The sequence below is a fragment of the Balaenoptera ricei genome, chromosome 11 (genome assembly GCF_028023285.1).
Source record: "Balaenoptera ricei isolate mBalRic1 chromosome 11, mBalRic1.hap2, whole genome shotgun sequence".
In the NCBI taxonomy this organism is placed as follows: Eukaryota; Metazoa; Chordata; class Mammalia; order Artiodactyla; family Balaenopteridae; genus Balaenoptera; species Balaenoptera ricei.
Genome location: NC_082649.1, coordinates 66,171,839 through 66,460,196, shown reverse-complemented (window position 1 = coordinate 66,460,196; position 288,358 = coordinate 66,171,839). Strand labels below are relative to the sequence as shown.

Here is a 288,358-nt window from a genome sequence, read left to right as displayed (position 1 = left end):
CTTTACATGTTTTCGGTATTCATCCATGTTGTAGAATTTCATTCTTTTTCAGGCCAAATAATATTCTGTTGTACGTACATCCACATTTTGTTTATCTCTTCATCTGTCAATGAATATTTGAGCAATTTCTGCCTTTTGCCTGTTGTGAATAATGCTGTTTATAAATATCTGTAAAGATATCTGTACAGATATCTGTTTGAGTCCCTACTTTGAGTTCTTTGGATATATACCCGGGAGAGGAATTGCTGGATCATATGGTAATTTTATGTTTAACTTTTTGAAGAACTGCCAAGCTGTCTTCCTTAGGGGCTGTACCATTTTTCATTCCTACCAGCAGTGCACAAAAGTTCCAATTTCTTCACATCCTTACCAACACTGTTTTTTTTTTTTTTGGCCGCACCATGCAGCCGCCCCAGCATTGGAAGTGCAGAGTCTTTGCCACTGGACTGCCAAGGAAGTCCCTTTTTTCTCTTTTCCAACACTTGTTATTTTTTTGTTTGTTTTTGTTTTTTAAATAAGAGCCATCCTAGTGGGTGTGAAGTGGTATCTCATTATGGTTTTGATTTGTATTTCCATAATGATTAGTGATGTCTAGCATCTTTTTATGTGCTTTTTGGCCATTTGTATATCTTCTTTAGAGAAATGCCTATTCAAGTCCTTTGCCCATTTTTTTTTTAACATCTTTATTGGAGTATAATTGCTTTACATTGTTGTGTTAGTTTCTGCTTTATAACAAAGTGAATCAGCTATACGTATACATATATCCCCATATCCCTTCCCTCTTGCGTCTCCCTCCCATCCTCCCTATCCCACCCCTCTCGGTGGTCACAAAGCACCGAGCTGATATCCCTGTGCTATGTGGCTGCTTCCCACTAGCTGTTTTACATTTGGTAGTGTATATCTGTCCATGCCACTCTCTCACTTCTTCCCAGCTTACCCTTCCCTTGCCCCGTGTCCTCAAGTCCCCTTTGCCCATTTTTGAATCAGTTTTGTTTGTTTGTTTGTTTGTTTGCCAAGTTGTAGGAGTTCTTCCTATATTCTGGATATTAATTCCTTCTTAGATACATGATTTGCAAATATTTTCTCCCATTATGTGGGTTGTCTTTTCACTCTGTTGATAGTTTCCTTTGATGTACAAAAATGATTAGTTTTTATGAACTCTAATTTGTCTGTTTTTTCTTTTGTTGCCTGTGCTTTTAGTGTCATACCTAAGAAATCCTTTCAAAATCGAATATCATGAAGCTTTTAACCCTATGTTTTCTTTTCTTTTTAATTTTTTTTTAAATAAATTTATTTTATTTATTTTTGGCTGCTTTGGTTCTTCGTTGCTGTGCGCGGCTTTCTCTAGTTGTGACGAGCGGGGGCTACTCTTCATTGAGGTGCACGTGCTTCTCACTGTGGTGGCTTCTCTTGTTGCGGAGCACAGGCTCTAGACACGTGGGCTTCAGTAGTTGTTGCATGCAGGCTCAGTAGTTGTGGCTCGTGGGCTCTAGAGTGCAGGCTCAGTAGTTAATGACGCATGGGCTTATTTGCTCCATGGCATGTGGTATCTTCCTGGACCAGGGCTCGAACCTGTGTCCCCTGCATTGGCAGGTGGATTCTTAAACACTGCGCCACCAGGGAAGCCCTATGTTTTCTTTTAAGAGTTTTATAGTTTTAGCTCTTTGTTTAGGTCTTCGATCCATTTTGAGTTAATTTTTGTATATGATGTAAGGTAAGGGTCCAGGTTAACATTTTTTGCATGTGACTATCCAGTTTTCCCAGCACTGTTTTTTGAAAAACTGTTACAAGGAGAAGGGCCCCAGGTGACCCTCATCTCTTGGCTCTCTTTGGCACTCTCCCCCTCACAGACAGGTCTTTTGCATATTTTGTGTTTGGGATGGAACCATCTTCCGTGTGACATTTATATTAAAGGCTCTGGAGATAGTAATAAAATAGAGACTCGTAACAACTTCACTTTTGGGTAAACTATCAAGAACCATGCTGCTTTCCAGCAGACCACGCTTCTGTCAGGAAACCAGGCAAGAGACCACCATTCTGTGCGGCCTGGATGTGCCCATGTGTGGCTGAGAGCAGGAGGCTGGTCCTGGCCATGCTCCTGTCAGCTGGGACCAAGGCTGAGGGCACCCTATCTCTGAGCCAAAGGTCCTATCTTGAGGAATGACAAGGCTGCCCCATTGAGCTCCTGGGTTGTTTCTAGCTTTAAAACAGATTCTTTGCCCATGTTCTTAACAGTGGTCAGTTCAGTCCCTTTGTTAGTCATTGCTAACCAGGTCAATAGGGAATGAAAATGTAGGTAGCTGGCGTTGTGGATGAAAATCTTTAATATGTTTGTTGATGCTGAATTGTGAAGAGGGTTGGCATCTTGTACATGGTTATTTGTGACGACCATCACAAACAATGTAATTTAGTCTTCCTTCAATATGGGTATTGTTGTGCCATCACAATTATTCTAAATGTGACAGTAGTCATCCTCTTGAATATATGTGTTTTCAGGCTTCAAATTCTCTGAAATCGGCTTTCATTCATTAACTGAAACTCCTTTCTTTTTTCAGTACTGTTAATTTAGTCTGCTGAAAATTCTTCCGGCTTATTTGGGTAATTTTGATGCTTAGAGAAGCAGAATTTCCTGTCCTGATCATTGGTCCACTTTGCAAAGCAACTTTCCCCCAAAGATGAATTGTTTGCACCAGTGGACTAGTTTAGCACAGTGAACAGACCTACAGTGACTTTCTTTTTGGCACCAAATGAGGTGCTGGCTGCTCTAAGGAAACAAAGGTGATTCAGCTGTGACCTCCCAAGAGGGACCACACTCAATCAAGGGAGGCTGAGAAAGTCAGAATGGACACAGGGCAGTGTGGAAATACAGAAGCTCAGAGTAGAAGGCTGCTGCTCCTACAGGGAGGCTTTCATTATTTTTTAATTTTAGCTTTTCAGTGCAGTACTACATTCACATAGCACAAAATTTAAAGAGTACAACAGGGTATACACAGGAACGTTTCCCTTCCACCTTGCCCCTGGCCACCAGATCCTTTCCCCAGAGGCAGCCAGTGTTACAAGTTCTCGAGTGTCAGTTCAGGGCTGTTCTGTGCATAATACAGACGAATACACAGAGAGCTCATTTCTTTCTTTCTTTTTAAAAATTTATTTTTGGCTGCGTTGGGTCTTCGTTGCTGTGCACGGGCTTTCTCTAGTTGAGGCAAGTGGGGACTACTCTTCGTTGCAGTGCATGGGCTCTAGGCGCGCAAGCTTCAGTAGTTGTGGCTCGCGGGCTTAGTTGCTCTGCAGTATGTGGGATTTTCCCGGACCAGGGATCGAACCCGTGTCCCCTGCGTTGGCAGGCGGATTCTTAACCACTGCGCCACCAGGGAAGTCCTGAGAGCTCTTTTCTTTTACATGAAAGTAGCACACTATATCCCTTGCTTTTTCCTCTGTTTGTGATAGTTCATTATCAATACATAAGAGCTTTTTCATTGTCTTTTACAACTGGATAATATTCCATTGTCAGGATGTACCTTAATTTATTTAGCCTGAGCTTTATTGATGGACATGTAAGGTGTTTTAAACTTTGCTAACACAGACACCACTGACTAATGTTCTATATGCATCAGTCCATGCATGGCCAAGTGCACCTATCCATTCACTTACCTGAGGCAGGAAGGCTGGGTTGGTGAGTATGTACTTTTGTGATTTTGATCGCTCTTACCAGATAAACCTCCATAGAGGTTTTGTCTACGTATGCTCCCAGCCGTGTGTGGCAGTGCCTGTTTATCCATACCCTCACCAACACTGTGGTACCTCACAGTTCGGTTTTTGCCTATTTGATAGGCGAAAAAATGGTTTCTCTCTGTAGATTTTTTTCCCCCCTAAACTTCTTAGTTCAGCCTGTAGAAAAGTTAAGAGTAATAGAATGAACACTCAGGGGTAGTCTTAGTTTAAGGTTGAAGGACCGTTTCTGTTTTCTGTGAAAAAGCTGTTTATATCCTTGGCCTATTTTTCTACTGGGCTTTAGTTTTTTTAAAATTAATTTTGTAAAAATTATTTATATATGAAGGAACTTTGCACTTTGTCAGTGGTATGAATTGCAGTTATATTTTTATAGATGGTCATTTATTTTTTTACTTAGGATGGTTTTGTCATGGAAAAAAATTAGTTTTTAATTGGGTTGTATTTATTGACTTTTTAAGGCTTCTGGGTTCTCTGTCATACCTAGAAAGATTTTCCCTAGTTGAAGAGTATGAAAAATTATCCTGTGGTTCCTTTTTTTTTAAAAATAAATTTATCTATTTATTTTTGGCTGTGTTGGGTCTTTGTTGCTGAACGCGGGCTTTCTCTAGTTGCGAGAGCAGGGGCTACTCTTTGTTGCGGTGCGCGGGCTTCTCACTGTGATGGCTTCTCTTGTTGCAGAGCATGGGCTCTAGGCGCGCGGGCTTCAGTAGTTGTGGCTCGCGCTCTCAGTAGTTGTGGCTCATGGGCTCTAGAGAGCAGCCTCAGTAGTTGTGGCACACAGGCTTAGTTGCTCTGCGGCATGTGAGATCTTCCCAGACCAAGGCTTGAACCTGTGTCCCCTGCATTGACAGGCAGATTCTGAACCACTGTGCCACCAGGGAACTCCCTATCCTGTGGTTTCCTAAAGTACTTTTTCTATTTCATTTTTTACCTTTTAGTCTTTTATCCATTTGGAATTTATTTTGGTGTGAAGTGTGGGTCCAACTTAATTTTTTCCCAATTGGCCACCCATTTGTTGCAGTACCTTTTATTGAACAATTCATCTTTTTCCTACTTGTTTAAATATCCCCTTTCATTTACTACATGTGATATACTTTGCCACATATCATGTACGTTTGGGTCTATTTCTGGACTTTCTGTTGTATACATTAATCCATGTTTTAGTGTGTTGTTATCACATTGTTTTAATTACCCAAGTTGTATAGCGTGTTTTGATATTTGGTAAAGTTAATTCTCGTTCATTATCTTTATTTTTCAGAACTTTCCTGGCTATTTTTGTTTTTCTATATGAACTGTAAAATAACTTTGCTAGTTAAAAGTCCTGTTTGTTTTTATTGGGACTAAGTTACATTTTTAGGTTAATGTAGGAAGAGTGACATTTTGATGATGAGTCTTCCCCACTAAGAAGATTGCATGCCTTTCTCTTTGAGTCTTCTTTTATTTTTGAGAGATTTCTTGACATTTCTTGTCAAGTTTATTCTCAGGTCTTTTTTTGTTTTTAGTGCTGAAGCATTTTATCTTCTACCTACTTGTTGATGATGTATGTGAAGACACTGATTTCTATATATTAATTTTCATCACCTTACCTGATTCTTTTATCCACTATAAAAGGTTTTCAGTTGATTCTCTTGGATTTTTCAGGTATATAATAATATTATCTGCAAATAATGATACTTTAATCTTTTTTCCCCTAGTTGTATACCTACATTTTCTTTCTGTTGCCTAATTGTGATAGGTAGTACCTCCACAACAGTAGTAAATAGTGGTGGTGAAGTGCATAGATAGCTGTGTTTGGCCTCTGACTTTAGTGGGAGTTCTTCTAATGTGTTCCCATTGGGCTTGGTTTTAGCTTTGAGGTGGAGAAGGTTGTAAATATATAGTTGACGTCTGTATCTTACTTAATATTTTTTAATGTAAGTATGTATATAAATATTTGCCAAGCATTTGTCTATTCTTATTTAATTTTTTCAGCTTTACTGCAGTATAATTGACAAAATTGTGTATATTTAAAGTATACAACATAGTGATTTGACATATGTATATTTTGTGAAATAATTACCACAATCAGGTTAATTAATACATCCATCACCTCAGTTACCTTTTTTTTTTTTTTGGTAGTGAGAATACTTGTAGTCTGTTCTCTCAGCAAATTTCAAGTACAAACAATATTGTTAACTATAGTCACTCTGCACTGTGTTAGGTTCCTCAGAGCTTATTCATCTTATAAATGAAGGCTTCTACCCTTTGACCAGCATATCTCCATCTCTCCGAGGCCCTGGTAACCACCATTCTACTCTCTGTTTCTATGAGTTTGACACTTTTTTTTTTCTTTTTAAGATTCCACATAGAAGGGAGATCATGCAGTATTTGTCTTTCTGGCTAATTTCACTTACTGTCATGTTCTCTAGGTTCTTCCATGTTGTTGCAAATGGCAGGATTTCCTTCTTTCTCACGGCTGAATAATATTCCAATACATACCCCCCTGCCCCACATCTTCCTTATCCATTTATCTGTTAATGGACAGGTTGTTTCCATATCTTGGCTGTTGTTGCAATAATGCTGCAGTGAACATAGACATGCAGATATCTCTTCAAGAAATGATTTCATTTTCTTTGGATGTATACCCAGAAGTGGAATTGCTGGATTATATGGTAGTTTGTTTTTTTTTTATTTTTTATTTTTAAAATTTTTATTGGAGTATAGTTGATTTACAATGTTGTGTTAGTTTCAGGTGTACTGCACAGCTATACACATACATATATCCACTCTTTTTTAGGTTCTTTTCCCATATAGGCCATTACAGAGTATTGAGTAGAGGTCCCTGTGCTATACATATTAATTATCTATTTTATGTATAGAAGTGTGTATACGTCAGTCCCAATCTCCCAATTTATCCCCCCACCCTTACCCCCAGTAACCATAAATTTGTTTTCTACATCTGTAACTCTATTTCTGTTTTGTTGATAAGTTCATTTGTACCCTTTTTTTAGGTTCTACATATAAGCGATATCATATGATATTTGTCTTTCTCTGTCTGACTTACTTCATTCAGTATGACAGTTTCTAGGTGCATCCATGTTGCTGCAGATGGCATTATTTCATTCTTTTTTATGGCTGAGTAATATTCCAATGTATATATGCACCACATCTTCTTTATCCATTCCTCTGTTGCTTCCATGTCTTGGCTGTTGTAAATAGTGCTGCAGTGAACTTTGGGGTACATGTATCTTTTCAAATGATGGGTTTCTCTAGATATATGCCCAGGAGTGGGATTGCTGGATCATATGGTAGCTCTACTTGTAGTTCTTCAAGGAACCTCCATACTCTTCTCCATAGTGACTGTACCAATTTACATTCCCACCCACAGTGTAGGAGGGTTCCCTTTTCTTCACACCCTCTCCAGCATTTATTGTTTGTAGACTTCTTGAAGATGGCCATTCTGACCGGTGTGAGGTGATACCTCACTGTAGTTCTTATTTGCATTTCTCTGATAATTGGTGATGTTGAGCATCTTTTCATGTGCTTTTTGGCCATCTGTATGTCTTCTTTGGAGAAATGTCTATTTAGATCTTCTGCCCATTTTTTGATTAGATTGTTTGTTGTTGTTGTTTTAAAATTTTATTTATTTATTTATTTATTTTTGGCTGTGTTGGGTCTTCGTTTCTGTGCGAGGGCTTTCTCTAGTTGCGGCAAGTGGGGGCCGCTCTTCATCGCGGTACGCGGGCCTCTCACTATCGCGGCCTCTCTTATTGTGGAGCACAGGCTCCAGACGCGCAGGCTCAGTAATTGTGGCTCACGGGCCTAGTCGCTCCGTGGCATGTGGGATCTTCCCAGACCAGGGCTCGAACCCGTGTCCCCTGCATTGGCAGGCAGATTCTCAACCACTGCGCCACCAGGGAAGCCCTACATATATTTTTTTTTTTATAAAGAAATCTCCATTTTTAAATTTTTATTTATTAATTTATTTATTTTTGGCTGTGTTGGGTCCTCGTTTCTGTGCGAGGGCTCTCCCCAGCTGCGGCAAGTGGGGGGTCACTCTTCATCGCGGTGCGCGGGCCTCTCACCATCGCGGCCCCTCCCGTTGCGGAGCACAGGCTCCAGATGCACAGGCTCAGCAGCTGTGGCCCACAGGCCCAGCCGCTTCGCGGCATGTGGGATCCTCCCAGACCAGGGCTCGAACCCGCGTCCCCCGCATTGGCAGGCGGACTCTCAACCACTGCGCCACCAGGGAAGCCCCCTACATATTTTTATTTTGTGTATTCATAAGGAAATTATTGTCACTGTAGTGATTTTTAATACTTATGTGATTTTTTTAGTGATTTTTAATACTTAGTCTTTATACTAGAGTTAAGAGATTAACATACCAGCATATTACAGTATTAAAGTCATTCTCAGTATCTGTGGGAGATTGGTTCCATGACACCCCTGCCCCCCATGTATACCAGAATCCGTGGATGCTCAAGGCCCTTGGATAAAATGGAGTAGTATTTACATATAGCCTTTAAATCCTCTCTAGATCACTTATAATACCTAATATCATGTAAATATCATGTAGATAGTTGTAAATGCTATATGTAAATTGTTACCAGAGTGGGGCAAATTCAAGGTTTGCTTTTTGGAACTTCCTGAGTTTTTTTTTTTTTTTTCTCAAATATTTTCAATCAGTTGGTTCAATCTGTGGATGTGGAATTCTCGAATAGGGAGGGCCAACTGTATTTTGAATTTGACTATACATATACTTACCTTTAGCAGTGTGTTTTATATTTCTATGTTTCTATGTTATTAGTGTCTTTTCATTTCAGCTTGAAGAAGTTTTAGCATTTCTTGTAAGGCAGGTCTAGTGATGATGAATGGTCTACACATGTGTTTGTCTGGTAAAGTCTTTATCTCTCCTTTATTTCTGAAGGACAGCTTTGCCGGGTAAAGTAGGCAGGTTTTTTTTTTTAATTGAAGTATAGTCGACTTAGAATGTGGTGTTAGTTTCAGGTGTACAACAAAGTGATTTGTATACACACACAAACACACACACACACACACTGTGCCTATACAGTAGGTCTTTGTTATTTATCTATTTTATATATAGTAATGTGTATCTGTTAATCCCAAGCTCCTAATTTATCCCTCCCTCCATCTCCCATTTCCCCTTTGGTAAACTGTAAGTTTGTTTTCTATGTCTGAGTTTTGTTTTGTTTTTTAACTTTTCATTTCATATTGGAGTATAGTTGATTAACAATGTTGTGTTAGTTTCAGGTGTACAGGAGCATGATTCAGTTATACATATACACGTATCTATTCTTTCTGAAATTCTTTTCCCATTTAGATTGTTACATAATATTGATCAGAGTTCCCTGTGCTGTACAGTAGGTCCTTGTTCATTATCCATTTTAAATATAGCAGTGTATATGTCAGTTCCAAACTCCTTAACTATCCCTCCCCCCCACCCATCCCCTCTGGTAACCATAAGTTCCTTCTCTAAGTCCGAGTTTGTTTCCGTTTTGTTTTTTTAAAATAAATTTTATTTATTTATTTATTTATTTATTTATTTATTTATTTATTTGTGGCTGCATTGGGTTTTTGGGCTGTGCGCAGACTTTCTTTTAGTTACGGCAAGCGGTGGCTACTCTTCGTTGCGGTGCGCAGGCTTCTCATTGTGGTGGCTTCGCTTGTTGCAGAGCACAGGCTCTAGGCGTGCGGGCTTCAGTAGTTGTGGCACATGGGCTCAGTAGTTGTGGCTCATGGGCTCTAGAGCACAGGCTCAGTAGTTGTGGTGCATGGGCTTAGTTGCTCCGCGGCATGTGGGATATTCCTGGACCAGGGCTCGAACCTGTGTCCCCTGCATTGGCAGGTGGATTCATAACCACTGTGCCACCAGGGAAGCCCTAGTTTCTGTTTTGTAAATAAGTTCATTTGTATCATTATTTTAAGATTCTACATGTAAGTGATGTCATATGATATTTCTGTTTCTCTGTCTGACTTCAATCAGTATGACAAGTTCTAGGTCCATTCATGTTGCTGTAAATGGCATTATTTTATTCTTTTTACTGGCTGAGTAATTTTCCATTGTATATATGTACCCCATTTTCTTTATCCATTCTTCTGTTGATGGACATTTAGGTTGATTCCACATCTTGGCTATTGTAAATGGCGCTGCAGTGAACATTGGGGTGCATGTATCCTTTTGGACCATATTTTTCTCTGGATACATGCCCAGGAGTGGGGTTGCAGGATCATATGGAAGCTTTGTTTTTAGTTTCTTTATTTTAATATTTATTTATTTATTTGGCTGTGCCGGGTCTTCGTTCTGCCTTGAGGAATCTTTTAGTTGCAGCATGTGGGCTCTTAGTTGTGGCATGTGGGATCTAGTTCCCTGACCAGGGATCATACCCAGGCCCCCTGCATTGGGAGCACGGAGTCTTAAACAGCTGGACCACCAGGAAGTCCCTGTTTTTAGTTTCTTAAGGAACCTCCATACTGTTTTCCATAGTGGCTGCACCAATTTACATTCCCACCGACAATGTAGGAGGGTTCCTTTTTCTCCACACCCTCTCCAGCATTTATTGTTTGTGGATTTTTGGATGATAGCCATCTGACTGGTGTGACGTGATAGCTCATTGTAGTTTTGATTTGCATTTCTCTAATAATTAGTGATACTGAACATCTTTTCATGTGACTCTTGGCCATCTGCTGTCTTCTTTGGAGAAATGTCTCTTTAGGTCTTCTGCCCATTTTTTGATTCGGTTGTTTGTTTTGATGATATTAAGCTGCATGAGCTGTTTGTAAATTTTGGAGGTTAATCCCTTGTTGGTCACATATTTGCAAGTATTTTCTCCTATTCTGTGGGCTGTCTTTTCATTTTGTTTATGGTTTCCTTTGCTGCACAAAAGCTTTGAGTTTAATTAGGTCCCATTTGTTTATTTTTGTTTTTATTTCCATTACTCTGGGAAATGGATCGAAAAAGATATTGCTTTAATTTATGTCAGGGAGTGTTTTGCCTATGTTTTCCTTTAGGAGTTTTATAGTGTCCTGTCTCACATTCAGGTTTTTAATCCATTTTGAGTTTATTTTTGTGCATGGTGTTAGGGAGTGTTCTAATTCCATTCTTTTACTTGTAGCTGTCCAGTGTTCCCAGCACCACTTATCGAAGAGACTGCTTTTCTTTCATTGTATAGTCTTGCCTCCTTTGTCATAGATCAATTAACCATAGGTTCGTGGGTTTATTTCTGGGCTTTCTGTACTGTTCCATTGATCTATATTTCTGTTTTTGTGCCAGTACCATACTGTTTTTTTTTTTTTTTTGATGTGAACCATTTTTAAAGTCTTTATTGAATTTGTTACAATATTGCTTCTGTTTTACGCTTTTGGTTTTGTTTTTTTTTTTGATATCTTTATTGGAGTGTAATTGCTTTACAATGGTGTGTTAGTTTCTACTTTATAACAAAGTGAATCAGTTATACATATACATATGTTCCCATATCTCTTCCCTCTTGCATCTCCCTCCCTCCCACCCTCCCTATCCCACCCCTCTAGGTGGTCACAAAGCACCAAGCTAATCTCCCTGTGCTATGTGGTTGCTTCCCACTAGCTATCTATTTTACGTTTGGTAGTGTATATATGTCCATGCCACTCTCTCATTTTGTCACAGCTTACCCTTCCCCCTCCCAGTATCCTCAAGTCTATTCTCTAGTAGGTCTGTGTCTTTATTCCCTTCTTGCCACTAGGTTCTTCATGACCTTTTTTTTTTTTCCTTAGATTCCATATATATGTGTTAGCATACTATATTTGTTTTTCTCTTTCTGATTTACTTCACTCTGTATGACAGACTCTAACTCCATCCACCTCACTACAGTACCATACTGTTTTGATGACTGTAGCTTTGTAGTATAGTTTGAAGTCCGGGAGCCTGATTCCTCCACCTCTGTTTTTCTTTCTCAAGATTGCTTTGGCTATTTGGAGTCTTTTGTGTCTCTACACGAATTTTAAGATTTTTTGTTCTAGTTCTGTGAAAATTGCTATTGGTAATTTGATAGGGATTGCATTGAATCTGTAGATTGCCTTGGGTAGTATAGTCATTTTCACAATATTGGTTCTTCGAATCCAAGAACATGGTATATCTTTCCATCTGTTTCATTTTCGATTTCTTTCATCGGTGTCTTACAGTTTTCAGAGTACAGGTCTTTTGTCTCCTTAGGTAGCTTTATTCCTAGGTACAGTATTTTATTCTTTTTGATGCAGTGGTAAATGGGATTGTTTCTTGAATTTCTCTTTCTGATCTTTCGTTGTTAGTGTACAGAAATTCAGCAGATTTCTGTGTATGTATTTTGTAACCTGCAAATTTACCAAATTCATTGATGAGTTCTAGTAGTTTTCTGGTATCCTCTTTAGGATTTTCTATGTATAGTATCATGTCATCTGCAAACAGTGACAGTTTAACTTTTCCAATTTGGATTCCTTTTATTTCTTTTTCTTTTCTGCTGTAGGTAGGACTTCCAAAACTATGTTGAATAAAAGCGGTGAGAGTGGGCATCCTTGTCTTGTTCCTAATCTTAGCGGAGATGCTTTCAGCATTTCCCCATTGAGTATGATGTTAGCTGTAGGTTTGTCATATATGGCCTTTATTATGTAGAGGTATGTTCCCTCTATGCCCATTTTCTGGAGAGTTTTTATCATAAATGGGTGTTGAATTTTGTCAAAAGCTTTTTCTGTATGTATTGAGATGATCGTATGGTTTTTATTCTTCAATTTGTTGATGTGGTATATCACACTGATTGATTTGTGGATATTGAAAAATCCTTGCATCCCTGGGATAAATCCCACTTGATCATGGTGTGTGATCCTTTTAATGTATTGCTGGATTTGGATTCCTAGTATTTTGTTGAGGATTTTTGCATCTGTGTTCATCAGTGATACTGGCCTGTAATTTTCTTTTTTGTGTGTGGTATCTTTGTCTGGTTTTGGTATCAGGGTGATGGTGACATCATAGAATGAGTTTGGGAGATTTCCTTCCTCTGAAGTTTTTTGGAACAGTATCAGAAGGGTAGGTGTTAGCTCTTCTCTAAATGTTTGATAGAATTCGCCTGTGAAGCCATCTGGTCCTGTACTTTTGTTTGTTGGAAGTTTTTTAATCATAGTTTCAATTTTAGTACTTGTGATTGGTCTGTTCATATTTTCTGTTTATTCCTGGTTCAGTCTTGGGAGAGTGTACGTTTCTAAGAATTTGTTCATTTCTTCCAGGTTGTTCATTTTATTAGCATACAGTTGCTTGTAGTAGTCTCTTATGAGCCTTTGTATTTCTGTGGTGTTAGTTGTAACTTCTCATTTTTCATTTCTAATTTTATTGAATTGAGTCCTTTTCCTTTTTTTCTTGATGAGTCTGGCTAAGGTTTATCAATTTTGTTTATCTTTTCAAAGAACCAGCTTTTAGTTTCATTGATCTTTGCTATTGTTTTCTTCATCTTTATATATATTTTTTTATTTTATTAATTTTTATTGGAGTATAGTTGCGTTAGTCTATATCATTTATTTCTGCTCTGTTCTTTATGATTTGTTTCCTTCTACTAACTTTAGGTTTTGTTTGTTCTTTCTGTAGTTGCTTTAGGTATAAGGTTAGGCTGTTTATTTGAGATTTTTCTGGTTTCCTGAGGTAAGATTGTATTGCTATAAACTTCCGTCTTAGAACTGCTTTTGCTGCATCCCATAGGTTTTGGATTGTTGTGCTTTCGTTTTCATTTGTCTCTAGGTATTTTTTGATTTCCTCTTTGATTTCTTCAGTGATCCATTGGTTGTTTAGTAGCATATTGTTTAGCCTCCATGTGTTTGCACATGTATGTGTTTTTTACAGTTTTTTTCTTGTAGTTTATTGCTAATCTCATAGCATTTTGGTCAGAAAAGATGCTTGATATGATTTCAGTTTTCTTAAATTTACTGAGATTTGCTTTGTGGTCCTGTTTTTGTTTTGTAAATAAGTTCATTTGTATTATTTTTTAGATTTCACATTTAAGTGATATCGTGTAATACCTGTCATTCTGTCTGACTTACTTCACTTAGTGTGATAATCTCTAGGTCCATCCACGTTGCTGCAAACATGGCCATATTTCATTCTTTTTTTAATGGCTGAGAAATATTCCATTGTGTATATATATATATATACACCACATCTTCTTATCCATTCATCTTTTGATGGACATTTAAGTTGCTTCCATGTCTTCTGTATTGTACATAGTGCTACTAAGAACATTGGGGTGCATGTATCTTTTCAAATTAGAGTTTTCTTCTTTTCTGGATATAGGTTGGCAGTTTTTTCTTGCAGCACTTTGATTAAATCATTCCACCCTTTCCTGGCCTATAAGGTGTTTGCTGAGAAATCCACTGATAGCCTTACAGGAATTCCCTTGTATGTGAGGAATTTTTTTGTCTTGTTGCTTTTAAAATTCTTTGTCTTTGATTTTAGATGATTTCTTTATAGTGTGTCTTGGAGGAGAACTAGATCTTTTGGGGGACCTGTAAGTTTTATTTTTTATTTTTTATAAATTTTTGAAATAAACTTGGACGTCCAAATCTCTTCCCAGATTGCGAAGATCTCAGCTGTTATTTCTTTAAATAAGCTTTCTGCCCCTTTCTCCGTCTCTTCTCCTTTGGGGACTCCAGCAGTGCTTATGTTGTTTCTTTTGATGATACCCCTTGATTCATGAAGGCTTTCTTCACTCTTTTTCATCATTTTCTCTTTGTTCACCTTGAACTGGATAATTTCAAATGACCTGTCAAATTGACATCATGGATTTTTTTCTTTTGCTTGATCAAGTCTGCTGTTAATACTTTCTAGTGCATTTTCATTTCATCCATTTTATTTTTTTCAGTTCTAGGATTTCTCTTTGGTTCTTTTTAATGATTTCTGTCTCTTTGTTAAATTTTTTGTTTTGTTCATGTATTGGTTTACTGACTTCACTGAATTGCCTTTGTGTGTTTTCTTGCAGCTCACTGAGGCCTTCTTTAAAACAACTATTTAAAATTTTTTACTGGGCAGATTGCAGATCCCCATTTTTGGGGGGTCAGTAACTGGAAAATTACTGTGTTCCTTTGGTGGTGTTATGTTTCATTGAGTTTTCACGTTCCTTGAAGTCTTGTGTTGTTGTCTTTGCATCTGAAGCAATCATCTTTTCCAGTCTTTACTGACTGGCTTCAGGAGAGATACACCTTTTGTCAGCCCTGCTAGGGATTCCGAGGCTTTCTCAGTAAATGAAAATTGCATTAGCAGATATTCCAATTGCTTTTTAAATGGATATCAAGTTTTAGAATTAACCTGTAGAAAACACACGGAAGATTTTATTTTATTTTATTTTTTGGGTTGACTTAAACAACGTTTATTTTCTCACAGTTGTGGAGGCCAGAAGTCTGAGAGCAAGGTGTCCACTGGGTTCATTTCTTCTAAGACCTCTGTCCTTTGTGGAAATTTTTCTAAGAGTTGAAAAAGTGAATATGAAAAACCTTGACAATGTATGAAGACATAAGCATTAAAATACTAAAATCAGAAATACATTCCAGTACTCTTTGATAGAAATGCATGTATACTACTTTTATAAATGAAAAGTAATGACTGTTGCAGCTCATAAAGAGGAACTTTGGGATGATACTCTTATTTCTTGATTGAGTGGTATTTAGATTAAATGGCTATGTTTACTTTCATGGAGCTGCTTGCTGTTAATTTGTATACTTTTCTGTAATATTTAATGCTGAGCTTTAAAAGTTTATTTAAAGTTAAAAACTTAGTACTTTTCACTTAAACTGTCTCTGCATGTTAGCATATCACATGAAGACCAACAACCACTATTAACATTTTCTTCCATTCTTTTGTGCATTTTTTGCCTGTAATCTTTATTTAATTTTTTTTCATTTTGTGAAAGTACATGCTTTGTACTTTCACAGAGTATAGTGGATTGATGATATGATTGACAGAAAGATGCCAAGAACCATAGTATGGGAAGTTTCTTTAGTGGCAAAGAATCCAGAAATTTATTAAGGTTTTTACATTAAAAATAAAAGGGTTCTGATTCTGGTCAACATGTAGTAAGCACACTCTACCCTTTTCCTCTGAGTAAATACAATTAAAATCCTAGGGAAGACTCCATGGACCAGCTGTCTGAGTACCCTGAAAGATAAATGGTAGCAGACGGAATGGGAAAGGAAGTTGTTTTTGTTTTTTCTCTCCGTAGAATACTTTCCAGCCTGAACTCAAAGGTAACCCAAAATCTGGAACTGGACACTAGGTGCAGACAGAAAGAAGTCTGAGAGAAGCCCTGTCTTTATAGTCTGAGGAGTGAGAAAGGGGATTCTTAAAGAGGTTGGAAGGAAGGGATGGAGGAAGAGAATCTTTTGTGTTTTGGTTGCTTTTTTTTTTTTTTTCCATTTTGTCCTGCTCTTGTCCCCCATGAAATTCTGTGGTGGTGAAGGCAGCAATGACATTGGCAGCCAGGTGGGAGCGGAATCCTTTTATTTATAGGGATTATGGTCCTAAGAGCATGGAGATATTTGCTGATTTTGTCCTCTCAATTCTCACCACTTTACCCGGGAAGCAGTCACAGTTGTGGAGGCGCTCAGCAGAGCAGGAAAACGAAAGCCCTTCCCTTCTAGCCAGAAGACCCAGAAAAGGTCCTCTAGGGGCTGGAATGTCTTGGGAGGATTGTAGAGAGGAAGGAACTCAACAAAGTGAACCCATAATATTGTGTATGAACTCCTGGATTCTTTTCCAAAATAGCATATGTGCATCTGACTCTAAACAGCATGCCAAATGCTAGACTACTGCCCAAGTCCTATGCTGGCCGTTGCACAATATGCATGAGACAAATCAAAATGGTACTGCAAGGGCTTTGAAAACCAAACTGACATTGGAACCCCAGCCCAGGGAAATTTGATAGGAATTTGTGGATTGGTCTTAATCAGGTAGATTGCTGCTAAAACAAAAATCCAACGTTTTCCGTTGGATTTAAACAAGGTTCGAGTAACATAGCGTAGTATCTAAACATTCAAAATTACTCCACATGTAAAGAATCAGGAAAATCTCACCATCTCTTAAGAAGAAAAGACAGTCAACAGATGGCAACCATGACATGACATAGATGTTGGAATCATCAAAGAGTTTAAAGTGTAATTATTAATTAAAACCTTGCTCTAATAATTGAGGGTGAACCTCCTTGAAGCAAATGGAAAGTTATACATTTGAATTTAAAATTGGAAGTTTTGGGACTTCCCTGGTGGTGCAGTGGATAAGACTTTGTGCTCCCAAAGCAGGGGGCCTGAGTTTGATCCCTGGTCAGGGAACTAGATCTCATATGCATGCTGCAACTAAGAGTTCGCCTGCCACAACTAAGGAGCTCGCCTGCCGCAGCTAAGGAGCCCACCTGCTGCAACTAAGGAGCCTATGTACCACAACTAAGGAGCCCACGTGCCACAACTAAGGAGCTGGAGAGCTGCAACTAAGGAGCCTATTTACCACAACTAAGGAGTCCACGTGCCACAACTAAGGAGCTGGAGAGCTTCAACTAAGGAGACTTGGAGCTGCAACTGAGCCTGCGAGCCACAACTAAGGAGCCTGCCTGCTGCAACTAAGACCTGGTGCAACCAAATAAATAAATGTATATTTTTATAAAACATAAAAAAATAAAATTGGAAGTTTTATAACTAAAACTAAATTTAAAATTCATTGAGTGGTGTCAGTGACAGAATAGGGATATATTAAGTCAGTTAACTTGAAGGCAGAAGAATAAAAACTATCTAGTCTGACCAACAGAGATTTAAAATAAACTGAAGAAAGATGAGAGCTTCAGGGACCCATGGGACAATAACAGAAAGTTTATCTTTCATGTTATCGAAGTCCCAAAAGGAGTGGAGATGGAGTGGTGCAGAAAAAGTGTTTGTGGAAATTATAGAAAGAAAGAAAGAAATATGTTTCTATTTGCAGTTGACATGATAGTCTGCTTAGAAAATCCCAAGGAATGTACAAAAAAGACTGTGGAACTAATTAGTGAGTTCAGCACAATTGTAGGATACAAGATCAACATATTAAAATCAGTTATATTTCTTTGTACTAGCAATTAACATGGGGAAACTGAAATTGAAAACACAACCACTAAAAAAGCTATTAGGTGTAAATCTAACAAAACATGTACAGCGCTTGTATGCTGAAAACTATACAATAATGATTAAAGAGGGAATTCCCTGGCAGTCCAGTGGTTAGGACTCCATGCTTCCATTGCAGGGGGCGTGGGTTCTATCCCTGGTCAGGAAACTAAGATTCCCACAAGCCATGGCTTGGCCAAAAAAAAAAAGAAAAATGGTTAGAGAAATCAAAGATCTAAATAAATGGAGAGAGATATCATGTTCATAGATTGGAAGAGTAAACATAGTAGTGATGTCAGTTCTTCTCAAATTGATACGTATGTTTAATGTAGTTCCTATCAAAATTCTAGCAAGATTTTTGTAGGCATAGACTAGATTACTCTAAAATGTATATGGAAAGCAAGTAAACTAGAATGGGTAGAACAATTTTGAAGAAGAATAAAATGGAAGGAATCACTTTACTCATTTCAAGACTTTATAGCTATTGTAATCAAGACTGTGTAGTATTGGTGGAGGGCTAGACACTTAGGTCCCTGGAACATTATAGAAAACCCAGAAATAGACTCATAAAGTACAGCCAACTGGTTTTTTTATTTGGTTACACCAGGTCTTAGTTGCAGCACGTGGGCTCCTTAGTTGCAGCTCGCCAGCTCCTTAGTTGCAGCATGTGAGTTCCTTACTTGTGACGTGCAAACTCGTAGTTGCGGCATGCATGTGGGATCTAGTTCCCTGACCAGGGATAAAACCCAGGCCCTGTACATTGGGAGCATGGAGTCTTATCCACTGTGCCACCAGGGAAGTCCCCGGCCAACTGCTCTTTGACTGAATGTTTGTGTTCCTCCTGCCCCAAATTCGTATGTTGAAATCTTAACCCTTGGTGTGATTGTATTAGGGAGTTGGGGCCTTTGGGAGGTAATTAAATCGTGAGGGTGGAGTCCTCATGAATGGGATTACTACCCTTATAAAAGAAACCCCAGAGAACTCTCACTCCCTTTTCTGCCATGTGAGGGCACAGTGAGAAGATGGCCAATTATGAACCAGGAAGTGGGCCCTCACCAGAAACTGAATCTGCCAGTGCCTTGATCTTGGACTTCCTAGCCTTTAGAACAGTGAGAAGTAAATATTTGTTGTTTAAGCCACCCAGTGTATGCTATTTTTATTATAGCAGCACAAAGGTCTAAGACAGGTGCCAAAGCAATTCATTGGATGAAAGGTAGTCTTCTCAACAATTGGTGCTAGAACAATTGGTTATCCATACGGAAAAACAAAACGCAAAAATCCTAGATCTAATCTCACATCTTACAGAAAAAAATACTCAAATGTATCATAGGTTTAAATGTAAAACTATAAAAAATTTTAAGAGAAAACCTCAGAGAAAAATTTCAGAATTCTTTTACATGACACCTAAAGCATGATCCATTCCACCTAAAGGAAAAAAAAAAAAAGGGTAAATTAGACTTCATCAAAATTAAAAGCTTCGGCTCTATCACAGAGTCTGTGAAAAGAATTTAAAAAAGAGGTTATAGACGTGAAGAAAATATTTGTGAACAACATATCTGGTAGGGACTTACATCCAGAATATATAAGGAAATCTCAACAACTCCTAAATACCAAGGGGGTCAAAGAAGAAAATACAAGAGAAGATAGAAAATACTTTGAGATGGATGAAAAGAGAAATCACAAATACAGAAACTATGGGATGCAGCTAAAGTAGTGTTTGGAGGGAAATTTACAGCTGTAAATGCCTGTATTAAGAAAGAAGAAAGAGAGCATGGAGACAGCAGAAGCAAGAAGAACTACAGTCCTGCAGCCTGTTGAACGAAAACTACATTTACAGAATGATAGACAAAATGAAAAGGCAGAGGACTATGTACAGATGAAGGAACAAGATAAAACCCCAGAAAAAGAACTAAATGAAGTGGAGATAGGCAATCTTCCAGAAAAAGAATTCAGAATAATGATAGTGAAAATGATCCAGGACCTCGAAAAAAGAATGGAGGCAGAGATGGAGAAGATGCAAGAAATGTTTAACAAAGATCTAGAAGAATTAAAAAACAAACAAACAGAGATGAACAATACAATAACAGAAATGAAAAATGCACTAGAAGGAATAAATAACAGAATAACTGAGGCAGAAGAACAGATAAGTGACCTGGAAGACAGAATGGTGGAATTCACTGCTGTGAAACAGAATAAAGAAAAAAGAATGAAAAGAAACGAAGATAGCCTAAGAGACCTCTGGGACAACATTAAACGCACCAACATTCATGTTATAGAGGTCACAGAAGGAGAAGAGAGAGAGAAAGGACCCAAGAAAACATTTGAAGAGATTATAGTTGAAAACTTCCCTAACATGGGAAAGGAAATAGCCACCCAAGTCCAGGAAGCGCAGAGAGTCCCAGGCAGGACAAACCCAAGAAGAAACACGCCGAGACATATAGTAATCAAAATGACAAAAATTAAAGACAAAGAAAAATTATTAAAAGCAACAAGGGGAAAATGACAAATAACATACAAGGGAACTCCCATAAGGTTCACAGCTGATTTCTCAGCAGAAACACTATAAACCAGAAGGGAGTGGAATTATACTTTTAAAGTGATGAAAGGAAAGAACCTACAACCAAGATTACTCTACCTGGCAAGGATCTCATTCAGATTTGACGGAGAAATCAAAAGCTTTACAGACAAGCAAAAGCTAAGAGAATTCACCATCACCAAACCAGCTCTACAACAAATGCTAAAGGAACTTCTGTAAGTGGGAAACACAAGAGAAGAAAAGAACCTACAAAAACAAACCCAAAACAATTAAGAAAACTCATAAGAACTTCACATATCGATAATTACCTTAAATGTGAATGGATTAAATGCTCCAACCAAAAGACACAGGCTCGCTGAATGGATACAAAAACAAGACCCATATATATGCTGTCTACAAGAGACCCATGTCAGACCTAGGGACACATACAGACTGAAACTGAGGGGATGGTAAAAGATATTCTATGCAAATGGAAATCAAAAGAAAGCTGGAGTAGTGATACTCATATCAGATAAAATAGACTTTATTTTATTTTATTTTTTAATAAATTTATTTATTTATTATTTTAGTTTTGCCTGCTTTGGCTCTTCATTGCTGCACGGGGGCTTTCTCTACTTGCGGTGAACGGGTGCTACTCTTCGTTGCGGTGCATGGACTTCTCATTGCGGTGGCTTCCCTTGTTTCAGAGCACTGGCTCTAGGCATGTGGGCTTCAGTAGTTGTGGCTCACAACTCTAGAGCACAGTCTCAGTAGTTGTGGTGCACAGGCTTAGTTGCTCCATGGCATGTGGGATCTTCCCGGACCAGGGCTCGAACCCGTGCCCCCTGCATTGGCCAGCAGATTATTAACCACTGCGCCACCAGGGAAGCCCAAAATAGACTTTAAAATAAAGACTGTTACAAGAGAGAAGGAAGGACACTATATAATGATCAAGGCGTCAATCCAAGAAGAAGATACAACAATTATAAATATATATGCACCCAACATAGGAGCACCTCAATACATAAGGCAAATGCTAAGAGCTATAAAAGAGGAAATCGACAGTAACACAATAATAGTGGGGACTTCAACACCTCACTTACACCGATGGACAGATCATCCAGACAGAAAATTAATAAGGAAACACCAGCTTTAAATGACACAGTAGACCAGACAGATTTAATTGATATTTATAGGACATTCTATCCAAAAACAATTGATTACACTTTCTTCTCAAATGCACATGGAACATTCTCCAGGATAGATCACATCTTGGGTCACAAATCAAGCCTTGGTAAATTTTAAAAAATTGAAATCATATTAAGCATCTTTTCCAACCACAATGCTACGAGATTAGAAATCAGTTACAGGGAAAAAAATGTAAAAAACACAAACACATAGGGGCTAAACAATACATTACTAAATAACCAAGAGATCACTGAAGAAATCAAAGAGGAAATCAAAAAATACCTAGAGACAAATGACAATGAAAACACGACGATCCAAAACCTATGGGATGCAGCAAAAGCAGTTCTAAGAGAAAGTTTATAGCAATACAATCCTACCTCAAGAAACAAGAAAAATCTCAAATAAACAATCTAACCTTACGCCTAAAGGAACTTGAGGAAGAAGAGCAAACAAAACCCAAAGTTAGTAGAAGGAAAGAAATCATAAAGAACAGAGCAGAAATAAATGAAGTAGAAACAAAGAAAACAATAGCAAAGATCAATAAAACTAAAAGCTGGTTGTTTTGAGAAGATAAACAAAATTGATAAACCTTAAGCCAGACTCATCAAGAAAAAGAGGGAGAGGACTCAAATCAATAAAATTAGAAGTGAAAAAGGAGAAGTTACAACAGACACCACAGAAATAAATGAAGTAGAAACAAAGAAAACAATAGCAAAGATCAATAAAACTAAAAGCTGGTTGTTTTGAGAAGATAAACAAAATTGATAAACCTTAAGCCAGACTCATCAAGAAAAAGAGGGAGAGGACTCAAATCAATAAAATTAGAAGTGAAAAAGGAGAAGTTACAACAGACACCACAGAAATTCAAAGCATCCTAAGAGACTACTACAAGCAACTCTATGCCAATAAAATGGACAACCTGGAAGAAATGGACAAATTCTTAGGAAGGTATAGCCTTCCAAGACTGAACCAGGAAGAAATAGAAAATATGAACAGACCAATCACAAGTAATGAAATTGAAACTGTAATTAAAAATCTTCCAACAAACAAAAGTCCAGGACCAGATGGCTTCATAGGTGAATTCTATCAGACGTTTAGAGAAGAGCTAACACCCATCCTTCTCAAACTTTTCCAGAAAATTTCAGAGGAAGGAACACTCCCAAACTCATTCTACGAGGCCACCATCACCCTGATACCAAGACCAGACAAAGATACTACAGAAAAAGAAAATTACAGACCAATATCATTGATGAATATAGATGCAAAAATCCTCAACAAAATACTAGCAAACAGAATCCAACAACACATTAAAAGGATCATACACCATGATCAAGTGGGATTTATCCCAGGGGTGCAAGGATTTTTCAGTATATGCAAATTAATCAATGTGATACAGTATATTAAAAAACTGAAGAATAAAAACCATATGATCATCTCAATAGATGCAGAGAAAGCTTTTGACAAAATTCAACACCCATTTATGATAAGGACTCTCCAGAAAGTGGGCATAGAGGGAACCTACGTCAAGATAATAAAGGCCATATACGACAAAACCACAGCAAACATCGTTGTCAGTGGTGAAAAACTGAAAGCATTTCCTCTAAGATGAGGAACAAGACAAGGATGTCCACTCTTGCCACTCTTATTCAACATAGTTTTGGAAGTCTTAGCCACAGTAATCACAGAAGAAAAAGAAATAAAAGGAATCCAAATTGGAAAAGAAGAAGTAAAACTGTCACTGTTTGCAGATGACCTGATACTATACATAGATAATCCTAAAGATACCACCAGAAAACTCTAGAGCTAATCAATGAATTTGGTAAAGGTGCAGGATACAAAATTAATGTGCAAAAATCTCTTGCATTCCTATAGCAACGAAAGATCAGAAAGAGAAATTAAGGAAACAATCTCATTCACCATTGCAACAAAAAGAATAAAATACCTAGGAATAAATCTACCTAAGGAAGTAAAAGACCTGTACTCAGGAAACTATAAGTCACTGATGAAAGAAATCAAAGATGACACGTACAGATGGAGAGATATACCATGTTCTTGGATTGGAAGAATCAATATTGTGAAAATGACTATACTGCTCAAAGCAATCTACAGATTCAGTGCAATCCCTATCAAATTACCAATGGCATTTTTTACAGAACTAGAACAAAAAATCTTAAAATTTGTATGTAGACACAAAAGATCCTGAACAGCCAAAGCAATCTAGAGGGGAAAAAAACAGAGCTGGAGAAATGAGACTCCCTGACTTCAGACTATACTACAAAACTACAGTAATTAACACAATATGGTACTGGCACAAAAAACAGAAATATAGATCAATGGAACAGGATAGAAAACCCAGAGATAAACCCATGCACCAGTGGTCAACTAATCTATGACAAAGGAGGCAAGGATATACAATGGAGAAAAGACAGTCTCTTCAATAAGTGGTGATGGGAAAACTGGACAGCTGCATGTAAAAGAATGAAATTAGAACACTCCCTAACACCATGCACAAAAATAAACTCAAAATGGATTAAAGACCTAAATGAAAGACCAGACACTATAAAACTCTTAGAGGAAAACATAGGAAGAACACTGACATAAATCACAGCAAGATCTTTTTTGATCCACGTCCTAGAGTAATGGAAATAAAAACAAAAATAAACAAATGGGAACTAATGAAACTTAAAAGCTTTTGCACAGCAAAGGAAACTACAAACAAGATGAAAAGACAGCCCTTAGAATGGGAGAAAATATTTGCAAGTGAATCAACGGACAAAGGATTAATCTCCAGAATATATAAACAGTTCATGCAGCTCAGTATTAAAACAAACAAACAAACAAAAAAAACAAACAACCCAATCCAAAAATGGGCAGAAGACCCAAATAGGCATTTCTCCAAAGAAGACATACAGATGGCCAAGAAGCACATGAAAAGCTGCTCAACATCACTAATTATTAGAGAAATGCAAATCAAAACTACGATGAGATATCACCTCACACCAGTTAGAATGGGCATCATCAGAAAATCTACAAGCAACAAATGCTGGAGAGGGTGTGGAGAAAAGGGAACCCTCTTGCACTGCTGGTGGGAATGTAAATTGATACAACCACTATGGAGAACAGTATGGAGGTTCCTTAAAAAAATAAAAATAGAATTACCATATGACCCAGCAATCCCACTACTGGGCATATACCCAGAGAAAACCATAATTCAAAAAGACACATGCACCCCAATGTTCATTGCAGCACTATTTTCAGTATCCAGGACATGGTAGGAACCTAAATGCCCATCGACAGACAAATGGATAAAGAAGATGTGGTACATATATACAATGGAATATTACCCAGCCATAAAAAGGAATGAAATTGGGTTATTTGTTGAGACGTGGAGGTAAGAAAGAGAAAAATATCGCATATTAACGCATATATGTGGAATCTAGAAAAATGGTACAGATGAACCGTTTTGCAAGGTAGAAATAGAGACACAGATGTAGAGAACAAACATACAGACACCAAGAGGGAAAGCAGGGGGTGGTGGTCGTGATGGTGGGATGAATTGGGAGATTGGGATTGACGTATATACACTAATATGTATAAAACAGATAACTAATAAGAACCTGCTGTTTAAAAAAAATAGAATTAATTTAAAAAAATGAGAAAGAAGAGCTCAAATCAGTAACTTTAAGAAACTAGAGAAAGAAGAAAAAGAAGAGCAAAATAAACCAAAAGCAAACAGAAGGAAGAAAATAATAAAGACTAGAGTGGAAACAAATGAATAGAGACTAGGAAAATAATAGAGTAAATAAAAACAAGAGTTTGCTCTTTTAAAAGATCAGCACCTGAGGAAAAAAAGGGAGACTCAAACAGCTAGAATCATTAATGAAAGTGGGGACGTTAACACCAAGCTTTCAGAAATAAAAATGATTTATAATACTTTGAACAGCAAATATTATGCCAATAAATTAGATAGCCTAGGTGAAAATGGACAAATTCCTAGAAAACACACAAACTAACAAAATTTACTCAAGAAGAAATAGAAAATCTGAAGAGATGTAACAAGTAAAGAGATTAATAGTTTATAAACTTCCCACACAGAAAAAAAAAGCCCAAGGACTTACTGGTGGCACAGTGGTTAAGAATCCACCTGCCAATGCAGGGGACATGGGTTCGAGCCCTGGTCCGGGAAGATCCCACATGCTGCGGAGCAACTAAGCCCGTGTGCCAAAACTACTGCGCCTGTGCTCTAGAGCCCGCAAGCCACAACTATGGAGCTCGCATACCACAGCTACTGAAGTCCGCATGCCTAGAGCCCATGCTCTGCAACAAGAGAAGCCACCGCAGTGAGAAGCATGCACACCACAATGAAGAGTAGCCCCCTGCTCTCTGCAACTAGAGAAAGCCAGCGTGCAGCAACGAAGACCCAATGCAGCCAGAAATAAATAAATAAAATTATTTAATTAAACAAAAAAAGCCCAAGATCAGATGGCTTCACTAGTAAATTCTACTAGATGTTTAAAGAAGATTTATCATGAACTGTTCTATAAAAGTACAAAGGAGGGGGCTTCCCTGGTGGCGTAGTGGTTGAGAATCTACCTGCCAATGCAGGGGACACGGGTTTGAGCCCTGGTCTGGGAAGATCCCACATGCCGCGGAGCAGCTGGACCCGTGAGCCACAATTACTGAGCCTGCGCGTCTGGAGCCTGTGCTCTGCAACAAGAGAGGCCGCGATAGTGAGAGGCCCGTGCACCGCGATGAAGAGTGGCCCCCGCTGGCCGCAACTAGAGAAAGCCCTCGCACAGAAACGAAGACCCAACACAGCCATAAATAAATAAATAAATATTTTTTTAAAAAAAATGTTAAAAAAAAAAAAGTACAAAGGAGCACTTGCCAAGTTATTCTACAAGGCCAGCATTACCCTAATACCAAAGCCAGACAAAGACATAAAAAAAGAAAGTTATACACCAGTATCCCTTATGAATGTAGATACAGAAGTTCTCAATATTATTAAACCGAGTCTAGCAACATTTAAAGGGATTATACCCAGGAATGCAAAGTTGGTTCAATACGAGAAAAAATCAATCAGTGTAATACACCTTATTAGTAGGATAAATTAAAAACCACATGATCATCTCAAAAGACACAAAGCATAATACCCTTTCATGTTTAAAAAAAAAACACTCAACAAACTAGGAATAGATGGGGACTCCCTCAACTTGATAAAGGGCTTATATGAAAAACTCCCATGTAATACCATACTTAAGGTGAAAGACTGAATGCTCCTTTCCTAAGATCAGGAATAAGATGCATTCTCACCACTGCAGTTCAACATTGTACCAGAAGTTCTAGCCACAACAATTTTACAAGAAAAACAAAAGGCATCCAGATTGGAAAAGAAGTTAAACTATCTCTATTTGCAAATTACATGATCTCATATATATAACAGCTTAAGGAATACACACGCAGACACATGCACACATGCACAGGTTCAGTGTCACTAGCCATTAGGGAAATGCAAATTAAGATCCAATAAGATACTAATACAGTCTTACTAGTACAGCTAAAATAAAGAATAGTGACAATACCAAATGCTGGTGAGGATGCTAAGAAACGAAGTCTCTCATGCTGCTGGTGAAAATGTAAAATGGTATGGGCACTCTGGAAAATATTTTGGCAGTTTCTTAGGATAAATTTTGCTTTGGAAAAGCTTTGCGTTAAAATGAATGCAGTGGAGTAAAGATGAATAATTCCCCTCTTGCTCGGTTCAGGTAGGTGGGCTGTGTAATGAACTAGAATTTGGATTTCTTTTTTTTTTTTTTTAATTTTCTTGGTGCTGTGAAAATTAGCAATTAGTATAACTAATAAAGATTAGTGGAAACTGAAAACGACTAAGGTCATGTCAGAAAGATTTGTATTTGCTGCAGAATTGAAGTGAGATGGTTTTTTTCTCAATTAGTAGTTCCATGTATAAGAGAACCCACCCACCCCCCTGTCCCCTGCTTCTTGTGTTACCAATTTGTGTGCGGAAGAGGCCTGAGAAGGAGATAAGGATTAGTAGGATCGCAATTTCCTGGAGGGCTTGGTTTTGGGACACTTAAGGGAAGAGATGTGGGGCTTGGCAGAGGACTGAGGTTGGAAAAGCTACAACTTGTTTATGGCCATCAGTCTTCAGGGATCCTCTTGACAGCATCTTTCCACAGGCATATATCTCATTAGTGTTTGTTTTCCCCCTTGAAGTAGAACGGAGGGTTGGGGACACAGGAGCAGAAACGCTGCTTCCCTGGAATCCTTGTTTATGCTGGGTGGTGAGCACTGTTGCTGGTGCCCTGCTGCAAGTCTACTGCTTAAGACCTTTTTGAGCTGTTATGTTCCAGGTGAGCCTTGTGAATGGTTGAGCTGTTGTCAGCACCTCTGCTCCTTGGGTCAGCAGCTGTCGCCTGCCGATTCCTCTATCTGTTGCCTTCTGAATTGACCTGCAGAGGGTTCTTTGTACTATTTCCTTAGAGGGTTCTTGGACTGGAAAATTGCATGTGCGCCTGAGACTTGTGCTTCCAGGAGGGTGGATGGAGTGGTAGCCATTCCTTCTTGTGAATTGGCTGTGGTGTGACTCCTTTTGCTTCTCCCTTCTGGTCTCACACTTCTGAGGTATCATCTCCTTGGCCTGGGTTTTCATCAGTGAGCTGAATCAAGCCAAGACACATGTCTGGGCAGGTTCCCTGTAACACAGACCAAAGAAAACAGCAACATGGAACAGGAGAAGTGGATTTAAACTTGAATTTCCTCGGCGAGCTCAGCAAGGAAAGGAATTCTAGATTCCTGGGCCCTTCTGCTAGAGTTTTCTATTCTGATTTTATTGGTTTAAGATTCTCTACTTGGAAGCAACAGAAATTAACTGGCTCACACAAGCAAAAGGAGTATTTATTGGAAGGATATGGGGTGGCTCACACCCTGGAAAGAAGAGCTGATGAGCTCGTCTTCAGAAAGGGCTGGAGCCAGAGCAGCCCGTGATCTGGGGAGCAGGAACCTCTTGGGGAAGAATAAACACCACCGTATCCAGTTTTGCTTCTTTTTGCTCAGAAGTCAAAGGCCAGGGAGAGAGGCCTAACCAGCCTGGTGGGGGTCAGGGAGGGGCACCTTAACTGGCTGTATGTCCAGGCCAAATCCTGTGGAGAAAGGTGGTTCTCAGAGCCACACTGGACTGCTGTTACTCCAAGGACGAGACAGCTGCTGGGCAGGCAGAAATAGGAGGGACCCTTTGCCCTCACCCTCCCAGGAACAACTGGGGGACCAGGAGCAGAGACTTCTACCCAATACCACTGTCACAGTGAATTTTGTTTTATGTCAGGGGCCTAGACTTTTTGGTGTTTTTGTGTTGAGGGCTGACCCCACTGGACTTTCTTTATCAATGAATCACTGTTTGTGCAATAATGTGTTTTTTGAGGGATCAGTCCTTGTATAAAGGTTTTTCCCAAGGATTTCTCTCGGTCTGGCCTGTGCACAGAGAATGTGGGGGGGGGGGGGGGGGAGGGTTTCCAGAAAGTACATTTGGCCAAGAGCAGCTGAAGGTGCTGTCTGTTACACAGGAGTGCTTGCCTGTGCCACGTGTGAGAAAAATGCCCTCTCTAGGGAGTGGCCTTTTAGAAGTACCTAATATGGAAGAGGATTGAGCGTTTATTACCAGAGCTAGAGAGGCAGTTTTTTTGTTTCTTTGGTTAGACGTACTTAGACACTACCCACAGTCACTAGGAGCCGACCAAGATTTGTGTGTGTGTGTGTGTGTGTTTTGGGATTGATGTCTCCAGATCTTGCATGTAGGCTTCCTGATTCCCTATCCATGTCCCTGCCACCTCCCCCAGCAGCCCTAGTGTTGAGAGCCAAGTACTCTTTGTTAATTGGCTTTTCTCCCTTCTTGCCAGGTGCCTGCCTGCAGATGGTGTCCATTGTCAGTGCTGTCCAACGTGTGCCAGGCTAATCCATGGTCACTTTCCGGGATGGCAGCAAGGTGACTTCAGCTGAGGATGACCCTGACTGAAAGGCTGCGTGAGAAGATATCTCAGGCCTTCTACAACCATGGGCTGTTCTGTGCGTCCTACCCCATCCCCATCATTCTCTTCACGGGGCTCTGCATCTTAGCCTGCTGGTATGTTTCCAAGTTGCCCTGGATATGGTGGGCCAGTGCCTTGGCACAATAGATTTCCTAACCCTGACTGTTCAGTAGCCCTTGGACTGTGTGCTTTTTATACAATGGAACTTGAGGCTCATTGGATCTGTTGAGTGGAAAGCTCTAGTCCTGAGGTGTTTAGCCACTACAGTAAAACAGTCCAGGCTGGCCCTGACTTGGTGAGTCACCAGATTTGTTCACATTGCTGGTAATCTGTGTGAAAATAATGTTTAGATGTTTCTAAGAAACTGCAGGATAATTGAAAGCATGATCTTTTAATTTTCCTTCTCAACAGTGGCAGCTTCCTTTTGGTACCTGGTTAAGAGCAGGAGCCTTGGAATGTTGCAAGGCAAAGTCCGTTTGAACAATTCCTTGGACACTGTCTTGTAGGCTAACCCCAGAGACTTGGTTTTCTGCTCTGTAGTCATTTTCTTGTGTTCATGTGGACCCTCCTTCTGACCTCTGGTTGATACTTGGGGCCTGCTGTGCTCACCAAAGACTGTTGTGACTGTCATTCTGTCATAGGGCCCCACAGAACCCTGAAGAGTGTCGCTGATGAGGACATTGTGAAAGGAGAGGCTTGATGTAAGATGATATCCAAAGGTCCCCTTGGCTCTCAAACACTGACAGTCATGAAAAGAGCCTATCTGATTATCCTTGTCTCTGGAAGGAATTCTGGTTTCCAGGTTCATTGTACATCTAACTTTTATAGATGTTTTCAGTGCTGTGCTCTACGAAGGATGGTTCAAGACTGAACTCGCTATTCAGTTGTTAATGATCCCAAGTTCTTCCCTAATTAGGACAAGGAAAGATGAGCATATTCATTGAGAATTTCCTGCTGGGTGCTGTGTTGGTGCTTCAGGTATATAATTAAATGTCTCATTAATCCTAATAAAAACCTTGGGAAGTGATCCAGTTATATTTCCATTTAACCAAAGGGGGATGGAGGATTAGAGGCTTGCCTGGTCTACACAACGAATAAGTAGGGAAACTGGGGTTCAAATCCAGCTTTAAAGGGATTCTGGTGCCTGCACCTGTGGCACTCTGTTCCCCCTGACTCTCCTCACTCTGGCTCAGTGTATTTGTACTGATGTTTAAACTTTGTTAATTTGTGTTGTACAAGATTAGACACTTGTGGCTATGTCCTGTAACTGATGAATTAGTAGTGTTCTGAGAACCCAGATCTTGGATTTGCTTGTTGTTTTTTCCTGTAGGTTAATTGACCCATCTGTCTCTTTCAAAATCATACTTTTCTAGGCCTGGCCTATATGCTAGGGCAGTGGTTCTTAAACCTGAGCTAGCATCAGAATTACCTGGAGGGCATGTTAAACAAGATTGCTGGGCCCTACCCCAGTTTCTCATTCATCAGATCTGGATAAACCCAAGAATCTCTAAACAAGCTCCCAGGCCTGGGGACTACATGCTGAGAACCACTAGGCTGTGTGTCTTTCTTGAAAATTTCTCTGAAGTTCTTCCATGTCTCAGCTGAAAGTATTTTCTCTTTTATTCTAACTTCTAGAGCAGCAGTTTGTGGTGACACTTACAGTTATTATTACTCGTATTGCCTTCTGTTAGAGGTGGGTGGGGTCCTGCTCCCCCTTCATAAATTCTCAGTTCTTTGATAGCGTCTTTATATGTGTATGTGTATGGTAAGTAAATACATAATGGATGAATACATTGAATTAAACTTGTGTTCTCTGTGGCAGGGGTCCCCAACCCCTGGGCCACGGACCAGTATGGCCTGTTAGTAGCCAGGCCGCACAGCAGGAGGTGAGCGGCGGGTGAGCGAGCAATGCTTCCTCTGCCACTCCCCATGGCTTGCATTACTGCATGAACCACCCCCACCCACCCCCACACTGGTCCATGGAAAAATTGTCTTCCACGAAACTGGTCCCTGGTGCCAAAACGGTTGGGGACCTCTGCTCTATGGGCAGTGTAGGTTGAGGAGGTGGTTGTGATTCCCCTCTACAAAGACGGCTCTAGCTACCGGAAAAGGCAAGGATGTTTCCTCTTTGCCATTCATCTTCTGAGGATTGGATTTGGCCAGCTGGGACCAGGCAGCTTCCTGGACAGGGAAAGTAGGCTATGTGTAGCAGCTCAGTTGTAGCTGGGTGCAGTTGGCCTTTATCTTTGAATGAATAATTTGATATCACACAAGTGTTTCAAAATAGATTGTCCTTGGATTTATGACTTGGGGGCCTCTGGTATGAAAACTTTATGAGATGGCTAAGGTCTCAAGCGTGGAAGACTCCTTCTCGACTCTGGGTGAATTAGAATGGGATGGAGGATGGGGTAAGAGGCAAATGTGATAATAACAATATTTAACAACCAGTACAGCCCAAATGCAGCCAAGCTGGGCAGACACCTGTCTTATATCCCACAGGTGTCTTGGCTGAACATCAGTCCTGAGAATGGAGTGGGTGAGCCTCAGGGAAGGATTGGGCTGATAGGAGGGAAAGAAAAACTAATCTTCACTGAGCGCTGGCTTTGTGGTCAGGTGCTTCCACACACAGTATTTCATTTGGTCGCCTAACATCCTTGGAGGATGTGGTTATTCCCTAGTTCTTTTGCTGATGATGAAACTAATGTGGAGAGATAGTAAGTGGTATGTGCTGCAACTGGCCGGTCTGTGTGGCAGATCCAAATCTGTACTTTCTCCACTTCGCTGTGGTGACATGAACTTTATGAAGAACACTGTTTGGTGCTGATACCTTTCATTGCAGGGAGTCTGCTCCTTGAACGAGAAGCCTCAGAAAGAGAATCTCAGTTGCAGTGGGCCAGGGACAGGGCCTGACAGGATCTGCCTAGACAGAGGATAGAGAGGCTTTTTGAGGCAGTGGCCCTACATAACAGAAGTTGAGGAGAGAGCATAAAATTGGGTTTTACAGCCACCTCAATAAAGATTGCTATAATATATGCCAAGAACTGTGCCAGACCAGTGACGCAGAACACAGTCCCTCCCACAGTCTCGGCCTGAGAGAGATAACTGCAGTGCCATTGGGTATTGTGCATAGCAGATTTGACCTAACCTTGGTGCAAAGGGAGACAGCGTTAGGGAGGCTTCCAGGGAGGAGGACACCTGAGCTGAGCCCTACAGGAAGAATAGGTGGCATCTTCCTTGCCTCCTTTCCTGTTTATGGTTGTGTTCATGCAGCTCGCCGCTCTCCCAACAAAAGCACAGGGAGGCTACTACCCTAGCGCACCCCTCTGAACCTGCTGCCTCTTTTGGTCCCACTCTCTAAGGGCACTCTGGTTTCCTCTTGTCTTTACAGTCACCCTGTACTGGGGTGTACCGTCACATTCTTAATGCTGTGTACTTATTTTTTCAAACCAGCATCTTTGTTAGGTGATTGTAAAGGAATTTTAAAAATTTCTTAAAATCTGATTGGCTTAGGAGAAAATTTCTAAGGCTAGATGAAGTCCCTCAGCCTCCAAAGATGATAAAGGTTGTATCAGAAAATCCAGAGATTCTGGGCCTTTATGGAAAGGAGACCAGATATTGTGGACCCAGGGCACAAGCCTCGCTATCCTCTTCTGTATGGGAAGCTTTTCTATCCAGAGCATCTCCCCTTCTGCCAGAGCTACAGGTTGCCTGCAGAAAATAAAGTGTGGTTAATAGATAGGTTTTTTTTTTTTTTCATATTCTGTAATTTTTTTTTTAATTGAAGGATAGTTGATTTACAGTGTTGTGTTAGTTTCTGGTGTACAGCAAAGTGATTCAGTTATACATATATATACACAAATTCTTTTTCATATTCTTTTCCATTATGGTTTATTATAGGATATTGAATATAGTTCCCTGTGCTATACAGTAGGACCTTGTTTTGTTTATTTTATATATAGTAGTTTGTATCTTCTAATCCCAAACTCCTAATTTATCCCTCCCTGACCCCCTTTCCCCTTTTGTAACCATAAGTTTGCCTTCTATGTCTGTGAGTCTGTCTCTGTTTCATAAATAAGGTCACATTTGTGTCATATTTTAGATTCCACATATAAGTGATATCATAAAGTATTTGTCTTTCTCTTGCTGACTTCACTTCGTATGATCATCTCTAGGTCCATCCATGTTGCTGCAAATGGCATTATTTCATTCTTTTTTTATGAGTAGTATTCCATTGTATATATTTACCACATCTTCTTTATCCATTCATCTGTCAAGACATTTAGGTTGTTTCCATGTCTTGGCTATTGTAAATAGTGCTGCTGTGAACATAGGGGTGCATGTATCTTTTTGAATTTTGGTTTTCTCCGGGTATATGCCCAGGAGTGGGATTGTTGGATCACATGGCAACTCTATTTTTGTTTTTTTAAGGAACCTCTGTATTGTTTCTGTAGCGGCTGTACCAATTTACATTCCCACCAAGAGTGCAGGAGGGTTCCCTTCTCTCCACACTCTCTCTGGCATTTATTGTTGGTGGATTTTTTGATGATAGCCATTCTGACTGGTGTGAGATGGTACCTCATTGTAGTTTTGATTTGCATTTCTCTAATAATTAGTGATGTTGAGCATCTTTTCATGTGCTTATTGGCCATCTGTATGTCTTCTTTGGAGAAATGAGTAGACAGCTTTTAGTAGTTTTATTAGATACTCAGATTCCATTTAACTGCTTACCTTTATTGTACCTGGAATGAGAGTTGTTCAGCTTGAACCGAAAGGACTGCTGCTCTTGCTACCTCTGTCTGGATCTAGCAGCTGCCTGGGCTGTGGACCTGTTCATCCCACTGGATCACCCTGGGAGCCATAAATGCTCTTTCCTCTGGGAAAATCTGATGAAACTTGTAGCAAGTAGGCACTGTGGCAAGAGGTATCTGTTTACATTTCCTAGAGGTTAGGCCACCAGGACCGGAGGTGTGGCTCAGCAGCAGTCCAGCAAGGCAGAGGGTGCTATTTCTTGGGACCTGTCCTGGGAAGTGGTAGGTATGCCGTGGAATGAAGGAAGAGTGTCTGGGTGCCAGGCCAGCTGAATTGCCCTATGTGTGGGTCAGAGGTTAATGTGAGGGGTCATCAGGTCACCTGTGATTCCATAACCTGCTGGTCATGGTTAGAGAGGGTGGATTTTAACTTGGAGAGCAAGTTGGAATCATGATGAGACCATTCCAAACCTCCTGAAGGAGGATAATCCTACAGCCTGTGTGGGTATCTGAGAGCAGACTTGGCCCCTTCCTCCTTCTTTTTCTCTGGAGGAAAGCAGCACCTTCAGGCTGAGGCTGGACATCTCAGTTGTGGTGGCCTCCGCTCTCAACCTCTCTCCCTTGTCTGCCCACAGCTCAGGTTTCCCTATGATCATCGTGACCCCTTTGTGGGTGGGCACACAGGAGACTATAGAACAGGCTCCCTCTTTTTGTACCTATGTGGCCACTCTCTGGACACATTTATGTTCCTTTCATGAACAAGAAAGAAATATGAGTAACTGAAGCCCTGTCTGCACCTGTGCTTTGGAGAGCTGGGCTGGATAGCTGAGAACAAAGTCCCAGAGCACCACTGACCTCTGCCCCAAAGCCTAGACTCAGGAGCCCAGGGGACCAGCTCCAGAAGCTGCTCCTGGGTCCTGTTCAGCATTCCAAAGCCAGAGCCTCCCTCCAAGCAGAAGTTACCCCTGACCTCACACACGAGCTCTGGAAAAGCTCTGAAAGGCTTGTAGGAGATCAAAGACTCCTTTATCACCCGAAATTTCCTCCAACCCCAGATTTCCTCCAACAGAAGAGAGATCAGGAGATCTCAGAAATTTCCCTTTATAGTCTTTCACTACCCCACCCCGAGTCCTGTATTGTTCTCCCCTGAGAAGGGAAGAGAGAAAAACATGTCCCACTCCTGATGTCTCCAGAGAGGTGTCCTGTGCCACATCTCTTGAGTGTCATTTTTCTGGTTGCTCTTCCTGTATGTCTTCCGTGTCTCCTGAGCTCCCATCACAGATGACTGGGAGTGAGAATGGGAGATGTAGAGCCAGCATCATCATTTGTGGGACCCAGTGCAACATGAAAATGCAGGGCTGCTGCTTCAGAAAGCAGGGGAAAAGTACTGTTAAAGGTACTAAAATATGCTCAGATGGAAGTGGATGAAAGGCTTCCTCCTGCCAAAATGCCCATCAGATTGCTGTGGTGCAGCCAGCATGGGCTAGGCAATGGCCAGTGCCTCACCCTGCTCCAGGACACAGCGGGGTATGCACTTCTGAGCAGCCCTCCATGTTTTGGTCAGGTGCCTCCAGGGGGCAGCAGCAAATGGATACCTGGACAGGGAGGGGAAGGCCAGATTCTGGGATGCAAGTTGGCAGGGGAGCTGGTGGTCAAGCACCTGTCCCGGGGAGGAGGGACCACCTGTGAACCTACACTCCAAATCCTCAGCACATGCTCCATTGTGATGGACTTCATTTACAAAACACAAGTTGAAACATAGATTTATTAAGAATTTCCACATATGGTGAGAATGTAAATTGATACAGCCACTATGGAAAACAGTATGGAGGTTCCTTAAAAAACTAAAAATAGAACTACCATATGACCCAGCAATCCCACTACTGGGCGTATACCCAGAGAAAACCGTAATTCAACAAGACACATGCGCCCCAATGTTCATAGCAGCACTATTTACAATAGCCAGGTCATGGAAGCAACCTAAATGCCCATCAACAGACGAATGGATAAAGAAGTTGTGGTACATATATACAATGGAATATTACTCAGCTGTAAAAAGGAACGAAATTGGGTCATTTGTAGAGACATGGATGGACCTAGAGAGTGTCATACAGAGTGAAGTAAGTCAGAAAGAGAAAAACAAATATCATATATTAACACATATACGTAGAATCTAGAAAAATGGTATAGATGATCTTACTTGCAAAGCAGAAATATATACAGACGTAGAGAACAAATGTATGGATACCAAGGGGGAAAGGGATGGGGTGGGAGGAATTGGGAGATTGGGATTGACACATATACACTATTGATACTATGTATAAAATAGATAACTAATGAGAACCTACTGTATAGCACAGGGATCTCTACTTAATGCACTGTAGTGACCTAAATGGGAAGGAAATCCAAAAAAGAGGGGATATATGTATATGTATAGCTGATTCACTTTGTAGTACAGTAGAAACTAACACAACATTGTAAAGCAACTATACTCCAATAAAAACTTAAAAAAAAGAAACCTTGCATTTTGCATTTTTGTAGAATCTTTATCTTGGTGTTTTTCTTGTGCTTCTATTAAAAGGAATTTATGATTGTTTAAAATTTTTTTTTATTCAAACAGAAAGTCACAAAAATTATAATCATCCTCATCAGTTCACTCAGTCCCATGTAATTAATTTTTTTTTTCATCTTGATCTTTTGTTAGCACTTTTATGAGTTCATCAGTTTTTCATTAGAGTTCTGAAAATGCTTATTCATTCAGTTCAGCAGTACAGTCAGTTACCAGAAACCTGTACTTGTCAGAGTCTTTCCATGAATTCCTTGAAGATGAAACCCTTTTATAGGAACATATTTGCAAAAGCATCAGAGTACACCCAGAACTGTCTGTAAATGACAAAAGACTTAAAAATGACCACGGTTAAAGATTTGATGAAAGTTCATAATAATGCAATTGACAAGGAAATTTAGTTATTTCTGAGATATACATTTTAAAGTAATAACTAGAATTATGACTTATAACATTATACCAGAACATATAAGATTTTTAGAAATTTCATGTAATGTCTGAAACATTTATATTAACATATTTCCATACAAATAACCCAATGAAAGTTTAGTATTAGTTGTTTTGTTTGTTTTTTTATACTGCAGGTTCTTATTAGTCATCAATTTTATACACATCAGTGTATACATGTCAATCGCAATCGCCCAATTTAGCACACCACCATCCCCACCTCACCGCAGTTTTCCCCCCTTGGTGTCCATATGTCTGTTCTCTACATCTGTGTCTCAACTTCTGCCCTGCAAACCAGCTCATCTGTACCATTTTTCTAGGTTCCACATACATGCGTTAATATACGATATTTGTTTTTCTCTTTCTGACTTACTTTACGCTGTATGACAGTCTCTAGATCCATCCATGTCTCAACAAATGACTCAATTTCGTTCCTTTTTATGGCTGAGTAATATTCCATTGTATATATGTACCACAACTTCTTTATCCATTCGTCTGTCGATGGGCATTTAGGTTGCTTCCATGACCTGGCTATTGTAAATAGTGCTGCAATAAACTTTGGGGTGCATGTGTCTTTTTGAATTATCGTTTTCTCTGGGTATACGCCCAGTAGTGGGATTGCTGGATCATATGGTAAATCTATTTTTAGTTTTTTAAAGAACCTCCATACTGTTCTCCATAGTGGCTGTATCAATTTACATTCCCACCAACAGTGCAAGAGGGTTCCCTTTTCTCCACACCCTCTCCAGCATTTGTTGTTTGTAGATTTTCTGATGATGCCCATTCTAACTGGTGTGAGGTGATACCTCATTGTAGTTTTGATTTGCATTTCTCTCATAATTAGTGATGTTGAGCATCTTTTCATGTGCTTCTTGGCCATCTGTATGTCTTCTTTGGAGAAATGTCTATTTAGGTCTTCTGCCCATTTTTGGATTGGGTTGTTTCTTTCTTTAATATTGAGCTGCATGAGCTGTTTATATATTTTGGAGATTAATCCTTTGTCCGTTGATTCGTTTGCAAATATTTTCTCCCATTCTGAGGGTTGTCTTTTCGTCTTGTTTATGGTTTCCTTTGCTGTGCAAAAGCTTTGAAGTTTCATTAGTTCCCATTTGTTTATTTGTGTTTTTATTTCCATTACTCTAGGACATGGATCAAAAAAGATCTTGCTGTGATTTATGTCAAAGAGTGTTCTTCCTATGTTTTCCTCTAAGAGTTTTATAGTGTCTGGTCTTACATTTAGGTCTCGATTCCATTTTGAGTTTATTTTTGTGTATGGTGTTAGGAAGTGTTCTAATTTCATTCTTTTACATGTAGCTGTCCAGTTTTCCCAGCACCACTTATTGAAGAGACTGTCTTTTCTCCATTGTATATCTTTGCCTCCTTTGTCATAGATTAGTTGACCATAGGTGCGTGGGTTTACCTCTGGGCTTTCTATCTTGTTCCATTGATCTATGTTTCTGTTTTTGTGCCAGTACCATATTGTCTTGATTACTGTAGCTTTGTAGTATAGTCTGAAGTAAGGGAGTCTGATTCCTGCAGCTCCGTTTTTCTCCCTCAAGACTGCTTTGGCTATTCGGGGTCTTTTGTGTCTCCATACAAATTTTAAGATGATTTGTTCTAGTTCCGTAAAAAATGCCATTGGTAATTTGATAGGGGTTGCATTGAATCTGTAGATTGCTTTGGGTAGTATAGTCATTTTCACAATATTGATTCTTCCAATCCAAGAACATGATATATCTCTCTATCCGTTGATATCATCTTTAATTTCTTTAATCAGTGTCTTACAGTTTTCTGCATACAGGTCTTTTGTTTCCCTAGGTAGGTTTATTCCTAGGTATTTTATTCTTTTTGTTGCAATGGTAAATGGGAGTGTTTCCATAATTTCTCTTTCAGATTTTTCATCATTAATGTATAGGAATGCAAGAGATTTATGTGCATTAATTTTGTATCCTGCAACTTTACCAAATTCATTGATTAGTAGTTTTCTGGTGGCATTTTTAGGATTCTCTATGTATAGTATCATGTCATCTGCAAACAGTGACAGTTTTACTTCTCCTTTTCCAATTTGTATTCCTTTTATTTCTTTTTCTTCTCTGATTGCTGTGGCGAGGACTTCCAAAACTATGTTGAATAATAGTGGTGAGAGTGGACATGCTTGTCTCGTTCCTGATCTTAGAGGAAATGCTTCCAGTTTTTCACCATTGAGAATGATGTTTGCTGTGGGTTTGTCGTATATGGCCTTTATTATGTTGAGGTAGGTTCCCTCTATGCCCACTTTCTGGAGAGTTTTTATCATAAATGGGTGTTGAATTTTGTCAGAAGCTTTTTCTGCATCTATTGAGATGATCATATGGTTTTTCTTCTTCAATTTGTTAATATGGTGTATCACATTGATTGATTTGCGTATATTGGAGAATCCTTGCATTCCTGGGATAAATCCCACTTGATCGTGGTGTATGATCCTTTTAATGTGTTGTTGGATTCTGTTTGCTAGTATTTTGTTGAGGATTTTTGCATCTATATTCATGAGTGATATTGGTCTGTAATTTTCTTTTTTTGTAGTATCTTTGTCTGGTTTTGGTATCAGGGTGATGGTGGCCTCATAGAATGAGTTTGGGAGTGTTCCTTCCTCTGCAGATTTTTGGAAGAGTTTGAGAAGGATGGGTGTTAGCTCTTCTCTAAATGTTTGATAGAATTCACCTGTGAAGCCATCTGGTACTGGACTTTTGTTTGTTGGAAGATTTTTAATCACAGTTTCACTTTCATTACTTGTGATTGGTCTGTTCATATTTTCTGTTTCTTCCTGCTTCAGTCTTGGAAGGTTATACCTTTCTAAGAATTTGTCCATTTCTTCCAGGTTGTCCATTTTGTTGGCACAGAGTTGCTTGTAGTAGTCTCTTAGGACGCCCTGTATTTCTATGGTGTCTGTTGTAACTTCTCCTTTTTCATTTCTAATTTTATTGATTTGAGTCCTCTCACTCTTTTTCTTGATGAGTCTGGCTAATGGCTTATTAATTTTGTTTATCTTCTCAAAGAACCAGCTTTTAGTTTTATTGATCTTTGCTATTGTTTTCTTTGTTTCTATTTCATTTATTTCCGCTCTGATCTTTATGATTTCTTTCCTTCTGCTAACTTTGGGTTTTGTTTGTTCTTCTTTCTCTAGTTTCTTTAGGTGTAAGGTTAGATTGTTTACTTGAGTTTTTCTTGTTTCTTTAGGTAGGCTTGTATAGCTATAAACATCCCTCTTAGAACTGCTTTTGCTGCATCCCATAGGTTTTGGATCGTCGTGTTTTCATTGTCATTTGTCTCTAGGTAATTTTTGATTTCCTCTTTGATTTCTTCAGTGATCTCTTGGTTATTTAGTAACGTATTGTTTAGCCTCCATGTGTTTGTGTTTTTTACGTTTTTTCCCCTGTAATTCATTTCTAATCTCACAGCGTTGTGGTCAGAAAAGATGCTTGATATGATTTCAGTTTTCTTAAATTTACTGAGGCTTGATTTGTGACCCAAGATGTGATCTATCCTGGAGAATGTTCCGTGCGCACTTGAGAAGAAAGTGTAATGTGTTGTTTTTGGATGGAATGTCCTATAAATATCAATTAAATCTATCTGGTCTATTGTGTCATTTAAAGCTTCTGTTTCCTTATTTATTTTCATTTTGGATGATCTGTCCATTGGTGTAAGTGAGATGTTAAAGTCCCCCACTATTATTGTGTTACTGTCGATTTCCTCTTTTATAGCTCTTAGCAGGTGCCTTATGTATTGAGGTGCTCCTGTGTTGGGTGCGTATATATTTATAATTGTTATATCTTCTTGGATTGATCCCTTGATCATTATGTAGTGTCCTTCCTTGTCTCTTGCAACATTCTTTATTTTAAAGTTTTTTTTATCTGATATAAGTATAGCTACTCCAGCTTTCTTTTGATTTCCATTTGCATGGAATATCTTTTTCCATCCCCTCACTTTCAGTCTGTATGTGTCCCTAGGTCTGAAGTGGGTCTCTTGTAGACAGCATATATATGGGTCTTGTTTTTGTATCCATTCAGCAAGCCTGTGTCTTTTGGTTGGAGCATTTAATCTGTTCACGTTTAAGGTAATTATCGATATGTATGTTCCTATGACCATTTTCTTAATTGTTTTGGGTTTGTTTTTGTAGGTCCTTTTCTTCTCTTGTGTTTCCCACTTAGAGAAGTTCCTTTAGTATTTGTTGTAGAGCTGGTTTGGTGGTGCTGAATTCTCTTAGCTTTTGCTTCTCTGTAAAGCTTTTGATTTCTCCGTCGAATCTGAATGAGATCCTTGCCAGGTAGAGTAATCTTGGTTGTAGGTTCTTCCCTTTCATCACTTTAAATATATGGTGCCACTCCCTTCTGGCTTGTAGAGTTTCTGCTGAGAAATCAGCTGTTAACCTTATGGGAGTTCCCTTGTATGTTATTTGTCGTTTTTCCCTTGCTGCTTTCAATAATTTTTCTTTGTCTTTAATATTTGCCAATTTGATTACTATGTGTCTCTGCGTGTTTCTCCTTGGATTTATCCTGCCTGGGACTCTCTGTGCTTCCTGGACTTGGGTGGCTATTTCCTTTCCCATGTTAGGGAAGTTTTCAACTATAATTTCTTCAAATATTTTCTCTGGTCCTTTCTCTCTCTCTTCTCCTTCTGGGACCCCTATAATGCGAATGTTGTTGCATTTAATGTTGTCCCAGAGGTCTCTTAGGCTGTCTTCATTTATTTTCATTCTTTTTTCTTTACTCTGTTCCGCAGTAGTGAATTCCACCATTCTGTCTTCCAGGTCACTGGAAGGACAGGTCCAGGTTCTTCTGCCTCAGTTATTCTGCTATTGATTCCTTCTAGTGTAGTTTTCATTTCAGTTATTGTATTGTTCATCTCTGTTTGTTTGTTCTTTAATTCTTCTAGGTCTTTGTTAAACATTTCTTGCATCTTCTCGATCTTTGACCCCATTCTTATTCCGAGGTCCTGGATCATCTTCACTATCATTATTCTGAATTCTTTTTCTGGAAGGTTGCGTATCTCCACTTCATTTAGTTGTTTTTCTGAGGTTTTTTCTTGTTCCTTCATCTGGTGTATAGCCCTCTGCCTTTTCATCTTGTCTTTCTGTGAATGTGGTTTTTGTTCCACATGCTGCAGGATTATAGTTTTTCTTGCTTCTGCTGTCTGCCCTCTGGTGGATGATGCTATCTAAGAGGCTTGATGGGAGGCTCTGGTGGTGGGTAGAGCTGACTGTTGCTGTGGTGGTCAGAGCTCAGTAAAACTTTAATCCACTTGACTGTTGATGGGTGGGGCTGGGTTCCCTCCCTGTTGGTTGTTTTGCCTGAGGCAACCCAACACTGGAGCCTACCTGGGCTCTTTGGTGGGGCTAATGACAGACTCTGGGAAGGCTCACGCCAAGGAGTACTTCCCAGAACTTCTGCTGCCAGTGTCCTTGTCCCCACAGTGAAACAGAGCCACCCCCCGCCTCTGCAGGAGACCTTCCAACACTAGCAGGTAGGTCTGGTTCAGTCTCCCCCAGGGTCACTGCTCCTTCCCCTGGGTCCCGATGCACACACTGTTTTGTGTGCACCTTCCAAGAGTGGGGTCTCTGTTTCCCCCAGTCCTGTCGAAGTCCTGCAATCAATTCCCACTAGGCTTCAAAGTCTGATTCTCTAGGAATTCCTCCTCCCGTTGCCGGACCCCCAGGTTGGGAAGCCTGACGTGGGGCTCAGAACCTTCACTCCAGTGGGTGGACTTCTGTGGTATAAGTTGTTCGCCAGTCTGTGAGTCACCCACCCAGCAGTTATGGGATTTGATTTTACTGTGGTTGCGCCCCTCCTACCGTCTCATTGTGGCTTCTCCTTTGTCTTTGGATGTGGGGTATCTTTTTTGGTGAGTTCCAGTGTCTTCCTGTCAATGATTGTCCAGGAGCTAGTTGTGATTCTGGTGTTCTCACAAGAGGGAGTGAGAGCACGTCCTTCTACTCCGCCATCTTGGTTCCTACTCCTACCTGTTTAAATTTTTAAACAAAACAGAAATGTAATACAAGAGTATAGTGTGATGTTAAGAGGGTGGACTCTGGGGCCAGACTGCCTGTGTTCATATACTGGTTCTGTCACTTTCTTGGGGGCTAGAGGGGATATAGCTTCTGTGTGCCTTGTTGGGTTGTGGTGAGGCTTTTTTTTTTTTTTAATATTTATTTATTTATTTATTTTGGCTGCGCTGGGTCTTAGTTGCAGCACACGGGATCTTCATCGTTGCATGTGGACTTCTTAGTTGCGGCACGCATGTGGGATCTAGTTCCCCAATCAAGGATCAGACCCAGGCCCCCTGCATTGGGAGCACAGAGTCTTACCCACTGGACCACCAGGGAAGTCCCTGTGGTGAGGCTTAAATGAGAAAAAAGATGGAAGGCACCTGGCACACAGTAGGTACTCAGTGAGAGTTAGAAACCATCATCATTGTTACAGAGACAGAAACGGGCAGGCTCACCATCAGTGATAAGAACCGTGTTGGGGTGAGTACGGGGCATTTTGGCAGCTCATAGGAGGAGGGGCCTTAACTCAGTTTTGGGGAAAGGGGAAAGACTTCCTAGGCAAATGATACTGTAGTTGAGGCCTTGAAGCTGAGTTATCTAGGAGAAGAATGAGCAAGAGTGTTCCAGCAAGTACAGAGCCTCAGAAGCAAGAGGGGAGCTGTGTGGCTCCAGGGCAAGGTTGGAGAATGACTGTGAGCCACTTTAAGCATTTCAAGGCCTGTGGACATTTCCAAAGAGACTTTATCCTAAGAAAGTGGATGCTCTGGAGTGTGCTGACCTTCTTTCTCTTCCTGCTGGAATGTTTAGACTCCTGGAATTCACAGATGTTTTACATATTTCAAATCTTGAGAAACAGGCTGCCTTTAGTCAGTGTTTTGAGCAGCTACTGTATGGAAAGTGAATGTAGGTAAATAAAATGTACTGCCTGCCTTCATCTTTTAGTAGAGCTAGAGCTTCAGCAGTCTTAGCTCTGGGCCCCAGGACTCCTCTCTGCACCCAGAGCTCAGGGGTCAGCCCAGGCATTGTGTGGAGCTTTCCCCAGCAAAACCTTAGCTAAGTCCAGAGACAGCCCTTGACACCTACCTCCAAACAGCTGAACCTTAGCTTTTGGAAGAAGCAGAAGAGAAGCAACTCTTCACATAAAAGGGATTCTCGATGGATTAATAGCTGATTTCTTCTCAGAAACCATGGAGGCCAGAAGGCAGTGGGATCACATATTTAAAGTCCTGAAAGGAAAAAAAACTCAATCAAGAGTTCTAAATTCTACAAAACTATACTTCAGGGACTTCCCTAGCGATCCAGTGGTTAAGACTGCACTTCCAACACAGGGGGCACAGGTTTTTTTTTTTAAATTTATTTATTTTATTTATTTATTTTTGGCTGTGTTGGGTCTTTGTTGCTGCGTGTGGGCTTTCTCTAGTTGCAGTGAGCAGGGGCTACTCTTCATTGCGGTGCACAGACTTCTCATTGCAGTGGCTTCTCTTATTGCGGAGCACGGGCTCTAGGCGTGCAGGCTTCAGTAGTTGTGGTGCATGGGCTCATTAGTTGTGGCTCGTGGGCTCTAGAGCGCAGGCTCAGTAGTTGTGGCGCATGGGCTTAGTTGCTCTGCAGCATGTGGGATCTTCCCGGACCAGGGCTCAAACCCATGTCCCCTGTGTTGGCAGGCAGGTTCTTAACCACTGCGCCACCAGGGAAGCCCGGGGGCCCAGGTTTGATCTCTGGTCAGGGAACTAAGTTACTGCATGCGGCAGGGTGTGGGCAAAAAAAAAAAAAAAATAGTGACTGCTTTCAAATTGAAAAAAAACCAAAAAATCAACAAAAACTATACTTCAGTAATGAAGGAGAAATTAAGACATTTCCAGATAAACAAAAGCTGAGGGAAATTGTTACCAGTGCACCTACCCGGCAATTTGAAGCCATAAGAAAAAAGAAACACTAGTAAAGATAATCAGTATTGTTGGTTTGTAATTTCTTTCTTTGTCTTCTGTGATTTAAAGGGCAAGTGTATTAAACAATAATTTAAAATCTACATTAAAGAGATTAAATGTAAAGTGTAATCTGTGACAACAATATAAAAGGGGAGAGACAAGGATGTCTAGACAGAATGGGTGTATCCTGTTGAAGCTAAGCTGCTCAGACTGCATGATTTCAGTTGTCTTATTTTCATAATTGCTGATCCTTTCTTCTCTGCTCAGATTTGCTGTTGAACCCCTCTATTCAACCTAGGTTGTTATAAGTTGTTAATAATAGAATTCCCAAGGTGACCACTAAGAAAATAACTTTTAAAATATGTAGAACAGGAAAGTAGAAGGGAATCAAAGTGGCACACTACAAAAAATCAATCCCCCCCTCTTAAAAAAAGGGCAGCAATGGAGGAACTGAGGAACGAAAATCATATAAGACAAACAAAACAAATAGCTAAATGGCATAAATAAATCCTTCCTTGTCAGTAATCACATTAAATGTAGGTGGATCAAACTCTCCTTTTAAAAGAGTGGCCAATTTGATTTTACAAAGACTTTATCTACATGCTGTCTACAAGACACTTTAAATATACGCTATGCTTTTTTTTTTTAACTTTTTTTTTTTTTTTTTGGCTGCACCCTGCAGCATGTGGAATCTCAGTTCCCTGACCAGGGATTAAACCCATACCCCCTACACTGGAAGCACGGAGTCTTAACCACCTGGACCACCAGGGAGATCCTTAGATATACACTACACTTTAGATATAAGAACACAAAGAGGTTGATATTCTGTGCTAAACAGTACCCAGAAGAGAACTGAAGTGGCTATATTATGATCAGACAACATTAAAAAATTTATTAGAGACAGAGAAGGACATTATATATTGATAAATGCTTCAATACAACAAGAGGATATAACCATTATAAACATATAACACCTAACAACATATCCGTAAAATATATGAGGCAAAAATTGACAGAATTGAAAGGAGAAATATACAGTTCTCCAGTAATAGTTGAAGTCTTCAATACTCCGCTTTCAATGATGGCTACAAGCAGACAAGATCAATAAGGAAATGGAGGACTTGAGCAACACTGAAACCAGCTAGACCAATACACATTCTTCTCAAGTGAACATAAACATTCTCCCGGATAGACCATATATGTTAGGCCGCAAACAAGTCTCAGTAAATTTAAAAAGATCGAAATCATACAGAGGATCTTTTCCAATAACAGCAGAATGAAACTAAAAATCAATAATAGAAGGAAGGCTTCCCGGGCAGTGCAGTGGTTAAGAATCCGCCAGCCAATGCAGGGGACACGGGTTCGAGCCCTGGTCCAGGAAGATCCCACATGCCGCGGAGGGACTAAGCCTGTGCACCACAACTACTGAGCCTGCGCTCTAGAGCCCGCGTGCCACAACTATTGAAGCCTGCGCGCCTAGAGCCCGTGCTCTGCAACCAGAGAAGCCACCGCAATGAGAAACCCGTGCACCGCAATGAAGAGTAGCCCCCACTCACTGCAACTAGAGAAAGCCTGCGCATAGCAACGAAGACCCAATGCAGCCAAAAATAAATAAGTAAAATAAATAAATTTAATTAAAAAGATAATAGAAGGAAAATTCACAAATACATGGAAATTAAACAGTATATTCTAAAACAACCAGTGAGTCGAAGAAGAAATCAGAGAGGAAAATAGAAAATACCTTGAGATGATGAAAACAAAAACACAATATACCAAAACTTATGGGCTGCAGTGAAAGTAGAACTAAGAGGGAAATTTATAGCTGTATAAAGGACTGCGGACTCATATCTAGAATATATAAAGACGACTCAATTAAAAACAGTTGAAGAGTTGAAGAGGTGCTTCACAAAAGAGGATTCATCCAAATGGCTAATAAGCATATGAAAGAGTTTTCGACACTATTTGCTGTATATTAAAACCACAGAGAGATACCACCACCTCCTCCTCTAAATGGTTAAAATTAATTGGACTGACAATATCAAGAGGTGACAAGGATTTGAAGCAGTTGAGACTCCTATCACACTGCTGGTGGGAACGTAAATTTAAATAACTACTTTAAATAAGTATTTTGGAAAACTGGTGTGATCTACAAAGCTAAATATACGTATACTCCACAACCCAGAAGTTTCATTCTATGAATATACCCAACAGAAATGAGTGCTTACATAAAAATGAGTGTATACATAAAAATTACCACAATAGCTCTATTCTTAATAGCTTCAGTTGGGAGCAGCCAAATGTTCCTCAACACTGGAATAGATAGATGCACTCTAATATGTTCATTCAGCGGAATAGTACATACGGAAAAGAATGATCTGCTACATGTGCCAGTGTGGATGACTCTAGTAGATGTAATTTAAGTGAAAACAGCCAGTCACAAAAGAATAGACAGTGGAATGGATGATTTCAGTTATATGCCATCAGAAACAGGCAAAACTAATTTATGGTGATAGAAATTCTAATAGTGGTTTATGGTAGTGGATACTCTTCACTGGGCCAGGGCACAAGGCCACCTTCTGAGGTTCTGGAGATATTTTATAGCTTGATCTAGGTAGTGGTTACACAGGTGTAGGCATATGTAAAAATTCATTGCACTATATACTTAAGATTTTTTAAAAATTAATTTATTTATATTTTATTTTTGGCTGCGTTGGGTCTTTGTTGCTGCGCGCGGGCTTTCTGTAGTTGCAGAGAGCGGGGGCTACTCTTTGTTGCGGTTAGCGGGCTTCCCATTGCGGTGACTTCTCTTGTTGCGGAGCACGGGTTCTAAGCATGCGGGCTTCAGTAGTTGTGGCATGCGGGCTCAGTAGTTGTGGCTCGCAGGCTCTAGAGCACAGGTTCAGTAGTTGTGGCGCACGGGCTTAGTTGCTACGTGGCATGTGGGATCTTCCCGGACCAGGGCTCGAACCCATGTCCCCTGCATTGGCAGGCGGATTCTTAACCACTGCGCTACCAGGGAGGTCCCTATACTTAAGATTTGTGCATTTTACTACATAAAAGTTAATTCCCAGTTTTATTTAAAACTGGGAATTAACTTTTATGTAGTACAATTTTTTTTTTTTCCCCCGCACCGTGCCGCATGTGGAACTTCCCCGACCAGGGATCAAAACTGCCCACCCTGCAGTGGAAGCGTGGAGTCTTAACCACTGGACCACCAGGGAAGTCCTGAAGAAAAAGTTTTAAAAGAAGTGAAATCTGAAACAAAAGCACATCCATTTGCCAACTTTTTGATGTTAGGCCAAGCTTTTTCCTTTGTGTGTGGTAGGTCCATTGACTTCTGTTCAGCCTGATCTAGTGTAAACCACACCCTCAATGTGTTATGCACAGTTTCTATGGTCTGTCCCTTTAACTTGGAGCAATTTGCTCAGCAGTCTGAATCAGGATCCTTCTGGATTTTTGTTTCCCCAGTTTTTGTTTTTTTGGCTGCGCCGCACGGCATGTAGAACTTCCCAACCAGGGATCGAACCCGTGCCCCCTGCAGTGGAAGCACGGAGTCTTAACCACTGGACCACCAGGGAAGTCCCTCCCCAGTTTTTTCTTGTTGTCTTACTTATGTCTAATTTGACCAGAAGTTTGTGTAGCATCTTGCCTTTATTACATCTCCAAAAATATTCAACCAGTAAACTACTTCATAGTTTATGCATTGGGTTTCCTGTGACTAAAAGGGAGTTTGAAAAATTCTGATCTAGAGGCTTCTGAGTTTTCTCCTAGCTCTGAAGTTTTATGACTAATATTTTGTACATTTGTACAGTTCTCCTAGCATGGAGAATTTAGTGCAACTGCAGTGGTTCCTGCGTCACTGTTACCTCAGCACAGCTTCTACCTGCCATCGTGTCCTAACTCTTCTCTCCTTTTTGTTCATCCCAGCTACCCACTGCTGAAACTCCCCTTGCCAGGAACAGGACCCGTGGAATTCACCACTCCTGTGAAGGATTACTCGCCCCCGCCTGTGGCCTCTGACCACAAGCCAGAAGAGCCTAATGAGCAGCCAGAGTGGGTAGGTGCTCAGTGTATCGCTGAGGAGAGCCCTGGGAGTTGGGTGCAGACTGGCCGAGGCAGGGGTTCTGTGAGTGAGTGAGGGTGGTCAGCTTCTGATGTGTGAATACATATACTTGAATAGCTTTATAAAGGCACAGAAAATATTCAGTTATACATTTAATACATCTAGTTATACATTCCTGTTTTGAAAGGAAACACCAAACTACATAGAAAGAAGTGTGTCTGTCCTAGAAAAGCTGGGGATTGTGGTTGCCGTAGCTGTGGACAGCTGGGTCTGGGTTCATATGTAGGCTGCTCACACACCATGCACAGGTGCCAGGCAGTGCCCTGGCAAACAGGCCGTCTCCTTCTTGCGCAAGGTAGTTATGGGAACCACTGAGCATCCCTAGAGAATGTTTTATCATCGGAGTCCCAACACCATTTAATATTTGCACTGTGCACCTAATTTTTTCAAATCTGCTAGGTCCTGTTTTATCCTCACAATCCAGTCAGGTAAAACGTGCAGGTTTTGTTTATCTCTTTTGCAGTTAAGGAAGCTGGGGCCCAGAGTGATGATGTGCCTCAGTTTAAATTTAGTTTTCATGGGGTCAACACTGGGTTAGAACTCCAGATCTCCTGACCTGAAGCCCACTGCTTCTTCTGAATCATACTGTTCTCAGCTGACTGTCTCTGAGCTGAGCACTAACGTAAACAAGGAAGAAACAGTCTTTCCAGTTGAGCGTCTGAGGTGCAGGACTTAACCCACCAGAACTCTGGGCTCATTATTTGGAAATCTTCTAAGAGTGATTAGTTCGTCTCTAAAACTTTTACCTGCCAGGTATGGATGAAGTGTTCTTCCCTCATGTGTTGTGCTCGGGTCCCATGGATTGGTGCTGGGCTTGCTGAGTCTGTTGTTGAGGAACAAAACCAAGCTCAGGGCACAGAGCTTTTCCTCACCTACCTTCTCTCTGACAGTGATTGCACATTCCTTCCCATTTCCTTTTCGGGTAATATAGCAGCCAGGTAACTTGTTATAAACTGTGCTCTAATGTTGCTGAAATAGAGACATATCTGGTAAGATAGGTATGTGTTTCAACTACGCATGGTGTCAAGAGGAAGTACACAATCCAGGCTCAATGGTACTCTGCCCATGAAGGTCAGATGTGGCAGAAACCAGTTCTGTTGCTTCATGTCTCAGCTTGACCCTTGGCTCACTATGGGACCTTACTGGATCAAGCCTTTTGCCTCCATTAACCTCTTCATGCAATTTTACCACATAATGGAGCTGATGGTTCCCGGTCACAACAGGGTCGTCTGTGTTTGTGAATGTTTTGTGACTAGTAGAGTTCAGTGGACCGGATGGTACAGAGTAGATGTTTCATGGTACAGCTGTTAGGGGTTTACTTGTTTGTGAGCCCTTTAAACTTCCTTAGTGTCCGTCTTTGGCCTGGGATGGTGATAGTAAGCAGGTGTACAAAATAACTTGAGGGTTCAGGAATTAGAGGATTGTCCCTTTTTTCTCTTTCTGATTGGGGTCCCCAGCCCCTGAAAGGTTGAGAAGGAGACCCAGGCCCTGGTACAGTCACCTGGTGTCATGCAGCTCAGTGGTCAGTTATCTCACCTCCATTGACTGTTCGTCATAAAAATAAAGGTCAACAATATAGGAATTCTAAGGGTTGCTTTAATTATAAGGAACAGGAAACACAACCCAAACCAGAGTAAGTGAAAAGGACGTTTTTTGGGTCATATAACTCACAGCCACAGGCAGGGCTTACTCAAGGGCAGCATGGTTTAGGCCTCAGAATGAGTCCACCTCTCAGCTCTGCCCTGTCTGGGTCAGCTCACTGTTGTCTCCCTAACAGTGGCTGTAGCAGATTCAGTCCCATGTTCTTGCAACATCCAATCCAGTGGAGGATGAGAGGGTGCCCACTTGGCTCTGAATAGGGTTACCTGCCTGTCCCCACCCCAAACCCTGTGGCCGAGGGAGGTGCTTTGTTGACTGACTTCATCACCTGATTGTCTTCATCACCAGGCTGGGGATGAGAGAGGATGGTTTCCCAAGGAAAATTAGGACGCTCAGGCACTGGGCGTCTACTGCTCACACCAAGGAACCAAAATGTCCTTCATTCCTCTGTTCATTCCTTTATTCAGCACATGTTTATTGCACGTCTGCAGTGTGCCTGGCAGAATGATCTTGAGGACACATAGAGCCTCACTGCTCTGGAGGAGATCTAGTGTGCTTGGGAAGAGAAGACAAAGATATCAGTTTAAAATAAATTCAGCATATGTCAAAGGGAAACAGGAGCCAACTGAAAGAGCTCCAAATGGCCAATGCTGGAAAATAAAATACATTTTGCAACAAAATAAGTAAAGTAGTATTGGATTATAACCCACAGTGTAAATAAATATCTGAGTCCATATGATTGAATAAATCAGTGAAGGAAAATAGACAGATCTGGGCAAAAATTCTAAATTTATGTAGCTGGACTTCCCCGGTGGCGCATTGGTTAAGAATCCGCCTGCCAATGCAGGGGACATAGGTTCTATCCCTGGTCCAGGAAGATCCCACATGCCGCAGAGCAGCTAAGCCCGTGTGCCACAACTATTGAACCTGCGCTCTAGAGCCCATGAGCCACAACTACTGAGCCCGTGCGTCTAGAGCCTGTGCTCCGCAACAAGAGAAGCCACCATAATGAGAAGCCTGTGCACCACAGCGAAGAGTAGCCCCCGCTCGCCGCAACTAGAGAAAGCCCACGCGCAGCAACGAAGACCCAATGCAGCCAAAAATAAATAAAATAGAATAAATTAATTTTTTAAAATGCAGTAAAAAGTAACCATTGTATTAAAAAAAATATATATATATATATATATGTAGCTACTCTGCCCTCAGGGAGGTGGAATATAATCCCTCTTCCTTAATTATGGACTGTGCATAGTGACTTTCTTCCAAAGAGTACCGTGTGGAGAAGGGAGAAAAGAGTCTCTTTACAGTGGAGAACCTGAGCAAGGTGATGAGGGTCAACATCAACAGTGATAAATCAGGTTGATGGTATGTACCCTTGATGTGTGACAAGAAGGGTGCTTTACCTCTGTGGTCTTCCTCCCAAAAACCCATAACCCCAGTCTAATCATGAGAAGAACTTCAGACGAGTCCCGGTTGAGGGATGGTCTACACAGTTCCCGACTAGCGCTCCTCAAGACTGTCAAAGTCATCAAAAAAAGAGTCTAAGCACTTCCCTGGTGGTGCAGTGGTTAAGAATCTGCCTGCCAATGCAGGGGACACGGGTTCGAGCCCTGATCCAGGAAGATCCCACATGCAGCGGAGCAAATAAGTCCATGCGCCACAACTTCTGAGCCTGTGCTGTAGAGCCCAAGAATCACAACTACTGAGCCCGCATACTGCAACTACTGAAACCTGTGCATCTAGAGCCCGTGCTCCACAACAAGAGAAGCCACTGCAATGAGGTGCCCGTGTACCACACTGAAGAGTAACCCCCATTCGCTGCAACTAGAGAAAGCCCATGTGCAACAATGAACACCCAATGCAGCCAAAAAAAAAAAAAAAAAAAAGAGTCTGAGAAACTGTCACAGCCAAGAGAAGCCTCAAGAGACAGGACAACTAAATATAACATGGTATCTTAGATGGGATCTTGGGAGAGAAGAAGGACATAGGTATAAGCTAAGGAAATCTGGTTTCCTTACTTTTCCTTAGTGATAGTTTCTCAGACTTTCCTTGTTCTTGATGACCTGGACAGTTTTTTTTTGTAAATAAGTATTTTATTTTATATTTATTTAATTAATTATTATTTTTTAATTTTTGGTTGCGTTAGGTCTTCATTGTGGCATGCGGATCTTTTTTGTTGTTGTTGCGTCGTGTGGGCTTCTCTCTAGTTGTGGTGTGCGGGTTTTCTCTCTCTAGTTGTGGTGCTTGGGCTCCAGAGTATGTGGACTCTGTAGTTTGTGGCATGCAGGCTCTTTATTTATTTACTTATTTTAAAATTTTATTATTTTTTGACTGTGTTGGGTCTTCGTTGCTGTGCGCGGGCTTTCTCTCATTGTGGTGAATGGGGGGCTACTCTTCATTGCGGTGCACGGGCTTCTCATTGAGGTGTCTTCTCTTGTCGTGGAGCATGGGCTGGAGGTGCACGGGCTTCAGTAGTTGCAACACGCGGGCCCTAGAGCACGTGGGCTTCAGTAGTTGTGGCATGTGGGCTCAGTAGTTGTGGCACGTGGGCTTCAGTAGTTGTGGTGCCGGCTCAGTAGTTGTGGCTCGTGGGCTCTAGAGTGCAGGCTCAGTAGTTGTGTCGCACGGGCGTAGTTGCTCCGTGGCATGTGGGATCTTCCCGGACCAGGGCTCGAACCCGTGTCCCCTGCATTGGCAGGCGGATTCTTAACCACTGTGCTACCAGGGAAGTCCCGCAGGCTCTTTAGTTGAGGCGGGCGAGCTCAGTAGCCCTGCAGCATGTGGGATCTTAATTCCCTAACCAGGGCTCGAACCCGTGTCCCCTGCATTGGAAGGTGGATTCTCAGCCACTGGACCACCAGGGAAGTCCTGACCTGTACAGTTTTGAGGAGTGTTCCTCAAGTGGGATTTGCCTATTTTTCTCTAGATTAGACTGGGGTTATGGGTTTTTGGAAGGAACACTACAGAGGTAAAGTGTCATTCTTTTCACATCTGTCAGCCTCCTAAATTATTTTTTAAATTTCCATACATTAAAGTTCAGTCTTTGTGCTGTAAAGTTCTTGGTACTGTCAGGTTTGTTTGGGTTTTTTTTAAGCCTTTCTAATAGAAATATGGAACAATCTAGATGTGTTTTTAATTTGCATTTTCCAGATGACTACTGTCAAGTGCTTATTGTATTTGCATACCTTCCTTTGTGAAGTGTTTCAGTGTTCTGCCCATTTTGTATTGAGCTGTTTGGATTTCATTTTATTGAATTGTAATTCTTTCTGTATGCTGGAGGTGTCTCTTTCTATATAGTATATAGTCCTCTTTCTCCCCTTTTGCTGAAGTGTTCCCCCCCAATGGGGTAGTGTCTGCACCCTGCAGTTAGGCCTTTCTGTGTCCTCCAGAAAGGACTCTAATCAACTCTACTGGGTCCTTGCACTCTGAGTTAGGTCTGCCCTGTGTTGGAGTCACTGATCAGTGGCCTTGTGGGGTAGGGGAGGACAGTTCCCTCTGGAAGGAGGGGTGTTTTTACCAGAGGAAGACCAGAGCAAAGCAGAAAGGTGAAGACTTTCCATTTCACAGGCATGTGACCTTGGGCAGGTTATGTAACACCTGTGTACCTTAGTTTCCACATTCATAAAGTGGGGATAATAATTATACCTGCATTATACATTGTCATAGGATTAAGTGAAAGAATGCAAAAGTTAGGTCAGTGCCTGGCCCATCATTTGCATTCGATAAATGTTTCTGGCTGTCATCGTCATTGATTAGATCTGGTCAGAGCAGAGGGCAGAAGAACAGAGGTTCACATACTTGGACTGCCCTCTGAGTGCACCAGGCATGCCCTCCTTATCTTTTACTCCTTAGTTCACATCACGCTCTCCAGGAGGCCTTCCCCAGCTGTCTTGCAGATGTGTGCTCTGTTTCTCCTTGTGAACTGTAGTGTGACCTAGTTGCAATCATGTTTCATTCAAATTTGTCCAACCTTTTGCACATAGTATATGCTTAAGAAAGGTTTTTTTTGAATGACTTGTTGAATAAGCACGGCTTATTTAGGAGACAGAGAGTCTGAAGTGAGGCATTTTTCTTGGAGCTTGGTAGGTGATAAGTTAGGTGGGACCAAGTTAAGTCTTGGGCTCTGGAGTTTAAATGAATTCTCTGGGCAGTGGAAAGTCATTCCCTTAGAGGCAATGACATGATGAAAGTGGTGGTAAGAAGGTCAATCTAATTGAACTTAGAGAAACTTGGAGACTGAGTTGACCGTGCCTAGGAGGGAGGGTAAGGGGACAAGAAAGGGGAGGAGAGATTGATTTTAAAGGGATGCCAAACCAATTTTAAGAGTTTTAAGACATAATGATACAACTAGATATAACTAACATGTATTTGGCCAGACACCTTACTAGATGGTTTCGTGTGTTCTTTTGTTTGGTCCTCACAGTGATCTGCTGACATCTGAGAGTTTATTCCCGTTTCCCTCAGTAAGTAAGGGACTGAGGGTTGGAGAGTGTAGAGACCCTTGTCCAAGGCACACAGCCAGGGGTGGAGCTAGAATTTAACCCTGGCGTGTCCCCTGAGCCTGCCCTTCCCACCACACCCCACCCCCTCGCCTGTCCAGGGCTGGAGAACAAGGAGCAGGAGCCCTGCTTTCCAGAAGAGCTGAGTATTGGGAGTCCTCCGTATGGTATTCTAAAGCGAGCCCCTGGGTGTGTCAGTGTAAAGGTGAAATACCTGGAGCTCTAGCTTACTTTCTCTAAATGTGAAGGAAGGATTGTGTTTAAAGCAGCAAACTTGAGGTGTCCTGCACTGGCCTGACTCCCCTAGACCAGGTCACCATGGAAACCTGAACCTCATACCGAGACCTACCTGCCGCGTCCACAGAGGTGGCTGGGCTTCCGGCCCAGCACTGCAGTGTTTGGTGGTAGCCTGAGCCTGAACGCAAGGTTTCCAAGGAGCCCTGGTCAGGGACCCCACAGGTCCTCAGGACCTCAGCTCCCCTCCTGCACTGCTTGTGCTGGGCGTTTCCATCTATGTCCTGTTCTCCATGGGAACTCACATAGTTCAGAACTACCCAGGCAGGTAGAATATACCAGCTTGGGAATTAGGCGGCCCTGGGCTTTAATCCTGGTCTGCTGCCTATCAGCTGTGTGTCCTTGGGCATATCCTTTTTATCTCTCTGAGACTTGGTTTTCTTATCTGGGTCCTCTAGCTCAGGGTCTCTTACAAACTGCAATCAAGGTGTCAGCCAAGGCTGCAGTTATCTCAGAGCCTGACTGGAGAGAATCTGCTTCCAAGCTCACTCAGACAGTGAGCTGGAAGCAGGTTTCTTGCAGGCTGTTGAACTGAGGGACTCTTGTCCCTCATTGGGTGTTGGCTGAAAGCCCCTCAGTTCCTTGCCACATGGACCTTTCTGGAGCAACTCATGATATGGCTGACTTCATCAGAGTGGTGGCTCTAAAGGAGGCGGGGGCAGAGGAGGACTCGTAGTCTGCTTTTTCCTTCCATTAAAAAAAAAATAGTGGCAAAATACACACAACATAAAATTTACTCTCTTAACTGTTTTTTGTTTGTTTTTGTTTTGCTTTTTTTTTGTTTGTTTGTTTGTTTTGGCTGTGCCATGTGGCTTCTGGGATCTTAGTTCCCCGACCAGAGATTGAACCTGGGCCCCAGCAGTGAAAGTGCTGAGTCCTAACCACAGGACCACCAGGGAGTTCCCTCTCTTAACCATTTTTAAGTGTGCAGTTCAGTGGTATTAAATACATTCACATTATTGTACAGCCATTACCACCATCCATCTTCATAACTCTTCATCTTGTAAAACAGAAATTCTGCACCCATTAAACAGTAACTCCGCATTCCCCCTTTCCCAGCCCCTGGTAACCACCATTCTGCTTTTTGACACTGTGAATTTGACAACTTTAGGTACCTCATATAAGTGGAATCATACGGTATTTGTCTTTCCGTGCCTGGTTTATTTCACTTAGCATAATGGCCTTAAGGGTCATAGTCTTTTGTAACCTAATCTCAGAAATAAGAGCTCATCACTTTCGCTATATTCTGTTTGTCAGAAGCAAGTCACTAGGTCCAGCCCACTCCCAAGGGGGATTACACTTGGGCATGAGCGCCAGGAGGTGGGGATTATTGGGGCCATGTTGGAAGCCTCCATCTAGTGAGCACTCCTCCCTCTGTACCCAGGGGCATCTGTACTCCACTGGCCCTTATGCTTTCTCCATCACCCACTTAGGATACCTCGTGTTGTCTCTGTTTCCATGTCTGTTTCTTACTTGAGTATCAAGTAGGGATTATGATAGGACCCAGCACAGTGAGTGGTAGGCCCTGCCCACATCTCCTGCTACCATTTTCGTGCCTGCCTGCTTTCCAGCCACCAGTATCCGCATCTCATTTGTCAAAGGATCTCTGGTACAGAAGGCCTGAGGTGCTGGAGAATTCACACCCCCTAGGAGCAGCCCTCAACCAATAACTGTAGGAGTTGGTATGTAACCTCAGCTGTCTTCCTTTATGTCGGATAACTCAGCTAAATCCAGTTATCCACAGAGGGTGCTTGCTCAGTAGCACACCCTTTGTGGGCTGCCTTCCCTTCCCTGCTCCTGTCCCTACTCCCCTCCCTGTGTTTCCTCCACCTCCCAAGGAAACTACTTGTCTAAGGGCCTGCTGCTGGGGGAACCCAAACTAAGATAGTGAATGACAAGAGTTAGGCTCATGCCTGTAAATAAACCACCATAAGAGAATTCTGCTGCCCAGAAGAGGGAGTTTGAGGGTACATATATTGGACGATGAGTTTGATACAGTCATATTAAATGACTGACCCAAGATCTTGAAAGAGCTGGACAGATGTGGAATAGCTGCTTGGAAAGTTCATTTGGAAATCGGGGAGGTGAATAAGAGCCGGCCAGCAGAGGGAGGCCCAGCCAAGGCCGGAGAGCGTGGCTGTGCCATAGGCTCTCTTCTACGTGGTTTTTGTCTGGTAAGGCTTACCAGCTGAGGAGTGAAAACAATGAGCGGTGGATTTTACCCAGGGCTGGTGGAAGGTCAAAGGAAAAAGAGGTGTCTGGGGCATAAGGGTTACATATTCTTACGAAAATCTGATGAAAACCATGGATCCTCTCCCCTAAAAATGATGACAGTGATAATAATAGATACACTTTTGAGAAGAAATATGAGTTAAGCAGGGTGCTCATAGAACTCCTGGAGCCATCCCTAGAGCCCAGAACGAGAGCTCTGGTTCTGAAGTATGTTCATTGTTACTTTGTTGAAATGGTGGCCTGGATCGTCCTGGGTGGGAAGGGGGCTGGATTTGGACTGGAGGGCCAAGGAGCTGTCCTGCCTGGAAACCAAAGGTTCAGTTTCACAGGCTCAGTGGGCCTAAGGGTGGGGGTGGAGTGTGTGAAGAGGGCCGTGGGCACAGGAGATGGTATGTGCGGAGTCACAGCCTTGTGCCCAGTGGGAGCAGACCTGGATCTGGAGGCTCCACGGTGCCAGCTCTACCTGGGTGATGTGCTGTGTCCTTCACAGAGTTTGAGGAGATCCCCCGGGTATCACTCTCCTTGTAGAGCTGTGGGTCTCTGGGCAGCTCCTGCCACACTCAGGCCTGTGTGGTGTGTTGAGTCAATGAGCTGCTGATTGGGTCAGGACCTGTGGCAGTCAGTTCTGTCTGGGTACCTCTCTACCTCCTCACAGCTTCTAGTGGGCTGAGTCTGCTGCAGAAGACTAAGTGGGTGAGGACTTCTGTCCCCAGAGCCTTTCATAATAAATACACACTTCACAAAGGCTCAGATGGATACCTGGGGTTGTTCCTTTGCGCCCAGGGGCTCAGGGGCCCAGGAGATATTAACTTGCTGTGTGTGATCAGCATCTTAACCCTTGCTTGTGCCATAGCCTGGAGTACGGCATCACTGAGTGGCTAGATGGCCTTCCTTTCATCTACACACCTGCCCTTCAGAGTTCCTGATTGCGGCACAGGCATCAGGACAGTCCCCTCATCCCTCGGCCAGGCCCGGCTCCCTCCAGCCTGCTCTGCACAGTGCCTCACGCCTGTGGGCAGACCATCCCTGTCTCTGGGTGGATGACAGCCTAACTTTAGGGGGGTCTCCAGAGCACTGCTTTGTCAGGTTGCCCCTCCCTCTCAGAGATAGCCAGGGGCTTTTGTTTGTCCACTGGTTAAAATCCAGACGGCTCAGTCAGGTGTCATCCTGGCCACCTCTCATTTTTGCTGTGATTTCCATCATTACCCGCCAGGACTCCTCTGTGCTGTCCAGGCTGCTCCTCAGAGGCCCTCGCTGCCCCTCTTCCACCAGCCCTTCCCCACCTCGTGCCTCAAGTCAGCTCCTCTCGGGCCATGACTCTGCTGCAGCTAGTCCAGTACCTTGTTTTGGGGGTGCTCCTTGACACATCCGTCACTGGAAGTCATTCCTTGCCTATTACATGTGTGTCACTTTTGTCACTTAAGTGCATATTAGCTCTTTAAGGATAGATGGCAGGTTCTAGTGAGAAAAGTGTGGTGTTCAACGAGGAGACCTGGGTTTGAATCCTCATGCCATCCTTCTTGAGTCCTGAAACCCTAGAGAGTCACTTTGCTTCTCATAGGACTGTTTTGGGGGTCAGTGAGACGATGTGCCACACCTGTTATTGCTAGTGTTTCCATCGGCACTTAAGTCTCTGCATGCGCTGTTTATGTGTGTGTGTGTGTGCGTGCATGTGCTTGTGTGCAAATCGTAGTGATGCTGCAGGGTGAATGTCATTATCTCCCTTTCACTGAGGAAATTGAAATCCAGAGAAGTCAAAAACATTTGCAAGGCCATACAGTTGGAGAGTAGAGATTTAGAACTGGGTCTATTGAGCTTCAAAAACCAGTGACCTGCAAGTGGCCAAACCAGGATCGGCAAGATAGGCTACACCCTTTGGGGAGCTTATGGCCTATTGCAGGGTCAGCAGGCATTTTGCATCAAGGGCTAGATAGTACAGGTTTTGTTTAGGTTTTGTGGGTCATGCCATCTGTCGTGAACACTCGCCTCTCATTGTTGCATGAAAGCAGAACAGTGCAGAATGGGGTGGGTATGGCTGTGTTCCAGGAAAACTTTATTTAGAAAAACAGGTGCCAGGCTCAATTTATGGCCTGTGGCCATAGTTTGGCAACCCCTATTCTATTGGAAAATGTGTAGGGAAGTGGTCCATTAAGTGGTAAGAAGTCCCTTTGGACAGATTCATTTTTGAAGGCCTGTCCTGTTGGCCCCACATTGCTTTGCCCATAGTAGGTGCTCAGTAAATCCTTCCTGAGTACGGGCCATGTTTCTCCCGTTGTGCTGAGCTGACCTTTCTAACCCTCCCCCATTTCTTCTGCAGTACGTGGGTGCCCCAGTGGCTTATATCCAGCAGATATTTGTGAAGTCTTCAGTATCTCCCTGGCACAAGAACCTCCTGGCAGTAGATGTGTTCCGCTCACCTCTGTCCCGGGCATTCCAGCTGGTGGAGGAGATACGGAACCATGTGCTGAGAGACAGGTATGCCTCCCTGGGACCGCAGCCTCCCTGATCCAGCTCTGTACTGAAGGGAAGGTACAGCCCTCAGTGTAAGTCCATTGAGCCAGCCAGCTCTGTGGAAGGTGAACAAGTGAGAAAGAGGTGGGTGGGCTCGCTTTGCTTTTCTCAGCACGCTTGTGGGTCCACTGTGGCTGTGTTCCCCTTGGACCTGTGCAGATGGCACAGGTAGAGCCCTGAGCTTCGTCGCCAGGTCTCAGACTAGGTATCCACTGGGCCAATCCTGTGACAAGCTGAGGTCTGTTTGACTCGTGAGCCAGAGGGCTCACTGCCTAGGGGTTGTGAGATGTGAATCTAATGGTGGTGGCCATGCTGACAAGAAGCAAGCTGTCCCTGAGGGTACACTTCTGAAATCCCAGCCCACCAGTGATTCTCTGGAGTGTGCTGTGTTTGTAAGCTGCCTCACTGCTGGGTTTTAGTTAGCTGAGGGCTTTGACAGGCATTTTGGTGAACGAGACAAAGCCCTTGATTTTCACCCTATCCCCTCTGCCTGCTGAACTGGCCAAGGTATTCTAGTGAGTGGGGCTGTGCACACTCCCAGATCTTGCTTCTCCTCGGAGGTGATGGGCTTTTGGGGTCCACATGCACTTTGAAGGTGAGACAGCCACATGGTTTGGTTGTTGACCACCTGGAAGAACTTCCCCTGCTGCCCTAGTCCTCAGGCTCTTTGAGATACCAGGCATCTGGGAGCCTGATGACGGAGGAGACCTCGTAAGTGCAGTGGGCCTATCCTGTGCTGGCAGACACAGCAGGTGCCTTGTCCTGTCTCCCGCACAGCTCCGGGACCAGGAGCCTGGAGGAGGTATGCCTGCAGGTGACCGACCTGCTGCCAGGCCTCAGGAAGCTCCGGAACCTCCTCCCCGAGCATGGATGCCTGCTGCTGTCCCCTGGGAACTTCTGGCAGAATGACCGGGAACACTTCCATGCTGATCCTGACATCATCGGAACCATCCATCAGCACGAACCTAAAACCCTGCAGACCTCAGCCACGCTCAAAGGTACCCCCAGGGCAGGTTCCTTGAGAACCCGCCAGAGGGCCTGTCGGTCACCATGTCCTCTTTGATGGCTGCTCTAGCAGATCAGGGGTTACCCCTGGTTTCCAAAGACAGGGGTGGAGAGGGGTCCTGGTGTCTCTACAGTAGCTGCCATTCCTTTGTCAGCACCTGCTGCATTCTGTCTGCAGACTTGCTGTTCGGTGTCCCTGGAAAGTACAGCGGAGTGAGCCTTTACACCAGGAAGAGGCTGGTCTCGTATACCATCACCCTGGTCTTCCAGCACTATGATGCCAAGTAAGGCCATCAGCGCTCAGGGCTCCTGACGGGGCTGTGGAATGACAGGAGGCTTTGACTAGTCCTTGTTCTGGTTAGAGTATCCAGAATGCCCCCTGGGAACTTGGAGTTCTCAGGCCTCCTGTAGAAATGTTTATATCCCTTAGGCTGAAGGGTGCTGTCTGCTGACACTTGACCTGACAGCTGGTTAAGAATAAGGGGCGATGGAAAAAAAAAAAAGAATAAGGGACGCTGGGAGTTCCCTGGCGGTCCAGTGGTTAAGACTCCACACTCCCAATTCCAGGGGCGGGGGTGGCGTGGGTTTGATTCCTGGTTGGGGAACTAAGGTCCTGCATTCTGCACTGCATGGCCAAAAAAAAAGAATAAGGGTTGAAGGCAGGGCTGGCAAATTCACTGTCCTGGTGCCTCCAGTGGTCTCTCTTGAGCCTAGGGCAGGGGTCCCCAGCTGGTTACTACTGAGCCCCATGTGACCTCAGAACCTTCCCAGCAGACTGCTGCAGATAGCTCCCAGCAAGGGCCCGTAGGATGCCGCTGATTGGCTGTTCTGGGCCTTTGGCAGTTGGAGTGGGGTGATAGGTTGGGAATGGGGTGCTGAGGGGGAGGTCCTGAGACACCTTTGCCAACTTTTAAATTCTTCCAACCCCCCACCACCCCACCCTGGAGACTGGAGGGAAGGTTAGACACCACAAAGAAGCTCCCTCCAACACAGGGGGAGGAGGGAAGCCCCGACGGACCTTCCTTCCAGGGATTGTCTTTGTCCCCTGGACCAAGAGGTACAGTCCATCTACCCCACCCCACTCCATGACCAGGTTTCTGGGCAGCCTGCGGGCCCGCCTGATGCTCCTGCACCCCAGCCCCAACTGCAGCCTTCGGGCAGAGAGCCTGGTCCACGTGCACTTCAAGGAGGAGATTGGCATCGCTGAGCTCATCCCCCTTGTGACCACCTACATCATCTTGTTTGCCTACATCTACTTCTCCACACGTAGGTCCACGGCAAGGAGGCTGGGGCTTTCTCTGAGCTAATATGGGCATTTCCAGATCACCCCCTTCCCTGCCTGTGCAGGTGTCCCAGGCAGAGATGTAGAACGTGCCTGGTGGTTACAAAAGCTGGGGCTTCACCACCCCCACAGAGTCTCAGGGGCTCGGGTGGGTCCAGGGCTCCTCTTACTTCTCAAGAAAAGTCCCTTCTTGGGTAAGGGTTCCCAAAGGACACACTACGCCCCTGAGACTGGGAAGTGTACACCTTCTTTGGTCAAACCGGGGCCTTCCCTTCCTCAACTGTCAGGGCACACTCCCCTCCTAGGAGCTCAGTTTAGAAGGGCCTGTGTGTGCCAGGCTCTGGGGAGATGCTATCCTGATGTGCCCTCTCTGCCCTCCAGGCAAGATCGACATGGTCAAGTCCAAGTGGGGGCTGGCTCTGGCCGCCGTGGTCACAGTGCTTAGCTCGCTGCTCATGTCGGTGGGGCTCTGCACACTCTTCGGCCTGACGCCCACCCTCAACGGCGGGTAGGTCCCGAGCAGGCTCCACTGGGTGGCAGGGTGGGACCGTAGGCCGGAGGACCTGGCACCTCTGGGCACTTGGCCTGCCCTGCGCTGGACACTTGCTATTACCCCATATTCTCACATGGTTGTTTTGACATTTAAGAGGTACATTTTTTTCCTCTTTAAGTTACCTGGTTTGTGTTCATACATATGTATATACAAAGTATATCTATATTTACATATAATACATATATAGTTACGTGTATGTATGTACGTTCATGTGTATATTTCTGTGTGTGTATATGGGGTTGGTATTTATATATGCATATATGTGTGTTTATGCATATATATATATGGGTATGGTGTGTGTGTAGGGTATATGGATGTGTATGTGTGTATTTGTATATTATGTATACACGTGCAAATTGCTTCTTGATGGCTTAAGCCATAGATGGGTGTGACAGAGAAGGTACATTTCTTCCTTTCTTACTATTAAAACATTTAAATGCCTAATAAAATAGGTGACGTTAGTGTAAGCTTTTTAAAAGACATAGGACATAAACACATTCTAAATTGTCACCTTTCTACAGTTTGCTTTCCCTGCCATTTCTCTCTGAAACGTGGTCTGAAAATCCTTCCCTGGGTGTGTCCTCGGGCTTCAGTCTCCTCAGCTCTGCTGGGCCCCACCCGCCTTTCCGTTAGCGAGTACTGCCAGTTGGCCTGTGCCCTGCCTTGGCTTGTCAGACTGGTCTCAGGAACAGCGATTTTGTGTTTTCTGTTACCTTCCTTGCTCACAGAACTGCTTCCTTTCCTAAAGGTGATGGTGCTCAACACCCCCTCCCACCAGAGCTGTCTGCTCTGCCCTCAGAGCCCCCCACTTCCACTGCTCTACAGTGGAGACCCCAGTGAGGTTTGCCTCGGCTGGTGTTCTTTGTGCCTAGACTTCCGTCATAGACCGTTACTGGTAGTGGGAGCCTCTGGTCTCAGAGAGCTAGGAGAATTTTCTTTAGAAACAATTGCTCGTCCAAACACAGCTTCTCCACAGAGACGAGTAGGGCTTTAGGCTGGTCTCATCCCCCTTGCATTTAGTCCTGATGGCTTGGCTGGGGTGGTTTCCTCTGGCCGATGTGGGAGTCTGGTGTGGGAAGGCCCCGGAGAGCTGTGCTCTGGCAGCTGGGCAGCCCAGGGGCCTCTCTCTGCCGTGCTGGATGGATGGAGATGGGGGTGGTCACTCTCCCCGCAAGGCTTCGAAGCCTGCCTGAAAGCTGAGAGCCGTGCAGACAGAGGCCCTCCTGGGACGGGGGTCAGTCTTGTGCTGTGCGAGTCGCTCAGCAGCCCCCACTATAGGGTGCCAACCGCACAGCCCCCCGGGACCCAAACCCGTTGAGCATGAGCTGTGTGTCGGGGGCCCTCAGCGCTCTGCTCACCCTCTTCCTCTCTGTCCCCAGTGAGATTTTCCCCTACCTTGTGGTGGTCATTGGGCTCGAGAACGTGTTGGTGCTCACCAAGTCAGTGGTCTCCACCCCAGTGGACCTCGAGGTGAAGCTGCGCATCGCCCAAGGTAACAGGTGGGGAGTGCGGGGTGCACTAGGGCAGGGGAGGGGGGCTGGGCTACACCTCCTCCGGCTGAGGAAGCGGGGAGCCCAGGAGCCTCCCTTGCCATGGCCTCCAGCGTCACATGGCAGCTTATTAGCATGAGCCCTGAGGAACCGTGGAGTCACCAGGCCGTGCTTCGTCCTGGTTCATGTGTCAGTCAGAAAGCAAACCAGACTCTGCTGCGGGGCTCATGTGTTTGACCCTTCGTCAGGCTGGCACCTGGTCTTTTCTCCTCCTGCCTCACTCCATCACATGAGGCCCAGGCCCCTGAAGCTGGTCACCTCAGAGACGCTGCCTCCACAGCTGTCAGGAAAGCCCCCTGTGGCCTCCGTGGCAGGAGCTGGGGATCTGGGGTTCTGGCGAAAGCGAGAAAAGAGCCTGGAGGTCTGAACTCTTGCACCTCCTCCTCACCCCCTATCTGTGGGAGCAGGGCTGGGGGCAGGCCGTTCGTTCACTCAGCAAACCTCTGTGAGCTGCTGTGAGAGGCCAGGCCCTGCACTAGATGTAGGGTTCCGAGGAGACTAGGGGAAATGGCCGCTGTCCACTAGGCGCTCAGAGCTTTAAACGTGGGATTGTGTGATAGCCTGGGGGCCAGGGAGGGGCTGAGGTAGAACACATCGACCTCCTCTGTCCCTCGAGCCATTTTCCCACGTGCACACCCGACGAGGACAGCACGTGAGGCTGGATGTGCCAGCTTTGGGGTCACTTGGCTCTCCTCTTGGGTTTGCTCAACTCACACCCTGCTTCTCCCTTCCTCTGATGGTTGTAGCTGTCCCCTGGACCCTCCAAACCCTCCTTCCCTGCAGCAGCTGTGACAGCAGCACCTTGGAGCCCGGACACTGGCAGGGTCCTGAGGGTTGGGGCGCTTTGATGGAATGGCTGCCTCAGAAGGCTCCCCACGTGGTTGTGTGCAGACACGTAGCAGACAGCGGTCACGTGCTGGCCCCATGGTCCTGTTGTCATCCTCTGCAGGCCTAAGCAATGAGAGCTGGTCCATCATGAAGAACATGGCCACAGAGCTGGGCATCATTCTCATTGGCTACTTTACCCTTGTGCCTGCCATCCAGGTAAGGCCCCTCCAGGGCTGCAGCTTAGGTGAGCATGGAGCCAGCTGCTGTTTCCCCAGCTGTGCGGGGCACACCCCCTCTACACTGCCACCTTCACCTATGAGGTGGGCCTTCTGCTGGCAAGATGGCTGTCACCGTGCACAGGGTGGTCCTGGCATAGCTGGTTCAGGAGGAGGACTCAGTGAGCCGAGGCTGGGCCACGGGATTGAGCTCCCAGCCTGGCAGCCTCTGCCTTTGACCCTGTCCTTGCCCCTCGCTGCCTGTCTCTCATTCAGCCAAGTGGCAGGAGGGGGCTTGGTGGGTGCAGCAGAGGCTGGCTGCCCGCTGTGCAGTCCAGTCAGACCTCGTTTCCCAGTTCTCAGGCAGAACATGGTGGGGCCCCTGAACTGGGCCCTTCCTGCCTTTCCTGGCCCGAGCCCTGACCCACCCCTGCAGCCTCTAAACACATGGCCCGCACCCTGGGAGGGCCACCGGCCATTGCCCAGAGCCCTGGCTCAGCCGTGGGGCTGTGAGCAGAGGTGGGGGTGGACCCACACTGAGTCAGAAGCCCAGACTCTTGCTGCTGGTTCTGGGACGAGTTGTGTGAAGGGAGTGAAGAGCCATCCCCTCCCCGTCCTTCCCCCACAGCATGCAGGCCTGCTGAGGTTTGGGGGATGAGCTGAGACCACAGGGGCCCCAGGCTCCCACCCCCGCCAGAGGGCGTCTGCAGGACGCGGGCAGTCTTGGGACATTAGAGCTGACGTGACCACGGTGCCACCGTGTGCTCCATCCTTCATCTTACCCCACATTTGAGTAGAAGCCATGGTGATGTGCCACAGGTTGCAACAAGGGCAGGGGAGAAAAACTTAAATCTGAGAAAATTCCATCTATCCACAGGGCTTGGGGAGCAGAGAGACCACCCCTGTTCAGTTTCAGGGCAGAATTAATTCCCCCCTGAGCTCTTCCCCTCCTTTCATTGGTCCAGTGTGGTCACTGGCCAGGAATATTTCTGAGAGCCCCCAAACCAGGCCAGGCCTGGGCTCTAGGTAGGTGTTGGTCCATGGCACGTGAGCAGGGCCAGGGGCTCAGTCAGGGAGGGCTTTTTGGGTAGCAGGCTGGTGGGGCTCAGAACTTTCCAAATTGGGTCAAAGCACCTCACCTCCAAGTTCGGGCATCAGCCTTCTCTGGGTAAAGGTGTGTGTATGGGGTGGTGGGGGTGGGGGTTGGGGGGGGTGTCTCTGCTGCCCCCTTGTGGGGAGGGAGGGAGCTGCTGCATTATCCTCCTTGGCCTCTCCCAGATTTCAGAACTACCAGCATCTCTTTTCTTTCTCTCTGCTGTGCCTTGGCTGAAACTGCCCTGCAGATTCCGAGGTGCCTGCAGGCACGGAACTGGTTCTCTAGGTGCTGGGCTGTGAGGTCATGGTGTCCCCTCATCTGCTTAATTCCAGGAGTTCTGTCTCTTCGCCGTCGTGGGCCTGGTGTCTGACTTCTTCCTTCAGATGCTGTTTTTCACCACTGTCCTGTCCATTGACATTCGCCGGATGGAGGTAGGACTGGGCTGAGCCCTGCCCACCCACCTCCTCTGCATCCCTGTCTGTGCTCAGGGGATTTCTGGGTGAGAGGGGCAGGCCTCGGGCAGGGCAGCAGCCCCGTGCGGGCAGCCTCTGGACAGCAGCTTTGGGCCCTGACTGCTGCACCCCCAACAGCTAGCGGACCTGAACAAGCGGCTGCCTCCTGAGGCCTGCCTGCCCCCAGCTAAGCCGGCGGGGCAGCCAGCACGCTTCGAGCGGCAGCTGGCTGTGCGGCCGTCCACACCCCACACCATCACACTGCAACCGTCCTCCTTCCGAAACCTGCGGCTCCCCAAGAGGCTGCGTGTCGTCTACTTCCTGGCCCGAACCCGCCTGGCACAGCGCCTCATCATGGTACCTGCCACCCCTGCCCGAGGGCCAGCGCTCAAGTCCCTCGTGCATTTTGCATTTGCCTCAGAGGTGGGGTGTGCCCCTCAGGCCTTCATGGCCTCTTGAAGCCTAGCTTTGGGAAGCCACCCACTCTACCCTCCTGCCCAGACCCTGGTGGTTTCTGGGGTGATAAGCCCATCTTTGGAGAGGTAGCCAAGGTTATCAGGGAGAGGAGTCGTCTCCCCGGGGTGACCCAGGACGGGGTGCTCTGGGATGGAACCACCATGGTTGCCTGAGTCAGGGTTCACTGTGCAGGCATCAGAAAATGCTGGGCTGGGCAGAGGGGAGAAGGAGCAGGGCTGGCCTCTGGTCAGTGGGCCTCTCCTAAGGAGTTGAAGTGAGACGGCAGCAAGGCTGAGGCCCTCTGAGGACTAGGACCCGTGGTGTCTCTGGAGCAGGTCATGCAACTGGTCCCTCTGGCCATGCTGACCATGGGAAAGGTAGCAGCTTTCTGGCCCAAGCTGAGATGGGGGTTGGGGATGGGAAAGTTCTATAACAAACCTAAGGGTGCGCCTCTGTATTTCCAGGCCAGGAGTCCCAAACCCAACCATGGAAAAGGAACTAGGTCCCTCTGGGGGGCAGTTGGCCCCCAGTCATAGTGGGAGGACTTGGAGAGGCAGGAGGGAAGGACAGGTTGGGGCTGCCCATTCCTCCCAGAGGTCCTGCTGAGCACCCAATGCCCCACTGCAGGCTGGCACCGTTGTCTGGATTGGCATCCTGGTGTACACAGACCCAGCAGGGCTGCGCACATACCTCACTGCCCAGGTGACAGAGCAGAGCCCTCTGGGCGAGGGCGCCCTGGCTTCCATGCCTGTGCCTAGTGGTGTGCTGCCTGCCAGCCACCCGGACCCCGCCTTCTCCATCTTCCCACCTGGCGCCTCTAAGTTACCCGAGAACCAGACATTGCCAGGGGAGCTGCCCGAGCCTGGGGCTCCGGCTGAGGGCGTCCATGACAGCCCAGCCCCAGAGGTAACCTGGGGGACTGAGGATGAGGAACTTTGGAGGAAGTTGTCCTTCCGCCACTGGCCAACGCTCTTCAGCTACTACAACATCACACTGGCCAAGAGGTGAGTTGGGCTGTGCCAGGTCCCACCTCCCCACCTGGTGATGTCAGCGCTCACTGTCCCCAGAGCATCCCTTCCCCTCAGGAGGGAGACCCTCTGGTTTGAATTCTGCATTTCCTTTCAAATAAACACCCCTAAGGCTGTGAAGTAGGAGCCAGTGCTCCAAGCATCCACAACCTAAGAGTAGCCCGGGGCCCTGCTCTGGGGAGTCATAGGTTGCTGTCAGCCACTTGGCCAGAATGAGATCCACCTCACTCACTCCCACCCACTCCGAGCCAGAATGGGTGACAGACATGGCAGTGATGGCTGCCGGTGTCTGTGACAGAGGAAGGTTGGGGTGCCAGAGCTGGGCTGGGGAGGGACGTTACCTCTGCTGCCCCAACCCATGCTGGGAAGACTGTCCTGAGAGGGTGCTCTTGGAGCCTGGCAGGTTGAGCTGAGTCCCGTGTGAAGAGCAGAGAGGGGGACTGGGGCAGCAGCAGGAGGGGGGTCCCTTCCGAGGGCATCTCTGCTGAGGCTGCCCGCTGCCCGGCCCCAGGTACATCAGCCTGCTGCCTGTCATCCCAGTCACGCTCCGCCTGAACCCGAGGGAGGCCCTGGAGGGGCGGCACCCTCAGGACGGCCGCAGTGCCTGGCCCCCGCCGCCGCCTGGGCAGGGTGGGCTCTGGGAGGCCGGCCCCAAGGGGCCAGGCACGGCGCAGGCGCACAGAGACATCACCCTGTACAAGTAAGGCCCACGAGGGAGGGGGGCGGCTGGCAGGGATGGGGGGGGATGGGGCACGCCTCACCAGGCTCCGCCCGGCGTAGGGTGGCGGCACTCGGCTTGGCCTCGGGCATCGTCCTCGTGCTGCTGCTGCTCTGCCTATACCGCGTGCTCTGCCCTCGCAACTATGGGCAACCCGGCTCGGGGCCCGGGCGGCGGCGGCGTGGGGAGCTCCCCTGCGATGACTACGGCTACGCGCCACCCGAGACGGAGATTGTGCCCCTGGTGCTGCGCGGGCACCTCATGGTGAGCGCGGGTGGGAGCTGGGGGCGCCTGAGGCCTGGGCCACGCAGACGCCAGCGCCCGTGCCCATGTCCATGTCCATGCTGTGCTTCCGCAGGACATCGAGTGTCTGGCCAGTGACGGGATGCTGCTGGTGAGCTGTTGCCTGGCAGGCCACGTGTGTGTGTGGGACGCGCAGACTGGAGACTGCCTCACTCGCATCCCACACCCGGGGTAGGTACCCCCCACCTCCCACCCATGCCCTGCCCTGCATCTGTGCCCCACTGTCCTCACCCCACCCTCCCTGCCCCCCAGCAGGCAGCGCCAGGACAGTGGTGTTGGCAGCGTGTTGGAGGCTCAGGAGAGCTGGGAACAGCTGTCGGACGGTGGGAAGGGTGGTCCAGAGGAGCCTGGGGACAGTCCTCCGCTACGGCATCGTCCCCGGGGCCCTCCACCACCTTCCCTCTTCGGGGACCAGCCGGACCTCACCTGCTTGATCGACACCAACTTCTCAGCGCAGCCACAGCTCCTAGAGCCCGCTCAGCCCGAGCCCCGGTACCGGGCGGGCTGCCGCCGTGCTCAGGCCTCCCCAGGCTATGACTTCAGCCACCTGGTGCAGCGACTGTACCAGGAGGAGGGAATGGCTCCCGTCCACACACCAGCCCTGCGCCCACCCTCGCCCGGGCCCACGCTGCCCCAGGCCCCTGAGGACGAGGGGGGCTTTCCTCCTGAGAAGGGCTCCCCTTCCCTCGCCTGGGCCCCCAGCGCAGATGGCTCCATCTGGAGCCTGGAGCTGCAGGGCAGCCTCATCGTGGTGGGGCGGAGCAGTGGCCGGCTGGAGGTGGGCAGAGGGGCTGGAGGTGGGCAGAGGGGCTGGAGGTGGGCAGAGGGGCTGTCTGTGCAGGGGGTTTGTGGGCCCTCCCAGCTCGCAGGTGCTCACAGCCTCTGGGCCTGCAGGTGTGGGACGCCATCGAGGGCACTCTGCGCTGCAGCAGCGAGGAGGTCTCCTCGGGCATCACGGCCCTCGTCTTCCTGGACAAAAGGTGCGAGTGCTAGGATGCCTGCCTCAACCCTAGACAGCCCAGCCCAGCACACTCTGAGGTTTGAGCCCTGCTTCCCCTTCACTGGTGTGTGACTTGACTTCCCTACTCGGTGCCAAGCCCCACACCTGTGAACAGCAGGTAGTCCACCTCAGTGGGAGGGGGACAGCTCAAAGAGTTAACAGGTAGGAAGCACTTAGAATAGGGCCTGGCACATGGAGAGTGAGCAGTTCTCCTCACCCTTCTGAAGTCAGAGTTGCTCTAGGTAGCCTGTCAATACTGACCTTTCTAGGTTTCCTGGGTTTTCAGTTACAGAAAAATGCATTTTCAGAAGAACCGTCTTTTCTTCCCCTTTGATGCTGGACACTGTCCATGCCTCCCTCCTCAGCACGGCTGTTGGCTGGGTGTTGCCAGGGCTCGATCACACACTCCCTGGGAGAGGAGGATCCCCAGCTTCTCAGGCTTGAGCTCCCACCTCTGGGCTGAGAAACCTGGGCCTCACCCATGACCAGGTGCCTTTGCTGAACGCTTCACCTGCCTGACCCATGCTGGCTCTTCCTCACAGGGTCCCTGACCGTTCGTGGTCCCACCATCTAAGCTAAAGCTGGAGCCTTATTTTCTTGGGGTGGGGATACCCCTTGCTCTTACCTCTCAGTTTCTGTTGGCTGCTGCTGTCATTCCTGCCATTGCCAGGCTTCTTGCTCAGGCCTTATTTAGCTAACATCCTACCCTGCAGTCTGGCCAAGTTCACTGTGCTCTCCACGCTTGGAAATTCTCCCCTGCTGCTGTTTTTTTTTTTTTTGAAGTTTAGGGACAGCCCACATGTCTCAGCTCAACCCTCAAAGTTCCATGGTCTCTCCTCCCTTTCCCTCCCACCCCTGTTCTGTGCCTTCCCCATCTCTGCCATAGATCCTTCAGATTATGGGCAGAGGTGAAGATGTGCATTGCCCTTTGCTGGAGTAAGATTGTGAACCCCACCCACTTCAAAGCTTTGGGGCCACACGGCAAATGTCTCCATCTCTGCCCGTCAACCTGTGCCTAGGAATCGGGGCAGTGGAGAATAATCCTTATTTCTTTGTGGAAAAAGGAAATGGAGCAGGTGGTGCTTGGGTTGAAGCTGCTTTTCTGTGATGTAGACAGCAGCACCTTCTGTGGCTCTAAAACATAGCCCCACCTTAGGTCCTGTTTCTCCTCCCCTGAAGCCTTTCCTTTAGCTCCAGGCCGTGGAGGGGGACTGCCCATCCCCCTTGTTTTTGTTTTTAATTTCCAATCTTACATGATGTTCCCCAGGTACCACTTTACACATACTAGCTCATTTACTCCTCATGACCACGCTGAGAGGTGGCTACAGTTGTTCCCATTTCACAGATGAAGACTCTGAGGCACAGAGGTTAATAATTGGAGTTGCAACCTGGTCCCCAGCACCTGTGCTTCCCTCTTGGCCACGGTCCCTCATGGCTCCACTGTTCCCACAGCCAGTAGGAAGGGCCTGTCAAGGGCCCGTGGTGCTCAGCCCCAAGGCTGGGGGATCTAAGGGAGAGCCGCTCTTCTCTTCCAGGATTGTGGCTGCCCGGCTCAACGGTTCCCTTGATTTCTTCTCCTTGGAGACTCACACAGCCCTCAGCCCACTGCAGTTCCGAGGTCAGGGGACCTGGACTGGGCTGGGTGCCTGCACCTGGTGGGTGTGGGTGGAGCACAGGGGCTGCCTGCAGGGTGTCTTCTCGGAGATCCCTCACTTGGCCTGTTGTCCCCAGGGGCCCCGGGGCGGGGTAGTTCCCCCACATCCCCTATGTACAGCAGCAGTGACGCAGTGGCTTGTCACCTGACCCACACAGTGCCCTGTGCACACCAGAAGCCCATCACAGCCCTGAAGGCAGCTGCCGGGCGCCTCGTGACTGGGAGCCAGGACCACACACTGAGAGTAAGTGTTGGCACCATCTCTTGGGCACTGGGGTGGCCCAGCACAGGGGGTGGGGAGCACATGGGGTCAGCCAGGGAGTGGCTGGAGGTGTCCTGGATGAACTGTGGAAGGGAATTCCTGGCTGAAGTGTGATTTGGAAAATCCCAGAGAGACCAGAATCTGATACCTGTTCCTGCCCCAGGTGTACCGCCTGGAGGACTCATGCTGCCTCTTCACCCTGCAAGGCCACTCAGGGGCCATCACGACTGTGTACATTGACCAGGTGAGGGCCATGGGCGGGGTGCAGGGGTACCAAGCCAGGCCCATGGCCCTTGTTTCTAACTCCTGGGAGCTGGTCCCCAAGGGCCTCTGTGAAGCAGAGTGAGGGTTCCCACCCACCAGGGCACTAAGCCACCCTTGTGGACAGAGGTGTTTCACCACAGTGACCAGCTCCCCTGTGCCTGTTCCCTTAGACCATGGTGCTGGCCAGTGGAGGACAAGATGGGGCCATCTGCCTGTGGGATGTGCTGACTGGCAGCCGGGTCAGCCACATGTTCGCTCACCGTGGGGATGTCACCTCCCTCACCTGTACCACCTCCTGCGTCATCAGCAGTGGCCTAGATGACCTCATCAGCATCTGGGACCGCAGCACAGGCATCAGGCTCTACTCCATTCAGCAGGTAGGCATGTTGGGGGCCACGGGATTCTCGGTGTTTTAGGGAAGGATTCAAGACACCAAGCCTGTCCTGTCCTTGCCTCCAGGACCTGGGCTGTGGTGCAAGCTTGGGTGTCATCTCAGACAACCTGCTGGTGACCGGCGGCCAGGGCTGTGTTTCCTTTTGGGACCTAAACTACGGGGACCTGTTACAGACAGTCTACCTGGGGAAGAACAGCGAGGCCCAGCCGGCCCGCCAGATCCTGGTGCTGGACAATGCTGCCATTGTCTGCAACTTTGGCAGCGAGCTCAGCCTAGTGTACGTGCCCTCTGTGCTGGAGAAGCTGGACTGAGGGTGGGCCTCCCTGCCCGTCTGGCTGGGGTGCTCTGTGGGGCAATGCGCTGGACCTGGACTGGGGGAAGAGCTGAATCTTTGGGAAGCTGCCTCTGAACTGTCCTGTCCTGCCTCGTGACTGTAATATTAAACTTTTTTTTAAAAATCACATCATCAGCCAGGGGCTTTGTGAGCCACTTGTGTCTTCCCCTGGATGAGCTCTGGCATCATTTACACCCTCCCGGTGCCTGAAGTGCAGCACTTGGTTAGACCGTTCTCAGCTCACAGCAGCTCCTGCCAGAAGCCATACAAGTCAGAGGAACAGTTTACAGGCTGGGGAAGTTTAGCAAGCCAGCTCTAGAGGCCTTCTTGCATAACCACTTCACAGGTGTGGAAACCAAGGTGACCCCCTCCACATCCACGCTTACTGAAGGTGGTGTTGCTGGGGCCCAGCCCCCCCCCACCTCCCGGGGAGCAGCGCTGAGCAAACACTGGCCACAGAACAGGTTTGTTTATTCAACAGCAAAGAGCTGAAAATGTCAGGTCCCACAAAGGAGCAGAACCTGACCCAAGACCCGTGATGCATCTCTACCCCATAGAGCTGTGGGCTGGGCCAGGCAGGGCTGAAGGCAGCAGGAATGGGAGTAAGACTAGGCCCCACCTCAAGAGGGGCAGACTGGCATGGGAGACAACATAGTGTAAGGACCAGGCAGGCAAACCCTGTTCAGGTCTTGTTGAGTGTCCAGAGTGGATCCAGAAGGCTGAGGGGGTCGTCAGTGGGCCGGGCAGCCCGCAGACCCTGCCCGTTATGGGCCTGCAGAAAGTTATGCTTGCTCATCCGCTGCTTTCCCCTCAAGGAGCTGTCCAGAGAGAAGGCCTCAGGAGTTAGGGAGGCCAGCAGCTCCAGCGAGGAGGAGGGGGGCCCCGGGCTGGGGACCTCAGGTACCGGCTGCTCCTCCTCAGGCGGGGGGGCCTCAGGCAGGGGTGAAGAGAGAGGGGGTGGGGAGGAGGATGGGAGCTGGGTGGACTCTGGGAGGCTGGGTGGCAGCAGGCCTGGGGGCTCTACAGGGCCTGGCAGGCCGGCAGCTGGGGAATCCAAGCCCCCGGGAGGCCGGATGCTGAGCTTGGCGATAGTGGCCTGGATGGAGCTGATGGGCACATCCCCACCGAGAACCAGGTCCTGGGAGTCCTGAGGAAGATGATTCTGAGGAGACAAGAGTGGGTGAAGACGGAGTCCACGAGGCAGTGTCAGTCCTAGCAGCCCCCAGGAGCTCCCTCCCTCACCTTCTGGGTGACACTGGCGCCAGCTGCGGGCTTGCACGGAAGGAGCACGCCGTGGCGCTGCAGGACCTGCTCCACGTGTTTCACCACCGCCTCATGGCAGAACCTGAGATGCAGCTGCAGGGGCGCATTGGGCCTGGTCAGCCGGGCAGGGCCCGTCACCCAGGATGGAGGGCCCATCCCAGCTCCCGCCCGGGCCCTCACCTTCTCCTGCAGCATGTGTTTCCTCTGCTGCCGCATGCGCCGCACCAGCTGAGGCAGCTCAGGGATCCCACTTCCAGCCTCCACCTCCTGCACAGCCGCGTAGAGCAGTGCGAAGGCTCCCGTGCGGCCCACCCCGGAGCTGCAGCAGGAAGGGGCTGTAAGGCCAGCCCAGGAGCCCCCAGAGGAGGGCCACTCGGGAGCTACCCACACCTACCTGCAGTGGACGACGACAGGCGTGTGCAGGGGGCGCTGATGCAGGTAATGAGCGTGCACCTCCTGGATGAAGTGCAGCAGGTTGCTGGGGCTGTCCGGCAGGCCTCTGCGGGGTGGGGCGGCATCTCTGAGCCAGACCTGATCCAAGGCTGCACCACCCTCCCAGCCCCCCAACCACCGCCCAGGGCAGCAGACGCACAACTCCGGCCATGTGGGGAAGTGGAGGTGCACGAGCGAGCGCTTGAGGCTCTGGTCCCGGAACTGCAGGCTCAGCACCCGTTCCACGTGGGTCTCGGTGGTGCGGACACTGCTCAGGGCCAAGCTCAGGGCACCGTGCACCATGGGCTGGCCCCTCTCGGTAGGGAAGTAGCGAGCCACCTTTTGCTGAAGGACAATCAGGGCAGTTAGGGCTGGTTGTCCAGTTTCCCTGCTGGGCACCCACCCAACCTCTCCCTCTCACCTTTTCCATCTCGGCCTCGGACACGAGCATCACAATGACTGACACTTTCTGCTCATGCACCATGAGCCAGAAGTCGGCAGCTGTGCCAGGCAGGGGGGCCTGGGTGGCCACCAAAGGTGGGCAGTACGGTGAGAGCCCCTCCACGCGGCTGGCGTTGATGTAGTCGTCCTTGCCCGAGCGCAGCACCACACGGTTGCTGTCGTAGGGCATGACGTCCTGGTGCCGGTTCTTCAGTGAGTAGCAGCGGGCGATGGCGATGGAACGGCCACGGGCATCGTGCTCCTGTGCGTCTTGCAGCTCCCGCCAGACAGCGTCCAGAGCCCCTGCATCGCCCAGCTGGCCCCGAAAGGCCTCCAGCTCCTGCTGCAACTGCTGCAGCCTCTCCGGGTGCTCGTAGGGGTCCTGCTCGATCAGCCGCAGGGCCTGTGGCCGCCGGCCCTCAGCCGCATCCACCTTAGTGGGCTGCAGCAGAGGCTGCCCACCCCCAGGAGGCTGAGCGCCTCCATGCTGACTCTCAGGGCTGGAGGAGAGCAGATCTGCACTCGCAGCACCTCGGCGCAGACACACGGCTGGCTCTGCTGCAGGGCGCCGAGGAAGTACGGGGCCAGGCCCCGGTGACGGGGCAGGTGAAGGCACCAGGTGGGGAGTGGGGGCGGGCTGGCTGGCAGGCGGAGGGCCTCGAATGGAAAGGGGGGGGCCCTGGGGGCCCAGGGGCCTGGGGGAAGGGGCAGGACCATATGCCAGGGTGGGATGGGGAGGCTGAGGGGGCCCAGGGCTGGGGAAAGGCAGCGCCCCTGAGTGGGGAGGCAGAGGGTCCTGAGAGGGGCCTGGGTAGAGCTGGGTGTGCAGGGTGGGTGGTGGCTGCCCCAGGACACCAGGCTGAGGGGCAAAGGGATAGGGGGTCTGTGGGGGTACCAGTCCTGGAGCCTGGGGCGGGAAGAGGTGCGGATGCTGGAGTGGAAGGGGCTGCTGGGGAGGCTGGGGCCCAAACACCGCTCGTGTGGGATGAGGCTGGGGCCCAGTCCTCGGGGCTGAAAAACCTGTGGGCATCCCAGGAGAAAAGTGGTGCTGGGCGGGGGGAACTGCGAGGGGTGGCTTGGCCCCCATCGGGTATGTGTAGGGCACGGGCAGCGGCTGGGGGGGCGGCCCCGGAAAGCGGGGCCGGGGAGGAGCAGGGGCAGGGTTTGGCCGTGGTGCTGTGTGGCTGGAGATGGGGGCCTGGACGCTATCTACTGTGGTGGTGGCTGGCCGAATCCCCACGGCCAACTCAGCACCCGAGAACTGGGGAGGTGGGGCTGAGGGCAGGCCTGCAGCCGGTGGGGTGGGCCCCACCCCCCCATAGGGACTGCTCAGCATGCCATGCTGCGGCGAAGATCGCGGCATGAGGCCCAGCTCTGGTGTGTAGGCCCCGGGTGTGTAGAGAGCAGGTCCAGGTGCCAGGGCCACCACAGGGTGCCCTAGGGCCTGGGGGGCCCTGGGCTGCAACATCTGGGCAGGGCCTGAGTAGGTACCAGGCGGCAAGGCACCTGAGAGATAGTGGGGTCCTGGGCCTGCAGAGCTGGGGAAGGGGCCAGGGGGGAAGTGGAGTGGGGCAGCCGCCCCCAGGAAGGTGTCGGGGGGCAGGCTGCGCAGCTCCTCAGGCAGGTCCCCTGCCTCCACTGCCTCGCCCTCCTCCCTGCGGGGCAGCAGCGGCTTTGGGGCTGTGGGCCGTGGCGGCGGCTTCTTCTTCAGCTCCCTGTAGGACGAGGTAGGGAAGAAGTGGAGCCACACAGCCCCTCAGCCCGACCTCGGTCTGGGGTGCAGCCGCACCCCAGCCCCAGGGCCACACTCACCTGTCCAGGAGCTGCTGGCGGGCTGCCTCGCGGGCCTGGCAGGTAGACTGTGCCCGTTCCAGGAGAGCGGCCACCTTGCTCTCCAGGTCTGCATAGAAGTCCTTGCCCTCCTGGGACTTCTTCATCAGGTCCTCGTAGGCTTCATAGGAGGCCACCAGGGTCTGCAGTGTGGAGTTCCACCTGGCGGGCAGAAGGGCCGGCAGGAGGTGAGTAACTGGAGCCCAGCTCTGGGCAGGACTGGGTAGAGGCACAGGGCCAGACACTAACTTTTGGTCCAGTTCACTGAGCACCCGCCGCACAGATGCGTACTGCACGTTGGCCTCTGTCAGTGCCCGGAGAATGTTGTCCTGGGCGGCCAGGTTCTGCTCTAGGTACACCCTCAGCTGGTCATACTTCTTCAGCTGCTCCTCAAACAGCTTCTGAGGGAGTGTGATGGGGGGTGGAGGACAGACACTCAGGGCCTCACCACCTAAGGGTGAAGCCTAGAGTCAGCCCCTGCACACTGCTCACCCAGCCCCACCTTTATCTCTGAATGGTCTGTGGTAACCAGTGACGCCGTGATGTCATCTTTCTGGATAAGCTCACGCAGCTGCTGCTCCAGGGACACACGCTGGTCCCGCATCTCCTGCACCTTGGCCAGGATGCGCTTCAGGTTCTGCAGCACTGCCTTGTCCTCTGGGAGCGGCAGTGGTCAGTGAGGCCAGAGAAAACCCCAGCACCAAGCCTCTCCCCATGGGGACAGGTAGGGGGCTCACCTGGGGTGAGGGCTGGCGTGGGCAGGGCGGCCCGGACCTGGTCCAGAGGACCACTGAGCAGGCGCAGGTTGCCAACATGCAGATTCATGGCGCGGTGCAGCTCACTGTTGGTGAAGGAGGCCTTCTCGTGGACCTCCATGTACTTGGCCCATTCTCGCCTCACCTCTACCAACTCGGCCTTGGAGACAGCCGTGCTGGCCCCTGCCTGGCTCACTGCCTCCTGCATCTTCTGTTCTAGCAGCTCATCCTCCTCCAGCAGGTCTCTGATGTCCTTCAGGGAGGCCTCCACATCCGTGAACACACCTGACAGCACTGGGGGCGTGTTTAGAGGAGGCGGGGTCAGCTCCTGTGGCAGGCAGACCAGGCACCCACTCTGGCCCATCCCCCAGGAGACAGAACTGCCCCCTCAGTCAGGCTTGCGTGCAGCCCAGTGCTGGCTGAGCAGTGCAGACAGAGGGCGCACAGGGTGCGGTGGTTCGCTGAAGTGTGCGGTGGGTGCTGTGATGGGTGCTGGGAGAGGTGAAAACCTCCATCCTCGGTCAACAAGGGACACAGAGAAGGCCGCAGCAGATGACTCCCACGTTCCCGCCCTCCACCTGCTTGCTTTTCCTCCTCACTCACCTTGCATGGACTGGACGAGGTTCCTGACAGTGTCGGGCCGGACACTGAGAGCCGCACACTTCTCCATAAGCTGGGGTGGGATGTGGCTGTAGGCATCAAGGTTGTCCACTGTCTCAGGATCCAGCTGCATTGAATCCATGAACTGGCTGTTGGGGGGCAACGGGACCAGGTGGGTGCTGGCTCAACCCCTCAGCTACACAAGGAGCCCACCAGGGCAAGCCCCCACCACGGAAGCAAGGTCTGAGGTCCTAACAGACAACAAATCAGCATCCCAACTGCCACCACAGAACATGCCCAGTGCACTGCTGGAAACAATGGGACATCCTCCTCTCAAAATGCGTGACTCTCAACTTACAAATCTAGCATACAAGACCCTGGGCAGGGAGGGCGCAGCCAGGAGGCCTGCTGGTGTCAACAGACCTTTCATTTACTCCTCTCCCTGTCGCAGGCAGCACTGGGGACCCCACAGAGGTCTGGTGTGTACCCTCCATGCCTCCCACCCCAGCCTTGCACTCACTCCAGGACCTCATTCTTGTCCTCAATCTTGGCCATCATCTCCCGAAGCAGCTTGGCCTTCTCCTCACTGCAGGAGAAGTGACAGCAATTTGCTGGAAGCCCATGTCTCTTTGAGGTATCCCAACCCAACCTGGGCTAATAGGGCCTGCCTGTCCCGCCCACCTGTACAGCGACGAGGCTTCATGGGCAGCCATGGGTACCAGTTTGGTGAAGATGTCAGGGCCCGTAACAGCTGGGTCTGTGGGGTTCACTGGTAAGGGCTTCACCAAGGGGGCACCTGGGAGGGGTGAGGAAGAATCGTAGAGACCAGGCCCACTCGAACCTCGACTGCCTCTCTTCTGTCCCATCTTCATCCCTACCCCAATCCTCGGCCTCCCCTCAGCTTCAGACCTTTTACAGGCTGAAGGGTGTCCAGTGCTGGGACAGCCTCGTGGTAGATGAAATCATTGTCCTTCTTCGCAGAATTGTATCTGGGGGTCAGGAGAAGGAGGAATGGGGAGTCTTGAGTGATCAGCAGGGATCCAGGACCTAGCCTCCCACGTGGGCCACTACTCTCTGGCCCTGGTGGCTTCCTCCCAACGATGCAGGCAAAAGGCCAAGACCCCTCCTAACAAGAAGGAACCAGAGCCACCCCGAGCCCCAGAAACTCACTTTCCCCCAATGACGTCCATAGTGAAGCGAAGTGCGTCTTGCACGGTGTCAGGCTGGCCCTGTAGGGTAGGGATGGGGGTGCTCAGTGCCAACCACAGCCAGTGCCAGGAGACCCCTCAGCCCCACCAGGCTTGCTCCTTGTTCTCTCAGGCTCCGAGGGGCAGCCAGGCTCTTCCTCATCTTTACCTTGGCCAGCTTGATGGCTTCATTGAGCTTGTCCAGGGCACTCTGGAAGTACGCGACCTGCGGGGGACAGAGACCAGTCCGTCCTTCCCTGCTTGGACCCTACTCTTTCCGCCACCCCAACCCCCACCGAGCCATCTGGCCATCAGGTGACCCATCAGAAGACAAGGAGCTGAGGAGGTAGCCACGCACCAGTCCAGCCAACAGCACCATGGTTAGCGTCTACCAGCTCCACCCCACAGCCTACATCTCCCACCAGCCATCCCCTAAGGGGAGCCTGCTGTGCCTCCTCCGTCCCCTGGGGATGAAGGCTGCACAAATGGGACAACACATGAGAAACACCAGGTCTACGGCGGGGGGCCGCCAGGGATGTGGGGGTGAGAGACAGAAGAAGGGTCCCCACAAGGATCTGACTAACAAGGCTGGGACCAGTCCAGAGTCCCCTCCTGGCCACGGCTCACTCACTCGCTCTCCGAACTTCTGCTGCTCCTCAGCCTGCTTCCCCATGTGCAACTGGGAAAGAAGAGACATCGCTACTTACTTCCTGGGCTATGGCAACTCAGCCCAGCCCAGCCCTGGTGGCCACGGTGCCCTCACATGAGCCACAGCCGCAAAGTAGTAGATCTTCATCTGTACCAGCTTCTTCCAGTCCTTCTGGATCCGGCCCAGCAGTGAGGCGGTATCAGGGTTCTCCAAGGCCCGGCACGCCTCCTTGTAGTAATCCACCACCTAGAAGCCAGGACAGGGCTATAAGTTGGGGATCGAGAGTAAACCAAAAGCCTGGCATCAGTCCCTTGAGGGCCACCGTCTATCCCTGTCCCTACCTGTGCACTGATGCGAGCCACCAGAAAGCTCTTCCTGTTGTCCAACATGGACTTCTCTAGAAGGCACTCCTGAGCCTGGCCCTGGAAGAGCAGATGGAGATGCACTCCATTCCTCAGCGGCACAGACCACACGGATGCCCTCTCCGTCCAGCCTCCCGCACTCCAAGCAGCACAGCCCTGCTCCTGATCCACCTGGGGCTCAAAAGGTCAAAGCCCAGGCCTCTGCTTGTCCCTCACTGCCATGTGCACAGGACCTCTAGGATCCAGCCCTAACCGTGCCCGCCCCTGGATTCAACTCGGCCCCAACAAGGGTGTCTCCTCACCAGCATGAGGTTGACATTGAGAGTGAGGATCTGCCGGCTCATGTCAACGCTGTAGGCATGAGGGAAGTGCTCACGCAGGTAGGCAAAGGCACCTGCTGCACACTGGAAGTGAGTGCAGGAGACCTTCATGCCCTGGGAGAGAACAGGGGAGGATGCCAGAAGCAGAGCCACAGAGCTTCCTGTGTCCGCTCCACGGGGCAGGATTCACACTCTGGAGGCTGACAACACTCAGCACCCCTCCCTGGTTCTGTCCTATGACCCACCCACTGCCCCTACCCTCCTCACCTCCTCAGACATGCGCTTGTCCATGGCCCCCAGCATGGAGTGCAGCGCTCCTGGGGAGGCACAGAACATGGGGTCAGGGCTAGCCTGGAGCTGCTGGTGTCACTCATGATCAGGACAACAGGGGTCTGAGAACTGGGGCAGTTGGTCCAAGGACACCAAAGCTGGAGTAAATGGGGTCTCAGTCTCTGGCTCTGCACCAGGCAGGGATTGGGTGGAAGGAAAGGGGCTCCTGCCTTCCACAGCCCTCAGCCTACAAGTCCAGTCTCAGAGCCTCAGGGATGCCTACACAGGACTCGGGGCTCCCCAGGCTGAGCCCTCAGGGTTGACGCAAGGCCAGTCTAGGCCAGCCTTGTTCTCCTCCTGCTGGAAGCAACCCAAGCCACAAGGGGGGCCGGGAGCTGTCCAGTCAGAAAAGAGAGGCCATCCCTCTGGGCCGGAGCACACAGTAGCAACACCATGTGGCAGCCAGCCTAGTAGAGCCTCTCCCCAGCAGGGTGGCTCCCTGTGGCCCAGAAGAGAGGCACCAGCAGAGCTGTGAGAAGGCAGTGGAGGGTCAGAATCCAGGTGTCTTCCTTCCATCAGCCCACTGCCCTTGTGGCCTCCTGCTGAGCTGAGATGGGGTGGGCAGGGCTGGGAGGTAGGGCCATGGGGAAGGGGTTAGGTAGCTCACCAAGGTTGTAGAGAATGCAGGCCTGCTCATACTTGATGTCTTCATGGGCCACAGATTTGCCTGAGAAGATCTCAGTCCTGTGGACAGGCCACCCCAGTCATCTCGAGGGAAGGAGCTGGTGAAGCGACCCGCCACCCCCAGTGCTGCGTCGGATGGGAGGGAGGCCTGGGGAGACCACACCAAGCCACTCCCCATGCTGTGTAGCAAGGAAAAGAAAGCGGGGTGGTGGGGAGAGGGGCATCCCCACCGCCCAGACACCCCTGGGCTGTCCCAGGCAACCTCCAGGCTCCCCCCAGCCCTGCCAGCTCTCACCAGGTGACAGAAACAGCAGCCTCCTGGCCTGAGCCCATGGGGACCCGACTCTGCAGGTAGTGGAGCTGGCCCAGGTACTTGCGGAGGACACTGCAGCCCTCAAAGTCCCGTGGGACACGAACAGCATTCTGGGGGACGGATGGGAGAAGCAGGCCTACTGTCATTTGGAGTAGAAGACAGGCAGGGCTGTCCACCCACAAATGCCCAGGAAATAATCAGAGCTGGGGGACTGCACAGTCTAAAGGACCCAAAGAAAGCCCACAGCTACCTGTAGTCATTCAACAACCATCCTACCAGCCGGGACTGTTGGACTGAATCAGTCCCACTTTTCCAGGAGGCAGTTTAAAACATGCATTAAAAATTTTAACGTACTTAATGTTTGACCCACAGTTCTGTATCTAAAAATATACAGTAAGAAATCCAGAAAAGCAAATGCTTGGATGAGCATGCAAGGATATTTATCACAACATTAACAGGGCCAAATACTGGATGCCACCAAAACTTCCATTAAAGAGGATTAAATAAATTACGTCAAGGCTACCCACAAAAGAGAATACTCTGCAGCCATGAAAACTGAAGACAAGGATCTCTACTGATATGTTAAGACGTCCATAACACATTTATTGTTGGGGGGAAAAAAGCATGTAACAGATAAGCAACATAATTTCATTTTTATAAAATCATATGGAAATTGATATCAACTAGATATATAAACAGAGAGAAAAAAATCTAGACAGTTAAGTGATTATCCCTGGATAGTTGGGTTTAAGTAATTTATCCTATACATGCATACAGAGACATATTTGATTCTTTATATTGCTTATGTATTCTTTTATACAAACAATTTTCAATTTTTATAGTAAGCAATAAAGCTAGTCCCATTTGGGGAAAAAACAAAACAAAGTGAACCCTCTGCTCAAACAAACGGAAGAACAGACAGTATACCCTCCAAGAAGCAGGTGCACAAAGAGTGGAGGGGCTTGAATCGCTGTGCATACCCTAACCCCACCTGCTGGAGGGACCAGAGAGCCCCACACCAGGGTTCCAGCAGCTGAAGGGCCCAGTAGAGAGCTGCTGGGCACCAGCTAGAAGAAATCCTCTAGGGGACTTCCCTGGTGGTGCAGTGGTTCAGACTCCGCACTCCCAATGCAGGGGTGGGAGGCACAGGTTCGATCCCTGGTGGGGGAACTAAGATCCTGCATGCTGCACAGCACACTGTCCCCCACCCCAAAAAAAAAAAAAAGAAAAAGAAATCCTCTAGGACAAGACACTCCAGAGCTGGGCTCTTAGCCTTCTGTCTGGGATGCTCAGAAGGGACGCAGATACCCTGTGGGACATCAGAGGAGGAAGAGTCCAGCACCAGTCCACTCAACACCACTTCCCAGCAGTGTCTTGGGGGACCATCTCCCCTCTGGGCCTCAGTCTCCTCTTTCAACAGGAATGCTAAGCTCCCTCTCTGCCCTCTAGAATGCCCAGTGCAAGGATAAGGCGTGTCACAGCCCCTCTCTGTCAGTTTTATTCCCTGTGATCACAGAACCAAAAATTTATTCCAGAGTAACTGAAAAGTCTTCTTAAAGAATTACTTCAGGGCTTCCCTGGTGGCGCACTGGTTAAGAATCTGCCTGCCAATGCAGGGGACACGGGTTCGAGCCCTGGTCTGGGAAGATCCCACATGCCGCGGAGCAACTAAGCCCGTGCACCACAACTACTGAGCCTGCACTCTAGAGCCCACGAGCCACAACTACTGAGCCACGTGCCACAACTACTGAAGCCCACGCACCTAGAGCCCAGGCTCTGCAACAAGAGAAGCCACCGCAACGAGAAGCCCGCACACCGCAACGAAGAGTAGCCCCCACTCACCGCAACTAGAGAAAGCCAGCGTGCAGCAACGAAGACGCAACTCAGCCAAAAATTAAATATAAAAATAGATAAATAAAATTTTAAAAAAAAATTACTTCAGGCCCAGTTTTACAGATGAGGAAACTGAGGCCCAGATCAGGAAAAGAGAACTGCCTACATTTCCAGATTATATCCACCTTCCATTTCCACTGCAAATCAATGAGTTATGGTAAAAGGTTAACTTGACTTATGCTGTCTCTGCTTTCTACATCTCTGTGCTTTCATAAATTTCCTGTAATTCACTAAAAACTGGACCAGTGTTCTAAAACTTCTGTAATAGTTCATTTAGTTACTCTATTTTATTTTCACTTTATACACTGCTGAATCTGGGAGTTTTCTTGATCTGATAATTTTTTTTTCACTGAAATAATTATTATCAGCCTTCTACGTAAGAAAGTTTGTTCTGTGGTTTCACTGAAGAAACACTGATCTAGTCCAACTCCCACACTCTTTCAATGAGTAACTCAAGCCCCAGGAAGGGGAAAGTGACTATCCTGATGTCCTACTGTGAGCTGTCTGTGCTGGGAATAGCCTCAGATCTGGAGCATTCTTGGGGTTGGCTCTCTCCAGCCCACTGCTCTGTGCAGGCTGCCTGCCCTACACCATAAAGGATCTGCCTCAGGAGAGGCTTTGGAGCTGGGTGACAATGCTCCCTTGAGGGTGTTTTGTGTGCATGTGCACCTGTGTGCACAAAACAGTGGTAGTCTGAGGGGTTAAGATTATCTCAGTTTTCAAACTCTTCAAACAAAATCTTTTTTAAAATTTAATTTATAAGGAGTATTCTGGGAAGGTAGCAGAGTAGGAAGCACCAGAAATCCGTCTCCCCACATAGACAACAAATGCACTAGCAGAATCTGTCTGATATAACTGTTCTGGAACTCCTGGAGTCTACTGAGGACTTGCAAACGTGCAGAGGAATGTTTAGATAAATTTTGGTGAATTTCAGCCCTTAGCACAATAGCAGCTACCCAGTGCCCATCCCTGTGCAGGCAGCCTTGCATGTGTTCCTGGAGCAGCTTGCACACACAGCCTGTGGGAGCCAGGGTGGGCAATGAGGACGCTGTCCTCCAAATATCAGGGATCTGCTCTGATCAGGGCTGATCGCCCTGCTTCTGATCTCAGAGGTGCAAAGAGGAGGCGGACACTGTTGTTGCACCGCCCCCTCTGGCTGAAGTGACTTCAAGGGGATTTAAAGCACCAGTGCTTCTCCCCACTCATCCTTTCATTTTTCTCTTTTTCTCCTTTTGGGAGCCAGATATTGAGGACTATTGGATTCAAAAGCAACCACATATTCAGAGGAAGTTAGAAAGTCATCATGCACACCCAGGGGAAGGCAAAGGCTCAGAAAAGACCTGAGAAGACTTTAAGTTCACACCTCAGACTGATTCTTGGTACAGAGACAGCCTACAACACTCCAAACAGACAAACAAACAGCAAACCCTGGGGAAAGGGGAGATTCTGATTTCCAGAGTCACCACATCATTAGATTCAAATGTCCGGTTTTCAACAACAACAAAAATACAAGACATATAAAGAAATAGGAAAATATGACTCATTCAAAGGGACAAAAACAAAAAAAAACAAGAAAAAAACAAAAAACTGTTCCTGAAAAAGATGTGATGACAGCTCTACTAGATAAAAACTTTAAAGCAACTGTCTTAGGGGCTTCCCTGGTGGCGCAGTAGTTGGGACTCTGCCTGCCAGTGAAGGGGACACGGGTTCGAACCCTGGTCTGGGAGGATCTCACATGCCGCGGAGCGGCTGGGCCCGTGAGCCACAACTGCTGAGCCTGCGCGTCTGGAGCCTGTGCTCCACAACAAGAGAGGCCGCGACAGTGAGAGGCCTGCGCGCCGCGATGAAGAGTGGCCCCCGCTTGCCGCAACTAGAGAAAGCCCTTGCACAAAAACGAAGACCCAACACAGCCAAAAAAATAAATAAGTAAATTAATTAATTAATAATTTAAAAAAAAAGAATTATACTATTAAAAAAAAACTGTCTTAAAGATACTCAAAGAATTAAAGGAAGATGTGGAAAAAGTCAAGAAAATGACATAGGGAACAAAATGGAAATATCAACGAGACAGAAAACTTAAAAAGAAACCAAAAAGAAATTCTGAAGCTGAAAAGTACAGTAACTGAGTTGAAAAATTCACTAGAGTGATTCAAAGGCAGATTTGAGTAGGTAGATGAAACCATCAGTGAAATCAAAGCTATAACAATTGAGGGGACTTCCCTAGTGGTCCAGTGGGTAAGACTCCATGCTCTCAATGCTGGGGGCCTGGGTTTGATCCCTGGTCAGGGAACTAGATTCTGCATGCAAGCCACAACTAAGAGTTCACATGTCACAACTAAGAAGTCCACATGCCGCAACTAAGAGTTCGCATGCCGCAACTAATAAGTCTGCATGCCACAATAAAGATCCCACATGCCACAACTAAGACCTGGCACAGCCTAAATAAATAAATAAATATTAAAAACAAAAGTCTAGGACAACTGAAATTGTCAAGTCTAAGGAACAGAAAGAAAAATTATTGACGTGAACAGAGCCTAAGGGACCTGTGAGACACCATCAAACAGATCAACATACACATTGTGGAAGTCGCAGAAGAAGAGAGAGAGAAAGGGGCAGAGAGAATATGTGAAGAAATAATGGCAAAAAAATTTCCAAATTTGACTAAAGACATGAATATAAACATCCAAGAAGCTTAATGAACTTCAAGTAAAATTAACTCAAGAGACCCACACCAAGAAAAATTATAATCAAACTGTTGAAAGACACAGAGAACATGGAAAGCAGCACAAGAGAAGTGACTCATCAAATACAAGGAATCCTCAATGGGATTATCAGCAGGTTTCTCATCAGAAGCTTTGGAGAACTGAAGGCAGTAGGTTGATATATTCCAAGTGCTAAAAGAAAAACACTGTCAACCAAAAATCCTATATCTGACAAAACTGAGGAGAAATCTTTCAAAACTGAGGAGAAATCAAGACATTCCCAGCTAAACAAAAACTGAGGGAATTCACCACCACCAGATCTGCCCTGCAAGAAATGCTAAAAGGAGTCCTATAGACTGAAATGAAAGGACACTTGATAGTAACTTGAAGCCATATGAAGAAATAAAGATCCCAGTAAAGGTACACTGTACATGGGCAATTATATAAGCTAATATTATTATAACACTGGTGTGTGACTCCACCTTTTATTTTCTACATAAGAGACTAATAGTTTTTAAAAATTCAATTTACACACAGTAGTCTTTAAAGAATATATCTTTAGCATATATAAACATACGAATTAATTATACCTGCTTTGGGGGGAAGATACAATCTCCTACACTTTGAAATTATAAATAAAAATTTTATTTAAATCCTCTTTTGTTATTCAAATAGAAACAGTTGTTCTTAACTACTTTCAAACAGAGTAGCAAATGAGATAATTCACCTGACAATTTTTTCTTCCTCTTAAGAACGGTGTCACCTTCTTTAAAAGGCAGGTAAGTACCTCTACTTCAACATAATAAAGGCTATATATGAAAAGCCCTTAGCTAACATCATACTAAGTTAGTAAAAGACTGAAAACTTTTCCTCTCACACAAGAAACAAGACGACAAGGATGCCCACATCAACCACTTGTATTATCACAGTACTGGAAGTTCCAGCCAGAGCAATCAGGCAAGAAAAAGAAATAAAAGGCATCCACATTAGAAAGGAAAAAGCAAAATTATCTCTTTTCACAGACATGAACTCATATGTAAAAATACCCTTAGAGACTGCACCCAAAAAATCTGTTAGAATTAATGAATTCAGTGAAGTTGCAGGATACAGAATCAATACACAAAAATCAGTTGTTTCTAAACAATCACAATTAAAGAAAAAATTTTTTTGAATTTCAATTCCAATAGCATCAAAAAGAATAAATTATTTAGAAGTAAAATTAACCAAGAAGGCCAAAGACTTGCGTAGAGAAAACTACAAAACTTTGCTGAAAGAAATTAAAGACATAAATAAATGGAAAGACACCTGATACTCATGTATTAAAAGACTTAATATTGTTAAGGTGGCAAGCCTCCCTAAAGTGATACAGTGTTTGGATTTTACTTTTTTATGGATTCAGTGTAATCCACATCAAAATCCCAATGGCATTTTTTGAGAAATAGAAAAATCCATCCTAAAAATTCATATGGAATCTCAAGGGACCCCCCCTCCAAATAGCCAAAACAATCTTGAAAAAGAAGAACAAAATTGGAGATCCCACAATTCCTCATTTCAAAACCTATTACAAACCTATAATAATCAAAACAGTTTGGTACTGGCATAAAGACATATGGACCAATGGAGTAAAAGAGAGTGCCCAGAAATAAACCCTCAAATATATGGTGTTATGGACTGAATAATGCCCCCCCTCACCAATTCATACTAAAGTCCTAACTCCCAGTATCTCCAAATGTGACTGTATTTTAGGAGATAGAGCCTTAAAGAGGTAATTACAGTGAAATGAGATCCTAGAGGTAGGCCCTAATCCAATATGACTGTTGTCCTTCTACAGACATACATAGAGGGACAACCATGTGAAGATACAGGGAGAAGATGGTCATCCACAAGTCAAAGAAAGAATCCTTTGAAGAAGTCAGCTTTGCCAACACCTTGATCTCAGACTACTAGCCTCTACAACTGTGAGAAAATAAATTTCTGTTGTTTAAGCCAGCAGTCTGGGGTACTTGGTTATGGCAGCCAGAGCAAACTAATACACACAGTGAAATGATTTTTGACAGGGGTGCCATTCAATGGGGGACAGTCTTTTCAATTTATGGTGCTGGGAAAACTAAATATCTACATGCAGAAGAGTGAAGCTGGAACCTTACTTTACACCATTTACAAAAATAAACTCAAAATGGAGCAAAGACCTAAATAGAAGAGCTGAAACTATAAAACTCTTAGAAGAAACAACAGGGAAAATCTTCGTGGCACTGAATTTGGCAATGATTTCTTGGATGTGACTTGAAGAGCATAAGCAACAAAAGAACAAATTGTAAACTAGACTACATCAAAATTTAAAACTTCTGAGCATCAAAAGGACACAACCAACAAAGTGAAAAGGCAACCCATGGAATGGAAGAAAATATCTGCAAATCATGTATCTGATAAGTGGTTAATATCCAGAATATATGAAGACCTCCTACAACTTAACAACAGAAACTCGATTCAAAAATGTATAAAGGGGACTTCCATGGTGGCACAGTGGTTAAGGTGGCACATTGTCTGCCTGCCAATGCAGGGGACACGGGTTCGATCCCTGGTCTGGGAAGATCCCACATGCCGCAGAGCAACCAAGCCCGTGCGCCACAACTACAGAGCCTTTGCTCTAGAGCCCGAGAGCTACAACTACTGAGCCCACGTGCCACAACTACTGAAGCCCACGCGTCTGGAGCCCATGTTCCGCCAACAAGAGAAGCCACTGCAATGAGAAGCCCGCGCACCACAACGAAGAGTAGCCCCCACTCACCACAACTAGAGAAAGTCCACGCACAGCAACGAAGACCCAACACAGCCAAAAAAAAAATGGATAAAGGGGATCGGAATCAAGATGGTGGAGTAGTAGGACATGGAACTTAACTCTTCACACAAATACATCAAGAATACATTTACAGGGCTTCCCTGGTGGCGCAGTGGTTGAGAATCTGCCTGCCAATGCAGGGGACACGGGTTCGAGCCCTGGTCTGGGAAGATCCCACATGCCATGGAGCAACTGGGCCCGTGAGCCACAATTACTGAGCCTGCGCGTCTGGAGCCTGTGCTCCGCAACAAGAGAGGCCGCGATGGTGAGAGGCCCGCGCACTGCGATGAAGAGTGGTCCCCACTTGCCACAACTAGAGAAAGCCCTCGCACAGAAACGAAGACCCAACACAGTCATAAATAAATAAATAAAGAAAGAAAGAAAGAACGTGAATTTCTTTAAAAAAAAAAAAAAAAGAATACATTTACAGATGGAACAATTCTCACACAACACCTACTGAACACTAGCAGAAGTCCTCAAACACCTGAAAGGACAAGAAAGATCGCCATGTAACTGAGTAAGACAAAAGGAAAAAAAAATAAAGAGGAAGCAGATGGGTCCTGTGCCCCTAGGAGGGAGGTGAAGGAGAGAGGTTCCCATACCCTGGGAAGTCCCCTCACCAGTGGAAAGATCAGCAGGGACAGAAAAGAAGTTTCCAAGGCTCACAGAGAGCAACAACCAGTTAGTGGCAGGCAGGACAGCCAGAGATTACACAGATGGGCCGTGCCACTGCCCTGTGCATCCCAGCCTTAGAAGCACCTTTGCTGGTATGGGCAGGGGCTGGATGCTGAAACGTGGGGTTTAGAGGACAGACCTGGGGAGAGGACTGCTGTTGGCTGCATGGAGACAGCCTAAAGGGGCTGGAGTGTGGGGCACAGCGACCAGGAGTGTTCATGGAAGAAGCCCAGGCTGCCACAGAAGCAAAGTGCCATTGTTAAGTGGCGCAGGAAGGGAGAGGTGGGGCCACCATTGCAGCCTCGTTCCCCACCCACCGGCTCCTACCTCCATGGGCTCCGGCCGCTGCCCCAGCTCCCTTCTGCCTGGGCAGGCCCGTGCACTCCAGCTGCCACCTCGGTTCCCTCCCACCCTGGGCAGGCTCACACGTTCTAGCCACTGCTTCAGCAGCCCTGGGTGCAGACACCAGTGGGTTGCCCACACACAGAGGTGGGGCTGAAATCACAGCTGAGCCCCAGGGGCCGTGTGACTTAGGAAGCAAAGCTGAAATCTCTCCCTGTGGCTGAACGAACCGCAGAATTACACCTCCGCTGCCAGCTTTGTAAATTCAGTGCCTGCAGAACATCCGAACAGAAAACTGGTGCTCCCATAGCTGGGACAGGTCTGGCCTTAGCAGCTGTGGGCATTGTGGGCGTGTACACCAGGAGGCTGGGCCGAGCCAGGGTCTGAGCTGCCTCCACAGCACCCACAGCAGGTCCAGGTGCACGACTACTGCAGTCTTGGGACCTGACTTCTGTGGATCTGCACTGGTGGCATTGTGAAAACAAAGCCTGAGAGGTACCAGGGTGCACTGCCAGCATACCTATGGTTGAGGTGGGGCTGAGGGCAGTGCCAATAACAGTGTACTCTGAGAGTCTGCACAATAGGTGAAAGGTGACACAACGGAGCACACTCACAGGTGAACAGCTCAGGAGGAGGAGGAGTACTCAATGGCTCCTCTCCCAGTGGGAGCACCCCAATCCAACCTACCTCGCACCACATACCAGAAATGCAACTCAGAAACGGATCTGGGGGCTTCTACTCCAACAACTGGGGAGCACACCCTGCCCTGGACAAGGCAGTGAAAACCACAGAGCAAAGAGGAGGCCCTGCTCAATATCCAGTGCTGGCTCTGGTCAGCATATCAGTCACACCTCCTATTAAGGGGATGGTAGCCAGCATACAGTGAGGAAAGAGGTGGCAGGCATCCATACTAAAAACAGCCCTCACACCCAAAAATATTAAACCCACAGACTACACAGGGATGTTTCCACATAAAAATAGCCCTCCAAGACCACAGTAGATAATTGTTTCTCCTCAACTCATACAGCAAGAGAAATATAAGTAAAATGAAGCAAAGGAACCATTCCCAATTAAAAGATCAAGAGAATACCCCTGAAAGAACAAACAATGAAACAGACCTCTTCAGTCTAATAGACACCAAGTTCAAAAAGGAGATAATGAGGGACTTCTCTGGTGGCGCAGTACTTAAGAATCCGCCTGCCAATGCAGGGGACACAGGGAAAATTCCACATGCCGCAGAGCAGCTAAGCCCGTGCACCACAACTACCGAGCCCGCGTGCCACAGCTGCTGAAGCTCATGCAACTAAAGCCCATGCTCTGCAACAAGAGAAGCCACTGCAATGAGAAGCCCGCACACCGCAACGAAGAGTAGCCCCCACTCGCCATAACTAGAGAAAGCCCGCACAGCAACGAAGACCCAATGCAGCCAAAACTAAATAAACAAAAATAAAAAAGGAGATAATGAAAATACTGAAGGAACTGAGAAAGGATTGACAGAAATGCAGACTACTGTAAAAAGGAACTAGAAATTATGAGGAGCCTTCAGAAAAATTAGTGAATTCATTTGAAGAGACAAAAGCTGGACTAAAGGCTATGAACAGAGGAATGAATAATGCAGAAGAACAAATAAGTGATCTAGAAGACAGAATAATGGAAATCACCCAATTACAACAGCAGACAGAAACCCAAATGACAATAAATGAAAGCAATATGAGACCTATGGGATAACATAAACTGGGCCAATCTATGCATAATAGGGATTCCAGAAGGAGAAGAAAGAGAAAAAGGTAATGAAACTGTATTTGAAGAAATTATGGCTGAAAACTTCCCAAACCTAGAGAAGGAAACATATCCAGATACAGGAAGCACAGAGGGTCCTGAATAAGATAAACCTAAACAGACCTACACAAGACATACTAAAAAAAGTTAAAGAGAGGACTCTAAAGGCAGCAAGAGAAAAAGAATTAATTACAAGGGAACAACCATAAGGTTATCAGCTGATTTCTCTACAGAAATGCTGCAGGCCAGAAGGGAGTGGCAAGATATATTCAAAGTCCCAAAAGGGAAAAATCTGCAACCCAGGATACTCTACCCAGCAAGATTATCATTTAGAATAGAAAAAGAGATAAAGAATTTCTCAGATAGCAAAAACTAAAAGAATACAGCAATACTAAACCTATCCTAAAAGAAATATTGAAAGGTCTTATCTAAGTAGAAAAGTTGAGGGAATTCCCTGGAAGTCCAGTGGTTAGGACTCTGTGCTGCCACTGCAGGGGGCCTGGGTTTGATCTAGGGTCAGGAAAGTAAGATCCCACAGGCTGCATGGCACAGCCAAAGAATAAATAAATAACAAAAGCAGTAAGAATCTATAGGAAAGAGAAAATCATAATTGGAAAGTAAATCACTTAAACAAGAAAGTACACAGATTTTTAAAATAATAAAAAAACTTTTGTGAAAGCAATGATAACCACAATGAATGGCAAAAGGATAAACATAAAGATGCAAAAGAGGACATCAAAATCATTAAATGTGGGAGAGGAGAGTAAGAAAATGTAGATTTTTTTTTTCTAGAAGGTGTTTGAGCCTATTGGACTACCAGTCTAAAGCAAGTAGATATAGGAAGGAGTTAACATACTTGAAAAACAGAGCAACCACATACAACAGATTCACAAAAAAAGAAAAAGAAGAGAAGATAAGCATAATACAAAAGAAAATCATCAAACCACAAAAGGAAAAAGAAAAAGAAAGGGACAAAGAAGAAATATAAAATCAATGGGAGTGCTTGCTTCGGCAACACATATACTAAAATTGGAACAATACAGAGAAGATTAGCATGGCCCCTGTGCAAGGATGACACGCAAATTCATGAAGCGTTCTATATTTTTTTGATGCAGCCACTATGGAGAACAGTATGGAGGGGTTCCTTAAAAAACTAAAAATAGAACTACCATAAGACCCAGCAATCCCACTACTGGGCATATATCCTGAGAAAACCATAATTCAAAAAGAGTCATGTACCACAATGTTCACTGCAGCTTTATTTACAATAGCCAGGACATGGAAGCAACCTAAGTGTCCATCAACAGATGAATGGATAAAGAAGATGTGGCACATATATACAATGGAATATTATTCAGCCGTAAAAAGAAATGAAATTGAGTTATTTGCAGTGAGGTGATGGACCTAGAGTCTGTCATACAGAGTGAAGCAAATCAGAAAGAGAAAAACAAATACCATATGCTAACACATATATATGGAATTAAAAAAAAAAGTTATGAAGAACCTAGGGGCAGGACAGGAATAAAGACGCAGACGTAGAGAATGGACTTGAGGACACGGGGAGGAGGAAGGGTAAGTTGGGACGAAGTGAGAGAGTGGCATGGACTTATATATACCACCAAATGTAAAATAGATAGCTAGTGGGAAGCAGCTGCAGAGCACAGGGAGATCAGCTCGGTGCTTTGTGACCACCTAGATGGGGGGATAGGGAGAGTGGGAAGGAGATGCAAGAGGGAGGAGATATGAGGATATATGTATATGTATAGCTGATTTACTTTGTTATAAAGCAGAAACTAACACACCATTGTAAAGCAATTACACTCCAATAAAGATGTAAAAAAAATAATAATAATAAAAATAGAAATGAAAAAACAAAATAAAATCAACAGGAAGACAAGGTTTAAAATGGCAATAAATACATACCTATCAATAATTACCTTAAATGTCAATGGACTAAATGCTCCAATCAAAAGATACAGAGTGGCAGACTGGATTAAAAAAATAAGAGCCTACAATATGCTGCCTACAAGAGACCCACTTTGAGGCAAAGGACACACATAGATTAAAAGTGAGGGGATGGAAAAAGATATTTCATGCAAACGGAAATGACAAGAAGGCAGGGGTCACACATATCAGACAAAATAGACTTTAAAACAAAGGTTATAAAGAAAGATAAAGAAGGACACTGTAGGGCTTCCCTGGTGGCGCAGTGGTTGAGAGTCTGCCTGCCAATGCAGGGGACACGGGTTCGAGCCCTGGTCTGGGAAGATCCCACACGCTGCGGAGCAACAAAGCCCGTGAGCCACAACTACTGAGCCAGCGTGTCTGGAGCCTGTGCTCCACAACAAGAGCGGGCGCAACAGTGAGAGGCCCGTGCACCGCGATGAAGAGTGGCCCCTGCTCGCTGCAACTAGAGAAAGCCCTCACACAGAAACGAAGACCTAACACAGCCAAAAATAAATAAATTAATTAATTAAAAAAAAAAAAGGACACTGTACAATGATAAAAAGATCAACACATGGAAAGGATGTTCCACTTGTCAACATATATGCACCCAACATAGAAACACCCAAATAAATAAAACAAATACTAACAGACATAAAGGGAGAAACTGACAAGAATACATTAACAGTAGGAGACTTTAATACCCCACTCACATCAATGGACAGACCTTTGAGACAGAAAATCAATAAGGCAACAAAGATCCTAAATAATACAATAGAAAAGTTAAACTTAATTGATATCTTCAGGACATTACATCCAAAAAAAAACAGAATACACATTCTTTTCAAGTGCACATGGAACATTCTCTAGGACTGACCACACGCTAGGGCACAAAACAAGCCTCAACAAATTTAATAGTATAGAAATTATTTCAAGCATCTTTTCTGACCACAACAGCATGAAACTAGAAATCAACCACAGAGAAAGAAACAAGAAAAAACCAAGTACAAGGAGACTAAACAACATACTACTAAAAAAACCAATGGGTCAACAAGAAAAATCAAAGAAATTAAAAAATACCTTGAGGCAAATGACAATGAAAACACAACCATAAATATCTCTGGGATGCAGGAAAAGCAGTTCTTAGAGGGAAGTTCATAGCAATACAGGCCTTCCTTAAGAAACAGGAAAAATCTCAAATAAACAACCTAGCCCACCACCTAAAAGAATTAGAAAAAGAAGTACAAACAAAACCAAAAGTCAGCAGAAGGAAGGAGATAATAAAGATCAGAGAGGAAATAAATAAAATAGAGATGAAAAAAACAAGACAAAAAAAATCAATAAAACCAAGAGCTGGTTTTTTGAAAGGGTAAACAAAATTGACAAACCTCTAGCCAGGTTCACCAAGAAGAAAAGAGAGAAGACACAAACAAAATAAGAAATGAAAGAGGAGAAATCACAACAGATACTGCAGAAATACAAAAAACCATAAGAGAATACTATGAATAATTATAGGCCAATGAACTTGACAACCTCAAAGAAATGGACAATTTCTAGAAACACACAGCCCATCAAAACTGAATGAATAAGAAATAGATAACTTGAATAGACCAATCACTAGAAATTAAACAGAATGTGTAATTTAAAAAACCTCCATACAAACAGAAGTCCAAGACCAGATGGCTTCACTGGGGAACTTTACTAAACATACAAAGAACTTATACCAATCCTTCCCAAACTCTTCCAAAAGACTGAAGAGGAAGGAACACTCCCAATAACATGCTATGAAGCCACCATCACCCTGATACCAAAACCAAAGACACTACCAAAAAAGAAAATTACAGGTCAATATCTTTGATGAATATAGACACAAAAATTCTCAAACCGAATCCAACAATACATAAAAAAGGTCATACACCACGACCAAGTTGGATTCATCCCAGGGTCACAAGGATGGTTCAACATACACAAGTCAATCAATGTGATACACCACATTAACAAAAGAAAGGACAGAAACCAGGACTTCCCTGGTGGCCCAGTGGTTAAGACTCTATGCTTCCACTGCAGGGGGCATGGGTACAATCCCTGATCAGGGAACTAAGATCCCACATGCCACATGGCGTGGCCAAAAAAAAACGGGGGGGGGGGGTGAGGGGCAGAAATGACAGAAGCTACATGATCATCTCAACAGATACAGAAAAAGAATTTTATAAAATTCAACATCCATTCATGATAAAAACCCTTACAAAAGTGAGTATAGAGGGAACATATCTCAACATAATAAAAGCTATTTATGGACTTCCCTCGTGGTGCAGTGGTTAAGAATCCGCCTGCCAAAGCAGGGAACACAAGTTTGAACCCTGGTCCTGGAAGATCCCACATGCCACAGAGCAACTAAGCCTATGTGCCACAACTACTGAGCCTCGCTCTAGAGCCCGCGAGCCACAACTACTGAAACCATGTGCCACAACTACTGAAGCCTGAGGGCCCAGAGCCCGTGCTCTGCAACAAGAGAAGCCACCGCAATGAGAAGCCCGCTTGCCGCAACTAGAGAAAGCCGGTGTGCAGCAATGAAGACCCAATGCAGCCAAAAACAAAAAATAAATAAATTTATTTAAAAAAAAAAAAACACCTCATGGTAACCGCAAACTGAAAATCTATAATGATACACACACACAAAGAAAGAAAAAGGAATCCAAACAAAACACTACAGTCAGTCATCAAATCACAAGAGAAGAGAACAAAAGGGTAGAAAAAAGACTTACAAAAACAAATCCAAGGGGCTTCCCTGGTGGCACAGTGGTTAAGAATCCGCCTGCTAATGCAGGGGACACGGTTTCGAGCCCTGGCCTGGGAAGATCCCACATGCCATGGAGTAACTAAGCCCGTCTGCCACAACTACTGGGCCTGAGCTCTAGAGCCCACAAGCCACAACTACTGAGCCCATGTGCCACAACTACTGAGGCCTGCGTGCTTAGAGCCCGTGCTCTGCAACAAGAGGAGCCATGACGATGAGAAGCCCACGCACAGCAATGAAGAGTAGCCCCCGCTCACCACAACTAGAGAAAACCCGCACACAGCAACGAAGACCTAACACAGCCAAAAATAAATTAAAAAAAAAAAAAAAATCCAAAACAATTAACAAAATGGCAATAAGAACATACATATTGATAATTACCTTAAACATAAACAGATTAAATGCTCCAACCAAAAGACACAGACTGGCTGAATGGATACAAAAACAAGACCCATTTATATGCTGTCTACAAGAGACCCACTTCAGATCTAGGGACACATACAGACTGAAAGTGATGGGATAGAAAAAGGTATTCCATGCAAATGGAAATCAAAAGAAAGCTGGAGTAGCAATACAATAAGTCTCCTACATAAAACCTTCAAGTTGCGAACTTTCAAAGATGTGAACGTGCATCCTCATGTCTAATCATGTAAGTCAGTTCATGTGTCTGGCATACATTGTCACGTGCATGCATCCTCTACGAGTGGCTGTGTTTTTGTGTACTTTACGGTACAGTACTGTATAAAGCACAGTAGTATAGTATCTTTATTTCAAGCCCAGGATGTCCAGAAGCAAGCATAAATGCAGCGGTGGTGTACCTGGTATAGTACTACCCAAACATCACTGGAACATTTTTTTCAAGAGGGTAGATGGAATTGAATCCAGCAAGGAACCAGAACCTGTGCCATCAACTTCAGGCATGAGTGAAACTGCAGCTTGCCCTCCATCTCCTATTGCTGACGATCCATCAGCTCTACCATCTCCCACCTCCTCTCCCTCCTTCAGTCAGTAACTCTTATTGCCTGTTCACTCAATGCCAGCCCCTGTATGCAGTTGCTGTACTGTATTACTATACTTTTCAAGGTACTATATTGTAAGATTAAAAATGTTTTCTTTATTTTTTGTGGGTTTTTTTTAATGTATTATTTGTGTGAAAATTATTATAAACCTAATACAGTACAGTACTATATAGCTGACTGTGTTAGTTGGGTACCTAGGCTAACTCTGTTGGACTTACAAACAAAACTGGACTCACGAACGCACTCTTGGAACAGAACTCGTTCATATGTAGGGAACTTACTATACTCATATCAGATAAAATAGACTTTAAAATAAAGAGTGTTACAAGAGGGGCTTCCCTGGTGGCGCAGTGGTTAAGAATCTGCCTGCCAATGCAGGGGACATGGGTTCAAGCCCTGGTCTGGGAAGATCCCACATGCCGCAGAGCAACTAAGCCCGTGCACCACAACTACTGAGCCTGTGCTCTAGAGCCTGCGAGCCACAACTACTGAGCCCGTGTGCCACAACTACTGAAGTCCGTGTGCCTAGAGCCCATACTCCGCAACAACTCACTGCAACTAGAGAAAGCCCGCACACAGCAACAAAGACCCAACGCAGCCTAAAATAAAATAAAATAATTTAAAAATTTTAAAAAAAAGAGTGTTACAAGAGACAAAGAAGGACACTACATAATGATCAAGGGATCAATCCAAAAAGAAGATATAACAATTGTAAATATATATGCACCCAACACAGGAGCCCATCAACATATAAGGCAAATACTAACAGCCATAAAAGGAGAAATCAACAGTAACACAGTAATAGTGGGGGACGTTAACACCTCACTTTCATCAAGGGACAGATCATCCAGACAGAAAGTCAATAAGGAAACACAGTCCTTAAGACACATCAGACCAGATGAACTTAATTGATATTTATAGTGCATTCCATGCAAAAGCAGCAGAATACAGATTCTTTTCAAGTGCACATGGAACATACTCCAGGACTGATCACATGCTGGGCCACAAAGCAAGCCTTAGTAAATTTAAGAAAATTAAATCATATTAAGCATCTTTTCTGGCCACAAGCCTGAGATTAGAAATCAACTACAAGGAAAAAATGATAAAAAACACGAACACGTGGAGGCAAACAATATGGTACTAAACAATCAATGAATCACTGAATAAATCAAAGAGGAAATCAAAAAATACCTAGAGAGGGCTTCCCTGGTGGCGCAGTGGTTGGGAGTCCGCCTGCCAATGCAGGGGACATGGGTTCGAGCCCTGGTCCGGGGGGATCCCACATGCTGTGGAGCAGTTAAGCCCATGTGCCACAACTACTGAAGCCCACGTGCCTAGAGCCCGTGCTCCGCTACAGGAGAAGCCACCGCAATGAGAAGCCCGAGAACCACAACGAAGACAACAGCAACTAGAGAGAAGTCCACGTGCAGCAACGAGGACCCAACGCAGCCAAAAATAAATTAAAAAAAAAAAAAAGAACCTAGAGAAAAATGGAAATGAAAGCACAATGATCCAAAACCTATTGGACACAGCAAAAGCAATTCTAAGAGGAAAGTTTATAGAAATACAATCTTATCTCAGGAAACAAGAAAAATCTCAAACAAACAACCTATCCTTACACCTAAAGCAACTCGAGAAAGAAGAACAAACAAAACCAAAAGTTAGTAGAAGGAACGAAATCATAAAGACCACAGCAGAAATAAATGAAATAGAGATGAAGAAAACAATAGAAAAGATCAATGAAACTAAAACCTGGTTCTTTGAAAAGATAAACAAAATTGATAATCCTTTAGCCAGTTTCATCAAGAAAAAAAGGGACAGGGCTCAAATCAATAAAATTAGAAATGAAAACTAGGTTACAACTGACAGCACAGAAATATTGGGTTGGCCAAAAAATTTGTTCGGCTTTAAGTAAAAATAAAAGACATTTTTCGTTTTCACCAAGAACTGTATTGAACAATGTATTCACTAACTAAACAAACTTTTTGGCCAACCCAATACAAAGAATCACAAGAGACTACTACAAGCAACTATATGCCAATAAAATGGAAACAGAAATGGACAAATTCTTAGAAAGGCACAATCTTCCAAGACTGAACCAGGAAGAAAGAGAAAATATGAACAGACCAATCACAAGTATTGAAATTGAAACTGTGATTTAAAAACTCCCAACAAACAAAAGTCCAGGACCAGATGGCTTCATGGGCGAATTCAATCAAATATCTAGAGAAAAGAGTTAATACCTGTCCTTCTAAAACTATTCCATCTAAAACTATTCCAAAAAATTGCAGAGGAAGGAACACTTCCAAACTCATTCCATAAGGCCACCATCGCCCTGACACCAAAACCAAAGACACCACAAAAAAAGAAAATTACAGGCCAATATAACTGATGAACATAGACACAAAAATCCTCAACAAAATACTCAGCACACCGAATCCAACAGTACAACAAAAGGATCATACACCATGATCCAGTGGGATTTATCCCAGGGATGCAAGGATTTTTCAGTATCGGCAAATCAATTAGTGTGATACAGCACCTTACCAAACTGAAGAATAAAAACCATAGGATCATCTCAACAGATGCAGAAAAAGCTTCTGACAAAATTCAATACCCATTTATGTAAAAACTCTCCAGAAAGTGGACATACAGGGAACACACCTCAACATAATAAAGGCCACATATGACAAATCTATACCTAACATCAAACTCAATGGTGAAAAGCTGAAAACATTTCCTCTAAGATCAGGAACATGGATGTCCACTCTTGCCATTTTTATTCAACATAGTTTTGGAAGTCCTAGCCATGGTGATCAGAGAAGAAGAAGAAATAAAAGGAATCCAAATTGGAAAAGAAGAAGTAAAACTGTCAACTGCTTGTAGATGACATGATACTATATGCAGAAAATCCTAAAGATGCCACCAGAAAACTACTAGAGGTCATCAATGAATTCATAAAATTGCAGGATACAAAATTAATACACAGAAATCTGTTGCATTTCTATATACTAACAACAAAAGATCAGAAAGATTAATCAAGGAAACAATCCCATTTGCCATCACAACAAAAAGAACAAAATACCTAGGAATAAACCTACCTAAGGAGGCAAAAGACCTGTACTCAGAAAACGGTAAGATATTGATGAAAGAAATTAAACATGACACAAACAGATGGAGAGATATACCATGTCCTTGGATTGGAAAAATCAATATTGTGAAAATGACTATACTACCCAAAACAATCTACAGATTTAATGCAATCCTTATCAAATTACCAATGGCATTTTTCACAGAATTAGAAAAAAAAATTTTTTTTAAGTTTTTTTTTTTGATGTGGACCATTTTTAAAGTCTTTATTGAATTTGTTACAATATTGTTTCTGTTTTATGTCTTTGGTTTTTTTGGCCACGAGGCATGTGGGATCCTAGCTCCCCAACCAGGGATCGAACCCACACCCCATGCATTGGAAGGCGCAGTCTTAACCACTGGACTGCGAGGGAAGTCCCTAGAACAAAAAATTTTACAAGTTGTATGGAAACACAAAAGACCCCAAATAGCCAAAGCAATCTTGAGAAAGAAAAACAGAGCTGGAGGAATCAGGCTCCCTGACTTCAGACTATACTACAAAGCTACAGTAATCAAAACAGTATGGTACTGACACAAAAACAGAAATACAGATAAATGGAACAGGATAGAAAGCCCAGTGATAAACCCACACACCTATGGTCACCTCATCTATGACAAAGGAGGCAAAAATATACAATGGAGAAAAGACAGTCTCTTCAATAAATGTGTGGGAACTGCTGGGAAAACTGGACAGCTACATGCAATAGAACAAAATTAGAACACTCCCTAACACCATACACAAAAATACACTCAAAATGTATTAAAGGGGCTTTCCTGGTGGTTCAGTGGTTAAGAATCCGCCTGCCAATGCAGGGGACACGGGTTCAAGCCCTGGTCTGGGAAGATCCCACATGCCACGGAGCAACTAAGCCCATGCGCCACAACTACTGAGCCTGTGCTCTAGAGCTCGCGAGCCACAACTACTGAAGCCCGCGCGCCTAGAGCCCGTGCTCCGCCACAAGAGAAGCCACTGCAATGAGAAGCCCGCGCGCCACAACGAAGAGTAGTCCCTGCTCGCCGCAACTAGAGAAAGCCTGCACGCAGCAACAAAGACCCAATGCAGCCAAAAATTAATTAATTAATTTAAAAAAATGTATTAAAGACCTAAATGTAAGGCCGGACACTATAAAACTCTTAGAGGAAAACATAGGCAGAACACTTTTTGACATAAATCACAGCAAGATCTTTTCCTATCCATCTCCTAGAGTAATAGAAATAAAAACAAACATAAACAAATGTAACCTGATTAAACTTAAAAACTTTTGCACAGCAAAGGAAACCATAAATAAAACAAAAAGACAACCCTCAGAATGGGAGAAAATATTTGCAAATGAAGCAACTGACAAGGAATTAATCTCCAAAATACACAAACAGCTCATGCAGCTCAATATCAAAAAAACAAATAACCTAATCAAAAATGGGCAGAAGATCTAAATAGACATTTCTCCAAAGAAGACACACAAACGGCCAAAAAGCACATGAAAAGATGCTCAACATCACTAATTATCAGAGAAATGCAAATCAGAACTACAATGAGGTATCACCTCACACTGGTCAGAATGGCCGTCATCAAAAAATCTACAAACAATAAATGCTGGAGAGGGTGTGGAGAAAAGGGAACCCTTCTACACTGTTGGTGGGAATGTAAATTGGTACAGCCACTATTGAGAACAGTATGGAGGTTCCTTAAAAAACTAAAAATAGGGCTTCCCTGGTGGCGCAGTGGTTGAGAATCTGCCTGCCAATGCAGGGGACACGGGTTCGAGCCCTGGTCTGGGAAGATCCCACATGCCGCGGAGCAGCTGGGCCCGTGAGCCACAATTACTGAGCTTGCGCATCTGGAGTCTGTGCTCCGCAACAAGAGAGACCGCGACAGTGAGAGGCCCGCGCACCGCGATGAAGAGTGGCCCCCGCTTGCCACAACTAGAGAAAGCCCTCACACAGAAACGAAGACCCAACACAGCCATAAATAAATAAATAAATAAATAAATAAATAAATTTAAAAAAAAACTAAAAATAGAGCTACCATATGATCCAGCATTCCCACTCCTGGGCATATACCCAGAGAGAACCATTGTTTGAAAGGATACATGCACCCCAATGCTCACTGCAGCACTATTTAAAATAGCCAAGACATGGAAGCAACCAAAATGTCCATCGACAAACGAATGGCTAAAGAAGATGTGGTGTGTGTGTGTGTATATATATATAAATATATATATATACACACACACACACATATATATAATGGAATATTACTCAGCCATATAAAATTATGCCATTTGCAGCAACGTGGATGGACCTAGAGATGATCATACCAAGTGAAATCAGACAGAGAAAGACAAATATCATGTTATCACTTATAGGTAGATACGAAAAACTGATACAAAGGAACTAATTTACAAAACAGAAACAGACTCACAGACTTAGAAAACAAACTTATGATTACCGAAGAGGAAAGGTGGGGGAAGAGGAATATATTAGGAGGTTGGGATTAACCGGTACACACTAATATATATAAAATAGATAATCAACAAGGACCTAGGGAGCTCTACTCAACACTCTGTAATAACCTACATGGAAAAGAATCCGAAAAAGAATAGATATATGTGTATGTATTACTGGATCAGGTTGCTGTATACCTAAAACAAACACAACGTGGTAAATCAACTATACTCCAACATAAAATAAAAATTAAAAAAAAAAGAAAAGAAAAAAAGAAATGCCTACTCTATTCCCCTCAGGCCTCGGTGACCCTGGCTGGTGTCACATCCCTAATGCCTGAGCAGGCTTGGGTCCTGAGGCTGGACAGTCATGGGGCTGAGGGAGCTGGGGAGGATGTGCCAGCAAACAAGCCCCCCCTCAACCCCCACAGACGTGTAGTGCCTGGTCCCTCTGGATGAAACCACAGTCTCCAGATCCAGGTGGGCCCTCCTACAGTTAAACAAGCCTAGTGTACCCAAAGGATGTTGGACCCTCTGCGCGGAAACAGCTTTGAAAAGTCAGCTGGCCTCCAAGTCTCCTGGTGGGAGGATTCCCACCTCCAGCCTCCTTCCTTAGAGTTACCCCACCTACGTACAACAGCACCCTCAGCACAGCGGTTTGGCAGGGGTTGGGATTTGTCTTGGGGGTGAAAGGTAAGGGGGAAGAAGTAATGGAACAGAAGCCTGAAAGGTTCGAAAGGATACATGCACCCCAATGTTCACTGCAGCGCTGTTTACAATAGCCAGGACATGGAAGCAACCTAAATGTCCACCGACAGATGAATGGATAAAGAAGATGTGGTACAGGACTTTCTCTGGTGGCGCAGTGGTTAAAAATCCGCCTGCCAATGCAGGGACACAGGTTCAATCCCTTGTCCGGGAAGATCCCACGTGCTGTGGAGCAACTAGGCCCATGCGTCACGACTTCTGAAACTGCGCTCTAGAGCCCACGAGCCACAACTACTGAGCCCACGCACTGCAACTACTGAAGTCTGTGCACTCTAGGGCCTGTGTACTACAACTACTGAGCCTGCGTGCTGCAACTACTGAAGCCCGCACGCCTACAGCCCATACTCCACAACAAGAGAAGCCACCGCAACGAGAGGCCCGTGCACCGCAACAAAGAGTAGTCCCTGTACGCTGCAACTAGAGAAAGCCCGCGCACAGCAACGAAGACCCAATACAGCCAAAAATAAATAATTTTTTTTAAAAAATGTGCTACATATATACAATGGAATATTACTCAGCCGTTAAAAAAGAATAAAATAATGTCATTTGCAGCAACATGGATGAACCAGGAGATTATCACACTAAGTGAAGTAAGTCAGACAGAGACAAATATCATATGCTATCACTTCTATGTGGAATCTTAAAAAAATGATACAAATGAACTTATCTACAAAACAGAAAAAAACTCACAGACTTATAAAACAAACTTACGGTTACCAAAGGGGAAAGGTGGCGGAGGAAGGATAAATTGGGAGTTTGGGATTGACATATACACACTACTATATTTAAAATAGATAATCAACAAGGACCTACTGTATAGCACAGGGAACTCTACTCAGTATTGTGTAATAACCTAAATGGGAAAAGAATTTGAAAAAGAACAGATACCTGTATATGTATAATTGAATTACTTTACTGTACACCTGAAACTAACACAACATTGTAAATCAACTATACTCCAATATAAAGTAAAACTTAAAGAAAAATTATTAGATAAACCAAGAAAAAAAAAATACCACTGTTGTATGCTCACTGATACAGAAACATATCCACAGTATGTTAAGTGAAAAAGGCAGGCTACATAGGCAGTATAGGTGGTACATGGTCCTACTGTGGTTTTATATAGTATAACTAACATTAAAAAAATATATATATATATACACACACACACACACACAAAATTGTGAAAAGGGATTTTTCTTTTGCTTTTTGATTTTAGTATTTTCAAATTTTTCTATCATTAATTTTGCTGCTTTTACAGAGGAAAAAATACTGAATTAAAATAAGAAGACAGTTCTAGGTGGTTTCTTTACTTCCCTATCAAACCAATTCTGTTCACACCTGCATAAAAACACTATCCTCCTACCTGTCTGAGCAACTCCAGCTTCTTCAGTTCCTCATTGTAGGCTTCTGGATTCTCTCCATAATTCTTCTGGACAAACTAGGGAGAGAGAGAGAAGACTGTAAACCAGGGATAGAGCATACCCCACTGCTCCTGCTCCTGCCCTCTGAGTCCTCGGCAATCACCAGTCAGGGCTCAGGATGGAGTCCAGACCCACAACCACGAGCTCATCTCCTGGGCCGCTAGAAACTCGACCTCAATAACGGGACAGCACCAAGATGTTGACTGCGGGAGCCTCCTCCATTGAACAAAATGGGAAAGAAGACTGGACAACCTGACTGGAACACCCTGGCTGGCCCTCATCGTGCTGCAGCCCTCTCTATGAAGCCCAGGACTCTGCCAGTTCAGGAAGCTGGGGAACTCAGCTGGCTGAAATGGGATCCTACTGAGCATCCCAAAATGGGCCACAAATTCAAGCCTCCCTCAAGTACAGGACCCTGGTGTGTCCTGGGGTCACAATCATAATCCTGACCCAACAGCAAATGTAGTAGGAAGAAGAACCAAAGAAGAGTGGGAGCACAAAGCCTTCTTCACCAGCCCGCCTTCCTGTGGAAAGGGCACCACAGAAGTTAAGTGACCTCATTGGTGAGGAAAGGCCTGTGGATGTGTGATGGGAATGACCCAGACAGGCGGAGGGGAGGGGAGAGGAGGGGGCCCACATCAGAGAAGGGGCTGGCATGCCTGCCCACAACAGCACTCACCACCTCCTGCACAGGGAGCACACTCACCAGCCTGGAGGCACGGCCTGGACCAAAGGGCCCCTTGTTCACCTAAGATCAACAGACTAAGGCAGCTGGCACTACTCCTGTTGCAGGAGGTCCCGTGGGACAGAGGCCGAAGGGATTGGAGGGATATCTGAGAGTCCTAGAAACAAGGCTTCACTTGACATCGCTGAGAACATCTGTCCCTGTAGTCACACAATGGTAAAGGGGAGAGAGATGCTGCCGCCGCTGCCAGCAAACTGCCCCTAGAGGAAACCTTCTACCTGTCTCATTCCTCCTCCAAGATCAGCAGCAAACACTTACTGAGCTCCTACCCACAGGCCAGACACTGTGCCAAGTGCCTAATAAGTCACTCAATCCTAACAACAACCCAAAGAAGTAGACATCATCATCGTCACCATTTTACAGATGAGGAAATGAGGAAACTGAGGCACAGAAGTTAAGGCATTTGCCGAGGTCACACAGCACCAATAACTGATGGGGCAGTGACTGAAATCCAGGCATTTGGGCTCCAGAGCCCATATTCTTAACCACACATCAGACCAATCCATTTCTATTTTTTAAACATGGTTCTCATAAAACAAAAAATGGGAAGCGAAAATGAATCTCCAGCCACACAGTGAGTCAGTGGAGCAGACAGGTTATTGTTTAAATTCTGATAAATCCTCCATGGCTTGATCACTCCCCCTACTGAACAGAGGAAACAGGCGGCTGAAGGTTCTAGAGTAAAGGACAGAGACCATCTCTCAGTCAGTCTCTCTATAGCTCACACCTCTGCACAGCTCGGAACAAGGTCTGGTCAGGATTTGAAGGTCACGGCAGAGTCTGAGAAGGAAGGCCCAGCGGCAGGTAGAGCCTGGGCCTCGGCACCCCAGATCAAGAGTAAGATACTAGAAGGCACTGACAGGACCCCAGTGCACCTACACAACTAACAGCCGGTTGGGGCTGGGAGGATCAGGGAACCTCCAGAGCCCAGCCAGGCTTTGGAGTAGCTGGGAATCCTTTTCTGAGGGAACAATGAGACCTATGAACAGTTTTATGTTGAAAGCATGTCCAGGGTTCAGAGCCAAGGCAGGGGGAAAAAAGGTGAGGAAGGAGTTATAAGTGAAAACAATAAAACAGAATGAAAAGACCACTTCCAGAGAGAAATACCAAGACTGAGTAAGTCCTGGCTGTGCCCCTGGGTTGCTTTGAGATCTGGGCTTGGTTTTTCATCTGTAAAATGGAGTTAATATTATCTGCTATGAGGTTTCCCTGGTGGCTCAGTGGTTAAGAATCCACCTGCCAATGCAGGGGACATGGGTTCGATCCCTGGTCTGGGAAGATGCCACATGCCACGGAGCAACTAAGCCCGTGCGCCACAACTACTGAGCCTGCGCTCTAGAGCCACAACTACTGAGCCCACGTGCCATAACTACTGAGGCCCACACGCCTAGAGTTCGTGGTCCGCAACAAGAGAAGCCACCGCAATGAGAAGCCCGCGCACCGCAACGAAGAGTAGCCCCCACTCGCCGCAACTAGAGAAAGACCGTGCATAGCAACGAAGACCCAATGCAGTCAAAAATAAATAAATAAGATTTTTTAAAAATTACCTGCTATGTCTAACTCACAGAGCTGTCATAGGACTTGAGCTATTCACTAAACAGAGAAAGAGGATGCTAAGTTGAAAATATTGTTTACAATATGCCAAGACCTGTACTAGGGACTCACATGCATTAACTCTCGATTCCCACAAGCTTATAACGTATATTATTAGTCCATGTTACAGGTGAGAAAAATGAGGCCCAGGTTAGTGATGTAATCATTTGTAGCAGCTGAAAGTCACCAACTATTAAGTTGAAAAGGTGGGACCTAAGGCAAGGTCTGTCTGATTCCAACGTCTATACTATTTCCATGATGGTACTCTGCTCTTTTACCGAGCAACAAATGGCCCTGAATTCTGTAGGTAAATTGAGATCACTGGAAACATCCATCCTGGGTCCTGCCATTCTTTTGCAGAGATGAGCAATCGCAGTGCTAGCACTCCGGGTCAAACTTCCTGATTCTTGACCCAGGGATATTCCTTTTGTGTCACCTTCTCTGGTACTATCATGGTCTCATTCTTCTGTGTATGCTCTTTTTTTTTTCCTGGATGATGGGGATGTTTAGCTTCTGCTCTTAATTTGATATAACACCTTGGAATTTCATGGTGTTAATTAAAGCAATAACCCAAGAAGAAAAGGCAATAAAAGGCATCACATCTGTTGGCACTGTACTCATTCACCATGCACATTATATTTCTTTTTTTCTTCACTTGCAGGTTGACTCAAATATGGGGAATGCCTTGGGCTATTCCACATAAAATTAAGTCCCACATACAGTGTTGTTAATTAATACAATATATGTTCTGCTACTGAATTTCAAGTGAGATTAATTTTATTCAGAGAAGGAAGTATTATTGCCAAGGGAAATCTTCAGCCCCTTGGTATCAGCAAGCCTAAAACCAAATTACAGGCCAAGAGCATCAGGGATGAGAACAGGCATTCATCCTCACCTAGTCTAACCTCTACATAAGACTCAAGGCTTCTCTCCCACATCTCTTCTGAACGGCCCCTCCAACTGCCTGGATAACACTAGTGAGGAAGACTCAAGTTACCTCCCCTGGAGGGTGCTAGAACTAGACTAGGTCATTCAACCTAAGCACTCTCTACACACAAGTATTTATTACTTCCCAAGCAAAGAATCTGGTGTGAAAGGGATATACGGCTTTTATGTATGAGATTAAAGTCAGAGAAGAATGAACTGAACAATCCAGGTCACCTGCACCTGGAGCCATTCTGCAGTAAACTCGAGTGGGCAGATAGGCTCAAGCAGACCGGCTCAGTGACTCCAAATCTGTGATAAGAGATAAGACAGGTCACCACCAAAGGCAACTGGCAACATCCTGTGCTCCTCACTGCTCAGGAGCCAGGCACTTTTAGGCTTCTGGTCATCTCATTTCCCCATCTATGTGTGGGACAAGTTTTTCAAGAGTGAGCTCCCCATAAGAAATCTGGAAGGGGAAAAAAAACTCCACAAACCTGAAAACCAGACTCTACCTACATGAGAATAAGATGAACAGTAAGAAGAGGCAACAAGAGTGTACACTCTGTGGCACAGGTCAACTGAGTGAGGGGAGCGGTAAGATCTGTCTGAATTTGAAGGAGGGTGGTACAATTGCCGGCAGCTAAAGGGACCCCGAGAAAGTACGGTTCAACCTGGGTGATGAACAGGAGGAAAGGAATTCCAGTAAGGACCGGAACAAGGACAATGACCAGGAAAAGAGGCTGAAAGTTCCTATGGGAGAGGCCTGGTAAGACTGAAGCGTGGAAGGCAGGCTGAAGCGAAGTGATGGCAGGCCTTGAACAGTGGACAGTTTCTCTGGAGTAACCTGGTGGGAAAGTGGAGATTTAGAGAGATCAATCCAGCCAGAGAAGGAAGAGGGGAGAGGTCAAGAAGCCACTTGGTTGGTAGGGTGGCTACCTATGGTACAACTGTCCTTGAGGATGGTTTACTATGTGGATCATTAGAAGGTAAGCTCCATGAGGACAGAGATTTTTGTCATCACATACAGCCCTGAATTCTCAGGGCTGGCACATAATAGTCACTCAATAACTATTTGTTCAATGAATGAATCAGGGATGGATGTAGCACCTGAGTCCAAGTGAGCTTGACCTGAGCTCAAGTGCAGTTGGTTAAGGGCAGGTGTTTGGGACCACAGGAGGAAAGAACTTCAAACATGAACATGTGTGGCCAAATCGCTCACTAATGAACAGCACAGAGTCATCCTTCATCAGTTTCCCGTGAGTTAGCACTCTGGGCTCCAAAACACAGGTAAGGTACAGGGCTAGCAGCATTTCCCCACTAAAAAATTATGTGGGTCCAGGTATCCCAACCTAAAACTTGGCACTGCCGTTCAAAACCAGCTTGCTGTTCTCCTGGCTCTTATTTCACATTATTCCATAATTGAAGGCATATCCATCAGAAAGGAAAACCAGTACTAACCATTATGAAAGGTTTTTTTCAAAGGCCCAGCTCTCAAAATAAAGAAACCCTTTACCTTCTTGAAAAACTCCTATTCGTTCTTCAAAACCCACCTCCTTGGCAAGCCTCCCCTGATGGCCCCTCCTTAGGCTAGTACTTCTGTACACACTGCACATATTTCTACTCTTCCACTGATGTCACAATTTAATTTTTAAATCTCCTCTACCAAACTATGTATTCCATGAAAAAAAGGACTGTCTCTTATTCATCTGTATTTCAGGACTCCGCATGGTGCTCAACATATTGACCTCAACAGAACCATTTTCATTCTACTAACCCAAATTAAATTCTACTCCTAAGCTCTAAGTCATTGGTGAAGGTTCCTGCAGGTCAGAGCAAGGGTAGGAAAGGACAAGGGTACCAGTGGCAGAAGGTTAAGCGTGGGTTCTAGGGTTGGGGACAGGAGTCCTGGTCAGGGAGAGTTCCCAGCTGCAGTGGCTACTGTAGTCTCCTCTGCAGGAAGACAGTTCCAGAGTACCTGAAGGAGCTGGCCACCCACAAGATTGCTATTCCTTTTTAGTGGGTTCATGTAAAACAGGCAACAATTTTAACCTATCAAATAAATGGTGTATCTTTCCCCAACCCCGAAATAAGGAAACAAAGAAAAAGAGCAGATGTCTAGGAAATGAATTTTTCCTCAGCATCTGATACCACCTTAGTAAATGGCTAATGAGTAACTCCTCCCACGGAGGCCCAGGGGCTCCCAGGAGATCACTGCTCACATAATACCTTGTGGGCTAGGTGTAAGTGACAAGAGCATCAGAGGCTAAGTTCAAACAAAAAGATCTCCAAGGAATTCCTGGACTAAGATTTTATCCACTGGACTTCCATAAATTTATGGTCACCATCTCTTAATTCCCTCTCAACTGTCAGTCATCTGAGAAACATTTTCCTGCATGCCAACTATGAAAAAGGGACCCTGCTAGGTTCTGAGGAGCAGGGAGATGCCTCTCAGGTTACTTACAATAGAACAGCGGGGTTAAAACATAGCACACGTAACTGTCACTAGGAAAAGGATAAAAAGAGTTAGGAATTCAGAGAAGGGAAAGATTAATCCAGATGAAAGAAGGCTTGTGGATGAGACAGAGTTTAAACTGGACCTTGAAAGACTGACAGAACCAATAAATAGAGATTAAAGAAGAGCCCCATCGGGACTTCCCTGGTGGTCCAGTGGTTGAGACTTAGCCTTCCAATGCAGGGGGGGTGGGTTCAATCCCTGGTCAGGTAGCTGAGATCCTGCATACCTCGGGGCCAGGCGGCCATGACGTGAAGCACAGGCAATACTGTGACAAATTAAATAAAGACTTTAGAAGTGGTTCACGTCAAAAAAAAAAAAAAAAAATTAAAAAAAAAGAAGAGCCCCATCCCCACCCCAAAGGGCAAAGATGGGAGCTCTTCTGGGTGGGAGGAATTCTACAACCAAAGGCACAGAAGAGCAAACATACAGAGAATGTTAAGGGAACGGCAAGCAGCTGTGAACAGAATCTGGGATACTTGTATCAGAAGCACGTAGATCAAGCACATACTGAGCCCTGAAAAAATGCTGAAAGAACTGGGGTAGGTCAGAGAGTACTCTGAATGGGTTACAGTTGAACTAGAAAACAAAGTTTTGTTGTGTTTTAGAAAAATTCACCTAATTGAATTAAAAGAGCAGATAGAAGATAAATCCAGTGGATAAAATCTTAGCCCAGGAACTCCTTGGAGATCTTTTTGTTTGAACTTAGCCTCTGATGCTCGTGTCACCGACACCTAGCCCACAAGGTATTATCTGAGCAATGATCTCCCTGGGAGCCCCTGGGCCTCCAAGAGAGGAGTTACCAAACTCTGGGAAAGAGGTAACAAAATTTTGGAATTTTAGATCAATTAATCTAATTTCCTGGTTTTACAAATGAGGGAAAAGATGCCCAAAGAGATTAAATGATGGACTCAAAGGCATACAAACTGTTAGTGTCTGAATTGAGGCAGTGGCAGTGTCAAGAGAGAATGGGAGAGCTTCTTTGGAAACTACCTCTCAATCTATTTTCTTTGTCCTATTTTTTTCCTCAAGCACCTTACTGAATGGTACTAAAACCACAAGGATGTCAACCTGCAAGAGCCTCCCGGTTGTTCCTTTTCACTTCTGCTCTGACCCCCAATGCTACCAGGTGGTCATTCCCAAGGCAGCAGATGTCTCAGAGGGCATCTGATGCCCAGTCGACACACCTGGCCCCGCTTTGTACCAGCCACACCTGATCTCGCCACAGCGATCCCTTGCCTCCGTCAGCGCCAAATCTGCCAGTCTCTTCCGTCCAACTGAAGGTTCAACAAATGACTCCTAAAGTCTCTCCGGAAGCTACAACACTGTTTATCCCCTCTGGGCAGTCGTGAAAGGCAGTAACCCTTCCCCAAATGACACGGAACTGTATCTTCTGGTCCAAAGGGTCTCCAGATTAGGGTTCTTCTTCTGAGGAGACCAGACAGAATGGCACCAAGTGTCAGAGAGACTCCAATCGCAGAGGTCAGGCATTCCTGTGGCTCACGGAGCTCCCGTCTTTAAACACATCCTGAGCCATCCTCAGCGTCTGTCCCAGTCCGGTCGTGGACTGACGGCGCACCGAGGGCCGGGCACAGCCTTTCCACCCAGCCGGTCAGGGAGGGCCGCCCACCGCTCCCCGCAGGGCGGTCCTGGCGTGGATTAGGGGCGGAGCAGAACGAGGTCCAGAGCGTCACACCGAGGAAGTGAGGTGCCTGGATGGGAATCTTGGAGGGCCGAGGAGACAGCGGGTGTTACCCGGGGCCTGCGGGCGCGCAGGGGTGGGTTGGGGTGAGATGGGGGTGGGCCAGGCTAAGGAAAGCCAGCGGCGGCCCCTCCTGGCCTCACCCGACGTCGCCACAGGGCCTGGGGAGATGATGGACGCGCAGGAGGCGTCCCGCGCCGGCGGACGACGGAGATACGCGGGAGAAGGGGGGGCGGGGAGGAGGCGCACTCACCTTCTTCACGGCCGGCTGAAAGTGGAAGTCACCGGCCTCTTTCAGGTCCAGCCAAATCATGGGCATGCGGGGCACGGCCTCCATGGCGGCTGCCGCCCGCCGGCCACTCGGCCGCTGCCCTAGCTTTTCCAGGTACTGGCTCAGCTGTATACACCGCGCCGCCCCTCGACGCCGGAAGTCACTGGTCACGCTGGGATAAAAGAATGCCCCCACGGCCTGCTGGGAGATGCGGTCCCCGCCCGCACAGCCTTTCGCGCAGGCTCATCTTCCATTGCGCATGCTCAGCCTCCTCAACGGGGCGCGTGTAGACGGAAAATCTCCAGCCTGAGGCGAAAGGGTTTCTGGGAGTAGTAGTCTACCTGCACTTAAATGCCAGGCAGGGTGGTAACTGATTTCTTCCACCTGGGCGAAGTAGACCTGCTGGATTGGCTCTGGCCCGAGGTGCTCCCCACTCAGGGGAAGGGCGTAAAAGAATGTAACCGTGAGCTTGTAGACTTAAGTAGTGTCGAGGGCCTTGGTAGATGGGGTCAGGTGCGGTGGTAGAGATAACGTGGCGGCAGGCCGCCGAGAAGAGGTGACTTAAAAACTGAGCCTTGGGGTAGGGGCCTCCAGGCCAAGAGGGAGACAGGGCTAAGAAGAGAGCAAGGGGTTTCATTCCAGGTGTCGAGCTTTGTAACAGAGGAGTGACTGGTTGGAGACTGGCACACTCGGTCCAGCCTGTAAGGCCGGGCACTGCCTAAGAGACGGGCACATCCCTTTGTGATGATGAGAAAAGAAGGCGTAGATGGTGTGTAAAGCGGAAAAAAAAAAAAAGAGGCCTAGAGCAATGTGGGTAGATGGGGGTGGGGATGAATATATACGGCCAAGGGAGTACCTTTCAGACTGTCTGGAAGGGGACCAGGGAGAAGAGAACAGTTATTGCCTCTGAAGAGGTAACCTGTAGAGAAGGGATTTTAAACTCATGTATATATTACCTAGCTTTAAAAACAAATAAGATGGAGAATGGTTTGTTAGATAGGGCAAAAGTGGAAGCAAGGAAATCAGTGAGGAGCCTTTTGTAGTCTTGCAGGAGACAAGTGATGTCAGGTTGGGGCAAAGGGAGATGAAACGTGGGCAGATTTGAGAAATGTTTTGGAAAAAAGTATCAGAACTTGGGGTGAATGGATGTAGGGGGTTGAGAATATAAAAGATTATTGCCAAGTTTCTAGTTGGTATAGCTGGGTGGCTCCACGACTGTTTACCGACATGGGAAAATGCGGAGAGGAACAGGTTTGGAAGAGAAGAGCAAAGGTTCAGGGCTGTTTCTGTTAAGCTGGATATAGATGCCCTTACGTTGTTCAAGAGAAGATGTGGAGGAGACCACGGGATGTGGGATCTGGGCTCAGAAGAGGGTGCTCATCCATAATTAAGGGCCCAGGTCCCCTTTGCAATCAAGGACCTTCATGCCAGTTGGAGTTAGAGCAAAAGAAAATGCAAGTACGCCAATGTTCACAGCAGCATTATTTACAATAGCCAGAAGGTGGAAATAAACCAAATGTCCATAAACAGATGAATGGATAAACAAAATGTAGTATCACATACACTGAACTATTTTATTCAGCCTTAGAAAGGAAGGAAATTTGGATATTGGGTTGGCCAAAAAGTTTGTTCAGGTTTTTCTGTAACATCTTAGGAAAAAACCCGAACAAACTTTTTGGCTAACCCAGTACATGCCACAACATAAATGAACCTTGAAGACATGATGCTAAGTGAAATAAGCCAGATACAAAATGGCAAATATTGTGTGATTCCACTTAAATCAGTTAACTAAAAGTAGTCAAATTTGTAAAAATAAAAAGTAGAATGGTGATTGCTCAGGGACTGGGAGGAGGAGGGAATGGGGAATTAGTATTCAATGGGTACAGGGTTTCAGGATGGGATAATGAAAAAGTTCTGGAGATTGGATGGTGGTGATGGTTGCACAACAATGTGAATGTACTTAGTGCCACTGAACGGTACACTTAAAAATGGCTAAAATGGTAAACTTTATGTTAGGTATATTTTACCACAATAAAAACTTAAAAAAAAAATCCAAGACCTGGGACTTCTCTGGTGGTCCAGTGGGTAAGACTCCACGCTCCCAATGCAGGGGATCTGGGTTCGATGCCTGGTCACGCAACTAGATCCCGCATGCTGCAACTAAGAGTTCTCATGCCGCAACTAAGAAGTCCACATGCCACAACTAAAGATCCCGCATGCCACAACAAAGATCCTGCATGCCTCAACGAAGACCTGGCACAGCCAAAAATAAATAAATACTTTTTAAAAACGCAAGACCTTAGATAATTTTTTTAAGGAAAAAGAAAAATTTACCAGCATCTTAGAAGAGCTCGTATCTGGAGGACCATCTTGGGGTCACCTGCTCAGAGGTGGAAGAATTGAGGATAAGACCACAAGTCTGAGGTCAAGGTGTCAGCAGGGTTAGTTTATTCTGAGGCCTTGCTTCTTGGTGTGTAGGTGGATGTCTTCTGCCCATGTCTTCACATGGTCTTCCTTCTGTGAATGTCTCTGTCCTAATCTCTTCTTATAAGGACACCAGTCATATTGGATTAGGGCCCACCCTCATGACCTCATGTTAACTTAATTACCTCTTTATAGACTACATCTCCAAATAGTCACATTCTGAGGTACTTCAACATACGAATTTTGGGGGACACAATTCAGCCCGTAACATATGGTCTCAGTGACATGAGGGCAATTGGCATGAGAGGCATCAAAGACCAAGAGGTCCTGTGAGGGGACCTTGAATGCTGAGGCAATGGAATGAAGATGGGTCAGTGGAGGTGAGACAGCAGAAAGGATGTCTCTGGGTTAAGGGGTGCCCTCCTTATGCACATATTTCCTCACAGAGATGGGCAGAGTTGGGAGTTTGGGGAAATCTAAGACTCACTAGTACTGGGGAAGGGTAGGCCCTGTCACAAGGGGGCAGCAAATACCCCATTGCAACCAGGTCAGTTCACCCCTTTCTCATGACAACCCTCCTGTCAGAATTGGAATGACCTCAAAGACACACAGACATCCTCCCTCATTTTATCGATGTGGATCCATTTTACTGATGTGGAAACTAAGGCCTGGATTGGGGAGTGGACCACTCAAGTCTCCCAGCAAGTGGATAAAGAGTCCAGGCTGGGCCTGGGTCTCCTCCCTTCTAGTTCATTTATTCAATTAATATTTATTCAACACCCACTGCGCCCTATGTGCTGTTCTAGGCACTGTTGAATAAAACAGGCAAAGATCTCTGCCCGAATGGACATATGGACACCAAGGGGGGAAAACTGCGGTGGGGTGGGGATGGTGGTGTGCTGAATTGGGCGATTGGGATTGACATGTATACACTGATGTGTATAAAATTGATGCCTAATAAGAACCTGCAGTATAAAACAACAAACAAACAAAACAACTAATACTAAACTTTCATTGGGTTATTTGTATGGAAATATATTAATATAAATGTTTCAGACATTACATGAAATTTCTAAAAATCTTATATTTGTATTTGTATGGAAATATGTATGGAAATATGTTAATATAAATGTTTCAGACATTATATGAAATTTCTAAAAATCTTATATTTGTATTTGTATGGAAAAAAAAAAAAAAGATCTCTGCCCTCATGAGGTTACAATCTAATGAGGCGAGATAGATATTAACACAATAAAAAATATACAGTGTATGAGATGGCAGAAACTGCTACGGTAAGAAGAAAATGAGGAGAAAGGAGGGTGGGAATATGAGAAAGAGGACTTTTACAATTTTATATCTTTTATATTGGGTGGTCACAGAAGCCTTCACTGAAAAGATACTATTTGAGCAAAGATCTGAAGGACATGAAGGAGCAAGCCAGGGGCATAGCTAGGGGAAGAGTGTTCTAGAAAGGGAGAATAGCAAATGCAAAGTCCCTGAGCCGAGACTGTCCCTGCCATGCCTGAAGGACAGCAAGGAGGCCAGAGTGGCTGAGGTAGAGTGAGCGTGGAAAAGAGCAGTAAATGGGGTCAGAGAAGTAATGGGTAGGGGTTGCAGATGGCGTAGGGTCTCTCAAAAAGTGTAATGAGGATTTGGGCTTTTCCTTGGATGACCTGGGGAACCATGGGAGGATTTGGAACAGAGGAGGGATAAATCTGATGTAAGTTTAAGGGTTCTACTGGCTGCCGTATTGATCGACTGTGGAAGGGAGTGGTGACTAGGAGGAAGGGCCCTTAACTGGGGTTGTGGATTCCCAGGACACTATTCTAGGCCCTAGAGAGGGGAGGGTGGAGACAGGAAAACTGCACCACTCAGCTCCTCCTTCAGGGTCTTTTTAAGGGGTCTGGAATATGGATACACACAGGAAACATGTGAGGGGGGCTTGAAAAAGAAATATACCACAGGGACAGCATTGGGGTGGGGTTTGTTGGACTTAGGCCATCCAAAGAGGCCAGATCACCTCTATAGAATAGGGTGGGGTGAGTGTGAACCCAGAGGGGGCAGAGAGCCTCATGGGGTTGGTAAGGAGTGAAGGCTTCCTGGGAGAAGAGAGGTGATCCGTAGACTCAGTGCAATTCCTGTCAAGTTCCCAATGTTTTGGTGTGTGGAAGTTGAGAAGCTGTTTCTCAAATTTATATGGAAAAGCAAAGGCCTAAGAAGTCTTAAAGAGGAGAAACAAAATGAGAAGCCCTGTTCCACCAGATGTGTAGTCCTGTTAGAAAGCTGAGTAGGGCTTCCCTGGTGGTGCAGTGGTTGAGAATCCGCCTGCCAGTGCAGGGGACATAGGTTCGAGCCCTGGTCTGGGAAGATCCCACATGCCGCAGAGCAACTAAGCCCATGCTCCACAACTACTGAGCCTGCACTCTAGAGCCCACAAGCCACAACTACTGAAGCCTGTGCGCCTAGAGCCCGTGCTCCTCAACAAGAGAAGCCACCGCAATGAGAAGCCCAAGCACTGCAACGAAGAGTAGCCCCCGCTCGCCACAACTAAAGAAAGCCCGTACCCAGAAATGACCCAACGCAGCCAAAAATAAATAAATAAATAAATTTCTTAAAAAAAAAAAAAGCTGAGTAATTGGAACAATGTAGGTATTTGCTCAAGAACACAACATTAGACCATCAGAGAACCCAGAAACAGAACCCACGTCTACTTAATGGACTCTAGAGGCGGTATTGCAAGCCAGTGAGGAAAGTGAATACATGATGCAGGTCAGTTGGTCATCCAGAGGAAAAAAATTAAATTGGAGTCTGTTATGGGTTGAATTGTATCCCCCCCCCCACCAAAGCTATGTCGAAGTCCTAACCCCTAGGGATCTGTGAATGTGACCTTATTTGGAAATAGGGTCTTTGCAGATATAATCAAATTAAGATGAGATAATACTGGATTAGGGTGGGCCCTAATCCAATGACTGGTGTCCTTAACAGAAGAAATTCTGCCTCAAGATGGCCATATCAACTCATGCTTGAGTCTCTGACCTGCTGGCCTGTCCTACAAATTTTGGACTTGCCAAACGCCACAATCACCTGAGCCAATTCCTTAAAAATAACTCTGTCTATGTGTCTGTCTATCTATCAGCTATCTGTCTCCTATTGGTTCTGTTTTTCTGGAAAACCCTGACTGATAGAGAGCCTACTCCACACCATATTTCCAGTAGTATTTGAAGTCAGGAGAGAGGTCATCCTTGTGGGTTGGGGGAGAGAAGTGACTGGAAGTGGGGGACACAAGAAGAGCTTGTGGGATCTTATGAATATTCTGTCTGTTGATCAATCAGGATGCTAGTTATAGGAGTTTGTTTACTTACTCCTGTAAGCAGTAAATAAACCAAGCTGTACACTTCTCTTTTGCATATTTTTTGTATATATGTTACAGTTTAATAAAAAAATATGTTAACATAAGAAGATAATTCCAGGTATATTAAGGACCGAAATGAGAAAGACAAATATCCCTAACTTTTAAAAAGTAGATACAGGAGAATATCTTTACAAAGTTGACTAGGTAAGAATTTCTTAAACAAGCAATAGAAAGCACTAGCCGTGAAGGAAGATCAATAAATTAAATTTCACTTGAGTTAAGAACTTCTGGGGCTTCCCTGGTAGCACAGTGGTTGAGAATCTGCCTGCCAATGCAGCGGACCCGGGTTCGAGCCCTGGTTTGGGAAGATCCCACATGCCGCGGAGCAACTAGGCCCGTGAGCGACAACTACTGAGCCTGCGCATCTGGAGCCTGTGCTCCTCAACAAGAGAGGCCGCGACAGTGAGAGGCCCGCGCACCGCGATGAAGAGTGGCCCCCGCTTGCCACAACTAGAGAAAGCCCTCACACAGAAACGAAGACCCAACACAGCCATAAATAAATTAATTAATTAAAAAAAAAAAAAAAAAGAACTTCTGTTGAGCAAAAGACATCATAAAACACAGGAACCAACTTAAGAGGCTTCACCTGCCAAATCTGAGACAATTTGAGCATCAAAATAAAATAAGGATAGTAAGAGATTATAACCCATCAAATAAAATAATACATGAATTTACACAGGTTTAAATAAATAATTGGGGGAGAGGACAAAAGCTCTTCTCTACAGTAGAAAGCCAACTACTTGATGTACAAGGAAGGAAGAAATTAGAAAACCACTATTCAGCAACCACGATATTAATAATTCAGGGAAAACCATCAATGGATGTAAAACTAATGGAGTTGAGAAGTAAAGTAACAGGATAATTACAAAGTCCCATAGTATCTCCCCACAGATACTTATTATTACAAAGGGAAAAATAGTAACTTTATATGGAGAACCTTGAAAGACCTCACCCTAACCTAAGGGATGAAATTTACTATCACCAGCAATGGGATAAACATACATCATGTACCTCCTGGTATGATACACTGAGAAGGACACAGCATCAAAAATTACCTTAATATAATAGTGAATAAACACTAGACAAACAAAAGCTGAGGGACGGTCCAAAAATGTTATGAAACACAATGATATACTGTTCTAGACTAAAGGACACTAAAGAGACCCAACAACTGAAAATAACACATGATATGGGATTTTCTTTTGCTCTAAAGGGCATTACTAACACAAATGATGAAGTCTGAATAAGGTCTGTACGTCAGATAATGGTAGTGTATCAGTGTTAATTGCCTGATTTTGAGATCTGTTCAGTGGTTATGATTACATATAAGAGAATGTTCTTGTTTTTAGGAAACATACACTGAAGTATTTAGGCATAAAAAGGCATCATTCTGCCCCTACCCTTTACTCTCAAGTGTCTTGTGGGGAGGGGAGGGGAGAAGGGAGAATATGTGTGTGTGTGTATTTTATATATAATATAACATATATATATATATATGAAAAAGAGAGAGAGAGAAGAAGGGAGGGAGTGAGAGAGAAAAGGAAAACAGGAGGATGCAAATGTGGTAAAATGTTAACATTTGGGGAATTTGAGTAAAGGATATGAAGGAATTCTTTGCACTACTTTTGCAACTTTTCTGTGTAAGTCCAAAATCATGGCAAAAGAAAAAAGTTAAAAGAAAAGCACGTAAAGAAAGTGGAAAGATAAAACCAAATTGGGAGAAGATATTTGTGAGACATAAGCAAGAAAAGTTTACCATCTAGAATATGTAAAAACTCTCAAGAGTTCTCAAGAAAGACAAACAACTCAATAGAAAAATGGCAACTTGTATGGCAACTTACAGAAACAGCCAAAAATGTACGGAAAGATGTCAAACCTCATCAGTAACCAGAAAAATGCAAACCCAAACCACAGTGAAAGTTCACTTTGTACTCATGGGATGAATGAGTATACATTAGTCAAAAATAAGTGTTGGTGAAGACGGAGCAACAGAAACTCCCATCCTCTGCAGATGCGATGTAAATTGGTGCCACGACTTTGGAAAACTGGCATTATTTAGTCGTGTTGACACTGTGAAGAAAGAATGTCACCTGCCAATTCAGTAAACAAAGGATGTTGTGGCCATAGAGCCATCAGCCACTGCAGCCCCCAACTGTGTGCCCTGAGGGGATTCAGGATGGAGAAAAACAGGATGCTGGCCCTGGATAATTAAGGTGCCTATCAAAGGAATGATTTCAATAAGCCCAGACTTTTGCATCTTCCCATATGTAGAGAAGCCCTGAAATCATTAACTTGAGATGTGTTTTTGTGACTAGCAGTAATCCTTGGATGTCCTACTGCATGTTTTTTCCTCAGCAAAAATTCCTATGTATTCTGGCTTCTCTTTGGAACAGTCCCTCAGAACTGAGAGGCTGTATCCCAGGCGTAAGTCCTCAGTAAGTCTGCTGAATAAAACATAATTCTCAGCTTTTAGGTTGTGCTTTTTTTTCTTTCAGTCGGCAACTCTATATGTCCTTTGTGTTCCAGCAATTCCATTGCTGGCTGTCTGTATAGCCTGGAAAGATTCCTGCCCACAAACACCAGGAGGCATGTCCAGAAAGAAGGGTCATAGCCACCCAAACAGGAAACATGGAGCTCTCTCCCGCTGGCACCTTTCTGGGATGCGAATCCAGAATCACTGCATTACAGGTGGGGAAACTGAGGCATGGAGAGGGGAAAGAGGCTGCCCCAAACACCATGTAGCCTCTCAGGGAAGGTCAGAGGAGAGGTCTGGTGTGGCCGGGGAAGGGAGTTGGGGAGAAGAGTAAAGGGGAAGAGGGGAACTCACCTGGTCTCAGACCTGGTCAGCTAGAGGCCAGAGCCAAAAGAATTCCACTGTATCCCTTCCATCTCAGCTAACATCCATGTTCCTGGAGCTTGGGGAGGGAACTCTGGGGTGGCCCCCGCTCCTTTGGTTCAGAAAGAGGCTCCTATGGGAGCAGCAAAGAAGCAGCTGCTCCTCCCTCCAGAGGGTCCTGGGCCCTCCAGGAACCCTTGGAGCATTGCTTACTTTCTCCCTAGAAAAGGCTCCAACAAGACAGGTTCACAAATATGAAGAAGGTTAGGGATCTCTGAGGCCCATTCACAAAACCAGCACCCCTCCCTAGCTCCCAAGTCACTTGGCCAGCAGATGGCACCAAGGCCACAGGGTTGTGACAGCATGGCTGCGATCCTGGGGGTCATTGGCTGCACAAAAGCCCAGCAGATTTGAAATTATGGGTCTTTTTTTTTTTTTTTTTGCTCAGAACCAGGTTTAATTCTTGGGGGAAGGGGGCCCTCCTGTCCCAGTGTCTGTGAGCAGAAAGAGCAACGGGGGATTTATTCCTCCCCTGCCTAGGACAGACACCCTCATTCAGGCCTTGATAGGGAGGGCCTCCAGGGTAAATGGTGCCTTCGAGATTTCCCAAATACACCCTCCTGATTGCATGGTGCCAGGAAGTGAGCAGTAGCACAGCCATATGTGGCAGAACTTTGAGACGTTCTGGCCTTTACGGTGAAAGCCTGGAGGCTGGGTAGCACCCCTAGTTGGGGGTGGGGTGGTGACAAACCTGATGGGTCAGGGCTGAGGTCAGCTTGTGGGAATTTCCGAGGCCAGGGTCTTCCCAGCTGAGGTCTCTGTGTCTGTGGGTAGTGTGGGCAACTTGTGTCCACACTGCTGGTTCTAGAACATCAGGTGTGTGTCCCCAGGGGACCAATGTGGCCACAGCCGCTTTCTCCACACCCTCCTTGACTTGCACAGGCCACTTGGGCAAAGGGCTAAGGGTTTCTAAAATCTGTGCCCCCCCCTCCTGACCACCCCATTACAGCAAGGAGGAAGCCGAGGCCCAAGAAGGGCAGAGCTTGCCCAAAGGCCCACCCGGCTTCTTTCTTCATCATTCTCCAGACCTTGTGAAAGCTTTTTGTTCCAACCGTCTTTTCAAGGAGGTGTGGGAGCCGTGGGGTCATTCAGGAGAAGTCAAGGGCCCCAGATGCCTGGGGTGCTGGCTGAGCAGGTAATTGCAGAGTGGAAATGCTCACCTGAATGGGATCTCTTGCCTCCTGCAAGACATTTCCCTGGAGTGTCCACTTCCTGCTCCTGCACCCCCCAGCCACCCTCCGGAGCCTCACCCACACCCTGCTCCAACCTCAGGCCCCAGGGTCGAGTCACAGGCTGGGTGGAGAAACCTCCTGCTGGACACCTGGAATCCTGCCCTCACCTTCTGCAGCTCAGCTCCCAGCAGCCGGGGGACCAGACACAGCCCCCACGCTGAAGGCAGAGCAGCACGGTGGATGACGCTACCTTGGGCTGGAATCCCAGAACCTCCACTTACCAGCTCTGGGTCGGGGTCCAGTTCGTAACATCCCAGTGCCTGAGTCTCCTCATCTGCAAAATCAGGTCTCCCGGTCAGAGCCTGGAGGGGTAAGAGCTCTGTGCTTCCTAATGGTCTCAGCTGCATCTCTGAGCCATCACTGCCCTAAATAAAAGCCACCTGAGCTTCCTCCACCCACATTAGCTTTAATCCTCTCACCATGCTTACAAGGTAAGAATTGTTATCTCTGATTTACAGATGAGGTACACAGAATCCCAGAGAGACTGGCCAAGAACCAGTGGGGAAGTGGCAGCGGTGGGATTTGAACCCAGGTCTGTGGAACCCTGAAGCTGAGGCAGGGCTCACACAGCTGTATTCTGAAGATGCTCTGGGTCAATTATCAAGCACAAGTTATTGAAGGATTTTTATGTGGCTATAACAGAGTTTGACCTTTGGAACTCATACTCTGTAAGGTCCACCTGTCAAAAAAAAAAAAAAAAAAAAATCCCACCAGAGCTCCCAACCCAAGTTCCTGGGCCTGATTACTGCCATCCAACCTCAAACCTTTGGACATGTCATAGAGTCTTATGGTTTGATGAGATTATAAAGGCTACATAGTCTGTCCCCACACCTCTCTATTGGATGCCTGAACCCTACATTTGTTGCAACATCATGTTGCAAGTAACAGAAAAGCCCATTCAAACTAGCTTAAATAGTAACATCCAGAGGCCCTCCACCTTCAGGCAAGGTGTGACCCAGAAGCTCAGTGATGTCATAAGGATCTGTTTTTCTCTCTTTCCTCTCTGCCTTCTGTGGTGCTGATCTCATCCTAAGAGGCCCACCTCACATCCTAAGATGTTTTCTTTGTCACATCTAGCCATGCTTCCTTGTTTATTTCCAAGAGGAAGGAAAGTGCCTAGTATTCCCACCAAAAGTTCTGAGATGTATTCTAAGTGGACCAGCTTCATCAATCACCAATGGTGGTGGAGAGATGGAAGGCATTGCTTGACTTAGACCAAGTCGAGTTTTCCTCTCCCAGAGCCATGCAGATCCTCAAAGGGGAATTGGGGCCTCATTGGAAGGGAGAAGGGGTAGGGCAAATGGATGCTGGAGAAGCCAGGCATCAAATGGTCCCTATAGTCTCCTACAATTTCCCTGCCAAGTGATCTTCTAGACTCAGTTCAGTGTCTCCCAGGCCACCTCTGCCATGCTGGACTCCAGCTATTATCAAGAGACCTTTCTTGGTTTTGTTTGTTTGTTTTGTTTTGTTTTTGTTTTGTTTTGTTTTGAGAACTTTCTTGTTGACATGCCTCCCCCTGGGAAGAACAATCGGGTCCTCTTGTTCGTGGCAGCCTCTCGGAGACAGAGCAGGGAATCAAGGTCTCCTTGTCAGTCCTCTCCTCCAGGGAAAGCTTCCCAGTTTCCCATCATTCTACACAGGACTCAGCTGTGTAACTTGGACACATTTCCTAACTTTTCAAGGCCTCATTTTCCTCATCTATCAATGCTGGGGACAACCTGAGCTTCTCAAACTGATGGGGAGCCATGTGATGGGGGTCTACAAAGTCCCTGAAAAACTACTTTACACATCTAAAGCCTTGATTTTACTGGAGGCTTTTTTTCTTCCAATGGAAATCTAAAACATTTTAATGTTAAAACAGTGTGTACAACTCAACAATATAAGGACAAATAACCCAATTAAAAATTGTTCAAAGGACTTGAATAGACATTTCTCCAAAGAAGATATACAAATGGACCATAAGCACATGGAAAGATACTCAACATCACTAGCTCTTAGGGAAATACAAATCAAAACCACAATGAAATATCACTTCATACCCACTAGGATGGCTATAATAAAAAAGAGAGACAATAAAAATCATTAAGATGTGGAATACCACAGATTGCTGGTGGGAATGTAAAACGGTACAGGCTCTTTGGAAAATACTTTGGCAATTCCTCACAAAATTTAAAACATAGAGTTACCATATGACCCAGAAATTCCATTCCTAGGTATAAGCCCAAGGTAACTGAAGATATATGTCCACATAAAAACTTGTATGTGAATATTCATAGTGGTATGATTCATAATAGCAAAAACGTGAAAACAACCCAAATGTCTATCAACTGATGAATGGATAAACAAATGTGATATATCCATATGATGAAATCTTATTCAGTCATAAAAAGGAATTAATCCACAACATGGATGAACATGAAGACATCATGCTAAGTGAACAAAACCAGACACCAAAGACCACATATTGCATGATTCCATTTATATGAATATCCAGAATAGCAGACCCATAAAGACAGAAAGTAGATTATTGGTTGCCAGGGGCAAAGGGGAGGGGAAAATGGGGAGTGACTGCTAATTGTCACAAGGTTTATTTTGGGGATGATGAAAATGTTGCGAATTGTACACTTTGAAAGGGTAAATTTTATGATATGTGAATTTTATCTCAATAAAAAGAGTGCCATTGAACTTAAAAAAATAGTTGCAGATGTGGAATAAAATGTAGACTCCATGTGGGTATTTAAAAAATATTTTTGCTGTTTTTGTAAAACAAAGTTGTTTATTGTAATTTTTTTTTCAAATAATAAAGAAAAGTTGAAAGAAGGAATCAAAATCCTTTGCCAGCTCCATACAGAGAAAAACTGTATGGATATTTGTTATTCATTATATTCATTATTAATATTTTAGTGAACATCCTTTCAGGCACCTTGCTAGTGATACTGTTATGGATATTGATCAGTGTACAATTTTCTGTACAAGGAACCCAACCTTACACTGCAGGCTGCATTGGTGAGTTTTCTTTGGTCTGTGCAAGCCCTCTCTCTGCTTTTTTTTTTTTTTTTCCAATCTCATTTCCTGCCCTCTCAACCATCATTCATTCTTACCTGTGCCTTGTGGGTGTTATGTTTGTCAGTTTGAAGGATGTATTCTGATGTATTCTCCATACATATATACGGAGAGGGAGAGATTGAGAGAGAGAGAGAGAGAGAGAGAGAGTTATTACACATCTCATTCTGTTTCTTTCCTTTGTTACCAAGCACCATCATGTGTTTAAGATTGATCCATCTGGTTGCTCTGTCACAGGACTTCTCAACCTCAGCATTAGTGACATTTGGGGCTGGACCACTCTTCCTTGTTGGGGCTGTCCTGTGCATTGTAGGGTGATTATCAGCATCCAGTGGCCTTTATCCACTAGATGTCAGTTGTGCCCTCTCCCCAGTTGTGACAATCAAAACTGTCTCCAGACATTGACAATTGTCCTGGGGGGTCAAGGGGCAAAGTCACCCCAGTGGAGAACCACTGCTTAACTGCTGCATAGAATTCTACAGTGAGCACCCACCATCCTTCCTTATTCACACTTCCTGTGATGGACACAAGACCAGCTGCAGCAGAACCCTCATTCTTCAGCTAAGAACCTGTGATGAACATAATCACCCACCAATAACTGGATCTGTATTCCAATAAGTAGTAGCAGTATTCCATGGGTGGACATAGCACAACTGCTCTAACAATCTGCTCTTAAAGCACATTTATTTATTTATTTATTTTTATTTTTTGCTGGGTTGGGTCTTCGTTGCTGCGTGCAGGCTTTCTCTAGTTGCAGAGAGCGGGGGCTACTCTTTGTTGCGGTGCACAGGCTTCTCACTGCGGTGGCTTCTCTTGTTGCAGAACATGGGCTCTACGCGTGCAGGCTTCAGTAGTTGTGGCTTGTGGGCTCTAGAGCACAGGCTCAGTAGTTGTGGCCCATAGGCTTAGTTGCTCTGCAGCATGTGGAATCTTCCCAGACCAGGGCTCGAACCCGTGTCCCCTGCATTGGCAGGCAGATTCTTAACCACTGCGCCACCAGGTAAATCCCTTGAAGCACATTTAGATTTTTTCTAATTTTTCACCATTATATGCCACGGCTGCATGGATTTTATGATGAGACTTGGGCCTTTGAAGACCTGTTGGGCCTGCCGAGGACTGTTCTGTGATCTGCCTTCTCTCCTCACTTCTGGCTCTGACCTTCTCAGCTCTACCCTTAGCTTTTGGGGGAAGTCATGATCTGCTCTGTGCCTTGGTTTCCCCACTGGTGGGCTTCAGTGGAAACACCCGATAGTTGCTCTCCTCCTCCCCACTTTCTGAGTCTCCTGCAGAACAGAAGCCCCGCAGCCAAGGAAGGGCTGGGAAGTTAACATGCAGACCCCAGTAACTGAGGGAGCCAAGGAAAATGGGAGCCCTCGGAGGAAGGGGAGGCCCTTGCTCTTCCTCTTGTGAGCTGCTGCCTGGGGTTGGTCGTGTCAGCAGCCAGGAATCCCTGCCCTGATCCTGTTGGGGACAGCCTCCCTGCTTTGCCAGCAGGGAATGGCCTGGGGGAAGTGGACAGCGAGGCTTTCCCTGGAGAAGTTGCTGCCATCACATCCATGAGGGGCTGTGAGCCATGCATTGTCAGATCTTATGATTTTTTCAAAGTCAGGCATCCAGAGTTTTAAGGGTTGACAATCAGTATTTTAAAATGTATGTAACACGGTAGGTGTCAGCCTGAGTGCAGCCTCAGATTGGACTGTCTCCTTGTGCTCTCAGCTGAGGAACTGTCACATAGAGAGTTCATGGATCCCAGACAGTTGTTTCAGAATCAAACCAGAACAGCCGGGCAGAGATGGCACAGAGTCCTGGACTATCAGAGGTGGCCTCCTCTTGGCACAGGTAGGGACACTGAGGCCAGAGTGAAGGGACTTGCCCAGCATCACACATGTCTCCTGCCCCCAGCTCAGGGCTGCCTCATTCCTAGGCCCTGACTATAACCCAATCCTACTTGCCTCTTAGTCACTGGTATTTTGGAACATTGGCTAATACTGGGTGCCTAGTGAAGGAAAGGAGAGGCCCCTTTCAGGAAGGCCCCAACCCTGCATGTCGTCAGCAGCCCTTGCGCAAGGCTGCCCGAGTAGCACCTAAAAGGGGCTGCAAGTGGCAGTGGATCAAAGAAGGGACAATGGCAGGGGCTTGGAGGGCATTGGTGCTGGTGGCAGGCTTGGCAGCAGCGGCCTGTGTGGCCCAGTGCAGTCTGAGCTATGAAGAGAGAGTCACCCAGGCCCTGCGGTTCTTCAACCAGGAGCGAAAAGGACAGCGACTCTTTGGCCTGCTGGAAGCCATCCCACCACCGCCTAGCTTGGTGAGTGTTGGGGGCTCAGGCCCAGGAAGCGGGTAACACTCTGCCTTATAGCAGCCTGTGAGGACAGCAGGCAGGAGAGAATGCCCCGCACAGGCATGAAGTGCTTGGTTGACATTAGCTGCTGTTGTTATTATAATGTTTCTCCCCTCAGAAGGTAAGACAAAGACCGTAATTTCTCTCGGGCCTGACAGCTGGCTAGCTGGTCAATTCTGGGCTTTGCCCAAGGATGAAATGTGGGGTCTCGGAGTCCAGCCTTCACTCAGGCCCTGGGCTTGTAGGAGTAAGCAGGGCTGTTTCAAAGGACAGACAGGAGCTGAACTGGTCTCACCAGCACCTCATCAGGGCCTTCCAGTGCCCCCTTCCCACCCCATTATCTCTCTCCTGGCAGCTGAGCATGTGAGGCAAGTATTCTAGTTCCTTTGTCACAGAAGAGGAAACTGAGGGGCAAAGATGGGAAGTGACCCCTCAAGGTGGTACAGCCATGAGGTGTTAGCCTCAGCTAGTTTCCAGAAGCCCTGCACACCTTAAATCTCTGCTCAGGCCACTTGAAGAGGCTGCCTCCTTTAGGTGGAAAGTGCAGACCTCAGCTAAGCCCCTTCCAACTTGGAACTGTGAACTCTCTCCTCCCTGCCTTTGTTCCCTCCTCTGTAAAAGGGAGATAGATGATCATGAGTCTTCTCTTGATTTTTTAGAACTCCAACACAACGATCCCGCTCAACTTCAGGATTAAAGAGACGGTGTGCGTTTTGCTCTGGCACCGCCGACAGCCCCGAGAATGTCCCTTCAGGCCGGGCGGGGTGAGTCTCCCATCCCCTGGCTCCCTGCCCCCGTGAGCAAGAGAAGGACCTCCCCTCTCTCCCTTCTCCTGGAGGCTGTATTTGCCTCCACCCTGCTCACCTCGCCAGGTGAGGTTTGACTATGGAAGCCATTTTTTTTTTTAATTTTTTTTATTTATTTATTTTTGTCTGCGATGGGTCTTCGTCGGTGCGCGCTGGCTTGCGGGGGCTACTCTTCACTGCAGTGCGCGGGCTTCTCATTGCGGTGGCTTCTCTTGTGGTGGAGCACGGGCTCTAGGCGCGCGGGCTTCAGTAGTTGTGGCACACGGGCTTAGTTGCATCCGTGGCATGTGGGATCTTCCCGGACCAGGGCTCGAACCAGTGTGCCCTGCAGTGGCAGGCGGATTCTCAACCACTGCGCCACCAGGGAAGCCCGGAAGCCATTTTAAAAATTGGGTTTTTCCTTATTGGTTTTTCTTACTACATGTAAATTATCAATCCTTATTAGAAAAACAATACATGCTAAAGAAATGACTAAATATTAAAAGAGAAAGAAGGGGACCGTAATGCACCTAGTGATAACTGTTTTTCTAAAATTAGGAAAATAATATTTTATTATAGCAAATTAACAAAATGTGGAGAAGCAAACTACAAACAAACAAACAAAAAACCTCCCTGCAACCCCACTACCCAGGAGGAGACAACATTAACCGTTGGTGTATCATCTTCTGTATCTTTTTTATGTACACACGCGTGTTTGTTTTTTTTTTTTTTAATATTTATTTATTTATTTATTTGGCTGTGTTGGATCTTCGTTTCTGTGCGAGGGCTTTTTCCAGTTGCGGCAAGCGGGAGCCACTCTTCATCGCGGTGCACGGGCCTCTCACCATTGCGGCCCCTCCTGTTGCAGAGCACAGGCTCCAGACGTGCAGGCTCAGTAGTTGTGGCTCACGGGCCCAGTTGCTCCGCGGCATGTGGGATCTTCCCAGACCAGGGCTCGAACCCGTGTCCCCTGCATTGGCAGGCAGATTCTCAACCACTGCGCCACCAGGGAAGCCCCACACGCGTGTTTTAAACAAATATAGCTTCCTCTGAGGCTAATTTATGGAGGCCTTTTCCCATTTAATATAACTTGCATGAAAGTCCTTAATTTTACTGGGCGTTCACGGAGCCCGCCCGGGTCCCCCCAGCGATCACTGCTCCCGCCTGGCTCTGGGGGGAGGGTTAGGGAGGGCGCCGGCTTCGGGAGCCGGGGTACCTGGGCGAGGACGCCGGCCACTGCGCCCCTGTGCTCACTGACCCGCAGGAGGAGCGGAACTGCACGGGCATCTTCTCCATGCTGCAGCACATCCGTCTTCTGTTCCTCAACTGCCCCGGGGACCTGGACCACGAGCGCGAGCTCAAGCCGGAGGTGAGCCCCTGCGCCCGCACTGGCCCCAGTCTGTTTCCGTCGCGGGTGGCGCTCTGCCCGGTGACCGCCGATGACCGAGGGGCCCTCACCCGGGCCACTGACTTCGGCGCGTGGGGCCTCAGTTTCCTCCTCTGGAAACCGGGCCGATCGAGCCCTTCTAAACGCAAGTCGTCGGGAGGGGAAAGGCTTGTGGAGTGCGAGGCGCGGTTGGACCTTGATGACTGCTAGTCGTTTGGCAGGAGGGGAGGGGAGGAGAGACTGGTGGTCGAGGCTAAGGGGCGTCCTGGGGGTGAGAGGGAGCTCAGACTTCTCAGGACACTGGCTCTGCTCTGGGCCCTGAGCTCTGGGAACCCTTCTCCACATCCCACATTTGGAAAAACTGAAGCCGGAGGTGCAGCCTCTTAGTAAGTGAGTGGAATAGCCAGAGTGGAAGTGAGCTGCAGAGTTCAGGCCTTCCCAGGCCCTCTGGGCTCCGAGGGGAAGGGCCTCACTGGGGACCACCTCCAGCCCCATCACCAACGTCACTGCCGGTGCCTCACACTCATCCCCACCTGGAGAGAGGGGCCACAGGCAGGACAGGAAAGGGGGCCAATCAATGAGGGTGATCACGTCTGCATCACTTCTGTAGGTCCGCCGGGTGAGGCGTTCTGCTGGGTCCCCTGGAGCGGACACTCCAGGAACTGAGAGCTCCCAACTGCCACCTGCAGTCAGGGACCTGTACGAGAAAGCCAAGTACGACATCATCACCAACATACTGAGGAATTTCTAGGGCTGCAGAAGGGAAGGGATGCCCTGCAACCCCACCACAACCTCTTACTCCCACCCATTCTCTTCCTCTGCTGCCCTCAGCACTCCCTTTCCTGCAGTCTGAGCCCACCCATCCTCCTCTGCATTTGCATGCCTGCTTCCCTCTGTCTGGAATTCCTGCCCATCCTGTGTCTGTAGATCCTGCTCATCTCTTAAGGCACAGCTCCGAAGTCACCTCCTCCAGGAAGCCTCTCTGCTCTTCCCTGGGCAGCAGAAGTGTCCTTCCCTCATCTGTGCCTTCATGATCCTCAAACCACGCTGGCATTACCTGCTGTGTCCCAGGCTACGTAGCACTGTATTTACTCACAGCTGAGCCCTCCTCAGCCAGCTGCAGGTGGCTGGGGAATGACTATCTCAGCAAAGTGCTCCTGAATCCTGGGAGGGCAGTTCCTTCTGTGCAGGACCTTGAGCGCCCCTGTTCCCTGCCCAGTCACTGTGACAACTAAATGTCCCTTCATATATCCAGGTACCTCCAAGAGGGGGTCAGTCCACTCTCTGGTGAGAGCCACAGGAGAGAAACTCAATAAAACGTTTCTAAAATAAATGATTACGTGAATGTGAATGAATAGGGTGTTAGAGCTGGGCCAGCTGGACTTGGGGTGAGGAGACAAATGAGACAGGTCCTGGGGGTGATTCCACTGTGCATCATGGGAACACAGACTCCCTGAGGTCAGGGCAGGGACAATGAAGAGAAACACGGGTTGGGGGGGCATCCGAGGGCTGCCCTGGAAGCTCAGGAAGGCAGAGTAATCTGCCCCCAGCCTCCTCAACCACCGTTCATTCCTTTATGCTACCTTTATGCTTCCTTCTTTATCTAAGCTCCAGCCAGAACCTCTCCCTGAACCCCAGACTTGCATTTCAGATTGCCTCCTGGATGTCTCCCCATGGATGTCCAAGGTGTGCCACACACTCAGTATCTTCCCTCCAAACCACCCTTCCTACAGCCCACCCCAGCCCAGCTGATGGCAGCCTCCATCCAAGCACCTGAGCATCTGGCTCTCCGCTGTCTTTCACAGCCACATCTGGTCCACCAGCAAACCTTGGCCTTGGTTGCTGCTGCATCCAGCCCTGAGAACAGGGCCTGACACACTGTAGCTGCTCAGTAAATACTTGTTGAATGGATGAATGCCCTTTTCTTCTCACTAGTAGGCTCCTTTTTCAAGAGTCTTTGCTACAGAAATATCTGTGGGAAACTCTCATTTGAGGGGCCATGGTGTAGAGCCCCTTGGGGAAATGGGTTTTTTAGTAATTATCCCAGGAAAGCCAAGGACTCCTCTCCATTAATGATAATAATAGTCATGATTTATGAATGCCACTTCCCATACAGTGAATGGGAATACACTTGCAGGTCTCAGAACTGCGTTGCAAGCTGCATGCATCACCTGCAACTTTTAGTGAGAAAACTAAGCCTCAAGGAAATTGGTTAACTTGCCCATAGTCCACACTCCAACTCCCTTGCCACCTAAATCTCAGGTAGCCCCACTGGTGGGCAAGAGTGGGTGGGGGATGCTGCAGGGAGCGACCCTGGGGTGGGACATGGGCAGGTTTGGGCTGAGCAGGATAAACTAGACCCCAGACCCTCTCCCCATGGTGGGACAATGATGTTCAGCTGGAGAAGGCCACGTCTAGCTCCTGCAGAGAGCAGAAGGCAGCAGCACAGAAGGCAGCAGCACCGCAGGCACACCACCACATATCACTCCCTTGCCTGACCCCCACCCCAAAAGAGTACTTCCAGGCCTCATCCAGGTCTTCTGGGGGGTCCTGGACACTAATGGGCTGAGCAACTTCTCCCAGGAAGCTCAAGGCTCATTTATGGTGGTCAATGCCACATTACACAAGGCCCATCATGCTGTACCCCGCAAGAGAGGCAGGCCTATAGGATCAGCCACAAGGCTCTGCTGGGGCCACTCTGCTGTATTCTCATAGCCCAGACACTATCAGGCCCTGAGATAGTATCAAGGCTCCAAATACAGCTCAGCCTCTTGGCCTTGGCAGCTTCTGAAAGTCTTCAGGCCCACAGAAGCAAGACTGAGAAGGAAAAATTCACTGGGGGTTGGGGGTGGGAACATGATGGGTGAACAGACCTCTAGGGCAACATCTAAATGGCTGCAGGAATCAAATTTCATTCCTCATACATACAGGTACAATGTGAGTTTTATTTTTAAAAGAAAAAATGACTTCACAGTCATTTTATGGCCTATTTTACAACCAGCTTATTCTCACTTAACCTGTCAGCTAACACACTTCAGTCACTATCGACTCACCCCATGTTTTTTTCTGTCCAATTCTCCATTGGGTGGTTAGACCTCCATTTATTTAAGTCACTCCTGCTGTCGAAGTTGTTTCCATTTTGTTTTGCTTTGAAATTGTTGTAAACAATGCTGAGATGAAAATAAGTTCCTAGAATGGAAATGGCATCAAATTGTATGACCATATTAAGAATTTAGGGGCTTCCCTGGTGGTGCAGTGGTTAAGAATCCGCCTGCCAATGCAGGGGACATGGGTTCAAGCCCTGGTCCGGGAAGATCCCACATGCCGCGGAGCAACTAAGCCCGTGCACCACAACGACTGAGTCTGTGCTCTAGAGCCTGCGAGCCACAACTACTGAGCCCGTGTGCCACAACTACTGAAGCCCATGAGCCTAGAGCCCATGCTCTGCAACAACAGAAGCCACCGCAATGAGAAGCCCAAGCACTGCAACGAAGAGTAGCCCCCGCTCGCCACAACTAGAGAAAGCCCGTGTGCAGCAATGAAGACCCAAGGCAGCCAAAAATAAATAAATAAATTAATTAATTAATTTAAAAAAAAAGAATTTAACGTATTGCTAAATTACTATCTAGAATTATAGACAGTAGTTTAGCAATATTGCTCTTCTGGCAGTTTTATTTATGCTGCTGGGAAATAGGGAATTGCCTGAGTACCCAATAGGGGAATGGTTAAGTAATTTGTATTATATTCACTGGATTGAATATTGTATAGGCTTTAAGATAAATTTGAAGACAATGTTATATCAAAGAAAATGCTTGTGTTAGACTGCAGAAAGCCTGATTAAAGAAAACAGGGACAGAAGGCAAAAAGAGCTCAAGTTACATGAAAGGGGACAGCCATAGATACAGGAGTGACAGAATTTAAGAGCTTATGACTACTTACAACTCCACAGAGAATATGAAAACCTGGAGGAAATGAATGCTTTCTTAGCTAAACATGATTTATCGACATTGACTCAGGACCTGAAGGGGAATATGTGAAAAGGCCAATTTTCTCAGAAGAGTCTGGAGAGGTGATTAGAGTTCCAGGACCAGATGGTCCACAGCTGAGATTTATCTAGTCTTTAGAGTGGGGCTTCTCAATGTACATAACAGTCATCTGAGGAGTCTCATTAAACTATAGACTCCAGCCCAGTAGGCCTGGCGGGGGCCCCAGGAATCTGTTTTTGTAACTACCTTCCAGGGGGTGCTGACGCTGCTGACCCATGAACCGCACTTGCAGTACGGAGGCTTCAAAGGACATATAATTCCAAAGTTATTTAAACTTTGTTAATAGTTTATATAAAATACACATAAAATTATATATCTATGTATAAGTTATTTAATTCAAAATCAAGGAAAAAGATGGAAAGCTCCTCAATTCATTTTCTTTGTCTCATAATACACTTAACAGTAGAACCTAGGACTTCCCTGGCGGTGCAGTGGTTAAGAATCCGCCTGCCAATGCAGGGGACTCGGGTTTGAGCCCTGGTCTGGGAAGATCCCACATGCCGTGGAGCAACTAAGCCCATGAGCCACAACTACTGAGCCTGCGCTCTAGAGCCAGTGAGCCACAACTACTGAGCCTGTGTGCCACAACTACTGAAGCCCGCACACCTAGAGCCCAGGCTCCGCAACAAGAGAAGCCACTGCAATGAGAAGCCCGCGCACCTTAATGAAAACCCAATGCCTCCAATAAATAGATAAATAAATAAATAAATATATTTTAAAAAAATAGTAGAACCTAAAGATAGTATAGGGGGTGTGGCCAAGATGGTAGCCTAGGAAGACCCTGAGCTCACCTCCTCCCACAGGCGCACCAAAACTACAACCATTTATAGAACAGCTATCTATGAGAATGTCCTGAAGACCAGCAGAAAATATTTTCCACAACTAAAGATACAAAGAAGGAACCACAATGAGATGGGGAGGAGGGGTGGAGATGTGATATAAGTCAAGACCCACACCCTCGGATAGGCAACAAACAAACAGGAGGATAATCACCACTGCAAAGTTTCTCCCCAAGAAGCAAGGGGTCTAAGCCCCACATCAGGCTCCTGAGCCTAGGGGTCCTGCACCAGAAAGGTGAGCCCCCAAAACATCTGGCTTTGAAGGCCAGCAGGGCTTGCATTCAGAAGAGCTGGGGGGCTGTAGGAAACAGACTCTGTTCTTAAAGGGCATGTGCAAAATCTCACATGATCCAGTGTAGAGGCAGTAATTCGAAAGGAGCCTGAGTCAGACCTACTTGCTACTTGCTCATCATTTTTTTTTTGGCCATGCCACACAGCTTGCGGGGATTTAGTTCCCCAACCAGGGATCAAACCCAGGCCCTCGGCAGTGAAAGCATGGAATCCTAACCACTGGACCACCAGGGAATTCCCACTTGCTTATCTTAGAAAGTCTCCTGGAGAGGCAGGAGGCAACTGGGACTCCCCCTGGGGACATAGATGCTGGCTGGAACCATTTTGGGGAGCTCATTCTACCATGAGAACACTGGTGCTGGCAAGTACCATTTTGGAGTCCTCCCTCTAGTTTACTAGTGCCAGGGCTAACCTGCCCACCAGTAGGCTGGGACCAGCCCCAGTCAGCACCAGTGCAGCCAGCCACACCAGGACCTGGCCTTGTCCACCAAAGATTGGTAGCCACCACACAAGGCAAGGTCTGGCAGCCAGTGGGGGTAGGGGCCAGCCTGACCTACCAGCACGCCCACAGTAGTCGGGTCAACCACAACAGAACAGCCCACATAGGGGGCATCCCTAGAGTATACAGCTCTGGTGACCAGAGGGAAGTGTGTTACTGGGCCCCTTAGGATGTCTCCTACACAAGGCCACTTCTTCAAGATCAAAAACAAAACCAACCTACCTAATACATAGAAATAAATACAAAGAATTAGGCAAAATGAGGAGACAGAGGAATATATTCCAAATGAAGGAACTAGACAAAACACCAGAAGAAAAACACAGTGAAGAAGAGTTCAAGGTAATGATCATAAAGATGCAGAATGTACTCGGGAGAAGAATGGATGAACACAGTGAGAAGTTTAGTAAAGAGTTAGAAAATATAGAGAAGAACCGAAAAGAGCTGAAGGATATAATAACTGAAATAAAAAATACACTAGAAGGAATCAACAGTAAATTAGATGTTACAGAGGAATGAATCAGTTAACTGGAAGACAGAGTAGTGGAAATCACCCAAGCCAAACCGAAAAAAGAAAAAAAGATTAAAAAAAATGAGGATAGTTTAAGAGACTTCTGGGACAACATCAAGCATACTAACATTTGCATTATAGGGGTCCTGGAAGGAGAAAAGAGAAAGGGGCAGAGAACTTATTTGAAGAAATAATAGCTGAAAACTTCCCTAACCTGGGGGAAAAAAAAGACATCCAAGTCAAGGAAGCACAGAGAGTCCCAAACAAGATGAACCCAAAGAGGTCCACACCAAGCACATTATAATTAAAATTGCACAAATTGAAGATAGAGAATCTTAAAAGCAGCAAGGGAAAAGCAACTAGTTACCTACAAGGGAACTCCCATATGACTATGAGCTGACATTTCAGCAGAAACTTTGCAGGCCAGAGGTAGTGGCATGATATATTCAAAGCAATGAAAGGAAAAAAACCTACAACCACTCTACTCAACAAGGCTATCATTCACATTTGAGAGATACAGAGTTTCACAGAGAAGCAAAAGCCAAAAGAATTCAGCACCACTAAATAGGCTTTACAAGAAATGTTAAAAGGACTTTGCTAAATGGAAAAGACCACAGCTAGAAATATGAAAATTAGGAAAGGAAAAATCTTATTGGTAAAGGCAAACATACAGTAAAGGTAGTAGATCCCACTCATAAAGCTAGTAGGAAGCCTAAAAGACAAAAGTAGTAAAATCATCTATATGTGCAATGAATAGTTAAGGAATACACAAAAATATGTAAAATATGATGTCAAAAACATTAATGTGTGGGGTGGGTAGTAAGAATTGCATTTTTAGGTTGTTAGAATGCATTTGAACTTAAGAGATCATCAACTTAAAATAGCTATACATATAAAAAATAACCACATATACATATAAAATAACCACATATAAAAAATAACCATATATATATAAAATAACCATATATATGTTGTTACATATGAACCTCATGGTAACCACAAACCAAAATTTATAATAAATACACACACACAAAAAGAGAAAGGAATCCAAACATAACCCTAAAGACAGTCATCTAATCACAAGGGAAGAGAGCAAAAGAAGAAGAAAGGAAACAAAAAGAACTACAAAAACAACCAGAAAACAATGAACAAATTGCAGTAAGTACATACCTATCAATAATTACTTTATATGGCATGTATGGCCTTCAATAAATAAATGCAAATGATGTAATTGAAAAAAATTACTATAAATGTAAATGGACTAAATGCTCCAATCAAAAGACAAAGAGTGGCTAAACGGATACAAAAACAAAACCCATATATATGCTGCCTACAAGAGACTCATTTCAGATTTAAAGACACACATAGACTGAAATTTAGAGGACAGAAAAAGGTATTTTATGCAAATGGAAATCAAAAAGAAAGCCTGGGTAGCAATACTTATATCAGACAAAATAGACTTTAAAACAAAGACTGTAACAAGAGATAAAGGACATTATATAATGATAAAGAAATTGATCCAACAAGAAGATATAACAATTATAAATATATATGCACTCAATCAAGGAGCACCTAAATACATAAAGCAAATATTAACATAAAGGGTGAAATTGACATTAACACAATAATAGTAGGGAACTTTAATACCCCATTTACATCAATGGACAGATCATCCAGATGGGAAATCAATAAGGAAATACTGGCCTTAAATGACACAATAGATCAGGTGAACTTGATAGACATATATAGACTATTCCACCAAAAGCAGCAGAATACACATTCTTTTCAAGTGCACATGGAACACTCTCCAGGACAGATCACATGCAAGGCCACAAAACAAGTCTAAATAAATTTAAGAAGATTCAAATCATATCAAGCATCTTTCCCGATCACAACAGTATGAGACTAGAAATAACTACAAGAAAAAAACTGCAAAAAACACAAAAACGTTGAGGTTAACCAATATGCTATTAAACAACCAATGGGTCACTGAAGAAATCAAAGAGGAAATCAAAAAAAGTACCTGGAGACAAATGAAAATGGAAACACATGATCTACAATCTATGGGATGCAGCAAAAGAAGTTCTAAGAGGGAAGTTTAACAGCAATACAAGCCCACTTCAGGAAACAAGAAAAATCTCAAATAAACAATCTAACCTTACACCTAAAGGAACTATAAAAAGAACAAACAAAACCCAAAGTTAGTAGAAGGAAAGAAATAATAAATATCAGACCAGAAATAAATGAAATAGAGACTGAAAAAAAAACAACAGAAAAGACCAATGAAACTAAGAGCTGGTTCTTTGAAAAGATAAGCAAAATTGATAAACCTTTAGCCAGACTCATCAAGAGAAGGCCTAGGGCTTCCCTGGCGGCGCAGTGGTTGAGAATCCGCCTGCCAATGCAGGGGACACGGGTTCGAGCCCTGGTCTGGGAAGATCCCACATGCCGCGGAGCAACTGGGCCCGTGAGCCACAACTGCTGAGCCTGCGCGTCTGGAGCCTGTGCTCCGCAACAAGAGAGGCCGCGACAGTGAGAGGCCCGCGCACCGCGATGAAGAGTGGCCCCCGCTTGCCGCAACTAGAGAAAGCCCTCGCGCAGAAACGAAGACCCAACACAGCCAAAAAATTAAAAATAATTAATTAATTAAAAAAAAAAAAAAAAAAGAGAAGGCCTAGATAAATAAAATCAGAAATGAAAGAGGCAAAGTTACAACCGACACCACAGAAATACAAAGGATTATAAGAGATCACTATGAACAATTATATGCCAATAAAATGGATAACATAGAAGAAATGGATAAATTCTTAGAAATGTACACTCTCCTAAGACTGAGGAAGAAATAGAAATATAGGGACTTCCCTGGCCCTGGTGGTCCAGTGGTAAAGAATCTGCCTTACAACACAGGGGACACGGGTTCGATCCCTGGTCTGGGAACTAAGATCACACATGCCGCAGGGCAACTAAGCACGCACACCACAACTACTTGCACCTCAACTAGAGCCTGCGTGCTGCAAACTACAGAGCCCACATGTTCTGGAGCCCGCGCGCCACAACTAGAGAGAGAAAACCCACACACCACAACGAGAAGCCCGCGCACCACAACAAAGATCCCGCATGCCTCAACGAAGATCCCATGTGCCGCAACTAAGACCTGACACAGCCAAATAAAATAAATAAATAATAAAATAAATCTTTTAAAAAAAAGAAATAGAAATATGAATGGACCAATTATCAGTAGTGAAATTGAATAATAAGAATAAAAAAAAACCTCTCAACAAACAAAAGTCCAAGACCAGATGGCTTCATAGGTGAATTCTACAAAACATTAAAAAAAAAAATTTGGCTGCACTATGCAGCATGCATGATCTTAGTTCCCCAACCAGGGGTCAAACCTGGGTCCCGGCAGTGAAAGCGCCAAGTCCTAACCACTGGACCACCAGGGAATTCCCTACAAAACATTTAAAGAAGAGTTAACACCTGTTCTTCTCAAACTATTCCAAAAAATTAAAGAATGCTTCTGAACTCATTCTAAAAAGACTGATGCCAAAACCAAACAAAGACATCACAAAAAAAGAAAATTACAGGCCAATATCACTGAGGAACATTGATGCGAAAATCCTGAACAAAATATTAGCAAACAGAATCCAACAATAAAATATCATACATCATGATCAAGTGGGACATATCCCAGGGATTCAAAGATGATTCAATATCAACAAATCAATCAATGTGATAGACAACATTAATGAACTGAAGAAAAAAATCGTATGATCATCTCAATAGATGCAGAAAAAGCTTTTGACAAGTTCAACATCCATTTATGATTTAAAAAAACTCTCAGGCGTTTGGGATTAGTAGATGCAAACTATTATATATAGGGTAGATAAACAACAAGATCCTACTGTATAGCACAGGGAACTGTAATTAATATCCTGTGATAAACCATAATGGAAAAGAATATATATGTGTATAACTGAACTGCTTTGCTGTACAGCATAAATTAACACAACACTGTAAATCAACTGTACTTCAATAAAATAAAAAAGAAAAAAACTCTCAACAAAGTGTGTATAGAGGGAATATACCTCAACATAATAAAGGCTGTATATGACAAACCTACAGGCAACATCATATTCAATGTTGAAAGTCTGAAAACATTTCCTCCAAGATCAGGAACAAGACAAGGATGCCCACTCTTGCCACTTTTATTCAATATAGTGCTGGAAGTCCTATAGTTCAATATAGTGCTGGAGGGAAGGAGGGAGGAAAAGAGAGAGGGAGGGAGGGAGGGAAGGAAGGAAGGAAGGAAGGAAGGAAGGAAGGAAGGAAGGAATGGAGAGGGGTAGGGAAGGAAGGAGGGAGGCAGGAAAAAGAAAAGAAAAAGGAAAGAGGAAGGAAGGAAGGGAGGGAGGGAGGGAGGAAGGAAGAAAAGGAATCCAAATTGGAAAGGAAGAAGTGAAACTGTCACTGTATGCAGATGACAACATTTTCTGTACTTCATATAGAAAATCCTGAAGATGCCACCAAAAAACTATTAGAACTAATACCTGATTTCAGTAAAGTGCAGGGTACAGAATTAATATACAGTAATCTGTTGCATTTCTATACACTAACAGTGAACTATCAGAAAGAGAAGTTAAGAAAACAATCCCATTTACAATTGCATCAAAAATATTATACCATGCTCATGGATTAGAAGAATTAATATTGTTAAAATGAACATACCCAAGGTAATCTACAGATTCAATGCAATCCCTATCAAAATACCAAGGGCGTTTTTCACAGAACTAGAACAATTTATTCTAAAATTTGTATGGAAACACGAAGGACCCCAAATAGCCAAAACAGTCTTGAGAAAGAAGAATAAAGCTGAAGGTATCACATGCCCTCATTTCAAACTATACTACAGAGCTACAGTAATCAAAACTGTATGGTACTGGCATAAAAACAGACATATAGATCAATGGAACAGAACAGAGATCCCAGAAATGAACCTACACTTATTTGGTCAATTAATCTATGACAAAAGAGGCGAGAATATACAATGGGGAAAAGACAGCTTCTTCAATAAACGGTGTTGGGAAAACTGGACAGCTACCTGCAAAACAACTGAACTAGACAACTTTGCATACCATATACAAAAATAAACTCAAAATGGATTAAATACTTAAATGGAAGACTTGAAACCATAAAACTCCTAGAAGAAAACATAGGCAGTAAGTTCTAAACTGGCAGTTCAATTCAGTGGGGAAAGGGTGGATTTTTTAATAAATGAGGCAGGCCTAACTGGTTCACCATCTGGAGGAAAAAATACAGTATCTGCTAAAAATTCTAGCTAGATTAAAGACTCACATGTAAAAAAATAAAACAATAACTTCTTTCAAGAAAACCCAATGGCCAACATATGGAAACAAAGAAACAACCAGCTGAGAAATGACTGAATAAATGATGGGGCATATACACCCTGGGACATGACACAGCCTTCAAAAATGGATTAGAGCTTCAGCAGAAGGTGTGGGGAAAAGAAGTCTCCAAAAATTATGTACAATGGAATCCATCTTCTGTAAAACAGAAACTCCCAAATATGGACCTGCAGATACATATAGATGCTTTATATTGGTGTAGCGAAAACAGAGAAAAAAATACCCCAGGGTATTAACGTGGGTTATTGTGGGGGAGCTACTGATACAAGAGGTAGGAGAATGAAGGGTGGAGTCAGCAAAAAAGGAAAAGAAAAAAGTGGGAGCTGCACTTTAGCAAGGATGACTATGAGGCACACTTCTGAATTTATATGAAATAGGAGGGGTATGTATGAGGTGAGCACATGCATAAAGGAATTAAACATTTCAAAACTGTGATAATCTTGTAGCCCATGTAACATCGAGGAAAGTGTTTGTGTCAAAAGACAAAAGCAGGATTCTGAAATTAACCCACATGGAGGACACACCTGACTATAGCAAAGGAGCTGCTAAGCTGGGGTTGTCCCCACGTGATGGAGACCACAATGCCCTTGAAGTCCACAGGTTGCCTTACCATCTCGGCCTGAACTGCACCCCAGGATCTGGAGCCCCAGAGGAGACAGCAGACCTTGGGGATTCAGAAGCCACAGTGGAAAATCAGTGTCCGACTGTTTTTCTTTTTGTTTTTTTTTTTAAACAGCTTTATTGAGCTATAATTGACATACAATAACTTGCACATATTCAAAGTATACATTTTGGTAAGTCTGACATAGTATACATCTGTGAAACCATCACCACAGACAGTGCACATATCCACCATCCTCCAAAGTTTCCTCACACTCCTTTATATCCCGACTCCTCCCCAATACCCTCCTCACCAATCCTGCTGTCCTCAGGCAACCAGTGATCTACTTTCTGTTGCTACAGATTAGTTTTCATTTTCCAGAGTTTTATATAAATGGAATCTTCTATAGACTGGAGGTTTTTGTTCCCTCAAAATTCACACGTTGAAATCCTAACCTCTAAAGTAAGGAGGGGAGGGCGTTTGGGAGGTGATTAGGTCATGAGGGCACAGCCCTCACAAATGGGATCAGTGTCCTTATAAAAGAGACTACGGAGAGCTCCCTTGTCATGCCCATCATGTGAGGACACACAGCAAAAAGACAGCTGTTTGTGAACCAGGAGGCGGGACCTCACTAGACACTGAATCTGCTGGTCCCTTGATCTTGGACTTCCCATCCTTCAGAACTGTGAGAAATAAATTTCTGTTGTTTATAAGCCACCCAGTCTTTGGTATTTTATTACAGCAGCCTGAACAGACCAAGACAGCGCATACAGCATATACTCCTTTTTTGTCTGGCTCTTTCACTAAGTATCATTATTTTGAGATTTATTCATGTGGTATCAATACATCAGTCATTCCTTTTATTGCCAAGTATGGATGTATCACAATTTGTTATCTGTTTTATCTATTTTCTCTGCCACTTACTGAGTGGCCTTGAGTAGGTCTCCTTCCCACTCAGCCTTTATTTGCACATCTGTAAAATGGGGATGTCCCTGCTATCTCTTCAATCAGGCTGTTGGGAGGATCTGACAAGACTTGATATGCAATGCTCTATAAAGAACCAAAGAGGGACTTCCCTGGTGGCACAGTGGTTGAGAATCCGCTTGCCAGTGCGGGGGACACGGGTTCGAGCCCTGGTCCGGGAGGATCCCACGTGCCACAGAGCAACTAAGTCCGTGCACCACAACTACTGAGCCTGCACTCTAGTGCCTGCGAGCCACAACTACTGAAGTCCGCGCGCCTAGAGCCTGTGCTCCACAACAAGAGAAGCCCCCACTTGCCGCAACTAGAGAAAGCCCGCGCACGGCAACAAAGACCCAATGCAGTCAAAAACAAATAAATTTAAAAAAAAAGAACCAAGGAGAGCTCTGTTTGGGATGGAGGGGGCCACACATCTTATCTGCTAAGGCAACTGTGTCTGAACTTCCCCCCAAACCATCCCAAGAAGAGAACAGGCCCTGAAGCCCTGGAGAGCCACTGGAGGGGTATGAACAGAAGAGTGACACAATTTTGGTTTACAACTTTACAATTTCACTCTGGCTGCTCTGTTGCCTACAGACTGCAGAGTGCACAAGGGTGGAAGCGGGGGCACAAGGGTGGAAGCAGGGACACCACTTAGGAGGCCACTGTAGTGATCCAGGTTCTAAGGGATATGCTGACGGTGTGGACTAGGATGGAAGCAGAGGATAGAATTGGATTGGAAATAGAGTCAACAGAACTAGGTCATGGCTTAGCTGATGGAGATGATGATGATGAGTAACCTTCACCCCTTCCCCCCTCTAAAACCCAACACTGGGTTCCTGACTAAGCCACTGAGAAGATGAGCGATACACTATGAGGATGGGGAAAACTAAGGGCTGACCAGGTTTGAGGTTCCACTTTGGACACGGTCATACTGGGACATAACCAAGTGCATATGTGAATCTGTGCTGGCCCAGAGATAAGACTCCAGATGCCTTCCTCACATATGGGAAAGGGCAGTATCAGCTAGGGAGAGCTCACTCTGAGTTCTGAGGCCTTTTTATATTTGGAAGTTAGAAAGAGGTGGAAGTGGGCAGTACCAGAGTGGAGAGAAGAGATGATCTCTGAGACAAGAAGAGGTGAGCATCTCCAGACAAGGGAGAGAGGGAAAATGAGGGGCTTGTAAGTGCACAGACCAGGCCCACTCTGGTAATATCAATCTCTGTTAATGGGGTAAGAATATCCCTAACCACAAGAATCCAACCTTCTAAGAGAAGTGGGTGCCCACCCTCAGGAGGCCCCCAGGCAAGTGAAAAAATTGAATTAGAAATTTAAAATCATCCTTCAAATAACAGGCCCAGATGGCTTCACTGGTGAATTGTATCAAATATTTTAAAAAATAATACTAATTCTTCACAAACTCTTAGAGAAATAAGTAGGAAACACTTCACTCATTCTATAAGGCCAGTATCAAAGGCCAAAGACATCACAAGAAAAGAGAACTACAGAAAATAGCTCTAGTGAGCACAGATGCAAAGGCTTTTAAAAAATCAGCAAACCATCCAGCAACATAAAAAGGATTATACACCATTACTAAGTGAGATTTATCCCAGGGATTCAATGTTGGGTCAACATTTTGAAAATCAATTAATGTTATATACATATTAACAGCTTAAAGGACAAAAACCACATGATGATCTCAATAGGTGCAGGAAAAGCATTTGATAAAACCTAACACCCATTCATGACAAAAACTTCTTCAACTTGAAAAAAGTCATTGATAAAAAATCCACAGCTTGGGCTTCCCTGGTGGCGCAGTGGTTGAGAATCTGCCTGCCAATGCAGGGGACACGGGTTCGAGCCCTGGTCTGGGAAGATCCCACATGCCGCGGAGCAACTAGGCCCGTGAGCCACAACTACTGAGCCTGTGCGTCTGGAGCCTGTGCTCCACAACAAGAGAGGCCGTGACAGTGAGAGGCCCGCGCACCGCAATGAAGAGTGGCCCCCGCTGGCCGCAACTAGAGAAAGCCCTCGCACAGAAACGAAGACCCAACACATCCAAAAATAAATAAATAAATTAATTTAAAAAAATCCACAGCTTAACTGGAGGTTCTTTCTTTTTTTTTTTTTTGGCCGGGCCGTGCAGCTTTCAGGATCTCAGTTCCCCAACCAGGGACTGAACTTGGGCTACGGCAGGTCCTAACCACTAGGTCACCAGGGAACTCCCTGTAATGGAGATTCTAGCCAGTGCAACAAAGCAGGAAAAAGTTAAAGGCTTCTAGGTTGGAAAGAAAAAAGTTAAACTGTCTTTATGCACAGATGACATATCATGTGTGTAGAAAATCCCAAGGAATACACATATACAACTTTTGTTTTTAAAAGATAAAATCTAATAGGGAGTTCCCTGGGAGTCTAGTGGTTAGGTTTCGGCACTTTCACTGCTATGGCCCGGGTTCAATCCCTGGTTAGGGAACATCCCTCAAGCCACATGGTGCAGCCAAAAAAAAAAAAAAAGAAAAACTAATAGATAAGTTTAGCAAGGTCACAGGATATAAGACCAATATACAAAAAAAAAAATGGTATTTCTATATACTAGCACCAAAAAATCCCCCAAATTAAAATTAAGCAAGCACTTCCATCCACAACAGCATAAAAACAAAGATACTTAGGATCAATTTAACAGAAGGAAGTGCAACACTCATACAACAAAAATGGCAAAATATTGCTAAGAGAAACAGAGGAAGATCTAAACAAATGACATTCCATGTTCATGGATTGGAAGACTTTGTATTGTCAGTATGGTAATTCTCCCCAAATTGAACTATAAATTCAATACAATATCTATTAAAAACCCAGAAAACTTTTTGTAGAAATTGACAAGCTGACCTATAAAAGCTATATGGGAATGCAAAGTACATAAAATATTCAACAGAATTTTTAAAAAGAACAAAGTTGGAGAACTTACATTATCTAATTTTAAGACTTACTTTAAAGCTGGAAAACTCAGTACCATACAATCAGTGTGGTACTGGCTCATGGACAGGCATAGAGATCAATGAAACAGAATTGAGAGGCTAGAAGTAAACACTTATATTTATGGTTAACTGATTTCAACAAAGGTATCAAAGCAATTCAATGGAGGAAGAGATAGTCTTTACAACAAATGTGCTGGGACAAATGGATATCCACGCACAAAAAAAGATGAATTTTAAAATTAACTCAAATGGATTATACACCTACACAAGAGATAAAATTATAAAACTTCTAGAATTTCTTCATGACCTTGGGTTGGGCAAAAGCTCTTAAGATATGACACCAAAAAGCACAATCCATAAAAGAAATAACTGATAAAACTAAACTTAATCAAAATTAAAAACTTCTACAACATTATTAAGACACTATTAGGAAAAGAAAAAGACAAGCCACAGACTGGGAGAAAATATTTGCAAATCATTTATCTGATAAAGAATTTGTATCCAGAATATGTGAAGAATTAACTCAATAAGACATATGACCCAATTTAAAAATGGGCAAGTTTTCAGTAGATATTTTACTACAGATATACAAATGGCTAACAAGAACATGAAAAGATGCTCAAAAACCATTAGTTGTTAGAGAAATGCAAATTGGCAATTTCTTAAAAGGTTAAACATAAACTTACCGTATGTATGACCCAGGAATTCCACTCCTAGGAATATATTCGAGGAATGAAAATATATGTCACACAAAAACTTGTGCATAATAGCAGTACTATTCATAAAAGCCCTAAACTGGAAACAATCTAAATATTCATCAACTGGTGAAAAAAATGGATAAACAAAATGTGGTATATCCATACAGTGGAATACTATTCAGGAACAATCAAATAAAAAGAACAAACTGCTGATATATTCCATGACATGAATGAATTTCAAAAACATTATTCTAAGGAAAGAAGCCAGACACAGAAGACCACATATTGCATGATTCCATTTATATGAAACATTTAGAACAGGGAAATCTATAGAGACAGAAAGCAAAATAGTGGTTGCCCAAGGACGGGGGTGAGAAATGGGGACTCTGTATGGGCACGAGGAAACTTTATGGATTCATGAAAATAGTATAAAATGGGGTAGTGGTAATGGTTGCACAACTCTGCACATTTACTACAAACTACTGAACTGCACTTACAATGAGTGAATGTTAAGGTATGTAAATTATACCTCAATAAAATTGTAAAAAAAAAAAAAAAACAACAGTGATGCAAAACAAAGGGAAACTAGGAAGCATGATTAGGTGAACTTTGAATCTGGATATACCTGACCTCAAGTTCGTCAAGAAACATAATGGTTGTGTCTCTTCCATGTATCTGGTGTCGGTACACAATAGTGGAGACTCTTAAGGAGCTCACCATCTAGTGGGTGAGACAAGCAAACAGGCCACTGCCCTGCTGGGATACAGCAGGGACAAGCATGGAGGAGAAGTACCAGGCTGACCAGAGATGCCAGACCACAGCAGCCTTCTATGCCATGCTAGGTAGTTTGGGTTTTTATCCTGAACTGCAAAACTAGAAAAAGAGAATTAAATAGGGAACTGAGCTCTGTTAGAGGAAAACATCTGTGTATCACTAGAGATGAAATAGGAAACAGTAAGCCTGGGATAATTTCTGTAAGGACTGTGAGATTCCCTTGCCATTTTTCCATTGGGTAATGTTATGTTATTGTGAGCAGCAGTAAAAACCAGTACTGTTGATCTTTGGGGTGAAGAGGAGTGGGCTCTGCTGCTAGTTGGGAAAGCAGAGGAGTTCAAAGAACAACAACAACAAAGAAATGGAAAGTCAAGCAGATGAGTCTAGCTAAAGTTCACTGGTCCACTCTCTACCCATGGGCTCTTTGGTTCTGAGCAAAGGGGTGTAGGTTACATGGAAAGGGCTGTTAATACTTTAGAGGCATCTGACCTTTCTCCCACAGTAGAGCCCACAGATAATCTGGTTTCCTCTGTTTCAACACAAAGGTACCTGTTTCCATAATCCAAACAGGGTTCTTCTCTTTCTCTCGCTGCTCAGTCTGCTTCTCGAAGGCCATCACAGTCCTGGGCAGCAGACCTCCACACTCGGGGCATGGAGGCTGGATGGATCAGCTGCTCCAGAGGACGAAGACACTGCTTTCCTCAGGTGAACTGGACTGTGAATGTGGAGATCTGGTCTCAATTCTTGATGATACTACCAGTTAGTTGATGAATCAGGTCAGTTACTCAGCCCTTCTGAGACAATTTATGTTAAAATGAGCTATGTCACCTATTGCACGGAGGTTACTGAGAGGACCAAGTGAGAATCAACAGTGTTTATATGTGAAACGTGCTGGGGGGGTGTATGTGGGAGTGACATACCCTTCCAAAAACTTTTTAAAAAAGTTATCATCCAGGGCTTCCCTGGTGGCGCAGGGGATAAGAATCTGCCTGCCAATGCAGGGGACACGGGTTTGATCCCTGGTCTGGGAAGATCCCACATGCCGCAGAGCAACTAAGCCCGTGAGCCACAACTACTGAGCCTGCACTCTAGAGCCCGCGTGCCTACAGCCCACGGTCCGCAACAAGAGAAGCCACCGCAATAAGAAGCCCGCACACTGCAACGAAGAGTAGCCCCCGCTCACGGCAACTAGAGAAAGGCCACGTGCAGCGACGAAGACCCAACACAGCCACACAAAAAAAAAGTTGTCATCCAAGAGTACAACCATTACCCACTGGATGAGACTGACCATAAGCTGACTTTTGGAAAAGTGTGAATGAAGAGTTTCCTAAAATCCACCACCACAGTAACCAGGGTGCAATCTCAGGAAGGCAGATCTGGAATGTGGCTCTATCTGGGAAAGAGGAAACTAAACACTGGAGTCCGGTTCTCACACCAGGATGAGCATACCAACCATGGTGGAAACTTGCCTGCACAAGGGCCTGAGCTGCACCCCAGTCCTAGCGAATTGGTCTCTGGGGAGGGTTCTACAAGTCAATCTGTGGTTTAAAAAATTTCCAGTGACTTTTATGTGCACCAAACCTAAGCACCTCTGGCTTGGAGGTATAAGAAAGGAGCTGGGGATTTTGGCTCCAGGCGGTCACAGGCAGTCACATTCCACTTAGGAACTCTAGGAGTTTTACGGCAGTGAGTGAAGAAAAGGGGAAATCCAAGAGAAGTGGTGATCCGGACAGGAGCAAATATGCAACATGCTCATGAAGTCTTTTGCATATATATTTCATCAGAACCCATTCTTATAAAATATACACGTCTCTCCAAAGACTACTCTTGCCATGCTGCTGGGCTTCTTCCTTATTTTCACAGAAATATTTTCACTTTGTCCAGTATTTTTTCACTGAATTACAATAAAAATATGATTTATCTCTAATTAAAAAAAATAAAACCAGGAAAGGGCAAGAAGATATTAGGAGTGTACTCTTTATTTCTCTTTGGTTTCTTAACACAAAAGACATGCGTTCTATAAATAAAAGGAATTAAGATTTTTCTGGGAAACAATAAATTGGGGGGAGGGGGAATCAGATTTCCTACCTACTCACATCTCTGTGGCCAAGTCAAAAGGCTGGACTTCAGCTCCCATCCTGGCTTTGCTCTCAGATGAAACCCAGAAGAGAAGGCTCCTTGTGTTATATAAGGGGAAATACCCTAGGACAGCGAATGCCACAGTCCTTTGCTCAGAGCTGGGCTGGACCCCAAGGTTCACTGTCCATAGTATCTGCCCTATACCCTTTTCACAATATCTATGGGTGGCATCTCTTCTTTTCATGGTTTTACTGGAAAGGCTCCAACACCAAAGGGTCAGACCAGCCACCTGTAAACAGTCATCACCATCAGACTGAGGAACCAACTGTGGAGTGTGAAAATGTTAGTGTTTGCTCACTTGTGCTCAGAGCCCAGATCAAGGCACTGGCTTCACCTTACTTGGAAACACTGACCCCAGGTGGAGCAGTGTAACTTCTACACCAGGAGGTGGGAGTAGATGTAGGAAGGCTATCACAAGAGCAGCAGATCATGGGAAAATGATCTCTCAACCCCAATGGCAAAATCTGGGTCAGCATCCTAAGGACCTAGTGAGGCCCACTGGCTGATTCTTAACACATTCACAACCCAGGTTTGTCAGTGCTGTTGCAAATTCACAAAAGAAAGGGGCTTATAATAAGAAGACAAGCACTGATAACTCCTCTCTAACAGGAATCACAGACCCCCACCCTCCTTCCAAGTCTACCTCTAACAGGCAAACCGACAGGGAGCGAGAAATGCCAGAGCTCTACCACGAGCCCAGGCTAAACTATATCAGATTGTTAAGTCTTTTAAAATAAAAACATCATTTTCAAGTGCTTTTAGCAGAGGCCCAGCTCCTAAGTGGCAGGTAACAAAGGTACTTCCCTCTGGAAACATGGCGATTGCACACACTGGTAAACCTCACAGTCCCAGGGTAGGAGAGACGTCTCAGGTGTCACATTATGCCTTTCTGAACAGGCTTCCAGGACACCCAGGCAGGCAGCGATGGGCAGGAGACAAACGAAGTAGAGATTGGGACCCTGAGACCCAATCTTGCATTGGAAATGTATCCTCTTTTAGTCTCGACTGGAAGAATTTTAGAAAACCAAATTTTGGCAGCAGCAGTTGAAGGACAGCTCCACTGCCCAGTGCACTGGTAAGAGAAGAGTCCTCCTGTTGGGGTCCCACTGTGCAGCATCAAGGTCCCATCCAGGCAGGAGGAAGGAGGAGCATGGAGTCTCTTCAAGAGGTCATTAGCTAAGATCATAGGAAGAAATATAAAATCTGTTCTTTGCAGCAGCAAGAGATTCTTTCGGCTTTTAGTTCTTTATGTCATAAAGCCAGCTTTGCTAGAATATAAAGGTCCACCTTGCTGGTCAGTCTGCCAAGGGCTGGAGGGGAGACCAGACCCCTGGAATTGGCGAGTGGATGGAGGAGCAGCGGACTGGCAGGGTAGATAAGGTTACTGGACCAAGCCAGCCGTGGCTGGTGGAAGGACCAAGTCTCTGGTTAGGTTCTAGAGGTACAAATGGTCAATGTACCTCAGAAGCATCACGATGAAGAAAACTATCCAAGAATGATAGATGGGCAAATGAGAATCTGGCCAGACCTGCTGTTTCCTGCTGGTCAAATAAGGAAGGAATGAAAGTGGGGTGGGAATCTGCATGAGTGCCATGGTGGCAGTGGGAGATAACCACAGGGGCATCTGGAGCCTCCAGCGACAAGCTGGGAGCTCCCACCTAGAAGAGTGGCAATAACTTAGCCAACTCGCTAAGCCTACGATTAAAAAAGTCCTCTGATAGTGGGTGTGAAGACAAACCCCACGAGCACCTTGCTACAGGACTGGTCGAGTGTGCACTGATTCTGGACACGCAGGAGCTCAGAGGGAACCCCGAGTGCCATGCGAGGCCTTAGGACCCTGGGATCCGAATGTGGGAGCGGATACCACCCTTCTCACGTTGGGTGGTTTTCCATTTAAACACATATTTGCCTCTAGTGTCTTTTATGTTTTCTTCTTGCAAAAAAATGTTCACTTTAAAAAATTATTTTTCTTTTCAGTTTCTTTCAAGTGTTTCTTTAACTTTCCTTCAGTTTCTTTCAAGTATCTTTTATCCTCTCCCTCTGTTTCTCCTGAACAAGATGAAAAAGACCTCATTGAAATCCCAAAATTAGACACAGGAAAAGCTTCTGTTCCTCCTGCTTACTCAGCAATGCAGACAAAATTCTCGGTGCACTCGGATGGAGGGAGGAGGTGCCTGTGTGCAACCAGCACTGCCGTGGCTGCAGCCTCGCAGTGAGGACAACCCGGCCTGTGTCCCTCCTCTCCCACCCACACCCCACAGTTTCCAACACGCTTGGCCACTGAAGCCACCCCATCGCAAACTGGCCACAACACGGCTGGCGAGCAGTAGGCAAGGAGTGTCAGATGGAAGACACTCTGCAGATGGGTCACCCACAGAGCTGTGGCAGGTGGGAGCTGGGCTTGGATGGAGCCTGTGGACATGTGGACCAGCAAAGCAGTCCTGTGTCACCAGCTGCGGGACCCAGAGGGGCTTCTGTCCCACGCTGTGCATCTTGATGACCTAGGCCTGAAGGTCACAAGGGCTGCACAGGGAGGGAGGACTTAAGCACCTGGAAAAACTGTACCTCTGGCAAGCTCACGTTTCACCCTGTCTTCTGGTCCACCACCTCTTCCGAGGGGGACTATCCCTGGAAGGAAGTGCCTGTGTTTGTACCAGATCCCTACCCCACCACATCCCACCCTTCGCCTTAGATGGTGAGGAGAGGGATGCAGCCCACACCGACCCCTCCCTCGTGACATGCCATGGGGGCCATAAACGTCCAGCGGTCCGTGTCTGGGTCATACATCTCCACCGAGCTCAGGTTCGACTGTCCATCGTAGCCCCCCACGGCGTAGAGCCGCCCGCAGCTGGCCACCAGGGAGACCCGGCTCCGGCGTGTGTGCATGGGGACTATCAGGCACCACTGGTCCGCCACAGAGCTGTACACCTCGGCGATGCTGAGGAAGCCCGAGCCGTCGTAGCCCCCGCACACAAACATCTTGCTTCCCAGGGAGGCAGCTCCGTGCCGGCAGCGCTTGTTGAGCATGCCGGCCGCCGGGTGCCAGGTGGCTGTGTGGTGGTTGTAGTGCTCCACCTGCAGCGGGGAGAGAGGTGCAGGTGCGGGACAGTCAAAGCCAAAGCTTGGTCACCGGCGGCCCACCTGGCATCAGGCCCCAGGGGGAGGCCTGGGGACGAGGAGCTCTGCCAGTGTGTGCTCTGCCCCTGATGCCCAGTTTCCTCAGCTGCGCACCTGCTCGTGGGCTTATAGGGACAGGTGAGAGAGAGATGGCCTAACCTGACCAGTTCTGTTTACACCTGAGGAAACAAATCAAGGAGTTGCCCAGGATGCCCTGCTATGTAGTGACAGAGCCGGGATGAGAGCAGGGTCTCCTGAGATCTGTGCACAGTGTGTTCCCTCACAGCACTGACTGACTTTGGAGTGACCAGTAAGTGGCTCTCGAGATTTTTTTAAAAGAATAAATGCAATTTCAAACAAATTATCCAGAAGAATGCAACTATTTGAAAATTCACCCTCTGTATATGACTGGGCTTACTTTGGGCAGGAATTTCACCAGGTCTCACGCAGCATCCGCTGGGGAACTGAACAGGGTGGGGGTGTGGGTGGTATGGCCACACTCTACGTCTCTCCTTTGTGCACACTGGTTCCCATTCTTGGAAGCATTACAGAGCATGTGGCAGATGGCCTGAGGCCTCTAGATGACACCTTACCTAGCAATGGCAAGGCTGAGGCTTTTTCCAAAGAATATCCTTTCAAAATAACTCTCAAAGATAACAAGAGTAGGTGCCCTTAGCCCAGGAGGAGTCCAGACTCACACTATTGAAGATCTGCAAACCGTCATGGCCGCCCGACACGTATATCCTGCCCTCAAAGACTGTAACCCCTGCAGCACTGCGATTGGAGCTCATCGGGGTCACCACAGTCCACCTTCAGGAAAGAGGCAAAGTAGAAGGGGAGCCATGAGATTTGGTGTTCCTGTCCTCCCAAGACAGCTTAGAAGGATTCAGGGGAACTGTGCTGTGTTCCGTCTCACCCTGGACAATCTCCCCACTTCTTATCGCCTCCCACACCACCTCTGCTAAGGGCTCACTCTGGCTGCCGCCTCTCACTTTAAGCTTCGAGCCCATAGCCGGTCATCTCTGCCGGCACTCAAAATGAGCATTGCCCAAGCAAGACCTCTCTGACAGATCTGCTCCTCCATCACACTCCCTGGTCTGGATAATGGGACCGCTAGCTACCTAGTTGCTATACTTATAATCTCAGCATTTTTATGACCTCTTCTCCATCATCCTCAACATTCTGTGGTCACCACGACCCCCCTGGTTTGCTTCCTAGTCACTGCTTGTCCCCATCCCACTACTGCTGCCCGAGCTCTGGCCTCTCACTGGACCACTGCAACAGTCCCCTTACAGGTGGCCTGGCTTTCCGACCATCCCCATTCCGATCCTGCATAGCACGTCCTCTAGTGAGGACTCCTGTTTCCTCTAAGGCAGACTCCAAGTTCCTTAATGTGGTTCTTTACCACTTGGTCCTCATCCACTTTCCAGCTTCGCCTCCTGCCATGCGCCACCCACACCTGCTCCTCAACCACACATAGCTCTTTCTTATCTCCAAGCCTCTCTTCCTGCTGTCCCCCCACCTGGGATGCACGTCTCCCACTATCCACAATGGGTCTCCCCTTAGAAAACATCTCTGCAACCTGACTCTCCCCCGAGCTGTGGGGAAGATGAGAGCCCTCCCCACTCTGTGCTCAAGAGCTCTAGACATAGGCACCCAAGGGAGGACGATCACCTTGTGCTGTGGCCCCAACAGACTAGGTGTTACTTAAGGATCTGAGACCCTGCTCGCTGCCCGATACATAGTAAGTTGGTTAAGTGAATGGAATATTGGCTTAAAAGCACTGTGATGAATCCATTCTACTAATGTGCTTATATTGGTATAGTATAAGCTGATTCAAATACTGAAATGAAGAACTCGGGCTAACCTTGCCAGTGTTTTCCAAAGAGTGTTCCGCAAAATAAGCCCACCAGATGGTGACAGGTGTTAGATAAAATGAAGTTAAAGAGGTGTCTCTGCCGCAGAATTTTTCAGTCTTTAAAATAGTCATATGTATTATGGGAAGATGAGGCCTCTGGTGGTACAGACATCAATGTTTCCCAAGCTTCTCTGAGTATTTGAAACGTAACTTTTTTTTTCCAAATCCTATCTTAACCACTTTGGAAAGTGCTGTTCATGTCTCATCCCCTTTCACCTGCATTTCTATTAAAATGCGCTGATTTAGTTAAGAGGTACAGAGCATTAATAAATGTTTCCAAGTATCTAAGCAGACTGTTTTTAGAATTTATTTAATCATTCATTCATTTAACCAAAGGTTATTAAATACCTATTATATGCAAGGTACTACAGGGCCTAAATAGGTGAGATATTCCCTATCCTTGAGAAGCATGATTAAAAGACTGCAGTTCTGACTTTTCACACTCTGTTTAGCAAGCTCCAGTTGCCCCAGGGGAGCTGGAGTCCTTACTTGTCCGTCTCAGGTGAGTAGGCCTCCACAGAGTTGAGAGAAGAGCTGCCATCATAGCCACCACAGACGTAGATCTGCCCGTCCAGCACGACCGTCCCCATGGCACTGAAACACAGGTGTCATCCCGATGGGCCTCAGACTTCTTGGGGCAACCTCTCACGCTCACTGAGAAGTAAACCTAGCCCCCAACTGCCTCTTTCTACAACAGACCTAAATCCCAGGAATGTGACTAAGCAAAGTGTAACACTGAGGGAAAAGGAGCTGCCCTGTGGTTCCTCTTGCCTCCCGCCCCCCTGCCTGGGGTTACTTCCTCTCCCTCCTCCTCAGTCCCTGATATGCTCATCTTCCACCCTGCTGTGCTCAGGGTCTGATTTACCTTTAAGGCCCAGGTCAAATTCCTCTCTCTCCTCCTCCAAAAGCCATCCTGGATTCCCCCAACAAGAATTACTCCCTCCCAGCCCCACGCTCCCAGAGCAGCTCCTTTATCACAGCTCCTGTCAGTCGTCCATTCGTTCAGCACGTTTTCATCAGGCCCTCACGAGGCACACCATCCCACGCACCAGGTTTAGAGAACTGAGCAAGCCAGACTCCTGCCCACGGGGTACCAGGAATCGACCTGCCACCTCTTAACAAGTGGGAACCTCCTGGAAGACTGGGGTCTCTATCAGTGCGACCGTGACAGTACTTAGTGTGGTGCTTCGTACGTAACAAGCCCTCAACATACATTTGTTGTGTTACCTTGATTTCCCCACTCAATTCACTATAAAGTTTGACAGACATCTTTTCATTACATACATGGCCCTGCATGTCCCCTAATCTGTCTTAGTGGGTGAGGCAACAGCTTCTGTTTGTTTCGTACTTACTACACACATCAGGTGCTCCACACTTGCTATTTTTCACTCTCACCACATCCTGCATGAAGCATCACCATCACCACTGTATAGATGAGTAGCTGTGGCTTGGGGAGTCTGGGCTATCCTCTCAGGGCTGCCCAGAGAGAGGCAGGCCTTAGATTTCAATGACACAAGTCTGCTTCCCACACTGTTTATCATGCCAAGCTCTCCTAAGAATCTTCTACATAAAGCCTCATGAAAAATTAAACATGAATGCCAAGCTGCCCGATTCACTGTCTTCAAACCTGATGCTGGAGAAGATTAAAAATGAATCTGGGTGTCTAACAAATAGGAAAATAAACTATACCAGGCTTTACAGCCCCCTTTCAAACGTATACAGCAAATCAAAGTGATCCACACGATGTCCCTGAACCAGCCTGAAAGAGGAAAAGGACCTGCCTTGGGAGAGGACTGTGGGAAGGTCACAAACTCACTAGACATGTCACTATCCTTCTAGAAGTGGACAAAAGTAACAAGTTAGGAGTTCAACAAAAATGTGAGAAAGAATCGAGAGGTGCCACAAAACTGTGTGAGATTAACTATCAACGAAACGGTAAAGACAGTGTGAAGAGATAAGGGGAAGAAACGCTGACAAACGTGGACTGGAATACGGCATGGGAGAAGGCTCCACGCAAGCGGCCTGGAAGACCGGAGAAGGACAGGGAATGACGGCAGAAAGGAGGCTGTCACCAACCGGCAGGACAGAGGGGGTGTGGTTCATCAGGGGAGAAGTGACTGTGAACATTTTAAGGTAGCCTGTAATTTAAAGGGGACAAAATGGAGCTGGGCCGACGCTACTAATGACAGGGCGTTAACCACAGTGAGGGAAAGGGCTACCCGGAGGGCTCCTCCCAGACAGCACTCCAAATCCCGTGACGTCGCAGCTCGCAAGTGGCCCAGAGCAGACACACGACGAAGAACAACTGATTGCCATCAAAGCGAAAAAGGCCCTCCTGGTTGGGGATATATATGGAGCAGTGAGTCATTCGAGGATACAGAAAGCTGCAAAGTATCCAAGGAGCAAGAAGGGGAAGCACGGAGGCAGAGGTGGGGGGGAGGAAGGAACCACGAGAGTGTAGCTTACGGCTTCAGGAGGAGCAGATCTTCTATACATATTTTTTCTTCCAAAAACGAAGCTACTTTGGCCTTTTGTGAATCTTACTGGTACAAAGGCAGATTCCTCCCTGCTCAAGGCCACAAACAAACACTACTGAACGTGATACACCATGTGTATCAAGGACCATGTGTGACAGTTTCGTGTGACAGTTTCATGTGGCAAAGGACTGCCACACTAAACATGACTCTTCTTCCTGACCACATGCAGTGACTTGATCTTTTTTTTTTGGCGGTCACGTGATCTTACAAGTAGAAAACCCAAATCATGGCCAGACAAAGGGGTCTGTAAGGCAAATACTCAGACGAGAGAATTACAAAGCAGAAAGGCCTTTAAAGGGCAACTGGTCCCGTGGTTTTCGAACTGCCCCTTTCAAAAAAAATTTCATTTAACTTTTTCCTCCTGAAGTTGGGCATATGTCAAGGAAGCTCAGTACATAAGAGGGATAAACGCAGAGCTGTTCTGGTTAAACGGGCAGGGGGCCTTGGATGGCTGTCCCATCTTCCGTTAGTTTTGGAAGAGAAACATCAGAGTGTCATCTGAAACCACGATCTGGGGTCTTCCCTGGTCGCGTAGTGGTTAAGAATCTGCCTGCCAATGCAGGGGACACGGGTTTGAGCCCTGGTCCAGGAAGATCCCACATGCCATGGAGCAACTAAGCCCGTGCGCCACAACTACTGAAGCCTGTGCGCCTAGAGCCCATGCTCCACAACAAGAGAAGCCACCGCAATGAGAAGTCCACGCACTGCAACGAAGAGAAGCCCTGGCTCGCCGCAACTAGAGAAAGCCCACATGCAGCAACGAAGACCTAACACAGCCAAAAACAAACAAACAAACAAACAAAATACCACAATCTGGTGCGGCTACCCCAAGGGTGGGAGAACATAGAGCCTGTCCAGTTACACTCTCCCCCTCCAAAGCTCCTGCCGTCCAACCATGACAATACCCCACACACGGCTGACGTAAGGAAGGATGCTGCCAGTCACTTTGGCACTAAGAAGACTAAATGGAAGCACTATGTTTTCTTACTCAGGAAATGTGAGCAGGAGGAGACAAGTGGCTGGAAGGCGTTAAGAGACATAAATTTGGGACTTCCCTGGTGGCGCAGTGGTTAAGAATCCGCCTGCCAATGCAGGGGACACGGGTTCGAGCCCTGGTCTGGGAAGATCCCACATGCCACGGAGCAACTAAGCCCGTGCGCCACAACTACTGAGCCTGCGCTCTAGAGCCCGTGAGCCACAACTACTGAGCCCGCGTGCCTAGAGCCTGCGCTCTGCAACAAGAGAAGCCACCGCAATGAGAAGCCCGCGCACCGCAAGGAAGAGTAAGGCTGGCTGCAACTAAAGAAAGCCTGCGCACAGCAACGAAGACCCAATGCAGCCAAAAATAAATAAATAAATAAATTAATTAATTCATTAAAAATTTATTTAAAAATAAAGAGAGAGACATAAATTCGGTCCACCTCACAACTAGCTGTGTGCTCATGCCTGGGGGACGTGTGGCATCCAGAAGTAAAGAGTACTGTTGTGGTTCACACACTCCCTGGTAGTGAAAGCACATGTGGGGCAGGGATCCTGGGGGAAAGAAAGTATAAAGAGGAACACCTCGGATTCCCTTTTATGACTAATAAAGTTAAATCCTCCTTATTCTTCAGGTTTCAACTTTAATCTCACCTCTTCCCTGAAATCTTCCAGACGTTCCAGTCCAGCTTCTCTCCTGCCTCGCGTCTTCCATAATACAAACCTTTAGTCCTTACCTGGCACTTAAAAAATAAAACTTCCACATGTCCCTGTCTTCCCTGTCTTGTCTCCCCAAGTTCCTCAAAGGACAAGGCAGGGGTTTTACTTTTAAGCAGATGGGGGCTGGCTTCCAGGAGGTACGGGCAGTGGCTGGCCTGGCTGCAGGGGATCCCCAGGCTGAAGCCAGCGTCTGCTGTACAATGTGCTCTGCTTGTCTAGCATGGTGTCCCCCAGATGCCTGGTGTGTATGCTCAGGACGTACAGACCGGCTCCCACAATACCTTCTCTTGCTATTCATGCTCCCCACTCGGGTCCACGTGTCCGTCTCTGGGTTGTAGACCTCCACAGTGCTCAGCCGCAGCTGGCCGTCATACCCCCCGATGGCATAGAGGAGTCCGTTCACCACGGCCACACCGACACGGCTGCGGGCTGTGGTCATGGGACGGCACTTCTCCCAGCGATTGGCGATGGGGTCGAACACTTCCACCACATTCAGGGAATCACCTGCATAAAAATTTGCTACTCAAATTAAAACAAATGAGACCGCTCGTTTAGATCACAGCTGTTGCGCAATGATTATACGGAATGTTCAATTTTGTCCTATCAGCTCTTCCCGCAGAATTACTCAAGCCAGGAGGACCCACAAAGAAACTGCAGCCATGATAACCTCAAACTTAATTCTTTAAGGAAAATCAGAATCAGACAGGAGGCATTTATTTACTTCCTAGAGAAGGCAGTTTTAAGTTGCAAGGAGGTTCTTCACCTGCTTAAAGGCAAAGGTGAAGGCAAATGGATCCACTATTTCCCCGACACAGAGCATGAGATGGCCTCCAATGTGACTCTCACTTCCTAGCGGTGACCCTGGGCAAGCTGCTTTGTATCCCCATCTTCTGTTCTCACATGTGAAATAATCTCCATAGCAGAGTTCCCATGAGGATTAAATGATATAATATGTAAAACACCTAGCATAGTTCTAGAATATACCAAGTGCTCAATAAACAGTAGTCACAGTAGCAAGGAATAATAACTCCAACCCTACCATTTTCATCAGTTTTTTAAGATCAAATAAAATAACCCCCTCCCTGTTTTATTCTGCTTTGGGACACTCAGCACCTGCCACGCTCTAGCGTTTACTAGTTGAGGACTTACCTTTTCCAGGTCATATGGTTAACAAGTAGCAGAGGCCAGTACCCACCTCCCATTAACTTTCAATTAAAAACGAAACTGCCCAGGACTGCCCACCCGCTCCCCACCTCCCACAAGCTTGGAAAAGGCCTGGCCTTCACATCCGAGGTGACGACTCCCTGTGCCACTGCACTGCAAGGATTCAGGTGTCTCCACTGCCCTCTCCTAGATCGCTACTGCCCTGCAGTGGTGCCTGGGGTGGGCAGGAGTGCGGGTGCCCCATGGAGGTTTCCTGAAAACTTGACTGTATGATACAGGAACTGCCAATAACACATGGACTACAAGGCATGTGGGTTTCACTGGAGGTAAGAGGTGAAGAGTAAAAAGTATTGATAGTGCAGACCATGCGTATTTGGAGAATCTTCCTTCTTATGGTGACACTCTCACAGTCTAAGCCCAGAGATCCACATGACCGAATGTGATGAGCCTGGTAACAGAATTGGGTCTCTGATTATATCCTATCCAAAGCTGAGTAAATCCCATAGGTGACGTGATATTAGGGGAAGAGTGCGGGCTCAGGAACCAGGACCTGAGTTCTAGTCCTTGCTCAGCCAAAAGACTTGTGTGAACGTAGCTAAAGTTCTCTGAGCCTCGATTTCCCCATTGTGAAGGAAGGGGGCCAGGCCTCCAGGGTTTCTAAAGGTCCCTTTTGCGCTGATATTCTGCTTCAATGGTATTAATATCTGACATGCGCTAACTGCAGAACAAGTATATAAAATCAAGAGGGATAAAGGTGGTGACATGCAAGGGGGAGGAAGCAGAGGGCCAGGCTAGATTGTTTGGTGCTTCAACCACGGCATCCAAGACAGGGCTCTACAAAGGGGAGCTGCAAGATACCTGCTGAGTTGAGGCCCCCCACGGCATAGATGAGCCCAGCGATGGACGTGCAGCAGCGAGGCCGAGTTCTGAAAGCTGGCAGGTGGGGCCGGCGCTCTGGCATGAGGTGATAGTCCTTTGCTTCATCTACCAGGTCCCTGGAATAAAGTGCAAGATGCTAGGACAGGAGGTATTCTCTCCACTTGGCCCACATTTGTAGGTCTGAGCCTGGCTCCCCCAACCACAACTGCAGGGGAAACATGGGAGGAGAAGCCTTCTGGAAGGTTTGGTCTCAAAGAACCCAGGTGAGTCCAGGGGAAAGTATACACAGCTATTGGGACGTGCTCAGCATTGGAGGGGCAAGATGAGCAGAGCCCACCTCTGTTAGTTTAATAGAAGAAATACAGGGTGTTCCCTAAAATAGCTAGCCTTGGGGAGGTTCAACAAGCTGCTTGCATCCTGTTGCCACTCAGACCCAGCTCTTCCTTTCCATCCCTATGGCGCACACCCAGCAATTAACCATCTCACCTGGACTGTGGCAGCAGAAGCCAACTGCTCCTGAGAGATCTCCCTGCCTCCAGCCCCACCCCTCCATTCCAGCCTCCACACCGGGGTCCAAGCTGGTTTTCTAAGACCCTTCGATAACTACCCACTGCCTACAGAACAAAGCTCAAACTCCCCAACAGCACCCTTGAGACTGCTCATCACAGGGTCTCAGCTACCTCCAGACACACCTCCACCCCTCCCTGACATACACACTTTCACGCTGCGTGGACCACGCCACTGACTTCTTCCTGAACCAGCTGTGAATATAAGGAGCAATTTGAAGGAAGATGCATATTTTCCTCTGCTGCTCTACTTTTATAACAATCTTTCTACAGGGCTGCCATCTCCTGGGCTGTTTTGGTGGCTCTGCTGCACCCTGTTGTTTTTGATTTACTCTGGGTAACAGTTTTGCATGCTGCTAAACATGTCCCACCCCTGCCCATCACTGTAGCTGGGCAGACCCACCTGAGGCCAGCACACTGACTAATGTTTACTGAAGAGGATGAGGAGCCTCAGGAAGTCACCAATAAGTCAGCTGCTGGTGTGGACAGGGTCCGGGCAGGCAGTATAGACGCCTGTAGGTCCATAAACAGCTCAATGGAAGGAGATGCTAGAAAATCCTCAAATAACTTAGGGGAGGAAGCCCCTTTTGCCTTGCTGCTCCTATGCGGCACATTTCTTTGCCCAAGGTGAGAGACTCGGGCTCTTCCAGGTTCTAGACAGAAGGCAGATCGATCTGTGTGCTGTGAATTAAGAACAACCACTCCAAATCCTTCCTCCCCCGAGCTAAGTGGCCAAGTTCTCTTCTCCGTCCAGACCCTTGGCATCATTCTTGTGCAGGCCCACCTCTGCTCACCTGCATTTGTGGCAGCAACGCACCAGGTCATCCTGCTGCACTCGGTCTGACAGGAACTGAGGCCGGCAGAGGGGCAGGCGGATATTGGACAGCAGCTCAGGCAGGCAGGTTCCCCTCTGCTCCCGGTCGTATCTGACCCAGGCCAACACGGCCTCAAAGACCTGCCACAACAGAGAGGGGAAGCTCTGGCGGCAACTCCTCCACCCAGAGGCCACACCCCTGTACCCCCCAATCTCAAGCGCTCTGCTCCCTATACTGGGCCCACCAGTCTTTCTTCCTACTTGTCTCCTGAATCCACTGTTTTCTCTCCACGTCCCCAGCTACCCCATTCAGTCCACTTTCTTGAAAGGCGAGCCTAGGTTACCGCAACACCTTCCTGGCTTTCATTATGACTTCCTAACAAAAACCTGTCAAAGCTTCCTTCTTCCTTCCTGTACTGTAACAAAGTGCTGTTGACCTTCCCTCCCACTGCTCCTGCACCCTCTTCTCTAGCCAGGCCGGCTGTCCCCTTCACCTCGAATGTCCCCATCTCTTCCTTTCCATCTAAACCCATTCCCATTTCTTTTAAGGCCTGGATCCAGATCCGTGTTCTCCAAGGAGGCTTCCCTAATGGCTCTGGTCACAAGGCTATCTCCCTCTAAAGCCCCATAGCCCTTGTAGAATGTATCACTGCAATAGATGTGAGCTGCCCTGGGTCATATTACCTAGCAGAAGAGCCAGGGACAGAACCCCTTGCTCTTGGGATGGGGCTCTTTCCTCCAAATCTCAGGGCCCTCACTGCTGAGCCCAGAGTTCACTTTTCTAACGGTCACTAATACGGAGGTGTGAGGACTCTTCAGATATTAAGGAAATGAGCTGAGTTGGGACTAACATCCCAACGGATTGCCTCCTGGAGCCTGGGGCTCCTTCTGCCGAGGGATAGCTTCATGATAGGCCAGGACTCATGACCAACTGACCAGATGAGCAGAGGCCTTGCCGCAGTGGTGCGCTGGGTGCCTGCAGGGCCAGGTCCAATTCCCCCCACATCCGACGCCCTTCACTGCCCAGCCCTCGTCACCCTCTGCTCAAAGAAACATTGACTCACTGTCCTCTTAAGACAACTTGCACCACACTTTTGTTGAACAGAAAGGATGTCCTTCACTCCTCTCCGGCTACTAACACCCTATGCTCTCATTTAATCTTTTCTTGACCGCTCCAAGCAGATGTCTTCTTTGTCCTCAGAGGACCCTGTGATCACCCACACCTCACCTTGCCAATAGCTTCACTTCCTCTTCCATGCAACCAACTCCACTTAGCCTTGGGCATGGCTCCCTCTCAGGTCCCCGGTAGCCTATTTCCTCACCTTTCTCTCACCCGACATGGATTCCAAGGGTCATTATTCCCATGTTAGTCTCCTATCTCTCTTAATCATACTTAACTGGAAAAAAATCTGTACCCTGGTGAAGTCCAGCTCTTTATATCCAATTCACCCCCTACCCTGCACCAGTATATGCAGCTGATAGAAAACACACAACAGGGCTGACCAGCTCATATTGAACTTGTGACTGAAAAATCTCATCTGGCCCTGCTTCCTATCCAGCCCTCTCCATTTCCCGAGCTTCGTCCATTTACTCTCCCCCTTTCCTAGAGGACTGGTTCATACCTTTTCATCTCTCCTCAAACGTCTAACATTCCTCCCTCATCCTCACTCTCAGCTGAGAACACAGAAACAAACAAGAAGAGAGTGTGAATAAAAACTCCCAGCATCTCCCTTCCCACCCATCCTCCCCCTGCGCTGGGCATGTGCTCTCCTTCTCCCTCTTGTGGCCGTGGATGTGAACAGCCTAAGCTCCTCTCAAACACACACCCCGTGCCCTACACTCTGTCTCTTCTCACTTACCCCAGGACACCATTCTCCCTTTTCTCCTACATTACCAATTCTTCCCTCTCTTCCGAAAAAGTCCCATCAGCAGTCCAACTGTACTGTAATTTCTCTCATCTTAAAAAAAACAAAACCCTCTTGACTCCATATTCCCCCCCAGCAACTGCCCCCACGCTCTACTCTCCTTTAGAGTAAGACTCTTTCAGAAAGTTATCTATGCTCATTTCCGGTTCACAGAAACATTATTTCTAATAGTAAATTTTGGAAATAACCTGAACATTGAAGAATGAGGGTCACAGCGTTGATAAAAATCAGCTGAATATTATTTAGACACTAAAATATGTAAAAAGTTTTCATGAAAAATGCATATGGTATGATAAAGCAAACCCATAATAAACAACAGCTGCACACACACCATGATCTACATTTTGAAAAAAGTAAAATAGAAAACAAAGGTTAGAAAGAGCAGCAGTCCCCATGTCACCTCTGGACTGCTCTACAGACCTGCTCCTCTGATTTCACATTCAGCTCATCCCGAGACACCAGTTCAAGCACGTCTTCCAGGGGCAGGGCCAGGAACTCTTCCGACATGGACACCTCCACAAAGTGCTGGTGGATGAAGCTGTTGGCCGCGTCGTATAGCACGGCACACATCATGGTCTCAGCAAACTGGCGTACACCCAGGCAGTTTTTGGGGTGAAGCCTTTTGGCATAAGAGAAGATAAAAAGAAAAAAGTTAGGGGCTTCCCTGGTGGCGCAGTGGTTGGGAGTCTGCCTGCCAGTGCAGGGGACACGGGTTTGGGCCCTGGTCTGGGAGGATCCCACATGCCGCGGAGCGGCTGGGCCCGTGAGCCACAATTACTGAGCCTGCGCGTCTGGAGCCTGTGCTCCGCAACAGGAGAGGCCGCGATGGTGAGAGGCCCGCGCATCGCGATGAGGAGTGGCCCCCGCTTGCCACAGCTGGGGAGGGCCCTCGCGCAGAGGCGAGGACCCAGCACGGCCATAAATAAATAAATAAACAAATACTTTTAAAAAAAAAAAAAAAGAAAAAAGTTAGAGGAAGAATGTTATCTTTGATCATTCTCAAGTTGGTTCTGGGTAGAGTTACAGAATGGAAAAAAAAAAAAAAACAAGCTCTGCCCTCAGCTTTAGTGGAAACCCCCTGTGTGACATCAGGTGAGCTTCTCTGGGACTCAACTTGTAAAGGTATAAAAATAAGGCACGGGCTTTCCTGGTGGCGCAGTGGTTAAGAATCCGCCTGCCAAAGCAGGGGACACGGGTTCAAGCCCTGGTCCGGGAAGATCCCACATGCCGCAGAGCAGCTAAGCCCGTGCGCCACACTACTAAGCCTGCACTCTACAGCCCGCAAGCCAGAACTACTGAAGCCCATGCGCCACAACTATTGAAGCCCGCACGCCTAGAGCCCGTGCTCCTCAACAAGAGAAGCCACCACAATGAGAAGCCCGCACACCGCAACGAAGAGTAGCCCCTGCTCGCCGCAAATAGAGAAAGCCTGCATGCAGCAACGAAGACCCAACGCTGTCCAAAAAAAAAAAAAAAAAAAAAAGGCAGATTATCCTTAAAGGAGCCTGCCTCTTGGGCCTAGTGCTCCGTGTGTCTATATGGAGTGAGCTCTCTGGGAAGTCCTGGGAAGCAGCTCTCAGGAGAGAAGAATAGAGCACATACTGGAAAACTTTGCTTTCTTTCAGTGGTTGACATTCTTGACTGAATGTCCACCTCTGGTCACCGGGAAGGCCCTGAAGATGTAGAATGAGAGTTTAAACCACATGAAGAGATGACTTCTTTAATATCAGGACCCTTACACTTTTTTCTTTCCTTTTTTTTTTTTTTAAACAAAAAGAGGCTCTATGGGCCTGACTGTTCAGAAAACAGCGGCAGCTATCACTTATTTGGCACCATCAGTGAGTCAAGTACTTTGCCAGGGCTTCTAGACACATTCTCCAGGATCTTTTAAACAACACTCCACAATAGTAATTACTCTCATTTTTAGGTGGAAAACTGAGGCTCGGAGAAACTAAGAAATATGCTCATCGTCCCTCTACAAGCAAGTGATGGTGCTGAGATTGAACTCTGGCCTTTTGTGCACACTCCCACAGTCCTGAGACAGACCTGCACTCATCAGGGCCAGGGAAACCCAGGGTAAATTCTGACCCTGCCACAATGGGCAACTTGGGTGGATTCCTTAGGCTCCTCAAGTGTCAGTAATAGCCTCACCTAGAAAAAGGTGATGACAACAGCTACTCACCTCCGAGGGCTGTGGCCATGACTAAGTAGGAATGTAGGAAATGCATCCGACATGGTGCTTGGTATGAAGTTAGCTTCTGGTTTAATTTTTATTATGGTTGTTTTTCTTACTACTATTACACCTGATAAAATTCCAAATGAGCCCAATGTGGTTCCAAAATCTTGGTGACAGCAGTGGACCATGGGGGATATGGCTTTTCTTATTTTGATTTTGTGACTGACAATCTTGTGGCGGGAGATGATACATATTAGATTAAAATTGCCCAGGTTTACTCTTCTTTGTGAGAACGCTTTCTCTTCCCCCTCTCCCCCATATTAAGGGTTACAGTGAGCTATACTTACTAGTCGATATTCACCATTGCCCACCCCGGTAGCAGACCCGTCAGGGACTCAAAGGGCAGAGCATCTCAGGAGCCTGGCTTTATGACTAGTCTAAATTCTGCATAGCTGTTTTTTCGTTCCAGCCTAAACTTGCTCTGTCCATTGCTTTGGAAACCTAGGCCATTTCCAAAGGCCAAGGAAACATAAGCACTGAGCACTCCTGGGCAAGCAGCATGGCCAGGGAGAAATATGGGACTCAGGGTCAGAATGTCAGCTCAGTCATCTGTCAAGTAACGTTAGCCTTTCTCCTGGTTGAGACTGGTTAAAAGCACGTATGGCAGATCAGATACGAGGAGAGACCCTCCGTGGGCCTCTACAGCATGTGCTTCACTCATCCCTACTGCTCTGACATCAAGTCAAGAGGAGGGTTCAAATGCCATGGACAGGGAACTGGATAGAGTCCAAAGACGCGGGAAAGGATGATTCACTTTGCCGACTGGCACACGTTTCCCTCCTTTCCCTCCCAGGTTAGGATTCCTGCGCCTCACCTTTGGTTGTCTTTGACTGGCTTGGAATAATTGAGCACAAAACACACTTTCCACTGAAGTGGGCTTTCACATCTAAGAGGGTAGGATGTGGGGAGCCTGTCTGTAAGCCAACTGGTGGGGAAAAAGGAGGGAGAGCTGCCATGCAGGAGAGGGGAGCATTCAGGAGAAGGAGGAAGACAAGAGGGACAATAACCCAAAGGGCAGACAGAGACCCATATCTGTAAACAGCCACTTCACAACCTCCTTCCTTGCTGACACAGCTTGACCATGATAAGATGTAATGCTTTATCGGAGGTAGGAAGCAGTGACTTGAATTAAATAAGTTATTGGCTTGGTTCATTGATACATCTGATGTTCTGATCCAGTTCTGAGAGAAGAATTTTGGAAAATACACACCTCCAATCTTCACCTAAAAACAAGGAGGTCCATTCATCTGAAGGCTGGAAAAGGAGCCACAGAAAAAAATCAACCCCAACCTCATGGGAAAAAAAAAAAAATTAGCAGCCTGAATCTCTAACAGGCAAAGTGGCCTCAGGAACTACTGCTCTAAGAACTCTGACGGCTTTGCAGCTTTTCTGTGCTCAGTCATGCCCTGTCCTTTTCACTACCGCTCAGGATGGTTTCCCTCAAGTCTTTAGTAATCAGACCTTGAAACTGAAGGGCCCACATGCTTGTCTTCAAGAACACACAGGAAGGGGGCAGCTGGGAGACTCCACCACACTCTGCAGCCAGGCTCAGGGAGAACCACCCCCAGGAACATAGGCAGTGATGGTAGCTATTGAAAAGAAAACAGAAAGGCCAATCCTCTGGGGCCTGTGGCAGAGAATAAAAACAGGAATAAGGTTTGAGTTTAGGCTTCAGAAGGGGGCTCCCAGTGCTGAACAGAAAAATGTCAAGGACAGACTCAAAACATCAGGCTTCGTGCTTAAAGTACCTTTTCCTAATACGTCACTGGTGCATGTAAAAACTGCACTGGTCTAAAAATCACTTTTCTAAGCATCTTTTACATGACACTACTTTATAATAGAGCCTGGATCCAGTCTTGACAGTGAGGAACTCAAAAGCCCCTAGGTGGAGCTGTTGTCCCCTTGTGAGAATGGCCAACTTCACCCTTTCCACAGGGCCCTACTTAGTCATTCTCCAAATTCTGTGGGAATACAGAGATGAACCAAGTCCAGTCTGTGTCCTTAAGCTCACAAATGAGTAGGACAGACAGTGTGCCCTACAGCCCATCACACGCAGCTCTCTAGCCTGACCCAGAAGGCATCCTAGGGCAGGTCAAGCCAGGCTCTGGGGCTGCACTCACTACGTGGTCTCCAGCTGCAAAACCCGAACAGGACCACCTACCTCCCAATGAAACCAGCACAGAGTGCCCCTGCGTGTTAGCATCATTACCACGGTCGTTAAGACCATCTGCACACACAGCAGTGCTCACTGATGCCCGTGAGCACCACACAAGCAGGATGTGGACCGCAGGCAGGGTCCACAGAGCTGCTAAGTGAGTTGGGCTGGTGGAACAGAAATGGAGGAGGGAGAGGTCGGCTCTAAGAGGGGATGAGGTTCAGGAGGCCAGGTCTGAGCCAGAGGAATGCTGGTCTTCAGGCCCGGGGCCTTGTGATCAGAGGAGTTCAGGCGGAGCCAGGCCTTGCAGAGACCACAGACAGAGGGGCACTCTTCTGGTTTCTCTCTGCCTGTGTGTAGCCCAGCACTAACCCTCACCCCCAAGCCTCTAGTGGTTAAAGGCGGCTTTTATCTTGTGACTAAGAGCTCTGCCTCTTGAGGGGGAGGAAGAGCCTTCTTATCTGCTCAGTACTCAAAAGGTCATGGCCAAGTGCTGGACATCCGTAGGGGTATAATCCATGGTCCTTACTCTAAAGGAGCATATAATGATTGCTCCCAGGGGACTGAAGGGGACAGAGAATTCCAGGAGGTGAAATTTGGGTGGGCTCTTGCAGAGCAGAAGGAAAAAGGAAGGCCAAGAAATTCAAGGAGGGGGAAGGATCTAAACAAAGAGGAAGACAGCTGTGAACAGTTAGGGAGCACTGAATATATCTGGCGGTGGCTGGTTAGATTGGAGAGAGAGGACCAAAAGAGGTACATGTCAGACCAAGGGAGAGTGCAGACAAGGCTCCATAAATCATGTTCCTGAGAGGTTCACCCCAAAGAACTGGGTACTGCTTGATACTGATTTCAAGAAAGGTCATTTCCGCAGAGTTATCTTCCCAGCTCACTCCCTTCGTGAGACTCTCCATGCCCCCAAAGACTCAGCAAACTGGCAGGGGATCTCAGAAATGAAATGGTCTGCTCCCCAACACGGGCCAGGCCCATCACATCACCTCACCGTTCTCGGAGGAATGTGCAGCAGGCGTCTTTGATGCTCTGCAGCTGCAGGAAACTCGCCCCCATCAGCAACGACTGGACGTTTTGCTGGTCAATGGCAAGGTGGCCGTTGTAGGCAAAGTTGATCAGAGCTTCCAGGGCGCTAGAGGAAAGAGGAAAGATGCTCTTCAGAGATGGTGCTCAGCCCACAGGATACTCAAGCCCTAAGTAAGCTGACATTGTTACCTGAGGAACGGATGGGCCCCACTCTCAAATACATTTAGCCCATGCCCTTTGAGAATCTACCTGAATGGAATAATTACTTCACCATAGCTATCATTCTACTTCTTAGGTTGTCTTTACTGCCCAAATGATTTTATTATAGAAGGTTCTGAAAAGACAAAGCAGTGACCCAGAATCTCACTACTGAGTCAACTGTAGTCATTTTTCTAGATTAATTTTCATTTCCTATTTGCCTGCATGCTTAAGTTGTATGGATATAATCATGTAATACTTATGAAGTCCTTTCCCATGTTTCTACACTGACTTCATGTTCAACTTTTTTTTTTTTCCTTTGGCCATGCTACGCGGTTTGTGGGATCTCAGTTCCCCCCGACCGGGGATTGAACGTGGGCCATGGCAGTGGGAACGCTGAGTCCTAACCACTAGATCGCCAGGGGAACTCCCCACGTTTGACATTTTCAATGGCTTCTATACAGTAATCCAACATGTAAATGTGCTATAATTTATTTCCTTTATTGGTAAGCATAATAGCTATTATAAGTAACATTTTTGGATTATTTCTTTGGGATAAGTTTCCAGCCTGAGGTTTCCAACATTTTTTTCTGCCTTCCAATTCACACCAAGAATGAAATCCAAGTTCTGTCTATAGGGCTGTATGTGGTCTGGCCCCTTTCCATCTCTCTGACCTCATCACCTTCCACTCTTTCCCCCTCACTCTATTCCAATATGCTGAACACACTCTCACTTCAGGGCTTTTGCACTGGCTACTCCCTCTGTTTGAAGGGCTCCTCCCCCAGATGTCTTGCTCCCTCACTTCAACTAAGGTCTTGGCTCAAATATCACCTCATCACAGAGGGCTTTCCTGATCACCCTGAAATAGCACAGACCCTCACCATCATTCGCTAGCCTTTACTCTGCTTTACTTTTCTCACATCACTTTTACTTCCCAGCCGTATCATGTATGTATTTGTCTACTGCCAGATCGCCACTACTAGAAAGTTGGAATAGTAAGAGGTGCTTTCTGTTTCCTCTGCTATACCTCAGTACCTACAGCAGCACAGATCACAGGTGCTCAGTCTATCTGTTAAATGAAGCACTTGGACGGTGCATGGTGATTAGCATGGCTCTGTCAGACACAGACCTCAGAGATGAGAGTGTACAACTGCCCTTGGATATAGACACACTTCTATGTCTTTCATTACAAGTAGCTGGCCTGACATTGCACCCTTGCAGTGGGTATACAGATCCTCTCCATGTACTGGAGCAAATCACCTTCAATCATCCAGAAGGTACCATACAGTTTCCTAGCTCCTTTCCTTCAAGTTTTCACCACGGGGAGATTAAGACGTTAGGCAACAAATGACAGCTTACTGGCTAACATTTTGGAGTCACTGGTTTATTTATTGTCTCTCTCCCAACAAGAATCATCTTGCGTGTCCTGTTTGCTGCTGCATGCCCAGACCCCAGAACAATGCCAGGTACATAGTAGGTGCACAGTGGACCCTTGGATGTAGCCTAGGTTATAAACACACAGCCTCAGTTCACAGACTTGCAGTGAAATCTTTTAAGTCATATAAATATGCCTTTTTCCTTTCAAGGCCCAAAAAGGCATAATATGGAATGTGTTTATATAAAGTCTTCATACAGAAGTCAGGAAAGTATTTCTGTAAAGAGGGTCTAGATGTAAGATAACTTTAAGTAAGTGCATAAATGATGCAATTTCAGGGTTTATAGTACTGCCTCCTGACCCTAAAATTCATCTAGGGCAGAATTTCCCAACCTCAGCACTACTGACATTTGGGGCCAATGATTCCGTTATGGAGGGCTTTCTGGGACACTGAAAGACGTTTAGATGGGATAAACTCTGGGCTTGACCTCCTTGGACTTCAGTTTTCTTCTTTTTTTAGTTCTACTTATTTATTTTTTTCGCTGCATTGGGTCTTCATTGCTGCGCGTAGGCTTTTTCTAGTTGCAGCGAGCGGGGGCTACTCTTCGTTGCAATGAGCGGGCTTCTCATTGCGGTGGTTTCTCTTGTTGTGGAGCATGGGCCCTAGAGCACACGGGTTTCACTAGTTGTGGCACGCGGGCTCAGCAGTTGTGGCTCGTGGGCTCTAGAGCGCAGGCTCAGTAGTTGTGGTGCACGGGGTTAGTTGCTCCGGGGCATGTGGGATCTTCCCGGACCAGGGCTCAAACCCGTGTCCCCTGCATTGGCAGGCGGATTCTTAACCACTGCTCCACCAGGGCAGTCCCGGGCTTCAGTTTTCTCACCCATCAAATAACCGTGATTTCTGCTACCTTCTCGACCTGCGTCGTCCCATTAACAGCCAGTAGACACACGTGGCTATTTAAAACTAAATTTATTATTATGTATCATTTATTTATTTATTTATTTTTTGGCCACACTGCGCGGCTTGCAGGATCTTAGTTCTCCGACCAGGGATTGAACCCAGGCCCTCGGCAGTGAAAGCATGGAGTCCTAACCACTGGACTGCCAGGGAATTCCCCTAAAATTAAATTTAAATGAATTAAAATTAAATAATATTTAAAATTCAGTCCCTCAGTCCCACTAGTCACATTTCAAGTGCTCAACAGCTACATGTGTTAGTGGCTACCAATTTGGAGAGGACAAACAGAACATCTCCATCGAGGGAGAAAGCTGGACAACAGTGGACAACACTGTTCTGGACTGATGGGAAGGGTAATGAATGAAGACACTTATTTGAAAGACTAGTCTGCCAGCTAAAAAGGCTAGCACAGAAAAGTGAAGAGAATAATATACCACCAACTTTGTGCCCAGTCCTAGTTTTAAAAACGTATCTTGGACTCTAGTTCCTATGAGACGTGTTACTCTCATTGAGTAAAAACACATCAAAACTCTCCTTATTTTAACCCTGTCTCAGGCCACTGGCTGAGGTTCTAGCTTGTTTACTGGTCACCTACTATGTGTGTGGAGCTGTGCTAGATACTGGGTCCTGCTGGAAGGCCCTCAAAGGGCACCAAACACAAGGCTGAAACTGCACCTAGAAAGCAGGTTGTGAAACCTGATGGAGGAATTTAGTACCTTGGGTCCATTCCTTGCATTACAATCTCATCCTGCTTGCACTCCATCATGTCATTTGTAAACATAGCGTGGAAATACGGGATTGAGGCTGCTAAGACGATCCGGTGAGCACTGAATTTGTGGTCCCCAATCTGTGGGCAAAGTAAAATACAAAGACAGATATTGAGGAATGCAAATACAAAAACCCACCCTGCCCCTTCCACAGCTCAACTCTCTGCCCACTGGAGTGGTACTGAAGGCATCCCAGTACATGACAGCTGAGGCTTTTCATGGAGACCCTGAAGTATTTTAAACTCAACATATGCGGTTATAGTAGGAGAATGTAGACAACACATTTTCATAAGGTATTAAAATAGTTAAAAGTCTTTATTTATATGGCAATCTTCACTGCACCCCTCCAAACTCCCCCCACCAACTCAAAGACCTGATTTCTTGAACACTTTATCCTGATTCCAGTTTTATTAGATGGCAGATGGAAGAGACAAACTGGCCAAGAACGCTGAAGCACCTAACAGTAGGCTCCTCCAGAAGAGTAAACAGACAGTGACAGGAAGAGATGAGGAGAAACAAGACCAAGCTTGAATAGGGGGTGCATGTGGGGATCAAGGACAGAGGCGGCATTGTGGGCACAGATGTTAGGGGGTCCCTGGGCACCAACCAGCCTGTGGTAGACCACAAGGAGCCCAGAGTTCTTCTCTAAGGAACATGACCCTGGCGGCAGCAGCTGGAAGGACTGGGGCTGTGGACTGGCCAGTGCTCTGCATGGCCCGCAGGGCTCATGTGGACAGAGGCAGACTCTCTCTCTAACTTGTACCAAATGCTCAGGAACACATCCTTAGCCTGGGGAGTTCCGTAAAGTGCTTTCCAACTATCTGCCAAAAGGATACTCCCTTTAACTTTGCCATTTATAGCTCCAAGACACATAAACATTTCCACTTCAGAATTTTCTACTCTTCAGAAAGAGCAAACAGTCTTTTTTTTTTTCTTCCCCTTCACCTAAGTTCCACATTAGTGAAATGCCAGAGCCATCTCACTATCTGATGCTCATCTCTTTGTGTCATATTTATTCAAGGATTCTAGCTCAGGTTCTGTCACTATGTCCTCTTTCTCACTGAACTTTAGGTTTATTATCTGTAAACTGTCCTTCAAGATGAAGCACACAACCATCCAAATACCAAAGGATCCTTACTAGATTCAGATTCTAGGAGTTCCTCGTATAATCCATGTGTTGTTCTACTACCAGTGTTGGGGACATTACATGGCTGCATGCTTTGAGGGTTTTTCATAATTAAAAAAAAAATCACAGTAATAAATGCAAATATTTCTTAAAGTTGTTCTACAAGGCTTATAATGAAAACCAGAAGTTTCTGGTTCCCTGATTTCTGCTCCCGGGGCAGCCACTTTCTTCTGGTATTTATCTCTATCTTTCTAAGTAATATGCCTCTAATATTATTTCTTGAATTTTCACTTTTAGTTATTACTTGTGGTAGTCAGCTTCCAAATAGCTCCCAATTCATCCCTGCCTTCTGGTATTCATGTTGTGCAGGCCCCTCCCACAATGTCTCAGGGTTGGTCTGTGTGACTGATGCAATGCAGCAGAAGTGATGACGGTATGTCACTTTAAGGCTAGGTCATAAAACACACTGCAAATTCCTCTAATTGCCTCTCCTGGATCACATGCTCTCAGGGAAGCCAGATAACAACATATCCTGAGGAGAGGCCCAGATGACTGCAGCCCAAGGTGACACCTGGACTGTAACCTCATGAGAGCTTCTCAAATCCTGACCCACAGAAACTGTGAGATAATAAATATCTGTTATTTTAAGTCACTAAGTTTTGGGGTAATTTGTTATGTGGCAAAATATAACCATTATGTTATGTATTTAATTCTTATGATGGAAGATTAGGATTTTGCTCTGACATGCTCTCTTCACATACTACTCCATACTACTTCACATACTATCTCCATTTTCCCATAGAATTATGCCAAATTTTGGTCAAATTAAGAATTGCATTATTAGATCTATGTGAATACTATTTGTAGCCAAGCCAGCATGTATACTATGATTACATTTCTTTGTTGGTATAATTTCTGTTTTCCCTGAAGATAATAATAAAGTGTAAAACTCCCTTTAATATGTTCCATCAGGTACCCTATCAGTTTGTTCTTGTGACATCCATACTGGAACTCTGTCTTTCTGGGAATTCCTTTCCCCTTGCCTATACTGGAACCCCTGTTTCCTGGATCCCATTTAGTCCTCTTCTTTATTATTCCCTTGTTCTGGTGAAAAGTGTCTTCTAGCAGATCTTCCTAAGAAAGGGTGTACTATAAACTGTTTTTAACTCACAGCACTTCTTTCACCATATTTGTGGGCTTTGTTCTCACACCAACCAATTCTCCAACTTTCCAGACACCAATTGGTATCCTACAATTTAATTCAAATCTGACACTAACTACCTAGAGTAGGTTATAGGACTCAGGTTAAGGACTCAGTCCCACCAGACTGCCCCTGCTTCAGATGCTAACTGGGCCACTCATACTTCTGACCCATCAGCTATAAGGTCAGGGTCGGGGGGGTCCCCAAAACCTCCTCTTCAGGTTTGATAATTTGCTAGAATGGGATTTTTCTGTAGGCATGACTGATTAACTCATTGGTGATTAACTCAATCTCCAGCCCCTCTCCCCTCCCCAGAGGCAGAGAGGTGGTGCTGAAAGTTCCAACCCTCTGATCACATGGTTGGTTCTTCTGGCAACCAGCCCCCAACCTGAAGCTATCTAGGGGGCCCACAAAGAGTTACCTCATTAGCGTAAACTTAGCTGACTTCTCTTCTTACCCCTATCACTCAGAAAATTCCAAGGGTTTTAGAAGCTCTTGTGTCAGGAACTGAGAACAAAGGGCAAATATTACAACAAAAGATGCTCTTACTACCCCTACTACTCAGGAAGTTATAATGATTTTAAGAGCTCTGTGCCAGGAACCAGGGACAAAGACCAAAAACATATTTCTTATTATATCACAATATCAGAGGGCATATGCACAAAATGTCTGAAAATGTCTTTATTATCCTTAAACTTGGGTGATAGTTTAGCTGGCTATAAAATTCTAAGTTGAGAATTTTTTTTTTCTGTCAGAATTTTTGGTTTTTTTGCCATGCCATGTGGCTTGTGGGATCTTAGTTCCCCAACCAGGAATCAAACCCATGCCCTTGGCAGTGAAAGCAAAGAGTCCTAACCACTGGACCACCAGGGAGTTCACCTCTGTCAGAATTTGGAAGGTATTGTTCCATTGTCTTCTAGTTTGTGGCTTTTGAGCAAGCTAATGCCATTTTGAATACTAACGTTATATGACTATTCTCTCTAGAGGCTTTTGGGACTTTCTCTTTATCCTCAGAGATCTGCAATTTCACAGGGCTATAACCTGGAGTTGGTTTTCTTTCATTCACTGTGCTGTATCAACCTATAGATATGATTTTAGTACTGAAAACATCTTTTCATACCATTTCTTTGATAATTTCCTCCTCTCTACTGTTTATTTCTTCTCAAATTTCCATTAGTCAGGTGTTAGACCTCTTGGAATGATCCTCTATAATTTATTTTATCTGTTCTCCCCAATTTTCCATCTCTTTCATTTGGTCTATCTTCTGGGAATCGTCTTTAACTTTACCTTTCAATATTTCTGTGTTGTATTTTTCATACTTGCTATCATATTTTTAATTCCCTTTTTTGGGGGGGGCATGACATGTGGCATGCGGGATCCTAGTTTCCCGACCAGGGATGAAACCCGTGCCCCCAACATTGGGAGCGCAGAGTCTCACCACTGGACTGCCAGGGAAGTCATCATATTTTTAATTTCTAAGAGGTCTTGTTTTCTGGAGGTTCTTTTTTTTTTTTTTTTTTAAAGAATCTAGTTCATCTTTTATGCATGCAATATTTTCTCTAATCTCTCTCAAGATATTATAGTTAAAATCTTTCCTTCTTCTCCTCCCTGATTTTACTGTTTCCTGAGTTCTTTTCACCTCCATTTGATTTGGACTCTTTCCCCCCCCCCCCCCAAGGAACCATTTAGAGTTTCAGAACAGTACTTTTTATTTTATTATTTTTTGGCCACACGGCATGTGGGATCCCAGTTCCCCAAAGAGGGATGGAACCCGCACCCTCTGCATTGGAAGTGCAGAGTCTTAACCACTGGACCGCCAGGGAAGTCCCCTGGACTCTGTCTTTTATGTTCTTTAAATGTCTCATGACACTTGGCTATCTGCTCATACTTTTAGAAGCTGTTTGAAAGCTCTGTGTATGGGAGCTAAGCTTGCCAACTTGTGGGCTTCACATTAGGGTGATCAGGCAGGAAGAATCTGCCATTTTATTGAGGATCCCCAAAAGTAGACAGTATCGTTAAGACTTTTTCTCTGGGATTAAATTTATCAGAGAAGGATCTTTCTGTCTCTTGCATGAGAGCACCTGCCTGCAGATATTCTGAAAACTGTGAGAAAGGGGAATGGTCCTATTAATCACTATACAGAACTTTGTCTTAAAGCCCCTATTTTCAGTTTTGCTCCATATTCCATCTCATCTTCCGTGCTTGGTGCGCCTCTGGTTCAATATCTAAGACTAAAATATCTGTCTCCTGAGAGAGTAGAGGAGGGGCTGTAGGCACCTAACTGCTTTTCACACAGACTTTCAACTAATCTTCCTGTTTTCAATATTTGGTTTCTCCAATTCTGGAGCTATTCCAGGGTTCTGCATTACAAATCCTCTTTCTTGTTAGTTCCCCCCAACCCCTCCCTGCCAGAGCAGGCACTTTCAGTTCCTCTGGCCCACTAAGTTCATCACACTTGCTTCCTGGCTTCAACATTCCGTTGACCTCTCATTTGCTGATCTCTTTTCCCTCTTACTATCATTTTAATGGGATTACAGGAGGAAATGAGGGCAAAATGTGCATTCAGTTTGCTGTGTTACACTGCTATGCATTTATTTTCCATCTACAAAGTAAACAGAAGACAAAAGAACAAGCTGTATGTGCATGAACTAGGTGACCTGATTTCCCAAAAAAGCTCAGCTAAAGAGAAGACAGGCCTATCTTGGGATATGCTAGGCAGATTACATCTGAATTCTGTGTTCAGTTAAGGGGAACAACTAATTTGTCTTTATCTAGAAGAGGGAGACCAAGATGGGAAAGGGTCTGGAAGCTACATCTTACGAGGAATGGCTAAAGGATAGATAATTTAGGGATGACTATAGCTGTCCTCAAAGACTAGAAGGGCTATCACATGGATGAGGGCAGATCTGGAAGTTACAAGGAGGCAGATTTTAGTTTATCACAAAGAATAACAGCTTATTACCTAAGAACATTTAGGGAAGTCCTTCACTGATTCTAAAACTATTAAGGGACCTTCCAATTCTACAATCCTAGGAAATACACTTTTGTGAAAAGCTTAAAAAAAACCCAAATACTCTCACTGTATTCTTAGTTAAAAAAAAAAAAAAAAGACATGATCATTTATGAAGTTCCTTTTGCTAAGTACCCATTACACATATTTTCTCATTTTAGTCCTCACAGCAACCCTCTGCATTAAGTAGCCACTGTGAATTCCATTTTATAGATGAGGAAACCAAGATTTAGAATTAACTTGCCCCAGTTAAGTAGCTATTATGTGAAAGAAAATCATACTTGAGTTGTTTACTGGTGGAGTTTGAGAGGGACCCAGTAAATAACACACCCCTCCCAGCTCAAGTTCTCAGCCAACTGGGAAATATTTAGAATTAAAAAATAAACTAACACACATAATAAAAGTACACAGAATTAAATACACACAGGTGAATAAAAGTAAAACTGGGCAAATCTGAATAAGAGTAGCTGATTGTGTCAATGTCAATATTCTGCTTGTGATGCTGTACTGTAATTTTGCAAGATATTACCACTGAGGGAAACTGGGCAAAGGGTACACGGGAATCTCACTGTTAATATTTCTTAACTGCATGTGAATCTACAGTTATCTCAAAATAAAAAGTTCACTATGGGCTTCCTTGGTGGCGCAGTGGTTGAAAATCTGCCTGCCAATGCAGGGGACGCGGGTTCGAGCCCTGGTCTGGGAGGATCCCACGTGCCGCGGAGCAGCTGGGCCCGTGAGCCACAATTGCTGAGCCTGCACGTCTGGAGCCTGTGCTCTGCAACAAGAGAGGCCGCGATAGTGAGAGGCCCGCGATGAAGAGTGGCCCCCGCTTGCCACAACTAGAGAAAGCCCTCGCACAGAGGCGAAGACCCAACACAGCCATAAATAAATAAACAAATAAATAAAAATTAAAAAACAAACAAACAAAAAAACAAGTTCCATTAAAAAAAAAGTTCACTAAAAAAAAAAAGGGACAAAACAAATGGGAAATCCAGATGTTATTTTATTACTGACAAATCTAATATTGTAAACTACAGCTTATACAGGAGGACAGTGTGTTCCCTATTTTAACATCTTGAATTACACAGGCCCATGCAAAGGCTACTTTCTCCACTTATCTTCAATTACACACTGTTACTGCAAATCTCCTCCCTAAGGTGGCAAAGAAATGTGAACTGTTGCTACAGAATTTAGGAAAAAATAATCAATAAGCAACATATAATTGATTGGTCAGAAAAGTTAAGGCTATTTGGCATATATCTCTACCTTTAATCACATTTTGCTATACCTACCTTTAAATAAACAATATTATAAATATTAATAAAACAATATTTATTATAATCATAAAGTATTAGCAATGCAATTGAATCAGACAGTAAATTAAATGAATTTAATTAAATGTTAGTGAATTAAATGGAATCACATACTAAAGTATTGGGAAGAGCCAGGTTCAAAGTCCAAGATAGGAGGGAAGGAAAGAAATGAATCTATGGTGTCATGAAACACTCTGAACTGAAAGAGCTAAACTCATGAACACACATGTGGAAGTTACCCAGGTGGGATCAAGATATTAGGTACACAACACACCTCTAGTGCCCCTGCTCACAGGACCACTTACTAAGTGTGTATCAGCGCCAGCCACTTAACCACTGTGGGATGATTTGCAATGACCAGCATCTGTGGAGCAAATTAGGGGCAATCACAAGACTTCCTAGGTATATACAATACCGCCAAATTTGCTTCTAAGAAAAAAAATCAATTCAAACTGGAAAGCCCAAGCCACTTCCACTAAAACTGCAGCAAAGACTGAGCATTCTTGCCACTTGGCTTCTACAAAGAGTGGACACAGAGCCTTTTCCTGAGCAGTGGTGGTCCACCAGACAGGTGGTGTGGCATCAACATTGGAGTTAGAAGGCCCTCACCAGTTATGTTACCTCAGACACGTCCCCTCCAAGTTTGGCTTCCCAACTAATAAAGTGAGACCATTCCTATTCATCTGACTTCTCAAGTGTATTTGAGAAGATCTAATTTAAGAATGGTTGATATGAACATCATTTGACCAAATGACCAGGGTCACTCCAAATTCCTGAAGCTCCAATGGGAAAAAAGTATTGTCCTGTGCAGACCAAGCTGATGTTGCTGTCAATCCTGGGTCTTGTTTGGAGGGATGGATCTGTGCTGATTTGTCCCAGCCTGGCCACCAATGGGAATAATTCAAGGGCACATTTGCAAACCTAACAGAGGTGCTCCATAATGGTGAACAGATAAATAAATGCCTGGATGGATGGGCTTTGGAGCAGAGTGCTATTTAGCTTGTTCTGAGAGAGGCCTCAGCATTGCAACTTTGGTCTCGTTAAATTAAGTTATACACAATACATGTGAAAACACCCAGCACAGCGTCAGGCACTTAACAGAGATTTAAGTTTTTTGTTGCACCCAGCTGAGAGCAACAGCCATGAAAGACCAAGATATAAATAACTGAAATCCTCTCAAGTTCCATCTGATTAATAGAACCCTGGTAGAGAGATTAAATCTCTGAGTTTTAGGGCCAGCTCTACTATAGATACAAGCAAGCTGCCTAATTTTACCATACCTCAGGTTTCCAGGTTGGAATATAGGATTATTGCTTATATGCGCACAGCAAGGAATATACTAGTTTAAAAAAACTTCTCAAAAGCACCAAAAATACTGGAAAAAATATCACAATCAACCACTCTATTAGGCATTATTAGAAAGTTCAGCATGGCATCAAAGGTCAAAATACTTGCCAGTCTCTACCTGTGCCCATGTCAGAGAAGACAGAGAGCACAAGCCATATGATACATACAAACTGCACCAATTTCAAGGCCAGCTGCTCCTTTTCTGTATGACCCAGGCAAATCTCTTCCCTTCATCCCTGCGCCTCAGTTTCTTCATCTGTAAATAAAGGGCTTTAACTGGATCAGGTTTCTCAAAAGGTAGTAGTTCTGTTAATAACAGTAGCCTAACACGAATTCAGTAAAGCTTTCTTTTTAATCATGATGGAATCTACATGCGTTTGAAAAATAACTGTACGCACACCTAAACGATATAATTTATCTGGCCCACAGATTGGTGCACATATAGATTTGAGGGCCCCCTGCAATAACTCTGCAGAATCCCTGTAGCACAGGAACCCCTGCACCAGAGGTTCTCGGAGGTCCCTTCTAGTTAGAAGTGTCTGAGACCTTGACTGAGCAAAAGGAACCAGAAATCCTGAGCACCTCATGTCCACCTAAGTTTTGAGCTGGTTTAAAACACACACACACACACACACACACACACCCCTCTCTTCCCATTTTCTTCCTTGGAAAGACTGGGAAATCTTCCATTCCTGACCCTGCCCTGGTGGTATCTTTGGATCAACAGGGATAGTATAGCGTGACACCACAAATTCTGTTCCCTATCACAGGCAGGTGAGGCGCAAGATTCAACCAGTTGCTTATTCAAGCAGGAAAAGCAGCAGGACAAAATCTGAGTTGGAAGTAATCTGAGACAGGTGTTCCCAAAGAGAGCAAAAGATACACCCAGAATTGATTTCTCTCTGATGGAAAACATTTTGATACTATTGCTCCTACCTTCAAGGAGCCCACAATGAACATAAATTAAACAATAAGTCAACAGTTAAGTGCCCTGCCTGTGCAGACAGAATGCCCTTGGGATCAGTGGGGTTTAAGACTAAGCGTTTAGGCAGTCACAAGAGATGCTGAAAGTGCATAAGTAGTAATCCATAATTTTACTAAGGCACACTTTTGAATCATAAAGGCTATGAATCTTGTGTGTAAGAATGAGTCTGTAAGAATGAGTAGGGATGGGTTAATCTCTAAAATTCCTTTGGGCTAGGAAGTCGATAATTACAAGTTCTTTAAGAGAGACAGTATATCATGGTAGATAAGAACATACTCTGGAACTAAATTACCTGGGTTCAAATCTAGGTTTTGCCGTTTACTAGCAGCGTAACTCTGGGCTAGTTACTTAGCTTCACTGTGCCTCAATTCACGAAATCTGCAAAAATGGGGTAAACAGTACCTCCCTCATGGGGTTATTGTGAAGATTAAATTAGCATTTAATGCATGGCATTTAAAACAGTGTGTAGCACATATTAAGTGCTAAATAAGTGCTTATTAAATAAATAAAATGTCCTTAAATTGAGAACTTTATAGAAGTTATTTTTAAGACCTTTAGAGAAAGGGTCGACAAACCATGGTTATGGGCCAAAATCTGGCCTTCCTGCCTCTTGTTTTTTTGTGTGACCCATGAGCAAAGTGTAGTTTTTACATTTTTATATGGTTGAAAAAAATCAACCCTAATATTTCATGACATGTGAAAATTGTATAAAATCCAAATTTCAGTGTCCATATATAAAGTTTAATTGGAACACAGACATGCCCATACAATGGCAAAACTGAGTAGCTGTGATAGTGACCAACAGCCCGCAAAGCCAAAAGTATTTATTATCTGCTTCTTTATAGAAAAAGTTTGCTGACCTCTGCTCTAGAGTCACAGGGAAGAAATATTATGAAGAGGGATGTGAACACATTCTCTAGAAAGAAGAAGATGCTGATCACTTATCTAAGACGGGGTCCCCCTCCCATTCTCCACCCACGTCACACCTGATTTTCTGCTGGTATGCACAGACTCCCCTGCCAAACTAGTATGATCTGTCTGCACTTTGTGGAATCCAACACTGAGATAAAGTGTCTTATAAAATGCTTGCTCCTTTTCAAAAGGAAGTGAGCTAAGGCATTCACTCTGGAGTCATGAACAGCCTGTAACCACCAAATGCCTTTTTTTTTAAACTTCAGTTTCTTTCTTTTTTTTTAATTATTATTTATTTTCTTTATTTTTTTGGCTGCATCGGGTCTTAGTTGCAACATGCGGGATCTTCGTTGAGACATGCAGGATCTTTTGTTGCGCCACGTGGTCTCTTTGTTGCGGCACGTGGGCTTCTCTCTAGTTGTGGCCTGCGGGTTTTCTCTCTCTCATTGAGGCGTGCGAGCTCAGTTGTGGTGCGCAGGCTGAGTTGTCCCAGGGCATGTGGGATCTTAGTTCCCCGACCCAGGGATCGAACCGAGTCCCCTGCATTGGAAGGCGGATTCTTTACCACTGGACCACCAGGGAAGTCCCTAAAACTTCAGTTTCTTAATCATAGTTATACAATTATTCTTTCTCCAACCCCCCACCCCCATGGAGTTTCAATGCTAATTAGCCTCAGCAAATAACGCAGCCTTGTCCATCAGATACATAGGAGGTGGACTGCGTCGAGATGCCTTGAAGCATCTGCCTTCCAACCTCAGGTATCAACCAATCCTCCATGTTATTCAGCGACCACCCAGCACAAAGCCAGCTCAGCCCACCTCTCCACAGCAACCAAAATCTTACATGTTAGACAAGTAAGGCTACTCCATGTTAGAGATGGGAAGCCTCAGTCTCAAGAATTGTACTTTTCTGTTCTTACCTACTCCAGTGGACTTCAAACTCTTTGAGGTAATAAGGGTCTTGTACATCCCCTAAACAGTTCAGTAAATATTTATTGAAATTAAAATACCAACTCTATCCCTAATAGCTGCCCAGAAAATCAACAATTCCCTGTGAAAATAAATTAACCCTGTAGACAAAAAGGCAGTTTCACTAAAAGTTATAGTCTAAATGGACTGCAGGTTCTTTCAGTTAAGTTTAGAAAAGGATATGGAAGACTGAGAAGGAGGCACTGTGATTTTTCTACTCATTTCCTTCAAAATTTTCTTACATATATAAGTAGGTACAGTAAATCTTCAAATAACCACAACACTTGAGGGCTAGTACAACAATCTATTATTATTATTTATTATCAACTAGATATCATATGATCTCTATATAGCTGTCTAGTATAAATATAGCTATTAACTATGTATTAATACTGCTATAATAATATATTAACCATGAATGATCTATAATAGTACGATGATGGTGATCTATTAACAGTTTTAGGTTACTTGAAGGTTAACAGAAAACACTTGTAGCTTCAATACATGCCACTAAAAACCTTCCAAACAAACATGACTAGCTATGGACTCCATCTCATGTCAGCTCTATTCAGTGTGCCTTACCTTCTTCTGGGAATGTCTTCTATCTTCATTCCCACCACACTATACAAAATATGACCTAAGCCCTACCAATTAGACCCTTCCTCAGGATTTTTCAAATAAGAAAGAAGGAAGAGGGACAATCCCTCCAGGTAACAAGGAGCTATCAGGTGCTCCATCCCCTTCCGTGTGTGATGAAGCAGTCTGCAGTGGGAGGAGGATGCTGACCACAGAGGGGACAAGTCTCTGCAGCATTTCAGTCCCCCAGGCCCATCATCAACCCTATCTTTTCTCCTGTTTGATTACATGAGCCAATAAATGATTGGTCTAGACTACTGAGGCTAGTTCTGCCATTAAGAGCCAGAGCTCTGAGCACTGTGGTCTGGAGAAAGCCCTGGGGAAATGCAGGAAAGGGGGACCTTCCTTCCTGATCTTAATAGATGGGCTCTAACTAAAGGTGGTTTCGGCTCTGATTGCACCCTGGTGGTGCCTCAAGGCCCCCACTCTGCTCAACAGTTAGGTCTTAAAGGACCCCATGTGTGAAAACACCAGGGTGACAGCATCCGCTACAGGCATCAAAGGCATAAAGCAAACACTGTGTTTTATTGACTGGGAACACTGCGGGGAATGCAGAAATGGGCAACAGATATCTGTTGCATGGATGACTCATTTTTCGAATTCCTAGCAGTTTATATTCTGAGAAAAATATCATAACGTTGGATAGGGATAGCCAAACCCAGCATCTGAATCCCCATCAAAACTGGGGTATGTGACCTGCCTGAGTTCAGATGGACAGGAGCTAGGGCTACTTAGTGCCCTCCTCTGTAAGTGTGAACAGTATATTCTGAAGAAATGTTACTCCTAGCTCACACTCCCCCTCCCCTTCCCCCTCCAAAATGAGACCCTGATCATTTTAATAGCCCTATAGCTAATAAGGAAATCGATTTTGTAATTTTAAAACCCCCGAAAAGAAGGTCTCCAGGCTCAGGTGGTTTCACTAGAGAATTCCACCAAACATTTAAAAAAGAACTAATACCAATTCTAAACAATCTCTTCCAGAAAATAGAAGAGGAGGGGACAACTCAAATTTATTTTATGAAGCCAGTATTAGCCTAATACCCAAACTAGACAAAGATCGTACAAAAAAAGAGAAAACTACAGACCAATATCCCTCATGAATATAGATGCAGAAACCCTTAACAAAATATTAGCAAATAAAATTCAGCAATATATGAAGAGAACTATATACTGTGACCGAGTAGGGTTTATTTCAGGGATCCAAGGCAGGTTCAATATTCAAAAATTAATCAGTATAACCCACCATAATAACAGGTTAAAAGAAAAAGAAGTCACATGATCCTCTCAATCAACGTAGAAAAAGCATATTACAAAATTCAACACCTATTCATGATAAACACTAGGAGTAGAGGGTAATTTCCTCAACTTGATAAAGAATGTCTACAAAAAAACTTTAGCTAACTTCATACTTACTGGTAAAAGACTGAATGCTCTCCCCTAAGATGAAGAAAAAGGCAAGGATGTCTACTCCTACCACTGCTATTTAACACAGTCCTGGAAGTTCCAGCCAGTGCAGTAAGGTAACAAAATGAAATAAAAGGAATACACATCAGATAATAAGAAATAATACTATTCCTATTTGCCAATGACATGACGGTTTCTGTCCAAAATCCAAAGCAATCTACCAACCCCCACCCCACACAGAAACACCAAACTCCACACAGAACTAACCTAGAACTAACGAATGAGTTCAGCAAGGTCACAGTACCTAAGGCTACAGGACACAATATTGACACAGAAAGTCAACTGTATTTCCACATACTATCCATTAACGTGTGTAAACCAGAATGTGAAATATAATTATATAATTGTTCAAAAAATTAAATACTTCGATGTAAATCCAACAAGCTGATTTAGAGGACTTACGTGCTACAAAATGCTGATGAAAGACATCAAAGATCTAAATAAATGGAGAGACATACTGTGTCCAAAGATTACAAGACTCAACGCAATAAAGATGTCAATTCTCCCCAAACTGGTGTACAGATTTAATGCAATTCCTATCAAAATTCCAGCAAGATTATTTTTATAGATATAAATATTATTCTCAAATTCATATGGAAAGGTAAAGGAACTAAAATAGCTAAAACAATTTTTAACAAAAATTAAGTGCAAATGGCCAATAAGCACATGAAAAGATGTTTAACATCATTAATCATCTGGGAAATACAAATCAAAACCACAATGAGACACCACTTCACACCACACTCGTGAGGATAGCTATTATCAAAAAAAAGAAAAAAAGAAAAAAAGAAAAACCAAACAGAAAATAACAAGTGTTGGTGAAGATGTGGCGATACTGGAACCCTTGTGCACTGCTGGTGAGATGCAAAATGGTGTAGCCACTGTGGAAAGCAGTTTGGTGGTTTCTCAAAAAGTTAAACATAGAATAACAATATGACACAGCAATTCCACTCCTAGGTATGTATCCAAAAAAACTGAAAGCAGAGTCTCAAAGAGGTATTTGTACACCCATGTTCATAGCACCATTATTCACAGTAGCCAAAAGATGGAAACAACCCAAGTGCCCATCAATAGATGAACGGATAAACAAAACATGGTATATACATACAACAGATTATCATTCAGCCTTAAAGAGAATGAAATCAAGGAAAAAGCCATAGATTGGAAGAAAATATTTGTAAAACACATGTCTGATAAAGGATTGTTATTTAAAATATGCAAAAAATTCTTAAAATCCAACAATAAGAAAACAGCAGAATTTAAAAATGGGCAAAAGACTAACAGAAATGTCACCAAAGAAGATACACAGATGGCAAATAAGCATATTAAATAAGCCTATTAAGATACTCCACACCACATCATCAGGGAAACGCAAATTAAAACAATGAGGTAAAAATACATCTACTGGAATGGCCAAAATCCAGAGCACTGACAACACCAAATGTTGGCAAGGATGTGGAGCAACAGAAACTCTCATTCATTGCTGGTGGGAATGTAAAATGGTACAGCCACTTTGGAAGACAGTTTGGCACCTTCTGACAAAACTCAACATATTCTTATCATATAATCCAGCAATCACACTCCCTGGGATTTTCCCAAAGGAGTTAAAAATGTATGTCCGGGCTTCCCTGGTGGCGCAGTGGTTGAGAGTCTGCCTGCTAATGCAGGGGACACGGGTTCGAGCCCTGGTCTGGGAAGATCCCACATGCCGCGGAGCAACTGGGCCCGTGAGCCACAACTACTGAGCCTGCGCGTCTGGAGCCTGTGCTCTGCAACAAGAGAGGCCACGATAGTGAGAGGCCCGCGCACCGCGATGAAGAGTGGCCCCCGCTTGCCGCAGCTAGAGGAAGCCCTCGCACAGAAACGAAGACCCAACACAGCCAATAAATAAATAAATAAATAAATAAAATACAAGAATCTTAAAAAAAAAAAAAAAAGTATGTCCACATAAAAATCTGCACATAAATGTTTATAGCAACTTTATTCATAACTGCTAAAACCTGGAATCAACCAAGATGTCCTTCAGTAGGTGAGTGGATAAATAAACTGTGGTACATCAGGTCAATGGAATATTTTTCAGCATTAAAAAGAAATGAGCTAGGACTTCCCTGGTGGCGCAGTGGTTGAGAATCCGCCTGACAATGCAGGGGACACAGGTTTGAGCCCTGGTCCGGGAAGATCCCACATGCCGCGGAGCAACTAAGCCCAGGCGCCACAACTACTGAGCCTGCGCTCTAGAGCCAGCGAGCCACAACTACTGAGCCCACGTGCCACAACTACTGAAGCCCACGCGCCTAGAGCCCGTGCTCTGCAACAAGAGAAGCCACTGCAATGAGAAGCCCACGCACCACAATGAAGAGCAGCCCCTGCTCGCCGCAACTAGAGAAAGCCCGCGCGCAGCAACAAAGACCCAATGCAGCCAAAAATAAATAAATTAATTAATTAAAAAAAAAAAAAAAAGAAATGAGCTATCAAGCCATGAAAAGACAGGGAGGAACCTTAAATGCATATTTAAGTGAAAGTAGCCAATCTTAAAAAGTTACATACTGTATGATTCCAACTACATGACATTCTGGAAAAGGCACAACTATGGTGATAGTACAAGGATCACTGGTTGCCAGGGGTTAGGGAAGGATTAATAGGTGGAGCACAGATGATATTCAGAGCAGATTTTTAGGGCACAGAATATGGTTTTTGATAAACGTATGACACATTTATCACAAAAGTGAGCCCTAATGTAAATTATGGACTTTGGGTGATAATGATGTCTCGATATAGGTTTATCAATTATAACAAATGTACCACTCCGGTGCAGGATACTGACAGTGGGGGAGGCTGTGTGTGCAGTGGGAATAGGGAGTGTATGGGAAATCTCTGTGTTCTGTTCATTTTTGCTGTGAACCTAAAGTTGCTCTAACAAAACAAAAGACTATTTTTTAAAAAAGGAATGATATTCTAATACATACTACAACATAGATGAACCCTGAAAACATTATACTAAGCCAAATAAACCAGGGACAAAAGGACAATATTTTATGATTCCAGTTGTATGAAGGGTCTAGAATAGGGAAAATCATAGGGAGAAAAAATAAAACAAAGGCTACCAGGGTCTGGGGTAAGGGGCATTGAGGCATTATTGCTTAATGTTTATAGAGTTCTTCTGCTTTGGGTGATGAACAAGTTTTTATAAATAGATAGCAGTGATGGCTATACAACATTGTAAATGCATTTAATGCCACTGAATTGTACAATTAAAAACAGTTACAATGGGGGAAAAAGGTAAAATAAAATAGTACAGTGGGAGGAGTAACTCTACCCATTTCACGATTTATTACACAGACGGCTAGAATAAGCAAAACTGTGCTGTACTGGTGCAGGAATAGGGACACTGACCAATGAAACAGAACAGAGAACCCAGAAGTAGCCCCACACAGGTACAGCCAACTGGTTTTCAACAAAGGTACACAAGCATTTGTGTAGCTTGAATGGAGGAAAGACAGTCTTTTCAGCAAATAGGACTGGAGCAATTGGACATCTTTAGGCAAAAAAAGGAACTTTGACATAAACCTCAGTTTGCACAAAAATTCACTGAAATCTGCCAGCAAGTGGGAAATAAAGGCAGGGTTTCTATGTCACAACCTGGAAGAACTGTTTCTTCTTTGGGAAACCTCAGTTTTTGCTCTTAAGACCTTAGACTGATTGGATGAGGCCCATCACATTACGGAAGGTCATTTGCTTTACTCTAAGTCTACTATTTAAATGTTAATCACATCTAAAAAATATGTTCACAGCAACATCTAGACTGGTGCTTGATCAAACAACTGGGCACCAAAGCCTAGTCAAGCTGACACACAAAATTAACCATTGCACCCACATATGCTGGTAGGAATGTAAAATGGTACAGCTACTCTGGAAAGCAGTTTGGTGATTTCTTCTAAAACTGAAAATGAATTTACCATGTGGCACAGCAGTTGTAGTCTTGGGCATTTATCCCAGAGAAATGAATACCTACATTCATACAAAATCCTGTAAATGAATGTTCACAGCAACTTTATTTGTAATATGCCCAAACTGGAAAGAATCTAAATGTTCTTCAGTGGGTGAGTGGTTAAACAAAACATGGTGCATCCATACCATGGACTACTACTCAGAACTATAAAGGAAAAAACTATCGATACAACAACTTGGATGGCCCTCAAATGCATTACGCTGAGTGAAAAAAAGCCAATCTCAAAGGTCAAATACTCTATGTTTCCATTTATATAACACTCTTGAAATGAGAGATGGAGAACAAGTTAGTGGTTGCTAGCGATTAGAGATGGTGGGTGGGAGGGAGATAGGCCTGATGATAAAGGGGTAGCACAAGGGAGGTCTCTGTGGTCATGGAATAGCTCTACATCGTGGAAATGGAGGTCACTGGTAACCTTGACAAGAGCAAATGGTGGTTGCCTGACAAAACGAACTTACCTACCCTACTAAAACACGAGTTCCACCAAGGGAGCAATCTTTCATGTTTCCTGGAATAGTCTAGCAATTAGCACTCAGTATATGTGGAATGAATGAAGCTTCTGAATGAATCAACTCGATTTAAAATTGAGTCTGGTCATGTCAGTCTCCGTTTTGTTGAGCTCCCTACTGCCTGAGTCAGATCCAAATTCTAAACTGGGGCCCATCTACCCTAACCAGTTTTATTCCCCACCATGCCTCTCTTCCAAGCCTCTGCCAATTCCCTTACATCGTTCTGTTCCCTCTGCTTGGATCCTTATCCCTTACTTTTCTGTCTGGTGAATTATTCCTCACCCTTGAAGATCCAGCTCAAACGCTCCCTCCTGAGGGGCTTCCCTGACTTCCAGGCAGTCGGCTCTCCCCTTCTTGTAGCACCTGGTACAAGCCTCTAGCACACAAGATACCACACTATGTTGTCCCTAATGAATGTCTCCCCATCAAGGCTGAATATTCTTCCCATGGAAAGGAAGGATTGTATCCTAGCACTTAGTGCCTCATTCTCGAGTCTTCTTAATGAATCCTAAAATGATTTCATCTAAAAGGTGGCTCTCAGTCCTTCATCTGAGATAAAAATAACAAAACTTCTATGAGTTTCACCTCTTCTTTTTAATCCTGGTCTTCTGGCTCAGGGCTGGTGGAAATGGTGGGAGGAAGGCACTGGCCCTTAACGAAAGAAAGCATAAGGAGTGTTACTCTCTAACCTTATCTGAAAATTTATTAGTTTAAGTAAAAGCCTCAAGAAAAAGATGATAAGGCTTGGGGCCAACTGGCGGAGGGCTTGCCTTCCAAGCTAACAGTGCATTCTCAACCCTGGAAGAAATAAGCCACTCCACAGTTGTCTAGTTCAGGTGCATGTCTAACAAGGTGGCATGTAATGAAATGGGGTGGGGGGGGTGTCACTTCATCTTGAATGCTGGATAGCTTGCCTGCCAGCCCAGAACACGGTCAGAGGGATGCTCATCCATCCTACTCTATGCAGAAATGTTTAGTCCTCACAAACCCATGGGGCTGGGAAACAGATGACAAGTACAATGAAACATACGGAATTGGTTTGATCTGGGGTTTTGATGGCATTTAAAGCACAATGTGTGAAACCCTCTGTGATGGAGCTTGGGTGTCTCTGCTTTAGGGGGCCCCATAGGGTAAGTGATTCAGGAAGGGGGTGAGGGAGGAAGTGGCTGACCAGCTAGCACTAAAAAAAGACCTGGGGCTATGGTCCCACGGAAAGAGCCAGTAAAGGGCTGGCTAAACACTCAGGCCTGTCCCCACCTCTTCCAAACCCTCCCCTGGCTCACCCATGTCCAGCAAGGGAGAATGCGAGGTAAGTGGGAGACAGGAGGGAGGAGCCATCAGAAACCACTCAACATCTAACTGTACCAACCACATGTGATTTGCAAATGTTTCTTACCAGTTCAGACTCCTGACCATGAGAATTCAAGTTCAGTCTGCATTCAACCCACCTCCCCAATCACACCTTCCACCTTGCTCATCCATGTCTTACTTGTTCAAGAAACATCCTGCATATGCACTTTCATGCCTGGGCCCTTGAACAGGCTCTCCCCAGCATGGAATGCCTCTTCCTAACATATCTGTCTGTCAAAGTCCTATTCATCTTGCAAGGTACCAATCCTCTCCATGAAACCATCACAAACCCTCTAAACTGGAAATAACTGCCGTCTCTCTGGTGTTCCCTCAGGCCTCTGGTGATACCGGGGCAGTTACAGAATTTATCACACTCTGCCTTGTTTCATAGTTGACTGATGGGCAGCTCTCTCTCTTACCAATCTTTAAATGCCAAAGAGAGGGGCTGACTCCTACTCATAGCAGGGTGCCTCACGTACCTAGCAAAGCACCATGCACAGCTAAATGCACTTCAACAATATGTTGACTGAAGGAGCGTCTCAAACATAATGCCAGGGGCCCTTGAGGGTAATTCAGCAAACACTTTTGAACACTTGAAACATGCCAAGTACTGTGTTAACTAATGGATGCTTCACATGCTTCCAAAGATCAGCATCTAGAGGTGGAGAAAGACTCTCTAACACATTACATTCCGCTCAGTATGCTAAGGGGGATAGGTGCAAAGTGTTAAGGCAATGCTTCTCAAACTTTCAGGTGCACAGGATGTAAGAATCACCAGATTCTAGCTTAGTAGGTCCGACATCCTGCATTTCTCACAGGCTCTCAGGCAATGCTGATGCAATGACAATACTCTGAGTAATGAGGAGTTAAAGTGGGAGAGGGAGAGATTAACTGCACCTGGAGGGATATGAGAAAACTGTCTTCAGAGAGATGGGATTTCACACAACAACTCCCCACTGTGATAGGGCAAAAGAAAGAAGATGGCACAGGTCTCTGCCCAACAGAAACACAGGTTGGCAGGGAGTAAGGCAAGCAAACTTTCGACCACAAGACGATGCTGAACAGACACAAATGCAAAGTGCTTTAGGAGAACAGAGGAAGGAGTGTTTGGCCGCTTCTCTCCCCTTAAGAAGAGAAAACTACAAAAGGAGCTTTGAAGCGTGGGTAGGACTCTGCTGGCAGAGGTGAGTGGGTACTCCAAGCCAAAGGAATACTAGAGCAGAGCCCCATAAGTTGGAGAACTTAGGTCCTTAGAGACAGCCAGCAGGCGGAGACTGTGGGCAACTAGGGGAGAAAGGCAGAGAGGGGCCAAGTCTGAAGGAACTGGACTATCAAGAACACAGGTGGAGGGCTTCCCTGGTGGTGAAGTGGTTAAGAATCCGCCTGCCATTCAGGGGACATGGGTTCGAGCCCTGGTCTGGGAAGATCCCACATGCTGCGGAGCAACTAAGCCCGTGTGCCACAACTACTGAGCCTGCACTCTAGAGCCCACGAGCCACAACTACTGAGCCCACATGCCACAACTACTGAAGCCCACGCACCTAGAGCCCGTGCTCCACAACAAGAGAAGCCACCGCAATGAGAAACCCGTGCACTGCAACAAAGAGTAGCCCCTGCTCGTCGCAACTAGAGAAAGCCCGCGCACAGCAACGAAGACCCAACACAGCCAAAACTATATAAAAAAGAACACAGGTGGAGATCCTAGAAAATTCAACCAGAGTGGCAGTCGACACCAACAGAACATCCTTAAGCTTCTCCCTCTTATATCTCACAGAAGGCAGTGACAGATTTCTGTGAGCAGCTTAGAATAATCAGAGATTCAGTTAAATCAGCAGTCCTTCCATTAATCCTAGAGAAAACCAGCCACCAGCTGCTGCTCCTGCACTGCCACTACCCCATGGCTCTTCCCAGATGTCTTGCTGACTTAAAGTGATAGCCTGTGGACATGTGGGAAAAAAGGCAAGCTTTACCCAACACGGGTAGGACCACCTTTGAAAACCACCAAGAGCTGAGCAGCTCTGTTCTACTTCCTGCTCCCCTGACAAGTTTCTAACCTCTGACTTTCTCTGTGGTGTGGAAGAACAGACGTTCATTCAAGAACAAGCCAGAATTGGTCTCTCTTGCTCGGGCCATTACCATTCTCTCTCCTGAACGGACAAGAAGGGGAAAGTGGAAATGATATTCTGTGCTTGCTTCATGAACTATGGAAAATGCATCCTACCTCTCTTAGATACACCTCTAAGACTCACCCTGCCCTGCCCTGATTCTTCACTCACTCATTCATAAATAAATAAATACTGTCTAGCTTCATTCATTCATTCATTCACTCACTCATTCAACAAGTATCTACTGAACTGTACTGTACTGTGCAAGGAATTATGCTGGGTCTGGGGGCTACCTCTCCAACCTTGTATCCTCCCACTTTTCTCCTGGGTCATGCTATTCTTATCACACCAGCTGCCTGCTGTTTCCCCAAAATGCCAACTATGCTCCTGCTTCAGCTGTGCTGATTATTCCCTCTGCCTAGAATACTCTTCCCTCAGATACACTCACGGATCCCTCCTTCCCTTCCTTCAGGTCTCTACTCAGAGAGACTGGCTCTGGTCCCTCTGAGAAAACAGCACTCAATCCCCTTATTATCCTTTATTTTTCTCCACAGTACACATCACCACTGGACATTTTATATCTATTCATTTGTTTATTGTGTGGTCCTGTCCCACACACCCCCAGGCTGGAAGGTAAGCTCACACTCACACAGGTTCTGCCTACTCTGCTCACTGCTGCGGCCCCAGCACTTAGGACAGTACTTGGCTCATGGAAGGCGCTGACATATCTGCTGATACACTGTTGAATGAGAATGAAAGGGAAGTCACTCAGAGCAGGAGAATGACATGATCAGAGCTGAAAAACAATCCCTTAGCTATACCAGGATCATCCCCTAAAGGGTTTATAAGAATTCTCAGCAAGCTGCTAGAGTTAAAGAAACCCCAGGTTAGGTAAAAGGTGAAGAGGGTCTGAATTAGGACAGTGGGTTACTGAGCACCTGTTATGCAGACACCTCAGTAAATGATTCAGTCACAGCCCCTGCTCTCACAGAGTTACAATACTGTAAATAACTATGTAACTGTCATTATGATAAATGCCACAAATACACCCTAAAAGAGAGGGGACAAGCCAAAGTCAATCCTAGAGTTTCAATCCTACATGACTAGATGGATGGTGTGCCATCCTTACACAAAGGGAACAAAAGAAGAGATTGTTGAGAAGGGAAAGAGGCTTCATTTTAGACTTAATGAGCATAAGGAACAACAGGACAAATGGAAATGCAGGTCTAGTGTTTAGGACCAAAATAAGCGGTTGGAGCAAAGATCTGAAAGTCATTTGTAACTTGTAGACTATGCCAACAAACCTTCAGTGGAAGACAGGTTAGCACAGTATGTTTCGCTGATCCTCAGGATACCTCTGTTAAAGGTTACATGACATTTAGATTTTACAAATCAGTACAGGAAAAATAAGCTTATAACATGTGTGCCTCACTTAAATGTGTATCTCTTAGAAGTCAATTCCTTTTAAGTGACCATATGAGGTGCAGCCACAGGGCTGAGCTAATAAAATGTGGCTCTTAACAGCTGAAGCAGCTTACTGCAAAAGCTAAAGAAGAAAGATTACTCCTTAGTATGAAATGTTTCTGATCAGTGGATCTGGATACAGAGACAAATTCTGTTTTTAGTGTCTCTCCAATCACAAAGCACTATGAGCAATCTCATTTGCCCACTTGCTAACAAGTCTTCTTCAGCTTCTCTCTTCTTTTTTAATTGTAGTAAAATATACATAAAATTTACCATTTAAACCATTTTTAAGTGTACAGTTCAATGGCATTAAGTACATTCACACTGTTGTACAACCATTACCACCATCCATCTCCAGAACTTCTTCGTCTTCCTAAACTGAGATTCTGTACCCATTAAACACTAACTCCCGATTCCCTCCTTCTCCCAAGCACTACGAAATCTCCATTCTACTTTTTATTTTTATGAATTTGACTACTCTAGTTACCTCATTTAAGAAGAATCAAACGATATTTGTCCTTCTGTGATTGGCTTATTTCAAAACTTAGAACAATGTCTTTAAGGTTCATCCATGCTGCAGTATGTGTCAGAATTTCCTTCCTTTTTAAGGCTGAATAATATTCCAATGTATATATGGAATATTATTCCATTGTATGTATGGAACAAAACGTACCACATTTTATCCATTCAACCACTGATGCAGTCCACCATTGGGTTGCTTCCATCTTTTGCATACTGTGAACAACAATGCTATGAACATGCTTGCACAAATATCTGTTCTTGAGCTTATTTTCTGAAAAGCATTTTTGTGTTCTCATCAGATATGCAGCACACTGCCCAGACATATTGGGCCATACCTGAACTACTGATCTACTTTGCCTACCAAAAGCCCAAACTCTGGCCCTTACCTTCACGGCCCTGCACACAGCCGCTCAGGTCCACTGGAACACAGGAGCCATCACGGTCTCCTCTGGCCTGCCATTGTGCAAGCAGCTAAGCATCCTCAGCTTCAACTAAGACAGAAAGGGAGCACGGTGTCTTTAGTTAATGCTTTGGAATAGTCTGCTTCAAGCTTCAGCAGAGCTACAAGACTTTAAAGATGAGATGGAAAATGTAACAGTAACTTCTCCTATGTCAGTTATTCAGTCACCAACCAAGACAGTCCCATGATCACCTGCAGTAAGCTGGAAAAAGAAAGTTTTTCACTTCTGGTTCACCTGTACTCTTTAACAAGAGATGCTTCCAATTTCTGAAGTATACGCCGGGGCAATAAAGCAAGTGTAATCTACTCCAAAAACCTTAAACTTTATAAAGGCCATATCAGTATACAATAGAGGTCAGCCAACGGGTCTGGCCCATACCTGTTTTTGTAAATAAAATTTTACTGGAACACAGCCAGACCCATTCATTTATGTACTGTGTACAGCTGCTCTAGTGTTATAACACCAGAGTTGAGTAGCTGCAACTGAAACTGTATGACCCACAAATCCTAAAATATTTACTATCTAGCTCTTTACAGAAAATGCTTGCCAACTCCTGGTTCACACATCTTGGTTCATTCTCTCTTCTCCCCACCTAGAAACAAGTAATGATGTGATCGGCTGTTTGGGTAGAAAAGGCCTAAACTGATTGTGGGGAAGATGGCTCGTTTCTATGCCAAGGAAGCAATGTGAGTGCCAACAGTCAACAAACCAAAAGTAGGAAGGTAGATGCCATACTTGTAATTCAGGAGGGGCTAGAGGAACACATCTTCAGAAAAACAACGTGGTCTCATTTTCCATCAACCAGCCCACAAGCTGAACCAGGCATGGCCAAGGGGCAAACAATGGAATCTCATGCACAAAACAATAGAGGAACCACCTGAAGTAAGAAGCATCCCCAAACACAGGCTTCTTAAATTCACCCAACTGGCCGGCCAAGCTCCAGAAGCCTCAGGATGAATGCCATGAATGTTGCTCAGCTAGTAACTGATTTTCCAAGATACCTCTGTTGGGCTGCACACAGCAGGCCTACATGGCCTGCACTTGCCCAGCTTTAAGACCAAAGAAAGAGCCCGGAGTCTGCAGCAACAGAGACATCAATGGTGTAATGGATGGGGGACCTTACATGTCTGAAGCAAGGTCCTGGAGCGACACCCCAGCGTGTGTGGCAGACAGCGGGCAGGACAGGGCGGCAGTCTTCACTCCCACATGGAAGGGGAGATTACTAGTTATAGGGGAATTGACGTCAGGTGGGCTCATTAGTTACCACGGAAACCAGCAGAGGGGCACACCCCTCCGGCTCCTTTGATAAGAACAATCATCAGCTGGGGTGGGGAAAAGAGTGTAGGAAGGTCAGTCATACGAGTAGGGTACAGGTGGAGCAGGCACTGGCCGGGCAGGGGATGTACAGAGAGCAAGAGAACAGCCATCTTGAGTGCCCTAACCATACAATCTCCAACCCTCTTTCCCCACCTACGTGTCAGGAAGCATCAAACTCTCTCATTCATCTAATTGGTGTCCAAATTTAACAGCATCGCCTACAACATAACTCACAGAAAAAAGAGCAAAACTGACTTTTTGATGAATATGAATTCATATTACAAGTGCAGGTTGTGATATGTGTGCATGTGCTCTAAAGGAGCACATTCTTGCCCTTAGTTTTAATTAATCATTAAAAAGAGGCAAGGCTGAAAATGAAACACAATTACCTGAAAAAAGACAGTAGAAAGCCCCGGGAATGAGCAATATTCAGAGGCACAATATTTCCCAATACAGTGTCATTTCCAAATCAAAACAGTCAAAAATTCATACGTCCAGAAGACTAGCAGAAAAAGCCTGCATCTGTCTTCTCTCCTGAAATAGAACAGTGGTGTTGCATCTGGCCATACACATCCCTGCCCTCCATGCTCACAGATGATACTGCAGATGGTGTTTGTTCCCTGCTCTGCTTTATACCATTAGCAGGGCAGGTGAGTAATCTGACAGAGGATGTAAAAGCAACGCTTCCACCAAACAGCTGTGTTGGATCTCAGATAATACAGCTTTGTGCCTTGGGCAATCCCTTAATATTGCTAAGCCTCAGGGTTTTTTCACCTGTAAAATGGATGGCTTTGATAGAAGACCTCTATGGCTCCTTTTAATATGATTATTCTAGCTCTATAATTACACCCATGTAACTCACTACACATAACATAAAAATGGCATGCATCAACAAGTCCTTACCTCACTTCCTGATATCCTTCTCCACCTACTCTTTCATCACAAAATCAGCATGACAGCAAATTAAGCAAGATTCCACACTCAAATGTGAGGCTCTTGAAGTCAGTTTCAGTGAAAATTGTGAACCTGGATTCAGTGGGGCAAAAGGAAATATTCTAATACTGTGCCTTTCACCCATGGAAAAGATATTTCCTTCTGAAGGCTAAATTCTCAGATCTGGGTTCAAAACTTTAGCAAAGGCCTTGGGAAAATGCTGGGAAGACTGACGCCAGCAGATCTTTGAGGAACCCTTTATTAGTGGTTGCAAAACAGAGTGTGTGTGTGTGTGTGTGTGTGTGTGTGTGTGTGTGTGTGTGTGTGTGTGTGTGTGTGTAGAGGAGGTTCCTGTCTCTTCTAAGCTTATGGGTCAGCGAATAGTATGTATATGCAGTGATCCTATTCTGCTCTCACAAATAAAGAAAAAGAAAGGAGTATGTGAGGAAAGAATAGAAATATAGGAATCTGGTGAGTCTAAATCTCATGAATAAGAGATTGTGGAGAACACGCATCGCATCTGGGGAGTCTGCCCAATTTGCTGGACCCAGATGAACATGACAGATGCGGCCTGAGCACTGGGCTCCTGGTAGCCCAGAGGAAAGGGGATGAAACCAACTGTTGGGAAGAGGAGATAAGCGCCTCTGTGACTGCAAACCTCTCTACCCAGACTAAGCCTTATGTTACAGGCTGCCAAGAAGTCTTGCACTACTATCCTTCTAACCTTTAAGATAAAATGATTTGCCAAGGAGAAAGACATGGGCTTTTCCTGATAGGAGAATAATACTCAGTTCTATTCATAACCCAAGATCCAAAGATGGGCTCCAGGGGAACTGCTCTTATCACTGAATGCAAAAGTTTGCACATATGTAAGTATGTGCATTTTTCTGGGGAGAGGGTTCAGTGCTTTCAGTTTTTCAAAGAAGTTCGAATTACCATAGATATAAAATGTGATTTTAAAAAATCCAATATATCAATATTACTCTTTTCTGTTATGCCTCTACTTAACTATCCAACAGGCACCTAAGGAATTTAAATTTCAAATATTTCCAAAAAGAAAATTAAGCAAGGTTCAAGAGTTGGCAGTGAATTTTGAGAAAGTGGCATGCTTGCTAATGCTGACTGTCACACTCTCCCTAAAACTTGGAAAGATAGAAAAGGTAACATGTTGTTAAGGATGAGTACAATTGACCTGAGGTAGATTAATTCAAATGGTAGCAGCTGAAATCAGTTCAGTCACTGTCACTGATAGAAGAGGCAACAGGAGAGCAGGAAGGAACACCTGACCTGGAGTCTGGACAGGAGTCTAGTCTCTAGTTCTAGCTCTGCCCAATTTAATCTGTGACCTTGGATGAGTCCCCTCTCCCTCTAGGCTTGGTCCTCATCTGTAAAATGCAAGCTATGGAAGTAGATCAGTGCTTTGCAAACGCTTTTAAGGCAATGAACATAATGTTTAGATAAAACCATCTAGAATTAAACCGAGTCTAAAACGAATTCAAAATGGCAGGCAGAACACATGCATTTATCTCCACTTCCCCTTAATAGGAAATCCCATTAAGTTATTATTCATAAATATCTTCTACTTACTGAATATTTACTACATGATTGTTTTAAGTGCATTAACTAGTGGAATCCTCAACACTCTTACTAGGTAGGTGATGATCCCCATTTTATAGATGAAAGAACTGAATCACCAGCATTTAAGGAACTTGTCCAAGTTTTCACTGCTAATAAGTGGCAGAGCCAGTATTCAAACCCAGGCGATCTGGCTCGAGTCTGTGTTGTGCTACCTCTCAGACCGACAATCAAGGAATAGCAAAGCTCCCAAGTACAAAGAAGCTGAGAGAGCAGATTAGAAATGTCACCATATTTTGGAAGATGAAAAGCAGACAAATGGATAGTAACTGACTTACATGGAGAATACTGAGTGCTCTAGATGGCAAGTCACTCCAGAACACCCTCCAAAACTCAACTGTTGAAGATACAGGTTTCCTCTGAAGGTGTGAACATAAGGAAGGCTGTAAACAGGCAGTACTGGTTCCCTGCCCCAGGCAAGTGCCCCGTCACTGCCCCAGCAGAAGTCTGGAGGTTTATTCTCTGGACAGGATGAACCAGAGACTCCAGACTTGGGTAACCAGAGCACCAAGGAAGACATGAAGTGGTACTATTCAGGGGGATTAAGGGAAAGTCTGCATACAGAAGCAAGAGCTCCCAGTCCCCTCCCACCATCAGCTCCTAGAATGACAACAGCCAGGCTTACTCCATGTAGGCAGAAGCCTGAAGGAAGATCCATGGACTCTGAACATATCCCATAGCAAAGGACAGGTCCACCACCTTACAGGTGTGGCTCTCAGAATGTGGCCCGAGACCAGGAGTAGTATCACTGCGGAAGTTATCAGAAATGTGAATTCTCAGGTCCATTCCAGACCTACTGAATAAGAAATTTTGGGGTGAACAATGTTTGAACAACTGCTTTTTTTTAACAAGGCTGCCAGGTGATTCTAATGTCTGCTAAAGTGTGAGAACCACTGCCCTACTGGGAGGCCCACTAATCAATAAACCCATCCCACACCAAAAAGCTTCCAACCAGCTTTTGTTTCTATTTATTTGGAAGAAAGTCTGGAATCACCAGAAGTTTCAGGAAAGACTCTATCTTGAAAAAGAAAGACCGAGGGACTTCCCTGATGGTGCAGTGGTTGAGACTCCACGCTGCCAGTGCAGAGGGCCTAGGTTCCATCCCTGGTCAGGGAACTAGATCCCACATGCCGCAACTAAGGTCCCACATGCTGCAACTAAGACCTGGCACAGCCAAATATTAATTAATTAATTAATTAATTAATTAAAGAAAAAAAGAGAGAGACTGACACAGATTTCACAGAGCAGCTCTAGGGAAGGGGAGTGAAATGAGGCAGAGCTTGGTTTGCTTGGCCTCTCTCTGAGCCCTACCATCACAGGGCACTGAACTACTCCTCAGCCTCCACAGAATAGTTAGAAAACCAATGAAGCAGAACTTTCTACAGTCCTGTCCAGCTCTAGCCTATGCCTTTATACTGGTCCTTATGTCCCAGATCCTTGAAACTAATATAACAATTTAGACAGACATTCTCAGCTGGAATCACTTCTGATAATTTACTTGTCCCTTTGAGTAAACAAAAAGTATTTCAATGGAAAAAACACAAGCATTTTTATGCTACAGGGTTGCTATACTCTATATGTGCATTAAGTGCAGAGGCAAAATGCAATGCTTTAACTTACGTAGTGTGACCATCTCACTCTATCATTCCCTATTTGCTTCTGTGTGTCTTATAAGCTTTCCCTGGCTTACCCCTACAGCCTAAATCTTAATCCGAAAATTCGCCCCCATTACTGCTTTTCACTAGTCTCTACTAACCCCAAGTGTTACTGCCACAACCAGATCATTCTTTTGCTTACAAATCTCTAGTAGCCTCGACATCTACTACTATGTAATCACCGTGGACAAAAATCTCTCATTTATATTTACTTTCTCTGCTTCCTTCCAGCTCATTTTTCTTAAACCCTTTGGTTCCCCATTAAAGATGCTCTCCCCTCTCAGTCTACTTCACTCCTCTCCTGGAAAACTAATCTCCTTCAGGAGGGGTTTAGAGTGATGAAAACCTTAGACCAGGCATTATGCAAAGAATACCACAAATTTTCTCATTTAATCCTCGTATGAATACTAAGAATTAGGAATCATCCTATTTTTACATTTGGAAAGCTGATGCTTAGAGAGATTAAGTAACTTTCCCAAGGATTTTAATCCAAATCCTTCTATCTCCAAAGCCACACTCTGTTTTTTTTTGTTTTTTTTTTTTAGTCTTTGGTTGAACCATATACCATTCTCAGAGCCACACTCTTAACCATTCTACTTTACTGTCTCCAGAGGTCTGACTCAAATATGTGGAAGAGGAAGTTTCCTTAACGCTGTCGAAAAGAAGAAGAGCAAACAGGTCTCTGCATAGTTTTGTTTTTTAAACAGGGTCCTTCACAGATGCTGACAGCCTTCTAGCCAAAGCCCAACAGGGAGCAGGGTTTGCAGCAGCATCTCCCCGCCTGGAGAGCTCCACCTGGCTCAACAGCTTGGCCAAGGAGCAGCACAGCATGCCTCTCTAGCAGGAATGGATGCAAAGCACGGGAGGAAGCCTGGCTCTTGCGCCCAGAATGCCAATAGGGAACAGGTGGTTAAGAGAGCCCTCTCCCCACGCAGCCCATCAGTCCATTCTCTGAGACCTTTGTGGTGCTGCTGGTGGTGGTAGTGTGCCTTCTCCTGCGAGGCAGAGTGGTTGCCCACCTCAAAAGATTACCAGATGCGATTTTAAAAGCTCTTAAGAGACAAGGTAGTAATCTATCAGTCAAGGGCAAGCAATGACTCCTCAGGAAAAGCCCACGCCTCTACCACAGCGCAGCTAACTTCGAAGGGCACAAAGAAACGTCTGTAGTGGCAAGAAAAGGTGCTTCCGTAGTGCCCATCAGAATGTAGAGAGAGCCACAGCCCCTTTGTCCATAGAGGAGCTGCAAGTCCATTTTCTCCCGTCTGAGTGACAGAAAAGGGAGGCGGGCACCCCAATGTCTCCACTCCGAGGGCCTCAGCGGCGCACCTCTCAGCCTTTCTTTCTAAGGGCTGAGAGGCTGTCCCTGTCCGTCTCCCCACTCAGCCCCAATCCCCCTCTCCCAGTCAGCACCCCTCTCTCCCCTACTCGCTCTCCCTCCAACCTCCTTTCCCCACCCCGCTGAGCTCTAGACCTCTCTTCCCTCATCCCCCGCCTCTCTTCCCTCCCCATTCGGTCCCCTGGCCCTCAGCCCCGCGCCGCCCAGCACCCGGGACCTTGAGCGTCACGTCGCACAGCTTGCCCTGACGCCGGATCTCCTCCATGACGCCGTAGCCGCGACTAGGCAACTCGGACACGGAGAAGTGCACCAGATCCTCCAGCTCCTCCGTGCCGTCCTCCACCATCTTCCCCGGCCGCCGCGACTGCGCAGGCCTGGCCGGCTGGCTCGAAGCTAAGCTGGGCGGGGCGAGGGCGCCTATGGACGGCAGCTCGGAGCGCAGGGCTGGGGTTGGACGGGCCTGCGCGGCCGCCGTAGTCTCAAACTGCTGTGCGCCGGAAGCCCGGCTGCCCCGTTTCCTGGTTCTTGCGCACCCTTCGTTCCCTCGCTACCCCTACCCTGGCTTCGCGCCTGCAGCTGCCGCAGTCTTTTTAGATTAATCGGTCCCATCTCCCGTCCTCCTAATTCGGCCCTGGCCTTACTCGTATCTCAACAGAGGACCGCGGACTTCATTTCCGCCACCACCCCTACTTCCGGAATCTCCGGAAGCGGCCCGTTGCCACGGCGACTGTGTACACAGCCCGGCAGCCGAGCTTGCCGGGTTTCTGTAGCTGCTAATGCAGTGGTCGGGCTGCGGAAGGGCGGTAAGCAGGGATCACGCGCGGTCCGGGTGGGGAGAAGGAAGGCCGGAAAGGGGGTGTCTGCCTGGGCGGCGGGCAGCTGCTGGAATCTGAACACCGCTCCATCCGGGAGTCCCCCAGCTTTGGCTCGCTGATCTGTGAAACCCGGGCGGAGGAAGGTGAGGCGTCGAGGGGACCCTTTAAGCCTTGCTGCGGCTTAGGGTCTTTGGATCTAACGTTCCCTGGCCCCACGAGGGTCCTACGTCGCCCCTGAGGTTCAGAGATCTCTGGTCTTCTGGACTCTTCTGTGTTCGGTTTTCTAACTGGAGGGGGCTTCGGGATTGCCATCCCGGCCCTTCGCTTTACAAATGCGGAAATCGCTCCAGAGAGGCACAGGAATGGTCCCAAGGCCCACTGCCTCCCAGACACCACACAGGGGTCCAGCATGTTGGGTTAGAAAAAGGAGAAAGACCAGTTTGGCCTGGGTCCGAGTCTTTTTAGTCCAAGGCCAGGTGCGTTTGGACCCTCTTTTGGGGGCTTCAGATGCTGCTACCTTTCTGGTGGCTATGAGTGTTCTCCTTGAGAGCCTCTGTTCTGGACAGGAGCGCTGGAAGATAGGGACCCACCTGGTCCTCTCCTTTTGTTGAGCTTTCAGGGATGCTTGGTGGCAATCTGTTCATTCCCACCCCTAAAACAAATGAGGAAACTGTGAGCCTTTCAGCAGAGAGGGCTCCTGGTGGCCACTCAAAGTTTCACTTATTTACACCAGAAATATCTAAGGGTGGTGTCCACGAGGGAGAGGCATTCCCCACAAGGTCCTGAGAGAGAAGGACCCTACTAAAAGGCAGAGCGTGGTGATGGGCTGAAGTTGGCTTCTTGCAAGTGGGCCTGGAAACCCAGTGTCCTCCTGGAAGCGCTGTGGGCTCAGGGGTTGGAGGTGGCGAGGGAGACGAGTGACATCATGTGCCCTTTGGGACTCTCTCAGTAGTGACCGAAGATGGACCCACATATGGAGATTCCGCCACCCTCTGACTTCCAGTCATGACCATCACCACCAATCACCATTTCTTAAGCACCTGCTCTGTGCTGGGCACTGTTCCGGACTTTGAGGGGGGATTCAAAAGAAATAAAAGGCACAGTCCTGTCCCTCAAACAGCTTGTAATTTAATTTGGGAGCTGAAACCCACTCAAATGATGTGGCGTAAGAATGGTAACAAGCATTATTTCAGTAAGTGCAAGTTGGCGTGGGGTCTCCAAATGACTGGGTGTTGAGGGGCTGCTGGGTAGTGGACTCGCAGGAGGGATGTAGTTAATAGAGAAGGCTTGTGTCAGGCAGATATGGCTCCTGGCGTGCCTGGAGCCATGGGCGTGAGCATGGGGAGAATTGGGAAGCACAGACAGAATGACTGCATATGCATGTTGGCAAATTGCTGGGCAGAAAAGGGGTAGGCTCTGAGGGAAGGGTAATGCTTGGAGCTGGCCTGTGCTGCCCTTGGGCTGTCAGTGGGTAGGGGCTGCCAGGAGGGAGGCTTGAGCAACCGCCCTACTTCTTCATGGTCCCTTTCAGAGGGCACCCTGGGCAGCATCTTAACTTCCCTGGGCAGGAGGATGGGCCATCAGACTGGTATGGGGAATGGTTCCCAGAACTTTAGAAATTGAGTGTAAGTGTTTGCTTGAGTCAGCACACCTCTCTCCACTCTCCACTTCCCAAAAGCCTAGATCAAAGTGAACTTGGAGATGAGATCATCTCTTAAGTTTCCTCAGTTTGGGAGTCCTGTTAGAGCTATTTGTGGCTTTTTATTTCTAGAGCTCAATTTTGCAAACAAAAATCTTAGACCTGAAATTGGACAAGCCATTATCCTTACTTACCGGAATACCTTACAGATTCATTTTCTAAAAATTAAAAGATCTGAGTGATCCCACAGTGGCCAGGAAAAGACTTCCATGAAATAATTACTTGAGGAATGTGGGAAGTGGACTCACACTCTACAGTAGGCAGGTGTGAAAGTAGTTTGCTTATTTAATGTGACATCTGAAGGGTTTGTATAGGGGTTAGAGTTTTATTTTGCCCACTTCATTGAAACTGTAAACTGAAAGGGCAGGGCCTGTCTCTATTTAATTTGCTTCTGTAGAGATACTTAATGCCACTTGATGATAGCTAAGATAATTGTATGAGGAAATCAAGTGGTCACCACAAGTTATGTCTAGAAATGTGGAGGGACATTAATTTTTTAACAGTCAAGGTCTTGAAAATTAGCTTTTTAAAAATATTGACCATCTGATCAGTTTGTTAGAACACTTTGCAGTAGCACAAACAAGCTATTTTTTCCTGAACAACTGTGATGATATTGCTATTTACCAATTTGAAGATGAAATTGAGTCAGCTCCCTATCCCTCATGTTTCCCTACCTCTTCATAAATTCAGCAATTCCTTTGCTGGTTGTCTTTTTCAGAAGTATCCAGGAGTTTTCTTTAGCCTCAACTCCTCTGTCCTACCCCATGAAAGTACAGGTTATTTTAGGGGCAAATGCCTCATTTCTTATGGAACTGGCCCAACCCTGTCAGGGACATCAAAAGAGAAGTGCATGATGCAGCACACATCCTGACCCTCAGGCATTGTCTCTATTCAAAGTCTGTTTTGTACTTTGTGGAGCATTAACTCTAAATGAGTTTTGGGTTCTTTTTAATAAATTTATTTATTTATTATTTTTGGCTGCGTTGGGTCTTCGTTGCTGCGCGCAGGCTTTCTCTAGTTGCGGCGAGCGGGGCTACCCTTTTGTTGCAGTGTGCAGGCTTCTCATTGCAGTGGCTTCTCTTGTTGTGGAGCACGGGCTCTAGGCGCTTGGGCTTCAGTAGTTGTGGCACACAGCTCAGCAGTTGTAGCTTGCGGGCTCTAGAGCACAGGCTCAGTAGTTGTGGCGCATGGGCTTAGTTGCTCCGTGGCATGTGGGATCTTCCCGGACCAGGGATTGAACCCATGTCCCCTGCGTTGGCAGGTGGATTCTTAACCACTGCACCACCAGGGAATTCCTGTACAATTCAATTTTTTAAAATGTTTATGAAATACTTTAGTTGGACAGGATATTAGAGATCAATTAACTCTCCCTGTAATACAAACAATCCCTTTTGTAGCATCTCTGCTAGTTGGCATCTTGCTTGACTGTTTATAGTGTTTATGGTCCTTACTTTGAGAAAGTCTTTCCCACTATAGGAAAACTCCACATAATAAGAAGTTAATTTACGTAAATCTCCCTCCCTGTCATTTATAACTATAAGCTTTCAACCTATTCGATGAAGCTACATTCAATGTTTATTTTAACATTTTATTATACATGGTAATTACTTGTGATAGTATAAATGAAGGAATAGAAATACATGTGTGACTGCCTGAGAGAAAATGATGAGAATATACATAATTACGTTTTAGGAGAGGGAGAGGACGTAGGGGACTGAGATTTTTCTCTCAATGGAGTGGCAGAGAAGAAAGAATATTAGACTATGGGCTAGATTAAATGTACTTCCAGGGAATCTTTTTCTTATCTAAGTTAGTCTAATGGAGGTAGAGAAGGAGGTGCTATATCTGAAGTAAGGTATATTAATGAAAAAAAGAAAATTAGTTCTAATGCATTTCATAGTCAGTATTTTAGAGGAAAATACAGTGAATAAGGCAAAGTGTAGGTAAACTCTGATATGGAACATTTCTAGAAACCACATCTAAAATTAGGCCACTAAAGGGAGCATTCTTTTTGCTTTGTATTTCGGTCTCTTAGGGGGTTGGTGGAGAGTGGTGAGGCACCCTGTAAAGTAGGAAGTACACGGACTTGTTGAACAGCGTCCTGTGGACAGATCACTGAAATGCTGGGGGGCAAAAAGGAAGACTGGCTCTCAGTGGGAGAGGAAAACATGGACTGCACATCATGTTTTCTGATCTTCTTGATGAATGACACCTCCGTTCTAATGGTTGTTGGAGGATGACTACTGAAAATTTTGCTATTTTCTTCTTTTTAGCTGGAATGGGTACTAGGAAAAAAGTTCATGCGTTTGTCCGTGTCAAACCTACTGATGACTTTGCTCATGAAATGATCAAATATGGAGGTGACAACAAAGTAAGTACAGTGTGTTTGCCTTCACCTGCCTGGGCATCTCTCTGTCCCTCCTCACTACAACCTCTAAGGTTTCCAAGCAACCTTTTAAGGACCAAGACAGAATTGGTAGAAGTTCAGATGGAATCTAGAGTCATTCAAGGCCAAAGCACTCCCCCACAATGCTGTTGATGAGGAAACTCATGAAACTCCCATTTTTAATGGGAGTAGGTCCTTGTTGGCTATCCATTTTAGATAGAGCAGTGTGTACATGTCAATCCCAAAATGGGAAAAGAATTTGAAAAAGAATAGATAGATGTATAACTGAATCACTTTGCTGTACACCTGAAATTAACACAACATTGTTAATCAACTATACTCCAATATAAAATAAAAAGTTTAAAAAAAAGTTTACCTTTATCCTTATATCTGACACAGGAAGCTGACATTTGTCCACACTCATAAAACTTTCTGGTGATCAGATCTCCCAGGAAGTACAATAGGAATGTCTTCAGATGATTATTATTAAACTTACCAAAGGGAGGGAGAAACTCTTACGGAGAGAACTGGAAAGATCTATCCATCCCCCTGTCCCCACCACTGTCCTGACAACTCTTCTGAAGGCTGTGACAGGCTTAGGACACCTCGAGACTATGGGATGTTTTCATTCAGCAAACATTTGTGGATCTACTATGGGCAGCATGGAGACATTAAGAGAGGAATTCAAAGGCCAACTTCTCAAGGTTCGAAAGTCCTAGCAGTCAGAAAGAAACTCACATGCAGCACTGTGAAGTGCACTCTGCTGGACATGGATTCAGCGACCACTGAAGCACAGAGCATTTAATGTATGAATAGACCAAGCCTTTCTCTGTTGATCTTAGTTTTTCTGCATGTGGCTGTGTCTTGGCTTCTGGACTAGGGCAGCCAGTATAAGATTCCAGTGAGAGTGTGTGTACATCAGAAGTTCCCATTTCGAAGATTGGAATCCACCATTGACCTAACCCAATATGTTTCTAAACTAGCTGCTGCCACAGTGGCTTGCTATGGAGGTATCTAAAACTCTAAAAAAATTTTTTAGAAATCTTTGCATCTAAACGTCTGCTGATTACAAGTAGGTAGTCACCCTGAATTTAATACCAGTGAGTAACTGTGTCTGAGGAGTCCAGAGCCTTTCCTGTGGCTATCATTTCATCATTGCTCACATTAGCCCATAGCGTGTGTGTGGAAGTAAGTGCTCACCACAGTGCTGAGGGAGGCCTCACCGCCAGTCACCAGGGAGATGGGGCTCAAGCCCAGGGCTCCATCACCAAGCCCGCTATTCTCTCTGGCCTAATTCAAGGCCTCCCTGTGCTTATTGAATTTATCTAAAGCTTGTTTAATGTGATAAATATTGATATGTGATAAATATGCTTGACCCCATATCAGAAATGGGGGAACCAAGACAGACAGCACCCTGAGCACTAGGGTGAGATGTGCTGAAACCAGCAAGTGCTCCAGTCTCCTGATCCTTCCACCTTGAGGGTGTGTGGCCTCCCTGCAGTGCCTTCCTTCCCAGCTCCCAAAGGTTGTTCAGAATACATGCAAGTCCCTGTTCTTCCTAAAGTTTACCTCCTCTGTTTCCTCCAGGTCAGGCCTTGGCTATCAGTGACTTTTTTATACCAGTTTCTTAACAAGTATCTCTCTCTCTTCCTAGACCATTGATATTCACTTAAAAAAAGATACTCGGAGAGGAGTTGTCAATAACCAGCAGACAGACTGGTCATTCAAGCTGGATGGAGTTCTCCATGATGCCTCCCAGGACTTGGTTTATGAGACAGTCGCAAAGGATGTGGTTTCTCAAGCCCTCAATGGCTATAATGGTAATTTAGTTGATTAACTGTTGTTTTACATAAGAACCTGTGGAACCCCCGCCCACCCAGGAAGAGGTACAAGTATTTTATGGTGAATAAAATACAACTTCACTTACTAACTTTTGTTTGATTATTTGTCTGTCTCCATGTTCTTATGGTGGAAAACTTATTTGCTTGGTGATATTGTGGGCATGGCTTGATCCATGGTCCTGGGATCCTACCTTCATAGGAAGATTAAATGACCCTGACTCTCTGTAGGTCATGGGGATTCAACTATTATCCCGTTTCAAATCCCCTGAATATTAGTTTTGAACATAACGTCTTTATGATAAATTTGATGGAGTCAAAACATTTTTCTCTTGGCTACCTGCTAGGAGATATTTCCATTCATTCTACCAGCACAATCAATCTATTCTATTGTAGTACAGTATTATTTACACATATCACTAAAGACTTGAGTACAGTTTGACTTTCTTAAAAGCTTAACTAAAAAGCTTTTTTAACAAATTAAAATTTATTGGGAAATTTTTACAAACTAGTTCACTCTAAGACTGTTTCAAAAATATTTATTTATTTATTTGGCTGCACCAGGTCTTAGTTGTGGCATGTGGGATCTAGTTCCCCGACCAGGGATCAAACCTGCCCCCCCCCGCATTGGGAGCACAGAGTCTTAGCCGCTGGACCACCAGGGAAGTCCCTTAAAATCTTAAAAAGATTAAAAAATCCATAGAGGGACTTCCCTGGTGGTCCAGTGGTTAAGACTCTGTGCTTCCACTGTAGGGAGGGCGGGTTTGATCCTTGGTTGGGGAACTAAGATCCCGTATGCCACGCGGCGTGACCAAAAAAAAAAAAAAAAAAAAATCCATAGAAAAAAATATGTCACAGTCTGTAGACTTTGCCTGTCTGGTGGCTCCTGACTAGAATGTTCTCTGTTTGCAAGTTTTAGGTCTTCTGCTTAAAAGTCCATTGAGTGTAGATGCCTAAACGTTGTAATGTATCCTGTGTGTGATATAGAGCTATGGTCCCCATTGGTCCTGAGGGGATGTGGCCCTGAGGAAGTAGAGACAAAGGAGCTAAGGCCCGGGGAGGCTAAGAGTCGTGGGCTCTGAGTGCTGTGGAGCCACAAATGGGCTCTGAGTCCCAGCTGAACTGACTCCTTCCTGCACATTTCTGCAGGATTAATAGACACTGCTTCTGACTCCAGCTCAGATGCTGAATTAAGACCCCTTGTGTAAAAGCTACCAATCCCAGGAACTAGAGCATTCACGTGGCAAAGGCAAACGCTGATTTCCACGGCCCAGCATTGCCCAGGCAGATCTGCTTTGTAAATGCCCAGAAGCAGCCTTTGGGTTGGGTCTGGCTCAGGCTGCTCAAGCCAAGAAGAAAAGCAGGTGGGAACCAGAGCCCAGGGTGACTGGTTTGTGTCCCAGAGCCTGGTGATGGTAGACCTAAAGCACGAGAGAGGTGCAAGTGAAAGTCTTCCCAGAGAGGGCAATGGGACAGATCAGGGCTTGGTCATGGTGTTCCATTTCTGAAAGTGGCCTGGGACCAACTAGCAGCCCTTTAATCCAGTGGGAACTTGCAGTCTACAAAGAATTCCCACCACTAACAGAAAATGCCCTTCTGACTCCCATCTCTTCCTGGGGATTTTGAAAGCCCTTCTTTCCTCCTGCCTGGGCTGCCCTGCAGGGAGGCCAAGCCCTGAGAGCCTGGCTGTTCATGATCTTGCTAAAGAAGGGCTGAGTTCAATGCTCTTATCTCCCTCATCTTTCTAGGAAAATTCCCAGTTCCTCTGTTCCCTGGAATTCCCTGCTCTCCTCAGAAGCCCTAGGATCAGATCCCCTCGTGGGAGAGGAAGCAGTAGAGTACTACATGGACCACAGATTCAGAGCAGCTGTCTGTGTTTTGACCACTTATATCCCTGTTTCCCTGCTCACCCACCCTCCATGGCTGGAATTCCTGCTGTCCTTGGCTGCTCCTGATGGCCACCTTCACACTAGGGTTCTGGCTGGCACTGGGCATGCTGGGGGATGGGAGAGCTATCCTTGGAGCTGTTTTTCTGGATGTCACCAAGACGTGTTTTGAAATGTTTGCAGGCACCATCATGTGTTATGGGCAGACGGGAGCTGGCAAGACATACACCATGACGGGGGCAACTGAGAATTACAAGCACCGGGGGATCCTCCCTCGTGCCCTACAACAGGTAGAGAGTGGGCCCGTGGGTGGGATGCCACACAGGTCCCCTCTTTCTACCATACATGCTGCCCATCCCAGGCGAGCTCCTGGAGACAGTGGGGTCTAGCCTCAAAGGAGTTGCAGCCTGTAGGGGAGACAGGTTACCCAGGGTGGGGTGTGTGTGTGTGTGTAAACCAAGAGTTTAGGTTCCAGGCTCTGACCTACGCCCATGCTGAGCCTGTTTCCTCATTTGTTAAAGAGGGAGTCAGGTGTGCTGACTGGCTTCTTGCTGCTCTGATGGTCTGTGACCCTGTAATTGAGGATTCGGAGGTCCTAATCCTGTTCCTTCCTGGTTTTAATGAGGGAGATATGAACCATTGCAGAGCTTCCTTACTGGCCTGCTCTGGTTTCTTGCACCACCACAGCCCCAGAAAGAGCAAAGGGAAGAAGCAGGGCACGACATGAGCTTTCAGGACCGAGTCAGCCTTGGGGGTCTGGGAAGTGTGACTGAAGACAGGACAGATGGGCCTTCCTTCAGAGTCTGCTAGCCTGCGTTCTGTGAGGTCCCTCTTTTTGAAGGTGGGAGGGAAAGGACTTTTCCCTAAAAAGCATCTTGAGGTTTTATAGCCCTGTGCTGTAAGAAGTGTAGATGTCCCTCTAGTGTGTAACCATCCATGCGATAATTTCTTGAAGCAATAGCCTTAACCTCCCACTGTCAACGCTTCAGTATCTCAGCATCTTAGACTTTATAGTCTAGCCCAGCGCTGCCCAATAGAAATATAATGTAAGTCACATATGCAATTTTAGGTTTTCCAATAGCCACATTTAAAAAAGTAAAACAAGTGAAATTATTTTAAAATAATATATAATATATGATATATAATAATATATTTTATTTAACTCAATATAGTCAAAATATCATTTCCACATGTAATCAATATGAAAATTATTGAGATATTTTACATTCTTTTTCTTTATACTGAGTCTTTGAAATCTGGTATGTATTTTACATTTACAGCCCATTTCTATTTAAGACACTAAATATTCATCAGAAGGAGCTGCTCTGTATTTAGAGTTCATGAAATTTACAGTTGAAAAGGTAGATTTATAAACCCAGGTTGTTCCAAACATACTTAAAAGTTTACCAATAACTGAATTTAGTATCAGTTTTAAATTTTTAGTTAAAATTAAATACAATTTAAAATCCAGTTCCTCATTTGCACGAGCCAGATTTCAAGCGCTCAGGAGCCACCTGTGGCTAGTGTCTAGCATATTGGACAGCACAGATCTAGCCTGTTAGAGCAAGGGGGGGGACTTCAGGGATCATCCAGCCCAACTCCCCATATGACAGATAAGAAAGTTAAGGTCTAGAGAGGGGAAAAGACCAGCCCAAAGTCACCTGCTGATAAGCACTGGGGAGGGTATTAGGAGTCGAGAAGGCTGAGTTCTGGCTTGACTTCTTCCCTTACTAGCTGAGCCACCATAGATGGGTATTGCCCCTGCCCTGCTTCAGTCACAGTGGCATCATGAGGGTAGAATTAAAAAATGGATGTGAAAGAAGCTTATATGTGGTGAAACCCCACAAAACAAGAGATCTTCACTCCAGAGTCCTTTCTGTTCATCATGCCTCTACTTCTTGAGACTGTACAAGTATTAGCCAATGTGTAAGTCAGGCCTCAAAAAAACTACAAGATGATAATAAATATTGCCCGATAGACTGCAACTACTAATAATTGTTGTTGCTGATGACCATCACACCAACTAGACTGTAAACTCTTCTAGGGCAAGGATTCCCTCCTAAGGTAAGAACTCCCCTAGCAGTGGCTGGCCGTTGGAGTTCTGCTCTCAGTGACTGCTGTCCAATCTCCCATCTAGGTTTTTAAGATGATCGAAGAATGCCCCACACAGGCCATCACTGTGCGTGTTTCCTACCTGGAAATCTATAATGAGAGCCTGTTTGATCTCCTGTCCACTCTGCCTTACGCTGAACCCTCGGTCACACCTATGACCATCGTGGAAAGTCCTCAGGGGGTCTTCATTAAGGGCTTGTCGGTCCACCTCACAAGTCAGGAGGAGGATGCGTTCAGCCTTCTTTTTGAGGTGAGGTGATCAAGTCTATGGGTTCCTTCCTCCTTACCTTTCCTCCCTCCTTTCCTTTTTTTTTTCTTTTCCTCCCTCCTTTCCTTTTTCTTTTCCTCCCTCCTTAGTTTTTTACTTACTTTGATAACCAGAATGAAAATTAATATATGCTTGTTTAGCAAGTTCAGATAGTAATGAAAAATACAGAAGCAAAAAAAGAATTCACTCATCTGTTTTCTACATATGGCAACAATAATGTGTATTTTGGCTTATTTCCTTCTAGTTTTTTTTCTTGTGAAGTTTTTTCTTTACTTAGTTGAAATTGTCCTTTTTTTTAAGTTAACATTAAATCACAGGCATTTGTGGTATAGAAAAAAATAAGAATTAATGTCCTTGGTATATAAAAGCTCTTACAAATCAATAAAAAAATTCCCCGGGATATGTTATTCTTTTAAAAATCATGTAGATTAAAACTCTATGCATTGCTGGTGAAATGTAAAATGGTGCAACCATTTTGGCTGTTTCCTAAAAAGTTAAACATTAATTTTATCATAGGACCTAGCACTTCTACTCCTAGAAATCTACCCAAGAGAAGTGAAATGTGTACACAAAGACTTGTACACAAATATTCATATTAAGATTATTCATAATAGCCAAAGACCGGAAATAACCAAAATATTCATCAACGGAGAATGGATGAACAAAACGTGGTACATCCATACAATGGAAAACTGTTCAGCAATAAAAAGAAATGGAGCACTGATACATGCTACAGCTTGGATGAATCTCAAAAAAATGCTAAGTAAAAGAAATAAAAAAGTTACCTGTTGTATGATTCCATTCATTTGAAATGTCCAGATAACCACATCTATAGAGACAGAAAGCAGATTAGTAGTTGCCTGGGGGAGGGGACAGGAAGTGACTGCAAATGGGCCTGAGAGAACTTTTTGGAGTGATACAACATTTTAAAAATAGAGTTGTGGTGATGGTTGCACAACCCTGTAATTTTACTGATTTTAAAAATCATTGAATTGTATACTTAAAACAATGAGTCTTATGGTGTTTAAAATATATGTCGGGGACTTCCCTGGTGGTCCAGTGGCTAAGACTCCACACTCCCAATGCAGGGGGCACGGATTCAGTCCCTGGTTGGGGAACTAAGATCCCGCATGCCACGTGGGACAGCCTAACAAAAAAAAAAAAATTAAAAAAAAAAAATATATGTATATTTATGTCAAATAAAACTGTTTTTTTAAAATTTCTATTTATTTATTTATTTATGGCTGTGTTGGGTCTTCGTTTCTGTGCGAGGGCTTTCTCCAGTTGTGGCAAGCGGGGCCCGCTCTTCATCACGGTGCGCAGGCCTCTCACTATCGCGGCCTCTCTTGTTGCGGAGCACAGGCTCCAGACGCGCAGGCCTAGTAATTGTGGCTCACGGGCCCAGTTGCTCCGTCGCCTGTGGTATTTTCCCAGACCAGGGCTCGAACCCGTGTCCCCTGCATTGGCAGGCAGATTCTCAACCACTGCGCCACCAGGAAACCCAAATAAAACTTTTTTTAAAAAAAGCATTTAGGTGTCCTCAGGGGTGATAGAAACCTGGATCCCTTGCATGTACACAGAAGAAGGAGCCTCCCAGGTGGCAGCAATGAGGCATTCTCGTCTTATTGTTGCTCCTAACACTTCACCATGAAGAATGATGTTTGTCGCAGGTTTTTGGTGGCTTAAGTTTAAAGAAGGTCCAAGTTTGTGAAGAGTTTTTTTAATCATGAATAATTATTTATTCATACCCTTTGAAGTAAGCACTCTCCTGACTTGTATGGTAATCATTTCCTTGTCTTCTTTATAGCTTTACCACCTGGAGCATCCCACCTATGTTTCCTCCAGCAGCATAAGTTCCTTTTTTGGAAATTTATATACAAGGAATCACGTAGGATGAATTCTGTCTTATTTCTTTTACCTTTTATCTACTTTTTATGTGTAGTTCATCTGATGTTGTTGTATATTTTTCACTTTCATCATATTACATTGTGTGAATATACTACAATTTAGTTATCCATTCTACTTCTGATGGACAGTTGGGTTTTCCTAGATTGGGTGTATTTCAGACACAGCCACTAGGAACGAGAACTAGAAACATTCTTGTATGTATATCTGGTGCACATAAGCATGAATTTCTCTAGGTAAAATCAAGAACTGTAATTGCTGAGTCATACAGTGTGTGTGTCTTAAGCTTTCTTAAATGATACCAACTATTTTCCATAATGGTATACTCCCACAACAGGTTATCAGAATTCCCATTATTCTGACCCTAAAATCTTGACCAATCTGGCTGGTGTGTAGTGTTTCCCACTGTGGTCCCACTCATTGGTTTATATTTCCCTGATTACCAGTGAGATTAAGGACCTTATTATGTGTTTATTGACCATTTGGATTTCCCTGTTCATGTCTTTTGTTTATTTTCTTTACAGATGTCTTTTTTCTCTCTTATTTGTTTGTATAAATTCTTTATATATTCTGAAAACTAGTTCTTTTTTCAGTTGTGTGTATTACAATGTTTTCTATTTCCTGTGACTTTTTTTTTCTCTTGATGTGTTATTTGATGAACAAAAATTCTTAATTTTAGGTTAGTTGAATGTGTATAAATTTCTTGTTTTGGCTTTTTGTGTAAAGAGCATATGAGAGGATTTTTTAAAATTTACTCTGACAGTCTTTATCTTTTAACCGAAGCACTTCCTTCCATTTGCACTTAACGTAGTTACTGAAATACTTGGGTTTAAATCTGTCATTTGATTGTGTGGTCTTTGTCCCATTTATTTTTCTTACCTGTTTTGCCTTCTTTTTCATTGGATTTTTTTTATTATATTTGTTTCCCTCTTTACTAGTTTGGAAGTTATATATTCGTTCATATTTATATTTTCTCTCTCGTTTTTCCTAGAAATAACAACTTGCATAGTTAATGCACACACATACAGACATACATACACAAATAAGTTGTATAACTGGTGAAATCTGAATAAGCTCTGTGGATTATACCAATGTCAATTTCTTGGTTTTGACATTGTACTACCGTTTTATAAGATGTTAATCATAGGGAGAGGCTGAGTAGAAGGTAGAGAGGACCTCCCTGTATATTTCTTCCAAACGTTCTATGAATCAAAATAAAATGTTACCTTATCATAACAAATATACTTTGTAATTTGATTATAAGCTCTACTCCCTTGGCCCTTTATCAGTGGGTCTTTTCTGAGGCTTGGGTTGAGACTATATTACTTTAGAGAATAGTTTTTTCTTTCAGGAGCCTAGGGAACATTACCAATCCAGGGTCTCTTTAAATCAGATTTTTTGAAAAACATTTTTATTTATTTTATTTATTTATTTTTGGCTGCGTTGGGTCTTCGTTGCTGCGCACGGGCTTTCTCTAGTTGCAGCGAGCAGGGGCTATTTTTTGTTGTGGTGCGCAGGCTTCTCATTGCGGTGGCTTCTCTTGTTGTGGAGCATGGGCTGTAGGTGCGCAGGCTTCAGTAGTTGTGGCACGTGGGCTCAGTAGTTGTGACTCGCGGGCTCAGTAGTTGTGACTCGCGGGCTCTAGAGTGCAGGCTCAGTAGTTGTGGCGCACGGGCTTAGTTGCTCCGCGGCATGTGGGACCTTCCCGGACCAGGGCTCGAACCCGTGTCCCCTGCCCTGGCAGGCAGATTCTTAACCACTGCACCACCAGGGAAGCCCTACAGAGGGGAGAGGGTGTCTGTACTATTGGAGAGGAATTCCAAAGTTACGAATCTCAGAGCTTATATAGGAGCTGGTACATTTACTCCTCTTCCCCTCTGTTAGGATAGAGAGAGATTGCAGCGCAGCGCGGGGTGGGGCGGAGGTGGGGGGCGGTGCAGCTAGAGACAGAAAGGGAGAATGAAAGAGAGCATGTGCTTTTATTTTGTAAATCCTCTCTTAGGGAAGGAGGGCAAGGTCTCTACCTGGAAGTTAAGCTTTTGGTTCTGAAGGAGAAAGATCTTATCACCCTTTGAATGTAACAGATGGCTTGGGTGGGGGGATGGGAGTGGAGGGAGGTGAGGGAGGATACAAGTGGCTCTAGGTCTACCACCCTCAGAATGTGAAGAGCAAATGGCTTTGGGAGCAAAAGGAGATATTCTCTATCTTTATAACATGTCAATTTCATTGCTCAGAGAATCACCAAGAAATCCAGCAAGGGCTATCATACAGCACCGTCCTCTGCAGGTGCCCTCAGGGCAATAAAAGCATTGGTTCTAGCTTGCAGTTCCTGGATTCCTGCTCCTGCTTTGTGTCTGGCCCTGGGTCCTGACCTTACTTTCTTGCAGTCTCAGCCATGCATTCAAAAGGAATTTTTAAATATTCTCTCTATCATCTTTAGGTGTTTTGCAGTAGGAAGTTTTCTGAATATTTAGTCCATTGTATTCCTGGAAGGCCCCCTTGATGTTTTGGGCTGTGATACAATGCAAAAGGTGTAGAACTTAGAGTTGGGGACTTGGGCTCAAATTCAGGTTTCTTTCAATCTATGAAGCCTTAATGTCGAGCAAATCATTAATCTCTTCAAGCTGCAGTTTGCTAATCTATAAAAGTGGAGACACTGTTTTTAAACCTACCCCAAAACATTGTTATGAGAATCAGATGGGATCAGGCATTTTTTTAAATTGAGGTATAATTAGCTTGTAACATTATATTAGTTTCAGGTATACAACATAATAATTCAATATTTGTATATATTGCAAAATGATCACCATAATAACTCTGGTTAACATCCGTCACCATATATAGTTACACATTTTTTCTGTGTGCTGAGAACTTCTAAGATCTACTCTCTTTGCAACTTTCAAACTTTCAAATATGCAATACAGTATTATTAATAGTCACCATGCTGTACATTACATCCCTGTGATTTATTTTATAAATACTCTGAAGTGGAATTGCTGAATCATATGGTAGTTCTATTTTAAAATTTTTGAAGAGGGCTTCCCTGGTGGTGCAGTGGTTAAGAATCCGCCTGCCAATGCAGGGGACACGGGTTTGATCCCTGGTCCGGGAAGATCCCACATGCCGCGGAGCAACTAAGCCCGTGCACCACAACTACTGAGCCTGCGCTATAGAGCCTGCGAGCCACAACTACTGAAGCCCACGTGCCCTAGGGCCCATGTTCCACAACAAGAGAAGCCACCGCAATGAGAAGTCCGTGCATCGCAACGAAGAGTAGCCCCCACTCACCACAACTAGAGAAAGCCCGCGCGCAGCAACGAAGACCCAATGCATCCAAAAATAAATAAAATAAATTAAAAAAAAATTTTTTTTGAAGAGCCTCCGCATTGTTTCCCATAGCAGAGGCACCAGATGGGATGATGCATTTGGAGCACTGACTACAGAGCCTTGCACACAATAAGTGCTCAGTGGATGCTGTTCAGAAGCATGATTGGCACTGCCTCAGCACTCATATTTAGAATTGAACCAGGCATGTTTGTTTGCAGCAGTAGTTCCTCAAGGGCCATGTCCTTGCTAGGCAGTGATGGTGGAAGGATAAATGTGAGGCCTAAAGAGGCTCGCCGTGGGGTGGAGAAGGACGAGGAAGAAACCCGTGACAACCAGGGCACAATCTGAACTGTGCTCCAGGAGTGACAGACACCTGGATGGATGTGGTTAGGGGGAGGGCAGTCAGCAAAGGACTCTTCATGGAGGAAAGGACACTTCTCTGGCCTTCAGAGGTTGCTTAATTAGAAGGCAGAAAGACAAGCAAAGAGGGCACTTCAGAAAGAGGGGACTGAAAGATAAAGGTGAAGTGACCCCTTGTACTCTTGGTGAATGTCACTGAATTTGCAGGACAGGTGGACAGTATGAGGCAATGAGGGTATAGCCTGGAGGCCAGCCAGGCCTCCTCCACAGCCCAGGGCCTCCCCTCCTCTTCGGGTGCTCCACTCTCCCCAGGGGAACGTGGTATCACTGATTTGAGGCTTGTTCATAGCACCTCTCAGGGGCCTTTAAGGAGACGGAGTCCCTCCTGCAAGGATCTCTTTCTCTAAGGACGGCCATTTCCACCACATTTCCTTTTAAGTGTATTCTGGTCATAGTGCCCAATCCTATGAGTTAGAGGCAAGGGCCTGCTGTCCCTTTAAAGAAACAAATTATTGACTTTTTCTAACTTTTAAAAGTAATACATGTTCACTGTAAAAAAAATATATGAAAGCACAAGCCTGTATATATAAAAAATTCACCTATAAACTCCAACCCAGAAGTGACCATTATTAACATCTTGGTAGCACGATCTGTTTATTCTTTCTTCTATGAATGCTTTTGCATTCCTTAGATTGTACCATCATATGATTTTGTCCTTCATTTTGTTAATGAAGTGTATTACATTGATTTGTGTATGTCAAACCATCCTTGCATCCCGGGGTATGCAAGGATGTGGTTGTGGTGTATAGTCCTTTTATTGTGCTGTGGAAGTCAGTTTGCTATGATTTTGGATTCTGCATTTTTCTGTTATTAAAAACTATTTGTTGGGACTTCCCAGGTGGCTCAGTGGTTAAGAATTTGCCTGCCAATGCAGGGGACACGGGTTCGAGCCCTGGTCCCAGAAGATCCCACATGCCGTGGAGCAACTAAGCCCGTGTGCCACACTACTGAGCCTGCACTCTAGAGCCCGTGAGCCACAACTACTGAGCCCGTGAGCCACAACTACTGAAGCCCGTGCACCTAGAGCCCGTGCTCCACAACAAGAGAAGCCACTGCAATGAGAAGCCCACGCGCTGCAACGAAGAGTAGCCCCCGCTTGCCGCAACTAGAGAAAGCCCGCGTGCAGCAACGAAGACCCAACACAGCTGAAAATAAATAAATAAATAAATTTATAAAACAACAACAACAACAAACTATTTGTCAGCATTCTCCTGGCTGCATAACATTCCATTGTACAGCTAGACCATTCCCTAATTGTTGGATATGTAGGTTGGTTATGATTCAATATTCATGAACATTTTTAAGCCTCTTAATTCTTATTGCTGCTTTGCTTTTCAGAAAGCTATTATACAGGAAATTCCCTGGTGGTCCAGTGGTGAGGTCTTGGCGCTTTCACTCACGAGGGCACGGGTTCAGTCCCTGGTCGGGGAACTAAGATCCCACAAGCTGCATGGTGTGGCCAAAAAAAAAAAGAAAGAAAGAAAACTATTATACAAATTCACACATCTCTAGCAGTGAGTGAAAGTATAGGTCTGGACTCCAATTTGTCTTCTATTCTACTAGTTTATAAATGAGATTTCCCTGGAAGGCCTGGCTGATAGCAGTGATATAAATATCTTTTCTGCATAATAGGAAAATGATCCAAATGCCATGTTATTTTAATATTTCAGAACATTGTCTGTGTTTTCCGTCTTCTTCAGGGAGAGACCAACAGGATTATAGCCTCCCACACAATGAACAAGAACTCATCTAGGTCACACTGCATTTTCACAATCTACGTGGAGGTAAGTGCAAGCTCTTTGAAGAGCCGAGAGGGGTGGTCGATTCCCATGGGGCCTGCTCAGTAAGAACCTTCTCCCTGTGACAGTTTAACCTCTTTTTGGGTGTTTCATAGGCCCATTCGCGGACCTTATCAGACGAAAAGTACATCACTTCCAAAATTAACTTGGTGGATCTAGCAGGCTCAGAGAGGCTGGGGAAGTCTGGGGTAAGTGGGGGAGCAGGAAATTCTTCCTCAAGAAGCCACAGCTCTGTTTCCGGCTTAGTTTCTGTGCACCTGGGCCGTCCCTCATTGGGCATTCGTGAGTACCATCCCGAGCTAGGCGCAGTGGAGCTGGAGGGACAGAACTAGCAGAGGTGAAACAGAGAGGCAGTTCCTACCTGGCAGGATTTTTGTAAACATTAAATGAGATGATGGCTCCTAAATTCTTAGCAAAGTGCCTGGCACTCAGTCAGTGCTCAGTCAATGCTCCATGCTCGTATTAGCATTTCTCTGTGTATCAGTGTGAGTGTTCACACAATGAATATTTGCATTAATTTTTCATCTCACATAAATATTCATGTGAGCGTATTAATGTAAGTATTCACAAGAGCATTCAGATGAGCATTCCTATGTGCATTCGTATTAATGTTTGTATTTGTGTATTGAATGAATGTATATTCCCAGGATTATTTGCTCAAGTATCTGCACAAATATTCTCATGTGTATTCATAATAGTGTGACTCTTAAGGGAGTATTCATATATTCACATAAGTATTCATATTCACATGAGCATTCATTCATAAGAATATTTGCACGAGTGTTCCTGTGAGTGTTCCCATTAGCCCAAGGTGGATACAATACAATCCCATGACAGGGAGAGAAGACCTGGTTCTGGGAAGGAGGCTCTGGCCTGGCCACAGACCTGCAGTGTTCTTTGTGGGGCAGCCTCTCCACTTGGTCTGATGAGGAACTGACCTTTGGTTTGTAGTCTGAGGGCCGAGTCCTGAAGGAAGCCACCTACATCAACAAGTCGCTGTCATTCCTGGAGCAGGCCATCATTGCCCTCGGGGACCAGAAGCGAGACCACATCCCCTTCCGGCAGTGCAAGCTCACCCACGCCCTGAAGGATTCCTTAGGTGAGGGTGTGGTTGGTGCACAGTGGGGATGGACAGGCCTGGCATGTCTGTTACTGGTGATAATGGAATTGCTCCCTCCTGGTGGCATGGACTTACCTGCAGCCTTTTCACAGTGACCTCAGGCACACCTGGAAAGGCAGAATCAAGCACAGTGCCCTCTCATGTCCCCCATGCCATTCTCTTCACTCCTCAGAACCTTTGCTTAAGCTTTTGCCTCTACCAGAAGTACCTTCTCATTTCCCCTCTTCCCTGAACCAGCTGGCAGAATCCTTCATCACCTTGAATACCAAGGTGGAGGGCTTCTCCTGTGATGTCTTCCTTTCCCTGACTGAGGAGCTGGGTCTGTATCTTGTTATCCTTGTGTTCCCAGGCTTTCACATTGGGCCCAGTGGCATGGTGGTTGCTGTGTGATTATTAACTGAGTGCTCCCCCCCAACCCCCCCACCATAAGCAAAGCCCTGGCCTAGAGGCCTCTGCCCTACCCCAGGCCTTCTCTCCTCTGCTTTTCCCCCAGCTCCTCTTTTAGGTACATTTGACAGCCTCTCCTGCTTCTCTTCTTCTTCCCCTTGCCTCCTAGCCTCATGCATGCTTGCGTGTGTCCTCTCTGACCCTGTCTCAGTCAGCTCAGGCTGCTAGAACAAAATATCACGGACTGGGTGGCTTAAACAACAGACACCTATTTCTCACAGTCCTGGAACCTGGAAGTCCCAGATCAAGATCTGGCAGGAATGGCTCCTGGTGAAAACTCTCTTCCTGGCCTGTAGATGGCCACTTTCTCGTGTGTCTTCACATGGCAAAGAGAGAGAGAGAAAGAAAAGAAAGAGATCAGAAAGGGAGACAGAGCTCTGGTCTCTTTCTTTTCTTACAAGGGCACTAATCCCATCATGGGGCTCCACCCTCATGACCTCATGTAAACTTAATTACTTCCTGCAGGCGCCACCTCCATATACCATCACATTGAGGGTTAGGACTTCAACATATGAATTTTGAAGGGACACAAATGTTCCGAGCCCTCCCACCTCTGCCACCCACCAGCCTCAAAGGAATCTCTTGGCAGAAAACACACATGGTTCATGACCCTTCTGTGTCCTGCTTTCTGCAGGGGGAAATTGCAATATGGTCCTTGTGACAAACATCTATGGAGAAGCCGCCCAGTTAGAAGAGACGGTATGTAAAGACAGCCAATGCAACCGGGATGGAATTCCTCCTCATGCATGCCAGGGCTGGGTAAACTGACACAGTAGCTATAGACATGGTCAAGGGTGGAGGGATCCAGGGATGAGTCTGAGCCAAAATTGCTGAAGGGGGCCCAGCCAGGATCCAAATACCAAGTACCAAGGGGCAGAAGCCATGTCAAGGAAGAGGCAAGGCAGGTGGCAAGCTCAGTGTGGGGCCTATGTGAGGAGAGAAGGCTGAGAGCCAGCTTTGTGGGGCAAGGACTGTGTTTTCTGGCCCATGCCAGGAGTATTTGGCCACTGCAGCGAGGATCTCAGGAAGGAGAGGAAGAAGAAGAAGGTGCAGCGGCTGGATAGGCCCTGGCGGCCATGCTGAGGCCTTGGCTATTCTGCTCCAGGTGGCTGGGGCTGTCACCAGGTTTTAGTAGGAGAGGGCTGTGGCCAGAGTTGTGACTTGGGGAGATTAATCCAGCAGCAGGAAACAGGTGACCCGGGGAGGTGAGAAGCTTATGAGAACCAGAGGCAGAAATACGAAGTGAGCCAGTGACACAGGTGAGTCCACATAGCTAGGCACCCAGGCTGGGGCTCCCCGCCTCTCCTCCCTACCCATCCTAAATAAGATAGGTTTGGAAATCTCTCCCTAGACATTTTGCTCAAATGTGGATGTTTGGGGCAAGCTTCAGTCATCTGGAGAATCCACTAGGTGAAACAGGTCATTTCCAGGGACATTGCAGGGCAAGATGCTCCTGCAGGGCCTCCCAGCTTGGTGCATTAGGGACCATCCCAGCTTCCAGGGGGAGTTCTCCTGCCACATACCCAGTGCCCTGGGACTTGGGAGGCCAGAGAGGGGAGCTCCAGCTGACGTGCAGACAGCATCCCCAGAGGAAGCCTTCAGGCACCTACTGGTCTCACAGCATAACAAAGCATGAGTGAACCCCAAGAGGAGTCATATGAATATTGGGCCTCCTGGCTGCCTGGTTAAGAAATACATCCTCCAAGACCGTGGAAGACCCTTTCTCCCCTTATCCCCATCCCTGAGATGGTCACACAGGAAGCAGCTCTCCTGGTACCTGCTGTCCTCCGAGGCTTGTGCCCACACCACCTGGGATCTCTGATTAGGACTGAGCCCATAGGAGCCCTAAGGAGCTGCTGGAAGAGTATCGGGGGTTGGGACAAAGGCATATTGGGGGTGTGGAAGCTCATGATTCTCTTCTCCAAATGCTTTAATACTTTAAAACAGTTCCTGTCATGATTTGTGTTGCTTTATGCAGTGACCACGCATGTGTGTATGAGGGAGTCGTGGCCACACTTCCTGCTGTGCTTACAGCAGGAGAGTCTGATTTCACCCTCACAGAAGCAACTCCAACTAAAATGACAGGGGTCTCTTCCTGAGGGCTCTCTGTGGGCCAGTTCTGTCCAGAGCACATTACATACCTCAGCACTAAGTCTGCCAGTGACCCTGTGAGGCAGGTCTTCCCAACTTTACAGAGAAGTTACAAGACCTGTCTGAGGTTGTGCAGTCAGTTGGTTGGTGGCTGAGCTCTTAACCACTAGGCAAGACTGTCCAATGGAAGAGCCCTTTCAGGCTTTCCTAGGCTACTTCTGGGTTACCCATCCCCCCTCCAAGTTGGCTTCCCTGTTTCAGGGCTCCGAGTCAGCCCAGCACAGTATGAGGCTGGGATGTTAGGGCTCACTGGCTGCTCCTCACTGCCAGGGAGCAGCCCTCCACTCCTCGTGGAACATCAGCGCAGTGGGGTTGTTTCCCAAGTGCCCGCTTCTGTGGCCACCCCATGGGCCCCCAGCCATAATTACCCCTGGCTGGCTGTGCCCCCAGAGGGACTCGGGCAGGACCCCCAGACGTCACTCCATGGGCCCATGGAGCATTCCTCTCTGCAGGGAGACTTGTTTTCTAGTGGAATCCTTTAACCTGTTTTGCGAATATCTCTACTCACAAGTAATTGACCAAGAACCTAGAGGTCTGTCTGATCTGTTTTTCAGCTGTCTTCACTGCGGTTTGCCAGCAGGATGAAGCTGGTCACCACTGAGCCTGCCATCAATGAAAAGTATGACGCTGAGGTACTAAGGGGCTTGTAGGCAGCTATCTCACTGTGGGGAAGGTGTATGGGTTTGCTGCCTGGGTCACAAGAGCCTGGCTTCCCTTCCTGCCTTGACCAAAGATACCCATGTGATCCTGGGTCAGTCCCTTTCTGCTCTGGGATAGGCCAGTGTTTAGAGTCCCTTGGGGGCTGCCACAAAGGTGAAAGGGCTAGGTCAGGCCCCCACCCAATTCCTATGTGGGGCTTCAAGGCCTCTGAGTGCCCTGGGCTTCTGCATGAGAGTCCTTAGAGCTAATTGTTTCTGAGCTAAATCAGTGTGGACCATCTCTCAGACTCATCTGGTTAGGTCACTACAGAACCTCTTTCTTCCCAGTCTGAGCAATCCCTCTCAGCAAACAGCTGACCAATCAGAAGAATGATCAGCATCACCAATAGCCAGGGAAATGCAAGTTAAAACCTTAGTGGAATTCCACCCTCAGACTAGCAAAAATTAGAAATTTTCTGACAATGTGGAAACAATGGTATGTGCAGAAACAGCAATGCTTATTTATTTCTTGTCAAAGTGTAATTGACAACCACTTTGGAGAGCATTTTGGCAACATCTAGTAAAGTAAAAACACATTTACCAATAATTTGGTTTTCCTTTAACATGCTTATGCAATCGTAGTTACTGGAGACAGGAACATATACATGCCCTAAACCCATGACAAACTAGCTAAACTTTTCAGATTCTAAATCCTGAAGGAAAATAACAGTCCGGGGGCTCTGTGGATCTAACCCATGGTTTGGAGGTTGAGGAGGAAGTAGAGCTTAGAGCAGTGGTTCTCAAACTTGAGTGGGTATCAGAATCACCCTGCGGGCTCATTGAACCACAGGTCACGGCACCCGTTCCCAGAGTTCCTGATTCCATCGGTCTGGGGTGGGGGCTGAGGATTCAAATTTCTCATGAGTGTCCCCAGTGCTGTTGCTGCTGCTGTTCTGGACCACACTTGGAGAATGACGGGCACAGTAGTTAAGAGCGCTGGCCCCTGCGTGGGGCTATACTCGTTCAGCAGCCTGCTCTTTCCTTCGTCAGCTGTATAACCTCAGCGAGATACTTATTCTTTCTAAGGCAGGAGTAACAGAGTTCACTCTCAAAGAGATGTGAAGAACAAGATAATGGGTAGGAATCTTTTAGCACAGTGCTGTCATAGAGTAAATGCTCAGGGAATGTTAGCTAGCACTCTAGTCACTTCTGCAGACCAGCAGTATCACTTCTAGGTATATAGTCTAGCAGCATTCTCACATATGCACATAAAGAGACTTATAGAAGATGGTGCTGCACTGCTTGTTGTAATAGTGAAAAGTTAGGAACATGATTAATAGCCTTTAACAGAAGGGTAGCTAAGTAGGTTGCAGAGGGAGGGAGCCAGAGCTAGAGCTGTGAGCATGGATAATCTCTAGTGAGAAAACAACTTGGGGATTGAATGGTGGCATCTCTCATTTATACCAAGTATAAGAACATTCAAAGCAATGCTGATCATCATTAGTGGATAGATGTGTGTACAAAGAAAAAATGTATGGGAGTGAAAAGACCAAACTGAGCAGAGGCTCCTTCTGGATGTCAGGGTTCGGAATGGATTTGGAGTGGGGTAGCCAGGGGCTTCACATTTATCTGAAATGTTTTATTTCTTAAAAAAACAAAAACAAAAACACCTGAAGCCAATACGGTGGCATGCTGTTAAAGTCAGATTTTAGGGTGGTCTTCCCAAGGTTTCATGGCATTATTTTCTATGCTTTTCTGTAGCTTGGAGCTTTTCTTATTTATTTTTCTTATTTTCTTATTTGGTGCTCTCTTAGCTTAGGACTACCACATTACCACCTGTGAACCTGGCTGAGTGGGCGTTGCACCTGGCAGCGAGGGCTTTCATTTTAATGTAATTCCTGTTCTGAAATCTGCACTGTTGTTCCTGGACAGCCAAGTTGCCATGTCACCAAATGCAAATGTGTTTATAATCTTTATGATAAACATTTTCCTTTATATGTATGAGTTCTCGAGAGAGACCTGGAAAATTATTTTGGTTGTTGCCTTTCCTAGACTGTAGCCTGTATTCCCAGGTTGTTTCCAGCACCATTTTCAGTACTGATACCTGTTTTCAAGGGGGTGGAATAGCTTCTGTAGAGTTTCCTTGGTTGGTGGGGCTGGCTGGAAGGTGGGAGATTGAGTTCCTGATCCAGCTCTGCTACCAGCTCTCTGTGGTGAGTTGCTCAGGCTCTGAGCCTCAGGATATTCATCTGTGAACTAGGAGGTTGGACTGATGACTTCCAGCAACCCTCCCACTATGTCATTCTGTGATTCTGTGAGGTGGTGTAAGGGTTGTGAGCCACGGGCATAAACAGACAGCAGAGAGACTTGGGGTACCCTACTCTGCCAAGAGGAAGCACACCTGCACGCTGCCGTGGGGTCAAAATAGGGAAACTTCTTAGGCTGATAGCTGCTCACAATCTGGCGTGGACTTAAGCAGAACTCTCTGAATTATCCTCATTACGTTTATGATGGAAACACCTAACCATCAAGGAACTTACATGGGTCTGTGCTGTCTCTGAGGCATTTTTTTTCCATCCAGAAAATACCCCTGTTTCTTATAAGGGAGTTGGTCAGCCAGGAGGTGCTGCCAGACCCTATTCTGTGGGGTCTTCTGCTTCAGCCCTATTTCCAAGCAGCTTCTTTCCAGTCAGTAGAAGAGGGCAAGTTAGAGGCCACTAAGCTTTCCAGGCAGTAGGAGAAGTGGCTTCCATACTCTCAGGGTGCAGCATAGAGGCTGGTGACCCATGGGAGCAGATGGCTCATTTCCACCATCACCTGATTGGCCCAGAGGTCTAACCTGGCTCCTCATGCCACACTGGACAGAGTCATCCAGCTGGAGGTCCCCAGCAGCTCAGCCAGACTTTTCCTAGCTGGGCGTAGCGCATTTTCTAGAGCTGAGATCCCTCAGCTGAGAGGAAGGGATGGAGATGAGTAGGGGCTGGCCACCAGTCCTCTCCCGTTCACCTCACAGGGAGTCCACCTGAAGGACCATCTTGAGGATGCCCAGAGGGGCAGAGTCAGAACCTGGACCCTGGTCATGTGTCTTGAGTTCAGGCTTTGTGCCCTGATTTGCCACTGAGCCACCGGGACACCAGGACCCCTTGCTACAGACTGGTGACAGCTTTGGTCACCAGTCCTGAGAACCAGCTGTCAGGGGCTCCCTCCAGTGGCCATTTTTTGACAACTAAAGGAAGCCCTGTTGTTCACAGTGAAGGTTCTCAGCATGAAGTCCCTTGTGCTTCTTATATGAAAAACACTAGGACAGTATCTATCAAATGTAAAATGACTAAGCAATTCTGCTTCTAGAAATGTATCATTTATTCATTCAGCTAAAATTTATGGAGTACTTACTATGTGCCAGGCACTTTTTGAAGCACTTGGGATGTATCAGTGTACCAACAGAAACACAAATCTCTGTCTTTGAAGAGCTGACAGTCTGCTGGGGGTGGGAGAGATAGATATAATAAGCATAAGAAATCAGTCATTTCTAGATTTGCTATTTACGACAACATGGATTAACCTAGAGGACATTATGCTAAGTGAAATAAGCCAGACACAGAAAGAAAAATACTGCATGATCTCACTTATATGTGGAACCTAACAAAGTCAAATTCATAGAAGCAGAAAGTAGAGCAGTGATTACCAGGAGTGGGTGGGGGCAGGCTGAGAAATGGGGAGATGTTGGTCAAAGGGTACATATTTTTAGTTCTAAGATGAGTTAGTTCTGGGGACCTAATGTATAGCATGGTGACTATAATTAATAGTAGTGTATTGTGTACTGAAAATTTGCTAGGAAAGTAGATCTCAGATGCTCATACCACACACACAAAAAATGGTAACTAGTGGATATGTTAATTAGCTTGACTGTAGTAATCATTTCACTGTGTACATGTATATCAAAACATCATGTTGTACACCTTAAATATATATAATTTTTCTTAAAACCAAAATAGGTAAGTTGTAGAGCTTCACTGTCCAATACAGTAGCCACTACTCACATGTGGCTACTGAAATCAGTAAAAAAAATTTTTTTGTTTTGGCTGTGCTACGCGGCATGCGGGATCCTAATTCCCCAACCAGGGATCGAACTCGTGCCCACTGCAGTGGAAGTGCGGAGTCTTAACCACTGGACCAGCAGGGAAGTCCCCTGAAATCAGTAAAAATTAAATAAAATTAAAAATTCAGGGGGCTTCCCTGGTGGCGCAGTGGTTGAGAGTCTGCCTGCCAATGCAGGGCACACGGGTTCGAGCCCTGGTCTGGGAGGATCCCACATGCCGGGGAGCAACTAGGCCCGTGAGCCACAGCTGCTGAGCCTGCGCGTCTGGAGCCTGTGCTCCGCAACAAGAGAGGCCGCGACACTGAGAGGCCCACGCACCGCGATGAAGAGTGGCTCCCGCACGCTGCAAGTCGAAAAAGCCCTCGCACAGAAATGAAGACCCAATGCAGCCAAAAATAAAATAATTAATTAATTAATTAATTAAAAGAAAAAAAAAATTCACTTCCTTGGTCCCACCAGTCACATTTTAAGTGTTCAATAGCTTTATGTGGCTTGCAGCACAAACACAGAACATTTTCATCATTACAGCAAGTTCTATTAGACAACACTGCTCTAGGGTATGTTCTATGAAAGAAAAGTAGAGCAAGATGTTAAAAAAGAGTGGTGTGAGGGTGGGGAGGGGATTGCAGTTTTACATGAGGTGATAGAGGTGCGCCTAATTTAGAAGCTTTTGAACAAAGACTTGAGGGAGGTGAGCCATGGAAATACCTGGGAGGAGAGTGTCCCAGGCAGAGGGGACAGACAATACAGAGGCAGGAATGTGCCCATTTGGTGGGAGTGGAGTGAGCAGGGGGAAAAGAGTAGGAAAGAAGTAATAAGGCAGATCACATAGAGCTCATAGATCACTGTGTTTTCGTATACAAAGATGTAAGTGCAAAGATGTTTTGCAGCATTTTTTGTAGCAGCAATAAATTGGAGGTGGCATACCTGATTATCAGTGGGGAATGGTAATGCTTTGCGTAGTGGTTGGGAAGGATGAGGGTCAATGCACCCTGGAGGCATGGGCTGCACTGAGAGGGCCATTACCCTGTTGGACTGGAGTATCCTGGAGCTCCTGGGAGTCAGGGTTTGAGGTGGCCCTAGGGGTGCCCGTGCTCACTCTGTTCTCAGTCTCCTCTGCAGTAAGAGGCAGAGGCCAGAGGACTGCTTAGACCCCCTCAAACCCTAAAGTCACCCATTTGGGGAAAAGTCACCAGTGGGGAGGGAATCATCCAGATGCTGAGATCACACCCCATGAATTACCTGGAAGAGCAAGGATGTCCAGGCACAGGTGGGGAATTATAGGCTTGATATGGAAGAGGCAGGGTGGCTTCTCTGACCGTCCTCCCTGCTTTCCCCCTCACCCCCCCACCCCACACAATATGTTTCCCTGGCAGCGGATGGTCAAGAACCTGGAGAAGGAGCTGGCACTGCTCAAGCAGGAACTAGCCATCCATGACAGCCTGGTAAGGGGCTAGAGGTGGTGGTGGGGCGTGGTTGCCAGAATGCTAGAGGGACTAGGGTCAGGTTACCAGGTGGGCAGAAGGGCTAGGTTGGGAGGGGGCAAAGGGTCAGGGCAGGGATACTGGATGAGCAGAGCCGGTTGGGTGGGCGGAGGGACTGGGTGGACAGGGGGCCAGATGGGTTGGGGGCTGAGTAGAGAGACTCGGGGGTGGGGCAGAAGGGCTGGGGGACCAGGAATGTCTGGTAGGCAGGGACACTGGACAAACAAGATGTGGACAGGGGTGTCAGATGGTCAGGCAGTAGGCAGGGGGATGAGGGGCAGGGGCCAGAGGCCTGGCAGGGGTACAGGGGCAGACAGCATGATGGGTCAAGGTCAGGAGAGGTGGCCCCTGACCAAGGCTGGATGGTCAGGTGGGGACAGCAGCAGGGAGCCATGAAGGTAGGGGGTGGGGGCAGGAGTCCTCCAGTAGCCTGTCTGAGCTAATGCTCATGGTCCAGAGGAGCCTCAAGGCAGAGGCTGCCCCCTCCCTCCTGTGGCCCTCATCCTACAGAGTCTGCTGAGACTCAGTCAGCAGAACCCCCTTGTTTGGAGTAGCAGGCCCCCTGTTGGGCAGCCTCTCCTTCCCCGCCCTACCTGGTTGTCCCTTGCTGACCTGAACACCTGGCCTGTGAGTCAGGCCCTCCTTGCCAGGACGTGGTGATGAAGGGAATGGAGCTGGCTTGGGCGGCCAGGGTCTGTGCCCAACCTCCCCACTTTGGTTCTCAGAATGGTCCCTGCCACCCCGCTTGGGCTCGGGTGCTTGGAGCTTAACAATATGTTCCTTTTCCTCCTCCAAGGCCAACCGTACCCTTGTGAACTATGACCCCATGGATGAAATTCAGATTGCCGAGATCAACTCCCAGGTGCGGAGGTACCTGGAGGGAACGCTGGACGAGATTGACGTAAGGAGCCCCTCAGGACCACCGTGTCCAGCTGGCCCGGGCCTCCATCTCCCGGCCATACCCCGAAGCGTGCTGTGCTAGCCTTGGAACCTCACACTGAGAGGGTACAGGGGGTGTAGGGTAGGTGGTGCTGGACTCCTGGCCTCAGGGCCCTTCAGCCCACCTCAGGGCCTCAGCATCCATGTTTAGGGTTGTAGGGCTGTAGGTGACCCACAGAGTGGCTGACAGCCTTAAACAGCCTTGAATACACAGGAGGTGGTCCATCACTGGGGGCACAAGTGTGGACCCTGGAGCTAGGCTGCCCTGGATCGAATCTCAGCTCAGCTATCTCCTTGCTGAGTGACCTCAGGAAAATGCTCAAGCTCGTGTACTCTGGTGGCCTCACCTGTACGGTGTGGTGGGGAGGGAAACCGAACTGGGATGAACTGAGATGCAGCACCTCAGGGGCTTGACTGTGCCAGGCAGAGTGAGGGCATTAAAGGATGACGGTCATGCTGGTTGTCTACAAGGCAGAACCCCCAGGGCCCATGCTGGAGTGGGCCAAGGAGGAGGAGACAGCAGCCACACAGGGAAAGATGCATTGTTTTTATAGCACAGGCTGGCAGACCTCTCACCAGGGAGCTCATGGGCAGAACCTTGCCCGACCTGTTACTGTGAGCAGCTGCCAGAGGCAAGCCTGGGACAACTGAGGGGCAGGCTGCTCTGGTCTTCCTAATAAGGGCAGCCCCAGACTGACCAAGGCGTCGAGGGTAATGCTGGCGGGCTATAGGCCCAAGAGGGAGGCTGATGGCCTTTCTTCAGCCACAGGTGAGTGTGTCTGTGCCCACACAGAAAGGTTTGTAATGGAACCTTTTGGAAGCAGGAGAGAGCTGAGGACAATAAATTTTATTTAAATGTTTTCTTAGTATTTTCAAGAACTAGAGTCATTTTAATTTTATACAGGTCTTCACTCAGAAAAAGTGATTTTTATAGTCGCAGTAAATAGTTTTAAAACTACTAATCAGGTGTTCCTCTGTTCTTGAGGAGGGCTGGACTGCCACTTTGCTGAGAGGGTGTTGGCAGATGTCCCATTCTTTTTTTTTTTTTAATATTTATTTATTTTTGGCTGTGTTGGGTCTTCGTTGCTGCGCACGGGCTTTCTCTAGTTGTGGTGAGCGGAGGCTACTCTTCGTCATGGTGTGCGGGCTTCTCATTGCAGTGGCTTCTCTTGTTGCGGAGCACGGGCTCTAGGCACGTGGCCTCAGTAGTTGTGGCGCACAGGCCTAGTTGCTCTGCGGCATGTGGGATCTTCCCGGACCAGGGATCAAACCCGTGTCCCCTGCGTTGGCAGGCGGATTCTTAACCGCTGCGCTACCAAGGAAGTCCCAGATGTCCCATTCTTGAGACAGATGGTCCACGGGTTAGCCAAGGGGTCCTGGTTTCTCTACTAACACAGACACAGCCTTGGTCCCGTGGTGCCCTTGGTCTAACCTCTGCCTTGTTCTCTTCCCTCCAGATAATCAACCTCAGACAGATCCAGGAGGTGTTCAACCAGTTCCGGGTGGTTCTGAGGTAAGGGACCCACCCCATCCACCCAACTCCTACGTCAGGCTGCCATTTTCATTTCCCATGGTATGGATGCCGGTCTCCAAGTGCACTGCCTTCTCTCTGGTGTGTGAGGAGCCAGATCAGAGGCCTCTGGGTATGGCAGGCCCTGGGTGTCTCTGGGCCTGAGCTCTCATATCCTCCTGCCCTTCCCTTCCCCTGGGGGAAGTGGGGAGGACAGCCCTCCATTCAAGGGCTACTCAGAGACGAGGTGGTCCCTGGTTTCCTGAGTTTATTAATTGGACAGGAGGTCCTTATGGAGTGCCAGCCCTGAAGATGGCCGGAGCAGGACACTTTGATACTCCCCACAACCCCCTCCCCACCTCAGGAGGGATTTGTGGTTTATTTGGGTACAGACATACCTGTAGCCTGACTGGCTGATGCTGGATGGTATCACAGAAGCTGGGTATGTGATTTTGAAGGGCCTGTTAGAGACGGACAGGTGGGGAAGCATGGTGCCGAGGCAGGCTTACGGTCCTTGTTAAAGGTCATCTTAGAGCAGTTGTGCTTGGCACATAAGGTGGCCCCTGCAGATTTGGGGGCTGGACAAGGGGTACACGCACTGGGGAGTGGGGAGCAGAGGAATGAGCATGTTTTGTCTGGTCTGGTTCATGATGAGGATGTGGCTCTGTCGCAGGGGCCACACACAAACAACTTCTAACTCCAGTACTTGGTGCTTGCCGCAGTGGGTTCAGCATGGCCCCAGCTGTGAGGGGTTCTTTCACTCTCTCTCCCAAGCCAACAGGAACAGGAAGTGGAGTCCGCTTTGCGCAGGAAGTACACCCTCATAGACAAGGATGACTTCGCAGCCATCTCTGCTGTCCAGAAGGTAAGCACAATTGCCTCTTGCCGACAAGACTCACATCAGATTTTTCCATCCCCAGATCTTTCCAGAGACAGCGAGTGTCCTGCATTAAAGCAGATCTAGGGTTGCAACAGGTAAAGGTAACACCAGCATGAGCATGGGGTGACCCATGCAGGAGTAAACCGCATATGAGTTCAAAATGTTCTCCATAAAATGGAGATGTGGCTAGTAGTAAACAAGACCAATTCCCGGAGTTAGGTTGGAAACGGGCCCCAAGAGCCTCAGAGTATGGAATGAGACACCAGACCATGAGAGGAGTTGATGTAGGAAGTGGACATTGAGTAGGGTGGTCAGAGACAGCTCTGCTGGGGACAGCCTGGAGTGACATCAGCAGGAGCCACATCTTGGTGTGTGGGATGAACATGTCCACCTTTGGTCCATATACGCCTGGTTCCCCAGGGAGCCTGAACCCTTAATCTAACCACAGACCTGCAACTGGCCTCTGTCCAGGCAGGGCTCGTGGACGTTGACGGCCACCTAGTGGGCGAGCCTGACGGACAAGGCTTCGGACTCGGAGTCGCCCCTTCCTCTACCAGACCCGGGAAGAAATCCAAGTCCAAGAAGATGTTCAAAGAGCAGCTCAGGTGAGTGACCTTCCTGCTGCTCCAGCTGATCAGCACCTGGCCCTCCGTGGCTGGTGAAAGGGAGGACATAAGCTGTCCCTCCCTTCCCCCAGTGTTAGTTATGGGGTGGTCACAATGGATACCTCTCCTGCCAATACTAGCAGCATCTGTGGGGCCCAGGCTGGGGCCGGTCACCTGTCATCCTCAGCAGTTCCACGAGGTGGGAGTTCATGTCTCCATTTTAACTAATGAGGAGACCAAGGCTCAGAGAGGGGAATTCATTCCAAGGTCACATTGCTAAGGTGTGGTAGAGTGGAAGTGAGAAGCCAGGCCGGCACTCGCCCTCCGGTACTTCATGTGGAAACCCAGCCCCCACCACCAGGTTCCTTCTGTGACCCGGCTAATTGGCACCCACATCATCTAAAAACTCCAGCTCACCTTTGAGGCAAGACTCGTTTGTACATGCAGGGTGTCAAGGTTCCCTTCATGAACCAGCCTCCCTGGGAAGTGCTGTGTCGTGGTGGACAAAGCACATGCTCTGGAGGTAACGCCTGGGCTCACCTCCCTGCTCAGTAGTTCTTTCACCCAAGGGGGTCACCTTCTGTGAGGTGTAAGAGCCTCTCTGCCTCTGTTTCCTCATCCCTAAAATGGGTATAATAATAATAATAGCATCAGTCACTGGGGTGGTTTTGAGGATAAGTGAGTAAATGCAGTCCCTGTCCCTGGAAGACCTCAATACAAGTAAGTTGTTACCATTATTATCACTTGTAAAAGGACACGGGCCAGAGCTGATTGTAGAAAACTGTCACATGCAGTACTGGAGTCGGGTAGGAGGATGCCCTGGCCTCCTCCTGCCTCTTCAGGAGGGCGGTCACACCCCCAGCCTCTCTGTTCTGCCGTTGGGTAATTAGTGCAGTAACAAATGGATCGAGGCTTGGTTCCCCCAAGCCACACCTGTTGCAAGAAGAAGAAAAGAGAAGGAAACAGTGGAAGGAACCATGGACATCCTCGCTTTAGTTCAGTCCTGCTCACATGTACCTCTCTGGGAGGGAGGACCCTGGGTGCCATCAGTTGGAGAGGGAGGATGGCTACTTTCCGGAGAGCTGGTGTGGGCACTGATAGAGGTGGGAGAGCAAGTCGTGGACTGGTCAGAGCAGCGGGGCAGACGTGTCTCTCTTTACTGTTGGTCCACAGACAGACACACCCTGGGTGGGGGCTCTGCTACTCCTTCCCGGGGATGCCTGTGTGACTAATACCTCAGCAGCCATGATGCTCCTTAGAGCCTGTGGCCCACCCCAAAGGTCCTTATGCTTCCAAACTGGAGACTGCCCATTCTTCCCAGGTGTCTCCTGCTGAGACTGCTGGAAGGAGGACTTCTTGTTCTGATAAAAGGGAGAGAAATTCTCTCCTCTTCCTCCCCATCTGCATGGCTTAGGGTTGTACTCTTTGCCCTTTGGCCTGGGTTTATGTTCAAGATCGGAGCTGAGCGGGCTGGGGCTTCTGGTGTATGAGTGCTGAGCAAGATTACTCCCCTCAGCATCAGAGACACTGAGCCTGGGGTCTCCCTGCCTTCTCCTTCCAGCTCCTTGGCAAGAAAGGAGGGTGCCAGCAGCCCTGTGAGTGGCAAGGACTTGGATGCTTCCACCTCCAAGACCCAGTTGACCCCATCCTCCAAGGATGGAGATGTCAAAGACATGCTTCTGCAGGACCGGGAGACCTCCAGTATTGAGCCCTTTGCCTCGGAATCCCCAAAGGAGGAATCACACCCACCCAGGTGACCATCTAACAGTAACCGCTGCACCAGATCATACAAAATCAGAGTATGACAAGGAAGGAGCACCTGCAGATAGAAGAGAAATAAAATGGGGTAATAGGCAAAGACTAGGAGCACAGTCCAAAACAGAAGAAATATGATGGCTTATACACGTGCAAAATGGTTCAACCTCAGGAGTCATCCAAGATACACAATTATACACAGAATCATTTTAGACCCTCCAAATAGCAATTATTTAAATAATTAAATTTGCATATTTTGAATAAGTAATGTATTCAAAAGATACAAAATTCTCAGGTATGAGACCCTTCCTCCAGCCACCCAGTTCCTCTCTGTGGTGAGTCAGTGATTGAGTTTTTAGGAATCTATCCTGAGAAATAATTAGAGATGTAGACAAAGATTTATACAAAAAGATTGTGTCATTAATTTAAAAAGCAAAAGAAAAAATTTTTGGTAACACCTTCAATAGTTGACATTAGGGAAAGGGCACTAAGTGAATTATTTTCTCTGCCCTTTAAATGTACAAAGATGTACATGAAGAATTTTTCCCCAGCCTGTGAACATTTCCAAACATTCAGAGAAGGTGGAAGAATTGTATAGTGAAACCCCTCTTGATTCTGCCATTAATGTTACTATAGTATTTCATCATGTGTCTTTCTCTCCATCCTTCCATCCATCTTTTTTTAAAAAATGGATTTCAAAGTAAGTTGCAGACAATCCACTTTCCCCTGCCCAGCACTTCATCTTACATCTTATTAACTAGAGTTCTCAAAGAGTTTTTAATAGCATGAAAGAATGCTTCTGTGAAAAAAGTAAGATGTAAAATTATATATATTGCATGACTCCAAATATTAAAACAGTTATCAAAGAAATGAAGGAGATAACACTAAAATGTGGTTGCCAATAGGTAATGAGTGGTATTTTGGGGTTTTTTTTGTAACTTTTCCTTACTTTCCTCATTTTCTGCAATAGTCACGTGCCCTTGTGTACTCAGTAAAACAGAGACGAGAGAATGATTCCTACACAGTTTAGCTCCCATCTGGGGTACGTGGTGCCCAGGAATTCGGACCTCCTGCTTACAGAAGCCCCAGGGAAGAAAGGTGAAGTGCCCGGTGGCTCCAAAACAGCTGCCCCATTTCTCCCTCCTCCTTCCCCTCCATCTTCAGGCCCAGCACCCCACCCGCCAAGCCTGTGGCCTTTGAGGACTTTAAGAACGAACGGGGTAGTGAGATCAACCGTATCTTCAAAGAAAACAAATCCATTTTGAACGAGCGGAGGAAAAGGGCCAGCGAGACCACACAGCGCATCAATGCCATCAAGCGGGAGATCGACATGACCAAGGAGGCACTAAATTTCCAGAAGTCACTACGAGAGAAGCAAGGTAAAGGTGATGGGAAGATAGTTGGGGGACAGTGGGATCTGAGTCATCCTGCTCGGGATGGGGCAGCCTTGGGCACTGGAGGACTGAGTTGGAAGGGGGCCAGCAGGGGATGTTGGGGTGCAGGCTTCATCCCTGGGTCATCACTTGGCTCTAGTCAGCCCTGGGGAACCACAGAGTCCTTCCCTGTCAGCTAGCTTCTGCCTGCAAGTCCCCCTTCTTGCATTATCTCAGATCTAAGTGCTGGACCTTCCATCTGATATGTGCTTCTGCCCATGGAGGGACAGAATGTTGGTCTTGTAGACACTTCCCCAGGGAGATGGGTGGCTGGCGACCGCCACAAGGTCCATGGGTCCTGGTGTTGTCTCCTCACTGACCACAGTGGTCTGATTGGGGTAGGGGTGCTGGTCAAGACATGAGAAACTGAGGAGGGAATGAGAATGTGGATACCAGGGGCCAAGTGATTCACTGTCACTAAGACCATTCCTCATGCCAACCCTGCAACAAACTGGCCTAGCAAAGCCTCGTCTCTTAAGGCAGGTGGTGTGGGAAGCCCTCAGGCTCAACGAGCAGGGACCCCTGTGTGGGGAGTGGGGAGAGTGCTCACCTGGTTACCCTGACCTGGTGCCCTGGTCCCAGTGGCAGACACTGCCCATACCTTCAATGTGCACCAAGAACCCTCAAGCTTGAGTGAGCAGAGGACTCATTTGGGAGGGCTGGTCAAGTGCAGATTCCTAGGCTGCAATCAGTGGCTCTGACTCAGGAAATCTGGAGCAGGGCCCAGAACATGCATTTTAATGAGTAACCATCCCAACACTGAGGCTGGTGGTTCAGAGGCCACACTCTTGTTCACAGGCAGGGCACACCACCGGTTACTGGGCTTTCCCTTGCTAAATCGCAACCCTATGCTAGGCCAGCCTTCTTGAATGATCTCACTGATCACCTGGGCATCTCCAGGTGGCACTTGGTTTTCTGCAGGTCAGGGGGATCATCTCACTCACAGAGGTTGCATTTTACTCACTTATTTCTCAGAGGGCAACTTTATTTCCAAATTCTTGGGGCTACTTTGCTCATACCCTATGGACCAAGCGTAACACACTGTTCCAGAGGGCAAAGCCCTCCATGAATTTGGGAAGTAGGGGAAGGTGGGTGATGGTGGCTCCAGACATGACCCCACCCAGAACCTCTAGAGTGAAGGCCTTGCAGGACCAACAAGCCCTTCTTTGTCCCTTCTGCCTACACCTTGTTTTTGTTTTTGTTTTTTTTAAATATTTATTTATTTATTTATTTGGTCGCACCAGTTTTTAGTTGTGGCAGGTGGGCTCCTTAGTTGCAGCTCCAGGGCTCCTTAGTTGTGGCATGTGGGCTCCTTAGTTGTGGCATGCGAACTCTTAGTTGCGGCATGCATTTGGCATCTAGTTCCCCGACAAGGGATGGAACCCGGGCCCCCTGCATTGGGAACACGGAGTCTTAACCACTGCGCCACCAGGGAAGTCCCCCCACACCTCCTTTGAATATGCAACCCCTTATTATATATTTACATATTTTAAATAATATATATGCATGCTATGCTGATATATCACTTACTCCTCAATATACCTGAAAATGGATATTTTTAAAGGATGGGATGTAGAAGAAATAAACAATATTTTAAAATATTTAAACTTTTATCAGTATCAAAAAACATTTTTGCTCTTTCCCCTTCCAAAGCAGTTGTTTTCCCATTGGTTGTTAAAATGCCAAGCAAAATACCTTTATCTTAAGGGAACAGATCAAGTGAATTCATTTTTTAAAATATTTTCTAGGTACCTTGACTGATAGCCACTTATCAGCCCAGAACAGTCACTGAATTTGAGACATTAATTTGTCGTTTGTGGGGAAAAAAAAAAAAAAAAGAAAAATCATCTTAAGTTCAGCTCTCATAAGCGTTTTCTTTGGAGATAATCAGAGAACCTCTGGGTAGTACAAAAGATGTCACTCCCCATGTCAACAGAGTACTGTAAAGACTCTACTCTGTGACTGACGGATTTGTCTGTATAAAAGTGACCACATCAGGCCCACGGCAGCAAACCAGGTTGCTCTGCACTGAAGGTGAGGGCTACCCTGGACCCCCCTCCCCCACCACTGCAAACACCTTGAACTGGAACCCTTGCCTCTCCATGAAAGGTGTCAGTGACACTTAATGTGCCTCACTTCTCCCCTGTAAACATCAGTGGAAGTGCTAATGCTTTCCTCCGGTACCTGGGGACTGCCTCGTGCACCCTGGCCACACACCTCGGTCACACACAGGACTCACTCTCCAGGGGTCCTTGGGCTGGGTGTTGACACGACGCCTTTGCTGAACTTTCAAGGTGCTGTGGGCAGTAGACAGCCAGGTGAGTGGCTCCACAGATATTGTTATTTTGTCTTAACCCAACAACCTTCATCAAACTGACAGACCTTAAAAGGTCCATCCAAAGAGACAGTGAGTGGAGGAGATGACTAATAGCACAACTGACCTCTCTCCTCCTGGAGCCCTCTGACAGCCATCCGACAAGATACAGATGTCTGATGGTCTCTGACAAGAAGGTAGCTGGCGAATGCTGAAATCGTCAAGAAGACAATTTGAAATGTGGGTTTACATCTACTGTTATTAATAAGGAACCCTGCCCAACTGCCTTGTGGTACTAGCCAGTGGTGGCAGCTTGTTTACATAATTTATAAAAAAAAGGTAAACACCTGTATAATAGAGGTATTTACTGGATATCTTTGGCTAGTGGGGTTTAAGATCAAAGTAATCGTGGAACTTGGGCCATCTCTACCCTTTCCTCTGCCCACCCCTCCTGTTTGTCCTAAAAATGCCAGTGTGGTCCTCTGACCTGAGCTCCCTCTCCCTGTGAGACATATCCTAGTAGCCTGGCCTTCTCACGCCTTGTCCACCTCCATGCTGCACCCCAGCCCTTCCCAGGTCCTGTCTTCATGCTTTGCCAGCACTCTCCCCTCTTTCTGACCACCTCAGGTGGGCACCTCATTCCCTCACCTCCTCCTTCCCCCTGCAGGCGAGTATGAGAACAAGGGGCTGATGATCATTGATGAGGAGGAATTCCTGCTGATCTTGAAGCTTAAAGACCTCAAGAAGCAGTACCGGACAGAGTATCAGGACCTACAGGACCTCAGGGCTGAGATCCAGTACTGCCAGCACCTGGTGGATCAGTGTCGACATCGCCTGCTCACGGGTGTGCCGTTTGGGAAGGTTGGCTGGCCACCTGGGGTTCCAGGAGGCACAGGGCAGGGCTACCGTCTGGGTTCTAGAAGTGGCTTCAGAACTCTTCTCTGGCAGAGGCAGGGGCTGGACAGGACTTTTTTTTTTTTTTCGCTATGCCCTGGGGCATGCGGGATCCTAGTTCCCCTAGTTCCCGCTGCAGGGATCGAAGCCTGCAGTGGAGTCTTAACCACTGGACTGCCAGGGAAGTCCCTGGACAGGGCTTTAGATGTGTGTTTCCAGGATTCTGAGGGCAGGAGATGGAGATGGGAAAGGGTGAGACCCTGGAGCAGGAAGTGAAGAGAGGGTGAGCTGTGACAAGCACGAGACAGAGAGACACACACAGCCTTGACCTGCTTCCTCAGGGTCTCCCCACCCTCACAGTGCCATCTCCCTGTCTCCCTGCAGAATTTGACATCTGGTACAATGAGTCCTTCTTTGTCCCTGAGGACCTGCAGGTGGCACTGAAGCCAGGTGACAGCATCCGGCCAGGCATGATGCCTCTCAGCAGGATTGTGTCTCTGGTGAGTGGCACAGGGCAGGGGTGGGGATGGTGGACGAGCACAGGGCAGTGGGCAGTGCCTTGTCCTCTGTTCTCTCCACAAGCTTGGCAGTGTACCGGCTGCTCCCAGCCTCTCCTACAGCTGGCCCAGGCAGGTGGGCAGGTACAGGTCTCTCCCCCGTTATCAAGGATGAGGACACCAAAAACACCACATGCTGCTGCACCCCTTCTTGAGTGGCTCATCTTTCCCTGGTGGCGGTTACAGGGTGTCCATGATGACACTGGAAAACATGAGGCTGGGGGATTGTGAGCTATCCTGGGTGGAGGTCTGCAGACCCAGCGAGAGGCTGCCCTAATGCCCACCACAGGCCCTGTCAGAGTGGATCCTGACAATGCCAGGTGAAGGGACTGTGCTGTGTTGGGCCTCTTGTAGGGAGAAGATGACCAGGACAGGTTCAGCCAGCTGCAGCAGACGATGCTGCCAGAGGGCCCTGATTCTGTCTCCTTCTACAATGCCAAAGTCAAGACAGAACAGAAGGTAACTCGGGGGATTCATGTCTCCAGGAAGGCAAGGCCTCAGGGACCTCATTACTAGGACACCCAGGATTACACTCCCCACTGCAGAGAGGCAGAGAAGGAATAAGCCAGCCCAGGGAAATCCAGAGTCACCCAGAGTCAGTGGGTATCTTCTGCCAACTCCAGAGTCCTGGGGCTGGGCTGGAACCAATAGGGGTCCCACAGACTTTGGCCAGGCCTGGACATGGCTGGTGAGTGCTAAGACAGCCCATGTGTGAATAACATGCCAGGACAGGGCCTGGGGCTCCCCTGAGGCCACTTCCTGTTGGGGAGACCCTCTCCAATGGAGGCCACTGTGCACAGGTGGCAGGGGACCAGAGGACCACAGGCAGCCAAGGCAAAGCTAGACATGGCCTGGTACTCTCCCCACTGAGCGGGCTGGGCTAGAACAGAGGGTCTCCGCTCTGCTGAGGCCCAGCCTGGAGCCAGAACACAGGAGGCCTGTATGCTGTGTGCTTTTCTGTGCCCAGAGGCAGTTCTTATACGGCAGGTGGCAGCTCCACATGGGGTGACTGCCCAAGTGAGCTCATTGTTTTAAAAATATTTTTGTGGTATTCATTTACATTTTCAATAGGATGATACAATTGAAGCATTAAAAAGCATGAAAATACTAATACCCAGTCCCCCATCAGTCCAGCTCCCACCAGTCCCCTCTGACAAGGAGCCGCTGTCACTTATTTCTAGTGTTCCTCCTGCACATTGTTCTGCCTCTCGCTTTTTCCACTTAAGTCTATCCTGAAGATCGTCCCCTTTCAACCTGTCGGTGCTGCTGTGTTCTTTTTCACAGCTGCATAGTAGTACTCCATTGCAAGGATCTATCAGAATTCATTTAATGCATCTCATATTGAGGGATTTTAGGAGGTTCCATTTCTTTACTATGACAAACATTGCTGTGATAATTAACCTTGTACAAATGTGAATTCACACAGGAGTGAAAGGCAAGTTTGTAGGAGTGAATTTCTTGGCCAAAAGGACATTTGTACTTTTGATAGATGGTGCCGAATTGCCTGCCTAGAGCTGAACCCATCACCCACCCCCCACCCCCCAGCAGCATATACAGGGTGCTAGTTCCCCACAGCCTCCCCGCAAGATGCAGTATCCTGCTTTTTGGTTTTTTCCAATCTGAAAGGTGAAAAATGTCTCTCAGTCTAGCCTTGATTTGTATTTCTCTTATTATCAGTAAAGTCAAGCTTCTTTTCATATGTTTAAGGGCCATTTTAATTTCTTTTCCTATAAACTGCCTGTTGATATTTTTGCCCATTTTTCTATTGGTTGTTGGTCTTTTTCTTATTAATTTATAGGAACTCTTGATATATTGGGGAGATTAGCTCTTTATGATATGAGTTGCAAATATTTTCCCCTATTTGTCTTTTGGCTTTACTTATGGTTTTTTTGTAGTTATTTTGCTGATTTTTATGAAATCAAGTGTATCAGTCTTCTCTTTCTTGGCTTCTGGATTTTGTGTTATAGTTAGAAAGCCCTTCTCCTGATTGAGTTCATTCTTTACATTTGTAGTTAAACTGATACCTTCACTGACCTTTGATGGCTGTGAGGAGCTAAAGCCCACTCAAAGAAGCTTGAGTGAAGGGGTTTGTTAACACAGATTCTGAAGGTTCCATAGTAGCACCTCTCACTCTGTGCTGTGTACATACATCACCAGGAGTCTTGTTAGAATGCAGATTCTGATGCAGCAGGTCCAGGGTAAATCTGAGAGTCTGCACTTTTAATAAGTACCCAGATGGTGCCCATGCAGCTAGTCCAAGACCACACTTTGATTAGCAGGCCATAGAACTTATCCGTAGGAAGGAGGGCCCAGGCTCCTCTCCCTCCAGGCCTTTCTCCTTCCAGATCTGACCTTAGCTTCTCCTTGAGGTTTGATCCTTCCTCTCTCTGTTCTCTCCTCCCCACCTCTCAATTTCTAGCTCCAGCCTTGGCCCTGGCATGCCCTTATTTTCCAGGACTTCACAGCCCCAGTACCCAGTGTCACCTGACTACTTACTTTGTGTCTCTCTGGAGGGAGAAGCCTAACTGACTCTTCTTGGTTTAAGTGTGCATTCTTGGTTCAATCAGCTGTGGCTTGGGGCAGGGTCACCTGCCCATCCTAGTTGCCTGGGCCCACTCCTTCAGAAGGAGAGAGGATGGCTTTATCCAGGCAGCCATTTAGCCTATGCTGTGAGCATCAAGCTTTATTAACTCTGGCCCCTGAAGGGAAGCCCAGATCAGCCCTGGATCAAAGAAGCCCAGACCTGTAGGAGGGCAGGGCTCTATGGGAGAGAATGGAGTGGGGTCAAGTAGGCATAGGCAGCCCAGCCTCGGACATTGTTTGACTGTGACCACTATGCAGGAGCTTCCTTGTCTGACCACAGAGAGGCCTACCCCTTCTGGGCTCAGAGGAGGGGGCATATGATGTGAGGCAGGGGTCCAACTTTATTCTTTTCCATGTGGATATCCAGTTTTCCCATTACCAATTGTTGAAAAAATGATTCTTTCTCCATTGAATTGTCTGGCACCCTTGTTGAAATTCAATTGACCATAAATGTGATTGAACTTAAGCTCTAAGAGTCCTGAATGTATAAGTTGAAATTACTTTCCTCCTGAAAGAGTTTGCACCTGCTTTTGCCATGCGGCATTACCAACCCAGGACCATTTTAAACTCCTTCAAGAATTCCAGCCTGATAGGGATTAATATCCAGAACATACAGAGAATTCCTAAAACTCAACAACCAGAAAACAAAACCCAATTCAAAAATGGGCAAAGGATTTGAATAGACATTTCTCCAGAGAAGATATACAGATGGACAGTAAACACATGAAAAGATGCTCAACATTACTAATCATTAGAGAAATGCAAATCAAAACTACAATGAGATACCACCTTACACGCATTAGGATGGCTACTAATAAAAAAAAAAAAAGGAAATAACAAGTGTTGGCAAGGATGTGGAGTAATTGGAACCCTCGTGTGCTGTTGGTGGGAATGTAAAATGGTACAGCCACTATGTGAAATAAACCAGTCACAGAAAGACAAATAACTGTATGGTTCCACTTACATGAGGTACTTAGAGTAGTCAGAAATCATAAAGATAGACTACACATAGAAAATTCTAAAGATGCTACCAGAAAACTACTAGAGTTCATCAATGAATTTGGTAAAGTTGCAGGATACAAAATTAATACACAGAAATCTGTTGCATTTCTATACACTAACAACAAAAGATCAGAAAGAGTAATTAAGGAAACAATCCCATTTAGCACTGCAACAAAAAGAATAAAATACCTAGGAATAAACCTACCTAAGGAGGCAAAAGACCTGTACTCAGAAAATGATAAGATACTGATGAAAGAAGTCAAACATGACACAAACAGATGGAGGGATATACCATGTTCTTGGACTGAAAGAGTCAATATTGTGAAAATGACTATACTACCCAAAGCATTCTACAGATTCAGTGCAATCCCTATCGAATTACCAATGGCATTTTTCACAGAATTAGAACAAAAAATTTTACAATTTGTACGGAAACACAAAAGACCCCGAATAGCCAAAGCAATCTTGAGAAAGAAAAATGGAGCTGGAGGAATCAGGTGTCCTGACTTCAGACTATACTACAAAGCTACAGTAATCAAAACAGTATGGTACTGGCACAAAAACAGAAATATAGATCATTGGAACAGAATAGAAAGTCCAGAGATAAACCCACGCACCTCTGGTCACCTAATCTATGACAAAGGAGACAAGAATATACAATGAAGAAAATAACAGCCTCTTCAATAAGTGGTGCTGGGAAAACTGTACAGCTACATGTAAAAGAATGAAATTAGAACACTCCCTAACACCTTACACAAAAATAAACTCAAAATGGATTGGAGACCTAAATGTAAGGCTGGACACTATAAAACTCTTAGAGGAAAACATAGGCAGAACGCTCTTTGACATAAATTGCAGCAAGATCTTTTTTGATCCACCTCCTACAGTAATGAAAGTAAACACAAAAATAAACAAATGGGATCTAATTAAAAGCTTTTGCACAGAAACGGAAACCATAAACAAAGCAAAAAGACAACCCTCAGAATAGGAGAAAATATTTGCAAGTCAAGCAACCAACAAGGGATTACTCTCCAAAATACACAACCAGCTCATGCAGTTCAATATCAAAAAAACAGACAACCCAATCAAAAAAATGGGCAGAAGATCTAAATAGACGTTTCTCCAAAGAAGACCTACAGATGGCCAAAAAGCACATGAAAAGATGCTCAACATAACTAATTATTAGAGAAATGCAAATCAAAACCTCAATGAGGGGACTTCCCTGGTGCTGGTTAAGGCTCCCTGCTTCCAACACAGGGGATGCAGGTTCGATCCCTGGTTGGCGAACTAGGATCCCACATGCTGCGCTGCTTGGCCAAAATAACTAACTAAATAAAACAAACAAATAAACAAAAACTATCAATACAATGAGGTATCCCCTCACACTGGTGAGAATGGTGATCATCAGAAAGTCCACAAACAAAATGCTGAACTCATAGAAACAGAGATTAGAATGGTGGTTACCAGGGGCTGGGGATGGGGGTGGGGAATGGGGAGATGTTGGTCAAAGGACACAAACTTCCAGTTATAAGAGGAATAAGTTCTGGGGATCTAATGTATAGCATGGTAATTATAGTTAATAATGCTGTAGTATATACTTGAAAGTTGCTAAGAGAGTAGATCTTAAATGTTCTCACCACAAAAAAGAAATAGTACTTATATGATATGATGGAGGTGTTAGCTAATGCTATGGTTGCAATCATTTTGCAATATATAAGTGTGTCAAATCAACACACTGTACACCTTAAACTTATGCAATATTATATTATATGGCAATTACATCTCAATAAATCTGGGGGGAAAAAAAGTCCACAAAAAATAAATGCTGGTGGACAAATACATACTACCAAATGTAAAACAGATAGCTAGTGGGAAGCAGCTGCATAGCACAGGGAGATCAGCTTGGTGCTTTGTGACCACCTAGAGGGGTGGGATAGGGAATGGGAGGGAAACGCAAGAGGGAGGAGATATGGGGTATGTGTATACGTATAGCTGATTCACTTTGTTATAAAGCAGAAACTAACACACCAAAAAGATAAATAAATAAAAATGAATAAGTAAATAAATGCTGGAGAGGGTGTGGAGAAAAGGGAACCCTCCTACACTGTTGGTGGGAATGTAAATTGGTACAACCACTATACAGAACAGTATGGAGGTTCCTTAAAAAACTAAAAATAGAACTACTATATGACCCAGCAATCCTCACTCCTGGGCACACACCCAGAGAAAACCAAAATCCAAAAAGATACATGCACCCCAGTGTTCATTGCAGCACTATTTACAATAGCCAAGATATGGTATGGAAGCAACCTAAATGTACATCGACAGAGGAATGGATAAAGATGTGGTACATATATACAATGGAATACTACTCAGCCATAAAAAAGAATGAAATAATGCCATTTGCAGCAACATGGTGTGACCTAGAGATTATCATACTAAGTGAAGTAAGTCAGACAGAGAAAGACAAATATCATATGATGTCACTCATATGTGGAATCTAACTTTTTTAAATGATACAAATGAACTTATTTACAAAATAGAAACAGACTTACAGATATTGAAAACAAACTTATGGTTACCAAAGAGGAAATGTGGCAGGGAGGGATAAATCAGGAGTTTGGGATTAACATACAACACACTACAATATATAAGATAGATAACCAACAGAGACCTACTATATAGCACAGGGAACTCTACTCAATATTCTGGGACAACCTATATTCTGGGATAACCTATATGTGAAAAGAATCTAAAAAAGAATGAATATATGTATATGTATAATTGAATCACTTTGCTGTACACCTGAAACTAACACAACATTGTAAATCAACTACACTCCAATAAAACTTTAAAAAAAATAATTTAAAAATTAAATGACTGACTTAAAAAAATCATAAAGATTGAAAGTATAGTGGTGATTTTCAGGGTCTGGGGGGAGAGGGGAACGGGGAGTTATTGTTCAAAGCATATGGAATTTCAGTTTGGGATGATGAAAAGAGTTATGGAGATGGATGGTAGCGATGGTTGCACAACATTATCAATGTATTTAATACCACTAAACTGTACACTTAAACACAGTTAAGATGGAAATTTTTATGTTATGTGTATTTTACCACAATAAAAAATTGGGGTAAAATAATTCCAGCTTCATGTGGGAGCTTCAGTTTCAGTTCAGATTCACCATGTGGGGAATCTAGGATTCACCTCCAAATTCTATGTTGGTTTTAGCATTTGCTTGCTCACTGCCCTGCCCACTGATTCTTTTTCAGCTTACTTTTTCCACAGCTTTCCAAGAGCCTAGCAGTTCATTAAAAGGGTAGGATTCACGAACATCTGGTTGATTTGCCGAGTGAAGGCCCTTCAGAATACATGGGCCCCCACCCCTCTGGAGAGAGAGCCCTCTTCTTTTCTTTTTTTGAACCTACTTCTTGTCAGAAACTTTCAAGTGGGCCCTTGAAACATGCCTGTCTCCTTTTAAACATTTAAAAACAGTTTTACACACCTTCTTTAGGATGAAAGAATGAGAGGGATGGGATGGAACATTGTTTCTCACAGAACTGGGGCTAGTCAAAGGGAATCCTTGTCCCCAAACAGTGATATTTGCAGGAAGAATGATGGGGTGGATATAAGTGGTGTGGCTTCTGAGTCCTTGTTAGGTCCGCATGTCCTAATCAACTTCTGTTTTCTCCCCTTTTCTGTGTCTAGCACAATTATTCGAAAACCATGATGGGCCTCCAGCAGACACATAGAAAATAGGGACTCACTGCCAGTGCGTTGAAGGACGAAACCCCCAGCTACTCCTGCCTGCTCTAGAGGCACTGCCAAAGCACCTGCCCAGACTCCAATCCCTCTGCTCCAAGGCTGGGCGCAGCCCAGAGAACACACAATGGCCTACCTGCCAGGAGGAACAGCCTTCAAAGGACACCTTCGAATATCTTCACAGAACACTTTTGGTTTCGATTCACTGTCTTATATGCAGGGACAGGATAAAATAACTTTCTAGTTCAGCTTTCGGCGCTCATCCAAGAACTTTATTTTATTTCCTATCTGGGAGGATGTCTTCCCTATGTACAGGTGGGGTCCTAACTGAGTCTCCAGTAAGAAAGTGAAGAAGTAGCTCAGCCAGTCTCCCTCTGGCAGGCCTTTGTCCCACTGGTCAGCCTCTTTCCTTTCCTGGATGGCCATCCTGGGGATGAGCTGGGTCCGAGGAGCCCTGGTTCTCATGGGTGAGACTGTAGGTTCTCTCAGGGAATCCTCTCTGTGTTCCTGAGCCAGTGAAGGCAGGAGGCGCTTCTTCCTCAGCAACCAGGAGAGGATGGGGTGTAGGTGGAAATGACTGAAAGGCAGATTTTTACCTCAAAATAAGAAGAGGCTTAAAATGAGATCATTCCTACCATGAAGTTAGCAGTGAGAACCCCATGGTGGGAGGCTGTCTGGCACGGAGATTGCAGAACCTGCACTAGCTGGAAGGTTGAACTAAATGGCATCTTTCCAATCAAAGACCCTATGGTTCTGTTCTTCAGCCCATCAGTGAGCAGCCAGATGGGGGTTTTGTTGAAGAAAGAAAGCTGAAGGCTTTCCTTAAGGTCTCTGCCCTCTCTCCTATCCACCCCCTTTCTCTTTCACTGACTGGCAGATACACAATGGTCCTGAAACAGCTTTCAGAGACTCCTTCTATGCCAAGGCTTCCCGGAGCAGCTTTGGAGTCCCCTGACTTCATTCCCCTGGATGATACACGGGGGGGCTGTCACTGATCAGCACTTATGGTGTACACACAGCCTTGTTGGTCAGTCCTCATGTTTCCTTTAAATGTGGCCAAACAGGCCGATATGTCCAGGCTCTGCTCATCATCCCAGCTGATGAGTTGGAGGCCTTAGAGAGTTCAGATTCTTTCCCTTCTTGGCTGCCCTTGCCCTTACCAGGACTTGTTTGGGGTTCCCACGTCTTTGGAGCAGCTCAGGAAATAGAACATAGTAAACAGGGGTACATCATCCTGCTGAAGCCACAGGAAGCAGCCATTTGTGGTATAACCAGTCCCCCTTCCCTTCATTCCCTGTCACTGGCTAGAATGGCATGTGGCATGCTGGACGTCCCTGCACAGAATTCCTGGACAGCCAGTCCTGGGGCCCACAGGCCAGGGCAGGCTGGGCCTCTGTCATGGCAGTTGGTCCCATTTGTCTCTAGCTCATTCATCACCACATACGCCTCGGTCAGTTCTGGCACAAACTGAAACAAGTAATCATCAGCGTGGGCAGAGCCACAGGAATAAGCCAAACGGTGCTCTGTAGATCACCCTCCATGCAAACTCCTCACAGGAGCAGATGCTTCCAACATGACAGGGAGCTGGGGGGCATGATGTCCACTCAAATATGCCTGTTGTTCTAGAAAATAATTCCTGCTGAGCTAATCTGACCATCACAATCACCCCTAAAGGGACTTCCAATTCCATCAATGTGACAGATAAGGTAACCTGAAAACACTCTGGCTACAAACAGTCTAAAGTATAACATTCTTTTAAATGCAAAGCTAAATTTGCAGGAAAGAAAGGGAACTGCCAGGAGCTGGAGAATTGAAAACCAGAGTGGTCAGTGTGTGAACCGGCTGTGGCTGGTAGAAGGTGTGTGAGCGGATGGTTGCTCTTGAGTGTTAATGCCCATGTAAGTGTGAGAAATAAGACTATGGCCCATGCCTCATAGGAAGATGGAAATGGGACCCCTTGCATAAAGGTAGCACCTGATGAGGAGGTGAGCTAAAAAAATTTCCCCACTGACATGGAGAAATAACAAGGAAACTATCCCCAGGGATGAGGGAGAACAGGTCCTGTGAGAATTTGCAACCCTGCACAGGTTTGGGATTCAAATTTACACTGTGTGGTCCAGGAACCACCAGGCTGAAGAATTAGCATAAAAATTAGCCCAAGGCTTCAATAAAACTGGAGATCTAAATGTTTGTTTTTAGACAGAAAAAAAATATTTTCCCAAGGTTGAAACACCTAGTAGAATCAAATTTTAAAATCTAGTGTTCAGGCCCTTTATCCAGCTACACAGCATTCCCACAAAGCCCTAGTAAACATGAGCTCCAAAGATTAAACACACACACAGACACACACATGCACATGCATGCACATGTGTGCACATGTGGCATACATGGAAACAATGTATCATGATGGAGGCACAGTGTAAACAGAATCAGAGTTATAAGAACTTCGGATAACAAATTACTGGATAAAGATTATACAATATATATGTTATGTTTTAAATAAAGACAAAGTATGTGTCAAACATATGATAAAGGCTACTAAAATAGAGTGCATATTTTTTTAAAAAGAATTTCTAGGAATGAAGAAAATGTAGTTCTAAAAGTTAAAATGACAGACTAGAAACAGTGAAAGAGAGAATTAATGACCTGGATGTTGGATCTGAAGAAACTGCTGGGACTTGTAGCGTAGAGGGAGGAAGAGAAAGAAAATTGAAAGCACGGATAAGAGTCATGGTGGAGAGAATGAGAAGATTTAGGAAACATCTAATCACAGATCCAGAGGAGATAATAGGGAGATCACTCTCTTGGTGATCTCATCCAGCCTTGTGGCTTTAAACATCATCCATGTGCCAACTCTCAATTTTATATATCTAGCTTTGGCTGCTCTCCTGATCCCCAAAACTGTACAGGCATACCTTGGAGATACTGTGGGTTTGATTCCAGACCACTGCAATAAAGTGAATATCTCAATAAAGCGAGTCATATGAATTCTTTAGTTTCCCAGTGCATATAAAAGTTATGTTTACACTGTAGTCTAATAAGTGTATAATAGCATTATGTCTAAAAAATGTACATACCTTAATTAAAAAATACTTTATTACTAAAAAATGCGAACCATCATCTGAACCTTCAGTGAGTTGTAATCTTTAGCAATAGTAACATCAAAGATCACTGATCACAGATCACCATAAGAAGTATAATAATAACGAAAAATTTTTAAATATTGTGAGAATTACCAAAATGTGACACAGAGACGCAAGTTGAGCAAATGCTGTTAGACATTTACACCAATAGATTTACTCAATGCAGGGTTGCCATAAATCTTTAATTTGTAAAAAGCGCAGTATCTGCAAAGTGCAAAAAGCAAAATGTAATAAAACAAGGTATACCTGTATAGCTAACTGCTAACTTGGCATCTCCACTTGAGTGTCTATTAAGATATCTACAAATCAGCATGTTTAAAACTAAATGCTCGGACTTCCCTGGTGGCGCAGTGGTTAAGAATCCGCCTGCCAATGCAGGGCACGCAGGTTCGAGCCCTGGTCCGGGAAGATCTTACATGCTGAAGAGCAACTAGACCCGTGCGCCACAACTACTGAGCCTGTGCTCTAAACCCTGTGAGCCACAACTACTGAGCCCATGTGCCACAACTACTGAAGCCCGCGCACCTAGAGCCTGTGCTCCGCAACAAGAGAAGCCACCGCAATGAGAAGCCCGCACACCGCAGTGAAGAGTAGCCCCCGCTCGCTCCAACTGGAGAAAAGCCCACACGCAGCTACGACCCAACACAGCCAAAAATAAATAAATAAATAAATAAATTTATTTAAAAAAAAAAACACAAAAAACCTAAATGCTCAAATGCCACCCCAAAACATGCTCCACCCACAGCCTTCTTTATCTCAGCCCTATTGCTCAGGCTAAAATCCTTAGTTTTGTATTTCACTCCTCTTACACCCCACATTGAATCTGTCAAGAAATTTAGTGGACTTTAACCTCTGAACTATATTAAAAATCTGATCATTTATCAGCTTGCAGGATCTCCGCAGTGAAAGCACATAGTCTTTAGCCACTGCACTACCAGGGAATTACCAGGAGTCTCACTCTGAACTTGACTGTTGATCAGTGGTTGCACTTTTCTGAGGCAATACGATATAGGGGTAGAACATGGGCGTAAACATCTTACTGGTGTGGGACCTTGGAACAAGTTGTCCAATTTTCCTGCCTTCCTTTCCTCATGTGTAAAAGAACAATTAATTATCCTGGGGCTCTGTGAAATGAAATTAATGTATGTCTAGTGCACAGTAGGACCTCAACCAACTGAAACTGCCATGACAGTGACAATAACTATAATAATAATAAAGATATGAATGTGTTCAGCATTACATCTGATAGACGGTGAACAAACACACACACACACACACACACACACACACACACACACCAACCAATGTTAGGCTCCCTTTCCACTCCCCAAAATAGATTTTGGATTTGAAAAGGCAGCATTCAGACTGGCATTATCTTTCTCCAATTAATCCTGACTGATGGCTTTTTAAGACCAACCCAAAAGTTTACAGTAAAAGTAGCTGCTAAAAATATAGTGCCATCCTGGGCAGTGTTACTGGAGGTCAAGTGTCTGGGGTTAGGGAAGTAGCAGCCCCACTGCACACCACATCTGCCAGGCTACACTTGGGACTTCATGTCAGGGACTGGAGGCAGTGTTATAAGTGAACAGACTCCCCTGGGGAGGGTGACCAGCATCATGAGTGGCTCTGAAAATTCTGTCAAGCAAGGAATAATCATGGAAACCAGGGATATTCAATTTGAGAAGAGAAATCCAAATAGGACATATTCATATTCATATTCTGTCATTTCAGGAGACAAAAACGGAATGAGAATTTTCCAACCCAGAAATGGATTGTCTTGGTACAAACTGGGCTCCCAGTTCCTGGAGGATACAAGCAGTGTCTAGGCAGACCCAATCAAAGCCCTCAAACCAGGAAGAAAGATCTTGAAGGCCTCGAGTTTTCTTCTAAATCTAGATTCTGTGATTCTATAAAAGCAGTTGTGGAAAAGTTACTTAACATATCAGTTGAAAATTACATCATATACAGAGATATTCACACACATATATGAATAAAAAAGACTAAAATGTCAAAAGTGGTTATTTCTGGATGAAACTGGAAGTGATTTTTTCCCCTTAAATTTTAAAATATTTTTAAATTTTTCTGTTAAATATAATTTGCTTTTCTTAACAAAAATAACATTTAATTTAGAAAGATATTTTTATATGAGCAGATGAAAGACATTTTTACCAGCTCAGCTTTCCAACAATAAAGGGAGAGGCACCCTATTTGCAGAAATGTATCAGCAATGGCTGGAAGAAAAAAGAGGGAGTATTGCAGGCAGGGAAGGGGCTTACCTCAAAGGTCAGCCATGATTGTGTGATTTGATAACTAAATGGCTTTTAAGAAACAAGTGGGATTTTCCTATTATACACCCCTTGAAGGAGATTCTGCTCTGTCCAGAAAAGCTGTAAAAAGCATTAGGATGCTAGAGTTGAGTGTGTGTGGAGTGGACAAGTATTGTTCTTTTATTATTATTATTATTTATTTATTTTGGCTGCACCGGGTCTTAGTTGAGGCACGCGGGATCTTCGTTGTGGCATGAGGGATCGTTTACTTGCAGCATGTGGACTTCTTAGTTGTGGCATGCATGCAGGATCTAGTTCCATTACCAGGGATCGAACCCAGGCCCTCTGCATTGGGAGCGTGGAGTCTCACCCACTGGACCACCAGGGTAGTCCCAAGTGGACAAGTATTGTTCTTAAATTTGGGAATGATGGCAAGGGCAGAGATGGCAAGGGTGGAAGAAACTGTCTTTGCTATAGCGCTGTGTCTAGCCTTCTCCTGCAGAAGGTGAGAGGGGCTGAAGGAGGAACTGGAAGGCTCCCAGAGATGCTGAGAGCATAGAGAATGTGGTCACATATGTGGCCAGGTACATGAAAAAGGAACACAGGGTCTGAGAACCCCGTGCCAAGTCCACATGCTACCACTCAGAGTCTGTGACCTTAGGTGCCACTTCTCTGAGGCTCAATCTCTGCATTTGTAAAATGGAGGCAGCAGCTGTTACTGCCCTCCCTACTACATGGATGCTAAAAGGACGAGGCAAGTTAATGTCTATGAAGACTTTGCAATTCATAAATGCCCATTATTTATTCCTGTTCACGATTATAACTTTTTTGAAAAATTCTCCTTTAACAACAGATAAATGGACATTCTTCTTCAGTGCTGCAGAATCAACTGGCTCATGTTTTCTGGAGGACAGTTAGGTAGTCTATCTCCAGAGCCTTAAAAATGTATATCGGTACATACTTTTTACATTAGTACAAACTTTTTGGATAAAAATTTGGTGATACCTTTAACAATTTTAATTGTGTATAACAGAGGTGTACCATAAACACATTTTGTTCAAATACAAATTTTAATTAGAATTATTTTAAAATTATTTCAAAATTATTATATAGTAATTATTATTTTTATAAATAATTATAATTATTTTATTTTAGTAGCCAAATTTTTTAAGTTTTACATTTTAATCCTTATGGGCACCATAATTTCCAAGTAACACGGGCTGCTCGATTGTTACGTGTACTTCTGTGATACTAAACAGTCATTCATTTTCAGTATAGTCAGCAAAGGTGAGTGGAGGAGCCAGATTTATTTCCGTAGGTTCTGCAGTAAAGTGTTCAGCTGACAGTGATGTTGTCATCAAGTTATTAAAGTTTCCTTCCTCTCTAGCAGCGAGCTGACTGGGTAAAGATTTATCTCCTCTTCAATTCCTGGATTTGAGGCTAAGTTGGTGATACAATTTCACTGAAGCAAACACACAAACTGAAGAGTTTTGCTTTACTTGAAGAAAACACTTACTAAATAGTAGATGTAACATTGTTACTTTCACTTACATATTTTTATTTCTAGTAAATAGATTCCTTTGACTTTGGACCTAGAACTGTTGCTGTGGAGCAAGGTGACTTGTGTTTAAGGAAACAAAACTGTTTATGAATATCCATGTGATACTCAGCTTCCACTGCATACACACCAACTTCAGTATCTTCCCTGGAGTGAGAATATAGGAGAATCTTTAGAGTAGGGTTCATGGAAAGTATACTAGCACTCTCAAGGTTATCTCTATTGGGAAAAGACTCTCCAAAAGACCCCCTGAAGACCTGTTAAAGTTAAGTTAAATTTAATAAACTTACAGCATTAAAGAGAATGCCAAATTGACAAAGTCATAAAAACTTCTCAGAAGGGGAAAGTCAGGGAAGGATGTTTACAGGGCTTTAGGGCCCAAACTGGGTAGTTTAAAGGAGGGTCTTGCAAAGCAGGAAACTGATCGAGATTAGGCAGAATTTATAACAATAATTTTGGATTGGTACGCACAGTGAGGCAACAGTCTTTAAGCAAGTGTCAATGAGTAAAATGCTAGTTTTGATAAGTAAGCTCTTTTTGTTAGTTCATAGTCTTCTAGGAGCAAGTATTTGTTGGAACAAATAGCTAAGTTATTTTTGCTTGTTCTCAGTGTATAATGACAGGAAAGTATGCATGGACCCAGTACTTTTTTTAATCCAGAGAGAGGAAATTAAATTGGTTTCAGTTCTCTTTATCAGGTTCCTGCAAACTATTTTTATCGTAAGCAACAATTGGTTGTTAGTAAGTCCTACTGTGTTGGTATTATTATTGAAAAATAGTGATAAGTCTTGTTATCGTTGTACTTAAACACCTAATGGCTGCCATTTCAACCTGTATATGTATGACAAGACAGTTCCCAAATCTCTGACAGGTCAGGTAATGTCTTTGCCTGAAGAAAAATGATGAAAGCAGCCCGTTCTCTGCCTTTGACCAACACATCCTGCTGCACTAAAGGGACTGTCTGAAGAAACATCTGAAAGGTATAGACAAAGCACTGTATGCCTCTGATTCCAAAACCACTCACAAGCTTTACCATGTGTGTTCCATTGTCAAGGACACTCATGAAACATTTTCTTCATTGATTTTCCATCCTATAAATACTTACTTAACCAGATTAGCTCTCTTAGACCAGAAATCTCTTGATCACGGTATTAGTTTTCTGTTGCTGCTGTAACAAATTACCACGAATTTAGTAGCTTGAAACAATACAAATTTATTATTTTATAGTTTGAAGTCTGATGTTGGGCTAAAATCAAGGTGACAAAAGGGAAGAATCCATTTCCTTGCCTTTTCCAGTTTCTAGAAGCTGTCTACATTCCTTGGCTCATGGCCCCTTTCCTCCATCTACAAAGTCATCTCTCTGACTGTTCTTCCATAGTCTTGTCTCCCTCTGACACTTCTTTTCAGCTTCCTTCTTTCACTTTTAAGGACCTTCGTAATTATCTTGTACCCATCCGGATAATCCAGAATAATCTATTTTAAAATCAGCTGATTAGTAAACTTGATTCTGTCTGCACCTTTGATCCCCCTTTGCCATGTAACCTAACATATTCACTGTTTCAGGTATTAGAAATGGACATCTTTGCGGGAGGGGCATTATTCTACCTACCAGAGTCAATAAGCAAAGCAGGAGCTTGGTCGACTAGATGGACTTGTTGATGTCCAGGGCTACCATGTGATCGCTGATGACGAGGTCAGGAAAGTCAGAAGTGATCACGAGATAGGCATTTTGCTATTTGGCTAAAACCAAACGCAAATATCAAATTTTGGTAGAATACCAAGGCTGAGACTGAACTTCAGTATGTTCCTAACACATTTTGACCCAGAAATCCACTTCTAGAAATTTATCCTAAAGAATTACTCACACAAGTGTGCAAAGTTATACAAACAAGAATATTTACTGCCACACAATTTATAAGAGAGAAAAACTGTAAGCAACTTAAATGTCTGTCCACTGGGGAATGGCTTACAAAATATACCTTTATTCTGGAATACTCTGCAACTTAAAATGAGGTAAACTTATAGACTAGGAGGATGTTCATGATCTACTCTAGTTTTTATAAAAGAGCAAGCTGTGGAACAATATGCATAGTATGATACCATTTTACCTTTTATAAATGTGTGTCTGTGCATGTGCGCACATATGTGTGTGGACATGCAGAGAAAAAAGGCTGGAAGTGTATACACCTATTAGCAATATAAACTCCTGTGTTGTTTGAATTTTTACAGTGAGCATGCACCACTTTAGTTTATCCCTTGACCCAGAAATTCTAATTCTAGGAAATTTACTAATGAAAACATCATGGTGATGAACAGAGATTTCTCTGCAAGGATATACACCACTGTTTATATAAGAGTGAACAATTGTTAGCACCCAAAATGAAGAGGGAATTGATTAAATGAGTTGTACATTTATACCATGGAAGTGTATACAGCCATTAAAAATAAAGATAATTTACAAAACAGAAATAGACTCACAAACATAGAAAACAAACTTACGGTTACCAAAGGGGAAAGGCAGGGGAGGGATAAATTTGGAGTTTGGGATTAAAATATACACACCACTATATGTAAAATAGATAAAAAACAAGGACTGTATAGCACAGGGAACTATACTCAATATCTTGTAATAACCTATAATGAAAAAGAATCTAAAAAAGAATATATATATATACATATATATATCTGAATCACTTTGCTGTACACGTGAAACTAACACATTGTAAATCAATTATATTTCAAGAAAAATTAAAATAAATAAGATCTCACACACACACACACACACACACACACACACACACAAAGACTGACAAATATACTACTAAATAAAAGTATTATAAAACATTATGTATAACGTGTACCATTTCATTCAAACGTACACACAAATAAAAATATTATTATGCAAATATCATCAGTAGCTATCTATGTAGGGTGGAATGATGGGTGATTTTTACTTTCTTAAGATTTTTTGGAAGAGAGGAAGAAGTCAGAGATGGGGCTCTAGTTCCACACTTCTCTCAGGATTGAACTTCCAAGGACAGTATGTGTATTAAGGACCCACAGTTTCGGGGTGGGATGAGAAATACCAGAATAGACAGCTTGTCCTGGATTCCCTGGAGCAGTCATTTAGAGAGCCCGTGCAGCACTCAGTAATCACAGATGGCCCACCAACATGCCCCCGTCTACTCGGTGCCACTGCCAACATGGTGCTACATCCAACATGGCACTGCTGCCAATGTGGCACTCTATCCAACATGGAATTCCTCTAACATGTTGCCACCACCAACATAGTGCTGCATCCAAAGGGCCCTACCACACAGTGGTACTCTGTTCAACATGGTGCTACATTCAACATGACATCAGAACCAACAAAGCAACTGAGCTGTAGAGTAACTGTGGCTGAGGAAGACTCCCAGGCAGTGGAGCTTGAGGTCAGCTTCACTGGCCAGCACATCCCAGTGAGGTGCCAGAGCAGAGGCAGAATCCAAGTGGATAAATAGGTTAATGAGCAAGGACCAACCACTCCCCCTATTCAAGCTTCCTTACCCAGGATCCCAGGAAGGAGGGAAAGAGGAAAGAGGAGAACCCTTGAGAGGGGGGCAAATGCTGAAACACAGAGGCAGAGGTTTACACACATTTGATATGTGGTTGTTGAGTTTATACACACTACATTTCCCTTTGCCTTGGCTAGTTTTCTTGCTTTGAGAGGGGATGTCAAAATATTCAAGCTTATCAATAGCAACAGGTCCTTGGACCTTTATTCTGCAGATTTGTTCATTACCCCATAAGCCTATTACTTTGGCCTTTCTTGAATTTACCCCCTGGAGAGATGTTTTAGGGTCTCTTTGGCAGCCTTTTGCCAAATAGGTTTTTCTATAACCAACTCTCCCTTTTATAACTTAAGCTCGTTGCCCTTTGAAAGTCCTTTTACTTACTAATTAATTTGCAAGGAACACTTTTGTTTACTCATTAACAGTGATCACTGCTCTCAACATACACTGCATATTTTTATTGTACAACACATATTTTAACCACACTAAGAAAATGATTTAAGGGAAAAAATTCCTCATATATCTCCCACTTAATATGTTAAATTTCTCCAATTCAGCTCTGAACCAACATAACCTGACTCACTGATATCAGTGTTCTAGTTTCTGCATTTAAGATGCTTTGTAAGCTTGGGATTAACATACACACACTACTATATATAAAATAGATAACCAAAAAGGACTTACTGTATAGCATGGGGAACTATACTCAATATTCTGTAATAACTTATATGGGAAAAAAATCTGAAAAAGAATGAATATATGTATATGTATAACTGAATCACTATGTGGTACACCTAAAACTAATACAACATTATAAATCTATTATACTCCAATAAAATTTTTTAAAATGCTATTGTATACAACCACATCGTTTGCCTTCAACATTGCCGTTTCTGTTGACTTCATGGTATTTCATTATGTTGATAAATTAGCATCTCTTGAGCCATTTCCCAAGTGTAACAGTTTAGGTAGACTGATCCTTTAAAAAGTGTTCTGGGGTGATCTCAATATAGGAACTTAAACAAAGTCACAAAATGATTACAGATCTCCAAACAAAAAAGTTCTGAAGAGAAAATCTAATTTTGGCTAACTATTAAAAGAATTAAAAGATCTCTCTTGTCAATTTTAATGTCAAGTAAACATGAAAACCAGTGTGTGTGAGCACTAGGCATAAATAATAAAAAGTAATAGTATATAGTTTATTCATGAAAACCTATGAATAAATTAAGAAGAAAAGGTATTATTGTTATTATTATTAATTACTCATTAAAAAGTCACAGTCCCTCCCTTTTCTGGCCGAGGGATTTACCTCCAATTCTTTCTGGATCTGGTAGAGTGAAGAGGCAATATCACTTCACCAGCTCCACTATGACCAAGATGTGTGGTCTTCAAACCAGGATCTGATTCCCCTGGGGCATGAGAAGGCCTTCTTAGGGCTTTGATACATGTTTCCGGTTTTTCATTGCCCATAAATTTTCTAACATTGGTTGGCCCAAGTCTAGGCCTGGATCACCAATAGCCCTCTGTCCCTTTATAAGAAAAAGTCATTACCCTTCTTTACTCTTGGAGAGGGCTTCCTGTCTCTCCCTGTCTTGGGCTCATTTCTGTTAAGAGTAAAGTTAAATTAAGACCAGGGCATTCTGCCCCAAGTTTTGAATTCGGATAAATGACAGAGGCAGTGGGAGTATTGACAATTTTTATTCAATAATTTTGCCTCTTCTATCCCCTGACTATTGCCCAAGAATGCCTAGCTCTTGGAGAGCGGAACAAAGAAGGCAAGAGTATCAGCCATAAAAAAGGATGAAATAATGCCATTTGCAGAAACATGGATGGACCTAGAGATTATCATACTATGTGAAGTAAGTCAGAAAGAGAAAGACAAATATCATATGACATCACTTACATGTGAAATCTAAAATATGATACAGGGACTTCCCTCGCGGTCCAGTGGTTAAGACTCCAAGTTTCCAATGCAGGGGACTCAGGTTCAATCCCTGGTCGGGGAACTAGTATCACACATGCCGCGTGGCTTGGCCAAAAAAAAAAAGATACAAGTGAACTTATTTACAAAACAGAAAGAGACTCACAGACATAGAAAACCAACTTATGGTTACCAAAGGGGAAAGGGGGGTAGTGGAGGGATAAAATGGGAGATTGGGATTGACATATACACACTACTATATATAAAATAATCAACAAGGACCTTCTGCACAGCACAGGGAACTATACGCAATATTTTGTAATAACCTGTAAGGGAAACGAATCTGAAAAGGAATATATATATGTAAAACTGAATCACTGTGTTGTACACCTGAAATTAACACGATTTTGTAAATCAACTATACTTCAATTTAAAAAAAGCACAATAAGAAATTCTGTCCTGAATGCCAAAAATGTCTTTCTATATGTATATAATGTAAGCAGGTCTTTAAATGATCATTCTTGGAAAGAAAAAAAGTACAGACTATTGACAGTGATTCTTTTAAATACACCTGGAACGTTTTCATGGGACTACTAAATCTTTCCAGATTTCTTGGATAAAACTTTTATCTGATTTATTTTAGATTTGTTGTGCATTACTTGATTAGGTAGTTAAAATCATTTTTATCAAATCATATCATGATGGGCTTCCCTGGTGGCGCAGTGGTTAAGAATCTGCCTGCCAATGAAGGGCACACGGGTTTGAGCCCCGTCTGGGAAAATCCCATATGCTGCGGAGCAACTAAGCCCGTGTGCCACAACTACTGAGCCTGTGCTCTGGAACCCGCGAGCCACAACTACTGAGCCCGCGAGCCACAACTACTGAAGCCCGTTCGCCTAGATCCTGTGCTCTGCAACAAGAGAAGCCACCACAATGAGAAGCCCGAGCACCTGGGCGAAAGTAGCTCCGGCTCACCGCAACTAGAGAAAGCCCCGCGCAGCAATGATGACCCAAAACGCAGCCAAAAAAAAAAAAAAGGGCTTCCCTGGTGGCGCAGTGGTTAAGAATCCGCCTGCCAATGCAGGGGACACGGGTTTGAGCCCTGGTCTGGGAAGATCCCACATGCCACGGAGCAACTAGGCCCGTGAGCCACAATTACTGAGCCTGCGCGTCTGGAGCCTGTGCTCCGCAACAAGAGAGGCCGCGATAGTGAGAGGCCCGCGCACCGCGATGAAGAGTGGCCCCTGCTTGCCGCAACTAGAGAAAGCCCTCGCACAGAAACGAAGACCCAACACAGCCATTAATAAACAAATAAATAATTTTTTTAAAAAAGGGAAAAAGTCTTTCAGACTCATTAAAAAAAAATCATATCATGAAGTATTTGTTATAATGGTAAACCCTTATTGTTTTAAAAATTGGTTTTGTTCTGGCCGCGTCATGTAGCTTGCGGGATCTTATTTCCCTGACCAGGGACTGAATCCTGGCCACGGCAGTGAAAGCACTGAGTGCTACCACTGGACAGCAAGGGAACTCCCTAAAAATTGTTAAATATCGTCTACCTTCTATTGACCAAAAAAAAATGAAATTACATGCTAGTTTAATTAGTGTTTAGCAGTAAATACTTTTCTCTTTCATTAAATAGGAAAAGATTTCCTATATGGAGTTATTTACTGTTTTTATACTTGATATTTATTTATTTTTTTAAAAAGCTAAACACTAGAATTTGAATCACATCCACATACACATATGTACTCTTTACCCAGGGAAACCATGCATTTATCATACTCCTTGCTTCACAAGTAATGTATAATTTTAGCTACACATTACATTGCATTATTAGAAATTAGTAAGAAACAATATATTGATGTATTATCTTATTTTTAATAAAATAATTATAAAATGGATACTTAATTATATTAGATCTATATCCCTTTATTTATTTATTAATTTATTTATTTTTGGCTGCATTGGGTCTTCGTTGCTGCGTGGGGGCTTTCTCTAGTTGCGGCGAGCGGGGGCTACTCTTCGTTGTGGTGCACAGGCTTCTCATTGCGGTGGCTTCTCCTGTTGTGGAGCACAGGTTCTAGGCACGTGGGCTTCAGTAGTTGTGGCTCACGGGCTCCAGAGCGCAGGCTCAGTAGTTGTGGCACGCGGGCTTAGTTGCTCTGTGGCATGGGGTATCTTCCTAGACCAGGGCTCAAACCCGTGTCCCCTGCATTGGCAGGCAGATTCTTAACCACGGTGCCACCAGGGAAGCCCACTGCGCCACCAGGGAAGCCCAAGAACTATATCACTTTAAACTAGATGGATTTTAATAATCTGATTTATAGATTTATTTATTTCCTAGTGGTTACTCTCATGTTCCTTGAAATAAGTATTAACACATTTATTTGATGTAAAAAATAAACACGTTTTTCTGACAATAGGTAAATCTGATCTGATTTAATGACAGAGAAGATTGGTATTAGCAACTAGATTATATAGCTGACATTTTCCATCTTGTAAATGAACTAAAGTTGCGGTTCCAAGGTTATGAAGAAAATACATTTATAGCATGTGCTGTATTTAGGTGTATAGTTCAGTGGCATTAAGTACATTCACATTGTTGTGCAACCATCACCACTATCCATCTCCAGAACTTTTTCATCATCTCAAACTGAAACTGTGTACCCATTAAACAATAACTTCCCACTCACCTCTCCCCCAGGCCCTGGTAACCACTATTCTACTTAAAAAAAAAAATTATTGAAATATAGTTGATTTACAATGTTGTGTTTAATTTCTGCTGTACAGCAAAGTGACTCAGTTATATATGTATATATATATTTTTTCTTTTTCATACTCTTTTCCACTATGGTTTATCACAGGATATTGAATATAGTTCCCTGTGCTATACAGTAGGACCTTGTTGTTTACCCATCCTATATACAATAGTTTGCATCTACTAATCCCAAACTCCCAGTCCTTCCCTCCCACCCACCTTGGCAACCACAAGTCTGTTCTCTATATCTGTGAGTCTGTTTTTGTTTTGTAGATATGTTCATTTGTGTTGTATTTTAGATTCCATGTATAAGTGATATCATATGTTATTTGTCTTTCTCTTTCTGACTTACTTCGCTTAGTATGATAATCTCTAAGTCCATCCATGTTGCTGCAAATGGCATTATTTCATTCTTTTTAATGACTAATATTCCATTGCGTATATATACCACATCTTCTTTATCTATTTATCTGTCAATGGACATTTAGGTTGTTTCCATGTCTTGGCTATTGTAAAACCACTATTCTACTTTTTGTCTCTATGAATTTGTCTATTAAAGGTACCTCATATAAGTGCAATCATATAATATTTGTCATTTTGTGTCTAATTTCACTTAGCATAATATGTTCAAGGTTCATCCATTTGTAGCATGTATCAGAACTTCATTCCTTTTTAAAGCTGATTAATATCCCAACCATATTTTGTTTATTTATTCATCCATCCATAGATATTTGGGCTGTTTCCACTTTTTGGCTATTGTGAATAATGCTGCTATGAACATTGGTATACAAATATCTGTTTGATTTCCTGCTTTCAATTCTTTTGGGTATGTACCCAGAAGTGAAATTGCTGAATTATTTGGTAATTCTATGTCTAATTTTTTTTTTTTTAATTTTTTTATTTATTATTTATTTATTATTTTTATTTTTTTTGGCTGTGTTGGGTCTTCGTTTCTGTGTGAGGGCTTTCTCCAGTTGCGGCGAGTGGGGGCCACTCCTCATCGCGGTGCGCGGGCCTCTCAGTATCGCGGCCTCTCTTGTTGCGGAGCACAGGCTCCAGACGCGCAGGCTCAGTAGTTGTGGCTCACGGGCCCAGTTGCTCCGCGGCATGTGGGATCTTCCCAGACCAGGGCTCGAACCCATGTCCCCTGCATTGGCAGGCAGATTCTCAACCACTGCGCCACCAGGGAAGCCCTATGTCTAATTTTTTGAGGAAGCTAAGTTGTTGGGTTTTTTTCAGTATAGCACATGCTATAAATGTATTTATCATGACTCTGGGTTACAGTTCAGACACAGAGCAGCCAGGTTTTCAGCCTAAGAGCAGGAGAGCTTCCTGAAGGGAAAGAAAGCAGATGCCAGGGCAAAGATAAAGGAACTTTTGCAAGTAGCTGACCTGCAATTCTCTGAGAAAGTAAAGGAAGAAAATGAGTTTACAGTCAGCGTTCAAGGTTAGGAGATGATCCACCACACAATTTTAAAGGAGCACTAGTGCTATGATGAAGCCAAGCATTGAGCATGGTATGGAATTTCAGAAGCTCTATGTCCTGTGATTAAAACCCACAGGCAGCTAGTGAGATAAGTACCTTGGGTCCAGAAGGGGAATTTGGGCGATGCACCACGGCGACCCCTTGTGCTGGCCAATCCACCTGCTTCATACAGTAGGTCCGTGCAGTAAGTGCCAACCTCTGAGTTCTGATGAAAATCCCATAGAATCAAGTTTCAACACACATTATCTCTGTTCCTCCTCTGAATCTGTTCATGCTGATCCTGTCTCCCAGAGACCTGTTAGCTACTGGAGGGGTTGGAACTGTGTCTCATACTGCTTCCATAAGCAGCGTGGTGTGATGCTAATGCTTGGACTTGGGTGACAGGTGGCCATGCAGTTGAGTCCAGGTCTGCCTCTTTCAGTGGATCTTGGGTAAAGGTGTTGGTCTTTCCCAGCATTGATTTGCTTCTCTGTAAAATGGCTTCACTGGGCTGTTGGGAAGATGAAGTAAGATGATGACTATACCCCATTTCTATTAACCAGTTGTAGAGCTTTCTGCATTTCTTTAATTAAAATAATTGAGCTCACTTTTCTTCTTAGAGTTAAGTCCTATACCACGTGACCTCTATTATTTTTGCATCCTATGATGAAGCTGATTGTCTAAGAGCATCTCCTACTGTTAGCCCCAGCCTCCGAAGACCAGTCACCACTGTTTTTTCTTGATGCTGGTGCCTCTCTCACTAGTGCATTTTTTTTTTTTTTTTTTTTTGGCCGCTCTGTGAGACATATGGGATTTTTAGTTCCCTGACCAGGGATAGTACCCACACCCCCTACATTGGAAGCACAGAGCCTTAACCACTGGACCACCAGGGAAGCCCCTCGCCAGTGCATTCTTTTCTTTTCTTTTAAACTAATTAATTAATTGATTAATTTGGTTGTGCTGGGTCTTAGTTGCGGCAGGTGGGTCCTTAGTTGCAGCTCGCTGGTTCCTTAGTTGTGGCATGTATGTGGGATCTAGTTCCCTGACCAGGCATTGAACCCGGGCCCTCTGCATTGGGAGCACGGAGTCTTAACCACTGAGCCAGCAGGGAAGTCCCTGCTAGTGCATTCTTGACTGCTTTGATAAAAGGAGTGTCCTCTGGGCTCTCCCATGGAACAGAGTTAATGCAGAGAGTGGGTTGAGAGAATAGTCAATGGATTAGACACAAGTGGATTCAGCACAAGAAGGAAGTGAACCCCATGTGATACACGGAGAATAGGCACAAATCCCACAGAAGACAAAGACTCCTGACTAGAGCAGAAAAGTACCTCCTTCTAGGACTTAACTGTGGGCTGAGCTGATCTCAGGGTAGCGTCACCACAATTTTATGTTGTCTTTAAGTGGCTGGCAGAAGTATCCAAGGATCATAACCAGTCTCAGACTAAGACTCCATTGTAAAAATCAGAATTTTTTGGCCGCACTGCACAGCTTGTGGGACCTTATTTCCCCAACCAGGGATTGAACTCTGGTCCACGGCAGTTAAAGCCAGAGTCTTTTTTTTTTGGCTGTGTTGGGTTTTGGTTACTGCGTGCGGGCTTTCTCCTGTTGCAGCGAGCGGGGGCTTCTCTTGTTGTGGAGCATGGACTCCAGGAGCGCAGGCTCAGTAGTTGTGGCACGCGGGCTTAGTTGCTCCGTGGCATGTGGGATCTTCCCGGACCAGGGATCAAACCTGTGTCCCCTGCATTGGCAGACGGATTCTTAACCACTGCACCACCAGGGAAGTCCCAAGCCCAAGTCTTAACCACTGGACAGCCAGGGAATTCCCCTTGAGCTTATATTTTTTATGAGGTCAATTTATCATCTGTCTTAAGTTCAATACTCAAGGAGGAAAGCAACACATAACTAAATCACAACTGCCACTTGAAGTTGATGAACTGAAAGGAAGCAACTCAGAGAGATCCTGCGATTTCTTTTTACTTGGACCATTCAGCACCTAAACACACAGGCCAGAAGTAAAAGGTCCAGCTCAGAACCTTCTCACACCATATGGTCTCTTCATGCCCAGTAAGCTGTTCCCAGGACCTGTTTCTAGCACCATAATGCCAGCTGCCCTTGCCTGTTCTAATTCTGCTCCTTGAGCTCCACCTCCTGTGTGATGCTGAATATTTGTCTGACACCACTGCCTGCAGGCTAGACTTCTTTCCCTCTAGTGGATTCTGTGGGGCTCTACCCCATCCCCTCTTCAGAGCTGATGCACCCATCCCTCAGCTGCTGGAAGTATTAATTGTTGACAGTTCATATCTGCATTTCTCACTGGAAACTGCCCTCAGCTACAGGGACCTGGCCATGCAGGCTATGCCCCGTTCCATGGGCCAGCCCATAGCCAATGGTGGGCTGATGTGGAGATAAAAAAGCCAGCTCCTCATCTCACAACTTGAATCAACTTTGGGGGCTACCACAGCTCCAGATCTGCTTGTAGGGTGATCTGAGGCCTCATTTCCAACCTTGGTTGGCTTCTCTTTCTGCCCAGTTCTGCCTCCTTTGCCCCTTACAGTTGTGTCTACTGAGCATGTTCTCTAACAGACTTGCTGTACAAGTTTGTGGAACAAACTCTCTGCAGCTCAGAGTCTGTTTCAAGGGCAGCCAATCTAAGACATCCTCCTACTGGGAGTCAGGTCTGTGCTTGCTATGGAATCACAGGAAACAATCAAACCCATCAGGGGGTGGGGAGGCCTGTGTTCAGCAAGGCCTGTGTCCATCACAAATAGAATGATCTTGGGAATGTTCCTTGACCTCTTGGGTTCCCAGTTAGAACATGAGGAAAGAAGACAGTCTGTCTCTGATAGTCACAGAGATGTTGGAAAGTCCAATCCTACCATACATAAATATATATAGACTAATATAGTATATAGTGTATAGATATAGACACAGCTATAACTATTTATATAAAATATATAAACATATAGGTATACTAAGGAATATGTAAGCCAGGGTTCTCATTGCAAAGAAGGGAGTAACAAATATGGAAATGAAGAAAACTGGAAGAACTCTGTGGTATTGGATTATAACTAGTGGATTCAGTGTGAACCACTCATGAATGTTAATATAGGTATATACATATATAATATACAAATATACACATACAATGACATAAATAATAAATAGATATAAATGTGTATGCATGTGTATATAGGGGATTTACTTATGTATGTATCTATTTATTTATTTATATTCAAATATACCCTAGCTCTGTGCACTGAGAGGGCTTTGGAGCAGTAACACCCCCAATAGCAATGTACCAAGATCTAGTACCAAGTACCAAAATTTTGACTCCACTGAAAGAACCAGAACTCCTTGACTGTGACAAGAAAAATTATGAAATGAGCTTGAAATAATTTATGCCAGAAAGCAAGGGAGTGCTCAAAAATGATATAGTTCTTATCAAAAGGACACAGAAGACAGTTGAAGAGGTTTTTCACTAGTAAAGTAAAAGACAATTTGAGATTAATTAAAAAATGATCTCCTCAATTTGACTTATAAATTTAACACAATCACAATCAAAATCCAGCAGGCCTTTCTGGAAAAAATGACAAGCTGATCTTAAAATTTATATGGAAATGCAAAGGACCCAGGATAGCCAAAACAATTTTTAAAAAGAAGAATAGAGTTGGAGGGCTCACACATTTCAATTTAAAACTTACTATAAGGGAGAAATTGGCAAACTTTCCTGTAAAGAGCTCAATAGTAAATATATTACGCTTTGTGGACCATATGGTCTCTATCACAACTATTCAACTCTTTTTAGTATATTAATAGTGTGGTGCAATCATCACCACAATCTAATATTATGCCATTTTGTTACCCTCTAAAACACTTTGAACTTATTAGCAGTTGCTCCCCATTTCCTCATTCTATCTCCCCCAGCCACAGGCAACCACCACTCTACTTTCTGTCTCTAGAGATTTACCTATTCTGGCCACTTCACATAAATGAAATCACACAATATGTGGTCTTTGGTGACTGACTTCTTTCATTTAGCATGTTTTCAAGGTTAATCTATATTGTAGCATGTATCAGTATTTCATTCCTTTTTATATAGGAATACTATTTAAATGATGGGTATACCACAATTGTTCATCCATTCTTCAGCTGATGGAAATTTGGATTGTTTCCACTTTTTGGCTATTATGAATAGTGTTGTTATGACCCAAATACAAGTTTTTGTGTAGACATACGTGTACATTCCTCTTGGTATATACCTAGGAGTGGAATTGCTGGGTCAAATAGTAGCTCTATGTTTAACCTTTTGAGTAGTTGCCAGACTGTTTTCCAAAGTGGCTCTACCATTTTATCTTCCCTCAGCAGTGTATAAGGGTTTCAATTTCTCCACATTCTAAACAACATTTATTATCTGTCTTTTTTATTACAGCCGCCCCAGGGGGTATGAAGTAGTATCTCATTTGGTTTTGATTTCCATTTCCATAATGACTAATGATGCTGAGTGTCTTTTCATGTGCTTATTGGCCATTTTAATATTTTCTTTGTAGAAATGTCTATTCAAGTCCTTTGTCCATTTTTAATGGGTTATCTTTCATTATTAAGTTGTAAGAATTTATATAGTCTAGATACATGTCCATTATCAGATATATGATTTGCAAATATTTTCTCTTATATGTGGGTTCAGTTTCTTGGTGGTGTCCTTTGAAGCACAAAAGTTTTAAATTTTGATGAAGTCCAGTTTGTTTTTTTTCTTTTACTTGTACTTTTGGTACCATATCTAAGAAAACATTGACAAATTCATGGTCATGAAGATTTACACCTATGTTTTCATCTAAGAGTTTTACAGTTTATTTTAGGTCTTTGGCCCATTTTGAGTTAATTTTGTGAGATAGTAGTCCAAATTCATTCTTTCTTTTTTTTTTTGCATTAAAATTTTTCCTTACTGAAATAGAGTTGATTTATAATGTTGTGTTAGTTTCAGATGTACAGCAAAGTGATTCAGTTATACATATATATAAATATATATATTCTTTTTTTATGTTCTTTTCCATTATAGGTTATTACAAGACATTGAGTATAGTTCCCTGTGCTATACAGTAGGTCTTTGTTGGTTATCTATTTTATATATAGTAGTTTGTACATTTTAATCTGAAACTCCTCATTTATCCCTCACCCCTCTTTTCCCTTTGGTAACTGTGTTTGTTTTCTATGTCTGTGAGTCTATTTCTATTTTGTAAATAAGTTCATTTGTATCACTTTTTTTAGATTCCACGTATAAGCGATATCATATGATATTTGTCCTTGTCTGGCTTACTTCACTTAGTATAACAAATTCATTCTTTTGCATGTGGATATGCAGTTGTCCCATTATCAACTGCCAGAATTAATGGTCTATCATCCTTCTTTTTGTGGCCCAATTTCCAAAGTTCCTTGATTTTTTTTTTTTGCATCAAAAATTCAGTCAAGTGCTTCCCTGGTGGCGCAGTGCTTAAGAATCTGCCTGCCAATGCAGGGGACATGGGTTCAAGCCCTTGTCCGGGAAGATCCCACATGCTGCAGAGCAACTAAGCCTGTGTGCCACAACTACTGAGCCTGCGCTCTAGAGCCTGCGAGCTACAACCACTGAAGCCGGCGCGCCTAGAGCCCGTGCTCCGCAACAAGAGAAGCCACCGCAACGAGAAGCCTGTGCACCGCAATGAAGAGTAGCCCCTGCTCTCCGCAACTAGAGAGAAGCCCACGTGTAGCAACGAGGACGCAATGCAGCCAAAAAGAAAAAAAAAAAAAAATCTGTCAAAGCTGAATTGAGTCATTTTAAGTCTCAACATGATATCACAAATTTTCCACCAATTGTACAAAATGTCCCCTTGGGCCAGTTTTAAATTAGGCTCATGCAACAGAACGCGCATTTCATTTGAAAGCTTTAGTGCAGGTGTGCCCAAGCCATCAAATCCAATTAAACAGGACCAAATGCCTTAATAGCTGAAGACTTAGTTTTTCAGCAGGCTGTCTCTACAGAGGTTCCAAGCATATAAAATAGTGAAATCCCAAGAAACCATTTTTTTTAGACCAGCCAAGAAAGATTGGTACTAAGTAATTTGGAAGGGTGTCAAGGGTAATTCAATTTGTTACAGCACTGATTCTGAGGAGAGAGTACCAAGTGCACTTGCCCTTGAAGGATAAGTTGTACTCTGACCTCTGGCAATGAACGGCAGGGTCTTTGGTTGATGGGAGAGGGTGGGCAATAGTTCTGAAGTAGAAGAGTGTGGTATACATGGACGGTAATGTGTAGAGGGCAGCTGGACTTAAAAAGGCATGCTGGGGCAGATGTGGGCTGGGTGGGGGAAGAGAACTCAAATGCCTGGCTGAAGAAATATGAAATGTTGTTAAGAAAAATTACTTGGAAAAAAGGCAAGAAGGTAGGTGGCACGTACTTTTCAACGCATTACTGGGGATGGATGGTGGTCTCATCTAAGAGTTAATTCATCACCTAGCCTAAGGGAATGTAGCATTGTTATTACTATCAATTATAGGCTTAGACTCTGAAGTTATATGCTAGATATTATCCAGTAGAAAAGATAACCCAAAGGGTACAGTTTGAATGCCCTCCTGGATATGAACCAGTTTTATATCTAATCTAACGTTTTAATTCTAACATTCCTTTTTTACTCCTAGTTTTCTTTTATAAATGTCTATGAATACCCAGTTCCTCAACATGATCTTATAACCAGCTTTAACTTACTGGCTCCCTTACTAATAAGTTAATAAATCTTGACATATGTTCATTCTGTGTTTGTATGAATCATGTTTTCAACATTTAAAAAAATTATACTTTGCCAGCATTCAACCGTGATGACCCAAACTATCAAGGGTTGTTAAGCATCCTTTGAGAAAAAAAGCAGCCCTCACTCCACCGAGGAGCCCAACTCTAAATCGTCTTTGGGTTCCTCATTCTTCATGAATTTGTAAAGGACTAAAAAAATTTTAAAGCTGTGAAAATGTATTCCAAGGGAATGGGAGGCTCATTCCTGATGGCTGTGTTATTACACCACCCTAGATAGTACAAACCCTAGGAAGCCAGACATTCTCACATGAGCATGTATTTAAGAATGATTTCAGGCAGTCTTTCGTCTTAGCCCCTGCCTTGGCTAGCTGCTGCTCCATTGTTGAAAGTCTATAACCTAGATTCAGATTCTCATAACCTAGCACATAAAGCTATCTAACCACTTGCTTTGGTTCTCTGTAGGAAAGGAGAGAACAACCCTCTTGGCTTCAAGTATGCTCCAAAGTTACTAACAAACTCGCTAATAGGGCTAATGTTCACTGCCTGGAAATGCCCTCACTTGCCCCCTTTTTGATCAGATAAATAGTTACTATTTAGTGCTCAACTTATGTACCACGTCCTTCCTAAACTCCTCCAGGCATGAGGAGTTACTTCCTTTTCCCTTAGCACTCTGGTCCCATCTTTACAGTACGTTCAATACAGTACTACCCCTTAACTGTTTTAAGTGTTTCTCCAGTTACTTTGAGGGCCTCCCAAAGGCAGACATTATTTCATTTATTTCTGTACCCTCTATTTCTACCCACAGGTTCTGGCATATAGAGAGGATTCAATAAATTGCTGTTGAGAGAGCACTTTGATCTGAACACCAGTTCTCTAGATACAAACCATTTTCTCAATTTAAAAAAAGCATGGAGGGCTTCCCTGGTGGCGCAGCAGTTGAGAATCTGCCTGACAATGCAGGCAACGCAGGTTCGAGCCCTGGTCTGGGAAGATCCCACATGCCGCAGAGCAACTGGGCCCGTGAGCCACAATTACTGAGCCTGTGCGTCTGGAGCCTGTGCTCCGCAACAAGAGAGGCTGCGATAGTGAGAGGCCCACGCACCGCGATGAAGAGTGGCCCCCGCCTGCCACAACTAGAGAAAGCCCTCGCGCAGAAACGAAGACCCAACACAGCCATAAATTAATTAATTAATTAATTAAAAAAAAAAAGAGAAACCTTAAAAAAAAAAAAGCATGGAAAATTATTGTACTTCCATGGAGTATACATACAAGTTTTCTCTCTGAGATGTACATAGTTGTGAGTGCTGTCTGGTGAGGCAGAAATTAGATTGTATTAGGGATAAAATGACCAAAAATTGTCTCTACCATACGGGGTACTTGGATATGCTGAATTATGTTCGGTCATATGCTAGGGTTAAATAGTGTGAACGAAATGAACAGACGCTTTGCATATTACAATAGGGTTAAAAGTTTGTAAACATTAGACAATCCCTAATCTCAAAAACAGTTCCCATTCATTTGAAATGGACAACAGTACACATTTACAGTTTTGCCCAAAGCTAGCTTAACTCTCTTGACTTCAGTCAAACTATAAAATAAAGAGATCCAAATAATCTGGACATTCTTCAGAATATCACACTGGTCCACTATATTGATGACATCATATTAATTGGACCAAATAAGCAATAAATGGCTAGCATGATGGAGTCTTTGTCATGTGCTACAATGGCTGGGAGAAAAATCCTATGAAGATTTGGGGACCACCACATCAGTAAAACTTTTAGGGGTCCAGTAGTCTGGTACATCACCTCCAAAATAGAAGACAAATTATTGCATCTTTCACCTCCCACCACCAAGAAGAAAGCAAAATTCATCCTTGCCAATATTTGATATGGTCAGTCTTTCTAACTTTAGCTATTCTGATAGGTGTGTGTGTAGTGGAATCTTGTTCCATTTTATATTTGCATTTCCTCAGTGACCAATGATGTTGAGCACCTTTTCATGTTCTTATTTGCCATGTGGATATCTTCTTTGATGAAGTGCCTGTTCAAATCCTTTACTCATTTAAAAAATTGTGCTGTTTTCTTATTGATTTTTGAGAGTTCTTTACGTATTCTCGATTCAAGTTCTTTATCAGATATATGCGTAGCAATGGTTTTCTCCTACTTTATGCTTTGTGTTTTCATTTTCCTAACAGTGTCATTTGAGGAGTAGGAGTTTTTAATTTTGATGAAGTCCAATTAATCAGTTTGTTCTGTGCTTTTATTGCCTAAGTCAAGGTCACAAAGGGTTTCTTGTTTTCTTTTAGAAATTTTATAATTTGAGGTTTGACATTTAGGTCTATGATTCATCTAGAGTTAGTTTTTGTATGGTGTGAGATATGGATCCAAGTTTGTTTATTTTTGCATATGGATGTCCAACTAAGCACCAATGTTGGAATGGTATCCTTTCTCCACTAAATTGCCTTTATGCCTTTTGTTAAAAATCAATTGTCTACACATGTGTGGGGTGTTTTGGGACTCTATTCTGTTCCTTTGATATATGTGCCTATCTTTATGTCAAAACCAAACCGTTGGGACTTCCCTGGTAGCACAGTGGTTAAGAATCTGTCTGCCAATGCAGGGGCCACGGGTTCGATTCCTGGTCCGGGAAGATCCCACATGCCATGGAGCAACTAAGCCCCGGCGCTACAACTACTGAGCCTGAGCTCTAGAGCCCGTGCACCTAGAGCCGGTGCTCCGCAACAAGAGAAGCCACGAGAAGCCCGCGCACCACAACGAAGAGCAGCCCCCGCTAGCCGCAACTAGAGAAAGCCCGCGCGCAGCAACGAAGAACCAACGCAGCCAAAAAAAAAAAAAATTAAATAAATTTATAAAAAAAAAACAAACTGTTTTGGGAATTCCCTGGCGGTCCAGCGGTTAGGACTCAGTGCTTTCACTGCCATGGCCCGGCTTCGATCCTTGGTTGGGGAACTAAGATCCCACAGATCATGAGGTGTGACTGAAAACAAAACAACAACAAAAAAACTGTTCTGATTTACTGTAGCTTTATAATAACTCTTATGATTAGGTAGTATTAGCCTTCCAAATTTGTTCTTCTTTTTCAGAGTTGTTTTGACTGTTCTAGTTCTTTGAATTCCTGTGTGAATTTTAGAATCAGTAAGACAATGTTTTCAAAAAAGCTTGCTGGAATTTTGATTAGTACTGCACCTAATCTGTAGTTAAATTTGGGGAGAATTGACACCTTAATAATATTGAGTCTTTCAATCATAAAGAAGGTATATCTCTCCATTTACATATCTTCTTTTCCTCAGCAGTATTTTATAGTTTTCAGTGTACAAGTCTTTCATATCCTTTGAAAATTTATCCATATTTTTATTTTATTGCTAATGACACTTTTTTTTTACATTTTTATTGGAGTATAATTGCTTTACAATGGTGTGTTAGTTTCTGCTTTATAACAAAGTGAATCAGTTATACATATACATATATCCCCATATCTGCTCCCCCTTTCATCTACCTCCCACCCTCCCTATCCCACCCTTCTAGCTGGTCACAAAGCACCAAGCTGATCTACCTGTGCTATGTTACTGCTTCCTACTAGCTATCTATTTTACATTTGGTAGTGTATATATGTCCATATATACACTACCACTCAGTCACTTTGTCCCAGCTTACCCTTCCCCTTCCCCGTGTCCTCAGGTCCATTCTCTAGTAGGTCTGCATCTTTATTCCCATCTTGCCCCTAGGTTCTTCATGACCTATTTTTTTAAAATTCCATATATATGTGTTAGCATACGGTATTTGTTTTTCTCTTTCTGACTTACTTCACTCTGTATGACAGACTCTAGGTCCATCCACCTCACTACAAATAACTCAATTATGTTTCTTTTTATGGCTGAGTAATATTCCATTGTATATATGTGCCACATCTTCTTTATCCATTCATCTGTCGATGGACACTTAGGTTGCTTCCATGTCCTGGCTATTGTAAATAGAGCTGCAATGAACATTGTGGTACATGACTCTTTTTGAATTATGGTTTTCTCAGGGTATGTGCCCAGTAGTGGGATTGCTGGGTCATATGGTAGTTCTATTTTTTGTTTTTTAAGGAACCTCCATACTGTTCTCCATAGTGGCTGTATCAATTTACATTCCCACCAACAGTGCAAGAGGGTTCCCTTTACTCCACACCCTCTCCAGCATTTATTGTTTGTAGATTTTTTGATGATGGCCATTCTGACCAGTGTGAGATGATATTGCATTGTAGTTTTGATTTGCATTTCTCTAAAGATTAATGACGTTGAGCATTCTTTCATGTGTTTGTTGGCAATCTGTATATCTTCTTTGGAGAAATGTCTATTTAGGTCTTCTGCCCATTTTTGGATTGGGTTGTTTGTTTTTTTGTTATTGAGCTGCATGAGCTGCTTGTAAATTTTGGAGATTAATCCTTTGTCAGCTGCTTCATTTGCAAATGTTTTTCCCCATTCTGAGGGTTGTCTTTTCATCTTGTTTATGGTTTCCTTTGCTGTGCAAAAGCTTTTAAGTTTCATTAGGTCCCATTTGTTTATTTTTGTTTTTATTTCCATTTCTCTAGGAGCTGGGTCAAAAAGGATCTTGCTGTGATTTATGTCATAGAGTGTTCTGCCTATGTTTTCCTCTAAGAGTTTGATAGTGTCTGGTCTTACATTTAGGTCTTTAATCCATTTTGAGTTTATTTTTGTGTATGGTGTTAGGGAGTGTTCTAATTTCATTCTTTTACATGTAGCTGTCCAGTTTCCCCAGCAACACTTATTGAAGAGGCTGTCTTTTCTCCACTGTATATTCTTGCCTCCTTTATCAAAGATAAGGTGACCATATGTGCGTGGGTTTATCTCTGAGCTTTCTATCCTGTTCCATTGATCTATATTTCTGTTTTTGTGCCAGTAACACCTTTTCTTGATTACTGTAGGTTTGTAGTATCATCTGAAGTCTGGGAGCCTGATTCCTCCAGCTCCATTTTTCTTTCACAAGATTGCTTTGGCTATTCGGGGTCTTTTGTGTTTTCATACAAATTGTGAAGTTTTTTGTTCTAGTTCTGTGAAAAATGCCTGTGATAGTTTGACAGGGATTGCATTGAGTCTGTAGATTGCTTTGGGTAGTACAGTCATTTTCACAATGTTGATTCTTCCAATCCAAGAACATGGTATATCTCTCCATCTGTTGGTATCATCTTTAATTTCTTTCACCAGTGTCTTCTAGTTTTCTGCATACAGGTCTTTTGTCTCCTTAGGTAGGTTTATTCCTAGGTATTTTATTCTTTTTTTTTAAAATTAATTAATTAATTAATTTATGGCTGTGCTGGGTCTTCGTTTCTGTGCGAGGGCTTTCTCTAGTTGCGGCAAGCGGGGGACACTCTTCATCGCGGTGCGCGGGCCTCTCCCTATCGCGGCCTCTCTTGTTGCGGAGCACAGGCTCCAGACACGCAGGCTCAGTAATTGTGGCTCACGGCCCCAGTTGCTCCGCGGCATGTGGGATCTTCCCAGACCAGGGCTCGAACCCATGTCCCCTGCATTGGCAGGCAGATTCTCAACCACTGTGCCACCAGGGAAGCCCTGTTCCTAGGTATTTTATTCTTTTTGTTGCAATGGTAAATGGGAGTGTTTTCTTTATTTCACTTTCAGATTTTTCATCATTAGCGTATAGGAATGCAAGAGATTTCTGGGCATTAGGTTTGTATCCTGCTACTTTACCAAATTCATTGATTAGCTTTAGTAGTTTTCTGGTAGCATCTTTAGGATTCTCTATGTATAGTATCATGTCATCTGCAAACAGTGACAGCTTTACTTCTTTTCTGATTTGGATTCCTTTTCTTTCTTTTTCTTCTCTGATTGCTGTGGCTAACACTTCCAAAACTAGGTTGAATAATAGTGGTGAGAGTGGGCAACCTTGTCTTGTTCCTGATCTTAGTGGAAATGGTTTTAGTTTTTCACCATTGAGGACGATGTTGGCTGTGGGTTTGTCATATATGGCCTTTATTATGTTGAGCTAAGTTCTCTCTATGCCTACTTTCTGGACGGTTTTTATCATAAATGGGTGTTGAATTTTGTTGAAAGTTTTCTCTGCATCTACTGAGATGATCATATGGTTTTTCTCCTTCAATTTGTTAATATGGTGTATCACATTGATTGATTTGTGTATATTGAAGAATCCTTGCATTCCTGGGATAAACCCCACTTGATCATGGTGTATGATCCTATTAATGTGCTGTTGGATTCTGTTTGCTAGTATTTTGTTGAGGATTTTTGCATCTATGTTCATCAGTGATATTGGTCTGTAGTTTTTTTTGCGACATCTTTGTCTGGTTTTGGTATCAGGGTGATGGTGGCCTCACAGAATGAGTTTGGGAATGTTCCTCCCACTGCTATATTTTGGAAGAGTTTGAGAAGGATAGGTGTTAGCTCTTCTCTAAATGTTTGATAGAATTCGCCTGTGAAGCCATCTGATCCTGGGCTTTTGTTTGTTGGAAGATTTTTAATCAGTTTCAATTTCAGTGCTTGTGATTGGTCTGTTCATATTTTCTATTTCTTCCTGGTTCAGTCTCAGAAGGTTGTGCTTTTCTAAGAATTTGTCCATTTCTTCCAGGTTGTCCATTTTATTGGTATAGAGTTGCTTGTAGTAATCTCTCATGATCCTTTGTATTTCTGCAGGGTCAGTTGTTACTTCTCCGTTTTCATTTCTAATTCTACTGATTTAAGTCTTCTCCCTTTTTTTCTTGATGAGTCTGGTTAATGTTTTATCAATTTTGTTTATCTTCTCAAAGAACCTGCTTTTAGTTTTATTGATCTTTGCTATCATTTCCTTCATTTCTTTTTCATTTATTTCTGATCTGATCTTTATGATTTCTTTCCTTCTGCTAAATTTGGGATTGTTTTGTTCTTCTTTCTCTAATTGCTTTAGGTGTAAGGTTAGGTTGTTTATTTGAGATGTTTCTTGTTTCTTAAGGTAGGATTGTATTGCTATAAACTTCCCTCTCAGAACTGCTTTTGCTGTATCCCATAGGTTTTGGGTCGTAGTGTTTTCATTGTCATTTGTTTCTAGGTATTTTTTTATTTCCTCTTTGATTTCTTCAGTGATCTCTTGGTTATTAAGTAGTGTATTGTTTAGCCTTCATGTGTTTGTTATTTTTTACAGATTTTTTCCTGTAATTGATATCTAGTCTCATAGCGTTGTGGTCAGAAAAGATACTTGATATGATTTCGATTTTCTTAAATTTACCAAGGCTTGATTTGTGACCCAAGATGTGATCTATCCTGGAGAATGTTCCATGAGCACTTGAGAAGAAAGTGTATTCTGTTGTTTTTGGATGGAATATCCTATAAATATCAATTAAGTCTATCTTGTTTAATGTATCATTTAAAGCTTGTGTTTCCTTATTTATTTTCATTTTGGATGATCTGTCCATTGGTGAAAGTGGGGTGTTAAAGTCCCCGAGTATTATTGTGTTACTGTCGATTTCCCCTTTTATGGCTGTTAGAATTTACCTTATGTACTGAGGTGCTCCTATGTTGGGTGCATAAATGCTTACAATTGTTATATCTTCTTCTTGGATTGATCCCTTGATCATTATGTAGTCTCCTTCTTTGTCTCTTGTAATAGTCTTTGTTTTAAAGTCTATTTTCTCTGATATGAGAATTGCTACTCCAGCTTTCTTTTGATTTCCATTTGCATGGAATATCTTTTTCCATCCCCTCACTTTCAGTCTGTATGTGTCCCTAGGTCTGAAGTGGGTCTCTTGTAGACAGCATTAGACGGGTCTTGTTTTTATATCCATTCAGCCAGTCTATGTCTTTTGGTTGGAGCATTTAATCCATTTACATTTAAGGTAATTATCCATAGGTATGTTCCTATTACCAGAGGAATTGTTTTGGGTTTGTTATTGTAGGTCTTTTCCTTCTCTTCTCTTTCCTGCCTAGAGAAGTTCCTTTAGCATTTGTTGTAAAGCTGGTTTGGTGGTGCTGAATTCTCTTAGCTTTTGCTTGTCTGTAAAGGTTTTAATTTCTCCATCAAATCTGAATGAGATCCTTGCTGGGTTGAGTAATCTTGGTTGTAGGTTTTTCCCTTTCATCACTTTAAATATGTCCAGCCACTACCTTCTGGCTTGCAGAGTTTCTGCTGAAAGATCAGCTGTTTACCTTATGGGGATTCCCTTGTATGTTATTTGTTGTTGTTCCCTTGCTGCTTTTAATATTTTTTCTTTGTATTTAATTTTTGATAGTTTGATTAGTATGTGTCTTGGTGTGTTTCTCCTTGGATTTATCCTGTATGGGACCCTGGACTTGATTAACTATTTCCTTTCTGATATTAGGGAAGTTTTCAAGTATAAGCTCTTCAAATGTTTTCTCAGTCCATTTCTTTTTCTCTTCCTCTTCTGGGACCCCTACAATTTGAATGTTGGTGCGTTTAATATTGTCCCAGAGGTCTCTGAGACTGTCCTCAATTCTTTCCATTCTTTTTTCCTTATTCTGCTCTGTGGTAGTTATTTCCACTATTTTATCTTCCAGGTCACTTATCCATTCTTCTGCTTCAGTTATTCTGCTGTTGATTCCTTCTAGAGAGTTCTTAATTTCATTTATTGTGTTGTTCATGATTGTTTGTTTACTCTTTAGTTCTTCTAGGTCCTTGTTAAACGTTTCTTGTATTTTCTCCATTCTCTTTCCAAGATTTTGGATCATCTTTACTATCATTATTCTGAATTCTTTTTCAGGCAGACTGCCTATTTCCTCTTCATTTGTTAGGTCTGGTGGGTTTTTACCTTGCTCCATCTGCTGTGTGTTTGTCTTCTCATTTTGCTTAACTAACTGTGTTTGGGGTCTCCTTTTTGCAGGCAGGTTCATAGTTCCCATTGTTTTTCATGTCTGCCCCCAGTGGCTAAGGTGGGTTCAGTGGGTTGTGTAGGATTCCTGGTGGAGGGGACTAGTGTCTGTGTTCTGGTGGATGAGGCTGGATCTTGTCTTTCTGGTGGGCAGGTCCACATCTGGTGGTGTGTTTTGGGGTGTCTGTGACCTTATTATGATTTTAGGCAGCCTCTCTGTTAATGGGTGGGGTTGTGTTCCTGTCTTGCTAGTTGTTTGGCATAGGGTGTCCAGCACTGTAGCTTGCTGGTCGTTGAGTGGAGCTGGGTCTTTGCATTGAGATGGAGATCTCTGGGAGATTTTCCCCATTTGATATTACATGGAGCTGGGAGGTCTCTGGTGGACCAATGTCCTGAACTTGGCTCTCCCACCTCAGAGGCACAGCCCTGACGCCTGGCTGGAGCACCAAGAGCCTGTCATCCACACGGCTCAGAATAAAAGGGAGGAAAAAAGAAAGGAAGGAAGAAAAAGATAGAAGAAAAAAGTTATTAAAATAAAAACCAAAAAATAATTATTAAAAATTTTTTTTAAGTAATTAAAAAAAAAGAAGGAAAGAAAGAACAACCAAACCAAAAAACAAATTCACAAATGATAACAAGCGCTGAAAATTATACTAAAAAAACCAAAAAAACAAAAACGACAGACAGAACCCTAGGACAAACGGTAAAAGCAAAGCTATACAGACAAAATCACACACAGAAGCATACGCATACACACTCACAAAAAGAGAAAAAGGGGAAAAAATATATATATCATTGCTCCCAAAGTCCACCTCCTCAATTTGGGATGATTCGTTGTCTCTTCAGGTATTCCACAGATGCAGGGTACATCAAGTTGACTGTGGAGATTTAATCCGCAGCTCCTGAGGCTGCTGGGAGAGATTTCCCTTTCTCTTGTTTGTTTGCACAGCTCCTGGGGTTCAGCTTTGGATTTGGCCCTGCCTCTGCGTGGAGGTCGCCTGAGGGCGTCTGTTCTTTGCTCAGACAGGATGGGGTTAAAGGAGCTGCTGATTAGGGGGCTCTGGCTCCCTCGGGCGAGGGGAGGGAGGGGTACAGAATGTGGGGCGAGCCTGCGGCAGCAGAGGCCAACATGACGTTGCACCAGCCTGAGGCGTGCCATGTGTTCTCCCGGGGAAGTTGTCCCTGGATCACGGGACCCTGGCAGTGGCCGGCTGCACAGGCTCCCGGGAGGGGAGGTGTGGATAGTGACCTGTGCTTGCACACAGGCTTCTTGGTGGCTGCAGCAGCAGCCTTAGTGTCTCATGCCCATCTCTGGGGTCCGCGCTGGTAGCCGCGGCTCGCGCCCTTCTCTGGAGCTCCTTTAAGCAGCGCTCTTAATCTCCTCTCCTCACGCACCAGGAAACAAAGAGGCAAGAAAAAGTCTCTTGCCTCTTCGGCAGTTCCAGACCTTTTCCCGGACTCCCTCCCAGCTAGCCGTGGCGCACTAGCCCCCTTCAGGCTGTATTCACGCAGCCAACCCCAGTCCTCTCCCTGGGATCCGACCGAAGCCGGAGCCTCAGCTCCCAGCCCCCACCCATCCCGGGTGAGCAGACAAACCTCTCAGGCTGGTGGGTGCTGGTCGGCACTGATCCTCTGTGTGGGAATCTCTCCGCTTTGCCCTCCGCACCCCTGTTGCTGTGCTCTCCTCCGCGGCTCTGAAGCTCCCCCCTCTGCTACCTGCAGTCTCCGCCCGCGAAGGGGCTTCCTAGTGTGTGGAAACTTTTCCTCCTTCACAGCTCCCTCCCACTGGTGCAGGTCCCGTCCCTATTCTTTTGTCTCTGTTTTTTCTTTTTTCTTTTGCCCTACCCAGGTATGTGGGGAGTTTCTTGCCTTTTGGGAGGTCTGAGGTCTTCTGCCAGCGTTCAGTAGGTGTTCTGTAGGAGTTGTTCCACATGTAGATGTATTTCTGATGTATTTGTGGGGAGGAAGGTGATCTCCACGTCTTACTCTTCCACCATCTTGAAGCTCCTCTCTGACACTGCTTTTTAAATTTCAATTTCCAATTGTCCATTAGTAGCATACAGAAATACAATTGAATCTTATCTGTGGTTTCTTCTTTTAACAGCTTTATTGAGATATAATTCACACACAATAGAATTCACCCATTTAAAAAATAATTCAATGGATTTTAGTATATCAATAGACCATCACCACAGTCTAATTTGAGAACATTTGTCCACCCACAAATAAAACCTTGTATCTATTAGCAGTCACTTCCCATTTCTCCACCCCACCTCCATCAGCCATCAGCAACCACTACTCTACCTTCTGTTGCTATGGATTTGCCTATTCTTACATTTCACATGAATAGGATCATACAATATGTGGTTTTTTGTGGTTGGCTTCCCTCACAAAAAACAATGTTTTTACAGCTCATCTATGCAGTAGCATATATCAGACTTCCTTTTTACTGCTGAATAACATTCCATTGTATGGATACACCACATTTTGTTTACCCATTCATGAATTAATGTAAGTTTTTGGGTTGGTTCCACTTTTGCTTATTATGAATAATGCTGCTGTGAACATTCATGTACAAGTTTTGTAGGAATGTTTTTTTTTTTTTATAAATTTTATTTTTATTTATTTATTTATTTACTTATGGCTGTGTTGGGTCTTCGTTTCTGTGCGAGGGCTTCCTCCAGCTGCGGCAAGCGGGGGCCACTCTTCATCGCGGTGCGCGGGCCTGTCACTATCGCGGCCTCTCTTGTTGCGGAGCGCAGGCTCCAGACGCGCAGGCTCAGCAATTGTGGCTCACGGGCCCAGTCGCTCCGCGGCATGTGGGATCTTCCCAGACCAGGGCTCGAACCCGTGTCCCCTGCATTGGCAGGCAGACTCTCAACTGCTGCGCCACCAGGGAAGCCCAGAATGTATTTTTTTTTATTACTCAACAGTGGAATTGTTGGTTCATATATTAACTCTATATTCACTATTCTGAGGAACTTCCAGACTGTTTTCCAAAGTGGATTCATAATTTTACATTCCTGCCAGCAATGTATGAGAGTTCCAATTTCTCCACATCCTGTCAACACTTAGTGTTGTCTTTTTTATTCTAGCCATCTTAGTGCATATAAAGTAGTATTTCATTGTGGTTTTGATTTGCATTTCCCTAATGACTACTGATGTTGAGCATTTTTTTCATATATTAGCAATTTGCATATTTTCTTTAGAGAAATGTCTATTCAAATCCTTTGCCCATTTAAAAATTGCTTTATTGATCTTTTTCTTATTAACTTGTAAGAGTTCTTATATATTCCGGATATAAACCCCTTACCAGATATAGGACTTGCAGTTTATTTTCTCCCATTCAGTGGGTCAACTTATTACTTTATAATATCATTTGTAGCACAAGTTTTATTTTATTTTTTTTAATTTTTAAAATATCTTTATTGAAGTATAATTGCCTTACAATGTTGTTAGTTTCTTTTTTTTATACATTTATTTATTTTTATTTATTTATTTTTGGCTGCATTGGGTCTTCATTGCTGCGCATGGGCTTTCTCTAGTTGCAGCGAGTGGGGGCTACTCTTTGTTGTGGTGCGCAGGCTTCTCATTGTGGTGGCTTCTCTTGCTGCGAAGCACAGGCTCTAGGCACGTGGGCTTCAGTAGTTGTGGCACGCAGGCTCAGTAGTTGTGGCTTGCGGGCTCTAGAGTGCAGGCTCAGTAGTTGTGGTGCACAAGCTTAGTTGCTCTGCAGCATGTGGAATCTTCCCGGACCAGGGCTCAAACCCGTGTCCCCTGCATTGGCAGGCGGATTCTTCACCACTGCACCACCAGGGAAGCCCATGTTGTTAGTTTCTGTTGTACAACAAAGTGAATCAGCTATGAGTATACATATATCCCCATATCCCCTCCCTCGTGAGCCTCCCTCCCACCCTCCGTATCCCACCCCTCTAGGTCGTCACAAAGCATCAAGCTGATCTCCCTGTGCTGTGTAG

The 288,358-nt window shown here is 44.9% G+C and overlaps 5 protein-coding genes, 1 long non-coding RNA gene and 1 other non-coding gene across 20 annotated transcripts in view; 4 read left to right on the top strand and 3 right to left on the bottom strand.

Moving 5' to 3' along the window:
- SCAP (SREBF chaperone) overlaps positions 1-74,073 on the top strand; it is an 84,427-nt gene extending 10,354 nt beyond the window's left edge. Inside the window, exons 2-23 of one of the 3 annotated variants that reach the window (XM_059939485.1) lie at positions 29,455-29,678; positions 49,222-49,351; positions 60,359-60,516; positions 61,330-61,550; positions 61,736-61,841; positions 62,651-62,823; positions 63,221-63,347; positions 64,772-64,884; positions 65,892-65,986; positions 67,414-67,512; positions 67,672-67,890; positions 68,617-68,993; positions 69,529-69,717; positions 69,798-69,999; positions 70,094-70,209; positions 70,294-70,816; positions 70,933-71,018; positions 72,574-72,656; positions 72,770-72,936; positions 73,118-73,198; positions 73,389-73,595; positions 73,678-74,073. In XM_059939485.1, coding sequence (XP_059795468.1) covers positions 29,557-29,678; positions 49,222-49,351; positions 60,359-60,516; positions 61,330-61,550; positions 61,736-61,841; positions 62,651-62,823; positions 63,221-63,347; positions 64,772-64,884; positions 65,892-65,986; positions 67,414-67,512; positions 67,672-67,890; positions 68,617-68,993; positions 69,529-69,717; positions 69,798-69,999; positions 70,094-70,209; positions 70,294-70,816; positions 70,933-71,018; positions 72,574-72,656; positions 72,770-72,936; positions 73,118-73,198; positions 73,389-73,595; positions 73,678-73,923 — 3,840 coding nt within the window. In that variant the 5' untranslated portion in view covers positions 29,455-29,556 and the 3' untranslated portion in view covers positions 73,924-74,073. Of the gene's footprint in view, positions 1-29,454; positions 29,679-49,221; positions 49,352-60,358; positions 60,517-61,329; positions 61,551-61,735; positions 61,842-62,650; positions 62,824-63,220; positions 63,348-64,771; positions 64,885-65,891; positions 65,987-67,413; positions 67,513-67,671; positions 67,891-68,616; positions 68,994-69,528; positions 69,718-69,797; positions 70,000-70,093; positions 70,210-70,290; positions 70,817-70,932; positions 71,019-72,573; positions 72,657-72,769; positions 72,937-73,117; positions 73,199-73,388; positions 73,596-73,677 lie in introns of all 3 variants that reach the window. The other 2 variants (XM_059939486.1, XM_059939484.1) reach the window with 2 other exon arrangements.
- Positions 74,074-74,400: 327 nt separating this feature from the next.
- PTPN23 (protein tyrosine phosphatase non-receptor type 23) lies at positions 74,401-114,738 on the bottom strand. 3 transcript variants are annotated; one of them, XM_059939481.1, is made up of 25 exons: positions 114,540-114,738; positions 106,750-106,824; positions 83,035-83,162; positions 82,723-82,799; positions 82,053-82,102; positions 81,768-81,899; positions 81,445-81,525; positions 81,218-81,349; positions 81,086-81,133; positions 80,624-80,680; positions 80,438-80,496; positions 80,177-80,256; positions 79,949-80,063; positions 79,788-79,853; positions 79,271-79,416; positions 78,650-78,961; positions 78,415-78,569; positions 78,162-78,313; positions 77,895-78,074; positions 76,063-77,797; positions 75,802-75,986; positions 75,604-75,708; positions 75,390-75,528; positions 75,189-75,302; positions 74,401-75,108 (listed from the first exon to the last, which is right to left on the bottom strand). In XM_059939481.1, exons 1-25 carry the CDS (start codon positions 114,621-114,623, stop codon positions 74,629-74,631), a joined length of 4,887 nt encoding a protein of 1,628 aa, XP_059795464.1. In that variant the 5' UTR covers positions 114,624-114,738; the 3' UTR covers positions 74,401-74,628. The 3 variants fall into 3 exon arrangements, with proteins under 3 accessions (XP_059795464.1, XP_059795465.1, XP_059795466.1); XM_059939482.1 differs by lacking the exon at positions 114,540-114,738 and adding an exon at positions 113,798-113,869; XM_059939483.1 differs by lacking the exon at positions 114,540-114,738 and adding an exon at positions 113,772-113,803.
- LOC132375520 (U6 spliceosomal RNA) lies at positions 94,282-94,388 on the top strand. The gene has a single exon (XR_009506064.1). It is a non-coding gene; the product is annotated as a U6 spliceosomal RNA (small nuclear RNA).
- Positions 114,739-129,709: 14,971 nt separating the features above from the next.
- On the top strand, positions 129,710-132,845 carry LOC132374955 (15 kDa protein B-like). Its single transcript, XM_059939480.1, has 4 exons — positions 129,710-129,889; positions 130,582-130,686; positions 131,972-132,076; positions 132,705-132,845. The coding sequence occupies exons 1-4, from the start codon at positions 129,710-129,712 to the stop codon at positions 132,843-132,845; spliced, it is 531 nt and encodes a 176-aa protein (XP_059795463.1).
- An 18,827-nt stretch (positions 132,846-151,672) lies between these two features.
- KLHL18 (kelch like family member 18) lies at positions 151,673-205,878 on the bottom strand. Of its 3 annotated transcripts, none has more exons than XM_059939478.1 (10): positions 205,671-205,878; positions 175,142-175,272; positions 171,860-172,000; positions 166,889-167,087; positions 164,524-164,684; positions 163,143-163,279; positions 161,402-161,639; positions 157,375-157,479; positions 155,666-155,777; positions 151,673-154,925 (listed from the first exon to the last, which is right to left on the bottom strand). In XM_059939478.1, exons 1-10 carry the CDS (start codon positions 205,797-205,799, stop codon positions 154,539-154,541), a joined length of 1,740 nt encoding a protein of 579 aa, XP_059795461.1. In that variant the 5' UTR covers positions 205,800-205,878; the 3' UTR covers positions 151,673-154,538. The 3 variants fall into 3 exon arrangements, with proteins under 3 accessions (XP_059795461.1, XP_059795462.1, XP_059795460.1); XM_059939479.1 differs by having other exon boundaries at positions 161,402-161,624; positions 205,671-205,877; XM_059939477.1 differs by having other exon boundaries at positions 205,690-205,764.
- On the top strand, positions 205,867-255,006 carry KIF9 (kinesin family member 9). Of its 8 annotated transcripts, none has more exons than XM_059939473.1 (21): positions 205,867-206,256; positions 210,241-210,338; positions 212,008-212,173; positions 214,261-214,367; positions 216,215-216,439; positions 223,810-223,893; positions 224,004-224,096; positions 224,923-225,007; positions 226,110-226,174; positions 228,181-228,258; positions 233,740-233,808; positions 234,644-234,748; positions 236,244-236,299; positions 237,071-237,161; positions 237,648-237,781; positions 239,343-239,534; positions 240,701-240,915; positions 243,951-244,127; positions 244,562-244,677; positions 245,089-245,193; positions 252,028-255,006. In XM_059939473.1, exons 2-21 carry the CDS (start codon positions 210,246-210,248, stop codon positions 252,076-252,078), a joined length of 2,307 nt encoding a protein of 768 aa, XP_059795456.1. In that variant the 5' UTR covers positions 205,867-206,256; positions 210,241-210,245; the 3' UTR covers positions 252,079-255,006. The 8 variants fall into 8 exon arrangements, 6 of the variants coding, with proteins under 6 accessions (XP_059795456.1, XP_059795454.1, XP_059795457.1 ...); XM_059939471.1 differs by having other exon boundaries at positions 224,860-225,007; XM_059939472.1 differs by lacking the exon at positions 205,867-206,256 and adding an exon at positions 206,270-206,411 and having other exon boundaries at positions 224,860-225,007.
- Positions 255,007-263,873: 8,867 nt separating this feature from the next.
- LOC132374956 (uncharacterized) lies at positions 263,874-286,043 on the bottom strand. Its single transcript, XR_009505842.1, has 3 exons — positions 285,978-286,043; positions 268,865-269,258; positions 263,874-264,629 (listed from the first exon to the last, which is right to left on the bottom strand). It is a non-coding gene; the product is annotated as an uncharacterized LOC132374956 (long non-coding RNA).
- Between the last annotated feature and the right edge of the window lie 2,315 nt (positions 286,044-288,358).

Coding starts and splice junctions, on each gene's coding strand:
- PTPN23 (XM_059939481.1), bottom strand. CDS start 114,623: ATGGAGGCCGTGCCCCGCATGCCCATGATTTGGCTGGACCTGAAAGAG. Junction 80,497..80,623: donor AAGCCATCAAGCTGGCCAAG/GTAAAGATGAGG, acceptor CCTACCCTACAG/GGCCAGCCTGACACCGTGCA. Junction 75,987..76,062: donor CCGAGGCCGAGATGGAAAAG/GTGAGAGGGAGA, acceptor ATTGTCCTTCAG/CAAAAGGTGGCTCGCTACTT.
- LOC132374955 (XM_059939480.1), top strand. CDS start 129,710: ATGGCAGGGGCTTGGAGGGCATTGGTGCTGGTGGCAGGCTTGGCAGCA. Junction 129,890..130,581: donor TCCCACCACCGCCTAGCTTG/GTGAGTGTTGGG, acceptor TTGATTTTTTAG/AACTCCAACACAACGATCCC. Junction 132,077..132,704: donor AGCGCGAGCTCAAGCCGGAG/GTGAGCCCCTGC, acceptor TCACTTCTGTAG/GTCCGCCGGGTGAGGCGTTC.
- KLHL18 (XM_059939478.1), bottom strand. CDS start 205,799: ATGGTGGAGGACGGCACGGAGGAGCTGGAGGATCTGGTGCACTTCTCC. Junction 163,280..164,523: donor CGTTGCTGCCACAAATGCAG/GTGAGCAGAGGT, acceptor ACTTTATTCCAG/GGACCTGGTAGATGAAGCAA. Junction 155,778..157,374: donor TACTCACCTGAGACGGACAA/GTAAGGACTCCA, acceptor TCTTTCCTGAAG/GTGGACTGTGGTGACCCCGA.
- KIF9 (XM_059939471.1), top strand. CDS start 210,246: ATGGGTACTAGGAAAAAAGTTCATGCGTTTGTCCGTGTCAAACCTACT. Junction 228,259..233,739: donor ATGAAAAGTATGACGCTGAG/GTACTAAGGGGC, acceptor TTTCCCTGGCAG/CGGATGGTCAAGAACCTGGA. Junction 234,749..236,243: donor GAACGCTGGACGAGATTGAC/GTAAGGAGCCCC, acceptor TCTTCCCTCCAG/ATAATCAACCTCAGACAGAT.